Source organism: Coturnix japonica, chromosome 20 (genome assembly GCF_001577835.2).
Source record: "Coturnix japonica isolate 7356 chromosome 20, Coturnix japonica 2.1, whole genome shotgun sequence".
NCBI classification, from domain to species: Eukaryota; Metazoa; Chordata; class Aves; order Galliformes; family Phasianidae; genus Coturnix; species Coturnix japonica.
This window is the reverse complement of record NC_029535.1, coordinates 8,584,608-8,789,555: the sequence shown is the minus strand read 5'-3', so window position 1 is coordinate 8,789,555 and position 204,948 is coordinate 8,584,608. Positions and strand designations below refer to the sequence as shown.

The 204,948-nt window shown below is 51.1% G+C and overlaps 16 protein-coding genes across 37 annotated transcripts in view; 9 read left to right on the top strand and 7 right to left on the bottom strand.

Moving 5' to 3' along the window:
• Nucleotides 1-1,845: 1,845 nt before the first annotated feature.
• Nucleotides 1,846-5,521, top strand: MAPRE1 (microtubule associated protein RP/EB family member 1; the record flags this gene model as incomplete). Its single annotated transcript, NM_001323216.1, is given in 5 exon segments — nucleotides 1,846-1,994; nucleotides 2,746-2,950; nucleotides 3,596-3,705; nucleotides 4,554-4,706; nucleotides 5,041-5,521. Coding segments are annotated over 5 exon segments (674 nt in total), but the record flags the coding sequence as incomplete, so codon positions are not given.
• A 13,260-nt stretch (nucleotides 5,522-18,781) lies between these two features.
• LOC107323034 (BPI fold-containing family B member 4-like) lies at nucleotides 18,782-26,303 on the top strand. Its single transcript, XM_015881724.2, has 16 exons — nucleotides 18,782-18,847; nucleotides 18,924-19,039; nucleotides 19,570-19,684; nucleotides 19,780-19,884; nucleotides 20,098-20,253; nucleotides 21,238-21,301; nucleotides 21,627-21,690; nucleotides 22,036-22,127; nucleotides 22,516-22,704; nucleotides 22,914-22,967; nucleotides 23,238-23,405; nucleotides 23,487-23,554; nucleotides 24,720-24,762; nucleotides 25,167-25,230; nucleotides 25,405-25,481; nucleotides 25,833-26,303. Exons 2-16 carry the CDS (start codon nucleotides 18,928-18,930, stop codon nucleotides 25,854-25,856), a joined length of 1,395 nt encoding a protein of 464 aa, XP_015737210.1. The 5' UTR covers nucleotides 18,782-18,847; nucleotides 18,924-18,927; the 3' UTR covers nucleotides 25,857-26,303.
• A 1,029-nt stretch (nucleotides 26,304-27,332) lies between these two features.
• LOC107323044 (protein TENP-like) lies at nucleotides 27,333-32,300 on the bottom strand. 2 transcript variants are annotated; one of them, XM_015881735.2, is made up of 16 exons: nucleotides 32,044-32,300; nucleotides 31,706-31,822; nucleotides 31,471-31,570; nucleotides 31,092-31,196; nucleotides 30,868-31,002; nucleotides 30,407-30,452; nucleotides 30,209-30,269; nucleotides 29,940-30,031; nucleotides 29,632-29,808; nucleotides 29,456-29,497; nucleotides 29,202-29,366; nucleotides 28,975-29,042; nucleotides 28,497-28,542; nucleotides 28,215-28,278; nucleotides 28,045-28,121; nucleotides 27,333-27,810 (listed from the first exon to the last, which is right to left on the bottom strand). In XM_015881735.2, exons 1-16 carry the CDS (start codon nucleotides 32,216-32,218, stop codon nucleotides 27,760-27,762), a joined length of 1,521 nt encoding a protein of 506 aa, XP_015737221.2. In that variant the 5' UTR covers nucleotides 32,219-32,300; the 3' UTR covers nucleotides 27,333-27,759. The 2 variants fall into 2 exon arrangements, with proteins under 2 accessions (XP_015737221.2, XP_015737220.2); XM_015881734.2 differs by lacking the exon at nucleotides 27,333-27,810 and having other exon boundaries at nucleotides 27,926-28,121.
• A 1,500-nt stretch (nucleotides 32,301-33,800) lies between these two features.
• On the top strand, nucleotides 33,801-37,734 carry BPIFB6 (BPI fold containing family B member 6). The gene is made up of 13 exons (XM_015881736.2): nucleotides 33,801-33,927; nucleotides 34,009-34,155; nucleotides 34,552-34,615; nucleotides 34,862-34,922; nucleotides 35,083-35,174; nucleotides 35,266-35,442; nucleotides 35,539-35,592; nucleotides 35,813-35,983; nucleotides 36,136-36,203; nucleotides 36,446-36,491; nucleotides 36,812-36,875; nucleotides 37,244-37,320; nucleotides 37,433-37,734. The coding sequence occupies exons 1-13, from the start codon at nucleotides 33,833-33,835 to the stop codon at nucleotides 37,469-37,471; spliced, it is 1,155 nt and encodes a 384-aa protein (XP_015737222.1). The 5' UTR covers nucleotides 33,801-33,832; the 3' UTR covers nucleotides 37,472-37,734.
• A 155-nt stretch (nucleotides 37,735-37,889) lies between these two features.
• Nucleotides 37,890-45,447, top strand: LOC107323198 (BPI fold-containing family B member 3-like). The gene is made up of 16 exons (XM_015882048.2): nucleotides 37,890-40,118; nucleotides 40,418-40,537; nucleotides 40,826-41,339; nucleotides 41,652-41,756; nucleotides 41,858-41,998; nucleotides 42,147-42,210; nucleotides 42,490-42,550; nucleotides 42,762-42,853; nucleotides 43,399-43,581; nucleotides 43,655-43,708; nucleotides 43,799-43,969; nucleotides 44,223-44,290; nucleotides 44,571-44,613; nucleotides 44,690-44,753; nucleotides 44,855-44,931; nucleotides 45,083-45,447. The coding sequence occupies exons 1-16, from the start codon at nucleotides 40,049-40,051 to the stop codon at nucleotides 45,116-45,118; spliced, it is 1,863 nt and encodes a 620-aa protein (XP_015737534.1). The 5' UTR covers nucleotides 37,890-40,048; the 3' UTR covers nucleotides 45,119-45,447.
• A 595-nt stretch (nucleotides 45,448-46,042) lies between these two features.
• LOC107323197 (BPI fold-containing family B member 4-like) lies at nucleotides 46,043-52,457 on the top strand. 2 transcript variants are annotated; one of them, XM_015882047.2, is made up of 16 exons: nucleotides 46,043-46,291; nucleotides 46,978-47,173; nucleotides 47,660-48,161; nucleotides 48,531-48,635; nucleotides 48,717-48,860; nucleotides 49,250-49,310; nucleotides 49,415-49,475; nucleotides 49,632-49,723; nucleotides 50,046-50,258; nucleotides 50,477-50,530; nucleotides 50,957-51,127; nucleotides 51,225-51,292; nucleotides 51,393-51,435; nucleotides 51,940-52,003; nucleotides 52,114-52,190; nucleotides 52,269-52,457. In XM_015882047.2, exons 2-16 carry the CDS (start codon nucleotides 47,065-47,067, stop codon nucleotides 52,290-52,292), a joined length of 1,788 nt encoding a protein of 595 aa, XP_015737533.2. In that variant the 5' UTR covers nucleotides 46,043-46,291; nucleotides 46,978-47,064; the 3' UTR covers nucleotides 52,293-52,457. The 2 variants fall into 2 exon arrangements, with proteins under 2 accessions (XP_015737533.2, XP_032304495.1); XM_032448604.1 differs by lacking the exon at nucleotides 46,043-46,291 and adding an exon at nucleotides 46,332-46,434 and having other exon boundaries at nucleotides 46,991-47,173.
• Nucleotides 52,458-61,357: 8,900 nt separating this feature from the next.
• On the bottom strand, nucleotides 61,358-68,161 carry CDK5RAP1 (CDK5 regulatory subunit associated protein 1). 3 transcript variants are annotated; one of them, XM_015882043.2, is made up of 13 exons: nucleotides 67,855-68,159; nucleotides 67,263-67,366; nucleotides 66,771-66,805; nucleotides 66,124-66,224; nucleotides 65,727-65,937; nucleotides 64,797-64,917; nucleotides 64,281-64,511; nucleotides 63,925-64,022; nucleotides 63,763-63,818; nucleotides 63,521-63,651; nucleotides 62,729-62,878; nucleotides 61,927-62,067; nucleotides 61,358-61,774 (listed from the first exon to the last, which is right to left on the bottom strand). In XM_015882043.2, exons 1-13 carry the CDS (start codon nucleotides 68,063-68,065, stop codon nucleotides 61,694-61,696), a joined length of 1,671 nt encoding a protein of 556 aa, XP_015737529.1. In that variant the 5' UTR covers nucleotides 68,066-68,159; the 3' UTR covers nucleotides 61,358-61,693. The 3 variants fall into 3 exon arrangements, with proteins under 3 accessions (XP_015737529.1, XP_032304496.1, XP_015737530.1); XM_032448605.1 differs by lacking the exon at nucleotides 64,281-64,511 and having other exon boundaries at nucleotides 67,855-68,161; XM_015882044.1 differs by lacking the exons at nucleotides 66,771-66,805; nucleotides 67,855-68,159 and having other exon boundaries at nucleotides 67,263-67,368.
• A 233-nt stretch (nucleotides 68,162-68,394) lies between these two features.
• On the bottom strand, nucleotides 68,395-75,661 carry BPI (bactericidal permeability increasing protein). Of its 2 annotated transcripts, none has more exons than XM_015882046.2 (15): nucleotides 75,511-75,661; nucleotides 74,930-75,044; nucleotides 74,490-74,618; nucleotides 73,842-73,997; nucleotides 73,499-73,562; nucleotides 71,900-71,963; nucleotides 71,515-71,750; nucleotides 71,213-71,389; nucleotides 70,953-71,012; nucleotides 70,566-70,733; nucleotides 70,331-70,398; nucleotides 70,145-70,187; nucleotides 69,816-69,879; nucleotides 69,214-69,290; nucleotides 68,395-68,938 (listed from the first exon to the last, which is right to left on the bottom strand). In XM_015882046.2, the coding sequence occupies exons 1-15, from the start codon at nucleotides 75,623-75,625 to the stop codon at nucleotides 68,885-68,887; spliced, it is 1,590 nt and encodes a 529-aa protein (XP_015737532.1). In that variant the 5' UTR covers nucleotides 75,626-75,661; the 3' UTR covers nucleotides 68,395-68,884. The 2 variants fall into 2 exon arrangements, with proteins under 2 accessions (XP_015737532.1, XP_015737531.1); XM_015882045.2 differs by having other exon boundaries at nucleotides 71,515-71,606; nucleotides 75,511-75,659.
• Nucleotides 75,662-78,702: 3,041 nt separating this feature from the next.
• KIAA1755 (KIAA1755 ortholog) lies at nucleotides 78,703-88,973 on the top strand. The gene is given in 18 exon segments (XM_015881831.2): nucleotides 78,703-79,283; nucleotides 79,286-79,344; nucleotides 79,346-79,406; nucleotides 79,409-79,495; nucleotides 79,498-79,715; nucleotides 81,420-81,617; nucleotides 81,807-83,031; nucleotides 83,118-83,249; nucleotides 83,773-83,896; nucleotides 84,128-84,221; nucleotides 84,879-84,965; nucleotides 85,453-85,569; nucleotides 85,864-85,962; nucleotides 86,050-86,198; nucleotides 86,686-86,824; nucleotides 86,998-87,120; nucleotides 87,573-87,764; nucleotides 87,837-88,973. Coding segments are annotated over 18 exon segments (3,978 nt in total). The 5' UTR covers nucleotides 78,703-79,150; the 3' UTR covers nucleotides 88,578-88,973.
• Nucleotides 88,974-93,252: 4,279 nt separating this feature from the next.
• Nucleotides 93,253-102,710, top strand: TGM2 (transglutaminase 2). The gene is made up of 13 exons (XM_015881832.2): nucleotides 93,253-93,382; nucleotides 94,694-94,873; nucleotides 96,320-96,562; nucleotides 97,316-97,434; nucleotides 97,847-97,975; nucleotides 98,240-98,420; nucleotides 99,197-99,332; nucleotides 99,419-99,522; nucleotides 99,629-99,868; nucleotides 99,954-100,226; nucleotides 101,303-101,463; nucleotides 101,547-101,683; nucleotides 101,876-102,710. Exons 1-13 carry the CDS (start codon nucleotides 93,373-93,375, stop codon nucleotides 102,030-102,032), a joined length of 2,070 nt encoding a protein of 689 aa, XP_015737318.1. The 5' UTR covers nucleotides 93,253-93,372; the 3' UTR covers nucleotides 102,033-102,710.
• A 3,375-nt stretch (nucleotides 102,711-106,085) lies between these two features.
• Nucleotides 106,086-125,737, bottom strand: RPRD1B (regulation of nuclear pre-mRNA domain containing 1B). Of its 3 annotated transcripts, XM_015881830.2 has the most exons (8): nucleotides 125,466-125,737; nucleotides 124,313-124,442; nucleotides 123,112-123,245; nucleotides 118,790-118,905; nucleotides 116,856-116,982; nucleotides 115,832-116,007; nucleotides 110,126-110,180; nucleotides 106,086-108,552 (listed from the first exon to the last, which is right to left on the bottom strand). In XM_015881830.2, the coding sequence occupies exons 1-7, from the start codon at nucleotides 125,614-125,616 to the stop codon at nucleotides 110,130-110,132; spliced, it is 885 nt and encodes a 294-aa protein (XP_015737316.1). In that variant the 5' UTR covers nucleotides 125,617-125,737; the 3' UTR covers nucleotides 106,086-108,552; nucleotides 110,126-110,129. The 3 variants fall into 3 exon arrangements, with proteins under 3 accessions (XP_015737316.1, XP_015737314.1, XP_015737315.1); XM_015881828.2 differs by lacking the exon at nucleotides 110,126-110,180 and having other exon boundaries at nucleotides 125,466-125,735; XM_015881829.2 differs by lacking the exon at nucleotides 110,126-110,180 and having other exon boundaries at nucleotides 118,790-118,899; nucleotides 125,466-125,735.
• Nucleotides 125,738-125,815: 78 nt separating this feature from the next.
• On the top strand, nucleotides 125,816-137,295 carry TTI1 (TELO2 interacting protein 1). The gene is made up of 7 exons (XM_015881826.2): nucleotides 125,816-128,382; nucleotides 128,832-129,020; nucleotides 129,711-129,856; nucleotides 130,688-130,828; nucleotides 131,827-132,031; nucleotides 132,714-132,801; nucleotides 135,770-137,295. The coding sequence occupies exons 1-7, from the start codon at nucleotides 126,099-126,101 to the stop codon at nucleotides 135,990-135,992; spliced, it is 3,276 nt and encodes a 1,091-aa protein (XP_015737312.1). The 5' UTR covers nucleotides 125,816-126,098; the 3' UTR covers nucleotides 135,993-137,295.
• Nucleotides 137,296-137,852: 557 nt separating this feature from the next.
• VSTM2L (V-set and transmembrane domain containing 2 like) lies at nucleotides 137,853-145,414 on the bottom strand. Of its 2 annotated transcripts, none has more exons than XM_015882066.2 (4): nucleotides 145,118-145,414; nucleotides 139,604-139,773; nucleotides 139,236-139,286; nucleotides 137,853-138,599 (listed from the first exon to the last, which is right to left on the bottom strand). In XM_015882066.2, exons 1-4 carry the CDS (start codon nucleotides 145,224-145,226, stop codon nucleotides 138,327-138,329), a joined length of 603 nt encoding a protein of 200 aa, XP_015737552.1. In that variant the 5' UTR covers nucleotides 145,227-145,414; the 3' UTR covers nucleotides 137,853-138,326. The 2 variants fall into 2 exon arrangements, with proteins under 2 accessions (XP_015737552.1, XP_015737551.1); XM_015882065.2 differs by having other exon boundaries at nucleotides 139,236-139,289; nucleotides 145,118-145,413.
• A 4,505-nt stretch (nucleotides 145,415-149,919) lies between these two features.
• Nucleotides 149,920-187,610, bottom strand: CTNNBL1 (catenin beta like 1). Its single transcript, XM_015882064.2, has 16 exons — nucleotides 187,480-187,610; nucleotides 181,852-182,040; nucleotides 179,705-179,811; nucleotides 178,980-179,119; nucleotides 176,558-176,655; nucleotides 174,980-175,073; nucleotides 173,987-174,078; nucleotides 171,546-171,618; nucleotides 171,212-171,270; nucleotides 170,300-170,448; nucleotides 165,906-166,087; nucleotides 162,236-162,333; nucleotides 161,066-161,146; nucleotides 155,079-155,216; nucleotides 154,352-154,424; nucleotides 149,920-150,172 (listed from the first exon to the last, which is right to left on the bottom strand). The coding sequence occupies exons 1-16, from the start codon at nucleotides 187,507-187,509 to the stop codon at nucleotides 150,084-150,086; spliced, it is 1,692 nt and encodes a 563-aa protein (XP_015737550.1). The 5' UTR covers nucleotides 187,510-187,610; the 3' UTR covers nucleotides 149,920-150,083.
• Nucleotides 187,611-195,173: 7,563 nt separating this feature from the next.
• Nucleotides 195,174-196,821, bottom strand: LOC107323085 (WAP four-disulfide core domain protein 5-like). Its single transcript, XM_032448653.1, has 4 exons — nucleotides 196,492-196,821; nucleotides 196,194-196,334; nucleotides 195,798-196,109; nucleotides 195,174-195,280 (listed from the first exon to the last, which is right to left on the bottom strand). Exons 1-4 carry the CDS (start codon nucleotides 196,616-196,618, stop codon nucleotides 195,264-195,266), a joined length of 597 nt encoding a protein of 198 aa, XP_032304544.1. The 5' UTR covers nucleotides 196,619-196,821; the 3' UTR covers nucleotides 195,174-195,263.
• A 1,557-nt stretch (nucleotides 196,822-198,378) lies between these two features.
• The window catches only part of TPD52L2 (TPD52 like 2), a 15,318-nt gene continuing 8,748 nt past the window's right edge, over nucleotides 198,379-204,948 (top strand). For 4 of the 14 annotated variants that reach the window (XM_015881815.2, XM_015881813.2, XM_032448649.1 and 1 more), the window contains exons 1-5: nucleotides 198,379-198,508; nucleotides 198,904-199,049; nucleotides 199,989-200,137; nucleotides 200,942-201,001; nucleotides 202,502-202,561. In XM_015881815.2, coding sequence (XP_015737301.1) covers nucleotides 198,490-198,508; nucleotides 198,904-199,049; nucleotides 199,989-200,137; nucleotides 200,942-201,001; nucleotides 202,502-202,561 — 434 coding nt within the window. In that variant the 5' untranslated portion in view covers nucleotides 198,379-198,489. The remainder of the gene's footprint in view (nucleotides 198,509-198,903; nucleotides 199,050-199,988; nucleotides 200,138-200,941; nucleotides 201,002-202,501; nucleotides 202,562-204,948) is intronic. The other 10 variants (XM_015881824.2, XM_015881822.2, XM_015881819.2 and 7 more) reach the window with 4 other exon arrangements.

The window sequence follows — 204,948 nt, the reverse complement described above, 5'->3', positions numbered from 1 at the left end:
CCCCATAGAGACCCCATAGATCCCCATAGAGTCCCCATAGATCAGGTTGCCCATGGCCCCGTCCAACCTGGCCTTGAACACCTCCAAGGACGGGGCATCCACAACCTCCCTGTGCAGCCTGTTCCAGGGCCGAACCACTCTCCTAGTGAAGAACTTCCCCCTAACATCCAACCTAAATCTTCCCTCTTTTAACTTCAAACCATTTCCCTGTGTCCTGCTATTGTCAGCCCTCAGCCTGACCCCATTCACTGTGAGCTGAATATCTGCTGGTTGTGTGCAATGAAAGGGGAAGTGCTGGTGCTCCAGAAATGAAGTCACATGTCATCGTGCAGGGAGAGGAGTGTGTGGGAGGAGGCTGGGTGAAAGGAACAGAGAAATTATGGTCTGTGGGGCAACGCGGAAAGAAAAGCAAACCCAAGGCTAAGGAGGCAGCATGGGCCAGAGGTGGTGATTTGAATAACTGCAGCAGGGAGATGAAAGGGCCTGGCTGAGAGGTAGGAGCACATCTCACAGGGTGAGGTTGGAATAAGGCGTCGGGGGCTGAACAAAAGGAGGTAGAAGTTTATGTTTGGAGCTGGCAGTGCAGCGTGTGGCTGCGGAAGGAGCGTTCCCAAGGATGGAGAGAAGGAGGGAACTCAGCATACACGTCAGGCAGGTATTTCTGGTGGCTTCTGTCTAATAAGGTGATGGAGGAACTGGAGATCTGCAGCCACAACGAGGAGAAGCGATGAGCACTGCTGGGCTGAACTCAGTGTGCTCCACCTCAGTTTGGGGCCCAGAAGCTTTGTGAGGCTCAGGACAATACAATGCAATGTTTCTTGGCCTCGTGCCCTACAGGAGTTTGCTGTGCTGCTGTTTGTTTTAGGTGAAGGCTCCCATTGCTCTCTGAGTTCTTTGATGTGGGGCGGGATGTAACGCTGTGCTTGTATTGCTGATGACACGCAGTTGTGCATCATCACTGCAGAGTAATAATACAGTTTAAAACTGTCTTTATGAGGTGTGTGTGTTGTGCAAAAGCTCATCGCTGGGTTGGCTCTCTGCTTGAACCACATCCTCCCCACCTCACTATCACTGTGAGTGCTGAATGGAAGGATTTAACATGAACAGAAAGAAAGAGTGTCTTATCTCAGCACTCTGATTAAAGTGTGACTTAAATACCATAGGATGGTTGGAGTTGGAAGGGACCCATACAGGTCTCCTACTCCAACCCCTTGCACTGAGCAGGGATACCCACAGCACTATCAGTGCTCAGAGCCCCCCCAGCCTGACTGGAGTTGGGGCACCCACCTCATCTCTGTGCCACCACCCTCACTGTAAAACCTTCCTTATATCCCGTCTAAACTTCCCCTCCTTCAGCTTGAAGCCATCTCCCCTTGTCTTACCACACAGACCCTGCTGAAGAGCCACCCCCCTCCTTACTTACAGCGCCTTTAGATGCTGAAAGGAGATATAATCCAGCCTGCTTTACTCTCTCACTTCTGAGAGCACCTCGAACTTTGCGTAGGTTCTGTTTGTAGCTGGTAAATAAGACTCTATTTTAATAATATTGATAATAATACATAATTAATACTCTATTAACATTGATAAGCAATACTGATGCCGAAGAGGGATGGAACACAACATTATGTGTTGGATTTTTCCTCTTGGAATTACAGAGGTGTTACTGCTTTGGGGTACAAGAGCTCAAGTTGTAGGGCCAGACCCTTAGTTCTGCAGCTTGCTTACAGCCACGCTCTTCCAAACCAGACCAAGGGGTCCTGTTATCTCCTTTCTGCTGCTCTAAGGACTTATGCAGTGGTGGCTGACCATCCATTGTTCACCATGGAATGACGTTCTTCTCTCTCACAGGTGCTGCTTACTGCCAATTCATGGACATGCTCTTCCCAGGTTCAGTAGCTCTCAAGAAAGTGAAGTTTCAAGCAAAATTGGAACACGAATACATTCAGAACTTCAAGGTTCTACAAGCAGGTTTCAAACGAATGGGTGTGGACAAAGTAAGTTGGGTTGGGGTTTCTTCTCCTTCTTCCTGGGATCTGAATGTGTGGCGTGTACTTTCCAATCTGGTTTGGTTGTTGGCTTGTGAATCCCACTTATTTTGGTTCACACCTACATTAATGCAGAGTCTATTAGAGCAAAGGTTGGATTTACAGTTTTTAGTGCTGGTTTCTTCCATGTTAACTCCATTCAACTTACATAGTGTTGGCCAATACCTGAGAAATCATGTTTCATCTTACACGGCACAAAGCCATCCCAGTAACCTGTTGGGGTGGTGGTCTTAAGGATTTCCCATTCCTCTTTCCCAATGTGTGCTGTGAGAATGGGATCTGTGGGGAACAAAATGTGTTTAGATCAAGTGAGTGCCGTGCTTATGGAAGAGTGCTTTATGGAGGTGGTAGTTATCAATGGCTGCTTGGTGCAATGCAGAGCATTCCCCTGCTAAAGCTGCTCCTGATGAAGAGGGCATCTCGTGCTGTGTTGGCCAACAGCTCCAGCACTGAATCTCTCCTGTTCCCCGGGGCTGTATTTAGAGCAGTGTGCCCAGGGCAGGGCTGTGCTCACAGGTGCCAAATGGGGAATGAAGGGCTCTCAGCTCGTGGCTTACAGGCAATACTTCACAACTTGCTTCTTTTTCTCCAGGATGAACAAAGAATTGCGTTTGCTCCCAGATCTAAAACCCTTCTTATATAAGTCAGAGTGGTTCTTTTCCCCTTGCAATTATTTATTGTTATTTTTCTTTTTCTCCAGATCATTCCTGTGGACAAATTAGTGAAAGGAAAATTTCAGGACAACTTTGAATTTGTTCAGTGGTTCAAGAAATTTTTTGATGCAAACTATGATGGGAAGGAATACGACCCCGTGGCTGCCCGACAAGGCCAGGAGACAGTGGCACCAAACCTCGTTGCTCCAGTGATGAACAAACCCAAGAAACCTCTCGGTACTGGCAGTGCAGGTAGAAATGAGTTGAAGATGATCTCGAGCCTTTCAAAACTGAAGAAAATGAGGCTGGGTCACTGTTTTGGTATCTAAAGGGGCTGTAAGAAAGAAGGGGGCAGGCTCTGTGTGATGGGATGAGGGGAGATGGCTTCAAGCTAAAGGAGGGGAAGTTTAGATGGGATATAATGGGGAGGTTTTAAACAATAAAGGTGATGAGGCAGTGGCACATGTTGCCCAGAGATGAGGTGGGTGCCCCATCCCTGCAGGCACGCAGGGTCAGGCTTGGAGGGCTCTGAGCTGTGGAGCTGTGGGTGTCCCTGCACACTGCAGGGGGTTGGACCAGATGGCCTTTAAGGGTCAGTTCCAGCTCAAACCATTCAGTGATTTGAAATAGGTTTATGAACACACGTAGTGTTTTGCAGCTTATCTCAGGTGCTGGGCTTCAGCCTCTGAGTGTGAGTTATCTGGGAGCTACAGAAAGAAAATGGCAAGGGCTGGTGTTAAGATGTGCTGAAGGAAATGGATGTAGCGTGTGGGGTGAAGAAGGAATGCTTCATAGATGAACATGTCTTCAAATTGTGATGTGGTTGGAAGGGGGGACCCCACCTCGGGGAAGGGGAGAGGTGTTCTGAGAAGAAGTAAGAGCACATTTATCTTGCAGCCCCACAGAGGCCCATTGTTGCACAGAGGACCCCAGCAACTCCCAAAGGAGGTACTGGGATGGTCAAAAAGGCTGCAGGAGATGATGAATCAGCAGGATTGATTGAGCAGGTGCGTTGCCAAATGGCCTGGGGTACTGACCTGGGCTTTGTGTTGGATGTATAGGTATATATATTTAATAGCATGAAGTGACTGTGCTGGGGAGAGACAGATCACTTTCTTCTGTCTAGTAAGTTCATTTAAAATGGCTTAATCAGAAGCCTTCAGCGTGGTGCCCTTGCTCTCCTGATAGCAGCAAAGCCCCTTTTGCAATACAAGCCCCCAGACATTTAAATCTGCTGTGTCCCATATCACACATAGCATTGCTTTTAAGTATTTCCACAGCTGTGTTGCAGCTATTACAGCATTCCAACGGAGCTATGAGCAGCTGCTGTGTCCCCGAAATGCTGAACGCAATGGAGCTAAAGCTGCCACCAGTGTGAGGGCTGTCCTGGAGGAATGTGTTAGCAGAGGGAGCTGCAGGCATTTGGATTTTTACCCTTGTCATGCAATAAGCCTTTAGAATTTCCATGTGGTATTGCATGTGTTGGGCTGGGTGTTGGTTGTAGAAATACTCCAGCCCCGTCCTTGGAGGTGTTCAAGACCAGGTTGGACAGGGCTCTGGGCAACCTGATGTAGTAAATGTGTATGTTTGGTGGCCTTGCTAGGCGGGGGGGTTGGAACTACATGATCTTTGAGGTCCCTTCCAACCTGGGTCATTCTGTGATTCTGTGTGATTCCAGCATGAGAAATAGACCTCCTCTTCCCCTTATACTCTTCCCATGGTGTCTTGGTTACTTCTGAAGTGCTTTGCTTACAAACACACCTCAGAGCATCTTGGTGGGGGGGTGCCCTACCTTTAGGATGGACACCATTGTATTCTCTCTGGTGGGTAAATCATTATTGATTCCCATGGGCAGATCAACGTATTGAAGCTCACTGTTGAAGACCTGGAGAAGGAAAGGGACTTCTACTTTGGCAAACTGCGGAACATTGAGCTGATCTGCCAGGAGAACGAAGGGGAGAACGACCCAGTGCTGCAGAGGATTGTGGAAATTCTTTATGCCACAGATGTAAGTGATCTTCCCCCCACCCCCCTCCCCACCATCCTCCTTCTCTATGGGAAGCTGCTTTGGTTTTTCTACTTGTTTTCTACTCTCTCTTTTCCCCCTTTACATTTATGGCCAGCTACCACTGTTAGAGTCAGGCCACAAATGTGGTTGGGTTCTCCTGAGGGCTATGTAACACGTAGGTCAAAGCTGAAGCTTGTTGGTGACGCTGTGAGTGGTTGACTTAAGGGTACTTCATTGTCAGGATCCAAAGTAGGAATAGCTAAAGGAGTGTGCAGAGAGCTGGGAAGTACCTGAGTGTTGTTTTCTCATTGAGCCCTCGTTGTGTTCCCTGCAGGAAGGCTTTGTGATACCTGACGAAGGAGCGCCGCAGGAGGAGCAAGAAGAGTATTAACAGACCACATACTGTACCAGCAGAGCAGCAACATCGGAATTCTGTGCCCCAGATCATGTGCTTAACTGTAAAATACTCCACTTTATTCTTAGAGGACTCACTGGTTTCTTTTCATAAGCAAAAAAAAAAAGAAAAAAAAAAAGTTACCTCTTCTTAAAGTGCACTTTGCGGAAGTTTCACTCTTTTTGCAGTGGGTTTGAGTTAGGAACTCTCTCTCACTCTGTAGCAGAGCAGTATTCACATCTAGGTGGTATATTTAGGGAGCAAGAGGCTGAACATTTGGAACTCGTTGGTTTGCTGGTAAACACTGGTTCGTGGAAAGACTTTTTCTTTGTACCTGAGGTGCTGTGTAGTAGAGAACGTAAAAGACTCTGACTCATGGAAAGGTGGAGTTAATGTGAAATTGCAGCACGGAGATGATCATAAAATGCCTTAAAGAGTATTTAAAATATGCTTCCAAATGCCAAAATTTGAAGTAATGTGACAGGAGATTTTATGTGCTTCATCCTGGGGACATGCTCCGCTCCCCTCCCTGCTGGCCGAGGGGCTCTTAAACAAACCTCCATTCCTGCATAAAGCTGCTTACCGAGTGATTAGTTCTCAATGAAATAGGCCTTAATGTTGCCTGTCACAAGATTAGAGGGAGTATGAACAGCTGAGACACATAAATTACCTTGAGGACTGCTAAAGCATTTTTTTTTTGTTCCTATGGCATTGTGGCTCACGGCTTTGCCAAAACGTACTGTGTTTTCTGTATTCAAAAAGGAAAAGCTCCATAAACAAAAGCAAAGGGCACCAGTCTTCCTGCCTACAAGGTCCTTCTGAAGTCCTTTCCTCCTTTCTGCTTGTTCTGTTTCTTTCTGTCGATGTGCTTATGGCCTCGCACCCTCCCCTTCCCCATCCCAACGAGCTCTGATCCAACTTTGCACTTGCAGCAGGGTTGGGCTGTGCAGCTCATAGGATGAAAGTGAATTGAGCACATGAGGATGATGATTTTTTTTTTGGTCTCTTTTTCTATCTCCCTCAGCCCAGGGCGTATCTAATAGTAACTCTTGCCAGTTCAGTGGTCTTCTGGGGTCAAAACTAAGAGATGCTGGCTAACAGAGCTAATGTTACTGCAGAAAATACAGTACTGAGACTAACTTAAATATTAATATTTAAAGTACTTTCTTTAATCGTCCCTCCTCTTTTTTTTTGTTGTTTTTTCCTTTATTTTTTGCTCTCATGCCCCCTCATTACTGTTGTGTTTGGCGAGATCCTGCAAGACTTTCTGATCCCCCTCCACTACTGAGATCCATCGGTCCTGTTGTGCTGTATCCATTCGTTCCTGGTGGTAGCTTGTCCTAAAACGTGTGTAGGAGAGCATCTTATGGTAACTGTTGTGTAGTGCATGAATCTTTGTGAAACGCAGAGGAAAAACCCAAATTCAGTGAATGCCAAAAAAAAAAAAAGAAGGAAAAAAAATGCAAGTATCCAGCCATTGTTTGCAATTGCGGTGGTGCTATTTCTCTTGTGGCCTTTGAGACTTTTCGTTGCCCTAAAACTCCACATTTTACTGAGAAAACCATATTTGACTCGGATTTTTTCTCGACAGGGTTTTTCTATTTTCAGCAGTTTCTAAATAAAGTTCTGTATTTCAAGAGTGTGATGGTCTGCTGGAGTTGTCTTGTGCTTTTAGATGTGATCAGGCAGCCCTGGAGCTTCTCATGGTGGAGCATTGAGGAGCTGTGATGTTGGCTCTCACCCTCCCACCTTAGTTGTGTCCCTGTGGGTAGCAGGAATGCTGATGCTCCCTTTGGAGCGTGCTGGGGGGAGCATTGCTCTGGTTCATCCCCACCACTGAGATGTTGTCCTCCTGCAGTGCCTTGAGGGTGCTTTGTTCTAAAGGATGGGCATGGCTGGTGCTGGAGCTGGGGTTGGACTATAGGAGTGCAGATGTAGAACCCGGGGGTTTTGATGCACATAAAATCTTCTTTACCATTACTTGTTTACTTGGAGCTCAGAAGCATAGTCCTATCATCTTTAAATACTGCTTTATTGCAGCAAAGCCAGCCTGGCAGTGGTGCATGGCTGGATCAGAGGTGACTTTTGGGTGCCTGTTTCCTTGCAGCCAGGTGATGTGCTGGGATGTGCAGCTGCCTGAGGTGTCTGTGGTGAGGACAAGGTATGTGTGACACTGTGGGGCATGTGGGTCAACCCATGGGCTTTGTGAGGCTTCGAGCTCTGCTATTAAAAGCCACCAAATGTCCTTTTCTGCTGGGATGAAAGCTGCACTTAGTGAGTCTGGACGTATGGTCCTATCCAGTGTCCTTTGGAACTAAAGTGTCCATTGGAACTGTGATCTAAGTCAAACACTGCTAAGATTTCCAATTCATTACATCATTTCTGTGCCCCCAAGGTTTGGGGGCAGCCTCGTGGTCAACTTAAATGACCACAGTGTAGGTAACGTTGGTACAATCTGTTGCTGGTGTCCTTTTTGGGAAGCAAATGACAATAAACCCAACTCCAACCCATAGACCTGCCATAGCTACTCTGCTACGTGGTACAGTATATGCTGTTAATCTGTTATGCTGCTCACCTACAGAGCAGTCCAGCCTTCCTTGGTGTCTTAGTTTTGTCAGGTATTTGAAACACAAACAGAATGGAAGAACCAGAAGCTCACGTCTCCCTTCTGCCTGACTTGCAGGTGGGCTCGTGGGTGTTTTCTAACTTTTATCGTTGAATTTCTTTTCACAGTTCCTGGTTTGCAATGCCAATTCTTACTGTAATTGAAAGCCTTCAAATAAAGGCCAAAAACTTGCTGATGTTGCATCATATCGCTATTTTGTGGGGCTGCTTGAGGTATCAGATTGATCATCCTCCTTAATGTGTGTAACGAGGGATGGTAGTGTGGGCTTATAGCACTGCTGGGTTAACTCTAATGTGCAGAACTTTAAACTGAGGGTAGAGGCTGCTTGGTAAAGTAGAGGTTGGGCCAGAAGGCTTTGGGTGTTTGGACAGGTGTATCTCATAACAAGATAAAGCATATAACTGGCCTAAGGTTTGGGAGGCTTGGGTGTACTTATGTTCTCATTAAGACAACCTCTGGCTTCCAATCACAGCATTGCAGGGGTTGGGAGGGACCTTTGGAGATCATAAAGTCCAACCCCGTGCAAATGTTTTTCTTTATAATGGAGAAGGAAGGAACAAAGTTCAACTTCAACCTCAATGTTTTCTCAGGTCAGAGTTGAAGGTGGTTTCAGCTCTTCTCTCTTTGCACAGCTGGCTGGCTTGGTGAACCATGGCCTTTGTATGTGTATTCTTATATCTTATAATGCATAATATAGGAAATACAGCTTCATCCACCAGGACCTTGTTCAAGTCTGTGGGGCCAGAATACGAGCATCCCATCCATGCTCTTTGTAGGTTCTCTTTTGCTTCTTGGTTTTTCACAGAGACCAGGCATGGAACTCCTGGACATCAGTGGGACCTCGTGCCTGCCCAAAGGGGACAGAGATGCTGTGGCCTTGGATTATGGGATGCAGATGAAGTTATGGGATGTGGCTGTATCCCCTCAGTTCTCCTTAGGTTCACTCTCCAACATTTCTCCTTTCTCCACCCTTGGTGTCCAATCCCCTCTTATTCCCACCTGCTTTCTATTCACTCTCAGTACTTAAATCCACCTTCTGTATCCTAAGGGGCTCTTTCGTTTCTGGGAGGCAGCATGCTGGGTTACATGGACACCTCATCCCTATTCCCCTATAAATGAAGTATTTGCTGTGAAACATGGAGGCTCAAACCCCGGTGCCATGAAGTGAAATCTTTATTCTCTTCCAGCTGCTCCTGGGGAACTGGTGCCACCAGATAAAGCTCATTCCTGAGCTCGAGCTTCTTGCCTCCTGTTCAGCAGCTGATAAGGGAGCTGTGACGCTTGCTTGGCCATGAAATAATGCAGTGGAACTCCAGTAAGACAGGTCTCAGCTGTGTTCTGTAATGTATCTGTTGCACAATGGTACTGGGCGATGCTGCTGGCATCATAATGTTGCCTTCCCTCCAAGTAAAACCGACCCATACCAAACTTTTGGGCTATGAGAAATGTGAATTGAGGAGAACACGTGGAAGAGGCTCAGTCGTTGTTTGCAGTGTTCTGTGACTAAATGAAGCTTTTGAAAGCTCCTGTAGGGGGAGAATGAACGGGGGCAGGATCAGCTCCTGTGACACTGTGGGGCATCCCCTGGCTGGGAGGGATGGCTGGGGCAGGATGTGGGTCGGGACGGACGGGGTTGCCACCAGAGAGCGCTGTTGGGTCGCGATTCGTCCGTGTGCGGCGATGCCGCGTGTCCCGTTTCGTTGCTCTCTCTTCTCCCTCCCAGCGCCTTTTGCCACTTCCATCCCTCTCCCCCATCATACAGGCAGCCGTGGCTCGTCCATCCCTTTGCCTCCTTTTCCTCTTCTTTCGTTTCCTTTGATTTTCTATAAGGTTTCCTTCAGGACCCCTCTGTTCGTACCCCCTCTCTTTTCCTTCTCACTGACCCTTTCACACACACATCTGCCCTCCAAAACCACTGCTGAGCATCTGAGCTGTGCTGCAGGGACCAGCAGTCATCTCTGTGCACAGCTGTCCATCTCAGCTCACAGCCCATCAGCGACTGCTTTTAGAGAGAGGCATCTTCAGCTTTAATGGCTCCCCGGAGATGGATGCTATTGGCAAAGTGTGCCATAGAGGTGTTATAATGGCTGTGATTTCTGAAACAGTTGTTACAGTGCAGCAACTTCTGCACGCCCATCACCTAACAGGGAAAGCGGTGTCGGTGGGAGATGGGAGTTGATGAAGGATTTCAATACCTGCTGAGCTTTAATGGCATCCTCATTACTAATACAGCACTGTGGATGCCCTTAATGCATTGTTTCCCCTTTGGCATTGTCACTGAGCCTCCACTTCCAGTTTAGGGGCTTCTAACCCCATCATCATGCTGCTGTATCTGTATGATTGCTACCTGTCTGACTGCTATTGAACAGCGGAGCAGGAAAGAGATGCTATCACTATCACCTTCTGTTGTGAGCTAGAAGAGCTTTGGAGTTTCTTGTTGGAAAGCAGTGGTGCCTGGCTGCCCCACAGCAATGGAGTGCTGCTGGCTGTGCCCTCAGCAGAGCTGGGGATGCAGCAGGACCCTTAACACCAGCGGGTAGAACTGTGCAAGGTACATCTAGCAGCACCCTGAGAAGTGCCATGCCTGCAGGAGCTCAAGCAGGGTGAGCTCTGTGCCCTGAGCTGGTGGGGGGCAACCAGCCCATAATGGGTTTGGTGGGGGTTGGAACTGAGTCCCCTCCAAGCTCAGCTGTTCTATGAAGTGATGTGTGACAGCTCCCAGGGCTTGTGGCAGCCGATGCTGCTGTGCTCTTGGTGCTTATTATTGGAGTCAGTAGACTGCATTCAGTGCCCTGTGACGTAAGGACAGTTGGGAGCATCAATAGAGGCTTTCAGGAGACGTGACTCACCGCCTATGGGGGACCCAGGAGGGATCCATGAGAAGCTGTGCAAAAGGAACAAAACGTTTTTGTGCTGGCTCTGAGTGAGGCTGATGGGGGGAAACCCGGCGGTGAGCTCATCCATCCCGTCTGTAACAGTGCCCTGTGTGTGGAGCTCTGCTGCTGCTTTGCTTTGGCATCTGCTTCCAATGCATCTGGGAGGAGCTGACTGCAGCTCCTGGAGCTGATAGAGAACTTAAGCAGGTAGAAATTAGCCTTCTTTTTATGGTGTCTCCCTGTTCTCACCTCCTTCAGTTCTGTTTGGTTTGCTGGCCAAGAGATAAACCCATGGAGAGGCAATTGGTGTCTGCAGCCACGTGTGGGTCACACAGCTTTGTGGGCAGTTGTGCCCACTGCTGTGAGTTGCATTGAGCCTTTCTTAAATCATCTCTCTGCTGTACCAAGCAGACTTGTTTTGACACCTAATTAAGTTAATGTAGGTGGTTTAATGCAGTTGACCAGCAGCTGAAATCACGGTCCCGCATCCAATCTGATGTATCTATCGATTCCTCCGGTGCTTTGTCTGTAAACCTCCTTCTGTCTCTATGCAGCTGGAACTGAGTTTGAGAAAGGGAAACTTCTATCTGTGCCCACATAGAGTGCGTGATTTTTGCATTGAAATACCAGCAACAACTTCAGCCTTGCAGCGTGTTGAGGCTTCCAGGCCTAGGAGGAACAACCCGACGTGCAGGAGGAGCTGCTGCTGCCCGACGCTGAGCAGCACAGATGGGCTCCACTGCGTTATTCTTTGTCCTAAAACTCCCATTGTTTTAAGGGGGCGGAGGACCCACCCGCTCTCGCAGAGTCGCACCTCGCGAAGCTATCAGGAATTGCAGATACGGATTAGAGGACTTGAATGAGAGGTGTGTTCGGTCACCTAAATCCTATTGGCACCGTTTGAGCTTTGCCTGGGTAATTGATTCACATGTAAATCGGGTGCGTAAATCCTTTACAGCTGAAATACGCTCTCTTTTACCCCCATTTCTTTGCTTCTTTCTCTTGAATGGCGTAGGACTATAATCTCACAAAGGGAGTCCTTTGCCAGGAGAAGCGCGGTCCCTATGATGCTATTTTTCTTGCATTCCTCACCTGTTCACGGCTTGGCTATCACTTCTGGGCTATCACTTCTGGCCCATCACCTGCTTGTGCAACCCTCACTCGAGGCCAGGTGCGCCTTTATTGCTCCGAGTGCATGTTAGCCAAGGGCTGAGCATGGGACAAATCTCTTTCTTTTTAGCCACAGAGCGGAATGTTGTTGTGAAACGGGTGCCCCGCTGGCAGCCCGAGTTTGTTTGGTTTGAGGATCTGCAGGGAGGGACTCGAGCTGGTGGGAGGAAAAGCCTTTGTGAGCGCTTTGTTTTGTGAGCATTGAAGGCTATATTTTTTCCATGAGGCTTCACTGCTGTTCCATTAGAGACAGGGCTCCGACAGAGGAATGTCGCCTAAGCCTCCCTCCCAGTCCGCTTCCATTGAACCAACACACACCTCACTGTGCTCACTGCCACTCTTTGGTCTCCATCAGCTCTCTCCGGGTGTCAGTGGATGGCAGTGGGGGTCATTTATTCTGCATGGAGGGATTCAATATTGCACTTTTGCTCCATTCTCACTTCCATGTCAGCCCCCATTCTGTCACACTGCCCCTCTGCTGCCATCCATCACATGGCAAGAAAACGTATTGGAATGTTACAGCAGCCCTCATTAAGAATACGATTAATGGATACAGATAACAAGCTTAGGTTAACCTTGATTGTTTTTCTTTATGTTCAACCAACAACAAGAAGAGGGCAATGAAAACACAAAGCCAGTGGGATATGGGACCCATGGGAGCGGCTGCAGCTCTCCTGGTGTTGGTCAGGGGTCTGCAGTGGGGTTTTATTCCTCCTGTGCTTCGTCCCTGGAAATGGTTGTTCATCAGTGTGGGCACCACCAAAAAGCAGTGACGTGAATGAAGTGCAGTGGGGAAGCGAGGGAGATTTGCTGGAAAGAGAAGGCTCAGAAAGGCAAAGAGGCAGAATCCAAGTTTTCTTTGAGTTGAAGGTCTGGTTGCAGCTCTGTTCAGTTTGACACTTTGCAGGTAGTGGGTTTGTGTCAGCAGGCGATAGAATCTGCTCACTGTGTGCCTCTGGGAACGCTCAGGCTGCTTTGGAACCTAATTAACGCCTTGGCTTTGGAGATGCCCTTTGGCAGCATATCCCATATTTGAACCATTCGTGTGAAAACACATTTCGTCCCGCCCCAAATCCCTGCTTGAGCCGCTTATGCTGCAATCATGTTTGCTGGAGGTGTTCTGCTCATGTGATTTCTTTCCCAGTGCTTTACTTCTGCCCCTGCTTATCTGCCCGCTCCCCTCCACTGTGCTGGGGGGCAATGGGGGTGGGATGGCCCTATCCAGAGCAGAACGTTGCCCCTCACTTTCCTCTAATGGTGCATGGGGGTCTTGGAACCCCTGAGGTTCCCTTGGCTTAGGGCTGAACCAATTTGCTTCTGCATTTGTGTAACAAAAGCTGCTGTGTGCCTCCTATCATCGCTACCAGCTGTTGAGCATCAATATTTATAGGGTTTGTTATACAGCTTCTTGCATCTCCTCTGTAGATATGAGGGGGGTGGGATAAAGCCAGCCAATAAAATGGTTTGTGCCCACTGCTGCCACTGTCCAGAATGTGAATTTCTCTCCCCATCTCTGACGGGGTTGCCATGAACAGGGGGGTTTTGTGCCTGGCTTTGGCTATGTAGAAAACATCCATAAATCATATGGGGAGCAGCTGCCGCTCTCTGCCGAGCCAAAATGCATCAGATATAAAAGCACTGCTCAGTTTGGTGGGGATAAAGTTGCTGTAGCAGAACGTCGTTACAGGCTGTGGTTAATTCACTTCAGGGCTGTTTCTAACAGCCCAGCACAGTGAGGATGAGATGGGTGCTCTGATGACAGATAGGAACAGAAGGGAGGTTTTAGGAATCAAAGCTTTGAGAAAGGAACAACTGCAGTTTGTGCTGTGACACGGGGAAGGTTCCCTGCTTTGGGACTGATGGAAGCCCTGACAGTTCCTGGGGGGCTGCAGGTGGGTCTGTGACTGAATGAGGGGCTGAGTGTTGCTGAAGGTGACCATGATGGCTGCTGGGCTGCATTCAGTTCAACCTTGTGTAGTTCAGCAGCAGGGCGTGCTGCTGTGGTGCTGCTGGTCTGACACGGTGCTGGCCCTTCAGCCTAAAGGGGAAGGAAAGCAACAGGGAGAGCTGCACTGTTTCCTGGACAAGGAGCCAGCATCTGATCAGGGCTCTGCTTTTCTCCTTAGAAAATGAGGCTTCAAAATGTCCCATCTCCTCCTTGTGTAGTGAGAAGTGAGAACTGGGTGGGTCTGAAGGTGTTACTGCACTGTGTGTAGGATGGAGCTGCAATGCTGTTGTGTCCTATGGGGTCTTCCAGTGCCAAACCCCCTCATGGACCCTGAGCCTGGGCTGAGCAGTGATAGAAAATGAACTGCAATCCCTGTTCTTATCAGATGCTGAGGCTGAGCAGCGCTGCTCTGCGTTCCGTGCCGTGCTGCTGATGGCTGCGGTCACATTAACCGTGCTCCCTCCAATAGCCGCCACTTAAACAACAGCTTCTGCTGGCAAAGAAACAAATGTTTGCAGCTCGAGCAGAGCCCAGGGAGAGGAGCTCTCAAACTGCCGGAGCTGACCTTGCTGTGACGCGCGAGGGCTGCAAAGTGCCATCATTCAATGAGAGTATTTCTTCTGAGCTGCTCTGCTGTGTCTCAGGGAACCTCAGGGCTACGTTTTCCTTTCAGGAACACTGCAGCAAATGACAAGTTGGGTTTTTTGGATTCAGGCTGCTCCAAGGAAAAACCTCCGGAGTTTTCCCCTCCCACACACGGTGCTGCTGGTAGGGCTGCTCAGTTCGGTGCTGCTGGTGCCTGTGTTGCACAGCAGCTCCCTGCGGACGGCGGCTGCTTTGATGCCACTCGGTGTGAAGCACACATAAAAATCCTTCACTTGGGTTCTAAAGTCTCTCCTGCCGGGACTTTGATGAGGAGGAGATGCAGCTCAAAGTGTCCCAACCCTCTGAAGCCCGTCTGCCCACCCCTATCTCAGAGGCAGAGCAGCAAGTGGGCGCCTCAGGCAATAAAACAGCAGCAGCAGCAAAACTGTGCGCTGATTATTTATGGTCTGAGCATCTGCAGGCAGAGGAAATCGCCCTCAGAGCCCTGAGCTGCCTTGAAGGAACCCGTTCTTTGTTATGGAGGCTGTGAGTGGCTGCGCTGTACAGCCGAGCAATGCCCTGTGCTGGGATGCAGCAGGGCTGCTGCTGTAGGATCAGGCTGTGCTGCTCTGGCATTCCCATGCCCTGCTGCTGCTGTGTGAGCGAGGGAGTGAAACTGGCCTCAAACCAACGTGGTTTTATTACTTTCTTTAGCTTTACTGTAACTCTCAGCAGTGTGACATACCAGGGCTGGGTGTGTGGTTGGCTCCCGTGTGTTATATTTGTTTTCCAGGGTGATGCTCGGTGCTCTGCAATGTGTCGCACTCTGCACCAAATTGCTTTTCACAGTTAAGGGGGAATTAAATGATCTCCTTTTTTTTTTGGTCTAGATTGCATTTTTGTGCACAGGAATCAATCCGACCCCACTGTGAGTTGGTTTAGGAATGCTCTCCTGCCCATGACTGTGAAATGATTTTCTACACAGCATTCCCAGCCTGTTCCCATTTAGTGCTGGCTGTGATGGGGTAAGCATGAATGTGACTGATGGCACCAGGCTGCAGAACAGCCCCATGCTTTGGGTTTGCTCCCTGCTCTGCTGAGCAGCACCAGGGCTGGTACAACCCCACAGGGCTGGAGGGAGGCACTTGCTGCCAGCACAGGGGCTCCCTTAGCAATAGGCATTTATTTATATAAATAAACCAGTGGCAGAGCTGTGATTTACCCCCAGAGGGTCAATCTGCACACTGTGCTGAGGATGTGGCCAGAGATGCTGTGTCCTGCCTTCATTAAAAGCTGAGTGAGATGTAAGGCTGAAATCTTTACTTATAGAAGATGTATGTGTGTAATATAAGGCTGCTGCTAATTCTTCCTTGGGATTGATAGAGAACATCGAGGACAAATTCACTCAATATTGTGTTTCCTTCTGTAAGTGAAGCTTCCCCAAACCTGAGGCGAGGCAGAAACATGACTTGGTGTCTGTGCTGCTCTCTTTCAGTCCAATGGAAATAGCTGTCTTTATTTAAGATGTCTCTGTTGTGCAGATGCTTCCAGAGACAATGCAATGGACAGAAATCTATTTTCCAGGCTGGAAGGAAAGCAGAAAAGAAAAGAAAAAGAACCCAACAAACTGGAAGAATGAAGAGTGAGGAGGAATTGAGGTGTCCACAGAGCTCACAGTGTGGGTGATTGGAAGTGATGGGGGAAAGGCAGTGAGTGCTGCTTGTGTAACACACAGCACTGGGTCTGAGGGCAGGACAGGGGGCTGCATGTGTCCATGTGCAGCAGCTGGTGACAAGGTTTGTGCCTTTAGGTTTGGTAACATTCAGCTCATTGTACTTCACTAAGTTGGGAAAAGATGGTTTCCTGTCTATAAGATTCCTGGTGATGCTGATTTGTTGTTTATCCTTGTAGCACTTGTGCTATGTGTCCTGCCATGCACCCAGAGCTGCTGTCTCTTGTGCTCATCATCTTCTCCCTCAGTGCTATCAGCTCATCCTTCCTCAGATTGTTTCTACCTCTTGACTTCCATACGTAGGAAACTGCACGGGTGAGAGATCAGATGCAGCCGCATGGAGGGACACCTCTGACGTCTGTGCATGCCGTGTTGCAAGCCCTGTGTGTGCAGCCAGCAGAGAGAAACGTGTGCCCCAGGTCAGCATGAGCCAGGGCCACCCCAAGGCTCAGTGCTGCTATGAGTGCTCAGCACCCGCTGAGCTGCTGTGCCCTGGGAGCTGCAGAGTGGTGTGAGCATGGCTGGGGGTTTGGTGGCCCTGGGATGGAGGCTGGTGCTGACTGCAGGGCTTGGTGCCTGCAGCTCTGCTCTTATCTCTGGGAGTTTCCAGGTCCTCTTTGATCAGATCTTGCTGCTAAAAGTGAGCTGCTGAGCCCAGTTTGGGGATGATTCCTTCGTTGCCATCTGAGCAATCCCATAAACAGGATGGGGAGATAAGCCTCTGCTAGGCAGGGCTATGGGGCAGGGTGAGCAAAGCACTGAAAAACATTGCTGCATGTGTTTGGTGGTTACTGGGCTGTGTTGCTGCTGCACACCCTGTGCTGTGCTCCCCAGGAGAGGGGAGAGCTGGGTCAGCTTATAGCTGGTACAGCTGCACTTTGGCTGTTCTGGAAGCAGGCTGGGAGCTCTCAGTTTGGCAGCAGCCTGCGTTAATAAGTACTCCATATTTTCTCTTCCCCAGACGTTGCTCTTACAGCCTCGCTCCATTCATTTGCCGTGCCATTTCCATACCCGAGTGCTTTCTCCCTTTCCGCAGCGCTGCTCTCTTTGGCTGGCTCCTTTGTTTTGTTGGCATCAGAGAAATCACTTTCCATTGACATCTGAGCAGATCAGTTCCATTCATGCCCTCAGCACCCTGTGAGCAGCAGGCAGTGTTTGCTCAGGGCAGTGCTATCGGAGGGAGCAATTTGTGCCACCAGGTTTAGTTTTCTCCACTCTAGAGACAGAGCTCAGTTTATGTGTATTCTTAATAAGGAGTTTCTACTTCCCCTTCGAAGGAGTTTTATGGGCTGAGGTTACTCCTCCTTTATATTCAGCACATAACAATAAAGCAGCGTTGTGCTCCTGCAGCCCGCAAACCTCCAGCATGTATCACAGCCATAAAACCCTGATGCTCTTATTCAAACTGGGGCAGAGAAATTCACCGTATTTTCATTCAGGTTGCTCACTCCTTTATTTTAAGAGCTGTGTGCTGCTCTCCCTGAGCTCCAATGGTTCTTAATGCCGGAGAATAAAAAACACGGCAGATTTAATCACGTTGAATAACGTATATTTGTTTGCTTTAACACCGCTCTGCGAAGCGCCTCAGGGCTGCTCGGGGCATCCACGTGCTGTCTCTCCACAGCCCTTCTGCTTTGCAGAGTTTGTGTTGTGATAATCTCTTCCTGACTTCCTTGCAATGCTTCATTTTAATATATATGCCCTTGTCGCTGCAGTGTTGAGCTCAGCCTTCCTATAAGCAACACCTGAAGCACTGCTGAGAGGGGAGAATGAGGTCCAGGTGAGTGAGAGGAGCAAAGGGTGCAACTGAGCAGCAGAAACCCATGCAGAGAGGAGGAATGCCTTTGCTGGAGCATGAAGCACACTGCCTTCTTGCAGCATAAAGAACTGGGAGCTCGGCTGGTGCTGTCCCAAAGGGCACAACCTGTGATGGGGGCACACAACCCTAAGGGCAGCAGTGTGTGTTCCCCTGCCAGCTGCTCCCCAGGAGCGATGCTATCAGCTCAGCTTTGTTCTGCTGCGCTCAGCCTCGCTCTGCTGCACAGCACCGAGCAAAGCACCGATAGGATCTGCTCAGCCTTGCACAATGGAAAGTGCCACGGCACCCGGCCAGGGCTCGTCCTCAGCCCTCCTTTGGGCTCTGCTCCTGCAGCATCACTGTGTCACATCGATGCATCTCTCACTGTTGTTCTTTACAGGTGCACTAGAAATCCACCTGAAGGTCAGTCCTAACAAAGCCGATGTTTATCAGCTTTTCTCCGAGTTGCTTTCCATTTATTTATTCATTTATTTTTTGTGAAGAAAATCGTTTTCTGATGCTGCATTTGAAACTCCAGTGAGCACTGCTAATCCCACAGCTCCTCAGGGTGGGGAGATCCGGTCCTTTCCCACCCCCATCAGCCCCCCGCTGTGTCCCATGTGCTGCAATCACTCTGACAGCTGCCCCTAATGATGGTTTCCTTTGAGCATGGGGATCCCACAGGTCACCACTGTAGGCACCATTTTAAGAGGGAGAGGGGAAAAAGTGGCTCCCAGGTGAGTGCCCAAGGATGGGAAGGGAAGCGGCAGCTGGGGGAGGCAGCAGTGACGTGGTGCCATATAAATCAGCAGCCTGGCAGGTGGGTGTTGCTGGCAGAGATGCAGGGGGTGCCCACTGCTGGGATGCGATGGCTGCGAGGGAAAGGTGTGTCCAGGTGGTGGCAAATTTTATATAAGGGCAGCTGCTGGCACTGCTGCTGCTGCACCAAAAAGCAGCGAGTGGGAGCCGGGTCCTGTGCAGAGCTGGGCTGAGACGGCATCTCCCAGTGCAGGTGACAGCAGAACCGTGTCTTGCAGTGCCATCCTTGCCCTTTTGCACTGCTCATGCCGTTGCCTCCCCCGCTGCAGGACAATGAAGCCGCTGAAGCTTTTTGGGATGTTCTTCTTCTGTGGGCTGCTTTCTCCTACCCGGGGGTCCCTGTCTGGCCTGTCCTGTGCCATCAGTACCAGAGCCATACAACAAGGTAATGGGAGCGACGGTGATCCCATGGGGCCGGTATGTGGTATAATCCCTGACTGCTGGCATCGCTGTACGGTCCCTTGGGGCTGTAGGAGCCATCACTGGGTTCACAGGGAGGGAGACCTTCTGTCTGCAGGACAGGGGTGGCACTCTGCACTCAACAGCCTTGCAGAGCTTCAGGATTCTGGATCCTTTCCTCTCCTCTTTGTTTTCATTTCCCCATTAGAGCAGCTGATTTTTTGCCAACGGCCTTGGTGAAGCTTAGCAGCCATCTTCACGTGCACAGTGCGCTGTCTTGCTTCCTGTTGCTTCTGTTCCAAAAACAGAACAAATGAAAGCAAAACCAACACCCTCTGAAAGAGAGCAGCAAGCGGTGGGCTGCAGCTGTGCCATTCTCCTGCTGAACCCACTGAGGGCAGCTTTGTTATTTGGCATTACAAAACATTAGCACCCCCATTTGACTGCATGGATGCTGGAAATCACCCCCACGGGAGTTTGGGGAGAGGTGGGAGCTGACACGGAGCTGTTTTGCAGTGATGTCTGATACCATGGTTAAGAGCGGGCTCTTCCAGAAGCACCTGCAGGACCTGGTGCTGCCAAACATCATGAGTGACGGGGGTCTGCTGAACGCCCCCACCATCATCACGGGGTGAGCAGTGCTGGGCATTGCAGGCCATTCCCTGGCAGTGCTTTGCCTTTGGGGTGCTCTGTGGTTTTGTGATGGCTGTTTGCTGCTCTTTGCAGGCTGCACCTGGAGCGGTGCCGGATGCCCACGCTGTCGGTAGCGCTGCTGCATGGCATTGGGATGCAGCTGGCCATCAATGTGCGCCTGGATCTCAGTGGCAACTGGTGAGTGTGCACGGCTCTGAGATGCTGTTGGGTCTGCAAGTGTCAAACGTTACAGTGCTTTGAGTTCTGCATGTGTTCACCTATGAGAAACCTACGTGTAGCAGAGGATGGCTTGTGGCCTTCGGCACAAATTACTGCAGATGGAGGTTGTGCTGAGTGTCTCCGGTGAGTGGAATGGATTCCATCTCTCAGCCTCTCATTTGTCTCTTTCAGCTTGATCGGCCTTCTCTCTGAGGTAGTCTTTATCTCCCTGGATGTGACCATTACCACAAACATCAAATGCACCAATTTCGAGTTGGGTGCATTCCAGGTCATTGTTGATGACTGCTTCTGCATTCTTGGTGCTGTAAAGATCAAGCTGCTCTCTGGGTAAGCGCTCATGGGTTGATATTTTCCATTGCCCTGTGCTTTATCCCATGATCTGGACTGGCTGCCAGTGCTGTGCCAGCAGAGCCAGGGAAATGAGATTCCTTTCCTGCTGCCAAGGCTGGTTCATCAATGGAAAATTGGCTGTTGGAAGATGAGGGCTGACCTGCCTTGTTTGCTCACGGGCACGTTAAGATCTGAATGACGAGGTTTAGCATCAATTCCAGTGTAGACCTAACCAGAGAACTCATATCTGAGACATACTAACCTGAAGGTTGGCTCTGTTCTGCAGTCTTGGCCTTTGGCTGCTGTAGCAGAAAGATATTGGGTGTTTGATCCATCAGTCTGAGCACTGTGGGATCCCATGCAGGGGGTGGGTATGTGTGTGCCCAGATGGTTCGTGGTGGATCCTCAGATGTATGTGCAGGGAGAACTCTCCCATAAGTAGAGTGCTGCATGGTGAGTCCCCGCCACCTGCAGATTGCAGCACTGCAGTGTGTTTGAGCTCAGTAGTCCAGAAATGTATTGATTCTCAAGCTGAACGTCTCTGCACTGCCTGCAGGCAGCATGGAACCCAGAGTGATCTATTTAGCAGCAGTGAGGGAATGTTTCGCAGCAGATTTCTCCTCTTGTTATTCCGCATCTGTATGTTCTGTTTCCTATAACTAACATGGAATTCACAGCAACATCACCTCCCCTTAACTATAACACTGATTTAAATACCAGAGGGAGATGGCCAAGCTCAGGATACACTGTGAGAAACCCGTTCCTTGCCCATGCTGGTGTCTGCACACCCCAAGTGCTGCAGCCATGAGCCTAATCCTACCCCTATAAGGCACACAGCCCCTCTGCTCATGGTGCTGGGTGGGACATCTGGGGCTGGAGCTGTGTGGACAGTGAGAGTCTTCTGCTCAGCTGCAGTGCCCGGGAGTTCTTGGTTTTGGTCTCATATATTCTGTTTTGTTTTTTTTTCCCCCTCCTTTCCAGCTTACTGTCCCTGTCAGTGCATGACATTGTGCTCAACCACCTGACAGCAACTCTGCCTGGTTTGGTAAGCCTGAAATCTGCCCTCCTCCTGTAGCCAAAATGCAGAAATATTGGGGATTGCACATTGCATGGCTGCAGTGAGCTGTGGCATGCCCTTGCTTTGCTCCCACACTGGCAGGGTGCAGTATGGGCAGCCTGGCTGCTGCCTGTGCATTTTGCCTGCAGTGTCCCTAAGCAGCCCATGTGGGCTCCAGGGGACCTCCACCACCCCCAGCACATCCCAGTGCCCACTGGCTGCCCAGTGGCTTCATGCTGCAGCTCGGAGCCATTGGGGCTGGTGGGGCTGTGCAGGGCACCCATGAGCTGTTCGGTGCTGTCTTCTATTGCAGCTGTGTCCAGTGTTGGATATTGTTCTCAAGATAGTGAACATCCAGCTCGTGGGCACTCTGGATGGTACGTCCCAGTGGAAGATGCTTGCTGTGTTTGGGTGGTGGGATGCATGTGGTCTTGTACTGCTACCCCAGTGCTTTGGGGTTCTAAGAGCTCTTGGGGGCAGAGATTGCCTCTGAATGACAACATCTCAGGGCCTCAGATTTCAGCTCCTATCTTTGAGCTACATCTTCAGCTCAGATCCCACAGAGTTTAATTTGGGGAAGTTTTGCCAGTGCTGAGTGGCAGCAATTTGACAGAGCTCCCCAGAGATGTGGGTGCTTGGCCTGTGCTGCTCCCTCCGGCTGGAAACTGGGGCTGGGAGGAGCTGTGTGTTCCCTGACCATCACCAATGGTTTCCCCATGCAGTGGTGGTCCCGATTGGCTCGAAGGGAACGGTTCACTTCCACCCGGCTGGCCCACCATTCACCTCCGGTTCATCCCTGATGATGGATTTAGATGTAAGTGAACGCCCCAGGCTTCATTCAGCACAACCAAACAGAAGGGTTGTGCTGATGAACTGTTCTGGGAACTCCAGCCAGACATGCCAGCCCCCATTTGACCCCATCACCAGGTGTCTGGGTGCTCTCTTTTGCTCTATTGCCAAACTTGCTGCATTCTCCCCACGTTGTTTGCAGGCTGGCAAATAGGTGGCATTAGTGTGGGTTCGTTGCAGTTGGAGCAATGCTCCATAGGGTGAGATGGAGAAGAGGGTTGGGATTTGGACAAAGCATGCTCATTATCAGGGGCTTCGGTTGCACACAGGGCTCCATCAGCTCCTTCCACACCCTAAATCTGGAAGGAACAGCTCTGTGTGCAGCACAGGACCACGTTGCTGTTTGCTCACAGGGCACAGTGCAGCAGATGGGAGGCAGCATCATCCCCCACGACTCGTACGCCTCCGCTTTGCCCCCGCTGGTGGATGGTCTGCTGGTGGACAGTCTGATGGCCATTTGTATGCGCCAGGGCCTCCTCAGCTCCATGCTGGCCTTGCTGCTCCAGATCTCACCACACATCTTTCCCTGCACGCCTGAAGCTGTAAGTGCCATAGTGCTGCATTGCACATCAGCAGCCCTTCCTGCTGCTGGGGGCTCACACCTGAATGAGTGAGCAGCACTGCTCTGCACTGGGACAGCTTGGGACTGGCCCAGGAACATGACCCAAATTGGAGCACAATATGGGGAGTGGGTGGGTGGTGCTGGGATCTTCAGAGTGCCCACCTGGGCTGTGTGCTTCTCTCCCTGCAGTTCTCTGAGGCCAACCAGCTGAGAGATTCCATCACAGCCCTTTATCCCACTGGGGTGAGTGACTTTGGGTAAGGTTTGAGTAAGTCTTGCTGGGTTCGAGGCCATCTACAGAATGCACCTGGACAAGCACCTGGGCCATCTCTGGTTCTCTGCAGCCTTGTGGTTCTACTTCTCTCTGTTGTCTGGTTTTGTTCCCTGCACTTGTGTAAATCTGGGGCTTGTCCAAGGTCTGCATGACCTCGGGGGAGCCCCACAGAGCTATGGGGCTGTGTGGGTCCATGGGCTGAGTGTGGGCAGCCACCTTCATGTCCCCCATCACCACAGTGCACCAGCTGCCCTGCAGCCAGTCCTCTGAGCATCCGTGTGGAGGCTGTGGGGAAACCTCTCATCCAGTTGGAACCCAACAAAGCCACCATTGAGCTGACAGTCATGATCCAGGTGTTCATTAACAGCCCAGACGGGCCCATCATCAACCTGCTGGTCCTGAGGGCGGTAAGTGGAACACAAAGTGTCCTGGCTACCAGCAGGGATGGGGTTGTGGCATGGGCTGACTCTCTCACTGTCTACTTGCAGGACCTCGTTCTGAATGTCCGCCTGTCGATCTCCAGGGGCAGCCTGGTGCTGGCCCTCTCCTTGGGCAGGTAGCCTGTCCCCTCTGTGCTGCCCAGCTTGGGGCTCTGCTGGAGCTCAGGGTGCAGGGTTGGGGTGTGGGGACACAGCATGGTGGGAGGGACAGTGCCAGGATGCCCTGAGCAAGCTGGAAGCAATGGGTGTAATGTGGGAGTTTAGCCCCATTCCAGGCTGCTGGAAGCCTCCCTAAGGCAATGTTGGCTCCAGAGCTGCTGTATCTGGGCATTTTCCAGTATTTCTGGACTCTGGGTTTCCCAAATCTGAGAATTCCGCACCTGAATGGTGGCACAAAGTGGAGGAGTATTGCTCAGCACCGCGGTGGGAGAGTTTTAGGAACGTGGAAGGAAATCTGCATCCATTTTATAACCAGGGGAGATGAGGCAGCCTAAAAAACTGTACCAGAGTCAGCTTGGCTTTGATCCTGAGCAGCACTTCCAAGTGCCTGATATTGGACATGAGTGATAAAGGAGCAAAGGAAAATGCTATCGTTAGTGCCAGTCAAGGGATGATTAAAGATTGGGAAGCATTTCTTACAGCGTGAGGTCTGAGGAATTCAAGCCATTTACCTTGTCAAAGAGTTAGATTTAGAAGCAACACTGGCACAGCCTATATGCAGCGATACAGACAATGGAAATGCATCAAAGGGCTTTTAATTCAATAGACAAAGATATAACAAGATTCAGTGGAAGCAGAAAAGTGGAAACTCAAAGTGGAAATAAAGCAGAGGTTTTAGCTATGGAGATAGCTGTGTGATTGCAATGACAGATCGGGAGCTTTGGCAGATTCTCCAGAGCTCATGATCCTTATGTTTGGGCTGGGTGCTTTTTCTAGAAGCTCTGATCTCAGCTAAACAGAAGCTGATTCCTTTTCTAAGGTGAACAGCTACCTGAGAACGGGAGAGTAGGGGGTAGCCAAGAGCTTGTGTATGCACTGTGTCATTCGAGACAATGCAAATTAAGATCTTAATGTTGATTTATTGTTTCCCTCTTGCTCTTCTGCTCTCTTGCAAGTGTGGCAGCGTCTGCTTTTTATGTCAGGACAATGCGGTCCCTTTAGGGACGATGCTCACAGGAGTCCTTTGCCCATGGGCTGAGTAAAGCAGCATTGGGGGTGCGGGGGCTGAGCTCCTGCTGCTGACCCACTGTCTGATGCTCCATTGGCTTTTCCTCTCTGCAGACTTGCCCTCCTCTTGGAGTCATCTGACGTTGGCATCAGAGATGTAAGTTCCCCATCAGGAGGTCCCTTCCCATGGGGTCACTGCTGACCCACTGCTGGCTCCATGTGCTGGGGGGGTGCAGTGCCAGGGGTCTGAGCTGTCAGCTGCTGCTCTGCACACTGTGGCAATACTATTGCTACCTTTCATTATTTTAATTATTATTGTTGTTGTTATGCCTTTTCTAATAATGCAAATGCAAAGCCTGAAGTCTCTGTTTATCCAGCCTTGCTTGGATTAAACTCACTGAGCTCCAGCTGAAATGTTACCCCCTAGAACTCTTCCCAAAGGAAGCACCAAGTATAAGATGAGAAAGAAGAGTAGATTTGATTAAAGAAAAGGCCACGTGCTGAGCTGATCTCACTGCTGCCTCATGCACGGCTCACGGTGCTGTTCTTTCTCTGCCTCAGATCTCCAACCTGAAGCCACAATTCTTTAAGCTGCTGGTGGAGACCTACATGCCACTTCTCAATGGTAAGGGGCCTGGGGCAGCCAGGAGCACAACTTTGGTTGTGGAGAGGGGTGGTGTGTATATGGCTGGGGGGTTGCTGTGTCCAAGCTGAGGTTGCAGCTATATGCCCAGCAGCCAGCTCTCAGCACTGGAGGCTGTGTGTCCCTGCACTGAGTTAGGCTCTGTCTATCTTGCAGCTGCTGTAACTCCAGGGTTACCCGTGCCAAACCTGTTCAAAATCCCTATGACGAGGATGCACTTCCAGATCTTGAAGGTGAGTGTTGGACACGGCTCTGCCCTCCGGTAGGCATTGGTGTGAGTTGGGTTGCTGGGCTTGTTTCTGGCATGTGGGTCCTGCTGTGGACAGAAGGTACCACTGGGTTGGAATGTCCTGCAGCCCACCAGAGTGGTGCCACACAAAGAGCCCCAAGTCACACCAAACTCTAAGCTCTGCAGAGAAAGAACCTGGGTCAGTCTGGTGCCAACAGGGTGAATAGGTGCCAGCAGGGTGTCCCTGTGGCCTAGAAGGTTAATGGTAGCCAACAGGGGGGCTAAGAGCCAGCAGTGTGTGTGCACTAATGGCCAAGAAGAGGATGGGCAGTGATGTGGCCGTGTTACCCTGCAGGGAATGCTGGTGATCCTCCTGTGAGCTGTGCGAGGTGCAGACAGCTCTGGAAAGAAAGAGAGTGAAGATCCAGCCAGGATGGAGCGCTGGGACCAACATTATCATCTTTCCTTTTCTAAACGTACTGAGAGGTTCTTGGTAATATTTAAGGCGCTTTAAATTCAACTGGCTTCCACGGTACTGAGAGGTTTGCATGAGCCGACACCAGTTAGGCAGCTCTGTGTAGAGATATTTATTTAGAGAAATGAGGTCACGGTTGTAGAAGTGGCAGCAAAGTTGTTAAATTCCTCGAGAATTTGGTCTTTGGGTAAGTTGTTGTCAGTGTGATGATAAAGTGAACTTTGTGCACGTGGCTCTCCATGTGGATGTCACCATCTGTGCTGAGAAAAGGCCGAAGCGCTGAGCAGGAGCTCGGGATGCGTTTGTCATTCATTCCTTCAGTAATAAACATTCGTTCTTTTTTAGTGCTCAGAAGGAGGTTTGTGATGCTCTTGGGGACGCCCCTCTGTGCCTCCTGCTGGAGGATCTGGTCCCTCTGTGTCAGTGCCATGTTAGGGTTCAGTTTGCAACCTTCCATCCCAGATAAGAGCAACACTCTTGGATTGCCAGTGGCTCCTGCTGTTGGGGAACCCTTTGCTAAGACACATGTAGAAGTCAAAATGACTTTCCAAGCTGGCAGATGTTAAGTCCTGTGTCACTCATTGTGCCCTGGGGCTGGATGAGCACACATGGTCCAACCCAGCGCTGTGTGCCTGGCAGTGCCAGCCTGGTGCCAAGAGGGGCTCAGGGCACGGTGACTCTGGCCCCTTGCTGCCAAGCTAATGAATGTCTTTCCTACTGCAACCTATTCCTCTTGGGAAGCTAGGTTAAGATATATTAGTCAAAGAATAATGGTTGCAGCTCTACCAGCAAACTTTTATTAGGAACAGTTCCTGCTATTGCCAACCTCAGGCATTAAAATCATTAGTCAGGTCCCCAGGACGGGCATAGAAACCTTCAGGTTTTTTCCCTCCCTGCAATAAATCACTCTGGCTTGTTTTGTTTTCTTCCCTATCCCCGAGTCTCTGAAATATGAGGTTTTCAAGTGCTTTTCAGCTGCTCCAAAGGCTGGAAAAGATGTGGACAAGGAAAGCAGATGGATGTGTAATTAACACAGCTCCGTGGGCTGGGTGCTGAGCGCACAATGTGGGTGCTCCACCTGGGCAGCACATGGGGATCCTTATCCCCACACCAATCACACAATCACAAGGTTGGAAAGGACCTACAAGATCATCTAGTCCAAAAATGACCCTTGTGGCACTGTGGTACAGGGTCTGACCGGGGCTCCTGTCTACCCTAAAGCTACAGCTTTGCCAGAAGCATGTTTTTGGAAGCACGACCAGCTTCCAGGCTAATATTAGAAGCCATTGTACAGATGATCCATGCTATTTTTTCTTCTTTCTGGCCTGGCTTACAGGCATTTTGGTTCCCATAGTAACACTAGAAGTGGAGGAATAGCCACGAAGCGTCTGTGGTGGGTAGGGGTGATGCTGTGCTGCACGGGGCTGCCTCGCATCCACAGGAATTAATGGAATTTTGATGCTCCCGGGGTGAAATCTAAGGGCTGAGTATTGGTGCTGGTGCTCCCTGAGATGGAATTCATCCATCTTTTGGTACGCTGAGGGGGAAAATAGTCGATACCGTATGGGAGAATGCAATATTAATGTTTAATTAAAGCGTGGAACATTGTTACAATCCATCCTCCTTATGTGCCAAAAATGCAAAGATAGGGGTTGGAGGAGGAGGACTCTTAATGCAAGGCCACTGTTATCCTAAATGTAGGGAAGTGTTGTTTTACTTAAGAAATAAGATTCTTTGTGTTTCATGTGGTGAAAATCCACGAAGCGGAGAGGTTTTCCACTGCTTTCACCCATACATTGCAGCAGGTTCAGGCCATGGTGCTGTGCAGCTTCAGGTTGCATGGGACCAGGACGTAATCCTATAGACAGAGGGAAGCAGGTGGAGGCAGAGCGTACCCTGCTCCTCACTGAACATGCTTTTGGCTTGTGCTAAGGTGGTTAGTGAGGGATGCCCATGCAAAGCAATGGAGCGTGGTTCTGGGAGGAAAGGGCTCAGAACTGGGAGGGAAGTGTCTGTCCTCTTTGAATCAAGTATAGCAGGAGCACCTTAAATGCCTTGTTGCAGGGAGCACTTTGCAAGTGCTGCTCCTTACCTTGTGGATCACAACGCTGACGTTGGTGTAGGTGAAGCGGGACAGGTGGGGCAGGTGAACGCCTTCCCTCAGCACATCTGGGAGGAGAAATAGGGAAAGCAGATGGGGAAGTTCCCAGCAGAGCAGTGCCCTGTGCCCAGCACTGCATGCAGGACTTGCCCGCTGCTCACCATCCATCCACGCCGGCACCTGCTGGCAGACGGGGGCCAGGAACAGCTCCTCCAGCAGTGCAGCCTGCAGGGTGAGACAGGGCAGAGTTGGCTCCATAGGGAGAGGGAAGAGGTTGGGGCTGGCAGCAATGGGGTCCTGGTGTGCTGCCATGAGAACTGTGAGCACAAACTGGCCAGCTGTGGTGTCTGTGGTGTGAGGTGGCTGAGGATGGCTGGGCTCAGCGCAGTGCTGAGAGGGGTCTGACCATGCTTCATTCCCTGGGGGGTTCTTGGGGCACCTACCGGCACCAGGCCCACATTGGAGGCAGCCAGGCTGAGCTCAGCATCCCTGCAAAACAAAAGGCATCACCAATGTTGCTCAGCAGCCCTTTGGTCAGGTAGTTTTCCTGAGGCACCTGTGCTCGATGACAGGCAGAGGCTCATACACTGGGCAGTGCCTGGCCACCAACACTCTGCAGCCAGGCACCCCCCAGCTGGCAGTGGCACTGCCTTTGCCCTGCACACAGCACACAGAGCTGGGGGTGCCCAGCCCCAGGGCTGCAATGGGGGTTTGCTGTGTGTTATGTGATGCTCAGGGTGATGCACAGCAGCTGGGCACTGCTTCTATTTTCCTCTCACCACTTCCTTTGGGCTAGAGCTACATCTGCAAGGCCAAGCTATCAGAGCTAAGGAATTCCCTGGGTTGCTCTGCCCTTCCCATCCCATGCTATGGCTGTGCCGTGTCCCCTGCAAGACTGCAGAGCGCAGCCAGGCTTGTTACTCTATCACTGCTGTGGAGATCATCATCCGTGTGTCGGAGACGCTGAGCTGCAGTCCTGTGGTCACATCCTGCGAGGAGAACAGGGGCAGAGTGAGCAAAACTCCAGCTCAGAATGCTGTGATGCAATGAAGCTGTCTGCATCCTGCTCCTGCAGTGCACTGCTCACATCCTGCTCATGCAGGAGACCAATGTCACTGGGTGCCATGCCCATTGCAATGCTCACTCACCGCGTTCACACTCAGGAAGCTCTGGAAATCAGGTGAGCCTGCCCCAATGTGAACAGTGAGGAAGAGCTTCAGAGCTGCTCTGCCTTCCTCCAGCACCACTCGAGGAGAGCTTCGGAGCGCGGCGCTCAGCATGATGGGCAGGTCCTCATGGTACAGGGAGCCCACCTGCAGGGATGTGATTGCAGCCTGGCTGCCCTGCGGTGTGCAGAGGGCAGTGGGGCATCACCCCATGGCTGCAGGACACAGCCGCGCACCTGAGTGATCTTCTGTGCCAGCGTGGCAGTGGTCAGCATGCTCTGGAAGCAAAGTGCAGCCCATCAGCTGAGGTAAGAACACAGGGGGTAACGTGGTGCAGCTCTGGAGGTGCTCTGGGTCATGGCCCCAAGCAATTGATGTCATGTCCTTCCCTCCTCCCTCGCCTGCTACTCACGGGGATGGTCATATTGAAGGCTCCAGCTCTCTCCAGGGTGAAGTAGAGGCTGGTGTAGAAGTGCTTGGACATAGCCAGGATGAGATGGGAAGTGCTGGTGCTCCCCAGCTCAGGCATGTTAAAGGGCACGGGGCTGACTGGCACAGGGACAGCTGCCCCCGCCACCTGGAATATCGTCTGCAGGGACATAGGGAGGGGAAAAAGGGCTGGGGGTTCCCAGGGCATGTTGCAGGCACTCAGCAGCTGCTTGCCCAGGGCAGAGGTGCAGAGTGCAGCACAGAGGTGGGTGCTACAAAGCCCTGCCTTACCTGCAGGGACAGGGCGATGCCCTGCTTGGAGAACACAGGGGCAGCCAGTGGCAGGTACTGGAGCTGACAGCTGGGGGTGACGGGAAAAGGAGCTGCAGAGTGAGCAGAGGAACAGTTAGAAGGGAGCAGAGGTGGAAGGCTGTGCCTGCGGCCATCCTGTGTTTCTCAGAGGAATGGAACTCAGAGGGGGAGAGCAGAATTCACTTCTCATGATGTTCTGCCCTCCCCATTCCCAGGTTTCCTGTGCCTGGAGCTGCAGCGCTGCTCACCTGTCAGCGACATCAGCTGCTCGTTTGGAAGAAGGAGCAACTTGGAGACATCCAAGCAAAGCTACAGGATAAAGAACAAACCCTGAGAGGTGGGAGATGAATGCAGGGGCTGCCAGCACTGTCCCTGGGTGAGTCTGCTGCAGGTCCTTCCAGAGCTTTGTCTCCTGCTGTCTCCTATCTGTGCAGGTGTTCTCTTACCTTATCAACATTCACCTCTTTGTCCAGGAGGGATCTGAAGGACTTGCTGGATGAAAACAGCAGGAAGGAGGAGGTTAGACAGCACCAGCCGGACCAAGGGACCCAAAAGGCATTGAGAGATGTCCTTATCATTACTTTAAATCATCTGTTAAACTGTGACTACATGTGGAACCCCAAAGTACTGAAGACCTGCCACTAGTCTTGCACTAAAAATGTCCCTGCTCAGAGCTCAGTGCTCATCTGCTCCCTACTGAGAGAATGAAACTCTATTAAGAGAGAGGTGAGGACAATAGTGCAAACAGAACAAAGCTTCTGCCTTCAGGCTAAAGCATTTGTGTTAACCTCTGTAACCTTTTAGGTCAGGGATCAGCTCTTGGTCCTTCCACCTTCCTGCACAGCAATGCTTATATTGCTCAGTGTCTTTTCCCCTATTCACCCAACCGTGCGCCCAGGGAGCTGACCTTTCTGCCTCCCTGGTGCTCGGTGCCTGCACAGTGGGTCTGCAGGCGGAGGTCAGCAGCTGCAGGTTGCCATCAGGGCCCATGTCCACGTGGAGGTCAGCCTGGATGGAGACCCTCACCGGCATGGGCACGGCACTGTGGGGGGAGGCAAAGCTGGGGCTGCCCCATGGTGCTGGGCCACGCTGCTGCCCCACTGCCCCACACTGTGGGTGGATGTGACTCACTGCAGGGGTGCGATGCGCAGCTCCGCCTTGATGCCCATCCGCAGCCCGGCCTCTGGGATGAGCGAAAGCTTCAGGTCAACCACTTTGACAGAGGAAATTCGGCTCCTGCTCAAGGAAATGTGGGTGTAAGGAGCCCCGTGCTGCTCCTGCCTCAGGGTCTGTAGGATTGGTGCATTGCACCTGAGGTTGGCAACAGGGCCGATCAGATCCCAAGGGAGGAACCAGGAGCTTGCTTCTGTATAGATGTTTTAAATTGTACTGTCAATTCCCAGGAGGATTTTTGCTTTATTTTTTAATTTTAATTTTAATTTTACAACCTCCCCCCCACCCCCCCCAATGAAGCAGCAAAGCCCCGGGTGAGGCAGAGCCAGGCACTCACCTGCTGGGGTCCATGGAGCCAAGGAACAGGTCTGAGGCTCTCTGGGCCATCAGGTCCCGTCTGAGGGCCACCTCTGCATGTGGCTTTGAGATCTCAGCAACTGTGAAATAGGGCAGACACCTTATGAGATGCTCCCGAGCCAGTGGTCCCATGCACAGGGATGCAGTGTCCTGTCCCACTGACTGGTAGGAAGGTTCCCTCCCATCCCATTGCAGGCTGAGAGCTGAATACTTACGGTAGCTCAGTCCCAGTGGGGTGAGGATGCCCCCACAGTCGGGGGCCCTGGTGGGCTCTACAGGGACCAGGAGGGCCAGGAGGGCACCCACGGTGCAGAGCAGGGGCACGGCGCTGCCTGCAGGAGGGGGAATTGAAAAGCATTTTGGAATTGCTTGTATACCACAGACTGTGGTGCTCTAAGAGTATAAAGAGAACAGCTCTGTGAGTTCAGGCATCCCAGCACCACGTGTGTCTGTGTCAGCCTTTGCAGGAGGGGACCTCTGCCCAGCACTGATGCTCAGAGACCACCCAGATACATGCCCACATTGCTCTCACTGTGTGTGAATGCATCTTTACCTTGTCTATTTGCTTCTCCCATCCTCCTGGCTCCGTTCTGTGTCTTGCTGTGGCTGCAACAGGGACTTGTGCTGGCTTTATATATCTGCCCAACTGGGGTGGGAGGAGGGGGAGACACTGGTGGAGAGGGCTGGATGGGGTGCGCTGGGCAGCGGGGCTTTGTTTTCTGTGCCATTTTTATTGTTTCCCACAGACCTGGTTACACTGGCCATCGACCCAGCAGGGTGACATTTGGAGCTGCAGGTGTTCGGGCAACTTGCCTCCATTGTGGGGCCACTGAGAGCACAAAGAAAGGTCCCAGCTCCCAACTTGGAGACACAGCCACTGCCAGAGGGGCTGCTCAGCCTTAATGCAGCATCAGTAACCCCAGCAACACTGGAGATGTATTTGTGGTGTCACCATAATCTAGAGGGGTATAAGTACATAGGGCTGAGCTGATGGGACAGGAGGGTGCTGTGGTGCTTTACATGTGGGTGTTCTGCTCCTCAAGAGCTGCTCTGGACCTGGCAGTCCCTGTGGAGGCTTAATGAGATGTCAGCACAAAGGTTTCTCTGGTGTGATGGGCTCCTCAATGGGAGTCATCTATAAATCCTGCGCTCCTGTTAGATGAGATGTAAATCTCCCTGCCTGCACTTAGAGCCACTGAGTATATCACGGCGGGAGGTAACGACAGATTAAGCCCCGTGACATGTTTTATATGGAGATGAAGAGAAGAAATAAATTCCATGGTGCTGCAGGATCCCAGCAGGGCAGGCTCTGGGTGCCACAGGAACAGCCACATCCTGCCTGTGGTTTTCCTACTGCCCCCAGGTCCTCCCCTGGCACTTGCAGGAGCCACATGCAATTCACCATCTCCCTTCTCAGCCAAGCAGATCAGTTTTTCTCTTTCAGATGCCACATGGGAAGCTCTGTGGGCCCTTCCTGAGTGTTGAGCAATAGAGTCAGGAGCTCCACCCAACACTGCAGCTCCGGTGCTTACCCCGACCTTCAGGTTACTGGTGAAATTATTTGTGTTGGAAGATGGTAGAATCACTGAGGGATTAGTTTTCCATCGCAGTAATTACCCAGCTCCTTAATCTGTTGCTTTCTCCTTTTTCTAAGCCAGGGCTCTGTATATAAAGGCTGGTGGGAGCTGCCTCCAGCTGATTGCTTCTTTGTGCCATCCATGACCATGCTGTGGTGTATTTTGCTGCTGGGGGGCTGCCTGTCAGCATCACAAAGTGCTGGGGGCCCAGAGGCCATCCTTAGGATGGATGCTGGAACCATCAGCCGTGGTAAGCTGAGGCAGGGATGTGTTACCAGCCCTGTTCTATGGAGGTGATGAGTTCCCTCTGCTCCAGCACTGTGTCCCCCCACCCTGGGGCAGCAGTGCTGAGCCCCTTGTGTGAATATTCCAGCGGTCTCCACCGTGCTGAATGAGAGTGATGTTCTCCAGAAGCTGGTAGAGGGAGTGACAAAAAACAAGGCAACCACGAAACCCATCAAAGGCATCTCTGGGTGAGTGATGCTCAGCAGCCTTTCACCGGGAGCTTGAATCTGGAAAGCACAAAATAAAAGCAGAAGGTTTGGAAGTGTCAGCCCGGAGGCAGAAACAAATCACTCCCTGCTAACAAGCGTGATATTAAAGGCGGTGATTTTCTGCATGGCTGTGTCTGCAAAGGGGAAACCATAACTTAAAGGCAACAAAGCTTGTTGGCTTTTGCTTCCAGCTTTGGGGGGTGGGAGGATTGCTGTCCAGCAGTGGCCCTTTCCCTGTGTTTTTCCTCTCTTTTTCCCCAGGCTGAAGGTGATGGAGCTCCGTGCCACAGAGGTAGCACTGTGGCTCACACCCACTGAGGGGGTCTCCATGGCTGTGCCGGTCCAGATGACCCTTACAGGGAAAAGGTGGGGGAATGGCACATGCAGGGGCTGCTGGCTGCTGGGGGGGGTGGCTATCCTGTGCTGATGATGCTCTGTCCTGTGCAGCTTTGCAGGAGGAAAAATGGAGATCCCGATGGCTGCCAACCTGAGCACCAGCAGTCGGATGGAGCAGGACATGCAGGGCTACCCACGGCTCAGTGCCAGGCGCTGCCACGTGGCACTGCTCCACAGCTGGGCCAACCTGCCCCACCGGTGAGGGGGGTCAGTGCCCAGGAATGGGGTTCTATAGAGCTCAGGCTCTTTTCACTACAAATATTCATTTATTGAAGGCCTTGCTTTTTTTTTCAGTATGAAACCCCAGTTGTTTTATGGTTAAATCCAGGCTGGCCCTATCTGTGTCATTCCATGCAGCACACATTTTTGGCTAAAGTCCTTGTGGAAATGCTTTGCTGCTTTCAGGCCTCAAGCCTTTAACTTGTTTAAAGCTAATGGTGTTCCTGAGAAAAGCTTTCTATGTAGGGAAATACCTCCCACTGCACACCATGCCAGCTGGGTGTCCTTAGCACCTGACTTCCTGATGCATCACTCTGCAGTCAGCACACACTCCTTTGTGGCTCTGCTGGTTGATGGTGTGTTCTCTTTGCCCAGCACGCTGCCCCTGATCATGAGCAAGTTCCTGGATAGCACCCTCCGGAGAGCACTGCATGGCCTGGTGAGTGCTGCCTGCTGCTGCACAGCATCTCCTTGGTGTGCTCTTACCCCTGTTCCTGCTCTGCTGCTGCTCACTGCTCTGTAGAAGTGAGTGGATCAGCTGGTGTGTGTGTGTGTGTAGATGCTGGATTTGGGCATAAATCAGACAAGGTGAATCTGTTGGGGTAATTAGGAGCAGAGGGTGCCAATGCCTTGGGGTAAGAGCTGCTGTGCATGATGCTCTCACAGCTCTCTTTTCACCCTCCAGCTGTGTCCAGCCATGGACATGTTGCTCGACCTCATGAATGCAAAGTTTGCCTCCATGATGTGTAAGCTGTCCATGCATCCACCCACCTGTTCACCTCTCCATCCACAACCCTCCTCCCATTAAGCCCTTGTGTCCATCCCACCCCCACACCTGTGTTGGACTTGGGTCACTCCTGACTGGGGCCACATGTGGCTCTGCTAAACTCCCCTGCCTTCCTGCAGATGCAATCCCTCTTGGGAACGCTGGGATGCTCCAATACGCCCTGCTGAACACCCCTATGGTGAGAGAAGATTTCATCCAGCTGGAGCTGAAGGTCAGATGAACCCGGTCCACTATGCACAGGCCAAATACAGACCCTGGAAGAGGATCTGTGCTGACATGGCTTTGTCTGTGGGTCCTTTCAGGCCACTCTCCACAACAAGGAGGGAGAGGAGGTTGCCCTGCCCTCAGATCTGCCACCTCTCACTTCTCTGCCACCAAAGAGGGAAGCAGCCACTCAGCTCATCTTGGCTGCGAGCTTCCTGAGTGCTGAGCTCTCCATCATGCAGACATTCTTCGGCCTGAACATCACCAATGGCATGGTGGGGTAACACCACAGGGCTGCTGCCTTCTGCAGCCCTTCCCCACATTGATCATCCCAGCTTACATGCCTTACATCCCTGTGATGTCCTCCATAGGTTCTGGGGCTTCTCCCGCTGGTGACCACAACATTGAGAGACCTCATTCCTGAGGTGGGTGGACTTTGTGCAGTCCTGCTGCTCCCTGGCCATCTCAGGCCATTGATGATGCAAGTCAGTTTGGTGCTTTTTGTGTTTCATTAGCAAAAGTGGTATGAATAACGCTGATGAGCAGCGTCACCATGGACTTTGGTGAATGGTCCTGATGCTCAGCAGCCTCCAGGGTGGAGAGCTGGGAAGAAATGGGAATGTCTTGATGCTTGGTTTTCCCCAGGTCTCCAGCATGCTGCCTCCATCACAGCCAGTGGTGATTGAAATGCAAGAGACGCAACCACCGCTGGTGTCAATAACCCCGGAGAAAAGCACCGTGAACCTCTTCAGCACTGCTGAGTTCTGGGCTTCCAGTCCTGGCTCTGCTCCTGGATCCCTCTTTGTCCTGGATGTGGTGAGCTGAAGCCTTTGGCAGTGTTGGTGGGATGTGGTCACTACTGCAGAGGGGCAGCAGGAGGTGTGGCTGAGGGGCTGGAGCTGATGCTGGGGACCTGCTTGTACACACACATATCACACAGGGGACCCGCTCCCCTTTTCTCCCTGCAGCACTCTGAGCTGGGTGTGCGGTTTGCTGTCGCAGAAGAGAGGCTGCAGTTCTCCCTGACACTGCACAGGTAACAGCTCAGCTCTGTCTGCCCAGTGCCATCAAGAGACAATGCTGCAGTGGGGCAATGCTGCAGAGGGGCAATGGTGCTGGAAAGCAATGTGTCTTGCACCTAAACAGGTGCACTTCCATCTCTCCACATTGGTTTTTAGTGGTTGATACTAGCAGCTATGGGGGTCTAGGAGGGGTATGAGCTGAAGCTGAAGGAGAGCTGCAGGGCAGGGCAGTGACCCCATGCTCCTGTCCCCACAGCCTGTCCCATGTGGCCATGGTGAACTCCTCCATCGGTGCATTCAGTGTGAGTCCTGCAGGGTGTGGGTACGGCTCTGCTTTGTGGTCTGGGTTTGAGCACAATGTCTGCATGGGGCCGGGTGGTGAGGAGGAGGCACTGGGTACCCACAGTGCTGCAGGTGTGGGGAAGAAGAGCCTTTCTGGCAGCTTGCAATGAAATTTAGAAAATCTCAAATGTTCCCATTCATCTCAGGGTAGCAGGGGGGGGCTGTGCAATTTTCCTGTGATTTGAGGCCTCACCAGGGGAATTAATGGAAGGGAGCCTGACAGGTGAGGCTGCTGGCATTGGGAAAGATGGGCTACGTCCATCACCACGCTGTGTTCCAGGTGCTGCCGCTGAGGGGAGTCCTGGCAGACATTATTCATGTGGCTTACGTGCCATCCATCAACAGTAAGCATGCTACAGCTTCATCGGAGGGCTCGTGTTGTGCACAGGGAAAATGGTCCTCATTTCTTTGCCCATAGCCTGTAGTTATCTGCTTTTGGAAGTGGTATTGGCTGGTTGGCCTTGCCCGGGGTGGGGGCAGAGAGTGATGGGCACTGGAAAGCTGCTGGTGAAGCAGTTATCCCATGGTAAAACATGATTAAAGCAGCCTGCCATAGAGCATCCCCTCATCTGCTGAATGTCCTATGGAAAGTATGCCAAGGGACAGGATCTCATTTGTGCTGCTGTACCCAACCCAGCATGTCAGCACTGCCTGCTGTCCCCCGGGTCTGGTGCCCACGTTCTGCCCCTGACAACCCCCCCACCACTTGCAGGAGAACTGCGAGGAGGGGTCCCACTGCCCCCACTGCTGGGCACCCCATACCAGCGTGTGGAGCTCAGGCAGATACAGGTAGGCATGGCGTGGGGATCTGGGCACCCCAGGTGGCTGAGCCCTCATTCTCCACACTGACTATATTGGAGAGATGGAGCTCTGCCTGTTGCTTTTCCTCTTGAACCCACAGGATGGGCTGGTGCTGGAAGTGCCTGTGGTGGAGCCCTGATGCATGGGGAGGGATGGCTGCACTCCTGGGAGCTTCTTGCTCTCCCCTTGGCTTTTCAGTGTTTTGACTCTGAGCTAAAATAAAGACAGCATGTTGCCCAGTGATGGACTCTTGTACTGCTGGGTGTTCCAGAGGAGGTGCAGGTTGGAATTTAGGGGCACAGTGGGGTGAGTTGTGGTGTGTTTTAGTATTTCAGGAGCACCTCCTGCCACAGCCATAGGCTGCAGTGCAGGTATTGATGCCGAGCATATTGCTCACTTATTGCTGGATAATTACCTGTCATTAGGAGGTCAATAAATGGCTTCGATCCCCATTTCATCGAACCAACGTGAGTTGAACATTTGTTCCCAGTGTCAGGTGGCCTGTGTGGAATTCAGATTGTATTTGACGAAAAAAATCATTGCTTTTTTAGGAAATTGTCCCAGAGGGCACCATGATGCAATGCTGGCTCTGAAAGCCCCATTTTTCCCCTGTGTGGTGCTGGGTGCTTGGGGGGAATGGGCTCAGTGCTCCCCATGAGGACAGTTATGGTGCTGTTACAGTTCCTGCCCTCCTCAGTGCCATGCAAACATTCCCAAGTCCAAACCCATTTAAAAAAAGCAGATATCTTCCTTATTGTTCTTGCGTTAGCTAATCCAGGACCAAAGCCTTTGGGTTTGGATTTCTCTAAGATGAAATACAGATTTGGACGTAGCTCTCTCCAAGGAGAAACCAGAGCTGTGCATCTCAGGTGGCACCCATTTAGCTTGCCATAAAGCATGTCATACAGTGCCAGGCAGTGCTATCATGTAACCCATTGCAGCCTGGGACAGCCACCAGGTGCAGCTCAGAGCCATTGGGCCCCTTCTTGAACTGGGGACAACACAATTCTCTCTGAGCTGGGGCAAAAGGGGTTGGAGATGGGGGTCCTCACCCCAGTGGTGAGGGCAACCCAAGTGCTGCCACAAACTCCACCTGTCACCCTAAAGCTGTTGCAGTCCCAGTAGCCCATTTCCCCGTGGTCATAGTATTGCCCACCTCCAGGTGATGCCTGCTCTGCTCACGTCAAGATCTCTATGGCTGGTTGGGGTTGCTGCTGCCCACCCTCACCTCTCACCTCCCCACTGATCCAAGAGATATTCATCCTTTTCCTTCTCCCTTTGTTCTGCTTTACTCTGTGTGTCTGCCTTCCCATGCTGATTTGGCTCCGGGTTCTGCGGGCTTTAAGAATCACTTTGGTGAGAGCTGGACCTTGAGATGTCATTCTCTTTATGGGAACCTGCATTGGTTTATCTAAAATATTTGGTCATCAGAGACCTCTGCGTTCAGCGGTGCGAAGCCCCGTTGCAGTCAGGTCTGAAAGGTCACTGCACAGGAGCTATTCCCCAACACCCAGCACCTCGTGTTGACCATCATTGGGTCTTTCTTTACGGTCGGTCAGCCTTCCCAGCATGATTGATTGCCCAAAGAGTGAAGCGTTTCAGGAGGGATGACAATGTGATACCATCTTGTTAACACTCTCTTCCATCATATCAAATGCCACGATCTGGCAGTGACAGCCTGGCTTTGTGCTCCGGGGGTGTCTGACCGATCGTGTTGCGGCACAGTGACAGCTCCATAAGTACTTTGGCACCTTTGTCATCCCCTCCTTGGCCCCTAGCTAAGGTATTTCTTAAAGCTGGAATTAACGTGTGACAGAAGCTGGCTAATCTCCTGGAAATACTTATTTCCAAGTTTGCAGAAAGTATTAACTCTGAGCAAGCATTTTTCTGGGCTATTACTCCTCCACGCTGGGGATCAGCCCGTCTAACCCTGTCCTTAATCATCACCGCAGCAGAGTGAATAGTTCACAGCTGTCCCCTGGGCTGGATGGTGTGACCTTTCCCAGGAGCAGGGTGCAAGGTGCAGGCCTGCAGTGGGGCTGTGTGGGTCTGCAGCCCCCAGGGGACTGTTCTGTACTGCCCCAAAGCTGCTGCTGTGGTGCAGCTCGAGGAGCAGCTCCAAAATGCTGGAGCCAGTAGTGAGGGGACAACTACCAAATATGTTCTGAGCAATTCAAGTCACTGTTGGTAAGTGCTGGGTATGGCCACAGGCTGTAGGCACATCGGGTCTTGCCTTTCAGGCATGATGAATATCCAGTTCTGATACCAGCCCCATGGACTGCCATGGCATTGGGATGGGTGCTGTATGGCTTTTCCTTCAACATCCCTAACATAAGTGCACGGTTACCTGGTGTTTTGACACAGCTTTCAGTCAAGGGCTAAATTTCATATGGAAAAAAAAAGAGTATTTTACCTGGGCATGACTTTACAGCCACATCCACATCTTGATACTGCCCCAAATTAAACTGTTCTATCCAGCAGCAGTGTGTGCACATCCCATGAGCACTGGCACCCAGCATTGGACTGAAGTTTGCTGCTGCACCTATTGCTCGTTGCTCAATAATTTACCCAACTCCTAATGTCTGCAAGGAAATATTTGCAGTGGAAGTCATCAGAAACTATGTCTTGTTTGTTTTGCTCCCCTCTAATTCTTCTGGATGCCCTCAGTGACATCGTTTGCCTCATTCCTTCTGAAAAGTTCTGTATATAAGGATGCATGCTGGGGGTCATCTGCAGAAGGCAGGGGCAGTGGCTGGAGACATCCTTGCTCTGCAGAGATCAGTCAGGTAAGAGCAAAATCGTTCCTCAAACAGCATGCTCATAGCTTCTGCTTCTGCAAACCTCAGTGCTTCCCAAAGGGGAGGCCTTGATGTTAGCTTACGACTGTGGACTTTTTAACCAAAACTGTTATTCTTGCCTGCAGCAGGAGGTGAAGCGATGCCAGGAGCTTTCTCTGTGCTTTTGTGTTCCCTGAAAGTCATTCCTCCTTTTCTATTCTTCTTCCTCCTCCTGTTTCCTGCAGCCATCAGCTGGTGCTCACTGTCAAGCACTACCTTAATATCAACTTCTTCCTCCACTTAACCAGGACTGAAGATGGGTGTGCTCTGGGTGGTTTTCCTCACTTGTGGCCTGCTCACCTCTTCTGAAGGACTTCTTGGCAGCGCCCCAGTGTCTGCCAGGTTGGATAAAGGTGTGCTAGAAAATGGTAAGTGTTTGTAAGGATTTATCTTCATTTTGGGGCCACTTCTGCTCTTTCTGTCTCTTGACCACATTCAGAAAATCAGAATCTGATTCAGATCTGTTCAGGCTGCAGTGACAATGCATTTGTTAAAGCACTTTGAACATGGCACTTAAGATGCTGTGCAGAGGCTGGAGCATCACCCCTGTTGTATAAAAGGGAGAAAAAGGGTCAGAGATGATCAGCCAGGCTGACACAGAATATTTGTGTGCTGGGTGTGCAAGGCTCACAGTGACTTCTTATCTATTTCTTCAGCCATTACAGGGTCACTAGCCAACGGAAACCTTCTCCAGGGGCTGCTGGGTGGTCTGCTTGGCCCCGATGGACTTCTTGGTGGTCTACTTGGTGGCAATGGACTTCTTGGTGGTCTGCTTGGTGGCGACGGACTTGTTGGTGGTATCCTAGGTGGTGATGGTCTTGTGGGTGGTCTCCTTGGAGGTGGTGGACCTGTTGGTGGTGTCCTCGGCAATGATGGTGGTCTTGTGGGTGGTCTTGTTGGCGGCGATGGACCTGTTGGTGGTCTCCTTGGTGGTGGTCTCCTTGGAGGAGATGGAGCTGCTGGACCTGTTGGTGGTCTCCTTGGTGGTGGTCTCCTTGGAGGAGATGGTGCTGCTGGACCTGTTGGTGGTCTCCTTGGTGGTGATGGCCTTGGGGGTGGTCTCCTTGGTGGTCTCCTTGGAGGAACTGGTAACCAGGGTCAAGGCTCACTTCTTGGAGGAGGTCTTCTTGGCAAGGATGGTCTGCTTGGCACCGTTCAAGGACTCACAGGGTAAGTGATAGTGGTAGATGTGCCTCTGAGCAGATCTCCATTATTGGCCATGTCTGTGGTCTGGACATAGCACCTACCTCCTCCTCTTTGGGCAAGTTCATAAATGAAGGTTGAGAAGTTGGGGGTTTCTGCCATGAGGCTGCATGTGCTTATCATGAGCTGGCCCTGACTGAAAAGGAGCCCCACTGGCCCAGGCTGTAGGGGACCCCAAGATCCCAGCTGTGTGACCACAGCACTGGGGGCCGAGAGGACCCCTGGGAAGTAAGAAGTAGCAAATATGTTATTTACTGCCTTTCCTTGTTCCAACTCCAGGTTGAGAATTGTGAACATCACTCTCCCCAAAATAACTCTGCGCTTCCTGCCAGGAATTGGTCTCGAGCTGAATATCTACACCCAGCTGCTGATAGATGGCAATGGGTAAGGAGCATTCACTGGGGGCATAGAACAGGGTAGAGGTTGCATCATCTTGTTGGAAAGCAGATGGCAACTTCTGAGATGTGTCCCCTTGGGCTGTGCAGCGCCGTGGGCAGTCTGCTCCAGCTCCAGGTAGAAGCAAACATCACTGCAAGAGTGCGGCTGGCCCAGGACAAGTCAGGGGCTCTCAGGCTGGTGGTTGAAGACTGCAAGACCCTTCTTGGAGACATCACTATCCGTGTTGGGTAGGTCTGTAGGGGAGTTTTGATTGATATTTTGGCACTGATGTATAACCCTGGATGGCCTCATATTTCTCTTGTTCAAAGTACACTTATTTTCTAGCTTATTTTCTCACCTTTCTCTTGTTTTGTTTCCTGTTTTCCTGTTACCCAGACCCAAAGTGCCACTTGTAGAAAAAACCTTAAAGAGTGTCCTTGGGAACGTGCTGCCCAGGCTGGTAAGTCTGGGTGAGGAATGTCATTGCTGTGGGTGGCAGGGCTGTTTGCACAGCTGCAGGCTCACCCAGGACACCCAGCCCCACTGCCACCACGGCCCCTGGAACGTGAGCAATGTGCTCATGTGATGGCCCCTGTACACCTGTGGCAATGCTGAGCCCTGCCCCAGACGCATGCAACCCCAGTGTGAGCAGGAGGGGGTGATGAGCCCCCAGCCCCGATGACACCATGCAGCTATGCTGCTGTGTGCTGGGGGCCCTGACACCCTTCTGCTTCCCCAGCTGTGCCCCGTCGTTGACACCGTGTTGGGCGTCGTGAACTCATTGCTGGGCTCTGTTACCTGTAAGTGCTGGCAGCCCCCTCCCATCCATGTGCCCCACTGAGGTCTGCCCTGCACTTTGCAGTTTTTGCTGCAGAATGGTGCTCACAGCCACTTGTCTGGCTGGGCTGGCTGCAAGCAGGGGCTGCCTACAGTACTGGGTCTTTGGGGACCACAGTGCTTGTGAGCAGCTCTTCCTTGTGGGTTAGAAGACCTCCTCCATGTGTCTTGCAGCCGTGCTCCCTCTGGGAGCTCTGGGAAACCTCCAGTACACTCTGTCCTCCCTTCCCATCATTGGTGACAAGTCCATCCAGCTGGATCTGAACGTAAGTGCTGCCTTTGAGTCGTTGGATTTGGGTAATTGACCTCTATGGGATGGTTGCTTGTGAAGGAGTGCTGGTACACAGCTCTATGGCAGGGTGTTCACAGAGCAGCACAGCACAGCCAGCTCCGTGCTCCTGCCACCGCTGGGTCTATGTCAGTTCCATATTTGCTGATCCTTGAGGGCACCATGAATCAGACCAGCTGGACGCTGGCTAATTAAGCATAATTGCAGCGCTCACGGTGTCGTTCATTAGAAAAGCCCCATGTTAGCATTTTGTACAGGAGCAATGGGTCGCCATTTATAAAAAGGTCCCATTTGTAAGTGGTTTGTAAAAGTTGGGAATGTAATTAATAGGGATTATAATTGCACAAGAAGGATTGTCAGTGTGTCTTCCTGATCAACGGGTGTCACAGAGTTTTACACAGAGAGCTGCAGCAAATGCAACCACTGCCTGTGCCAGAGCAGTCGAAAGCAGCGGTGCATTGATTATTGGGGTGTTGATTAATGACATGGGTGTCAGCCTCCTGCCCTGCTCTGTCCCTGCAGCTCCTCCTCAGGGATGCACAGGGCAACGTGGTGGAGCAAACAGGAGGTCTGTCGATGCCCATCACTCTGCCACCAGCTGCAGGTCCTGGTGCACAGCTGGGGCTGTCTCAAGGTGTGCTGGGTGCTGTGCTGGCATTGGCACAGCGGCAGGGAGCCTTCAGCATGGACATCTCCAGCTCAGCGGTAGGTCAGGGCAGGGATCAGGGGTGCTCCCACCGCCCCCCACCCAGACTGACCCCCATCACCTCTCCTACAGGTTCCCAGCAGCATCCCATTGACCACCTCAGCCCTGCTCTCAGCCTTCCCCCAGGTCAGCCCCCTTTGTAGTATCGGTGATATCTGTGTTTCTGAAGCCCCAACCCTAGACATGCCATGGCTCTGACGGCATCTCTCCCTCCAGCTCAGCACTGTATTGCCTGGGTCGCTGCCCCTGGCACTGCGTGTGCGCCTGGCTGACACACCAGTGGTAGCCCTGAGGGATGGGAAGGCCACTGCCACTCTGCGAGCAGCCATCGATGTCCTCGCACACCGCCCCGGCTTCCCCCCACAGACCCTCTTCACCCTGGACTCGGTGAGTGCCCAGAGCCACTGCCTCCCCTGCACACCATGAGTGCACTGCCCAGCCCTGCTGCTATGCTGTAACTGAGCAGGTGAAACTGGTGAATAACTCCATATCCTGGGGGGATATCTGTGATGCCATCTGTCCAAAAGATGTTATTTCTAAGCACAGACAGGTGTTTTTTTCATGGCCTGAGTCACTTCCAAATATCCTGGGTTTTCTCTGAGGGGAAATAACTTCTTTTTTTCTGTTGTCACAATGGCAGGATATCGTGCTGGACATCACCCCATCTGTCTCTGGCGGCCGTCTGCACACTGCTCTGGCTGTAGAGAGGTAGAGACCTGCTGGGGATACAGGGGTTGGGTCTGACCATGGGTAATGGGGCTGTGATGTGGGTGTGAAGGGCTCAGAGCTGCCCCAGTGCCAGCCTCAGATGAAGAGCTTGTCTGAAGTCAGGAGAGACTTTGGAGTTGTTTCCATTCTACCTTTGTGTGGATAGGATAGGAAAAAATTCTAGGATAGGAAAACTCCTGGTCCAAAAAGGGTGTGAGCACAGCTCAGAACGCTCAGTGGCAGCCACTCTGGTGGCACTCCTTGTTTTTCTCTTTTGCAGGGTCAATCTCAGACTGGCATCCTCACAGCTCGGCTCCATCGATGTAAGTACACAGTGCAGAGCTCAGCTCTCCCCATCACCTCCACTCTGGCTCTGACTTGTCCCTCCTCCCACTGCAGGTCTCCCGGCTTGAAGGATGGGTGAAGAACATCCTTGCAGCTGCATACGTGCCTGCCATTAACAGTATGGCGGGGGTGAACCCCCCCCTTTCCAGCCCATAGCCCCTTCCCCAGCTGGCACTTCTGGGGTTTCATCTCTAATGAGCTTCTCTCTTTCTCTTACAGATGCTGTGGGGATGGGGATCCCACTGCCCAACGTCTTCAACACCAGTTTTGAGAACGGCCAGGTGGATGTGGCTGATGTAAGACTCACATCTGTGCTGGCCCCATCCTGAGGAGCTGCTGTTCCTCCTGCAGGGCCCCACTGTGCAAAGCTGGGCTGGTGGGGTGTAGGGAAGAGTTGGGGAAACCCAAGGGTGAGAACTGACTCATTTTTGTCCTTCTTCCTGGCAGAACACTTTTGTGATCAACCAGAGCAGAGAGCTCTAAAACCAGCTCATACCAGAGGAACCTCCATTTCACTCCTGAGATGAGACATACGATTCCCTGAGAGCTCCGGCCATCCCCAATTGCTTCGTCTTTATTTTCTCCTGAGCACCATCTCAGGTTATCACTGTGGTCCCAGAGACAAGGCTGCTTCTGCTCTGTCCATCCTGCTGCAGCCCAAGCTGTGGTCTGGAGATGCTGCTCAGCTGCTTAATGTCATGGGGGACTTTCTGTGGCCAATTCTAACACCCAAAGTCTGGAACCGCAGCTGTTGTTTAGCCATCAGTGTTGCTCTCAAATAGCTCTTTCAATAAAATCCTTCACTGCGTCAATATTTCTCTCTGAATATTCATTGGATGTGAGTCTCCAGCTGCCAGGGCCTGTTAAGTCTCTGCAGTGCCCCTGCACCATACGGCCATAGAAAAGCAAAGTCATTTGAAGAGAGGGCTGTACCCATGACAAAGAATTTAGTAAGCTGGCACCTTGGGGAACACGTTCCTGAAGCTCAGGGCTGTGGGTGGATGCAGAACAGTCTGCCTGGAGCACAGGGAGCAAGGCTGAACCTGGATGGGAGCTCGGAGAATAGGAGCAGAGAAGGTGGGCTGGGAAGGAGCACCACTGCTCACCTTTGGAGCCAGGCACGAGCTGAGCTCTGCGTTCCCACTGCTTTGTTTCTGGATGTATTTTGTCCCTGTTAATGGAAGATGCACTGGATAGCTTTGGCCTGGGTCTGAGCAATGTATTTTCTCTTGGGGAGGAATTAACCTTCAGGACTGGGGCAGCTGTGTGGGCTGGGAGAATGCTTCTCAGGTGGAGCATTAAATATCTCCTAGGGTTGGTCTGGCTCCTACCCATGTGCTTGTTGGAAAGCTGGGTAGGGCCTGAAAAATCAACTGCAGGTGTGAATGGTTTGTGTGTGCCCACGCAGCCATGGCAAAGGATGGTTTTCCAGCATCTCCTATGGGCCTGGTGGCAGCTCTGTGCTCCTGGGGTTCAGGGATTTTCCCCATCCCTCTGAGCTCTTGGCAAAGGGCGCTGCTGATAAGGGGGGATCCAGTGGCCTATTGCACAATACTCTGCCCCAGTGCACAGATCCTCATTTATACTGGAACACAGGAAAACCGCAAGTGCTCCTGGATGGGCTCAACCTGCCAGTCCACCTTTATACAACTCCAGGTATCCTTCCTCTTTCCTTGCACCAGTTTTGCTATATAAGAACCTTCCTGTTCCTCACAGGGAGGAGGTGATGGGTGGGTGAGCTGCAAGGTCCCCCCGAGGCCAGGAGTGGAGCAGGAGGACCAGAGACAGGATAGGGCCAGGTAATGGTGGTGCAGAGCTTTACCACCAGCCTTATGCTGAGCTCTGATGAGTGAAAAAACCAACCCAAACACGGGGAAGCTACCAGTCATGGCACAAATGTAGGTAAGTGCTTCTGATTCAGCTGAAAACTCAGAAAAGCAGATGTGAGGTAGAGCTGAAAGGCTGCATTGCAGTGCAAACTGTGGTGCACCCACACAGGGTGGGGGTCAGCAGGGGAAGCGTGGAGCAGCCTCTGGGTTATGAGTAATGATTTTGCACTGCAAGATTAAAATCATGTCACGGTGACCGGAGATGGAAAGGAGCACTTTGCTCAGCTGTGTGTGAATGGCAGCAAGCACACAGGTGTTGTGGCTGTGCAGCAATCCTGCCTGCAGACTATGGGTGCCTTCACCCTTTTTTGAGTGTATCCAGATCTGTTTGCTGAATGGGGCTCAAGCATGTGAAGGCTTTTGGTTCAGATTCTAAATCTAAAGCTCAGATTTGCTATTCACTAAAAAATGCGCTCCTTCCTCAGGACCCCTCCTGGGTTCCTCTTCTCCCAGTTTCCCTCCCCAGGTTGCTGTTAGTGTCTTGGTGCCAGCAGTGTGAGCTGTCCCCTGTGTCCCCATCCTGCCACACCAGAGGACACCATGCTGACGGCTCTGAACATCGCTGTGCTCTATGTCCTGCTGTCCCCAGCCCTGAGCCAGCTGCCGACAGATGCTGTCCTCCGCCTCAACAAAGGTGTTCTGAGTGATGGTGAGTGCGATAGCAGGGACCTGGGTCTGAGGTGGTGTGCAGCCCAGCAAGGTTGGAGGGGGAGGGTAAAGGAGCCTGAGGGTTGCATGTATATCCCCTCCTCAAATTGAATCCTGAGTCTTTCCTTTGGAAATGTCAAGTAGCCAGGCTTCCAGAAGGGCTCCCATTTGGCAGGGACAAAGCAGTGATGCTGCTTCTCTAGTGGCTGCACCTCCTGTGGGCTGCTCCTCTGCAGAGGTGTGAGCCCTTTGCCTAAGGGTTTGCCACCATGCTATGCTCTGTCACTGTGCCAGACCCCTTGCTGTCCCACCTCCATGTTCCCCTGGGCACAGTGCTCCTGCCCCAGCATCTACATGGTGCCCAAGCCCTTTGGGTACAAATATCACAGTACAGGCAGAGATTGGTGCAGGCAGTGATCAGAATGAAGAGCACAAACCCCCATGACCCACACCCTGACTCTGTGCTCATCCCACTGTGGCTCTCCAGCTCTTGCAGGTTCCCTGCAACAAGGTGCAGTCCTACAAGGAGCCCTCGGAGAGTTGCCCATCAGCAGGATGCATGGAAGCAGAGCACTGCAGGACAGCCACGGAGGGGGCCTCCTGGGTGGTGGGGGGCTGCTTGGTGGCCTGCTGGGTGGTGGGGGGCTGCTGGTTGGGCTGACAGGTGGTGGGGGGCTGGTTGGGGGACTGACGGGTGGCCTGCTAGGTGGAGGTGAGGGTGCTGATCTCCTTGGTGGAGGGAGTGATGCAGGTGATGGTCTCCGTGGCAATGGAGATGCCTCCTGGATGGATCCCTATAGCAGTCCCCCTCCCAGAAGCTGGTCTGTCCCCAGGGGGTCCCTTCCTATGGATGTGCCGGGTGCAGCAGAGGGGCAGGGGGCTCTGCTGGGTGATGGAGGCCCCTCCGGCACAGCTGGTATCCTTGGAGGAGGCTTGCTGGGTGTCCTTGGGGATGGAGGCCTGCTCAGCACGGTGCAGGGGCTCACAGGGTAAGTGCAGCTTGTGGCATATCTCTGAGTGCTGTTGGGTGCAGCAGCTCAGGTGTGATCGGGTGGTGATGGTTTGGTGTTGGTGGTGCCTGTGAGGCCCCCCGGGTTGGCACTGAGGCTGCATAAGGACCTCTCAGAGATGTAGGAGGTTTGGAGCCTGAAGCTGCTTCCCATAGAGGGAGCTCGGAGCCGTGTATCAGCGCTGCTTCCAACCCACTGCTGGGCAGCTGGCAGGTTTCCTGCTTTAACTCTTGAAGCCTAGCACTGAGCAGAAGCACAAGGACAAGCAGTCATAAGGCAACCAGAGCACAGGTTGTGATAAAACAGGAAAACAGCTGAGAAAGCAGGGTGCCCTTGCTATCCATGCAGGCTGAGGATCGTGGAGCTGACACTGCCCAGGGTGTCCCTGCATCTCCTGCCCGGCATCGGCCTCCATCTCAACCTCTACACACGGGTGGCACTCAATGGCAGAAGGTGGGTCTGGCTGTGCCTCACTGCCCTGCAAGCCTGGCTGCCAGGGGATGGAGAGCTGAGCTGCTCTGCTCCCCCTTACAGCCTCCTGGGTCTGCTGGACATCGCTGTGGAAGTGAATGTCACCTCACGGGTCCGGCTGACTATGGATGGCACCAGCTACCCCAAACTGGTGGTGGAAAAATGCAACACGCTCCTGGGAGGCATTAAAGTCAGACTGCTGAGAGGGTGCGTGACGTTCTGAGGGATGTTTCTGTCCCTTGTGCTGTGTTTGAGGTCATTTCACCCAGGGTTGTGTGGGATCCTCTGAGGTGTAAGCACTTGGCATGTGAAGCACAAAAAGCTCACGAGGCTGAGGCTGCTGCTGCTCATTTAAGGAGCCTCTATACCAGTAGATAAAAGGAAGCACTAAATTCCCCACTGGCTATTTGGGGATGCCAATTAGACTTATCTCATGCAAAATCCAAGCATACACAGTGCACTGTGCTGCTGCAATTGCCTTGCTCCAGGAGGTCTGTCTGCTCTACACTCATTTCACAGGGAATTGTTTAAAACTCATTTACCTTGCAGCAGGCTTTTGGTTCTTTTTGTCATGGAGGTCCTTTGTTTTTCCACAGCCTGCTCCCAATTGTGGATAATTTACTGGCTGGTGTCCTGAATAGACTTCTTCCTAATCTGGTAAGATGGAAGGAAAGACCTTTATGGTGCAGCTCAGTTGGTGCACCTGATGCAGGGCTGTAGGGCTGTGCCCAGCTCTAAGCAGCTTCTCATCGCCCTCACAGCTCTGCCCAGTAGTTGATGTTGCCCTGGGACTTGTCAATGATCAACTGGGGCTGGTCAACTGTAAGTAGTGGAACCCCCCACCCTGCCTTTCCCTTCCTGTGATGCTGCAGCCTCTCTGCCAGCAGCATGGAGCTCTTGGGTCCAGGCAGAGCCTGCTTGGGGTGAGCTCTGTGCTGCAGAGCTGCAGCAGCCACTAAACCACAACCCCTCCACCAGCACTGGTGCCACTGGGGTTGCTGGGCAGCATCCAGTACACCGTGTCCAGCCTGCCGCTGGTGACCAGCCAGTTCCTTGAAGTAGACCTGAATGTAAGTCCTGCACCTTCTCCTTCTGCTCTATGATATCACAGGGGGTTTGGGTATATCTGCTGGGCTGTGCTTGTGGTCACACACATCAGACCTGAGGGGGCTGTGAGAGGCTCACAGAGGTCCTGGCTCTGTGCCCTGCTCCTGCACTGCTATCGTCACAGGGTTCACGTTTCATGAGCTTCTGGAGAAGGAAATGCAATGGGATCTGAGCTGGCCATGCATGCAGAGATTTCACATTGATGGAACATGAAGTTAACCGTAAAGGCAAACATTGCAAACTGCTGCAACCTTTTGCCTCGTGCTTCTTTCCCTGTAACTGCAGACTGTGGTCGGACGAGTAGCAGGAGGTCTGGTCGATTACCCACTGGGAAGACCAGAAAGAGTCTCCACACCTCCAAGAGTCCCCATGCCACCTCTGCCGCCGATGCCAGACACCAGCTCCTCCCAGCTGGGCCTATCTGTGAACGTCCTCAGCTCAGTGCTGGCTGCCTTGCAGAAGGAAGGAGCCCTGGACCTGGACATCTCCAATGACATGGTGAGTGCTGGAACTGCCTGCTGCTGACATCCAGAAAGCTCAGGGTTTCAGCAAACTGCTCTTGATTTGCAGCACTGTAGCACCTCATCACCATTTATCAGGATCTCTGGTCTCTGAGAGTGATGGATCATGTGGTCTTTGTGTATCACAAAGTAGGAGATCTCTGCTGAAAACCAGCACACACCCCATGCAACATCTCCCCCTTTTGTCTGTGACAGTTTCCTGAGCTTCCACCACTGACAACGTGGACTCTTGGAGCCCTGGTTCCTGTGGTGAGTCCTGGTTCTACCACGCACTGCAAATATCCCAGTATGAGGAGCATCCGGAGACAGGGCAGCCCCTGCTTCACCATCTCATGTGTCTGATGGAAGAGCTTTGGCTCTGTTCTGAAATCAGAAAGCACAGCAGGGTTTGTCACCTTGTCCCCTGTACCGCCTCCATCACCAAAGCCCTTTGCAGCAGCCCCATGGCCAGGACCAGACGTTCCCCACAGGGTTTGGGGCACCCCAGTGGCTGAGCTCCCACCTGGGTTGAGTTCAGTAGTGAACATCCTTGAGCTGGAGCAGCATAGGAGCAAATCCATCCCTGAGAGCAGCAGACGCTGCCCAGCAGGCAGCTGGTCCCATCCTTACCCTATTGCTCCCGGTGTGCTCGCTCTGCCTGGTCATCACAGGCTTTTCTGCCTCTGGATGCTGCAGGTTCTTAAGGCGTACCCTGAGCCGTGTGACTTGCTGCTGAAAATCACAGTTCCCAAAGCACCCGTGGTGACCTTCAAGAGAGATAGAGCTGCCATCCAGCTCAAGGCTACAGCAGAGGTGGTGGCCACACACTCAGCCGACGTGCAGAAGTTTCTCTGCCTTCTGGATATTGTATGTACAGAGGGGCAGCTGTGCCAACGTGTGTTGGAGCACAGCAGTGGGCAGCTGCCTCCTGCATGGCCAACCCATGCCTGTCCCCTGGCTGCAGGATGCGTCTTTGCTGGCTCAGTTTGCTGTTGAGGCCAACAAACTGAAGATCAGTGCCGGCCTTGAGAAGTAGGATGCTGCTTTCTGCCTCTGCTCCTGCTGGTGTGGGGTGGGATGTGATGGTAGGATGGGCCCCCACCCCTCACTTTGCCTCTGCTTTCTTCTGCAGAACTGAGCTCTCCTTGGTGTCTTCATCCATTGGTGATTTTGATGTAAGAACACGAGCAGCCTCAGCAACGCGTGACATCTACCGCAGAGAGCAAAGTGCTGCTAGAGATTGGCTGGGAGAATTAAGGGCCGATTAATTCAGTGTCGTTTGTGTTGCATTTTTAATAGGACCTCTCTTTCACCTCTGCAGATGCGTTTGCTCCATGAGCAAATGATGATCCATGAGTAATCTTTGGGGGGAAAAAAGGACCACAGATCTGTGTGGTGAAAGATAGCAATGGGACATGGGAACCATCCCACTCGCTGGCACCAGTTGGTGTTGGGGCACATACAAAGTAGGGATCCCCAAAGCATTTGGCACCACTGTGGGTTTGGTACCTGAGCTGAAGAGCCTCAGCGTGGTGCAGGGGCTGCATTGCTTTGTGTACATCTCCTGTTTCTAAGCAGTTTGCATGAATTGGGAATAGAGCTGGATCAGTGGTGGGTGAGGAGAGTCCCCACACCCCGAGGACAGGGTGAGGCACAAGGGATTCCTCTCCTTGTTGCAGGTCTCGCTGCTGGAGACGTTGATCAACAAGGTCTTCAATGCTGCCTTCCTGCCTGCCCTGAATGGTGAGAAAGCTTTGGTGCCTCAACTACCTCCAGGGAGCTGAGGAACACACTGCTGGTCAGGGGGGACAGGAGGAGGGCAGGGCTATGCTAACCATGCTGCTGTCCCACAGCTGTGCTGGGCCATGGGGTGCCTCTCCCACATCTGCTGAACATCGACTTCACCAACGCTGACATCTACGTCATTGAGGTGAGCACAGCCCTGTGGCACCCCTCATCCCCAGGTATGGGAACACCCCACATCACACCGAGCCCTCTGCCCCACCAGGACCTCCTTGTGCTGTCGGCGTGAGCCACACGTTGCCCAGCTGCCCCCGGGATGGGAGCCCAGCCTGATGCTGCCCACCTGCACTTCCCTCTGCACCAATGCGAGCAAACCAGCTCCTCCATGAAAACATCACATCCTCCCTGCATAGCTTTGAATATAGAAGGAAACATGGGTGGTCACTGCCTCTGATTGTTGTGTTCTGGACTCTTCCTTTTGTGGGTGCTAATCAGGCTGTGGTGGGCTCTGTGATCTAATGCGGGCACGTTACACATGGGGTTATGTGACCCCATCCTACATGGTCCATGTAAAGTCTCCTCATTCACCCACAGCACTGCCCCACTTCTGGGGAAGCCACTGAGCACTGCAGGGAGCACATTAGGACTGCTGTCACACTGCTGCCTTCCAGCCTGTGCTCTGCCAGCCCTGCTCCTCCCCTAGAGCCCCCTGGAGCCGACGTGGGCTTTTCCTGCCATCTTTCCCATTCTTTTTCCCTTCCCATCTCCATTTATTCCCATTTATTTAGTTCCCCCTCAAACTGCCCAGGTCTCCCTTTGGGGCGCAGCCACCTCCTCCTTCTCACCCGTGTGTATGGTGTGGTTCTCCCAAAGCAGTGCACAAACCCACACACCCTTTGGTTGGCAACGACCTCTTTTGATCAGCCTCACTCGGTGCCATGCACAGCGGTGCTTGCCGGGGGCAGCCCTCCTCCTGCTGTGTGCAGACACGGGCACTCAGCGCTGGCAGCACCTCTGGGTGTATGAGCCCTAACGGCGTTCGTTCCCTTTGATTTCTGCAGCAGCATTTAATCATTGATGAAAATGAATTTTTAAAGCCAGCAGAGCTCTTCCTTGTCAAACCCCACGTTTATTTTCGTGCTGTTAAGTTTATTACACTGACGGAGCGGGAAGAAACGAGCCGGGCTCTTTAATTGTTCTTGTTGCCCGGGATGTAGAACAATTCTCAGCATCTCAGATCTAATCTCAGCTGTCTGCTAAACCGTACCAACGTTCTGCACGTGGGAGACGCTCCTCTCCGCCACCAGTGCCACCAGCCAGGTGGGCATGGCTGACACCTGCACGGCTATTTCCCTGCTGTCACACATATTCTCTCTAAAAGCTTCTTTTTAAAGGCCTGAAACCATTCTGGCATCCTCTTCCCATGCTGCACACGTCCTGCAGGGACCCTCTGACAAATCCCACTGATTTTATTTGACACCGCTCTCAATCGAAGCTGCTCCAGCCTCTATCTTTCTCCCCTGCTCAATAATCGCAGCTGCAGGAGCGGTGCATCATTACGTGCTGATCAAAGGGAAATGCAGAAGGCAGACGGGTGAATTAAAGTCTGATTTAATTGTGCCAAGAACTGTCATAGAGGAATTGCTAAAACGTATCTGGAGCAGGTTAAAGAAGTTGTTCTGAGTGACCTAAATAACATTATTTCTCAGTGCTGATGCACTGCAATATGCAGATCCGGTGCTGTCTTTCATCAAGGAGACGCTGCTGGGACAAAGGTGGATGTTGGAGGAATGGAGACCACAGCACTGCTTCAATGACACCTTTCTTCCTCCTTAGCAACCACAATGTGGCAGCCCCAGGGAGGTCCCACTGGGTGACCACAGGGACACGGGAAGCTCCGACACGGCAGAATGGGCCCTAAAAGGATGAATAGAGCAAAGTGGGAAAAACAAACAGTCTGGATACGGGGAAGTGGAGCTGATCTTGGCTGTGCTTTGAGCTTTAATACCGCAAGGTGCTCTCCGCGAGGTGCAGAAGGACGCAGCTTTGACATGTACCATTTTTTATCTGGCTGTGCCCCTTTAACTGCTCTCATTTCAGGGCCGTTCCGGAGCAGGTTGAAGCGATCCATCTCCTCACTCCAAGGTCCTCCGCCTCTCCTCCTGCTTGCTACACAGCACCGTTCCTCTCCCTGCAGCCTCCCTGTGTGCCACGTGGATGCTGGGCATGGGGATGATCCCTGCTGTGAGGTGTCCCCGCTTCGGGAACCATCTGACAGTGGTGGGATGGGGGCATGGCGGTCCCTGGTGTTGGGATGGTATGGAGCGATGGGCACACAGGGCCTTGTCCTGGTGATGCGGTCTCTTGGCAGGTGCTGGGATGGAGATGCGGACACTTTGGTGTCTCACCCTTCTTGGAGGCCTCCTGTCCCCCTGCTGGGGGTTTTTCAACTTGGGGGGCATCTTGGGCTCCAGCTCTGCACAGCCCTCGGATGGTGAGCTTAGGATTCTGTCCCTGCGGTGCTGGCATGCGTTGATGCTGCATCCCCATGTTTCAGCTTCTGGGTGGGACCTTGGGGATGGCTGCTCATAGGGGGTACCATGCATGGGGCTCTGCCCACCCCCAGTGAGTGCCCTGGGAGCTCCCATTTTGGAGGACAAAGCACAGAGCACAGATCCTTCTTTACCCTGTTGAGCCTCCCATATCCATGGCCAGGGGATCTCCTGCAGAGCTGATGGTGATACCATCATGGTGAAAGTCTGCTTGGTAATTGGGATTGTTTGCTGCAGGAGGTCTGCTGGGCACTGGCCTCATCGGGGAAGGTGGGCTGCTGGGCACGGGGTTCCTGGGCAGGAAGAGCCCAAGCACAGATGGCAGTGAAGGCACTGGAGGTGAACCCCAGAGCACGGGGCTCCTTGGCACAGGGCTGCTGGGTGAAGTGAATCTGCAGCATGCATATACCTGGGGGAGGAGGGCGCCTGGCAGCCAGGTTGGCACAGTGACACAGTCTGACTATTGCAGGAGGACAGTCTGGTGGCAGCGGTCTGCTCGGCACGGGGCTCCTTGGTGGGGAAGGGCTCCTTGGCAGTGGTGTCCTTGGAGAGAAGGGTCTGCTCGGCACGGGGCTGCTCGGACAAGGGGGCAATGGAAGTCTGCTTGGGCTGGATGGACTCCTGGGGCAAGAAGGTCTGCTGGGACAAGGAGGGCTCGGAGTACTGCTGGGACAAGGTGGGGACAGTACTGCTGACCCTCAGCCATCACAGCGCTTTGCCTGGTGAGTGGGACCAGGTGTGAGTTTGGTCCATACGCTGACTTCGCTGACAGGTTGTTTGAGCCACAATGCTCCTTCCCCACCAGCACATTTCAACTGGGAATACCCACACAGGGAACTGGTCCAGGAGCTGCTGGATTGATGCCTGTCTCCCAGCTCAAGAGCTTTGCTTCCCAACAGGCTGAAGGTACTGAACCTGGAGAGAGCCCGTGTGTCATGGAAGGTGTTGCCTGGAGGCGAGCTGGTCCTGAACCTGTATTCGAGGCTGAAGCTCAGCCTGCCAGGGTGAGTGGGGCACAGCGGGGGGACAGGAGCTGCAGAAGTAGCTGTGCACCGAACAAACAGAGCCCTGGAGCTGCTGTGATTTCAGATTTGCAGCTTCTCTGGGCTTTGATCTCCTCCATTGCCTTCAGAGCCGCAGCGGCTCTCTCTTCATTTCTCAGGGTATTTCTCTTTCTGAGCGGATCTTCTCTAGAAACGAACATCACGTCCCACATTGCGCTGACACAAGACAGCCCCGGTGACCTCAGGCTGGTGGTGAAGGATTGCAGGAACCTGTTTGGTGGCTTTAAGGTCACCCTGCAGAAGGGGTGAGTGCCACATTGGCTGGTGCTGTGCTGTGTTATGGTGCTGTGCAGTTTCTCAGTCAGAATTTCCAGGGTGTTCTGCAAGGGAAAACATACAGGGCTCTCCTTCCTTCATACGGGCCTCAGCCAGAACTGCCCATGCTCCCCAGGGAAGGGTGGCTCCATGGGCAGTGTGAATGGGAGCTGGTGGTCCAGCCATCAGGAAAGCATGGGATTCTGCTCACAGAAAAGCCACTTTTTTGAGGAATCTGTATAAGGAGATGGGATGCTGCCACGTGCACATGGAAGCAGTTGAAATAACGGGCAGGATGAGGTGTGGGTCAGCTCTGTGCCGTGGCTCAGCCCTTTGCCATAGGTGAGCCCTGGAACGTTTGCAAAGGGCAGGGATTTAGATGTTCAGAGTCAGATGATGCTGAGCAGACACAGAGCCCTGAGTGCTGGTAGCTCCTGCCGAAGCCTGGGGGAGCTGTGAGCTCACAGCATCCTTTGCCATCGGGGAGAAGCTCACAGCACCATCCCCAGCAGTGCATTTCAGCCCTGTCTGCCTTCAGAGAACAAGCAGTGACAGCTCCATCCCCTCCTTTTTCCCCCTCCAGGCTCCTCACCAACATGGTGAGCAGTTTGCTGAACTCCTCGCTCCGCTCTTCCCTCCCTATGGTGGTGAGTGCATGAAATCCCATCGCCGTCAGAAGGCGCAGCTTAAATGAAATCACCGCTCTTTCCTTGTCGCCGCGTGGTGGTGGATTTACATATCCATACCCTCATATGTATGTGGGTGCACAGCCGCACGCCCACACCCTGTAACTGAATTCTGCAGACTTCCTTGATCTTCCTCACGGTCAGGATTTATTTGTTAGAAGTAATTCAAATTCCATCATGCGGCGTTACGGGATAATTTGTAAGCGGTTGCTTGGCGCGATGCCTCCTCGCACCGGGGAGGTGCAGTAAACAGAAGTGACAGCCTCACTTAGGGAAAAGGTGCTGGCTGGAAAATCTGTTATTCTGCTAAATAGGATCTGGGCTGTTCGGAGAAGAGGGCTGAGCAATTTATAGTGCTCTTTTTTTTCTCCATGGAGGAAATGATGCTCCAGGAGCGGATTGTTCCATCTTCATTTGAAGTCTTTGAAGATGATGGTGCTGAGATGTTACTACAGCTGCAATACCTCACTGAGGTTGTTCCTCTTGTTGTACCGTTGCAGTTTTGCCCAATAGTGAATGCTTGGTTCAGCATCATCAACATTCAGCTGCAGTTCCTCAACCGTAAGTTGCCGATGTGCCTATAGGAACTCAGAGAGCAGCAGATGTGTGTCTGTTTTCACTGTTACCCCAAAACATTCCCCTGTGGGCTGCACCACCCAGCAGCCATCCCCAGCCCAATGGCTTTCAGTGACCCTGCATTGTTTGAGACCTCGGGAAGACGAGAGCGTTTTCCTCTTGGCATTAGGACACCCCCAGTCAGGGATGCATCCCCCGGCATGGGGCAGTGGGGGCTCAGGGCAGGACATGGCCCTGTTGCCAGCCCCGGGCTCTGCCTCTCCTCCCATCCCTTTGCTTTCTGCAGGCATGGTCCCTTTTGGGCTCCTTGAGAAGATCCACTCTGCTCTCTCCAGCTTGCCACTGACCTCAGAGCACTCCATGGATCTGGACCTGCAGGTACAGCCCCATGGGTGCTGTGTGCTGTGGGTTCAGCTCCATCCTACCCCTCTCCTTTCCACACCTTCCTGCACTCACGGCTCTCCTTGTCTGTTGTAGAATTCCCCGTTCCCAGCTGTGTTCATCGACTGGCTGCTGCGCAGTGAGTGCAGAAGGGGCCATGGGGACAGGGGAGACATGGAGATGGGGGCCATTGGGATGGGGGGGGGCAGAGGGACAAGGAACAGGGGGACAGGAGGATGTAGGCAGCAGGAGGTGATGAGTTCTGCTCACTGCTGCTCTGCATAGCCCTGGGAAAGGTGCTTCACCTCTTATAAAAGGATCTCATAATATTTACCTAGTGGGAGTGAATAATGGTTCTCGGGATGCTGTGAGGATTAATTAATATTTGCAGAGGTGATTGGAAGAGCTTTCAGCTTCATATGCAGGTGAAGTTAATATAGAGAGGAAGGAAGGCAGAGTTGGAAGCCATCCCAGCTTCCCCAGGGCTCAATTCCTCAGGGCAACAAATCAGCTCAGCCCACAGAGCCAGGCAATGGGCAGAGCACAGCAGGGCTGGAGGGCTCATGGCACTGGGGGGGCTCATGGCACTGGGGGGGCTCATGGCATTGGGGGGGCTCTGACCATGTTTCTCTCTCCCAGCTGCAGGCATTGACCACCAGCAGTAGGTGAATGGCTCCCCTGCCCTGTGTGCTCCAACGTGCTGTGGATGAGGCTGACCCCTCTGCTGCTCCTTGCAATAAAAAGGACTTTTCCTCATCTGCATTCAGCACGTGGTTTGGGTTCTTTCCAAAGGAGCTTTGCATTTGTGAGGGTTTTGCTACTCGTCTCTCCTCCCAGCTCCTTGTGTACCATGATTGCAAGGAGCAAATGCAGAAATGTGGTCAGTGAGAGGAATAGACTTTCCCATCTTTTGTATGTATGCAGATTTATTCCGCCTCTGCCCCAGAGGTTCCTTTATTCCCTTCTCCCACCAGCAAACCAACACTGCTTGAACACAAACTAATGCTGCTGGAGGGTGCAGGACACACAGACCCCCACACACACTGGGGGTGGTGGGGTGCAGCAGGAGGGGCTGCCATGAAAGGCATCGGGTGCAGCTCTACCCCCTCAACCCATCACAGCCACCCTGTGACACTGAAGCACTGACCCGATCCCACTCAAACTGGTGCTCCAGGTCACCAAAGCCCCAACTGCTGCTGGCCCAATCACTCCAATGTGAATCATTTCCGACCATAGAAAACAGGATTTTTTCTGCTAAATTAGGTACCTCCAGGATTAAGGTGTGGGGTTGGGGGTCCCTCGATGACTCTGGGAAGGGGCTGAGATGAAACTCACTGCTGTGAGCAATGCCTTGGGGTGCTGCACTCAGATCCTAAGGAAACAACCTGCAGAAGATGGAGAACCTCCTTTAGGCTCACACGACCCAAATCAGCTCAACAGAAAGTGAATGCTGTGTTTGTTTCCTCGCCCCAGCCATTCCCCTCGGCGTCTTCGTGGATGCAGAAAGGGGAGGAGGACCGTTCTGTCTGGCTTTTCATTTTCACAGCAGTGCTCTGAATATTAATCAGCCTAAAAAACAGTGCTGTAGGCACTGCTGCAAATGACAGATCTTGCAGTTGATGGCACTTTGCTGTGTAATTTCTGCATGCAAGTCAACAGCAGGGGCTGGGCAGCTAATTCTCCCTGTGACCTGACTTTGCAGATAGCAGACATAACACTGAGCAGGAGCAGCCCTGAAGCACCCTGATAGCTTCATTAGCAATGCCACTGTGCGGCAGTTGGTTCTCATATCAGGGTTTTGTGACAAGGAACCAGGTGCCCTTCTCATCCCCATTAACATGAGAACTGTGAGCAGGGGAGCCCTGAGCTGTGACCACACTGAGTGGGAGCTCCAAGTCCTAATCCCTTTGCTGAACAAGACCTCAATTCACAGGTACCCCTACCTCTTATTCTGGACCCACTCCATGCAGGCTCATAGCCACCTCCATTGGAGTGCACTGGTCCATGAGCACTGAGCTGCCCTGAGCACATCCAACAACCAAACAGCATGGCCAGAAGGGAAAAAGTGTGGGGAGCTACAGAGCCAGATATCGAATAATGACACCACGACCAGAGCTTATTAATAGGAAAGTCTAAAGATAAAACTAATTTAAAGCTGATGAGGCAGGACAGCTCCTCTTCAGGAGGACGAGGAGTCAATAGTGAGCTGTCAGCACAGGAGATAAATTGCTCACCAAGGAGAAGCTGTGGGACTCCAGGCCCCAGGTTTGTTTTTGGGGTTGCTGTGATGTGGGTCAGAACACAAATCCTTTTGCTGGCTGTGACCTCCCTGCAGTGCTGTGAAGTTTGCTGTGTGTTCACGCTCACGTCCACCTCTCCCACCTGCAACACTCTGCAAGCAGAAAGCGTGTGGTTTCATGCTGTGAAATGCATGTGCTGGGAGCTGCCTCAGGGCACGGTTGAAGCTTGAATACAAATATCAGCCCAGCTCTGTGGGCTGTGCTTGGAAACTTACCTTCCAAGTGGCTCACCAGAACCAAGATGTGCAGCTGTCACTGGGGCTCCTCCAGCCCCACAGATGTACAGAAGCTTTGTTCCCATTCCCTGAGTTCCAGGACAGGCTGAGCTGCAGGAAGCCCTGAGAAGGCAGCCTAGGCCAGCAGGACACAGAAAGAGATAGGAGCTCAATGTTCCCAATAGCCAAACTCAAGGAGCATCATCTCACGTGCAATACAGAAACCATGTGCCTTCCAGCCCCAGAGGGAAGGGGTGGGGGGGACATTCCTGCTTTCAGGCAGTGTGGGATGACTTAACTCTGCCTCCAAGGTCACTGTAAGTGCTTCCTAATGGATGCTTTGCTGCCTTAAAACCTCAGCCTTCATTCCCGAGGCCTATAAAAACTAAGGAGGCGAGGTAAATGGTAAGCACTATGGCTCCCTGGGGACTCTGTGCAGTGAGCGTTATCACCTCCTCATCAAAATGTAAAACCCAGCTCTCCTTCTCATTAGTCTCTCACTCTTAAAATAATGATTGTAAAACGACCACAGCTGGCCTCAAATCTGGCTGGCAGGAAGGGAGAGAGCACACTCAGGCTTGTGTTTCTCACCTGGGAATAGGTGCTAACAAGGAACACAGGGACAGGTGAGAAGGAGCTGTGAAAGGCAGCAGTCAGCCCTTCTCAGGGCTTTGGCCAAGGCTTCAAGATGCAGGAGAGAGCGTGAGTTGAAAGGGATGCCACAGACACAATTATATCCCAGATAAAGTCTTCTCCTGCTCAGCTCTCCAGCCAAATGGCTTCATACCTTGCTTAAGAATTCCATAAGTTCATGTAGGGACTCCTCCTGCTCCTTCAAAATCTCTCTGCACGGAGCTTTTTACAACGATTCCTTTTAGTAACATGATAATCAATACTGAAAGGTGTGTTTTTTTCCTCAAACCTCGGAGGAGAGTTTGCTTACAAGTGCAGGTTGCAGGCATTTGTTTTAATCTAGCAGACCAGGCTGGAATACGACACAATGCAACCACAGCTAACTGCAGGCTCTGATAAAAACAAACAACCCTAAGATGTACTTACAAAGTGATCAGCCTTTTAAATTGGCACCACTTCTTTCCTCTTGCAAAGCTGAAGGAAAGGCTTACCACAGAAAATGAGTACAAAGCTGTAGTTAAAGATTTAACAGCCTAGAGAGAGTAACCCTCAGCTGGGAGACAGTTCTTCCCATGTATTCATTCCCTTAGGCCTGGAGACAAGGAAATCCCTTCCAACGCAGATCCAAGCAATCCCAGAGCAAAGGCAAACCTGTATTCCCTCAGCCCCGCATACAACACATTAAGCATCACTCATGTTCATTAAAAAACATTTTATATTCCATGTTCTAGTGCTACATTCCATCATATAAGCACAGCACAGGGTCTTGCCTGACAGCAAGTGAAAGCACCAAATCACACCGTACTGGGGTTTGGCACACGAATGCATAGATTCCATCTCTTTTACCTATAAACTTGCACACATCTAGAGGGGGAATATTGTTGCCAAATCAGAGAGAGACCCAATTATATTTGAAATAAATAAATAAATAAATAGATCCTGTTTCTGCTCCATTTTCACTTAACCAAATATCCTTGTTTCTTCCTGGAGAAAATAAGCTTCTTCTGCCCACTGGAAGCAGGGATACCTCAGTGACAGGCTGCAGAGCGGGAGAGGGTGGTACGACAAAGTGGAACTCCCTTCAAGGTCTGAGAGCTGGCAGAAGTTACCTGAAAGAAACAGCATAACATCCCTCAGGAACAAAAAGGCTGAGGAGGATCCATTCTAATTTTAGGCTCTCCTGGCAACAGCTGCTGTAGGAAACAGCACTGTGCAGAAAAACAAAGAGAGCCTAAGGAAACAAGAATTACAGGCAGGTCACCTTCACCAAAACATAGTCTCCAGGCTGGGCTCTGACCAAAGCTTTGCAGCCCTCAGCATCCTCTATGTCAGCATCAGGGAAGATCACCTTGATGTTGCCATCGTTCCTCCCACATAATTCAGAGGCAGAGCGCTTGCTGGGCTGGAAGGAGAACAGGAAACATTCCTTGGCTTTATTGCATCAGAAACTGAGCACCAATGTCAGCACAAAAATCCTAATTCCACACGATTAAGCATGCCAAAGAACAAAGCCCTATGGACAGAGTTGCTGTTGAGAGACACACCCTGAAGGCAACATTTGAAAGCTCACCCTCATCCCACGTTTGGACAGAGACATGTCTCTAACCCACCCCATTTCTTTCCAGAACCACCAGTCCTTCAGAACGTAGCCTCACCTTCATAAATGTAGGAAAGAACCAACCTGTGGTTTGTGCTTTGCCACCAAGCTATAATAAATCATCTCAGCCTCATCCAGTTACCTCTTCACAGACTGCTGTATAACACCCCAACTATGCAGAGTTTCCTAATATTCAGACTGAGGTTTTTAAGAAGCAAAGTCACTAAAGCCCAAAACCAGAGGGACTGCAACTTTACATGGCACCACTTCATGCTCAGCTGTGGAAAAATCACGCTGGATGTGTGATCTTGGAGTATCATGGAATGTATTAGGTTGGAGGGGACCTCAAAGTATCAGGACTTTGTGGTGAAAAGCAAGAAGTGAAGGCAGAGGTGACGACTGCAGTGTACAGCCCAAGAGCCTCCTGGACAGTGTGAGGGCAGACAACTCTTAAAGGCACACTCACCCCCTCCACCAGCACCAGCTGGGACTGGCCCACCATTGCCTCATTTGCCCTTGCAGCCTCTTCTCGAAAGACAGTGATGAGCTCCTCCAGTCGCCTCCGTTTTACATCCGCAGGCACATCATCCTGCAGCCGGTGATACGCCCGAGTTTTCTGTAAACAACAGAACTTCTGACATGGGAGTATTTGAGGCTGTGTGAGGCAGCAGTACTGCAGCTCCTGTGTGAGATGTTTGTGTTGCCTGGCTGTTCACAAGGACAGGCAACAGATTCTAGCACATCTACTCCAATCGTGCTGAAAGATGAGCCATAATCCTTTTTCCCTTACACTTCTCAACCTGTCCTCTTCCCCCACCAACAGCTCACACTTTGGGGAGCATTCTAACAAAAATTTGTCAACTGTCAAGTTTTCTCCTTGAACCACCTTCTGAAAATACATCACTTCTCTCTAGACTTGACTGACAAAAAGTCTCTATAGCTGGGCTCAAGTCCAGCTACATCAGCACAACTTTTCACCAGCAAAGAAAGATGGACTTGCAACCAGGTCAATGCCAACATGGCTGCTTTGTTGCAGTCCCTCTAAGACACCTGCAAAACCAGGTTGCCCTATCAGTAATCAACCCTGATGCTTGCACAGGAGAACTGCATGCAAGCAAAAGAAGTCTGCCGGGATACCACGTTTTTAGGTATTATTTTCAACAGATTTTGCTACTGTCTTACTGTGAGAAATAACACCTAAGGAGTTAACAGGAGATGCCCAGAGAAAAGACTCCTTTCCATTAGATCTTGCACTCACCTGTCTCATGCTATAAGCGAAGAGGAAGCCCACATTGTAGCGGACCTCCCGCAGCAAGGACACAGTCTGCTGGTGATCTTCTTCCGTCTCCCCACAGAAACCAGCAATGAAATCACTGCTTAAACTCACTCCTGTCATAGAGATGCAGATTTACACTTGAGGAAGATAGGAACATTTCATTCAAGAAGGGACAGTAAGATACAGCTGTACTGAGCTCAGGTCAAGCTAAAGGGAGTCCCTACCTGGAATGGTGTTGCGCACATGCTGTACAAGATCTAAGTATGCTTCTCTTGTGTATCTGAGATGGACAGCACAAGGATTTGTTGATCAGAAAACTGACATTGGTGAAGAGAAACCAGTAAATCAGGCAGCAGGGTATAGAGCTCCCCATGGCCATCGCTCACCCCCGTCGCATGGCTTCCAGGACTCGAGTGCTTCCACTCTGGGCTGGGAGGTGAAGTTGTTTGCAAATGTTGTGTCGCTCCTGGATAAGCTGCAGGACCTGTAAGGTGTATTCAGGCACATTCAGGACACAGTATCACAGATAGCTCAGCTCTACCAGAATGCTAAAGGAAAGAGTCTTCCCCAGATAAAAAGACAGCAGATGGGAAAACTGCCAGCTTTAGCTTCACACATTCCCCTTCCTAATCTCCTATCCTGTGATTCTTTGTTACCTCTGGGAAGGAAGCACAACCCACATCTAACATTTCACAGCTGTCTGCCTGTAAGATAGAGGTCCAGGTGTTTATTTCATACTTTCCTCATCAGGAAAATCCTTGGGGTGTGGAGAAGTGAAACGAATCCTCATTTCTGGATCAATTCTAGAGACCTGGTCTAGAAGATGTGCAAAACGCAAACCTCCTGGTTTAGTTTTGTAGACAGTGCTAAAGCCACGACTGAGGGCTGGGGCAGCAGCTGACTGGAACTGCACCTCAGACATGTCTCGAAAGCTGTTGACATTCTGACCCAAAAGGGTCACTTCTTTCACCCCCTACAAAGATAAACAGGGAAGAAAAAATTATGATCCAAACAGGATGGCTAAGCTGCAATGGCAGCCATGGCTCCACTCTTAATTCAAGAAGTCTTCAAGGGGAACCTTCTCTTCCCCGTCTGTCTCAGAGTATTACAAGGGGAATAGAATAGCAACTGCTGGAACCTCACAGCAACCTCATCACCAGAGATGAAGGCTGTGTCACTGGTCTCAGCTATCGCTGAACATGCATTCACTGAGAACCTGCAAACCATTTGGGACAGGTGAAAGCAGGCTCTGCCCTACCTGATCTGAGAGCACCTTCACCTCCTGCAGGATGGACGTGATGGGGCGGCTCCTCTCACGGCCACGGGTGAAGGGCACAATGCAATAGCTACACATGTTGTCACAGCCCCGCATGATGGATCTGCCGGGAGGTGAAGCACAGGTCACACCATGATCACTCTGGAAGAATCATCCACGTTCAGTCCTGCCCTGCTTTGACCTGTTCCAGCACTGCTACCTTCAGCCAACTCACTTGTTTGCAGCACACACAGCACCGACTCTGAACGTGGCACTGCAGCTTTCTCTTATACATCATTCCAATTAGAGCTGGCTTCTGCTTGCCCCTAGCTAACACCTCATACTTTTCCATGCACATTTCTAAACAACTAACCCAGAAAGCAACTGATCAGACACAGACTTCCACTGCATTCCAGCAGTGAGGTACTTCTGCACTCTGCACCTGCAAAGGGTAAAAACTATTCCTCTGTGCACTAAGGTCACACCTAGCAGAATCTGACTTCATTATTTGGGAATCTTATTATCGAACCTGAACAAACGGAAATAAAACCAACAAAAATTACAATGCATGGAGGATTAGAAGACAGGACACAGCAGAAGCAAGGAGATAACAGAAGGCACAGACTTGAAAGGCAGAGGCATCAGTGGGACAGAAATCACTTGCTGCAGCACCGTGCTTAGACAAGTGGCATTCTCAGAGGACAGTGAGAAGCCTGCAGCCAACCAGAGCACGGGTCAGCCTCTCCAGCACTCAGTCAGACAGCAAAAAGACAGCAAACACATCCTGGTAGGCTGGTGCCTCTGGGCTGAGGGAGTGAGTGCAGCCAGGCATTGACTCTCTCGGGTAGCTGCTGTCACTGACGTGACTGCTCAGCACAACAACATTTCCAAACCAGAATGACAGAAATACACACAGCAAAAAAAGGTACTTACACAAATGCTGTTTTGCCACCTGCGCTAGTCTGGACAGGCAGGATATCTGCATAAGTCTCATCTAGTGATAACAAGACATTAGCAGCTTGTTGCCCAGATTCAGCAACAGCCAGCAGCCGGGGAAGGTCCCGATACGCATCAGGTCCTGCCACAATATCGACCAGCTTCTCCCTATGCAGAATCTCCTCCTTCAGCCTCTCAGCCATGCATCCTGCCACCAAAGGAGAAGGATTCTCATGAGAAGGTGTCCACCCTCAGTGAGCACTCTGCAGCCCTTCCCTAGCTGCTCTCTCCCAGCAGAAAAGGCTTGGCTCTATCATAAGGAAGAGGAAATGCAACATGTTGTGATGTGGCACAACAGCTTATGCTCCCTCCTGCTGCACATCCCACCTCATACCTAGAATCCCAATGCGGAGAGGCAAGGATGCCTGGTGCCGCCGGGCCTTCAGAGCCTTGAGGTGCTGCAAGCGGTTCCAGATGGCCTGCTCAGCCTTGTCCCTGGGAAGCCAGAAAATCAGGGATTATTCCCATTGCTGCACTTTAACCCAGAGCTGCTTGAGCTGCATCTATAGTGTAAAAACACCCCGTGGACTGACAACTCAGATCATACAGAGAAAAAGTATGACTTAACCAACAAATAGGAGCTACGCTGCAGGTGATAATGCACAGAGAAAAACAAAGCTCCCTATATATTTATATCCCAAATCAACCCTAAATGAATACAGGACAGACCCTATACTCCTGTACTACAGTCACTCCAATAGGAGACCTGAATAAAAAGTCATACAAGCACAAATGTGTACGGATCTTTAACTGCTCATTAAGTACATACATAGCACACACCAAAGAGTTTCTCTCACTATACTGTAATCTATTACAATATATAGCATGAATTGTGTAACATCAGCTAGAACTGCTCTGAACAAAATGTGCTGTTTAGTATCCGTGCGCTGTTTTAATCACGTAACTCACTTCTTGCCTTGCTTTGCAAATTGTAGCTCCTTAAAAGCTGCCAAAAAATAGCAGTGACAAAAGTTTCCTTACCTAACAGAACAGGTCACAAGTAGAATCACATCCGCCTGGATTGAAGATCACATAAAAGGAAGGAGAATTTGTAAAAGCCAAATGATAAGTACTAATGCCCTGCACATATAACCTGAAGAGGCAGACTATAAAAATCACTTAACTCAAAGAAAAAGATCTGCCTAAATGCTCAGAGGATTTCAAAGAACAAAGTCACAAGAAAACTCAGCAAAGCCTTCATCTGAAAGGCAGAAGTAAACCCGAGATGAGTCAGGAGCACCCTGCTGTGCCCAATCCACTCTCCGACTGAGAGAACCCAGCAGTTTAAAGGAGTAAAAACAACCCGCAGCTTTTTAGCACGCTTGTTAAGTAGCTTCCTCTCCTGCACAGAATTTAAGGCTGCAAAAATCCCACTGCCCCGCGTGACCCCAACTCACAATAAAACCTGGGACCTTACAGCGGTGTGAAGCCCTCTCAGGCCTTCATTACAGGCAGCTGCCACAGGTGCCTCACCTCCTCTGCTTCCTTTGTCCTGATGTAGCCGCTCTTCTGCAGGATAGCCCAAGCAATCTCCGTGTCATTGACATTCATCTGGCAGCCGTAGGTCTCCAGGTACACTGCAACAAAGCCAGACAGGAGTGATACAATACTGCTGTGAATCTCTCTCATCTACAAGCTGTTTCTATGACTTTTTCCATAGGAAGGAAGCACCGGTTCCACAACAGAAGAGATTCAGGAAAGCTGCATAAAACACTTCCTGACAGGGAAAAAGAGCAAGCTAGAAATACATACAGGCTCTCAGTGGCACTGGGAAACCTGAGTGCCTCAAATTGCATCACTGCAATGCTACAGGCCTGGACTGCAGATTGCAAAGCACCCCCATCTCCTGAGTATTTAGAATCATAGGGCACAACCCTGCCACCAGCCAGGGCTGCAGGGAGAGACCCCAGGGAGGCACAGCAGGAAGGAGGAGCCCACCAGAACCACTCCAAACCAACACAGCCCTGCTTTGCTCCGCCTGCGGGCACCAGGAGCTCCAGCAGCACTCATGGCTGTGCTGAGCTCGGCTGGGCCATATACTGGGGCTGTATAGCGGCACACCGACCTTTCCCGAGGCCGGAGGTAGAGCCCTGCCCCGGCTCCGGCTCCGACTCCCCGGCGGCGCCCCTTAGGAAGTGCCTCAGGTCCGGCCCCGCGGGCAGCTCGGCCCTGCGACCCTGAGGCCTCTCGCTCTGCCCACAGTGCGCTGCCCCGGGACGGGTAGAGACCCAGCGGAGGGACCCGGCTGCCCGGAGCGCACGGCCCCAGCCCCGCATGGCCGAGCCCGACGTGTAGGCCTCAGTAGGCCTCAGTAGGCCTCAGTAGGCCGCAGTAGGCCGCGGGAGTGAGGGACGCTTCCGGGAGTGCGCCGCCCAAACGTTCCCCCCCGCCAATACATAGCCCCGCCTTCGCGTTCCGCGCCAATGCCGTTCCGCCGGGCGGAGCCGCGTCCCTGCGGGCAGCCACGAGACGGGGAAAAAACGAAATAAAAAGGAAAAGATGATTTTTTTTTTTCCTGTGGTGATAAAAATATCCCCCCAAAGGCGCTCTGGGCCGCCTCCCTTCCCTCGGAGGCAGCGAATAACAAACACCTCGCTCACACTGCTTGCTGGTTTCAGCACGGTGTGTTTATGTGGGCGCACCTGGCAGGGGGTCTATGGGGCGCTGGGACCCTCGTGTGTGAGCCCAGCACTGCTCAGTAACGGCAAAGCAATGGGAGAGAGCAAAGGGGGCTGCGAGTCCTGCTCCAGGCCTCATAACCACTGTGGTTGTCCAGGACTGGGGTGGGAAAGTGCCTTGGGGGGGTACAGACCCCCCCCCCCAAGCTGTGATGGACCCCTCAGCCCAGCCTGGTTCATGGGGTTTGGCCTTGATCCCCGCCCGCGCGTCTGCGGTTTGTGCCGGGCCGGCTGTGAGTCAGGCTTGGCAGGGCAGCTTGTTTTCTGTCTCAGTGTTGGGGATGGCGGGGGGAGCAGCTGAGGATGGAGCTTTGAGGCTGGGAACCAAAGTGAGGGACGAGAAGAGGGTCCCCCGGGAGGGACAGCTTGGGGCAGGCTGAGGAGCCGTCCTCATGGTGAGAGCCCCTTTCGTGGTCTTTATCTGCGTTCCCGGGGCGTGTAGTGCACATCTGCTCCGAGCAGCAGGAAATTCTGGGGGAAAAAAGAGAGGGGAGGGGGGTTGGGAGGCATCGTCGCAGCTGTTTTCAGCCCCGCTCCTCATCAACAGCTCGCTTTGTGCTGCTGCCATCTTCCATGGCTAATTTTAGCTTAGGAAGGGCTCTGAAGATGTTTCACAGGCACACCCCGCCAGCAGCATCCAGCATCCAGACAGTGGAACTCCTCAGGGACCTCCCCAGGACCCTCCAGGTGCCAGATTCCTTCTGCTCCCAGGATGGGTTTTGTCCGGGCCTCCCCCCACTACTCACCTGATGAAACTGCACAAGGATATTGGAGAGCTGTATTCGATCCGGCAGCGGCAGTGGGAAACCTTCAGCTAACCTCTCTGGAAGAGACAACACCCGTGGTTATGTTGGGACCAAGGTGGGGAGCATGGGGCTGTGCAAAATAAGGGCTTCCCCCAGCCCTTCCCTCTCTCCCTGATTCCATGTGTAGGCAGAGAGGTTCCTCCAGGCTACACGGAGGTCTGGGGCTGCATGTTATGCTGTGCTGCCTCCCCAGACCCATAGCAGCCACCAGCCCTTCTCTGGGCTGGTTTGCTCAGCAGTAATGAAAAGCAGTCAGTGGGGGAGAGGGTCTGGAAAGTATTAAGATATGTGTCAAACTCATTTTTTCCACTGTGTTCACTTCTGAACGCATGTCACGGCATGGAAAGAGGCTTCTGCACTCAGCTACCCACAGCCCGCCTCTGTCAGCCTCAGACACACTGGGTACTATGCTGTATCCTCCTATCCCTGTAGGTTCTACCCACTGACCAGGCCTGGCAACAGGGATTTAATTTACAAGCTCAGGCAGGGTGACCTGGCTGGTGACTGTTCCCATAGCCCTATACCTCCCAGCAGGTTATTACCATTAACACGTGGAAGCAGGATACTGGAGGCATATATATTCATTATGGACTGCAGCATTCGTACCTGGAGTTGCAAAGAGAGAGGAAAGGAAAAGAGCTTTAGCAAGTGACCAGACCCTGGAGGACAATTAGGAGGAGGATAACAAAGGAGATGCTGGGATGGGCGCCTCCATTGACCCACAGCTTTGTGCCATGCTGATGGGGTAGGGAATGAATGAGGCAGTGGTGATTCTGCTCCTGCTCCCAGGCTGAGACAGAAGAACACCCCCAGGTCTCATGTTGGTGTGAGGGGAGGCTCTCAGCTCTATGCTATGTTAGGAACAGCTTACCTGGAAAGTGCCGACATCTGAATGCTTCAGAGAGAGCTTCATCCTGTGCAGATAGAAGTGATGCTGTGCAGGCTGTCCAGGGGAACAGAGTCTCGTTCCCTCCAGGCCCAACTCATTGCCTCTATCACAGATCCCATCCCAGCACACCTCCAACTCAACCCTGGATCTGTCCTGCTCCCAGCTCACCTGCCCACAGTCAGGTTCCCAACGATGTGGCCAGATTTCACATCAATGGTGGCAGACACGTTGCCTGTCTGGGGAGGGAAGCAGAGCTCAGTGCCACCAACTTCACCCCAAAGCAGGCTCAGACCAGCCAAAATGCAGAGACCCGTGTGTACCCAGTGTGAAAACTGGCATTTGAGATTTTGAAGGGCTCCCCATCCAGGAGTGGCATCCTTGCACAGCCCAGGTCCCAACTCACCAAGCTGAGGAGGAATAGAGGGGTCAGGCTGGTGTTGGTATGAATGGCATAAGCCTGGATGTCCACAACAGGCTGGAGTGAGATCCCTTCTGGTGTGATGCTCAGGAATGGAGCAGAGGGAGCAGACAGCCTGAGCTTCATCAGCATGTTGGGGTACATCTTGTCCAGCTGTGAGAGAGCAGGGGCAGGGAAGGAACCATGGCACATCACGGGAGCACAGAGCCTCCTGCAGCTCCTTCCCATGCCACCAGCCTGTGGGGATGCTTCACCCAGAGGGGATGGGCAGCCCCTGCTCTGAGGTTGCTCCTGCCCATGGGGAACCCAGGGCTGTGCTCTTGAGGGGCACCTTATGCAAAGCCTGTGCTGGGGGGCAGCGCTGGGACTCACCTGTGGAATGAAGGCTGCGAAGGTGGAGGTGTTCAAATGGAATTCGACGCCCTTTGGGATCTGTGGGAGGAGGATGGTCACTGCTGGGCAATGCAGCACAGGGTTAGGGCAGGGTCAGCCCTTTACATGTGCATCTTGTGTGTGTACCAAGCACATCTCAGCCCCTGCACTGTGCCTGCATGCAGCTCCGCAGGGAAGCACAGAGGAGATGCAGAGGAGCCCTTGAAGCCAGCCAGCCCCATCCCACCTGCCCTCCTCACCATGGAGTCTGTGATCTCAAAGACCAGCGCTCCGGCTGCGTGGTAGGCAAAACCCGCAGTGTTGAAGAAGTAGCTGGAGGCCCCAAAGTAAACCATGCGGTCGTGGTAAGGAGGGAGGGCCAGTGCTGGAGGGGGGAAGGGAACAGCACCACGGTGTGCCAGGGAGAAGAATTCACCCTGCAAAGAGGAAACAGGTGAGGCAGAAGCTGGGGGGCATTTGTGAGAGACAACTGAGCCCAGAATCCCACCTGCCTCCTGCAATGGCATCAGCCACCTCCAGTCTGCCCAGGGCAAGCTCTCACCTTCAGGTCTACATCCAGGGTCTGCGCGGTGGCCATTGGTGGTGCCACCAAGGAGTAATCGATCCCAGCCTTGGCATCTATCTTGGCTGTGACTGCAAGACATGGGGCAGAGGGATGAGTGAAAGGCAGGCGGCACAGCAGAGCTGGGAGCAGCTTGCCTCTGCTGACATCCGCGCAGTGCCGTGCCCTGGCTTTCCGGAGCAGCAGAGAGTCAGGGGATTCGCACACGTTTGCTTCTGTTTAGAAATAAAAGGGACATTTCCCTCCTCACTTCCAGCCATGCAAATTAATTCCTGGCCTGGAGACGTTGCATGGGTCCCCTCACAGAGGCCAGGAAATGCTGGGAGGGAGTGATCCCTGAGCCACGTGTGGAGCTGTGCAGTACCTGGCAGGGTCTGGAGGTAACGCTGCAGATCACCACTAACAGAAGTGACCACGCTGTTGCAGACCTGGGGAGATAAAGGCAGCAGAGCTCAGCAGTGTCGCTGTGCTGGAGTGGGAGCCTCAGGCACACACACTGCTTGGCTGCCCCGTGCTGCACGTTCATAGCAAAACTGGCTGAAATAAAAGAGCATACAGTGATGTTTTCTTCTATTCCAGGTGATACAGAAAAGGTTTATACCTATAGCCACCTGCCTATAGTCCCTGCAGGAGAGCACTGTGCTGAGCAACGACATTGGGCAGAAGAAACTGCAAGAGTTCATCTGCCCCCGTGTGGGGCAGCCCAGTGCTGTCAGGGGAGGAGAGCAAAGCCCTCTGCAGCTGCCATCTGCAGGCAAAGCCTCAGCACTGTGGGGTACACATAAATGTAGGCTGATCTCTGGGCCAGGAATTGGCTGCTGGGACTGGTCCTGTAGATGGCCAGGATAACAGGGCACAGGCTTTTCCAGTGTCATAATGTCACGGGAACCCCCTGTGCAGGGTCAGGCCAGCATCTGTCCAAGTGGGTACCCAGCTGGCAGCAGGGTGAATAGAATAGAAAATGGAGGATGGCATGGCATGGAATGGCATGGGATGGCATGGGATGGCATGGGATGGCATGGGATGGCATGGGATGGCATAGGAGCACTGCTCAGCTCTGCAGAAAGGGCTGCTAGGGCTGGGCCAGACAGGGACAGGGCTGTGCAGCTCCATGCAGTGCTCCCAGCCTTCCCCTTCACAGAGACAGCCCCCAAGGACCACATGTCTGGCAAAGGGACTCAGCCGTGCTGCAATGACAGCTTCCTGAGCTGCTCCTTCCAGAGGCATTGCAGCATCAGAGCCCTCCTGCGCAGCCCCACGGTGCCCGCTGCCAGCCCATCTGTTGCCACAGCCCTGGGTGCCCCCAGAGAGCCCAGCATGGCACCAGCCAGAGACAAGTGGCAGGGCCAGAGCCTGACCTGCAGCAGGGTGGGATTTGTCAGCTCTGTAGCTGCCTCCTTCCCAAGCAAGGTTCACGGCCAGGGAGGCTGCGGCTTGTGCCAGCGAGCCTTGTAGCAATTATTGCTAACAGCTTGTTTCCATGTTTTGTTGCAGGTCTCCTGCATGCAGGCTTTTGTATGGGAATGGAGGTACCGGGGCTTCCCTGGTGCCCCCCGTTTAAACAAGATGGCAAATGGCTGAAATGCAGGGATGAGAATTTCTACCCCATTGCTCCCAAACACACGAATGAGTGCGGGCCAATGAAGGGGCAGCTCTGAGCAGGTTTCCTCTGCTACACCGAGTTTGGCTGAGGCATAAGATCTAATTAACTGACCACATGGAAAGAAAAGTCTTTGTTAATTAGCAGCCGATTATACCGGGCTTTGGCAAATGCTGCAGGTTTAGAATCCAGCCTGAGCCACACGATGCTGCAGGGACCATGGTTGGCACGTGTCCGCTCCACAAAACCTGCTTCCACCAACCCTGCAGCTCTGGTTAAAGCTCTGAATGTGACCTGAGCCCTTGTAACATCTGCTACAAGCGCGGGCTAAAGATGAGCAGGAAGCCTGGAGCTTGCACATACCTTGCTCTCCAAGATTTTCTTGAACCTGGACTCGACGGCGCTATAGAAGAGGTTGTACAGCCACCTGCAGAGAGGAGAGGGGTCAGAGGGGCAGGAAAGGGAGACCCTGGGGCTGTGGGATGCATGGGAATATCATTCCCACAGCAATCTGGAGTTAAACATCGCCTTGGGGTTTATGTTTGCTACCAAAGCTGCTTGTAAAGAACATGTAAACATGTCTGGTGACTGCCTTGAAGCTTCACCCTTAAGTGTGCAGCCATGACAGGGCGAAACTCAGAGCAGATTTGAGCCCTCTCCCTGGGCTAACGTGGGGACTCTGCTCCTTCGCAGTGATGCTACATACCCAAACTTGCCCGAGAAGTGGACGTGGACACTGGAGATGCGGGTGCTGCAGGCAGAAGTGCTCACAGTGGGCTTCCCCGATGCATCGCTGCCCAGCTTCAGGTCAATCTTGATGTAGACATTCTTCACCTCCAGGTCGAAGGATCCGTGGTCCCGGCTGCAGGGGAGCAATGACAGCAAGGGAGAGCCTGCCTCCAGCTCTGCCTCATAGTGAGCATCCAGAGAGCACTGGGGAGGCTTTTAAATCCAGGGAAACCAACTTGCATGGGAATATAAGCCAGGCAAGGCAGCCTTTAAACTGAAAGAACTGAAAGCAAGCAAGGGAACAGCAGAGAAGGAGGAGATCTCAGCACAGCTCCCCACCATCCATCTAGCTTGTAATTCTCGCCCCATAGCAGCTTTCTCAGCAGCTGCACTGCCCAGCTGCATGCCCCAGTGTGGGGAGAGGAACCTGCAGGACTCCCCAGGGCCAGGGCTCACAGGCATTGGGATTAATGCAGTTATAGCACAGCTGTGGGAGTCAGCAGGTCTGGAGATAACAAAGCTAGAGCTGCCCAAAACACAAAGGCAAAGGAGAAGGGAGAAACCTGCCCAGATCCAGAGAGGGAAAGGAAGAATGAAGGGCCTGAGCCAGAGGAAGGGCACCCACATGAAGTGAAATTTCACCCGCCAGTTCCCATCCACCTCGGCGAAGGCGTTGGAGATGGCAACCTGCAGCCCCACGTTGGGGACCAGGGAGATCCGAGAGTATGGCAGGTGGAAACCACGGAGGTTCAGGCTGGAAGGAAATGTAAAACAATAAGAGAAATAAAGGCACTTGAGTGGGCTGTATGGCTGGGAGGGAGCAATGCTGGCACTGTGCTGGCTGCATCCACACTCCTTCCCTGCCCATGAGCAAAGCAGAGCCTTTGGGATCACAGCCCTTCTTTGTGCCCTTGCATTTGCCAGAGGTCACTTCTTGGGCTTCAATTGCCCTCACCCATGGTGCAAATCAGAGCATCCCTGCCTGCACCATGCACCAGGGTGGCATGGGAGAACCTCTGTCCCCTGCATCCCCCTCCAGCCCCGTGTGGCCATGTGAGGGCTCACCTGGAGATCTCATAGTGCACCTTCCCCAGGTGACGGACTGGAAAGTCACCTGAGATGTCTGGCAGCTTCAGCTGGGCCAGCTCCTTCTGCAGGACGGTAATCCCATGCTGGTGAGCTGTGGGGGACAGTATCACAACCATGTGCTATAAGGGAGGTCACATCACTTTCTGTGCAGCTGGTGGGCCTGCAGGGTCAGCGAGCTGTGCATGCAGAGCATTTCAATCCCTAACAGCTCTCTCCTGGAGCTGAGGCCCTGCATGCCTCAATAAACACAGCACGGGGCCCATCCATCTCTGTCACCGTGCTCCTGGCACCTCCCCACCTCCTCCCATGCAGTTTGCTCCCAGGGCTCAGGGCTGCCTGGATTTGTGCTCCTGAGCTGGACCCCCAGCCCCACCAGCCCCACCAGCCCCACACCTCCTCCAGCTGGTGCCCCCCGCAGCAGCTGTGTGCAGCCCCCTGGACTGCAGAGGGGACAGCAGTGTGGGCAGACGGGTGCACTGGGGCAATGTCAGCACCCAGCTCTGCACCGCAGCCACCAGCACCTGCAAGAGAGGAGGGAGATCAGGAACCAAACCCACCATAGTCCAGGCCCGCCTGGGTGATCCTGACCACAAAGCCGGGGTTGGTGGCTGCAGTGAGCACCAGGCACGCAGCCAGCACCACTCCAAACACTGCCAGGCTCCGTGCTGCCATCCCAGCTGCTGCCCGGCGCTCCCTGCCTGCGCTGCCTTTATACCCGCACCAAAGGGGAACCAAGGGTGAGGCAGGATGCAGAGCCACGGCCGCAGCCCGAGGGGCCTCCCCGCAGCCCTGTGCTTCCTGCTCACCCGCCACCCACTCCCATGCAGCCAAGGAATGGCTGCAAGGAGCAGGCAACCCCCCCACAGCACCCACTGGGTTTGTGGGACACCGTTATGGCTCTCTGCTGCACCCTGAGAACAGAAAAGCTGAGCTGCCCCACTCCTGGGGGCTGCCTGCTGAGCCCCACAGCCCTTGCTGCTCCCCCACCAGCACCAGTGAGAGTGATGGAAGAAGCTTTAGGCAGCTTTCATTTCCCTTTCTGGAAGCAGCAGGACATGGCACAGGAAGTCCACAGGGGCTGATGCGGGCAGATCTTGTGCTGGATCCAGGGAAGTGCTCTGGTTGCCAGAGGCAACATCCCTGCATTGAGCACTTGTGAAATGCAGCTCTTTCTCAAGCACCGTAGCCTGGTACAGCCGTACCACGGAGCAGCCACAAAGCCTAGGACAGCTTTGCTGGAGCCCCTGGCACATGGAAATCAGCTCTCAGCTCCTGCTGTCCTTCCTCCCCATAGAAGCATTTGCAGGCTGCCTGGACCAGTGCATGGCCAGGGCAGACACTGCAGCCATCAGGTCCCCAGGCAGCCATGCCCAGTGTGTGCCCAGCCAGCTCTGCCCAGGATTACAGGCAGGAGAAGAATCTTGTACCCTGGGCCACACATGTCTGGGTCTGCTGCTCTCTGGGTCTGCTACAACCCATGCCATGCACCTCCAGGTCTGCTGCTGAGGCTGCACCATGAGCCCCAGAGCAGTGGCAGCTGTTGGACCTGAGCAGGCACACAGGGACAATGTGGCTTTGGTGCTGAATGGGCCACTAGAGTGGAATGAACAGCCTGGGAAGAGCCATGTACCACAGAATACCCACACATTGCTTGCACCCATCCCCAGTCCAGCCCTGAGCCCATTGTGCCCCAAAAGCAGAAGAGAAGTTCAAAAGCCAAAGCCCCATTTCAACTTATTGCTGGCTGCTGCTCCCCAAAGCCCAAAGTTCGTGCAGCAGAACAGTTTCAAAACACCATTTCAATCACACATCAAGGAACAAGAACCTCTTCCACGAGGAGAAACGAAATTTCACGGGGAGCAGCATATTGAGGAAGCATAAACACAACATTTTCCTTCTGGGTTTGAGCAAGTTTTACAGTTGAACTTTAAAACCCCTTTTTTTTTTTTCACAGCACAAAGCCTGACCAAACAATCCCATGTTTGCCAAGGAACAGCTTCCTCCAGCCCCGTGTGCTCCCCATCACGTGCGGGCAGTTCCGGGTCCCTCTCGAGGCTCTTTCCACATCTCCTACATGATGCAATGGCCAAAGATATCCTGCAAATGTGGGGCACTGTGGGTCGGGCTGTGGGTCCACTCCATGGGTGCCACAACCACAGTGGGAATTCCCTGAGGCCGAGCAGCACGTGCTGGTCGCAGGGCATCACCGCTGCCAGTGATCTGGCTTTGGCTTGTGGCCTCAGAGCCGAGCTGTGGTCTGGCAAACGCTGCCATAGGGAAACACAAGGGAAAAACCCAGGGGCACTTGGTGAGAAAAGTGAGAGCAGCGCAGCTGGTTCAAAGGGAACTTGGAACAAGTCCACAGCCAGGAAGAAAACTCTATCTGCTTCCAGGCAGCAAGCCCACTGCCACCAGCAGAGAGGGTCACTGTGAGTGTCTCTAAAGCTGCAGGGATCTCACTCACATCTCTGCAAAATGCCATTGGCATTGGGGTGCTGGGAGTTGCATCATCGGGGTGCCAAGAGCTGCACGATGGGCATGCTAAGAGCTCATACTAGGACCCTCACCCTCTGCTTCCTGCCCTGGAACCCCTCAGTTTGGCATCACTTGAGCACACAGCCAGGGCAGTGCAGGGCCCTGCACCACTGTTTTCCCAGCTGCAGGCTCAGCATGACCCGGTCCCAGCTGTTCCTGGGAGCAGGAGAGGCTCTGGGCCAGCACGGGGTCACCAGCTGACGCCAGCCCTGACGGCTGCATCAGAAACACACAGTTGGAAATGCTTGGGAACCCCAGAGCCATAAAAGCAGGAGACCCACTGGGTGCAGCGGGGCTTCTGGTGGGATCCTGGCCCCAGAAACCCACACCTACTCTGGGATCCCCATCCCCACCCTCCCCGTGTCCTAAAGTCATGGTGACATCACAGGTTGCTGCAGAGCAGTCCTGTAGTTAGAGGGTCCCCTACCCACTGAGGACTAACCCCTCCATGGGGCACGTTGCCTTGTGACAGCATGTCTGAGGGCCTCGGGTGGGGGACAAAAGGGGGCACAGAGAGCAGAGGGGGGTGATTTTACAGCAAAGTAAAAATAAAAATGCAAGAATGGTGACCTCAGACAGAGCCCGGGGGACTGAATGGTGGCTCTGTGTGGGCAGGGTGAGGGGCTGTACACAGCCTGTCACACAGGGCATGGAGAAAGGGAGAGAGGAGGGTGAGCTCATGGGGTCAGGGGCCATGGGGCAATGGGGGGCCTGAGCTCTGCCCTGTACAGGACAGCTCAGAAACCCACTGTGCCCCCAGGTCTGGCTGTCTCAGGGCAGCTGGGGGGCACAAGGTTGGGGGGATCGATTGTAAGGCTGGATCCTATCCTGCTGAGCACAGCACTCTGATTGATGGGATCGCAGGTCCCACCAGGCCTCCTGTCACAGCATCACACCTTCCCCTCCTGCTCTCCTGTCCCTGTGCTGCAGGGGCACCCGGCCATCCCCCCCCTCCTGCCTGCGGCCGCTGCAGCTTTCCAAAGGTTCTGGAGCCAAAGTGAGTTCTTGGGCTCACTTCAGAGGTAACCAGGCAATTAGAGACAGCCAGAGCATGAGCTCATACTCCCTCCTACCCTTCCACGCAGCGAAACTATAAAAAGGCTGAAGCAGAGTCTGTGAACCGGCACAATTAAAGGAGCAATTGGCAGATGCTGGGGGGAAGGGAGGAGCTGCCCGGTGGCCACAGTGCAGGGGGGATCCTGGGGCTGCACTCAGCTGAGTGCAATGATGATGGGGCTGCAGCCAGGCTGGGGGTCTGGAGCTGTGCAGGGGCTGCAGAGCTGATGTCCCACATGTGCTGTCCCACATTTGTCTCTGAGCCATGTTGGGGTGTCTGCAGCCCATGCTCAGCATGGAGCAGTGATGCCAAAGAGCAGCTCTCTGCCTTAGGATGCATCAAACCTGTGGCTTTGGCTCCTGCACTGAGTGCTTTTGTCCAACGTCGGGTCTCTCAGTCACACGTAGTGCCCTCAAATTGGTACTTTCCAAAGCTGAATCATCCCGGAGAGCCGTGAAAGACACTTTTCTTCTGCTCTACTTTTGAGCCAATCCAGGAAAGGAAGCTCCCGAGTTTTGAATACAAAACAGTGAGAATTGTTTTGTATCAACACAGCCCGTGTTTATTTAGAAAGGGAAAATCCACCGCAGCTCGTCCGTGCCCGCATGTACGATCACACGCTCACAGCCGTGCATTTCTCCCCTCTCTGTTCCTCGCAGTCCGGGACGGGACGTGCTTTGGCCCCGGAGCCGCTCCGTGTGCGTGGGCTCCGCAGGGCGGCGATACAGAGCGGAGCGGGGTCGGGCGGTGCGGGACGGGGCGGCGGGGCCGCATCCTGTGCGGTCTCCCCTCACTCCTCGGGCCCGGCACATCGCCAGCTCCTCCCGGGGTTGCGGGTCGGCCCCACGCGGCCCCACAGCCGGAGCCGCCAGCCCCCTCCTTCCCCTCCCCCGCGCTCGCACTTTTTCTTCTCTTTCTTTCTTTTTCTTTCTTTTTTTTTTGCCTTTTTCCATCACAGCCGCTGTCGGGGGGAGGGAGCAGCCCGTCCTCCGGCTCCGAGCGGGCCATGGGGCGGGGGGGGGCGACAGTCCCGCAGCATCCGCGGGCACCGGGACCGCACCGCGGAGCCGCAGCCGCCGAGGAGACCCCGCGGGCTGGAGGCAGAGCCGGACCCCGAGGAAGAACGAGGGAAGGTCCCCCCGGTCGCGCTGCCGCTGCCCGTTAACCATGGTAATGCCTCTGCTTTGCTCTCCTTTCTCCCGCACCTGCGCAGCGCGGAGCCGTCGGGGGGCGGCGGTGTGCGGGGCTCGGGTTGCCCCGCCGTTCTGCCGGGACCGCGGGCGGTGAAGCGGGGCCCGCTGCCCCTATAGGGGACGAACTGAGGCTGAGCGATGCGCTGCTCTTCTCTGCTCCTCGGTGTTCCCCTGTCCCCCCTCCCCGTGAGACGGAGCGGAGCTGTTACGGACTGTGGATCCGGGCGTTCAGACCCCGCTCCTTCCCTATGGGAGGCTGTGAGGTCACCCCGTGGCTTTGGGCACGAGTGAACCAACCTTCCTGCACCAAAACACCGCTGCCCAGCCCGTCTCGTCAGGATAAACCAGCGCTAAAAGTTATGGGTGTTCGGGGAGAAATATCAATCTCTATTTAACAGCACTTTGGCTTGTAAAAATGGAAATAGCTTTGCAAATGTAAATCTTCTTGTGCTCCCTAATGCTTTTTTGGCTCGATCCCTTGCAGCTGGAGGAAGGAAGGGGGCTCACTGGGTCTCGTTTGTTTTCTCCCTGCTCCTCACTCTCACCTCAGCCCTCTGTGTGAGCACAGAGCTCTGTGCCAACCTCACCCCAAAGCATCTCCCATGATGAAGTGCTCTGTGACACTTAACAAAACATTTCTGGACACTATAGGCCAAAACGCCCTTTGGCACAGCCTGGGGTGCATCCGGTATCTCCATCTATTGGCCAGTAGTTCTCCCCAGGATGCTGTTCCCGCTGCTTTAGGGAGGTCTGATCACTTTTAGCCCATTCCCAGGAAAGCAGCTGGCTTTATTCCATTGATCCACACCCAAACGAGCCCCTTTGGTTGGGTTTTGTTGGGGTGAGGAGGAAGGTTCTTCTCTTTCCTCTTACTGTGGGGCCATCCCTGCTGTCACACACCCTGCGTTGTCCCTCCATGGGGTGAGTCCAGGCTTCTTCCCAGCACCTTCCCCATCCCAGACTGGGGAGCAGCGTGAGGTCAGGACACATTTCCTGCTGCCCCAGAAACGATGTTGGTTCACACAGCATCAATCTGCCCCCGTGTCTGCAATCCCTGCCCTGGGGCTCAGCTCCAGCATCAACTGCATCTGGAGACAGGGCTATGAGAAGGGCACTGCCTGCTTGTGGCCAAGCTGAGTTTGCGTGCTTCTTGTGGCCTCTCCACATCTCTTCCTTGCTTGCTGTTGCAGCTCTGTGCTCTGCAGCCATGTGCACATTCACCCTTGCTCTCCCTGCATTGCAGCTGAGAACACTCAGATCACTCCCTCCCATGCACTGCTGTGTCCACGAGCTCTGTGCAATTCATGTCTTTGCAAAACTGGGGAAGCAAAGTCAGCAGGGTGACCCGATGCATGGCCCTAACCCTGTGCCTTTGCCCATTTGGAAAGCTGTGCTTTGCTGGGGATGGGGCTGTGAGTGGGCAGCACTCTTCTCAGAAAACCCTCCAGTGATTAATTCAGAGTATCCAGCGAAGTGTTTGAACCCAAACACCCCATCCATCCATCTCCAGCTGCTTGGCCTTCCTCCTCTCCTCCGGCCGCTGCATTCCTGGGAGCTGCTGAGCACACATCTCTGCTTGGACTCCACTTAACCCCTCAGCTGCTGCTGTGGGGCTCTGAGGTTGGGTGACAGCACCCCATTTTGGGGCTGCTCTCCCAGCAGCGCTGCTTTCCTCCCGCAGGACTCGCAGTCCCTGGATGCAGCCGTACAGGGTGCCCTCCGTGCCCTCTATCCACCCTTTGAAGCCACAGCCCCAACAGTGCTGGGCCAGGTGTTCCGCCTGCTGGAGAGCAGCTACAAGGGCGATGGGCTCTGCTGCCTGCTGGATTTCCTCATCCCTGCCAAGCGCCTCTTCGAGCACATGCGGCGTGCGGCCTGTGTAAGCTGTGCTTTGCTACCCTGTGCCCCATTGTGTCCTAAAGCGTGATGCCCTGCACAGGGATGTCCCAACCCTGTTACAGCGGGGGGAGCACCCAACCCCCTGGGAATGGCCACATTGTGGTTTCATGAGTGGGATCTCTTTGCCAGGAGCTGCAGAGGCTCTTGCTGACACCCTCCTCCCTTGCAGGCTCCCTACTCCAACTGCATCTTCCTACATGAGGGCTGGCCCTTGTGTCTGCATGAGAAGGTGGTGGTGCACTTGGCACCTCTCAACCCATTGCTGCTGCGTGCCGGGGACTTCTACCTGCAGGCAGAGCCCTGCCAGGAGCACGCAGCACGCATCGTCCTCAAGCACCTCTCACCAGACCTGGACAGTGTGCAGGAGACACCCATCCCCGAGGCTGCCTACGCTCTGCTCTTCACCAACGAGTGGCTGGAGGAGATTAATTGCAACCATGCTGGGTCCCCCCTGCACACCTGCCTGGTGGCCACTGAGAATGGCGTCACCCCTCTGCCGTGGAGTAAGATTGCCACGCCAGAGTTTGTGGACAAGCCCAAGGCTGGACCCAGCAGCACACCCATGGGTGCACCAGGCGGCTCCAGTCCGGAGCCAGCAGCACTGACTGAGCCAGTGGCATCGATCACACCCACAGCCCACGGCACGGCAGAGAGCTCGGTGCCCTCCAACAACACTGCTGGCATCATCCCAGGCTGCAGGGACAACTGGAAGCCAAACCAGGGGAGGTACCCGGGGCTGATCAAGGTGGAGCAGGCAGGGCTGAGACAGAACCCGACCACATTGGCAGTGCCCAGCCTGCAGGAGATCATCAGCCAGAACCTGGAGGGGGAATATGTTCACCTGCTGCAGCTCTCCCAGCAGGACCTGGGTCTCCTGGCCACATCCCGCTCTGCAGCAGCACAGCCCTGGGTGGGCTCCTGGCCCTGCAGGGAAGTGCTGAGCCCCCAGGAGGGTCCCTGTACCCCATGCCAGAGGAGGAGGCTGAGTGTGGAGCCTGGGGCACACGGTCTGAGCTGCCGGCACCGCGACTCCTACCTGGCCGCCCTGCAGAACCCAGTGAGCTTTGGCCCAGCACTGATGGCGTCCATCCTGGAGGAGCCCGACAGCTCTGCACCCCCAGCTGAGCCCCCTGTGCTGGGTGGGAGCAGGGCCGGCACCCGCTGCCCCCGCAGGGCTCGTGCTGTGGGGTCAGGAGGGCAGGCAGCGGGGCAGCGTAGCCCCCATCTCCCCACAGCCCCCACTCGCTCAGAGGCAGTGGGCTTTAGCCACAAGTTCTCCTTTCTGAAGGGCCCTCGGCTCGGGGACAGCACGGGCAACCAACATGAGGGCGGCTGGAGGAAGGTGTCTGCCATTTACTCACCCAGGATGGGCAGAGCCAAGCCGGCTGGGAAAGGTGATGACCACAGTGGGGCTGTGGGGGGCCGCGTTTCTCTGCTCCATCACACTTTGCCAACCCCTCTCCTCTGTCCCCATGGGCAGGTGCAGATGTGGCAGCTGCAGCCCATGCAGAGGAACGGCCCCTGCAGAGCAACATCAGACAGAACAGCCCCTCCGTGCCCTGGCAGGAGCTGCACACTGGGCTGCTGCACTCAGGCATCATCTGCCTGCCAGGTACGGGGGGCAGCCGCCTTCTGCTGGGGAGCGGTTTGGGGGGGAGGTCTGAGGGCTTTGCCCCTAAGAAAGCCCCCCCAGCTCAGAAACTTCCCTTCAGCTGGGCAGAAAAAGGCAGGCAGGGAGCTCCGGGCAGCTGACAGCTCCCAGCTGCACTCAGCCCTCCCACACCATTCCTCACAAATGAAGCTTTTCAGCTTTAACTGCCAAAAGGAGAACATTTGGATACTTCCTTTTCCCAAGAACTGAATAATTGTGGCAAAAACATCCTTGTTTTCTGGGGGGGGGGAAACATCCCCCTATGAACCATCTGAACTGTGGCGTTTCCAGGGTTAGTGATCATGCGAGGGGCTCTCAGGGACTGGCACAGCCCTCACTGCCCCTCTGAGGGGATCAGGCACAGCTGGATGCAGGCAGGTCTCGTGCCTGATCCCCTGATGTGAAATGCCAACATGGGCTTTGCAGAGACCCCAATGCTGGCTGGCAGGGCTGGAGGGGTCACTGTCCTGCTTCATCTCCGCAGGTGGCACCGACAAGCTGGGCAGGGCTGTCCTGCAGGTGACCACCAGCAGCAGCGCCTGGGGGACAACGTGGTGCTCGGCTGCTGAGCTGGTGAGGCTACTGCTCTGCCTCTGCTCCCTCCCAAGGTAAGGGCTGGGAGGACCTGAGAGTCCCCCCCAATGACCTGCTACCCTGTGCACTGTGTACACTGTGCTGAGCTGGGCTTTCCCATGGGGATGAGGCCATGGCCCCAGTACTGCTGTTTCTCCTGGGGTCAGGCACTGCTCTGCCTCCCAGTGGGTCAAATCCCAGGGAGCATCTTCTTCTGACCTGTGCCATTTGCCTCCTTGTCACTGTGCTGTGTTCCCATGTGCCAGGAAGGATGCAAAGGACAGCGGGCTGACAGCTGTGGTGGATGCCAGGAAGCAGCCTCCCTCTCCCACCCTGTTCTCTGCTCTCCGCTCCATCCAGGTACACCGGGGTCGTTCTGCAGGTGCCAGCTGTGTGTGCCTGCAGCCCCTGCCCCATGGTGGGTGCGATGCCAGCCCTCTCAAGAGCCACATTCCATCCCCCAGCTCAGAGCAGCCCTACTGGCAGCCCAGCCTTGAGATGCCCGAGGCTGCACTTTTATCTCACAGTTATTCCCCTTGAGCTCCGTGGTGTGGATTTAGTGGGACAGATATGAGCATCCCGCAGCATCATCACCACGCTTTGATTTAGAAAACTCACATCTCTTATTGCCTCCTCATCCCCAGATTCCCCACAGGACTGACAACAACTGCCCCTTTGTTCCCAAAGTTGCTGCTCAGTCTCTAATTCTGGGCACGTCCACAGTGGCACCGACAGCCCCTGACCAGGCACAAAGACCCCATTTCCCCTGCGCAAAGCCCCCCATGCAGAGAATTGTCACTGCTATGAGGGAAGGGACTTGTTCACGAGCCCCTTTACATGGGTTTCTTCAGCCAGGAGATGTATTCTGTGGGTGGGGACAGCGATGTGGGGACTGGTCCCATTTCCCAGCGAACTCGGGGCCCTTTTCCCTTGGTTACCCATGGCTGTGGCTGACTTGGGTCCGATGGCTGTGGCAGCATGGCAGGGCATGCAGGAGTGACTGTCCTTCCTTCACAGAGCATCTCACCAGGCTGCATCCACACTGTGCTGCTGCTGGCTGAGAAGGAGCCATCTGCTCCCCGTGAGAAGCTGCGTGGGCTGCAGGTGAGAGCTGCCCACCCCATCCCCTCCACGTGTCCCCCTGTTGGATCCCATGGCAGTAGCACCCCACATCCCATGGGGTGACAACAGCCTCCCACTTTGGAGGCTCACTGCTGCCATGGCTCTGCTGGGCTGTACCAAGGGTTGCCTGGTGCTTCCCCATCACAGCCATCAGCCAGACACAGGTGTCAGGGTGATAAATCTAAACCTGAAAGGGTTTATTGTTCATCTAGTGCCGCTTTAGTGTAATTAATATCATGTGAAATATTAATGAGCCCAATTACCTCGTTTGGATGCCGTGGCAGATTATTGCAGTCCCGGTGATGTCCCATGTATTCAAACGTGGCAGAGCAGCAGGGGGACACAGCCAGAGCTGCACTGCGCACTCAGGGCCTTATAGGGATGAGGGCCACGGTCCCCAGCTCCAGGCTGCCCCTGGAGGACAGGACCTTAGTGGTCCCACAGCCCTCAGGAGCCCCATTCCTTGCAGGTGGAGACACTGACATCATTGAAGGCTCTGGGCCGCTTCATTGACAGCTCCCAGGTGACGGCGGAGCTGGAGGGCACCTTCCCCTACTGCCACGGCGAGTGGGTGCAATTCTTCCAGGTGTCCACAACTGCACCGTCAGCCACCTCCTCCCTTCCCACTGTTCCCCTCGGTCCCCAAAGCACAGAGCACAGAGCAGCTTTCCAATCCCACCCCTGTCCCCCCCATAGAACAGCTTGCTGCTGGCCTGGCTCCTGCCATCACTTCCCCATCCCTTCTTCACTGGCTTTCACACGGTGTCCCCAAAGCGTTCCCCACTGTCGGCTGCTCTGGCAGAGATCTTCCTCCTGATCCCCACTGCAGCCCCTGCTCCTGTCGCACTCCCTGCCTGCTTATCCCTGTTCTTCCCCACAGAGGTTGCAGCCCTTCACCTCCAGCCTCGGGCGGGCACTGGAGCTTCTGCAGAGCTGCATCCAGGAGCTTCAGAGCACTGACGGTGCAGCAGGGCTGCAGGTACCAGAGCTGTGCCCATCTCCATCCCTCATGGCACAGCCTGAGCTGCCTGTCCTGCAGCCCCCGCTGAGCGCAGTGTCTCCGCAGGATGCGGCCACAGGAATCCAGAGGCACCAGGAGCTGATGCACAAGGTGCTGAGCGACCCGCAGCTGGTGTGTCTGCAGCGGGAGGGGGGGGCCGTGCTGGCCCGGCTGCGCAGGGATGCTGCCCGGCTCCGCAATTCACCCCATGTCAGGTACGGGGCAGAGGGGCCGGGACCGCTTCCCTTCTGCCATGCCCACACCGTGTACAGGAATCCCGCTGGGGAAGCTCAGGGTTCCGCACTCCCGGTCCCTGCAGTCATCCCATGGGTCTGTCTCAGGCAGAGCCACTAGATGGGGCCAAGCCCCGGAGATGCTGCACATGTCCAGCAGTGCCGATCCCATCCAGCGGCGCTGCTCGTACTCCCGATACAGACACCCAGCCCTGCGCTGCCCACTCCTAACCATAAACCTAACCCTAACCATAACCATAACCATAACCATAACCCTAACACTAACCCTAACACTAACCCTGACCCTAACCCTAACCCTAACCACAACCCTAACCCTAACCCTAACCCTGACCCTAACCCTAAACCTGACCCTAACCCTAACTATAACCCTAACCATAACCATAACCATAACCCTGACCGTAACCCTAAGCATAACCCGACCTCAGCCCAACCCCTTTACCCCACTCAGGGCCGGCATGGATGCAGCCGAGGAGCGTTACTCGCGGCTGGAGGAGGAGCTGCACCTCCTGGTATCTCTGTCCAACAGCCGCCTGGAGCGGCTCGGTGCCCTGCAGAAGGTGCGGGAGCTGGAGGCCGAGCTGGGCCAGGTGGGTGCTGGAGCCGTGTTTCCTCAGCTTACAGTGATGGAGGAAATGCAGATAATGACAGGATTGCCCGAGCCTGGGCTTTAATTACAGGTGCTGTGCATCACCCAGCGGTGCAGGGAGGGGATGGTCAGTGCTGGGGTCCATCCCGCTGACCCCCCCCTTGCTCCCCACAGCTCAGACAGTGGCTGGATGGGGAGGGAGCAGCACGACTACGTGAGATGGGAGCTGAGGAGTGCAGCCCTGACAGCTGGGAGAGCTTCACACAGCGCTGGAGTCAATTCCTGCTGCAGGCAGAGGTACGTACGGCCACCTCCGGTGTCACCTCCCAGCACAGTGCCCAGCAATGGGCACAAACATCCACGTGCAGAATTAGAGCAGGGTTCTGATGCCCTTATAGAGTTTGCTGTACTCAGCCCAGGCTGGCAATGAGAGCTCTGTGCAAAATGAGTTTCTTCTAGTCAAGGTCCGGCTGTTGCTCCCAGCTCTGCTGCCCTGAGGCTGCTCCACGCTGCAGTCAGGGCCTTTAATTCCTTGCTCTGCACAGGGAAGAAGCAATACAGCCCCACTCAGGGCAGTGCAGTCCATGCAGAGCAGAGATGTGCACAATGCTTTGCTGCCCCTCACCTGCCCAGAGCTGCCTCCCTGCATGCACCGAGCACACAGCTCTGGCTGCAGTGTGAAATGCTCTGAGCTGAGAGCTGCACCCTGAGCCGTCAGCACTGGATCTCACTGCTGTGCCCCCCTGCAGGCCCAGCACCGGCACGGCCTGGCGCTGTGTCAGCAGGCAGACAAGCTGAAGGATTCCGTGTCCCCCGAGGCTGAACCCCTGCAGGCAGCCGTGACCTTATTCCGGATGAAGCTGATGAGCTTCCAGCAGCGCATGGAGCGGCGGCAGGCAGAGCTGGAGCTGCTGCACGAGCTGCATCAGTTCTCCAGCAAGGTGGGTGCACGCTGCCCCGGAGCACAGTGCAGGCAGGCAGCGGGACGTGCAGCACCGAGCCTTGTTTTGCAGATCACATGTTTGAACGCGGGCTGCAGGCAGTGCTCGGTGCAGGCGAAGCACGGAGGGGGCTCTGCGGGGCGGCCCGAAGCTCTGCAGAGCCTGGAGAGCTCCTTCCAGAGGCTGTCGGTGGAGTTTTCCACGGAGAAATTGCAAGAGATGCGGGTGCAGCTGCGCAGGATGCAGAGCAGCAACGGGACGGGAGCCTGGACGGCAGCGTGGCACAGATACCAGGAGACACGGCGCAGCCTGGAGGCGATGCTGGCCGAGATGTGGGAGGGGTCTGCAGCCTCCGATCCTGGCCACGGGGCCGTGCAGGCTCCGGGACAGCCGTCAGCCAGCAGCTCTTGTGGCCGTGCCGTGAGCACGGAGCATTGCGATGCCGCCCGCTCAGCTCCGAGCTCCCCACGGCCTCGCTGCAGCTCCCTCCCTACACGAACCCCAGCACGCAGCAAGAGGAACCCAGCCCAGTTCTGCAGCCCGACCCACCGCGCGTCCCCCTCCCCACCGTGTGCCCCCCTTTGCAATGAGCCCCCAGCTCATCCCCGAGGTGATGCCGCTCAGTACTTCCAGGTCTCCAGCCACAGCAGCTTCTCCTCTGAGGACTCAGACACACAAAACTCAGCCGAGGAAACCCCAGTCCCAGCTGTGCCCCACGATATGGGGCCGCCTGGCAGCCCCAACAAGCCCTCCCCCATTGTGTACCTGGAGAACCATCGTGCCACGGGGCTGGGCAGGGCAGACACCAAGTGAAGGTGACCATTATGCCTGGGGATGCTCGGGGATGTGCCCTGCTCAAGGGTGAGATGTGGGCACTGCTGCCCAGTGCTCAGAGCCCATCGGTTTTTCAGTCTTTCAGCATTTAACGCTCCATAAAGTAGCCGTAACCCCCCACTTATGGGCCCTCACCGGGTTAATTGCTAATCTGCCAGGCGTGGCAATGCTCCTGCAAAGTGCATTTATCAGCACGGGGTATGGACATGCCCCTGTCCCAGCAATGAGCCAGGGGATGTAGAGCCCCATCCATACCCCTGTATCATGGTGCCATATCGGTGACAGTGACAATGGGCACTTTGTTCAGACGCACTCATTAACGTACCACTAATTATATTAATGCCAATAAAGCTCCTGGACGTGGAGCACAGTGGGGAACTGTGTCCTGCTGGGTTCTGGGGGTGCTGCTGGGAGCCCCATTGCTGACCCTCCCAGCAGCTCATGGTTGGTCTTACAGCCAAAAAGCCCTGGGGCAGCTCATGGGAGCCCTCTCCCTGTTGGTAGGTTTAGGAGAAACAGCTGTCTGCAGTTCTCCCTCTGTCCCACCCTCTCCATTCAGGTCTATGGATGTGATCCCTCCCACCACCATCCAATCCCTGCTCCATCCCATAGCACTGCATGGAACCACACGGTCCAGGAGAGCAGGCGGGGCCGGGACAGGCTGACCATGAGCTCACAGAGGGAACTCTTGCAAAATACAATATCTCACATAGACATTGGTCCAGAAAAACACAGCCCTACTCCCAGCCGTCATACGGGCACGGCTCGTGGTCCCACACAGCGCAGCTCCCCAGCATAAAGGGCACAGGGTGCCCATCCCAGGGTTTGTAAGCATCAGTCATACCCCATCCAGCCTTGTTTGTGCCAAGTTCACCCAACAGGGCTGGTCCCCATGAGTAGATGATGGCAGCACAGTGATGGGTCCCATGGTATCTCTTCCATCTGCTGACCCCACTCCTTTCCCAGGTAGCAGTTCTGTCGGTGCCATCCCGATAGCTGAGGTCTGTCTCATTCCTTTTGGATTGAAAGGAATTCCTCCATAGCGGTGGGTGCGGGTGGGTCTGTGTGACTCATTAGGGAAAGCCCAGCTCTGTTTTCCAACTGTCCCCACATCCTGAGTTACACTGAGGTCCATCCATGCTGGAGCTGCTCTTCACCTCTTACACAGCATCCCCACAGTCCCTGCGCTGCTGGGGGACAAAACCACTCATCGATACCTTTGTCATTTTTAGGATGGATTGTTCCCATTAATTCTGGCTCAGCCCCGTGTGTAAGGATGGCTGCAGCCACACAGGTACAGCAGGGCAGGATCCCCTTGGTGCCATTCAGGAGATGAAATCCCCCCCAGCAGCCACAGGTCAAACCCCATTTTGGCTGCAGGGTGCTCTGCTGGCACACAGCACTTGCTGAGAGGTTCCCCTGTGTCTCTGGGGGCTGTGGGTCCCAGCTGTGCTTTGGTGCTGCCCCACTGCCCAGCCCCAGCCTGGCCCACATGTGGTTTATCCACGTTGGTTTCTAAGGCAGAACGGAGCAGCGTTTCCCATGGAGAAAGAGAATCATCTCTCAAAGCCTCTTACAATCTCTTCCCAAGAAAACAAACAATGGCTTTCCTGTTGTTTCTGTTTTTCCAAAAGAAAGAAAAAAAAATATATTAATAATAACAACAATAATATGGTATTTTGCAAACCCTGAGCTTAACTGATAACAGACCGGGGAGCTTCCAGCTCCTCAGCAGAGGGAACAGCATTAGTGGTGGTGCTCGGAGCTCCCTGCCCAGCCCCAGCTCTGTGTGCACAGTGGGGTTCATCCTCCCCAAAAGTGTTTTTCTAACACTGCACAAATTGTTCTTAGCTCCTCTGATCCTTCAGTGTCTGATTTGTGGCTCCGGCTCCGACCAATTAAGCCGTAACCTTTCCAGAAAGGCAAGTGCAGGAGTTAATCAATGTCTCTTTCCCACCCAGGAAATGGCAAAGCCATTCATCAGGGGTTGTGGGGGGTCCCCAGGAGCTGCTCTCCCCAGCGGGGCTGCAGCCCACATGCACTGCTGCATCGAATGGTTCCTTTTAAACCAAATGGATGGATGAATGGTGGGTGCAGAAAGAAGAACACAGAGCTGGGCAATGGGGACAGGCAGGAGCTGAGCCCCACTCCCCACTACATCTCCCAGAGATGCCTGTCAGAAACCACAGAGGTGTGGGATTACTGCAGAAACACGAAGGGTTGGTGTGGAGAGCAGGGATGGGGGGTTATTCCAGAGGGCAGCTTGGAAATGACACCCAGCAGCTGGAAATGGGCCGCTATGGGATGAAGCCACTCAGCTCACAGAGAGCACTGAGCCCCACTCTACACTGTGGGCATCCAATGGCACGGGGACATCTCAGGGCTGTCAGAGCCCAGCACTGGGCCTGGCACGGAGCTCAGAGCAGGGAAGGTTGGCTTCTCCTCATCTTAAATGGAAAAACACCAGTTGGGCTGGAGAACAAAGGCCATGAAATCACGCATTCCTCCCAGAGCCTCCCTCCATCCATAGGGCCCAGCACTTTGCCCCCAGGGCTTCCAGAGAAAGGGCTGATCATCCGCCCAGCTCCCCCCCTTGGGGCTCTGCATGGCAGCCCTCTGGAACAGATTTGCACAGCTCAGCTTTCTCCTCTCCACTGCAGTCCTACACCAGAGCAGGGTGACAGTGGGATGATGCAGGGATGACACCGGGGTGACATCAGGGTGACATCAGGGTGCCACCAAAACACACCACACCCCTCGGACCTGCCCCTCCTGGACCCCCAGCACAGTTCCCAGAGCTCCGTGGTGTCAGGGGGAGCTCAGGACACCCCCACCCACTTCAACCACATGGAGAACATCCCAGGGTGGAGGAGCCCAGCACAGGCAGAGCACTCAGAGGCAGCTGATGGCGTAGCTCAGGGCTCAGGGAAGACACTGTCCCTTTCAGTGTTTGTTTGCTCACCTAACTCAGGATGTGCAGTGAGTGGGGCCGGGTGTAGCTCGCTGCACACCCAGCATAGCAAACAGCCAGGACACGGGCACAGCCCCTTTGAAGCTGCTCCAGCATCGGGTGGGAGCGGGGCAGGCACAGCCCTGCATGGAACACCTTGAGCACATGGGCTATTTTGGGCATCCAGCAGAGCAAACACCCTCTTAATGCATCCTTGTCTTACTAAGGAGAGTAAAAATAACACCATCAGCACGGCTACCTCCCGCCTGCAGCATTTCCACTGCGGGGCAGACAGAACCCCCCTGTGTGCAGGGGTTAACAGAGAGGGCACCGACTGCATATGGAGGGGGTTCATCCTGCAGAGATGCTGGGTCAGAGCTGGCTCCCATTGCCCCACAATGAGCTGAGGGACAGCCATAGCCCAGGTACCACCACTGCTCTGTGCATGGCCAGAATGCCATACAGGAACCATCTTTGTGCCACCAGCTCTGTGCCATCAGCCCCAGCATTGCACCCATTGGGCACACAGAGTCTCACTGAGCAGCTGATCCTGAGTTGGAGCAGAGATGAGAGAGAAAGAATCTGTTTTGGATCATTCCAAGAAGACGGTGCCATCAGCGGCTGTTTGTCACGCACCAACCGGAGCAAATCAAACACATCCGAATGCTGCACCCCGGGCTGCAAGGTTTATGCAGGGTTCACATGTGGTGAGAAGGAAGCGAGGGCTTGTGCAGGCAGAGCTGAGCCTGTACCCTCGGGGTGAACCTGGGTGCATTGGCACCGCATTGACACGACACTGCTGGTGGCAGAGGCTCTGGCACACTGGAAGTGGGGCTGGGAGTGGGGTCAGCTCAGGACAGGCAAAACCCTGCTGCCAACAAAGGCCCCAATGCCTCCATCCCTGTAGTGGGAAGAGTGCCTGGCAGCCCCCACAGCCCCTGTTGCCCCATGTGCATGAGAAGATCCAGCCCTGTGCTGCCCATGGGGCTGGCACTAAGAGGACCACTATGAGGGATTGAGTTCCTTCCCATTGCTTCCACAGCCCCAGAGATGATGGAGTGAAGAGGGATGGCTTCAATTCAAGCCATCTACCCGAGGTACCCCTTGGAGAGGGGCTGCGCTCACACAGATCCCCTCCCACTTCTATCACTGCTGCAGAACCAGCTGTGTCCAGTGTCTCATTTCCAATGGGGTCGGGGTCTCTGCAGTGCTGGTGGGGTTGGGGTCCACAGTTCTGTTGGGGTTGAGGTATTGGTGGTGGGGCCGTGGCAGCCTTGGGGCACAGGGGGAGCAGCGCTGCTGGCAGGGAGCGAGCCGGGCGCTGTGGGGCTGCGGGTGCCCCCTCGGAACCCTCCAGCTGATGTTCCCTCTGGCATCACTCGGGGCCGTGTTTACGAGAAGGGGGCGGCTGCGGCGGCTCCGAGGCGGCCGGGAATGGCCGGGTATGGAGATAAGAGACGGGGGAGGAAAACTTTATAAGGAGAAAACATTCCTCGGCTCCTGGCACCGCGGTGGGGGCCGCGCAGCCCCTCTCCCCTCCCGCCTCACCCCTATTCCCGGAAAGCTCCGGGGCTGCGAGAAGGTGCAGCTCCGGGGGAGGGGCGGCAGGTGAGGGTCCGAAGGGGCCGACCCCCCTCCAAGTGCCGTGGGTTGGGATTATTATTTTTTCTCTCGGTTGGTTAAAATAGGTGGGACCAAACCCACTCGGTTTCCTGGAAACTTTGTTTTCATTCCCCCCCGGCCCCGGCCCCGGGGGAGGGCGCTGCGCCCGCGCTATAAAGGCAGCGGGAGGCGGCGGCACCGGGACCGGGATCGGACGGGACCATGGCTGAAGGTAAGAGCCCTTCAACACCGCTGGGCTTCGACCCCGGCCCGGTTCCATCCCCGCGAGCCGCGATCGGGAGCGTGAAGGGCGGCAGCGGATCCGTTCCCGGCCGCGTTATGCGGGACGGAGCGTCGCTGTGCCGCATGCGGGGCTCCGCGGGGCGCTGCGGGACCGAGTGCCCGCAACTCAGCCCAGACGGAAGAGGCTCCTCCTGCAGAGCTGCTGTGCCGGGCGGGACTGCTCCGAAGGGCTTTGGGGGGATGCACGGACAGCCCGCACCTGTCCCGCAGCACCGGGGCACACAGCCGTCCCACCGCCTGCAGAGAGCCGGCAGGGCTCCGCTCTGTGCTTAAACCTGCGGGGATGAGCCGGGATGGCCTGGAAAAGGAGCAGCTGCAGCCCTGCACGCTTGTTTGAGGCGTCCCAAATGCAGCTTCTCCTTCGGCACAGGGTCAGCAGGTCCTTCCTGCGCTCTGTCCCCACTGCAGGGCCCCATATGGGCCTTCAGCTCTGCACCCGCACGCTGTGCTGCAGCAAACCGTGGGGTCCTGTTCTGCTCTGGAAATGCAGCACTTTGGGTCAGCAGTTCCCATCCAGCGCTGCCCAGGGACGGCTCTGAGCTCACCGCTGCAGAAAGGCACAGCACAGCCCCAGCCACCCTATGGCCCAGCTGCTGCTGAGCTTGCTGTGTGCTCTCCAGCGTTAAATGCTCTCATTTGCTCTGGCAGCTCCACTCTGTCTGCCTGCACGGCGTTCAGGGGTCAGTGGCCCTGAATGATGCTGAGCAATGTCGTATTGCCACGGCGCAGCGCTGGGGTTTCAGCTCTGCTCCCAGCACACAGCCCCATGTCCAGCCTGGGAACCAATTGCTGTCTCTGTCAGTGCATTTCTGCTCCATCCATCCCGTTTCTCAGCAGTCACAATGCAGGGAAGTTGCCCACAGTTGAGGCACAGAAATAGCTCTGGCATTCCCAGCGCTCAGCCAAGTTCCTCATCAGAAGGCTTTGGAGGGGGACGCTGACAGCAAACTCTGGCACAGAGCCTCCCAGAAAGCAAGAATGAGCACTGGGCTTTGCTGTGGTGCTGGATGCTGCAAGATACAGAGCACGGCTCTGCAGTGGGGATGCTTGAGACTCAGGGCTGTGATGGGCACAGGGCTGCTTGGTGCAGAGGGGACTGCTGAGGCCCCACAAAGACCCAGGGTAGGATTAAAGAGAAATCCCAAATGCAGGGCAATGCACAGGGTGCATCCACACCTCAGGGCTGGGATGGCCCTGGGAGATGCTGCTGGGGCAGAGCCTCACATAATACCTCTTGCAGAGCTGGTGCTGGAGACGTGCGACCTGCAGTGCGAGCGCAATGGCCGCGAGCATCGGACGGCAGAGATGGGCAGCCAGCAGCTGGTGGTGCGGCGTGGGCAGCCCTTCACCATCACCATGACCTTCGCAGGACGGGGCTATGAGGAAGGGGTGGACAAACTCGCCTTTGACGTGGAGACGGGTGAGTGCCACAGCTCCCATCGCAGCATTGAGCTCAGGGTGCCCCCAGCATCCATGCATTCCTAGGGTACAACCGAAGTGGGTCACTGCATAGGGGTGAGGCTGAGTGCAGCTACAGGCAAACAAAAAGGAAACTCTGTCTGGGGCAAGAGCTATTTTAGGGATGCTGTATCCTGCTGAGTCAATCAGCCCAGAACTCAGAGTGAAACTGCACCACGCAGGGCAAGGCTTCCTAGGAAGATGAGCCATTCCTTGTGGTGACACTGCATTCACTCCCTGCACACCATGCACTCGCTGTGAACTGCATGTTACGGGAGCCCTGGGTGCAGCAGATCGGAGGCTGCAGGCTGGCTTCCAGCCACTGAGCTTGCACAAAATGGGCCAAGGAGCTCTGGCTCCAGCCAAGGCACAGCCCTGCTGGCACAGCCTGGACCAGCACCCTCACCAGGGGCTGTACCATATGGAGCTGCCATATATTATCCCTTGGGGACAACAAAACTGCCCCATGACATGTACCACCTCGTGTGCCACCTCCTGCAGCACAGAGGGGATCAGCTCAGTGCAAAAATAGCACCCATATTTTTAGAGCTGATGGCTTTGCAGAGCCCTGCCCAGGCCCCCGGGATGCTGTGGCAGGACAGCAGGTTCTACAGCCGGAGCAGGCGGAGGCGCAGCCCAGAGCTGCCAGAAGGACAGGGATAGCTCAGCCCAGCCTCCCTGAAAGGGCAGAGAGGAGAAACTGTGTCACTCTCATGAGTTCATGAGTATTCTCGGTGTCTCGCTGATGTGCCGCCCTCACTGCGGGTGTGGGCTGGTGGGGGACCGGCTGCTGCGGAACACGATGGCCACCAGCCAACCCCATCAGCACCGGCAACTGGGGCTGGGCTGGGGCTGGTTCCGTGCTCCCAGTGGGGGTGGCTCGGGCTCAGCTCACAGCCCTATAGCTCAGGGGGAAGGCACAGATCGCGCTGTTCTCGGCTTGAGCGCTGTGGCTGCTGAGCTCATGGCTCACCCTGGGCTGTGTGCGCTCAGCGGAGCTCCTGCTGTGAGCAGCTCTGTGCTCAGGGCTCCAGGCTCTGCGCCAAGGGCTGTGCACTCACACCGTGACCCAGCTGCTTGCTGGGGGGGAGCCCAGCAAAGCCTCACCCTGGGATGTGCGTAAACCCCTCAGAAACAAAACCTGATGGGGAGGGCTCCCTGCCCCTGTCCCAAAGGCTCTAAGCCCAGGTGGAATTTTGTCATGGTTTTATGACAAAATTATGACGGATTTATGACAAAATGGCTTTACCACTGACAGATTTGCATGGTTTTTCTGCCTGGCCCCACTCCTGAGTCCCAGTGGGTGACGTCTGTCCCCTCCAGCAGGCACGGGGACATCCCTGCACTGCACAGCCCTGCACAGCCCCCTGGCACTGGGGAAAGCTGATGTACGTCCCCTTGCTTGCAGGGCCCTGCCCCATCGAGACATCGGGCACCAGGTCACACTTCACCTTGACCGACTGCCCCGAGGAGGGGACCTGGAGTGCAGTGTTGCAGCAGCAGGACGGGGCTGTGCTCTGTGTCTCGCTCTGCTCCCCCAGCAATGCCCGCGTGGGCCACTACCGCCTGACACTGGAGGCTTCCACCGAGTACCAGGGCTCCAGCTTCCACCTCGGGGAATTCGTTCTGCTCTTCAATGCCTGGCACCCAGGTGAGGCTCTCACCTTCCCAACACCAGGGAGGTCCCAGGGTTCTTGCCCCTCTCTACATAGCAGGCCACAACCCCCCTCCTCTGCTCAGGACACAACTCCTTGTATCAGCACCCAGTACCTGATGTCCCTAACAGCAGCTCATGGTGGGGGAAAGGCCCAGAACTGGGAACTCCCAGACACGCAGCAAGATAGCAGGCAGCACGGAGCCCTGCTGGAGGAGGTTAATTACAGCTGGCAATTGTCATTTGCTCACATCCTTCCCCTGCCCCAGGAGCAGCCCTGCGCTGCCCTGTGCTGACCTTGGCTGAGGGACCAATTTCCTGAATCCCAGTGCTTTGTGCTGGCTCTGGAGATAAGGGCGGCGAGGAAGCTTTGCTCACCCAGGGCTGTGCTGAGTGCTGATGCTGTGGACGTACGGGTTTTGTTCCTGAAAGCCTTTCCAGTAAGGGGTGTTGTTTCCAGCAGTGACCCCTGCGCAGGTCCTGACGTCCGCCAGATCTCCCAGTTCCCACCATTCACTTCTCAGCCGTGGAGGTTCCCACTCCTGGGGGAAAATCTACTGTGTGAAACAAAGGGGAGGAAAGTGAAAGAGAAGTCAGGAAAGAACAGAAAAGGGAAGCAGAGGCCCCACTCATGTTTTCCCATCAGCTCGGGTCAAACCGAGAGGAAATTCTTGAGCAGCCTTTTGGACAGGAACAGCCCCACTCCCTGGTGCCCCATCCCAGTGTCCCCATCCCTTGCTCTCCCCACAGAGGACTCAGTGTACCTGCGGGAAGAGGATGAACGCCGAGAGTACGTGCTGTCCCAGCAGGGCTTCATCTACATGGGCTCCCACGACTACATCACCTCCACACCTTGGAACTTTGGGCAGGTGAGCGCAGCACAGCCCTGGGACCCCCAGCACCACACAGCAAACAAATGAAAACCTCATTGCTGAGCTGCCTCCTAAACCTGGGAGCATATGGGGAGCTCAGGGCTGCACGCTTCTAATCGGTGCCACTGGAGAGCTGGTGCTCGATAGCAGCTCCCCAGGGCTGCACCGGTTGTGCTGATAACACAGCACTGCGAGCTGTGCCTACATGGGGGCCCTGGGGCTGGAGGGGTGCAGCCATGTTCTGCAGCTCACAACAGAGCTGTGTGCAGCCTGAAAGCCGTGCATGGCAGCAGGATGAAACTTCTTATCACAGCAGCATAAATGGGATAAAGTGGTGCTGCCATTGCACCATCCCCACCTGCAGACTGCACACCTCACCTGTGTTTTTTCCCCCTCTCTCTTGTACCAGTTTGAAGATGAGATCTTGTCCATCTGCCTCAATATGCTGGACATCAACCCCAAATTCCTGCGGGACCAGAACTTGGACTGCTCCCGTCGCAATGACCCTGTTTATATAGGCAGGGTGGTGAGCGCCATGGTGAGTGCCGCAGGGCTCTGCAAACCAACCCTCTGCAGCACCTGCAATGCGTGAGCATAAAACGTGCTCCTGCATCGCAGCCATGTGCATCCTGGTGCAGTTCTTGCACCACGTAGCTCTAACATCCCTCTGTGCTGCCTAATGAAGGTGGTAACAAGATTAAGCTGGAGGAAGGCACTCCATCCAGCCTGCTCCTGGGCAGCATGCCCTGTCCTCTTTATACCCAGGGGCCGCAAGGTGCCATCTCCTTGTGTCACCCCACAGGTCAACTGCAATGATGAGGACCATGGGGTGCTGCTGGGCCGCTGGGACAATCACTATGAGGATGGGATGAGCCCAATGGCGTGGATCGGCAGCGTGGACATCCTCAAGAGGTGGAAGAATTTGGGCTGCCAACCTGTCAAGTACGGCCAGTGCTGGGTCTTCGCTGCTGTGGCGTGCACTGGTGAGCACAGCCCCCTATGATCCCTGCCCCCCCCCCAGCCACCTGCCACCCCACGTGCACTGCAGGGAAGGCCGCAGTCAGTTCACCTCGGTCGCTGAGCAATTAAGCTCTCTGTTATTCCAATTTGTCAGGAAACTTGAGGGAAAAAATGATAAAGAACCGCTCTGGCTTTGCAATTAACTCTGTGCTGTGCCAAGGACAGCCCCGGCCGGGAGGGAGGGGCTGAATTTGTGGCTGAGGAGAAGGAAAGCGGTGTTGAGGTCAAGTTTGTAAAGTGAAGCAATGAATCCACTGAGAACAAAATAATTTCAGTGCCACCATCATAGTCAGTTTAGGGCAAAAGAGATGGAAAACCTAAGGCCGTCCTCTGCTAATTGCAGACATGCAGGCACGCTGCAGCGCTGCCTTTCTCTCTGTGCTGCCAGTGTGTGCACGGTTACATATTTCATGTCTGTGAGACTCTGTAGAGAGGAGAGAAATAGCAGAGAGCTAAAGCAGATTTTCTGCAAATCAGAGGAGCTGACAGCCCTCCTCTGGAACATCACAGCTGCTGCTCCCTGGAGTGCCTGCATGCAGTGAGAGGCAGCGCTTAGATCTAACGGAGGCTGTTGCACGCTGCCTCCACGCTCCCCAGAGCACTCCCAGTCTCTCTCATGTCCATTCCCCACTGTGCTACCAAACCCAGTGGTGTCCCAGCACACTGCCACCCCTTATGGCACTATGGGACTGGTGGGTTACCCCCAGTGCCCACCCCAACACCACCCTGCTCCCCGCAGTCATGCGCTGCCTGGGCATCCCCAGCCGTGTGGTCACCAACTACAACTCTGCCCATGACACCAATGGAAACCTGGTGATCGACCGCTACCTGAGCGAGGCGGGCATCGAGGACCGGCGCTCCAGGGACATGATCTGGTGAGTGCTGTGAGCGCTGAGATCGTGGCATTCCCAGCACGGCTGGATGGGGGCAGGAGCTGCTCAGTGTTATGCTTCCCTTGCAGGAACTTCCACTGCTGGGTGGAGTGTTGGATGACTCGGCCTGACCTGGCACCTGGATACGATGGGTGGCAAGCGCTGGATCCCACGCCGCAGGAGAAGAGTGAAGGTGCGGCACGGCTGCGTCTCCCCACGCCTTGCCCTCAGATGGGGCATCCCCATGGCTCCCACCATGGCCGGGTCCTGGGCAATAGCAGCTGCCCTGCTCCCTGCAGGGGTTTACTGCTGCGGGCCGGCCCCTGTCAAGGCCATCAAGGAGGGAGACCTGCAGGTGCAGTACGACATCCCCTTCGTCTTTGCGGAGGTCAATGCCGATGTGGTGTACTGGATCGTTCAGAGTGACGGCAAGCAGAGGAAGAGCACACACTCTTCAGTGGTGGGGAAGAAAATCAGCACCAAGAGCGTCGGCAGGGACAGCCGTGAGGACATCACACACACCTACAAGTATCCAGAGGGTACGGCAGCCGTGGAGGGAGCACAGGGTTGGCACTGAGGAGGGGGAACGTCACTCAGCTGACTGGAGCTCTTCCTGCACCGTAGGGTCTGAGGAGGAGCGGGAGGTGTTCAGCAAGGCAGAGCATGAGAAGAGCTCGCTGGGTGAGCAGGATGAAGGGCTGCACATGCGGATCAGGGTGTCAGAGGGTGCCAACAAAGGCTCTGACTTCGATGTCTTCGCTGTCATCAGCAACGACACGGACATAGAACGCAAATGCAGGCTGAGGCTGTGTGCCCGCACCGCCAGCTACAACGGTGAGGTGGGCCCGCAGTGCGGCTCCAAGGACCTGCTGAACCTCACCCTGCAGCCCCACGAAGGTAAGGAGATGGGGGGTGGGGGTACTGGGCATGGGGGCCATGCTGCAGCACCAGCAGCTGTCCCAGTGCCAAGTCCCAGCATGTGCTGGCAGCTTCCCAAAGAGGAAATTCTTCCTGCAGCCACCAACCGCACGCACCGTGCACACAATGGCTCGAGCAGCAATAATATCCGTGCAAATCTTGGCCTGGGCCAGGGCCAGGATGCTGCGGGATGGGCAGAAACCGCTGCAAGGCACACACCCAGCACCCAGCCATGTGAAGTGCTTCTTGTGCTCACTCACACTGCACAAGCACCCGTGGGTCACTGGTTCAGCACGCTCCAGGCTGGCAGAATGCAGCACTTCTGTTCAATCCTATGGCACAAACGCAGCGTGAGAACCCAGCTTTAACCCACAACAACATCTCACAGAACCCCTGAGCTGCCCCTGCTCACTCAGGCAGGAGGCTGGTGATGCACTCAGAGCAGGGCGGAAGTTCCTGCTCTCACACACCCTCCATGCAGAGGCAGAGGAATAGATCCCAAAGGGCTGCGTGGGATTTTCCCATCAGCTCCGGCCCCCATAGCCCTGAACTGGTGGGAAAGGCATTGCTGAGCTCAGGCTGTGCTGACATGGTCAGCATCCCCTCTGCAGAGGACACAACCTCTTTCATCCTCACGTTATTTGAGTCAGAGCTGTCCTGGCCTGAGCCCAATGCACTGCTGAACCCTGGTTTGCTGTTATTACAAATTAGCATTGCCGCCTGGTAATTAAACACCACACTGATTTATATCACTTTCCTACAGAACCTTCAGGGTTTGGAAATGCCACACAGCTGATACACTGGAACAAGCTAACTTCAAATGCCAGCCAAGCTTTGCTCCCCTACAGGGACCCATAACAAATGCTATCAGCAGCTGCACGCTGGGATGCAGCAACCAAACAATTTTTGCACCTTATGCAGCCCAGGGAAGGGGATGCTGCCTTTGCCCCTCAGGCACCTCCATGCTTGCAGACCCTCCTGCAGCTCCTCCAACCCAACTCTGTGTGCTGGCTCAGGAGCAGCACTGACCTTGCTCTGCTTTGCTTTGCCTGCAGGACAGAGTGTGCCCTTGCGCATCCTCTATGAGCAGTACGGGCCCAACTTGACCCAGGACAACATGATCAAGGTGGTGGCTCTGCTGACTGAGTATGAGAGTGGTGACAGCGTGGTGGCCATCAGGGATGTCTACATCAAGAACCCAGATATCAAGATCAGGGTGAGTGTGGCCTCAGATGCTCCAATCCACGGGAGCTCGGTCCTGGTGTGGTCCTGCAGTCCAACCACCCTCTTTGCTCACAGATTTTAGGGGAGCCGATGCAGGAGCGGAAGCTGGTGGCAGAGATCACACTGGTGAACCCACTGTCAGAGCCGCTGCACAACTGCATGTTCGTGGTGGAAGGCGCCGGCCTCACTGAGGGGCAGAGGATCGAGGAGCTGTAAGAGCCACAGCTGGGTGGTGGGGAAAGAGCTGGGGGGGTCCTGGGGCTCACAACAGCTCCACTGCGACAGGGTGGGAGTGGGGCTGAGCTAGTCCCAGGGCTCAGCAGTGCCATAGAGGTCCTGGGGGTGTCACGGCACAGGGGAATGAGGACCTGGGGACACACACTTGACCTCTCCATCCCCTCCAGGGAGAACCCTGTGGAGCCACAGGCAGAGGCCAAGTTCCGGATGGAGTTTGTGCCACACCAGGCTGGGCTGCGCAAGCTGATGGTGGACTTTGAGAGCGACAAGCTGACGGGAGTGAAGGGCTACCGCAATGTCATCATCGCACCCCTGCCCAAGTGAGGGCCCCCTGAGCCCCCAACCTGCTCCAGCCCTGGGCAATGCTGCAGAAACAACTACAAACCTTAGTCCAACCCACAACAAGGGCACAGGACCCTGCACCTTCGAGTGCCCACTGCCACGACAGCTCCTCTCCATCACTGCCACTCCCAGGGGCTGGGGGACAGTGACAACCGTGGTAGCGCTCACGCAGCCAGGGCTGAGCTGTGCCTTCTCCTCCTCTCCCTCCCCATGGAGGAGGACACAGCTCCAGCTCGGGGTCCTCCTGCAGAACCCAGCAGAAGCCTCACTCATTTCCGCAGCTCTAAACACGCCCCTGGGACACAGAGCACATTTCATAATGCAAACAATAGAAAGACAATCTTCTCCCGCACCGATCGCGCAGCAGCAGCACTCACGCCTGCCAGTTAAAATGCTCTGAATGCAATTTGGTAGAGAAAAAGATTGTATACTGTGAGCACAAAGCTGTTTATATGCTATATACACATATAGCATAAATCTATTTATAGCTCTATAAATACATACTGCCTAGATCCCTGCTGCATAGGTAAAGCAGGTTATTTGCTTTAATAACTGTTCTTGTCACCGCAGAGATGGTGTGATGAGGAATGGGACGTTGCCTTGACGGGAATTAACTATGCAAGCACTGAATAAAACCTCTATTTTTCACTTTTAAAGCCATGCCTGGCTCGTGAGCATCCTTTCCACCAGAGGGGCCCAGCAGGGCCTCACCTCCCCTCCCTCCCCCCTCTCCTCCTGGCTTCCCACCTTCAATGCAGCACTGGATCCATAGAGCAGAGATGAAGAGTGCCTACCCTACAGCATGGGAACCACAGCTCTGGGGGGCAATGGGATGGGGTTTGTGCCTTCACCCTGCAACCAGAGGAGCCTGAGCCAGCCCTGAGCACCAGCACCACAGAACCTCAAGGATGGCCATTTCAAAGCACGGCCCTGAAGGTGCTTCAGAGGGTTAACAGGCACGAGCCCTGTGCTGCTCTCCCTTGGCAGGAGCATTGCTCAGAGCCAGAGATGATGCACAGCCATACTTTAAAGAGCATTTGTTACACGCAGCTCTGCTGAGCCAGGCTTCAAGCTGCTCAATGCCTGGTTTAAAAATAACCAGCAGCTCCTCTGGTTCGAAGCTGGGTCCTGATAAAATAAACATTAGCACAGCTCTTTCTGAAGGTCACTCCCATCCATCCGAAGCACAGTGGAGCAGGGCTGCTTTGACAAGGAACAAAGCTCACATGGCAGACACCAGATACTGCAGTTATGGTCTGGCTCTGGGGTTGGGCTCTTCCCAGAGCTGGTTTCTCCTGAATTATCCCCAGACACTTTGCAGCCCCCTGCACAATGCCAAACAAATCCATGCTGTGGGCTTTGCCCTGTGTGTTTCCAGCTGCCCCAGAGCCCTGCATACACACACACGCAGCCCAGCAGTCCCTGAGCACAGCACTGCACCATGGGCACGGCCACAGGCATTGCTGCTCTGTAAGCAGTGAGTTATAGATAGTTAAACAAGGGCAGCACCAGTTGCTCAGGAGAATTCTTGATGCAGCATTAGCCCAAGTGCCAAAGCAAAGTGAGACCATTCACACGTGGAGGAGTGGTTATTAATACACCACAGCTCGCTGAGATGCTGACTGGCCAAAACTCAGCTGTAAGCTCATTTTAGTCCTGAGGACCTCTGGCTTGGCTTTATTGATAGACCAAGGCAAGGAAAAACCTCCCATAAATCAGAGTGCTGCTGTTAGTTCTGATGAACTGTCAGGTCTCAACAAAGGCCTTTCTGATGAGCAAGGGTGGATTTTCACATTCACCCAAGGTGCAGGCAAGAGAAAAACAAACCAGAACACAAGGAACAATGCAAAACAGGGGTCCTAGACTAGCACGGCCTTCACCCTCAGTTCCCTGCACAGCATACAAAGCATCTTGCAACCCATTTGTGACTGCTGTCACTTGCTGTGCAGTCATAGCAGACATCCCATCGCCTCCCTGGAACAGCAGCAATGCACACAGCAGAAGCTTCACTGTTCTGCAGCAAGAACAGAGGGTATCAGTGATGGGACCCTCACGGCATTGAGTGAGGCCAGCCCTGCACTGCCCTCTCCTGCAGGAGGCCCAGAGCCTGTCCCCCATCAGGACCCACTGACCCATAGAGCCCAGCCTGCAGGTGTGCAAAGCTCACACTGCTGCACTCCCCAACTTTAGGGCCACTCAGACTGAGCCTCCCCAGCCCAGCCCTCCCACCACCCATCTGACCGCTGTCTGAGTTGTGAAACCACCACTGGTATTTCCTGGAACACAGAGCTTGGAATTTGAGTCTCTTTATTTGCCATATTTTAAGAGGAACATTTTTATCCTTCTTCCCTGAAAAGAAATGACTACATTTCACTTGGCTACTCAGACAAGAGTTTTTCTAAGGCAATACAAAGGTAACGCGTTCAGTGCTAAAGCAAATTCCTTTACCTTCACACTGCAGTAAAACTGAACCTCCAAGCCTTCCAGCTTCCCTGTTCTTCTGAGCACAGCCTACTCTCCTTACTTGCTTATCCAAAAACCTCCAGAGCATGACTAGCCCCAGGAAATCTGGTGAATTCCAAACTTGCAAACGATATCAAAGTTCAGACGCAGCTGACACCTCTGGCACTTCCCCTAAAGGCAAGCAAAATTACAGGAAAACACTTGTCCCAACCTCACCCCTCTCAACAGCCCATCACAGCATCTATGTGATGATTCAAGTATTTATAGATATATAAATATATATATTGTTGTATACATACACAAATATCATTTAAAAATAGACATATATTATTGGTTGGCTTTGTTTTGCACAGCCCTGAATGTGAAGTCACCTCTGACTTGACTTCTTCTGAAGCTACGGCTCTGGAAAGGCTCTGACCTATAAAATAAGTTGCCCAAGGTATAAAACCTGTTGACACGTAACAAACTTGAGAAGTATTTAGGGCATTTGCTTAGCTTTAAGTTTCCTAAGAACAGCCTGTCCTCATTTTCCCACTGCCGACATCAGTTTGTTACACAAATACCTGGTGAGCAGGAAGACTGAAGGGAATACCCCAATGCACTGAAGTAGTTAACTGCATAGGAAGCTGCAAAATAGGCAGATAGGTTTGGACGAATTTGTTTCAGCTCTGCAAAAAAGAGAAAAATAAAATAAAAATAGAAAAGTCTCAAAGGCAAGAAAGGACACGCAGTACTCAGCCACATTCCAGGTCACTGAAACCTCCCCAGCTCCAACAGACACCATACAAAGGCTGCTTTCCACTGGAAGGAATCGTTTCAGACTCCCTTCTTCTCACAGAAAGCTGCAGATCAAACTTCCTGCAAGTCGATTACAAAAGCAGACTAAATATAGCCTCCTTAATGAAAGATTCGTAAATTGCTAAAAGTTATAAGCAGCTTTGCTGACACTCTCCAAGGCACATGAAACAATTATCAAGTTTGCCCAAAGAGACTATTGAATAGCAGTTAATTGGAGTGAAGAACCCATAAGCTCCCCCCCAAAACCTCTAAGAGAATTAATACACAATAAGATGTGAAGATCCTCCTCCTCTACAGAGGAAAGGCTTTGATTAGACAGCATCAAAACCCTGCAGGAACAGCAGCAGCTCTCAATGCTTCATACAGGAAAGTCAGTTTCCAAGCTCCTGTTTGGGTTTGGTTTCTGTTTGTTTGTATCCAAACCTAATTATTAATTCATCCTCCATATAACCTGAATTAATTTATAAGCTTGGAAGCCGGAAGTCTTCAGTGCCTTGTGCTTCTCTTATCAGAGGTTAGTTCTGAGGAATGCTGCAATAAAAGTAGAATGCAATGACCTAAGAACGCTGCGCATCCATTCAGTGTAAGTACTGCCACAACATGCAGATCACAGCTCGACTTTGTCCAAGTAATGGTCACATCTTCAAACTCTGCCATAAGGACCGATCAGCAGTTCCTGTCCTTTAAATGCAGAGGGTAAAAACACCCAAACAAAACCCACAGTGAGTCCAAGCAGCACCTGCACTGCAAATGAAGCAAGTAAAACCAGCGCTATTCAACGACACCCTCTTTATTCAAAAATATAGATCTATGAGACATTTCAGAATATACTGCTGTCACAAATGGCAGCCAATATGCCTACATTAATTCCTAAAACCATTAATATACAGATTTTAGCATTAAAAAAAAAGAGAGAGAGACAAACCTTGGGAAAATCTGTTTGACCTTCAGAGAACGTTACTCAGTTCACCAGATGTCCTTTGCCCATTAAAAGGAAAGTAAAACCTACGAGACTTCATTTAAATTAAGCAAAAGAAAACACACTCACACTTAGGGGAAAAAAAAACCAACCAACAAGTCCAAACATTTCTAGAATAAGAAAAGACAGACAGCCCGCTTCCTCACATGACGTCTGCCCAGAACAACAGCGTGAGATGGCAACACGTTTTGTCTTACAGTGGATATGGGTTCAATCCACAGTCAAAGCAATCACTGCTTAAAGCAACCTCAAGGTAACTCCGGGAGCTGTGGCAGGACAGAAATTCATCTTCTTGTTTGGGATTTTGGAGCTTTGGTGGCTTTGTTTGGTTTCCCTTGATTATTATCTTTGTTTTCCTATTTTATTCCCTTTTTAATGTTTGGCAAAAGCAGACTGTGTTGGGTGCCTGATGTAAGCAACATTTGGTCCACAAATGGTTGCAAGATCAAACCAATTCATGGAAAATATAATTCACTGCCATCGTAAAGTTTCCTGCCAATGAAAAAGAAAGGCATTGCCTGGCTGGGCAACAGGGGTGGAAGAAGTTTCCTTTTCACAGGAAAAAAAATAAACAAAAGTGAAACATCGGTAAGAAAAGCACAGGAGCTTTTCAACAACCAAACCACCAAACACATGGTGTTATTTAACTGAATGTCAATTGGCTACTTAATACTCCATAAAATAAATTAATGCAGACCAAGATTTGCATTTCTATAGGTATCTTCTCACGTCTTTGAGAACTGCAGCTTAAGACCAGAGCGAGGCACAAACACAGCACACCAACGTAACTCATTTCAGCCTCTCTGTGATAGAGCCTGTGCTGTCAGACCAAGTGTTTCCAGAAACTTCAGGTGTTCCACAGCAGGAGATATTAGATTTAAACAGATTATTTTCCCAGACAGGAATGGTTTTCAGTGATGAGAGTCCAGCTTGATAGACCTACCACACAAACTGAAATCTAATGACATCCATGGCAGCTAGAACATTAGCAAATTAAAGAGTACTCTAATTTTTCCCCCCCAATAATAAAATCAACTCACAATCTGTGATACAAAATTAAGTACATCCTTCTAATACATGCATAGATATAGCACATGTGCATGCTGGATGTGTATATGGGTCTACTTTCTAGATTAAGAAAAAAACGGGGGGGTTTATATCACATTTAACTTCTGTTCATCAATTAACTTGACTAAAGCTACAGGGAGAATTTATAGAATGCTTTCAGCATGACCACCTTCAGAGCAGATCTGCCACTGGGTGACGGCCAGTTACAATCCACCACACTCCAGCCTCTCAGTTAAACCAAAGCTTCTGTGATCGTTTATTTTGTATAATGAAGAGGAAAAATATAGTATAAATCTAAGGTAGCTAGAACAAAATTTACTTCCACTCTCGTTTAGGTAATATCCAGTTCTGCATGGCTCAGCAGAGCTTAAATTATGAAGCTCTCTAATTCACAAAGAAAAGCTGTTTATTTTTATTGCCTGTGGTGAGTTTCAATTTATGTTCATGCCAAATAGGAACTATTTTTTATGTGAGGCCTACAACAGCATGAGGAACTGTAGATTTAAAATATTTGTGCCATTGTTCAGTAGGTGCCTTTGTCCTTCACTGACATGATATAATACCTGCAGACACACATGCACGCACCCCTACGAAGCCCACTAGCCACTACTGCTTTCAGATACGAGCTTCAGAGACCCAGCAAAAACAGGCAAGACAATCTGAAATAATACAATAGTTTTACAGAGGAAAATGTTATACGGTCAGCCTTTCTTTGAACACTTTCCATATATGTACACGATTCTCATGACTTTCGTGGGGTAACAAGTGCTAAGAGCAAACAAACTAAAGAGTAAGGAAAAATTATGAGAGAAAATTGCTTATACGGACTATCCCCACTCCCTTAAGAGCTCACAAAAACTCGCTCTTTATCCTGCCCTCGTTGTGAGCCAGTGTACACAGAGAGAAGGTGAGCATGAGCAGCCAAGAGGTTGAAAGCAGGGTCTGAAAGTTCTTTCCTACTGTACATCTGGGAAGACTGGATTTCCAGTCAACAGTCTTCTTACTTTTGCTGGTAATAATGGAAACTAGGGGACACCATTTGTTCTAGTCTGTTGAAAACAGGTCACCAGCAGACGGCAGAGGTGCCAGACCTCCTGTGACGTTGGGCAGCAGTGACAGATCCGGAAGGCTCTGGATGTGAGATTTCAGCTCCTTGCGGACCTGGGTTACCCGAGCAAGCTTCTGTTTATATTCCTGCAGGAAAGAGACGAGAGACCAAGCATCAAACACAGGTTAACTTACAGTGCTTTTAGTTAAGCCAGGATTGTTTGTTTAAGTGAGGATTCTAGGAAAAAGTGGCAAGGTTTTGGTTGTTCTCTGTGCAGCTACTGCACGACTGTAGAGCTGCCATCTGCACCCAGACTCACAGCCTGCCCCAGCAAGAAGTCCACAAGCTTCAGCATCTCAGAGCCACTGATCCTGCCATGATACCTCAACAAAAGTTACATGAACGACCCCACAGACACTGAGACCTGGTGGAATATTTGACAGAACTGTCATTATATAGTTGCTCTATTCCTATATTCTTCTCCAGACAACTGGCTTTTGTGCAGATCCAAAGGAGGAAACTGACACAGCGTTATTCAGACACATCCCACTGACAAAGGCAGCAGTCTGAGGAACACCCCAGGTATTACTAATCTGCTGAAATGTGCTTCCTCCCACCCCAGCTTGATAAGCTTGGAGTGTTTGGTTGTGAAACAGAGGCTTCTTGTCATGAGATAGACGATACACATTAGCAACCCCAGCAGCTGTTACATTAGACTGGCATGTGAGCTCAGAACACAAGTGATCACTAAATATAAATCAGACAAAGGTTTGGCCGCACTGGATTGAAATCAAGCAAAAGGTAGTTGCCAACATTTTTAGATTTAATTACAGCAAAGGGAGAAGAGCAGTAAGTTGAATTTCCCCAAAGCAGCAGCTTGCAAGTAGTTTTCCCACAAATGAGTTTTGGATTGAGTGTTAAAATCCCATTTTATGGGCAGTTCCCTTCAATGTTTTTATAAACAATCCAGACACGGGACTAATGCAGACTAAGCAAGTTTGCAGATGGTACTAAATTAGAAGTAGCTGATTCCCGTGGGAGTGGAAAGGCCTCGCAGAGAGATCTTGCCAGATAAGAGATGGGCAACCAGCAGCTGTGCCTGAGGTGCTGCTCTCAGACACCAGTGGTGGGACTCCAACCCACACAGGTCCCTTCCAACCTGGGATACTATGAGATTCGATGCAATATTTACCATTCTCAGATGTCGCTACAGTCCAGACCAAACCAGGTGATAGTGATCAGTATTTCATAATGAGAAGACAGAAGAAGACCTTGGACTCTGGCATGAAAGACCCTTATCTCGGTATGTTTAAGAGCACGCCAACATACACTCAAGTTATTTAACACAGACTTCTCAATTAGGAGTTTATATTTATATTATTTTCAAAGTTCTGTGACAGTTACGTAAATATTTAGAGTCACAAAAACCAGCTGTTTAAATAAAAAACAGCATTATGTAATTTCTTCTGGAACGCACTAATCTTTACCTAATGATGTGTGTCAGCAGGGGAAGCATCTCCAAAATGAAACTGGAAGAATTACGTGCAATAGGCTTCCATAAAGCCCGCCGTATCATTAACATATATTTCTTAATTACTTGGCAAAGAGAACAATTTACCAGAGAACAGAAGTTTGTCTTTGAAGATCAAATGGAACCAGTGCATATTAAATCAAAATATGTTTCTGAAGGGTTTACAACTTTAATCCAATCTTTCTAACCTTCTCAATGATGGAAATTCTCTTCACCTTCTCCAAATATCAAAGCCAGCAGTTCCTGCAGGGTTACAAGCAATGAGTTTACATTCTCTCTTTTGTTACTTTGAATTAGAATAGTGAGAGCAGTAGAATTGATTACAGCAACTCAGAACACACCTATTATAAATATATTCTGCAAGTTTCCAGCCAGCCACAAACCAGAGCGTCCTTTAACACCTTTCAAACTTACATTCTTTCACAAGGCTCAGTGAGTATCAATTCTGCTAACATGCGTGGGTTAATACTCTGAAATAATCTCTATCTACCAGATACATGAAGTGTGCTGTTCACAAGTCCAGAGGGGAACAGCAACAATGACAACAAAGCCACTCAAGAAAAGGTGTGCTCATTCATTTAGGGCTTCTAGGTTTTGGTTTGTTTTTGTTTCATGGAAGACAGATCAGGATTAAAATAGGAATGCACCCAACATCCCCAAGTCCTGCCACTCCAAGAAATATTTCAGCAGGGAAACAAGGCAAGAAAACTGAATTATGAAGACAAATAAATACCAGAAAGAGACAATGGGTTTCTAAGAATGAACACAGAAGAAAAGCAGATAAAGATGAAAGTCATCGAAGCACTGAATTCCTACATCTAACACTTTTCTGCAAGAGAACACAGAAGCCAGTGCTGGGAAAAGAGAATGAAAACTGTATTCTGTTCAAGACTGGGAGTTCACAATTCAGGTGAGATGGGGTGATGGCAGAATGCCACCTCCTGCACATATGGAAGAGACAGCAAGAATTCTTGTCTTCCAAATGCTTACAGAAAGAATGTAGAGGAGGCTGGATTTAGAGTGGGTTTTTTTGTCAGGGAAGGGGGGGCGGAAGGTTAGCAAGAGAGCAAACAAATCATCCACGTTTAGTGAATGGTGATGAAATAACAAATTCCAAGAATAACCCAAGGAAAGAACTTCAGTGCTGCCTGAATTGCCCAGATCCATGAATAAGAACACTGTAAAAGCAGATAAACCCAATATCTACCTCCACTGGAAGATTAGTGTCAGTTGTACCCTGAAAGAAGCAGGGCAGGAGGAATAGGACAGTCCTGCTGGAGTCTTAAGTAAGGCCTAAATCCTACTTGTTAAAAAAAATAAAGACAAAAAACATACAGGAAAAAAAGCCAAGAATACAAAAAGACCCACAGGGAAGAAGTAGGACCAGCCTCAAATACATTAAACACTGGCTCAGAAAGGACACAGTTCAGGAATGGAAACAATGTTCTAAGGGTGTAATCCAGGAATTAAGATTTCCTAGAAGAGGTGGACTCTCACTAGGCAGATTAGATACACAGCGTTGACCACATTAGAGAACTGCCGCGTGTGTGCTTAATGCTTCCCATCTGCTCTGGTATCAAGGCGTGCCAACTGCCCACAGTGCAGTGAAGGCCTGCAGAGGTTGAGCACCGTTGCAGGGGCAATAGGAGCTGCAGCAAGCACAGCACAGGAGGGAGTGCTTCTAAGAGGGCTCAGCTGCAGCCACCATTGTCCTAGAGTTCTGAAGGCCTGCTGCTACATGGAAGAGATGCTACCAGCGAGATACAGCCCTGGATCCTCTTACCTTCACAGGAAGCACGAGGCATATTTATTTGGATTTACCACTTGCCATACTCAGGAGCACACCTCAGCTCTGCTCAGGAACACGTGTAAGCAGGGGCACAGAACCTCCTTCCAGGCTCAGTGGTTTTGCTCTCTCCCCATAGACCAAGTGGTGGTCATGTTCTGCATTACAGAACTGGAAGCAGCTTTTATAGAGAAACGTGTTTTTCATTTAGCTACCTTACATGACAAGCTTCAAAACTGCATATTGCGGATTCTTGCATAAGGTCCATCTACTCCATAAAAATCCACAAGAAATGAAGTGCACTTACAAGAAATCACAGCTTGCTGAGATCTTAGTTTGGACTCCATGCATCTAGCTAATTGCCTTGCTGCAGAGTAGGTTTTCATTAAGATTAACAGTATCTGGATGCTATTTGCCTTTTTTAGGCAAAATAATGAGATCTTTGCTGTAAGCAGGACTTTGAGACAGAAAAAAACCTGGCACTGAGCCACATGAATGCCTTTGCTAATCAGTATTCCTCCTCAGTACGCAGAATTCTACATCCACACCGGCCGAGTGAACTGGATGTTTAGTCCCTGAAATAAACATGAAATCAGGATTAAACACCACTGAATAAACCTGATGGAAGCGTTTCATTCAGAATAAGCCTTGCTGGAACATTACCAGACTGGCTGGTATTGATGTGATGGGAAATTCCTTCCAAGGAGCACCACACAGCTCAGTGCACCACGGTGAGTTACACAGGACAGAATTCACTTGAGCTTAAGATTTCCTCTAGGTCAAGCAGCGACATGCAAAATACCGAGTTAAGCATTATGAGAATTTAGAAAGTGAACAAGAGCCCTCAGTCCCTGTTTCAAAATGCTGTAGGTAAATCAGATACATGAAAGCAAAAGACCAGAGATGTCAGGGGGAAAAAATGCACCAAAGGCTCAATAGACCTGAAAACTGCACAGTGAGTGAGGCCTGGCAGTAAGTGCAGTATCAGGCCTGTAATTCCCGGCTGAGGGAAAGTACTGTTCCAAGTACAGTGTTCAGATATTGAATTCAGTGTTCAGATATTGAATTGACAGAACCTACCATAGCATTCAGTAAATTAATCTAAAGGAATATTTACGCTTAAAATTACATGCCTTGTAATAGGCTGTTTGACATCAGCTTTGGTCCAGCTGCTTTTGCTCTGCAGCGTGCTGCCAGAATTAAAGGAATCCTTCCTTGCTGTCCTTGTAACTGTTTTTAGGCTAGAATCAAATCACCACAATCTTTCTTTTCAATAAAGCAGCCCTAATTGTTAGGCTTTCAATTTTTCTCCTGCACCCTGGAAATTGCTCTTACAAGCAGCCTGTCTGTGTGCTACAATCTCCAGGTTCTGTGTTGCCTTTCTCCCTTCCAATTACCAGCATTTCTCAGCACTGTGTTTTTTCAATCCTTACTCATGCCAGACCTCACCTGTGCTGAAGGGTAATTCATTGCCCAAGGCCACCTTTCTCAGCACACTGCCCCTTGGTAACAGTTTTTCTGTAACTGATGACAAGAGCTCTCTCTGCATTCCCAGGGTTTTGGCATCACACAGGATTTTGTGCATCAGCCCATCAGGCATAAATACACCCAGTTAGTAAATTAGGAGAATTTGTTGTGCTTCACAAGGGATAGTATTAATAGGGTCGTGAAATGTAGCTCTTCAGATAGCAAAAAGCTGCTATTCAGTACAGAACGATTATCTGTTTTCATTACTATCACAGTGAAAGACATTACATTGTAAGTAAAACATGAGAAATACCCACGGTGACTCCTGAACCATATATTTATGTACCTTAAAGTAATACCCAGTCACACTAACACCAAACCCCCCCCATTCCACTGATATACTTACTGGATTAGAATCATGATGTGAATGGTCTGCCCTCTGAGAACCCCTTCTCATCTGAGAGCCAACAAACTTACTTTACAAGATTCCAAACTCACAGCCAACAGCACCAAGGATTCTAGGAAAGTTATCTCAAGAGCATAAATCATTCAATCAGAAACTTATTGTTTTCCATTGTTTCCTCATTTCAGCCTTTGCTTAAGAAACCGTTTTGTTTTCTTTATGGTGCTTCCTCTAACTGCCGCAAGAATTTCAGATACTGCCACTAAAACGCTCATTAGCACTACAAAGAAAAACCCAGGCCCTTATCAAGTGGTACTGTGAGAACATCAAACAAACCCGATAAGCAGATAGGGCCTCATCTGTAATCAACAACTTCCACTATTGATTAACCCTCCACAACTCGGCAACAATGGGGTGCTTTAATCAGCCAATATGCCCAGCTAAGAACTGCGGCGAGCACAAATTGTGCCTTCATGTTAAACAAATATCAGCGAGCAGCATCTCCTACAACTAATTTTAGACTTCCACAGTACCAAGACCACCTTATTTTGGCAGAAGGACAAAGACTGCTCTAATCGCTGATTAAAATCATTCTCGAGTTTTCAATGTATTAAAAACATGTTTACTTTTAAGAGCGTACAAACAACCCATCCTGCAACCCCACAGGATTACTCCTATCAAAGTAGCTCACTCACTGAGCTGCTTAACCTTCAATTTCCAATTTCATTTACTTTGTGTGTCTGCCAGAGTTAGCTTTCAAATAACTGTCCTCATCAGCATCAAACCACAACAAAAACCCACAACTGTACGATTGTTTCAGTCGGTGCATTAGAGACCTTCATGCTATCTTGAGCAGACTCAAGTGTACGAACTGTTCCTCCATTTTTTGAGAGCATTGCTGTGCAACAGGTTGCCATTTGCCTTAAAAAAACCTAAGCAGCAATATATCATATTCAATTTTACGTTTTCTTAATATATGTATGCTCTACTTGAAAAGATGCGTCCTTTCAGCAAGGAAAAACCTGACCCAAGATTTCCACTAGCATTGAGCCAGTCCGCGCCAGAAACAATTTGTTGTTATGGCATCTTTCATATTTGTGTTTGAAAGTACTTTTTAATGTCTCGGTCATAAGACAGATGTTACGTTTGAAGAAATTTAAGCTAAACAAGCTAACAGAATCAGCTAGTTGCACTTGCCTGGCTGATTTAGAAACACACTGTTTTGCCAGAGCGAAACTTTTCACAATCACAAGACATTCAGAAACTCCAATATAAACACACGTGGCAAAGAATACACTCGAAATGAAGTTTACCTCAGAACAATGTTGAATGCTGTCAGAAAATTAGGTTTGTCATGACGGTAAACAGAACTTGCAATTGCTACAGCACAGTCTCCTTCCAGAAGACTTTGTCCTCTACAGCAACTCATGTCCCACCCAGCAGCAGCTGTTCATAATAATCAGCAGCCGACAGTGTAGAGGAAGCCCTTAATGTGCCGCCAAGGGGCAGTTTAACAGATGGCAGAGTGACATACAACCAAAATCATTAATTAAACTTCCATACCAGTCCCAGGGTGCACTGCTAAAAACTTCTCTGAGGAAGAGCACTTCAGATAAATGGCTGTCTGCCGCAGCCCGTGCACTCAACATGGGCTTGTGGCTAATGCTCAGGTCCAGCCAGTGCACTCCCATTTTCAGTTTCATGCACTCCTCACTCAAGAGAGGTAAGGCAGGAAAAGCTTTTGATATCAGCCCAATTTGTAGTCTGCTATTGAAGCTGTTGGTAAAAACAGCTGTTAAACAATGTATGCCAGAAGATTTTGCTTAAATTGCATCTCTATTGGGTAGAGGTGAGAAGGCAGATGAAACACTCAGTAATAAGAAAAAAATAAATTAAAAAAACAAGCCACCAACCAACCAAAAATACAGCTGGCTATGCCAGAGGAAGCTTGACTTTTTGGGAATGGAGATTGCACGTACTAAAATGAGTATATGTGAAATGCAGCTATATTTCTTTAAAAACCATCAAGTGATGGGCCTTCCAAATCCAACATGTGATTAAACCACCAAACTCAACTTGTTTCCTCCAGAGTTTTTATGCCATTCTCCTCCCTGTTTTACTCTAAATGGAAACACCACCTACAACCATCATCTTTTAGATAAACACATACATCTGGAGTCAAGTGGGAGCATTTGGTGAGACAAACAGCACGCTAGCACCGGATCCATCAGTACTCACTTCTAGCTTCTTCTCTTTCTCTGTCAATACGTCCTTCTGGTTCTGCGTGTACTCAATCAGCATTCGTGCCAGCTGGCGCCGGTCCTCCAGCTCAGCTGCCAGCCTCCCGTTGTACTCGGCCAGCAACAGGCACGCTTCATCCACGGTCTTCGAAAGGCGCTCGGCCGCCTCTTTGTCTGCAAGCAGGAGGGTTTGGTTTTAACTCTAGATTGCTGATTTCTGATAGAAGGGTGACAACTCACCATGTGTGTGTGCAGTAATGTGTCATTCATAAATATACCTCTGGCTCAGTGTGAGAACAAATCTGACTGCAGAGCACACAATGGAAGCAGGCAGGGCTAGAGACACAAGAATGGTGTTTTTCAGCAGCTGATTGGATCGGCTGCATTTTGCTCTTGCAGAGATACTAACAATATGGGAGGGAGTCCTATAACCAGGTTAATTCACCTACTACTTCAGGCTGTGCTGCTAGGATATAGTTGAACAAATTAGATGGTGTGCTCTTAATACTTTCCTATGAAAAAGTCCTAATTACCAACACGAGCAATCACGTGAATTGCACAGCACTACTCACAGCTGGACACAGCAAGAGTATCTTTCAAATAAATGATAAAGTGACCGTTCATAGTAAGTTATAAATGAAGCTGCTTCCAGGAACAAAAACCAAATGGATTTCAAATTACTTCTCAAAAACAACTGTAAAACTTGGTTCAAATAAAGGGTGAAAGACTTATGAGAGTAGCGAGTTTCCTTTTCCATAGCAATCATTGTGTACACATTTACTCAGGACAATTCTGACAAAACTCAAAGGTATGTACTGTTCAAGGTGCTCAAAAATCAATCATTCATTTGAGAACTCTAGCCCTGGTTCATTTACATTCTGTCAGAATGCCAAGAATGACAAAACAAGGACACAAAAGCAGAAATTCACCCCCAGGCGCTGTGATTATTCCAAACGAACATTATACATACATATCTGAAGTTTTTCCTTGGACCAAGGTTCTTTTATCTCCTAGTTTCATACCTGTAATTTTCTCCAGTAATGAAACATCCTGAACTTCCTGAGGCAGAGAGGCAATTTTTTGCCGCACCGTTGCATCTCCTGATGCTGCATTCTCCAGGTCCTGCAGAGCTTTGATCAAATCCTCTGTCTGCAAGACAAGTTAACTCACATTAAATGAAAATAACTTCTCTGCTAATTCCTATGGATGTGTCCTCTCCCATCTGACATCACTAACTTAAAAGAATCCACTTCCAGAATGCTTTTTGCAAGTCATCTTCCAACAGTTGCTTCCTAACACAGGAACTACCCATTAAATTCACAGTACTCCAGCACTGAGGTAGTTGATGCACAATAAAAGTAGGATCACCATCTTCAAGACTCCACAGTGGAAAACTTATCATTCCAGTTAAGATAAGTGATGGTTTAAGTCAAAGCCTAAAAGTTACCACATGCCAGTCTGAGGAACCCGCCCTCTGCATAGCATTGGATTTGGGCTGTTTCTCAACATGTTTCTGATGCCCTCTCTTAAACTGACTGCAGCACATACACACACTGCTGTTGAATTCCACAGGTGCATTCTGACATGCAAACAGACAGAGCCCCTTGTATCAGTGTAAACAAAAGGGCTTTGTATTTCCACAGTTAAACTTTTTGAAATTTCCTAAACTTCTGGTAGGTAACCAATAGATTCAGCTGTTAAAGGAACGTTCACACTGTCCTGATTTTGCTGACACCGCTATCCTTAGTTAGGAAAACCAGCTCTTTGGAAGTGCAAGGCACTCACACCGCACTCCACTGTATCTCCTCAGCTTCACCTCTCAACTGTTTTAACACACTGAGAAAAATACATCAGCTTAAATGAATACACTCAAAAGATATCCTAGCTTAAAAATAATGTGGATGAGAACAGCCTAGATAATAGTTCCGCTGACTCAATGTATCTACCCTATATAGCTCCAGAGAGCAGAGGGAGGAAGGGAGACTTCATAAGGAGAAAGAAAACATATTTCATTTCTTTAATACAAGCTTTTGTAACCACAGTCCTTGCCCTGGAAATGCCATTGATACTTAAACAGTATTTCAATAGTTTGAAAACTGATCAAAACACTGAAAACTTTCAAATAAGTTCTTATGAAAGTCTCACCATTTTATCTGGAGGAGGAAAAAAAAAATTAAGCTTATTGCTTAATAGTTATAACTTCTTTGGAAACTCCTAATGATTTCCAACAGTAACAAAGACCATTCATCGTCAAGAGAAACCTAAAGTTGCAAGGCCTCTGGAGCTAAAAGCAGCCAAAAAATAAAAAAAAAAAACACCCAACAAACCTCATTTATTTCTTTGACAACCGATTTATTTTTATTTTTTCCAAGTTTACACTCTACCAGATGCACAGCGTCATTTTTTGTATCCTTTTCAAATGAACATATGTTTAACCATTGTGTATTTCGTAGCCTTAAATGGTCAGAACGATCCTCTAATTCATTCCTATTGTTTCCACAACCCTAACACAACAGCCTCAAAAAAAACCACCTGGTTTTCCTAACCAACTCCCACAGAAACCTATCAAAGTTTGAGCTTTTTCATAAACAACTGGAGATATGTGTTACCAATTAAAAAGACCCCAAAAACCTGGCTCTACTAGCATTAAAGCCTTAAGTTTAAGAGATTACCTACTGATTTGAGAAAGATTTAAACTACAGTTTGTTATTCTAGCAGTCCTTTGTGATTCTTTATTGGTATCAATATTCAGATCTTAGCTTGGACTACCTGAAATCGTTTAGAATTGGCACAGTGTTTCAACATGGAAAAAAAAGAATCTGTTCCATTTCACGCTGACATCTCAACCCCCAACTGAACTTCCCCATCCAAAGCATTTTACTTGTTGGGAGCTCCACCTTGTGGTGGGACCACACGGCCTCCTAAACTTCTCCCACTCCCACCCCCTCCCACCTACCAGCAGTGGCCCAGCGCTGGGGTCCTGGGGTGAGTAGCTCCCGGGGTAATCGTCATCTTCCTCCTCTTGTATTTGCTGAAAAGTCCGCTTCAAAGACGATTTCTTCTCTTCTGCAACTAAAGACACATGAGCAACTCATTTGGATACCAGATCTGCCTACACTCACAATCTCTACTTTAAAACAGCCTACACCCTGTGCTCTAAGGTTTAGGCCTCTCTGAAGAGGATGACCACAAACGGGATCCAACACTTGCACTGCAATCCAAATAATCAAATACAAAATAGCAAGAACAGGTTGATTTTGCCCACACAGTTCTCTGCACATACACAAACTACAAGGTTACTGTCTTCTTACTGCAGTATACACAGTGCGCATCTTTGAGCCTCCTATGTTGGAGGGAGGAAAGGCAACTAAATACCCCAAATTACCTATAAACATCAGGCCTTCAACCCTGCTAGGATTCCCCATTTAATACTATGTATGCTAGTAACGATTTTCTACCAGTAGAAACGAAGCATGGATCCTAAGATACACGTGGACAGAGGAATTCCAAGTTCTTTTTTGCACCAAGCATTCACTTGCTGTAGTCCCACAATCAATTGAGTAACTGCTGGTTATTCAACCTTTCACTCTTCCATCACAACAGACTCCAGGATAGCTCTGTCAAACTCAAGCTCTGAGGCATGATGTGATGGCAGCAGCAGCTACGGGCAGAGCGTGAACCAATCTCCCAGCAGGAAACCTATAACACTTCAGAAATAATTTCATAAGGCAAGACAGTGGGGTGAATGAACCTTAGCATAGTATATCTTGCCTTGAAAGAGAAGACAGTTTATTAAATGAGTCAGAAGTCTTAACACAGCCTTTGATCCAATTACAGAACCTCCAGAAGACAGACCATTCCTCAGACTTGCCACCACAATTTATAACTCAGGCTCATTTGTAAAGAAAAGCAGAGGACAGAGACCAGGGAACATCCTTGGAATCAAGCCTTGCCAATGGTGCCCTCAGTATTTACTACTTGTATGTACTTAGCATAAAGTAATTAACCAACAGAAGATAAACACAAGATAATCAATATAAGAATGAATGACCACAGCACACACAGAAGCAAAAACACTAAGCAAAAACACTAAGCAAAAACACTAAGCAAAAACACTAATGAAAAACAATAAGCAAAAGCACTAAGCAAAAACATGAATGAGAATGGGGATTCAAATTGCTGAAAAACAGCTCCTGCTGTGCAGCCAACTGTTCTACCACAAGACACAGTTTTATGTTTGGTAATGACTAACACAGAGGATTTGGCATTCCACTGAATTTTGTCTGAACAAGTTGGACTAAAAAGACTCTACAGAAGCGAGGTGCACAGACACCTGCAGCCCTAAGCAACAGCAGCCAGCTGTTGGCATGCCCCAAAAGCAGCCACTCCATGATGGGGGCATGGCAGCCAAGGGACACTGCGGCCAGGTGCCTAAGGAGCAAAGCAGGCTGCTTTGCAGTAGTGTTTTGGGCATGAGTTGCATAACAAGTGTGGACTGTAGCACTTATTTTTCCTCCAACACTGGTAAACATGGGCAGTAAAAGACCTCCCTGAAGAATATGGAATTACCATCTCCATCACACCAGAAAAAAAAGTACACTTATTTGCAAATTAAGAGCATATAGTGGAAAGAGACCCCTGAAACAGAACAGGATGCCAGGCATAAACTACAACATACCCTGCCTGGGTAGCCTTCAAAAATCTAGAAGTCAGGAGTAATTTATCCACTGCAGTCTACATATATGAAAAAGTCAAATCCAACAAAAGGATAGAAAGCACTAAGAGCATCTAACACCGATCTGAATATAACAGTGGTGTATTGCACACAGCTGCTGAAACAACAACCAGGGCATCCCTGTGGAAGATGGAAAAGATCCTTCCAGGAGAATCAGAGCCTGCTGTTGATGCCAACATTAAGACAGGAGCCATTACTCAAGAGGATTTCAGTTTTCCTGCTTCCTTTGGGGTCTTTTTCACAGCTCAGAAATTGAACTACTCCCTAAAAGCCTTAGAAAGAGCAAAGCACTTTCTCCTCCAAAATAACTGACAATTGCTGTCATAACAGCTCTGCAGTGAATCTCCAGATTGCTGTTGATCTCGTTGCTGCTGTAGTGCCAGGAAAATCCAGTGAGAATTATAAAGGTATTCCTCCACCAACCAGCTTTTCAGCCTTCAAATCATCTCATGTGGCTAGAGAAAACTTACAGTGTCAAATGCTTCAGTGACAAAGGAAGACTTCCTACAAGCTGGCAAAGCAGGAGATCTTCCCATCTAGGCCACCCAGCTCTTTGTTCTCACTGCCTGCAGACTAGTTTGAGAGTTAAATACGCTTCTTTGATTTCCCTCCAGGATCATATGCACAGCAAAGAGAAAGTGACTGTGGATCCTATGTTGAACATAGGATAGGAATGTATTGAACAGGAAAGCTAGGAGTTTAAAACTTTGTTCTTAATCCTTTAACAATTCTTATTGTTAAAAATAACCATTTAATTGATTTTAAGTCTCAACCCAATATAAAATGAACAAACGCCTATCTTAGGCTGAACAAAAGCATACTCCTTGTCACAGGACCAGATGTTCTTATGCTGTTAAATGTTTTGAAGAGCCTTAAGTTTGCATCAACCTGAAGACGCTGACACTACCCATCTCTGAGCTACACCTAGCCCAGATGCTCACAAAAACAAGCAGATAGAAGGGCTGCAAAGGAATAACACCTCTCATGGTCATGACACATATTACATCTGTAAAACTTAAGTCATCGCCCAGCCTGATTACATTCACCACATCAAAGCCTTCTGCAATACAGATAACTGCTATACACATCCCATATGAAATGAGACCTCACCACGATTAGGGTGCATTTGAAAAGCATGACAGTGAAAACAAGGAATGAAAGCTCAGGACTCTGAGGGTTTTTTCAACTCAGGAAAGAAAACTGATTTTTAAAAAACCAAATGAGGAAATCCACCACAATGAACTGACAAAGCAGCAATTCTCGCACTTCTGAAAAGGTCTGGTTGATACAATCTAACACCCAATGAGTAACAGTTCATTGCCGGTTCACCTGGAAGTCACAGCTGTGTTTCTTGGCTGCACTGTATCACTTTGTTTAGCTAAAAAATGAAACATTTACCCAGGTGACTTAAGAAATCAACAGCTTCAAGATAATCATTTTGAAAAGAATTCAGGAATGTTAAGTTCAATCCTTTCCTGACAAACAGTTGCCTTAGGCCTTGGGCCCAGTTTGGAAGGAACACAAAATGAACTATTCCACTTCCAGACCATAAGTGTATCAGCCCTCCCAGAACTTATTTCCCCACCTCCCAGCCCCAGAATGGAGACCTGCGTGGGAGGTCCTGATGGAAGAGACAAGCCCTTCAGCCAAATCAGCTACTGTGGAAAAAGCAGATGCTACACACGAAGGCTTTTGTTGTAAGCTGCTAAAGCACCCATTCAATAACTTTGCCTGCAATGCATTAAAACCCTTCAACCCGCAGCTTCATGTCTTCACATACTTTACTCATGTTCATTCCATACAATTACCAAGCTCAGAAGAAGAGCAAGATGTATATTCCTTGCTTTTACCATGTAAGAATGGCCTAAGAGTATGTTATTAATAATGAAGCTCTCTCTCAAAGCATCGTACCTCTACAGGAACCAAGCAAAACTTGGTCAAAGCAGCAATCTGACTCTGGCTCACATAAAGATGCTGACACCACCTTCAGCTGCTGAGTGAACAAATTCCCTTGACCAGAACAGTCGTCATTTTTTAATGACCTTCACTTTCCACAGGTCAGGCATCATCCTACTGCCACCCACTCCTCACTACAGTAAATGCAGACAACACAGAACAGGCAGCATCTGTCAAAGCAGTATAAAAATACAGCAAATACAGGAAGTTTACACTAAGTTTCTCATCTTTCTAACGATAAGAAATCACAGAAAATTATTACTTTCTCCTCAGATGACTCCAACTGGTGTAAGAAAAAAAGACACAAGCTTCTGGTAATATATGCCAGCTTTCATTAATTAAAAAGCCCTTGCCAAATCATAATAAAATATAGATATGCAAAAGGAACCACAATAGCCGAGCTAACTACCCACAGACATTTAGAGCAGGACAACGTAAAATCACACTTCTCCCAATAGAACCCTGAGGAATCTCCATGACCAACTCTGAAAACAACCCAACTACAGCAACCCAAAGCTTCACTCCTCACTGTCACTCCATATTTAATAACTAAAGTAAAATACTCTATAAAAACCACATCCATTTACCTTTAGTTTGGGGACTGTTGGAGTCTTCCATAGAAAGTTTCAGTTGTTGTATGAACTCACTGCCATACACACTTCTTTCTTGCCAGATGTTAAGCAATCGTTCCAAGGGCTTTTTGCAGCCCTCATCTGCTTCTCTGCTCAAAGATCAGAAAATAATTATCATTCAGCTGAAAAACATACAGAGTATTTGAAGAGAGCATCTAACTTCCACTGCATCCATGGCAATACTCATACATCTGGTGAGATTCTCTCTCACTGTCTAATAGAAACACTTTAAAACACATTTGTGATCAATTTTTCCCTTTTGCTGGATCCAAAGATTGCCTGAATCCCAAATCCTCACCCCAATGTATGGGCAAGAACAGCTTTCAAGGAAAGAACCCGATATCTCTCTGAACTTCCAAGAACAGAAATAAAACACCTTCAAGTTGACACGCTTACAATTCACAGTGTTAAGTTTAAACAGTTGTCTCAGTCAATAACATCTCAATTAAAAAACAGGTTGTTTGGCTCATTAGGCATTTAAACATACTCATTTGGCACACTGAAAGTTAGACAGCCATCCAGAACAATATAGCACTAAGCACACAGAACGTTAAAGTTGTTTAGCTGAGATAATAAGACTTATTACACTATTTAGAGAGAATATTAACTAAGTGATAGTCTGTCCTTGCTAGGACTGCTGCTGCCTCAGGTCTCCCCCTTTATGTATGAAACCCTTCCTTTATCTAGCAAGGAAGCCAATGATCAGATAACTATTAAAACAACCTATAAAACAAAAGAAACTACACCCAAGCCAGAAGAATGATGAGGATGATGCAACCTAAGATACCAGGTCTGTTTTAGAGACTTCCAGTAATGAAGAAAAGCCATTCATTAAGAAGCTTCAGCAAAACAGATGCAGCTGTTCAGTTTTACTACACACAGAACAGACCTTCAAGATCTTCTGGTAACAATTAAAATAAAGCATACAGGAGCTGCACAGAAAGCACAGATGTCTGTATGTGAATCAGTGCCTCACAATTCAATACAAATTCCCCCACAGAGAAATATCACCATGGAACAGTTCCTAAGTACAAAGCAGACTGAACCCAACCTCTACTACAGACAAGGTATGGATGTTCTTAATGCTTCAAAAAAGTCAACTAATTAGATTTAGTATTACAAGGACAGTTAAGAAATACAAAATGCAGCAACATACCTGGCAACATGAGAAAATGCATCCACAAGAACAGATTCGAATTCCCTGGTAAATTCAGGACCTTTCCTCTTACTGTTCTGGATGACATCATTTGCTAAGTATAGGAAAGTAAGTTTCCTACTTGATTTTGCTGGAAGGAAAAATATATATATATTAAAAAAATAAATTATATTTATTTCTTATTTTTTGACCCCAAATCCTCAGCATTATTTTCACAGCAACTCACAGCTTTTTAGCTTAAAAACAAATCTAACAAGATTTCAATTTTACCATGGCAAATCAAAGGCTTTGAAGTCAAGCAGTCCTTCATCTGTTTAATTCTGTGCTTTATTTTGCTTTCCACTAGCTAACTTAGAAAACAAACGGGAGCTTCAGCGTTGGTTTTTTTGCCCAACACCTCATCTCTGAGGAAAACCCTATATTTAATTCTTGGGAAGTTTAAAAAGAGCTGCTCTAACCCATGTGTAATATCATCAGATTTTTTTGTTCATTAGCTTCAGGACAAAAAACAAAACAGCACAAAAAAACCCAATAATTTGATACGCAACATAATTCAGAACTGAATGAAACTGCAGAAACTCTGATGTTTTTCTACACGATGCTGTTTTAAAGTAACTTATCCCATAACTTTTCCTACTGTGACACCACCAGGCCCCATTTCACCATGGGCAGAAGCCACGAGGGATGCTGTTCTCTTGAGCACAGCAGCAGAGAGAGAAAACAGAGCTCTTGTTCTCACAGCCCCACTAAGGCCTCTGGAAGCTCATCCCAGATGGAAGGGGCACAAACCCACGCACTCCAAGGGTGGGTGCTGGCAGCTGTACACGATGTCAGAGGTGGCAGCAACTGCTTTCAGAGCAGCTCCAGTGTCCCCATAAACTCATTGCAAAATGACCCAGGTTGGAAGGGACCTCAAGGATCATGTAGTTCCAACCCCCCTGCCTGGCAGGGCCACCAAACATACACCTTTACTACATCAGGTTGCCCAGGAGACCCCATAGACCCCCATAGAGTCCCCATAGATCAGGTTGCCCAGGCCCTGTCCAACCTGGCCTTGAACACCTCCAAGGACGGGGCATCCACAACCTCCCTGTGCAGCCTGTTCCAGGCCCTGACCACTCTCCTAGTGAAGAACTTCCCCCTGACATCCAACCTTTACGGAGCTCCCGGTGCCAAACGGAGACGATGGGCCCTGCGTGCTTGCGGTGGTGAATGAGCCACAGAGACAACGTCTGCACGCTCTGCTGGGAGTTACTCAGTTCCGACAGCTTCTTTTCCAGCGCCGACTCCGAGAACGATGACATGGCGCCGGGCCGGCCCCGCGCCGGGCCTGCTCCGCCCGGGGGAGGGCGCGACGCGGCGGCACCGACGGCAACACGGTGCCACAAGATGGCCGCCCGACCTCTCACCCCACAGCCAGGGGTCAAAGGGCAGCGCCTACGGGGCGCCAGAAGGGACAAGCGGCGCAGCGAGCGCCGAGCGGGCGGCATACGGCGCATGCGCGGGTCACAAATAGAGCCCACCAAGGCGCCGCGGAGCGCGCTGCCTTTTTTGAAGGGGGAAGCGCATGCGCAGTGCGGGCAAACGAGACTTTTCTGACAGCTCTGTGCTCTGCGGTCTCTGTCAGGCTGCGGCCCGTCACGTCCCACACGCGAAGGCCTCGCTCCGGCACCAGGTAGGCCGCAAGTAGGCCTCAGGTAGGCCGCAGGTAGGCCGCAGGTAGGCCGCGCCCGGCCCCGAGGCCCCGTGGCCCCGTTCCGAGGCTGGATCCTCATTCCGTCCCACCATGGCCGTGTTCGACACCCCTCGTGAGGCCTTCGGTGCGCTGCGACCCGCCTGCGTGCAGCTGACCAAGGCGCAGACGGTGGAGAACGTAGCCCGGCTGGAGGCCCGGCTGGCGGCCGTGGGCGCTGGGGCCCTTCAGGAGCTGCAGGACTACGTGCTGTTCCCGCTGCGCTTCGCACTGAAGGTGCCCGGGCCTAGAAAGGAGCGCGTGGTGCAGCGCGTGCTGCAGTGCCTGTCTGCTGTGCTGCTCAACACCAGCGTCAGGAGCCCGCGGCTGCTGCAGGAGCTGCTGTCCGAGCTGTGCTCCTGCCTGCCCGCCCCGCACGGAGCTGCTGCACCAGCCGAGGAGCTGCAGCTGGCTGTGATGCAGGCGATGCTGGCCTTGATGCACTCAGCTCAGAGGGATGCGCTCAGTGCTCTGTATCAACCTTCCTGCCTCCCGCTCCTCGGTTTCGCTGTGTCTTTGCTCCTGGGCTTGGCGGAGAGAGAGAGAGCCAAGCAAGTGAAGCTGGTTGCTTTGGAGTGTTTGCAGGTCCTCATGCTACAGGGCGAGTGTCAGGAGCAGCGGTGTCTATGCGAGGAGGAGGAGCAGCGATGTGGGGATTTGTTTGCTTCTTTCCTGCCCGGTGTTTCTATTGCGCTGTCTCGGATTATTGCTGGAGACGTCAAACAAGGGCATGGAATCACCGTGTCTGCCATCAGACTCTTTTATCACATCGTTGGTTTTGTAATGGCTGATGAGCAGCTGGCCAGAGTTCCAAAGCAGAAGGAAAAGCCATCAGTAGAACAAAGCAGAATAGCAGAACTGATAGTCCATAGAGGGCCTGAGTGGAGCAAAAGCACCTCAGAAAAACTCTGCCTCCTCCTCCATAAAATAGTCGAACTTTCCTCTGTTCACTCTCACTGGAGGGTGAGGCTGGAGCTGGTGGAACTTGTCCATCACCTGCTGAGCAGCTGCAGGCTGTCACTGGTGGACTCGTGCACTCATCTTCTAAAGGCTTTGGTGGGGCTGGTTAATGATGAGAACAGCGAAGTGCAAAGCAGGTGTAACGAAGTGCTGCAGGGCATTGCAGAGCAGCAGCTGGTAGCACAGAACAGAGCCCTCGCCGATGTTCTCTCAGAGAACCTCCATTCCCTTGCCACAGCCCTTCCTCGCCTGATGAGCTCTCAGGACGACACAGGCAAGTTTTCCACTTTGAGCTTATTACTCGGCTACTTGAAGCTGCTGGGCCCCAAGATCAACATCGTCCTCAACTCCGTATCCCACCTCCAGCGTCTGTCCAAAGCACTGATGCAGGTTCTGGAGCTGGATGTGACGGATGTGAAGATAGTGGAGGACAGGCGCTGGGGCTGTGTGGGTGGCTACGACCCCTCCGTGCAGCATGGTGTGCACAAGGGCAGGTGGCAGAGAAAATACTTCCGCTTCTTCACGGAGGAAAGAATTTTCCAGCTCCTTCAGCAAGTTTGTCGTGTTCTCGGCTACTATGGGAACCTCTATTTGCTCGTGGATCATTTCATGGGGCTGTACAGTGAGTCTGTTGTGTATCGAAAGCAGGCTGCCATGGTCCTCAATGAGCTGATTGCAGGAGCTGCTGGCATAGGGGTGGATGTCCTTCAGGAAAGGGAAGCTTCACTGAGCATGGATGATCTCAAAGGGTCCATAACATCCATTCTTGAGGAGTACACAGACCGGGCAAACTGGTATTTGGTCACTAGCATTGATACAGAGGAGATGAGCCATGAGCAGCTCTCTGTGCCGCGCTCAGGACTTGCTGCCCTCCCCGGAGCTGCATGCAGCAAAGTTCTGCCATCCTCAGGCCCGAATGTAACGACTCACACCATGAACAGCAACGTGTGGCAGCTCTGCATCCAGCTGGAAGGGGTTGGCTGCTTTGCAACCGTCCTGGGGAGAGAGTTCCGCTTGCTTCTGCTGTCAGCTCTCTACCCAGTGTTGGAAAAGGCCGGTGACAAGACTCTGCTCATCAGTGAGACAGCACAGGGGACGTTGGTGGACATATGTGAGGCCTGCGGTTATGACTCTGTGCAGAGTTTGATTAATCAGAATTCTGACTATCTGGTGAATGGGATTTCCCTGAACTTGCGTCAGCTGGCACAACAGCCACATGCTGCCCAGGTCCTGGGCACGATGCTGAGACATTCAGATGCCAGTTTGCTGCCACTGATAGAAGATGTTATCCAAGATGTCCTGTCTGCACTAGATCAGTCTTATAATAACCAGGCTTCCACCTTCCTCGGTGTCCTCCACTCCTTAATGGCAGCTCTAGGTATCTAAGTGATGTTTACTTTGCACTGTTCAGTGTTGCTGTGACAAAGGGTCCCTGGCTTTGACATTTAGACTTGCCATGGGGAGGGGTTTCAAGTAGCTGAGGTACTGCAACATTTGCTTATGGGCAGTAATAACCAGTTTCTTTGCTTAAAGGCAATAATAATAACCACTTTGTCTGCCTGGCCTGCAGAGTTATGGGGATGTGGGTCAAAAAGGGTAGTTTTACTCCTCCCATAAGTGTTCGGTAGAAGCATTTGGGATGTATTGCTGTGTCCATCGGGGTTTTAACAGTCACGTGAGGTCCCCGTGATGTGACAGCTTCTGCCTAGTTATGTGCTTCAATCCCATGCTTAAAAGTCATATTCATCTCAAGGAAACTGTGATAGCTTGTTGCCTTGCAGGAAAAAATTACCAATGCTTAATGATGTATCAGTTCCTCTCTTGCAGTCCAGTGGTTTGGGCCGTCCTGCAGCAAGGAGCACCAGCAGAGGCAGGCTGCAGAGGGGCAGAGCTGGACTTCATCCCACATGCAGCAGGAGATAACAAGTCAGGAAGTGGAGCGATTCTTCCTCGACTACATCAAGCAGAAGCAGATTGCAGAGGGCAACCTTTCTGACTCGGGTGACGAGGAGGCAGGTCAGTACCAGAGCTGAGTATCTTCAGCTTAGAGAAAGACAGTGATTTCTGAGGCTTCCTTTCGTCAATTGAGTGTCTCTGGATGGTACTATAAGACTGATGTGCTCATGACAATCTCAGGTTTGCTCTGAGCTGTCTGTAGCTCACATGAGGTGCTGCTTGGTGTTCTTGTTTTGTTGGGTCCAGGACCCAAACTTGCCTCATTTCAGAATCCCATTTCAGCTTCCTCACCCTCCCTCAGGAGCCCTGTACCATTTTGTCCTGTCTCATAATGCTGCAGCTTCTTTCCAACCTGGCCTTGGAAGGCCCTACAGACATTCACGTAGGGAACTTTGTAGTCTTTACTGGGCTATGCTGCAGTCTTGACCTTTAAATACTCCATCTTTAAATATCCAAGCTTTTCATTTTTAATAAAAATCAATGGGAAATAAAGAGGTCTGTGGTGAAGAGAGACTGTAAACGTCAGACCAATTGCATTGTGCAATAAAGAAGGCAAAACTTCCCCAGTCCCACAATCTGAATCCGCCATTTAACTCGCAGAGCTCAAGCATATACTTGGCTATATCTAAACATGCTCAGAAATGCTAAAGGTCTCATTTAGGAATTTGCAGAGTAGTGCTGGGTGGGTGTTCTGATCTCCCAGAATTTCTAAATCATTTTCATGGTTTCAGTAATAGTTTTGTCCTCCAGATGAGGTTCCCCTCCTTGCTAAGCCCAAGCCGAGCGACTCTGATGCAGGAGAAACTCCACTGCCAAGCCATGCTCAGCTGGCCAAAGATGTGATGGAGAGGTGCATCCATTTGCTGTCTGACAGGAACCTCCGTGTGCGGCTGAAGGTAAGTGAACAGAGGTTTAAGGGACAGCTGGTGCCCATGGAGGGGCTGAAAGCCTCCTCGATGTGTACATAATACATGCGGGGCTTCCTGCTGTCTCAAGATTAGTGTTACCATATGCTTATTCAGGACAGGCCCTCCAAGTGTCAGCAAGAAAAGGGTTCTGAAATCAGTCTGTTAGGAATGGCAGCCAGGCTGTATGTGATATTAAGGGTGGCTTTGTGACAAGCACATTTCCTTGGTGCCCCATCACACCTCAGCATTTAGTGGAAGAAGGAGAAGCATCTTTCTCCCATCCTCCCCTTTCTGCCTGTAGACTTCACAGACTAACAAACATTTCAGAAGTTGCTGGGGTTGTGATAAGCAAGCCTAGAAGCCTGGCTTTTTTTTTCCCCCTTTCTTTAAATTATAAAATCCTTTGAAGGTGTCCTCCTTTTAAACTGCAAAGCAAGACAGAAAAATGCAGCAGTGAGGCATAACCCAGATTCTTACTACAGCGGCCTCAGCCCTATGAGGTGATCCTGCTGCTGTGCAACAGGAACAGTGGGGTCCTAGTGCACAGCTCAGCCTGCGGGATCCAGCTAGAAATCCTGTCCTTATTTCTGCCTGGCCAGGTAGCCCTGCATGAGTTACATCACTGGGCTGCTTGTTGATTTCAGAGCAGGCCAATGTTCTGCGCAGTATTCAGTTATCCCAGCTCACGCTGAGGTGAAACTATACCCCTTTGTGTTAGAATCTTTCTTTATCCTCGCTCCCTGCTGTGATACCGGGCATCCACCTGAACTCCTGGTGCTGCAATGTTCTGATAGTCAGTTTCCCATCTCTTGTGCACAGGTCCTGGACGTGCTGGAGCTCTGTGTAACTGTGCTGCATCCTCACGGAAACCATCTGCTTCCCATGGCTCATCGTGTCTGGCCAGCTCTTGTCACTCGGCTGATTAGCGATGACCCTCTGGCAGTGCTGAGAGCCTTCAAGGTACAGCAGTGAATCTTTGCCAACAGCCTTCAAGCTGGCACTGAGAAGGCAAGCAGCTCAGAAGCTGTTGTGGCCAGTGAGAGGAACTCGGAATTATTTATATTATATTTATATTATATATAATTGTGGTTCAGAAAATAGGATCACCTCCCTGCACTGGGTAGGTTTGTAGCCCTCTTAACCACAGCATGTCCACAGATAAAATCTTTGATACTATACAGTACAACTTACCCTTGCTGGAAGCACAGCCTCAGCAGCCCCCTTTGGAAGTCTTAGGCTGAAGAGAGGGGAATGTTTTGCAATTGAAACACTGGCAGGGGAGGGGAGAGGTTAAGTGCAGACTTAGCCTCATAATAACAAATCAAAAGATTTCGTGGCCATGCCAGCTGACAGCGTTCTCTTCCTGAATCACTGGTTACACAAAAAACGCATTGCCTGAGGTTGACAGCTCCGGAGTTTCCCTGGGCTTCCTCTGCTGTGCAGAATGAGACTCATTTTCAAATCCTTCAGTGTGAATAAAAGGAAAGTTTTGATTCCCCAAATTCAAGAAGCCACGCGCTAGAATTTCAGAGTAGCCGTACATCCTGTGTGCCGGCTCTGAAACAAGGGCAAGATCACTGTGCAGGACTAACTCTTGCAAAGCAGCTTCCATCAGAGGCTCTTCCAACCTGGGTCATTCTGTGATTCTGAGGCTCCTCCAGCAGTTCTGAATAGGCCCTCACAAACCACCCTTACCTTTGCCTTGCTGAGGAGAGAAGAGCAATCCCAGAAAGTGAGCAGTGTGAAACTGAGCAGCAGGTGCAGCTCAACCAGCCTCTCTGTCAAACGTTTATCTTCTGCTTTGCACGGGAGGTGGTGGCTGGTTCCACTGTAAAATAATCAATAGAGAATGTGTTATCCACAGAGCTGCTGGTGCTGCTGAGTGCAGTAATTTTGAGCAGCCCACTCACAGACCTGTAGGTGCATTTAACCTCCAGTAACTGAAGTTTCTCCACCAGGTGCTGTGTACCCTGGCACAAAAGTGTGGGGACTTTTTGAGGCAGAGGTTCTCCAAGGATGTCCTGCCTAAGCTGACCAGCTCCCTCCTCAGCCAAGCTGCAGCAAGTGCTAGAGCTGGGCCTGTGTACAACCACACACTTGCCTTCAAGTTACAGCTCGCTGTGTTGCAGGGACTGGGTTCTCTGTGTGAGAAGCTGGACATGGGTGAGTACCAGGGGAGGTGTGGAATGTATGAGATCTCTGTCTGATGTAACTCCTTTTGTCATGGCTAACCAGGCCTGCACTTGGTTCCCACTCTTCTAGTGCCCCACAGGCTGATCTCTAGATCTTCTCCAGATCCATCCCACCCAGGTCCTCCTGGACCTTAATCTGTTCTATTTCTAAAGAGAGAGTTTCCCTGTGCCACACAGAATCTGACTACTTGTTCTATTTGTGTATTAGAATGGGTATGAAGTGGAATGTTTGAGCTGCTGCAGTCAGACCTGTTAGGCCATGCTTTGTTCTTAGCTGAAAACCAGCACCCAGATGAGACTTCTGGCTAAGCTGACTGGTTCCGTTTTGAGGTATCTCTCTGGGTGACCCTTTACATGCAACACATTATTCTTCTATGGAATGAAACTCTCTGAAATTCTTCTAGGTTAAATTTCTGGAGCTGACTTTGATGAAGGAGACGGCTTGCTGGCTGCTTGCTATTTTCCTCTCTCAATACTCTTGATTGCTTTCCTAGCTCCACAGCAAGATTTTCAAGAGGAGAGGTCAGAAGAGCTCTGGGTCAGACAGTTCAAAGGCTCAGAAGCCCATTGCTGCCAATTTAGAGCAGATTCTATTAGGTGGCAGCAGCTGAGTAGGTTACCTCCTACCCTTCTTTTCTGTTCCATTTCTGCAGGTGAGAGTGACCTGAATAAAGTGGCAGATGCCTGCCTGGTGTACCTCAGTGCCAAGCAACCCATGCAGTTGCAAGAAGCTGCCCAGAGGTAATGTCTCTTAAATGCAGATCTATCTGGTGTACAAGTAATTTAGGGAGGGGGAGAAACACGGTAACCCCTTTCCTCTTACTCCTTTCTCATTCCTTTCCCCAGCATGTCTGTGTCTTGTAGAAAACTGTCTCATAGAATTTCTCAGTTATTATTCAAGATGAATTATCCATGTGGGTCAGACCTATTAGAAGAACAGCTCTGCTGTAGGGCCCTGCAAAATGACTTACCTCCTCCACCTGCCAGCCCGCAGTTAGGCAGAAAAAAAGGCCTGTTCCCCCACCCCAGGCTCAGCCAGGTAGACCTGTGTTGCTGAGGTCGCTGTCAGTCTTGGCACCAGTCTCGCTCTGCAAAGGCTGGGAGAGGTTAAAAGAGCACAAACAGTTTAGGTGAACATGCATTAGCCCTATGAAGCGTTGACAGACACACTTTGCTAGTTGCTGTTCAAAACCCTGCTCAACATGTTCCTGCTGTCAGGATAAGAAATCACTCCTGCCATACGTTGTCACCTGGAAACAAGGGCAGACATTTCAGCAGACAAAAATGTGTCCGGTTATGGAACGTGGAAAACGAATAAGAACGCCACATGTCTCTGTTCCTGCTGAAGGATGGGGAAGAGCCACCCTCTTTGTGTGGCCCACCTTCCCTCCCCTAATGGGAGAGGCAGCCAGCTGCGAGCAGGTTCAGCAGGCACAGCAGATTTCAGAGGGCAGGCTTTTAAAAAGGGAAAAAGCTGTCAGCTCCCTTTCACCTGAGTGCAGACCTCCCAGGGGTGTGCGAGAGCTTTTGTGTGGCTGGGCAGCAGCTGAGACAGACAGAGCTCTCAGAAGCTGAAGCCATACCTTTGTTTGTATTCCGGAGTTGGTAAGAGTCAGTTTATTTTTACCTTAGTGGCTTTTATGGCGTCTCAGCAGGCTTCAGCAGCATTTGTTCTGCAAAGGGGCTCTTTGCTGTAGGCTTGCATATCCTCGATACAGTATAATGTTCATCTGTGTAAGCAACACCAGCATGGAAAGCAGAACACCAGGATTTATCTGTTTGGAAACTTAAGCTTTTAAATCATTAACAAAGCAGGCTGAAAAGCTGTGTAATTTCTCACACACACACTGGGGATGGGGGGGAGGGGGGGGAGTACTGAATTAGCCATATGATGTGCATTTAGGCAAGGGCAAATGATCAGCCTGCTACATGAAATATTCTGCAATTTAAATGCTTCTAAAAACAGATAGAACAGAACTAATCTTAGCTGCAGCCCGAGTGCCAACACACATCACATAACTCAGCTTTATCACTACCAAAATCATACAGGGTAAAAGGATGCCTGGAACCCACGTGCCGTGCTGATTTATGCTAACTGGTTTTTGCTCACCTTTGTGGTTTCTTACGCCACTCATGAGTTGTGACCTGCCAAGGAGGAAGGTCAGCTCATCCAAAGCCAGCTGCAATAACTCCCCTCATTGTCTAAGCCTGATTTTAAAGTGAAGGTTCTATAGTGATACAAAGGGCTGAGCAGCAATTTTGGGCCAACGTGCTGCCATCACCAAAACAAATAAGTAGATTTTTGTCTTCCAGGAATGTTATGGTGCTCCAGGGAGGCTGTTTAATCCCATTTATGGGACCCTGTAGTTTTATTGGATGAAGCAGTGGGAGTAAGTGAATTTGGTAAATGCAGCTTTGTGCAGAACTCAACAGGCAAAAACAGATGCTGGGAGAAAAAGAACTCCAGAATGTCTGAGGCAGGGAAAGCAGAGCTTTCCTATGGCTGCTGGTGCTATTCCAGGGGATAAATATCACCCACATCTTGCTTGAAGAAACTAAAACACCAAGGCTTGGGAAAAGCAGAGTACGTAGAAATAGCTTTGCTTTGATTGAAGGTGAGCCAACACGCCTGCAGGGAAGGTGACCAAACACTGTGCAGCTGAGAGGCTGCGTTGTGAGGGGTCAGGAATGGGATTGGGGGGGGGGGGAATGGTGTAAATTAAAACATGAATTTGAGCATCTGCTGAACTCACTGAATGGCATCACCCCAAGTTCCTCAGCTTGAGGAAAAACAAAACATCAAACCCTGAAGGGGGGGGGGGGGGTAAGAAAGAAAGGAGATGAAGAAATAGCGGCCCATGTCAGCGCTTTACAAATAGAGCTGCGTTTCTTCTCAGTTTCAAGTGACTGTTTTGAAATCTACACTTCTATTTAATAAATGTTTACAGGCTGCAAAGTTCCCCATCTGACCTTTCCATCATCGTTCTGGGTAGGAATGGGGTTGTTTTTTTTTCCCCTCCAAGAGCACAGAAATAATTTCCCCTCTCTTCCTGAAGCCTTCAGTGAGCTGCCTCCAGTTAATACCCAGCACAGCTGTGAAAGCTGGTTCTTCTGCCAGCCCGTTTGCTCCATGGCTTTGCTCAGAGCTTGGGAGAAGCCCAGGCACCAGAATCACCTCCCTGCCCAGTGCCACAAGAACCAGTTGGCTAAACACAACTGGAACAAATCTGAGCTATTTTGGGATCTTTGTAGATCCCGTGTTTGATTACACAGCATTAAAGACATCCCTTGGTTTGTCTGTGTAGCTTATTGGGTTCTTACTGACAGCTGTCATTTGCAAGCTGGGCTGGAGCCCACTAAGACAACCACCTGCACGAGGCAACACTCAATGAAATCATATTGAACTTAAAAAAAAACAACCAACAACAACAGAAAACAAACCTGGATTAACCCCAGGTTTCTTTGCCATGGAAACAGGTTGCTTAGATACTACCCAAAGAGTTAGTTGGGAATTGTAAGAGTCAAGTTGTTCTCTGAGCTGCACAGCACTCCGGGTTATGGGAGATGATCCCATGCTGTGGGCCGTGGTGGGCATGAGAGGCAGCAGATCCCTTGGGGAGGTGTTATGTGCTTATAATGACCCCATTGGATGTAAATCAAAACCCTTTCTCCTTACTCTTCTCTCCTTTCTCCCCACTGCTTTCTGAAGCGTTTTCCACCACTTACTGCGTGTGGACCCTGACAGCACCTGGCTGTTCCTCTCCGAGCTGTGCTGCCCAAACCCATACGAACCACCCCACAGCAGCCTGCAGCCCGTGAAGCTGCGTGGGATGGGGAAGCAGCGCAATGAGTTCACCGACAACATCCTGCTCCTGCTGGAGGAGCTGCAGCAACAGGAGAGAACAGGGGCACCAAGGGCACCACCTCCATGAGGACCTTCACAGCAGCTGGCAGAGGAGAGGAGAACCACCACCACACAGCGCTCACCTGGGAGGATCCCATCAGCAGCACCCGGAGTCAGGTGAAACCACAGCCTTGTTTGGGGACTGAGGCTCCTTTTCTATTAGTGGTGTTTGAAGGTGACTTCCCAGCACTCACCTGTTGGGTTACATCCCTGCAGCACCCCCGGCCCTCCCAGCTGTGCTGTCCCCACCTGGAAACTAATGCTTCACCCTTATGGAGGCACAGCACTTTAAGCACATTGGAAATCCTCTTCTGATATTCACTGAAGCCAAGAACAAGAGTTACATGCATTTACACCGAGTGCCTCACCAGTATTACTAAGGACAACAGCATCCTGCCATCTCCTCAGCAATAGGGAGGCTTTTCCCTTACAGTTATTTAAGTCAGGCCAAATGAATTGTGCTGCCTGATTCTCGCCGTTGAGCCGCGGCAGATCCTTTAGATAAACAGCCAACCTTGATTTACAACTTGCAAGTGATTTAAGAGTCCCCCTTATTCCCAGATTGCCTGCCATTTCTTGCGGGCTATTTCTCAAACCTCTCCAATTCTTAACGCCCACCCCCAAGGAGAAGCATCATGCTGCTGGTTGTGCACATGATGATGATGTTTGGTGCAAGGCTGCAGGTCCTGCTGCACGTAGCTGGGGCTGCCCCAAGCCCTATAGGCACTGCTCCATCCATCCCCAGGCTCATCAGCCTCACCCCACGTGGCCTTTGGCTGCTCGCGGGCAGAGACTGGTGAAGGTTTGATGCTGGTGATGTGGGAGGGCAGATCTCGACTCATTTCAGAAGTGAGCTCAGAAATAGAAAATGCAGTGAAATAAATGGGTTGTTAATGGGACCAGCTTTGTGTGTTACTGCTGGCGGTCCTGGGTGAGCATCCACAGCCATGGGGATCATGGGGGCTGCTGAGAGGGTTCCTCTCACCTTGGTTTTGCTCCTAGTTGTTTGTCCATGAGGAACACAGCTCTGTGGCTTTTCACCAAGGGCACGAGGCTGCAGCTCAGCTTTTACCCCTCATGCTTCTTTCTAAGCACATCCATTGCTTAACATCAGGTTGCATTTGGTCCGGGATCCTCTCAGAGCCCATCACCCGATGAGGGAAGGCAGCTGGAGCGAGCAGCTTCTCTATGAGCAGAGCTATCAGAGTGAGCCCGCACACGGGTGTAGCCCCCAGCCCCGCTGCAGCCCCGTCTCTCCATCTCCTGCTCCCAATGTTTCCCATCAACTCAGCGAAATGAATCTCTTCCAATAAAACCTGTTATTTTTAACAGCCTGCCTCTAGCTTTTGCAAATTGCCACGCCAAACAGCCATTTGTTTGCTCGCCGTTTGAGGTGATTTGCAGCCCGCTCCTCTCCTCAGCGCAGCCCCGGCTCTTCCCCCCCTTCCTCCTCCTGCAGACGTTTATTACCCTCCGGCTGATCCTCCCTCCCACCCCGAGTTGCGGGGAGCAGCGGAGCGCAACGCATGGAGATGAGCGGAGCTCCATCGCTGGCACTGCACCCATTTCTGCCCTGACAAAGTCCCGCTGTATCGATGGGCTCCGGTTCTCCTCGCTCGAGGTGATGACGGTGTCTCCTGTCCATGGTGAAGCCCCCAACTCCATCCGCGCTGCCCCCAGTGCTGTGGGGGCAATGGAGCTCCATGGCTTAATAAACAGCCACAGAACTGAGCTCTGCCAACAAGGAGCTCCTCCAAACCACGGGGCAGAGCCCACCCAAATACCTGCTGCTCACTGTGCACAACCCCCCACAGCCCCCAGTGAGACCCATCAGTGCTCTGCCCCCTTTTATCCCCCCTGCCCCTCCAAGGACAGAGACGCCTACAGGATTCGTTAAGGAGCTTTATTAGCTGCAGGTGGTGCAGGCTGGGAGGGGGGAGAGGTGAGGGCAATAGGGCCCCAGGCCCTCTCCCCTCTGTAGCCCCCTCCCCAGCAATGGTGCCCCATGGTGGGGTCCCGGGGTGTGGGCAGTGGGGTGGCAGTGAGACCCCCCTCACACCATCCTTCCTGCACGGGCTCAGGCCTCGGCACGCTGGGGCAGCTGTGGGGCAAGCAGGGGGGAGGCAGTATATACAGTCCCTAAAATGGCTGCTGTGATGATAGACGGGCTGCAAAGTGGGGCGAAAGGGAACGAAGCAACTAAACGGGACCTCCTACAGGGGGGTGCGGGCGGGGGTCCGCTCTGCAAAGCACAAAGGGGAGCAGGACGAGGGGGTTCCCAAGGGGTGCAAAGCTGGGAGGTGCAAACCAGGGCAAGGGGGGGGACCCAGCGTGGAGGTCAGTCTGTGGGGCAGCCGCAGTCCTACAGCGCGCAGGAGGCATCGGCCGCGCGCTTCCTGAGCTCCCTGCCGGCCTTGTGCTGGTGGTGATGCGGATGAGGACCAGGCGGCTGCGTGTCCTGGGGGTGCCCGGCCCCATGTGCCGCCTCCACGCGCAGATACGCCTTCACCTTGTGCTGCCGCGCCGAGCCCTCGCTGGCGTCGATAACGCGACACTCGTAGGTTCCTTCATCCGCCGGCTTCACCCGCGACAGCCGCAGTTTGTGCGAGATGTTGCTGCCCACCACCTTCACCACCTGCGGCCCAATGCACCGTCAGGACCCCCCATAACCCCTTTAGGACCCCCAGCTCTCGGTGCAGCTATTTGCCAGGTCAGACGGATGCGCGGCCGCGTCGCTAATTAGCTTTTCTACCAAATTGATTGGCTGGAGGTATTTATCACCCGATGAAATTTAAGACTTATTCAGCAGCCCGCACCGCTGCCGTGGGGTTGGGTCAATAAATCAGATTGATGACCCGCCCCGAGGCCCCGGCTCCGCTCCCTATAATCACACGGGACGGCACAGGCCGTTTTTCTGCTCGTGGCTGTGTGTGTCAGCTGGGGGCTCCGTGCTGGTTGGAAATGGGGCTGAAATGGGGTTGAAATGGGGCTGGAGCTGCTGCCAAAGAGACACAACCCCCCCCTGGAATGGGAGCAGAGGGGGGCGTAGGGCACAGCATCATGGCACAGGGCCCCCATTGGGATCCAGGTGTTACTTCCAGGAGTGCTGTGCTCCATGGGGAGGAAAGTGCCAAATGGGGCTCAGCCCTCAGGAAGGAACTCAGCCCATCCATCAAAGGGGATGTTCCATGCAATAGGTGCCGGGGTCGGGGGTTGTGGGGCAGCGGTGCCCCCAGGCACAGACCCCCTAAGAGCCACAGTCGGAACTCACACTGATTTTTGTCGCGTCCTTCCCGGCCTCCTCCTGCTGTGATGCTTTGAGCTGCTGGGAGAGAGGGATGGGAGGAGAAGGGTGGCCGTTAGTTGGGCTGGAGCAGGGGGGAACCCATCAGCCGATTCCCACCCCACGAGGAGCCGTGATGGGAGCAGGGTTGGAAATGACCCCCATGGCCTCAGAGCCCGCACAGCTCTGCCCAACGTGCAGTAATGAGGGCTCATTAAGATAACGAACACCGCCCTCCCTTTATTGGGCCCTTATCTCTGCGCAAACAGAAAGGGAAACGGAGACAGCAGCGAGCCAAAGCCAATAGACATGGAAATAGGGGAAGAAGGGAAGGCCACGTCCCCCCGCAGCGTTACCTGGCCTGAAGCCCACGTCTGTTTGTCCGTCCAGTCCTTGTGGGTGCGGACGTACCACCACTGGATCTCAAGGGAGTACGACGGGGAGCCGCTGCCGCGGAAGGAGCAGGCCATCTCCACGTCCTCACCCGCCTGCGCCGTCACATCGTGCGGGATCTCGGTGAACAGCGCTGTATGGGCAGAGCGGGGCTGCGGGCACCGGGGATGTGCCATAACCCCAACCAACATAGAGACACCCCGACCCCCCTCCCCGGCTGCCCTGCTCCATCCCCATCCCTCTGCCTCCACCACCGGGACCCCCCGAGCCCCCTGCCCCCCTGCAGGACCCAAAGGGGTGCAGGATGAATGCAGTGCAATGGAATCTCTGCCGAAATCAGAGCATAAATGAAAAGCAAATCCTTGTTTAATGCGGCCCCCAAATAATCTCCCACATGCCATATGGTTTGCTTTCCTCTCTCAAAACAAATATTGTTCCGAGATGTAATTAGAATTCTTTTCATCTCCTCTGGAGAGATCATTGTTCCTCTGTACATCGGTCTCAACGTGGGGGTCATTGGGAGATGGCACAGCCACATTGTGGTGTGGGTATGGGGCACATAGGGCTGGCACAGCACTGTGCCCCCTTACCCCCCCCATAGGCACTGCTTTGAGCTGTGGCACTGCTGGCAGCCCCAGCTCAGCCCCACAGCCAGTCCTAGGATGGATCTGTCCCCAGAGGGGGCTGCAGTGGCCATTCAGCCCCATTGTGCCCACACAGAGCCCCCTGAGCCATGCACAGCCCCAGGGCTCCTTACCGAGCCCGATCCCATCAGAACACAACTTATTATCAGCATGACAGCAAAGTTAATGCCTCTAATATCGCTCCGTCCCCCCGGACGCGTGGCAATCCCGTAGACTTATCGCTCGCCTTTAATCCATCTTAGCAGGGAATGGAGGAACGCAGGCACTGCGGGGCTGACGGTGCCCCACTGCTCCCACCACGGGTGGGCTCAGCGCTGCAGCTGCGGCCCCTCCATCCCTGCCTGGCAGTGGCAGAGGTTCATCCCTCCACACTTTGGCTTCCAGCAGCCGGGTGGGAGCAGGAAGGGGCTCTGCTGTAATGGCACAATGTGAGGTGTGTCCCCATCCCAACTCCATCCCTGTTCCCTTCCCAAGCCAGCGAGCAGCTCGCACCAAGTGGGGCTCCTGCATTGGAGCTCTGGCACTACAGGGCAGCGCAATGGGGCAGCCCCCCTTGGTCCCCAGCCCATCCCTGTCCCTGACATTGCACCACGTCCTCACAGACAGAGGGAAGGGGGGGGGGCTGCAGGGCCCCGCGGCTCCGCTGCTTTATGGCCTCTACCTGTCATAAACTGAGCAAATCAGGATCGATAAATCTTCCAGGAAACAAAAATCAGGGGAAATAAAATGAACTCAATGGGGAAACACAGATAAACGGAATTGAAAACGCCTGCTGGGACGGCTCCGTGCGCTCATAAACTGCAGACAGAGTGGCTGCTGCCCCCCCCCCCCATAGGGCAGATCAGCCCCCACAGCCCCCACAGCCCCCTGCCCTATGGCCACACCAACACCTGGAAGCATCGCAGAGCCCCTCTCAGCTCCTGCAGCCCCAAACCCAGCGCTCACAGCAGCTCACACCCCAGTGCTCAGGGCCAGGTGGGGGCAGTGGGGCTGCAGACCCCAAACCTTCATTGCTGGCAGTGCTGTGTCTGACATCGCAGCGCAGCCGGGTGCTATTTGTGTAAACACGCACCGAAGGGTGATTAAATATGTATTGGACATTTGCAAAAGCATATTAATTACTGTCTTGGTGCACCAGCTCGCTCCGTGAATTATTTACCCCTCTGAACCAGCACAGCCCCATGGAACCACCAGCACTGGGGGTAAACCCAGCCCTGCTCCAGCCCTGCAGGGTGTGGGGCTCAGGGATGGAGATGTGGGGCTGATGGCTGCAGCTCTGTTCTGCAGCCCCCGAGATGAGCTGGGACCACAGGCAGAACCCACAGCACAACCAGGCCACAACCTGAGCCCCTACATGGGGGTCTGTGCACTATCGCCCCCCATCTCTGCCCCATTGCAAAGCACAGAGGGCAGAGAGAGGGAGAAAAGGGGGTTGTGGAGGGGGGAGAAGTGACCCTGAGGGTGCAGCAGAGTGTGGGGGGGGGGTGCAGGGCATGCACGGCTGCTATGAGAGCTGCTGCCCCCCTCAGCCCCCTCCCAATCGCTGCTATTGTGTTTCGGGCAGCGATCAAGTGCGACTGATTCTTTCTCTTCATAAAGCTCCGAGTCATAATTCACGGTTTATTATGGTTGGGTGAGTCAAGACACTCACGGCGCTAATTGCCAGCGGGGCCACGTGCTCTGCTCATCCTGCACACGGCTGCACCCCCACACACAGCCCCATAGAGCATGGAGGGCGGTGAGGTGCACACAGCTGTGTCCCACTGCAGCTCAAACCTGGTCCATGGCAGCACCAACCCCGGCCTCAATGGGACCCACAGCTGCAGGGGATGCAGCACAGCGGTGTCCCTGAGCAGGTGCTGCCCCACACTGCAGGGTGAAAGCCCCACACTGCTGCCATCCACCACATCTCCAACCAATGGCCCTACAGACAGCAATGAGACCCTATAGACAGCAGTGTGACCCTACAGACAGCGATGTGACCCTACAGACAGCAATGCAGCCCTACAGACAGCAATGCGACCCTACACACAGCAATGCGACCCTATAGACAGCAATGAGACCCTACGGACAGCAATGAGACCCTACAGACAGCAATGCGACCCTACAGACAGCAATGAGACCCTACGGACAGCAATGCAGCCCTACAGACAGCGATGCGACCCTACAGACAGCAATGAGACCCTACAGACAGCAATGCAGCCCTACAGACAGCAATGCAGCCCTACAGACAGCAATGAGACCCTACAGACAGCAATGCAGCCCTACAGACAGCGATGTGACCCTACAGAGAGCAATGTGACCCTACAGACAGCAGTGTGACCCTACAGACAGCAATGCGACCCTACAGACAGCAATGAAGCCCTACAGACAGCAATGCGACCCTACAGAGAGCAGTGAGACCCTACAGACAGCGATGTGACCCTACAGAGAGCAATGTGACCCTATAGACAGCTATGGGACCCTATAGACACTATGGGACCCTATAGACACTATGGGACCCTATAGACACTATGGGACCCTATAGACAGCTATGGGACCCTATAGACAGCAGTGTGACCCCTGGGCCACCGAAACAGATCACAGTGAGGGACTGACACAATGCAATGACCACTGAACCCACCCAGGGACCCCAAACCCCCCCAGCCTCAGGCACAGCCATGACCTGAGTCCTTTCCCCACTGCACACAGTGGTGTCTGGCCCAGCCCTGCAGCTCTGGGGTTTCACTGCTATAGGGACGCTGCTGGCACCGCTGTCCTGCAGAGCTCATGGCACCATCAGGCCGAGCCAACCCAGAACCTGGGGGGGTTTCTGCCATTGCAGCCCCATTCACACCCAGCACCGGGGCTCCCTGATCCCACAGCAGCCGTGTGGGGCTGGAGCTCCAGCCACGGCACTTTGTTCCCAAAGGGAATGAGGAGGAGCAGTTATTGGATAGTAAAAGTGGCAAAAAGGAAATGAAAGCGGGGCTGGCCCTATGGCTCCTGGAGGGACCCCAGCACATCATGCACTGCTGGATGCATCCATCTCTCCATTATGGGGATCCACCCGGGGGTCCCTCACCCCAAACATTGGGGAGCTGCCAATGGGGGGGTGAGGAGGAAGGATGCGGGGAGGCAATAGGGGATCCCTAAGTCCCGCATTGATCCCAAAGCTGCTGACACAGCTCGGCCCCGGCAGCAGCGAAGCCCCCGGCCCTAAGAGGGTCCCATGCTCAGCCCTACAACCAGGCGCTGCTGGCTCTGCTTATAATCATCTGTCGGCGTCCGAACGTTGTAATTCCCAGCTCCCGGCCGTCCCTGCCAGCCTCGTTCAAGGCAAAGAAACGCGCAGACATTTGATGAGGAGAAGTGTCAGAAGTAATTGCGCTGAATGACGGCACGAACAGCAGCAGGAAAAACACATCGGAGGGAGAATTCCCAGCAGGAAACGTGAAAAAATCCGGCACGATGCAAAGTGTTTATGAAAGTAATTGATAGAATCATCAGCGGCGTGTGAGACAAAGGAACGGGGCAGCACCCCGGGGAGCCGGGCCAGCGCTCCCGCAGCCCTCAGCCATTCAGCCAGCGGTTATTGATGGGAGCAGCTACAGCCTGAGAACGATGCGGGGATGGAGACGGGGCTCTGGGGCTCGCAATGAGCGGCTCGGGGCTGGAATCAGCACCGGACACACGCTGCCCGCTCTGGAGCCTTCGCTCAGCCCCATCCCCGCACCGTGTGAGCCCGGTGGTGTCGCTCTCCTGGGGACACGGTGGGTTCGGCGTTGCCCGGTGGATCCCGGAGGCCTCAAGGAGGGATCGCAGCCCCCGATCGTAGGGACCGAACCGGCTCCGTTGTGCCGGGCGGCGATTGATTGCACGGATCGCATGGAATTGGTATTCACCTACTGAACACGGATGGCTTATTATCCATGACCCACTTACTCGCTGCTTTTCAGTATCGTTAATAAAGGTTTCTGTTGTGATTAAGGGAGTCGCTGCGGAACCGCTCGCAGCCCAAAGCCGTAACGGGGCTCCGAGTTGCGCTCCCCTCCTCCACGTCCCCCCCCCTCGGTCCCTTCTCCTTCGCAGACACCGTCTCATGTTATTTTTTCACCCATCGCTGAAGGTCTCAGTGATGCTGTGCGGGACCCTCACGCCGCTCACCCACCCACCCACCGGCCTCAGCCCTTCGCCTTCACCCCGTGGAGCGAGGACAGATCCCCCCCCCTCCAGGCGCCGGTTCCGACCCCAGCCCGGCCCCTCCAGCGGCTCCCGGGGCGGGGACGGATCCCCGACGGCCCCGCACATCCGCGGTCGGTTCGGTTCTGAGCCCCCCGCGGTGCGGGGCAGCGCCGGCATCAGCGATGCCGCGATCCCATGGAGACCCCGGCACCGTCCTACGGGCGCTCCTCCGGCGGATCCTTGGGGCCGGATAACGGGAAGGAACGGGAGGAACCTCGAGGGGAGACGGCGCTCCCTGTGCGAGGGGCGTGAGGCGGCGGCGCTGGGGATGCAGACGGGGCTGCACCGCGCCCGGCGGCGGAGGCCGAGGGAACGGAACGGCGGAGCGCAGCCCCGATGCTCAGCCCGATGCTCAGCCCGATGCTCAGCCCGATGCTCAGCCCGATGCTCAGCCCTCGTTCCGACGGAGCGCTCCGTGCTGCCGAACCCCGGCCCCGCCGCGACCCCCGGGACCCCTCCTCCGCCGCCGCCACCGCTGCCGTTCGGTCTCGCTCCGCCGCTCCCCGTGGGGCCGCACCGCCGGCACCGAGCCCCGGTCGCGCCCCTTTCTCCGCCGCCCCCTTCCCCGCACGACCGGCCCCATCCCCGGTGCCCGGTGCCCGCGCTCACCGCTGCCCTCCGCCGGGGCGTCCCACGGGGGGGGTCGGGAGGCGGCGCCGAGCTGCAGGTAGAGCCCCAGGTAATGGAAAATCCCCACGGCCAGGCGCAGGGCGCCCATCGTGCCGCCTCCGTCCCGGGGTGGGGAGCGGCGGCGCCGCCGGGCCGAGCCGAGTCCCCGGGGCTGAGCCGCGGTCCCGGCGCCGCCGCGTTGCGGAGCTGTTCCGTCGCTTTAGCGGAGGGTTCCGCTGTTCGAGGCGGTGCCGCGGCTCAGCCCGGAGCCTCCCCCGCCCGGCGGATGGATCCCGACCCGCTCACACACCCCCAAAGTTTTTTCCCACGGTTCATTCTTAAACTGAGCGGGGCGGAGCTGAGCGGAACCGCGGCACCGGGACGGTTATGGACGGAGCCACCGGCCGCTCTACCGACCCCCCCCCCCCTTATCCATCCCAACGTGGACCCCGCGGCGACACCCTGCGGACCCCCCCCCCTTCCTGCTCCCCTCCGCCCGCTGCTGAGCCCGCAGCCCGGGGCTGCTCCGGGTCGGGCCGGCACCAGCTGCACGGTTCGTGTTCTTTGTGCTCAAACCAAGAGCCCGAAAGCGGCGGCCCGGCAATCTCGGCCCCGAACCGCTCGGGGTGGGGGGGGGGGTGAGCCCAAGATGCTGGATGCGAGGAGGTTCTTTCCATTGGGCTTGAAAACGCAATGGAAACACGAACACACACTCTTCGCTTTCTCGTAGGAACCCTCGGGAAGCACCGGGGCTCATTTTCCCATCCCAGCCCTACACGGAGCCCCGGAGCTGCTCAAACCATCACCACAAAGCAGAGGATGGGGAAAAAAAAGTTCAGTGCTCTGCGGTGCTTATCGCACGTCAAAATACAGCCCAGAGAAGAGCAGAGCAGATAGCATTGATCTCTGCTCGACTTCATTACTCCCTCTAGAGTTACACGTGGGGGGAAGGAGGGAGAAGAGCGTGCTGATGGATGGGCCGGGGCTGCGTGGATGAACCCACGGGGGGGGCTCAGTGTATTGTGCTGGGGGCTCATATACATCAAGGGACCCACCTCAATCCCTGCCAGGACACAGCGCTGTGCCCACAGCTCCATACAGCAGCGATCCACCCCATGGATGCAGCTGTCCTGGCACCCCCAGCACAGCCAAGGCTGAGCCCCCCCGTCATCACACACATTTAAATCGAGGAATCAAGAAGAGCATCGATTTCTCCCGGAGCTGGGAACGTCTCCGTATGCGGAGGCAAATGAAGCCCCGATTCCAGCTGATTCCTGATGAGGAGCTGACAACGAGGCGGCTTGTGTGCGGCGGGAGGCAGAGCCGTGCGCCCCCGTATCTCGTGCACACGTGCAAGGTTTCATTTTCCTCCTCAGTTTTAATTCATCACTGATCAGGGCTGGAGCAGCTGCTATCGCCGCTATCTGTGCTGTGCAGCCCCATTGCGCCCCACACGTTAGGGCTGGCCGCTCACACCGCAGCCCGGAGCAAAGCCGGCAGCTGCCTGGTAGGGAGACGGGGGGGGGGGGTAGAGCTGCACAAAGAGCCCTTATCTACCCACGCTGATCCAACGACGCAGCCGGCACCATGGCAGGGCTCCTGCTTCAGAGGAGCACGCCCAGGGCCTCGCTCTGGAGGATGAAGCGTTTCTTATCTCCGTTCCTTCCAGCCTTTCCACTCGCCGTTTCGTTTTGCTCAGCGTGGCATCACCACCCAGCCCGGCTCCGGGTGCCATCCACCAGCACTGCAGCACCAGGAACAGACCGGAGCAGGGAAGGAGAGGACAAGGAGATCTGCCCCCCAAGTGGGTGCAGGGGGTGGGCACAGCCCCACTGAGGGCTGTGGGGAGGAGATGGGGCTGTTCACCCCCCTGCTGGGCAGAGCAAACGCCTTCAGCATCGATAGCGAGCGCAGAGCTGCTGCTGGCTTGGAGACTTGACAATCCTCGTATAAAAGGATTCCTTTCCGCCGCTGAAGTTTGACATCCCTGCATTATTAGATTATTTGCAAAGGTCTGTGTGCGCTGCAGGAAAACAATGCCACCGACATCCCAAATTACAACCTTCTCCTCCACAAATCAGCCGGGAGGCAATAAGCTGCAGTGACAGCGGCGTGCTGGAGGAGTGCGGGTGTTAAAGGGGGAAAGGAGGGGGGGGCACAGGACACAGCCCTCAGCCCTGTATCCTATAGCTCCCAACCCAGGAGGAGCCCCAGCTCCGTGCCCAGGGAGCCCCATAGCAGCCAGCATTACCCAGGTATCAAATGAGGAAGAAAATTACTTGGAAAGAACGATCACTTTCATGCTCATTTCCAACCCATGAACTCCTCTCCTCCTCTGCAGAGCCTCCAGTGCAGAGCAGGGCTGGCTCAGGTGTCAATCATTGCTGCATTGCTCCCCACTTCCAAACCACTGCTGGAAGGACCGAAGCATTAAAGGTGGAGGGTGAAACAAAACACCCTTTTCCCCCCTTTCCTTATTACTTACTTCACCGATCTGAGATACAAAGAGCTAAAAATAAATGAAATATCATCTTAAGTGACTTTTACTCGCTCTGCTGAAGGTTCACTGCCCACTTCTGACAGCGTCTCTTCAATTCAGAATCTCCTGGTTCTCTCTACTGGGATGTCAGGAGAGATTCCTCAGCCAGGCTTTGCATTCACCTCACCCACCATAGAGCCCAGGGTGAGGAGCAGGGTTGAGGGCAGACACTGCAGCCCTATGGGGAGCAATGGGCCTTGGGCTGGGGCTTGGTGCCACTGCTGGGTACCCACGGTGCAGTGAGGAGCAGGGGGTGAAGGTCCCTCATCTCCTTCCTTCCTTCCTGAGCACGGACGGGGCGGTAGGAAACTTGCAGAGTGCCTCATCAATCATGTTCTTTCTAATTAACTTCTAATTTACCTCTTTAGTCAAATCTGTTTACGATCAGAGACAAAAAAACGCGGCCCAGTGAGAGGTGTGGTGCAGATGGGGGCTCTCTGCCCTCATGCTCTGCTGCCTCCATCCCCTGCCCAGCTCCCAGCCCCAGTCCTGCATGGCCAAGGCTGCAGTCCATGAGTGGGGTATTTGCCTTCCATGGGCCTTGCACATGGTTGGGGTTCCAAGCAGAGCAAGAAGTCAGGACACTGCTCTGTAGAAGCCCAACAGAGCACACTGACCTCCCCTGTGAACCACCCAGAGACCAAGAGGCTCAGGTGGGGCAGATTGAGGAGCTAACAAATGGCAGGAAGGGGGAAAATAGCAATGATAGAAATGCTGCCTTACAAAGCAGGAGAACCACGGCAGCCTCGCTTCCTCCAGCAATGCCGGAGAGCTGGCAGCCCAGCCATTAGAGCAGGGAATTATTTCCAGTCCAGCCTCCATATTAAGTAATGCAGCTAATGCATCTGGAATGGAAAACAATAAGGGGGAGGGAAATGGATTTTCTGCAAGCAGAACCCCAGCAGAGCAGTGAGGGGGGAGGCAGCCACGCTGCTGCACAGCCCTGTGAGCCGGGCTGACATGGGCAGACACAGAGGGATGGTCCTTCACAACGTGCTTAGATCCAAACCAAAAGCAAACCCCAAAACCTCGTCTCACGCTCAGGCACCTCCTGGTACTATTTTCAAGTGCTCCCCACTTTTTCTTTGCCCCAGGTACGTCCCCTACTTTTCCACATAGCTTCACATTCACTATGTCCCCCCCCTGTTCTGCCTCCTCACCTCCCTTCCCTTCTCCTCTGCCTTTCAGGTGTGATGGTTCAATGACTTGAGGGCCATCCAACAGGGAACACAGCAGCTCAGCCACATACAACCCGTATGGGAGGGAGGAATTCCAGTGCAAAGTCAGAAACTAAAGACAGCTAAAAGGTAGGAGGAAAAAAAAAAAACCTTTTTAAGGAAGGGGTGAGGGGTGAAAATGGTTGTAAAAAATAAGGGAAGGGAAAGAAATGAGGAATTCAAACAAGTTCTGCACCAAAAACGTGTTTTGCAGCTCCCCGTGGCTGCTGAAGCCACTATTTCCATGCTGATCCCCTGAATAACAGCATTTGATGCCACCCGGGCCAGCAGTGCCTGCTACAGTCGTGATTGAAGGCAGCCTTTAAGCTTCCCTGACAATGCATTTTTCTTGGAGATAAAAAATGAATGCTGCCAGCATGCAAATCTCTCTAAATTAGGCAGGGCCCAGCTTGCTGGAGCAGCGATGTTTTGTGATGACAGTCATTAACTTTAGCAGAAGGGAAAGGGGAAAAAAGGATGCAGGAAAATCATCTCAGCCACTTCTCATCCCAGCTGGGAGCTGCTGCTCGGGGAAGAGGTGGGAGCCAGCGGGTCAACGTCTGGGATTACACTGCAAGGGCAGAAGGGCAACGATACAAAAACGAGCTGTGGGCTGCTTACTGCAATGGCAGTCTGATCACTTGGTCCTCCTGCAGCTCCCCCTGCGCGGTGCTGGTAGGGCTTTGCAGTTTCTGCTCGGGAACCCGATGCTGCTGTAAGAAATCAGACTTCCAGATTCAGAATGCTGACTTCCTATAGAACACATACAGCTGAAGCACAGGGGCTGCTGCTCCTGATCTGTGCTCTGGCAGCCCACTGAGGAGCAGCCAAACTGCACACAGAGCCAACCCCTCAGCCTCCCCATTATACACCAGTGCCCTGGATGGGTACCACGCTCCTTACCCTTAACAAGTACATGGTCATGGTCCTTCATGCTCTGATCACAGCAGTCTGGCTCGAACAAAGTCCTAAGCTACCCTACAGCAAAGCAAGCAGCTGTAATCCACCTCACAGCAGACTCCTTACATAATGAGCAAGGAAATAAATAAATAAAAAAGCAAACTAATCTTTAATATCTCCAACATCTCATTTAGAATAGTTTCATAGAAACATCACTTTTATCGTGCAATCAAGGCTGGAAGAGAAGAGCAGCAGGAGGAGAAACAGACGTTGCATCGCGTTGGAAACCACACAGCTCAGCCCTGAGGCCTCAGAAGTTCTCCAGCAGGTCCATGATCCGCTTCTGCTCACTCTCACGGAACTCCTGGTTCTTCCCATCCCCGATGTTCTCTGCATACTCTGCAGGAGAGAAAGCAGCAGAAACACAGGCTGTGAGTGATAACTTCCCTAACTTTAGGCTTAACGTGTCCATTTTCCAAGCAACCTGAAGGAAAAGTTTTGTACAACTGGTCCAAAGGAGATCAATTCCCCAACCTATGAGCATTTTTAAACCTATGGAAGGAAACACACCAGTTAAGATTCAACTACAAAGCAAACTCTTTGCCTTCAGCCAGACCCTGCTCCAGGCTTTGCCAGTCCACAGGGACAAACAACACAACAGGAATTCCTCTCCCCACGTCCACCTAAAGCTCGTAGCTCTCACCCCCCTCACCAGCTTGGCTCCTTTCTGTCACCAGAACCTACGCATTCAAAGATGGCTTAAAAAGAAGAAAATGAAAAGCAGGTTTGGAGCTGTAAAAAATAAAAAGGAGGGATCTGCCCAAATCTCAGTGAATCAGGTGCAGCCTGACTGCTTAGATGGTGTTTTCCAGCCTCCGCCTTCTCTCATTCCTTCCCTTCTTCCTAAACAAACAGAACAGCTTGTATTCAGCATCTGAATGGTAAGTTGCTGTAGAAAGTTGGCTTTAATATTTATACATTCAGCACTGCTACATGCCTCTGAGCTCTATCAAAGCCTTTGTTATAGGAGCACTGAAAGGAGTGAGGACAGGGAGAAGTTAGCTGATGTGGGAGACTTCCCTCATGTGTGCTCTCTCTCTCTCTCTCTTTCTCTCTCTCTCTCCACATACAAAAAGCAGAATTCTTTGCCAACGCCTCAGGAAGAAGTTCTTTTAATATTTATCAACTGCTACAGTACCTGTAACAAGAGCAGGCAGTAGCACTACAGCTTGCTGCAGGTGAATCCTGCTTCCTCTGAGTCCTGGAGAAGGGGATGAACGCAGGGAACTCTCCCTGCAGGTGAAGGAGCAGCTCTCCATCCCACTAACGAAGGTAGCAGCACACTCCTGGCTGTGCTCCCTGCAGCCACCTGCTGAGCTGCCTGCAGGGCAACCCAGGGGCAAGGAGCTGCTGCACAGTGCATGTGGGAGCTGAACTCCAGCGTGGCACAGGGTTAGAGCCTATGAGATGGATGTGAGTGCTCAGCTCAGGCTCTCCTGTCCCCTTCGGGCAGTATCAGAGTGCTTTGTGTCACACAATACCCCCAGGAGGAACAGGCACTGTCCACAAACGAGGAGAGGCCGTTCTGTGCTTTGTCACAGTAAGTGCCTCTGAAACAGATGCAGCAGCCACAACTGCTTTTGTTTATTGCAGCCCAAGGGCAACGCTTTCCTGGCTGTTTCTGGCTGCTTCTGCTGCTCGTGGTGGCTGAGCACTGGGTTGCAGCAGGGATGGTGAGGCTGCCTGGTGTCCTGGCTGCTCCTGGTGGTGGGGTGGCTGCCACCAGACATGGGGGTATAGAACAGCACTGGCAGCGGGGCTGCTGTGTGCCCCCAGAATAAGTGCCCTGCTGCTGCCCCAGTGAGGCAGATGAAAGCAGGACTCAGATTCCCTTTGCCTCCTCCAGAAGCTCTGCATTTTTCCTCCCAAGCGTTCTGGTTTCACAGGACCACAAGCCCAGCGACTCCCAGGGCAGGCTGTTATTGGGGTACCAACAGTGGTTAATACTGACTTGAAAAGAGCAGATAAAGCTCTCAGAACTGGGCTTAAAAACCACCACCACTCACATTTTCTGTATTTACTTGCTTATTTAAAATTTCACCACTTCAGTGAGACAGCAAAAATCAGACATCAGCTCCCTTTGCCTACAGTTAAACAGAGCTTACACATTGCTGTAGCTACACAGAGGGAAAGGACCTGAGATCGGTTTCTGCTTCATTAGACAAAATACAATGGTTACAGAACAGTAAAAATCAATAAGGAAATATTGAAGCTTGTAATGGATATTGGAAGCCATAAAGGCTGCACATACAGAGGGACCACAGGCCAAATTTAGCATCGTCCTTACAACATCCCTGCCACCCCTTGTTGGTTACACATGCTAACAGGTTGGCTCAGCACTCCATAAACCCCAGAGGCTTTGCAGAGGCTGCTCCCTGCCCCTCCTTCCAGCCACAGCATGCACTGCTCAGCCACATCTGCAGAGGATGAGCTACCTGTCCCACTGCAGGAATGCTGATCTTCAAGGCAAAGAAACTGCAGGGCAAGTGGTCAGCCTGCAGGAGTGCAGCTAATGAGCCTCCAGCACTCCCTGCCCGCTCCTCCCCCTGGAAGTCCTACAGTAAGGAAACAGTCCTGCTTCCTCGCCTGCATCATAAGTAATTCTGAGCAACCCCAGGGGATCCATCAGCTGTCAGGTTGCCAGAGAAACATGGAGAATATGTAGGCCATAAAATCAAACTAAAAAACCAAGCACCTAATTAGTATGCAAAAAACAGAAAATAAAACCTGAACGGGAGCAAAACACTGAACAAAAAGTACAAATAAACCGGCCCTCATCTGTCCTGAGAGCAAGCTGCAAAGCAGCTCAGGAATGCTTCAGCCAAGGGGAAGGATCCCAGCATCTCACTCGTTTAGAACAGAGTCTGCTCCGTTTCAGTTCCAGAAGCTGCTCAGTGTCCCAGCAGGATGCGCTCAGAGCCCCCAGCCAAGCTGTGTCCAATGGATCGGCTCTACTGGAGAGGCAGGGCTTTGTCTGTGGTGTAAGTTCAGTTCCAGCCCAATCTTTGCTGACAAGGTACCTGTCAACAGGGGTACAACTACTACCGAAATCTAAATGTCACCTGCAAAGATGGCACATGAGCTCTGTGCAACCCCTGCCTGGCAGGAGCCTTTGGGCACTCCAGCCCTGTGCTTCCCATGGACCCACCAAGAAGTTCATTTCTGAAGTTACCAACAACTGTGACGGCACAAATCTCAAGCGCTGCCAAGTGTGACAGCTGGGGAAGAACTGAAGAGAAAGCCCCAAATACTGCACCCATCACTCCTATTATTAACACGCCATTTAAGGTCTCTTTAGGAAGCGAACACATCCCTGCTGACACTGCTGTACAATCTGTACTTTCTCTAAGCAGCTCGGCAGGCATGATAAAACCATTACTAAAGTTTCACAATGCAAGTCACTGTCTGTGAAAGAAGGAATTGGATGAAGTGTTTGTGCAGCTGCATGTGAACCAACAGGCACAGTGGGGAACACGAGGTGGGCTGGCACATAAGGTGCAGGTAAGGCTCTCAAGTACCCATGGCCTAAGTCATGTATGGAAGTAGAAATGCACCATGTTCTAAGGTGCAAACGGGCGTTTGGAGGCAGGAATCATCAAATATTGCTTGAACTTTCTGGGGAGGGATAAGGGCCAAAGAGTTTACCTGCAGCTCCAGGTAATCTCATGCTGTCAAAAAATCACTCTTTTTTTATACCTGCTATGGTTGCTATTCCCAAAGAAAGCAGAGACACTGAAACAACACAGCCCCAAGCCCAGAGCCCCAAGGATGCTGACAACTTTCCCTTCTCTTCATGAGAGAAATCCTCCTCTCTAAGACCTGCACAGCCTCCTTGAGAGGTGCTCCCAGGGGTGATGGATCAGTGCTGGCAGCTCAGGCTGGGCTGCACTGAGAGCCCCAAGCCCCGTCCCTTCCCCTTCAGTCTAACTGCTGCTTCTGTTGAAGGACAGCAGGCGACAGGTGAGAGACACAGCTCAAATAAGCGCTACTCTAATTCAACATAAGCATTCAAAGTAACAAGCAGTACTTTAGAATCAGGACTGCAAATCACAACAGCTACATTTTAATGCTACAGAGGATACTTTAATGCTGTAATCCATATTAATCTGACACTAAGAACAAGACAAATACACCACGGATACCAATACTGTGCAGATGGTAAAGAGCAGGGCCATGTTAATAAAAGATGCGACTCCACTATTCTTTCCTCTAGCATGCACACACACTTCCCTTAAATATTTACTCTAGTATTCTAGTGTGGGCCAGTCAGTCTGCAGCTGACAGCAGCATGAAGTGCTGTAGCGTGACGTGACAGCAGACAACAGCAAGCATCCTAACTCCAAGGCAATGCTTGCTTCTTATCAGGGATTCCAGCCCTGGTCAGACCTCACAAGGTAACTGCTGCTCAGAGATGCTGCTGAAGTCAGGGAGAATGACGTGTGAAGGTTCATCCTACAAAGTGATGACCAAACTGTCCCTGGTACAGAATGAAACACGCACAGGAATATCTCAACTCACCCTTCAGGATGTGTCGAACAATTTTAATGGAGCTGCCTCTCATGTTCAGAATCTGATGGACCCTCTGACGAATCTGATCAGGGAAGAGAAGGAAGGAATCTTCAGCAGAACATAAAGCCATGCACAACCCCACTTTTTCTGCTCTTTCTGAGTGGAAACCACAAGAACCACAAAACCCAGTTCTGCCCTGCTAGCCCACAGTCCCAGAGCACTTAAAGCATTAAGGAAGGTACATGGCACACATACAAGCAACCACAAAATACAGTCACAAACCCCAACACACACACGCCAGAAAATGATGCAGTATTTCACAGAGGTGAGGAAAAGCCCCATCTGCAATCTGTGTCTGAGAAGGCTTCCAAGAGAGACCCCCTTTCAGCACTCCCAGCAGTGATATAAACAGGGCCTTCCAATTTCTAGCTGTGACCTTGCTCTCGGCAGTCTGCATGAACTCAGTGATGACCATCAGCTCCTGTACCTACCACTGCCCTCCTAACTGCTGTAACTTCATGAAGCTGCATGGACACAAGGCAACAAGCAGGATTCCTCCCCAAAAGAAGGAATTAAGACAAGACTAAGAGGCAATATTTGCAAGGATAGCCTTGCTTGTATCATACAATATTTTTTGTTAACATATCATGCAACCATCGCAATATTTGCAAGGATTAGTCTTGTTTGTATCACAGATGGAAGCACGGTGATGCACTAGCTCTGTATATAGCTTTACCTGGGGGACATTGGCATTACAGATTTCTGCCATGATGTAGGAAATGAGCTGTAGAACAAAGAGACCAGCATCCAGGCGGCGGAGATAGAATTCGTCTTCCATGTCATCATCTATTATCTCTCCTCGGCGCACCATGTCCTGGAAAGCAGTGCAGAAAAAAGGGGTCAAGGCTGTCTCAGAGACCTTCCCATTACACGTGGTGAAATGCTGGCGATAGCTGCAGTTTCTTAGGAAGTGCTCTGTTCTCCCCACACATTAACACCCATACATTTCTTAGCAAAGAAGTACTTCTTTTGATAATATATTTAAATCCACAGAACATTTCACTCAGTGTTGAGCACGGCTTTGCCCCTGCTGGTGTGAAGGGTGTCCATCCACAAACTAACACCTTAATTTCAGCACAGAAGTTACGTTTCTAAACCAAGCGATCAGAGGCTGTGAATAGGAAACAAACCAGTTCTTTGTCGAGGTGGAACAAAACCTGTGCTCTTTTGCTGGCCATCTGAGGGAGCTGTTCAGCAGTGCAGAACACGACTCCAGCAGCTTAAAGCCCTGCCGGCCTCTGAACTTCATCACTCACTGCTGAATAAGAAACCAGGTCTTGACTCCTGCACAAGTGCAGTTTCAGTACTCGCAGCCATTCTCTTCCAAAGCCATTGGCTGGGCAGAGCAATGGGGCTGAGGCTCCATCTGCAACCAGCAGAAGAGCTCTGCTTCCATGGCACGGTTCTTCCTTTCTCTGCATACAGGGTGCTTTGCTAAGAGGCTCACACAGAGCCCAAAGGCAGAATGCAGGAGGCTGCTCCATTCTCCTGGCTCAGAACGTTTGCTGCCTCACAACAGCAGCAAAACAACCCAGCAACGAGCCCTGAGCAGCCCCCTGCAGAGAGGGGCCCATCCACGTCACAGGGTGAGCCCACCCTGACTTTTCTCAGCAACCAACAGTGCAATCACTGATGGCACACGTGACCTTTTGCATTTCGGGGCTTTGTTTTTTGTTTTTGCCTTTAGATAAAGGAAGCAGCTTGTCACACCCTGCGAGCTCGCTGCAGCCCGCGTGATTTATTATGCAGCAGGCTGGCAGGTGGGCACGCACAAGCAGAGCAATATTTTCTCATTAGAGCCATCACCGGTGAGAGCACTGTACCTGGAACGCTCACAGAGCGCTTCCTTCACGCACACATGCTCCAGGCAAACACACTCACAAGGTCACCAGCACCAAAGCTGATTGCAGCCACCAGATCTTCTTGTTTCGTCAAACCAAACCCCTTGGTGTAATCACAGAGAGAGTCTTTCAGGCACAAGAAGAAGATTAACCCTACATACTGGACAGCACAGTGAGCACTCACCATACACTGATCTGATTCAGTGACTTCGAGCTGTTTACTGCTGCCTCCCAAAATTGAAAACAGAAAGCACAGGTGATGAAATGCTTTCCTCCCATTCCTCCTAAGGAACCCAGTTTGTCAATGAGAGAATGACTTAAGTTTACGAAACAGTGTCTAGTTAGCAGTGTTGTAAAGCCAACTGCATGGGCTGCACCTCAGGATGCCTCAACTCCAGCATCTGCACAACTGCCATTTACTCCAGACTCTCAGAATCACAGGCTTGGGCATAACTGGGTAAAGCCTGCAGGCAGCTCCTGCCAGAAAAGAAGAAATCCAATATTGTGCAAGCAGCAACTTTTCTCACCCTACATCAATGCCAAACTGAACGAATCTGGTCAAATCTGGGCTCTAAAGCTGAAGAATGTTGAGTCTGGCAAGCCAGAGGTAGGCAGCTATTCAATAAAATATCCTAAAACCTCGTTCAAGGATAAGGACAAGGCTCTCACTCCCCAAACTACTGCTTATGCTCTCAGTGCACACAGGCTTATAATGGCTGCTCTTCTCAACAGCACTAAATTCCCGAACAGAAAAACATCAACAGGCAACAAGGATTCTGAATCGCCAGAGCAGGAAACAAAGGCCATTTCTGCTCTGTATTCTGATCCCAACACGGTGATCACAGGAGCAGAATCCAGGCAACTGTCGACTTGATTACGCAGGGAAGGCGGCAGCTTTAAGAGCCCCTCTTGACAGAGAAGCAAAATTATTTGGTACCAGTGAATTAAGCAGATACGAATTAGAAGACAGGTACAATTTTAGGTGCTTTTTTCCCCATCCTTTTTACTATTAAAAACAATAAAAACCCACCAACAGCCTTTAAATGCTAATCTGCCTCCGTACAGTACCAAATAGCCACCTTTCCACTTTGTCTCTCTTTCAAAGCTGTCAAGTCGCTAACCTCCAAATGAGCACTCAGATGCCATTTCTAATCTGCCAGCAATATGTGCTGAGATGCCCCTTGCTGATGGGAGAAGACAGCAATGAGATGGGCTTCTGTGAAGCTAAAATGAGCTTCTCTCGCACTAATGAGGCAGGACTGACAGGCCTCAGGGTGTCAGGTAAAGACTCAAAAACTGAAGATACAATGGATCAGCCGCTGCAACACCAGGGATCACATCTGCTCCACGCAGCCACCACAACAGGGCCCAAAGCATCCTCTGCATCCTCCTCCTTCCTCACGCATCATCCACCATTCCTCAGCAAGGCTGAGAGCAGACTTTGCTCGGAGCGAAGCAATCCTTCTCATAGCAATTAGGCTAATTGTGGCACTATCTGCTCTGATCGCTTCTGAACAGATCCCACGGAAACAAACAGCCAGGTAACAGGAGATGAAGGGATGCTCTCCTGCTGGTCCACGTTCTGTTTCCTTGTCCAGATTCATGGTGCAGTTTTATAACAACTGTTATACAGAAAAAGCTGGCTTAAAAAATTCCTCCCCTCCCTCCTACTCTCAGCAATTCCCACGCCTTCACTGGCAGTCTGAAGGGCTGAGCTATAAACCAGATCACTGAAAGAAAGGAAAGGGAAGAGAACTGCAAGGGCAGGAGCTTCTTATGCCGGCTGCACTACTGAAGATAAAACTCCAGGTATGATACCTTCAATCATTCTTTGTATAATCAGGTTTCCACTTCTTGTAATGCAAGACTTACACCAGGATACTCTGTCCATCAGGCTCAAATCTCTCTTTCTCTCTCTCTCTCCTCAGGATAGAATGAATCTGTAAAATCTCATTGTGACTTCATTTTTTTTTCCTTTGGGGCAGGAAAGGATCCGTATTCCAGGATTCTGGAGTACTAATAGTGTCCTCAACTGCAAGAGGAAGGTCAAAAAGCCCCCCAAGTGACAAAGCACAGCTTCCACAGCACTGTGTTCACACATCCACTTCAATGATTCATGAGCAACAACTACAAACTCTAAAGCAGCCCATAAATCCTATCAGAGGCAGACAGCTCCCTGCGCTGATGAGCAGAACGATGGCTTCTGCCTGAGGAATCCACTGGAACCTCTTCAAATCTCAGCAGACCATTTCCCACTGACCATTTTAGAATGCTAAAAACCATAGAAATCCATAACCCCAGGAGTGTTCCAAGTGAGAAGTGAAGCTCAGCATTGTATTTCATAAACACTGTGCCCAATATTCTAACCCCACTCAGGATGTAAGGGGAAAGAAAAGAAAAAAGCAATTTATTTTCGGAAAGCAGAAATGTACTTCATAATGACTGCAAATAACCATTAATACACTCTGAAACCCTGGACTCCAACCACAATTGGAAGGCACACAAAGCAGAGCAGATCCATTTCTGACCCCTTCTGATGAAGGAGTTCACCAGCAGCTACCAGAACAGGGTGATTCTAAGTCCCTGGTGCTTTATGTTATTGTCTTACGAAGGATAAGAGTTATCAGGTAATATTTAGATAGACCTTATTCTGTACTATTCAGAGAGCAACTTATTCACCTGCTGTTTACTGCCCTGCCAGTACACATAGAACAGAATAATAATGATAATAAAAACCTAATGCTGCTTTGGCATTTCTCTGTCACCGGGGACCTGTGCGTCGGAGATCCCAGAGAACATTTGTGCTGATGCACTCCCTGCTTAAAAGACCTCACAGAGCAGCTGTAACAATAATAACAAACTTTGAAAGACACCTCGTGGCTCCGTTCCATTCTGGAATAGAAGAGGACGTTAGATCTGCTGGGAATTGCTTCGTTTGGGGAAAAGTGGAGCTGTGGGATATGTGACGATAGCACTGGATGTAATTCAAGTTTATGGACCTGTCACCGGAACACAAACACAATACAGTGCACATATTTTAAGGCATTTAATCTCACAACTACTCTGAGAAATAGGAAAACATTTTATATCCCAGCTGTGGAGTGGGGATACAAGTCAAAATAGTAGCTTGGTGACACACTGAATACCATCAGTGGTGCTTACAGATGACTGGGATTGGAACTGGACAAATTTCCAGTCTAGCCCAGCCCAGCCTCCTAATCTTTACCACCAGGCACTGAACACTGCTTTGAAAATCCAGCGTCCTTCACATGCGGAGTACAAATCTGCTTCTCAGGGGGTGACATGCAGCCCGAGTAAATCACAGTACAACACTTTGATATTTTCTGTTGAAATATATTGCAGAAGGTCAAAGCACATATGGGATGTTTCTGCCAAATCCTATTACTAGCACTAATAGGAGTGAAGAACTGAGATCTGTTTATTGCGGCCAGGCCAGCCCACAGAGCCCTACAGCAGGGCAAAAGCACACTGGTTTCTGGATACAGGAGGAAAACCCGAGTGCTTACTTACATCTTGTCTTCTCCTGTGTAACACTAAACATGACTGGATTATTATTACTACTAATCATATGGCTTCTACACAAGCTGCCTCACATCCAAACCAACTCCCCTGCTCTGTGCTGGCTGTTTGCTACAGGTGTTAACATCTGCAGCCTGCTTCAGGACCTGCTTGGGTACAGGGCACACACACACACTGGCTTCTGCCTGCTGCCTTTAAGAGCTCTGTACAGCAGCTGCCCAAAAACTGTGAGATTTCAGCCAGGAAAAAAAAAAATTAGCTGTGCTTTTTGAGTTCTAAAAGCCACACACAGACATCGGAACGCAGAGAATAAATAATTCCCTCTGTTTTGAGGTGGATGAATAGAGAGTGGAGGGACAGCAGAAGAGGGTAAAGGCCGTTTGTCTTCAGGCCACCGTCCATTTGTGAGGCTGCAGTTGTCCATATGGAGCCCAGACGCTGGCAGCAGCAGCTCCATTCATCTCTCAACCCTCTGCCTTTTGCTGCCGAGCTCCAAGTGCCCCCCCAGCATGTCTGCTGGTGCCCAGAGCAGCAGCCTTGGCAGTGTGGGAATGGCTGTCTGTGAAGCTGCTGGGGGCTGCAGCCGGGGCACGCCGAGTGCCCACACGGGGACGGCGCTGCGGTGATTATCTCCGTCAGCACTAATCAATCTCATGCCCTCCTCTGTGCTGATACAGATAATCTTGTGGGAAGCGTGCCAAGCTCGCTAACAGCTCTGCAAGCTGCTTCCTGACTCCGACAGCTCGTCCTCTTTCACAAAGTCTGTTCCAGACTCAGTTCCAAGAAAGTACTGTGCAGTACCCGAGCTCGTGTCATTCAAAACGATTCACTGCTGGTGTGCTCACAGAGCACCAGACTTTGGCTCTGGCCTCATCTAGCTAATGGAAATAGAGGTTTCCTTGCAGGCAATCAGAACCCTGCAAACCAGGGTAGGAATCCTCGCACATTACAATGTAATTGTCTCTCTGCATTTCACTTACTCTCCATCTGCCAAAACAAGCAACATTTCCAGCCAAGTAAAAGTGAGGGCACACCAAAGCACAGACTTAAGCCCTCCTAGTAAAACTGACTCCAAGAAATGGCCATCAACACTGCTGTGAGTGAGTACCCGGCCCATCTCATCTGAGGGAACTAGAAGCTGGAGGGGGGGCAGTAAGAGCTGAGGGGTAACAGGATGGGGATGAGTTTGGGAGGGCAGCTGGCAGATCAGCAGCTCTGTGCAGCGCTGTGCCAGTGCAGAAGCATTAAAGACATGTGGTAGTACAACCTATGTAATACATACGTGTTTCTCTCCATCAATCTTCTTATCAGCTGCCTGCATTGCATCCAGGTACTTAAAATACAGTTCCATCAGCCTATCAACCTGCAAGGGCAGAAGAGATAGACCTAAGCAAGAAAAAAAGAACAGTGCAATCATCTTATCCTTAATGCTATGCTGTTTTCCTCCCAGCTGCAGTCTTTGCAAAATAACAGGTAATTCTGTCACTCACAGGAAGGAATGCACTGGAAGGCTGCTACAAGTGCTGGACAGATGAGCATGCTGAGTCTGTGAGCATCTGAATGTAATTCCATATCACAATACAGTCTCATCAGCTCCAGCTAAAAGGAAGCAAACAGACACGTTCCTAACTCTCTCTTTCTCTCTCTCTCTCTCCCCCGTGTTCTGGTTCTCCAGCTTTCTTAAACAAACTTTTCTGCCTATAATGAATCTAATTGTCAGACTTCTGTTAAATACATGAGCCACTTTGGCTCTCCTGCTCTCTGTATCAGACAGCTGAAGCTCTTTCTAGTGACAGGAAATTTTCTGCCATTGGTAGAATGAGTTATGAAAAAACACCTTCAAAACATACTGATGAGAAATACAGAAGAACCGGTATTTCCCCAGTGGTGGAATTTACAAATCCCCTGAGAGCTACTGGTTTGCAAAAGCTGCTGTTACCGTTCCACAGCTATTTGATCCATCCACTGTCGTGTAAATATTTTGGAAAGAATTTCCCAGACTAAACGCCACCAAAGCAACGCATTTTAGAAGAGGAATGGAGAATACTAAGCGTGTACTATTGGAACTCCTACAAAAGAGCTTCACTAGATAAAACAGGCACCTTTCCCTGCTTCCCTGGTCCCATCAGGGGCAGCACAACATGTTACAGGGTCAGCCCCCAGCAGAGAGGCACAGCACTGGGAGCTCCTACATCCACATGCACCCGAAAACAAGAGTGCTTATGATGCAGGAGGCCACGCATTAGAGGCACTGCCAGGTCTCCAGTTTGCAGGCAGCAACATGAACAAGAGAACAATGGCACATGAATGTACAGGACTTCACGAGCAGGAGCAGGGGCTGCTTTTCAGTAACTCAGCACGTGCCTGCAGGCATCTGGCCTTACCAGGTTCCCCCCAGCACTGCTGCCCATCAGCTGCAGGCACACAGCAGCACACTCACTCACTCACTCACCTTCTCACTGTCATTCTCTGTAAATTTATTCAGCAGCCTCGTCCTCTGCTGCCCTCTCAGGTTTCGTAGGAGGGAGGCCAGGATGGAGCAGACATGTTCTAGAGAAACAAAATGAAAATTGCATGCTGAGATCAGAAGTAGGAACTTATTTTCTCTGTAACGTGCCATCAAATTTACTACTACCACTCCCACACGTAGCCTTGATGAGCTGGGTTTCCTTTCCAGCACAGCGAGAGGGGGCAGAGCAGCAGTGCAAGCAGCAAACTGCGTTCATGGGGTGCGTGGGCAGCTCCCATCCATCACAAGCAAGCCAGGAAGGCCTCCCCAGCCCTGCTGCGCTGCTTCTGCAGCCACCCTGGAGAAAGTGACTTACATAGAGCACAGATTCTGCATCAGTGCAAGCACCAAGGCTAGTGTGCAACCCAAGAGCATGATACAAAAAGCACCACCTACATATAACCTAAGCAGGACCTCAGGGATTTTTTGCTACCAACAGTTCCAGAGCTCTGCCACAGGTGGCTCAGTGCACCCAGTCTGGGGCTATGGCAGCGCCAGGGGTGACCCTGAGCTCTTGCATAGGTGCCAGCTGCACACACCACACAGATGGAGGCTGCACAGCACTGCCATGAAGCTGCAGGAGTTCCCACTCCCATGCTCTGCTGGTGTTCCAGTTCCTTACAGCATTACTGCAGAACCACGATGTACTCAAGTGCTGGAGCATCCTGCAGGTTACCTGCTTTCACATGCCCTAACTCACATTTTTAAGGAGAAGCCCTCTAGGTATCCCAAAATGTTTTGCAAAGCAAAATCTTACTTGAAAACACCGACAGTGGCATGAAATAGTGATGTCACCAATCTGCAAGTGGGGCCTGGAAAGGTCCAACCCCAAACACAGAGCCCAACAAACTGCAATCAGACCACAACGCTTCGTGTAGAACAAAATTCCAATGACTGAGAAAAGCTCATTTTTGTGATTTCTAGAAACAAAGAATGTTAACTTTAACTAATGCACACAGAACTCTGCACTCAGCATCGTGGCTCATCCAAATAACAGATTCCTGTCCTGTTTGGAAGGGCTGACGGCAAAAGTAACAAACTGGCACAATTAAGGTCTGTTTAAGCAAACTGATGCCCATCCTAGGTGCTCATTTCTGAACACCATCAAACAAAGATGCCTCCTGCCTTCTGACTGAAGGTCTTACACCAATGACGTTCACTATCAGGTTGCTGTTCTGTTGCTGCCCTTTCAGTTCTCCAAGCCCAGGGAACTTATCTATGCAGGTATTCATTCTGAGGGCTTTACCAACTTTCAACGTGTGTCACAGAAGAGTAAGAGCACACTGACTAAGGACCAGGTTCTGCTGCTGTTGTTTGTAAAGGTTGTATGCAGCTGACAGGCTCCAAGGGAGGCTTCCTTTCTGCTGGAGGGTGAACGGGCAAAAAAAACCCACAGCGATAGGAATTCTCATTTGGAAATTGGCTGAACTAATTTCTCAGGTTATCAAATTAAGTATTCCTAAGTAAAACTGACATCTCAGTCAAGAGAAAGCATTTAAATTAAGATGAATTGAACAAACATCCTTTTATAGTTCATTAGACTCTCCAAGTGAGCAAAACTAGACTGCAATAACTGTATAGAGAAAGAGCAGAGCACGCAGCCCCATCAAACAAGCTCTGATTGCTTCGCCACAGCCTCTCTAATTCAGAAGGAATTGGCGCTCTCTATTTTTAGCTCACTGAGTCTGCTCAAGAATTTCAAGTTGGAATCCAGCACTTGGACTTTCCAAACCGACTGTCAGATCCAGAGCCCCAAATCCTTCTGCCTTTATGGACAGCTGAAATACGCTGACCCTCAGCTCTGTGAGCAGTTTTGAAACACAGCATTCAATACCACGTCATCCGCACTCCAAAACCTTCAATACAGAAGCATTGCTTCAAATCCCACCCCCAAATGCACCTAAGAATTACCCAGAGCCCATGCAGACAGGGCTGCTGCATCTGGGCACCAGGGGAGGCTCTGACCTCAGGGTGCCCACATCCCAACACAGCCCTGCTGTGCTGCACACAGTGCTGATCCCTCAGAGCTGCTTTGTAGCATCTACCAATGTCTCCACTACAAAACGATCCCAGCTAATCCTCTAAGGGAATGCTTCTTCATCAGACACATTGACACATACACGAATGCTATCCCAGCAGCAGAAGATCAGTCTTATTCTTACAAAAAACACCAGACTTGGCACCACAGCATTTGAGAGTTTATTTTAATAAAACTCATTTTGAAATCCAATCTATTAACGCCCACCATTCCTTCTGAATATTAGTGAACGGATGTGTGACGTGAAGGCCATTTGCACAGATAACCCCATTTTCCCAAAGGCAGATTTGCTTTTTTCTATTACAGAAATAGGCCCCTCTAGGGAGCTATTCTGATCCCTTTAGGGCTCCCTAAGCTGCTACCTGATGCTCGCAGCAGCCAGTGCTGCATGTGGATGTCATCTGCAGATGAAGCAAAATGACAAGTTAAGTCAGTGATGCAGACTGCAGGTCCAGATCTCACTACTCAGCAGCCCATATTCCAGCTACAGATGAAGATTTCAAAGCACCCCCAGCCTCCATCACTTAAATGCAACCACAGAACCATCCCCTCAGTGCTGCCTTCCAGGAGCTGCCTTGCCAAGCCATTACCCTTGTTAATGTAATGTTAGCAACTTTCTGATGTTGGTGCTCCAAAACAAATGTACTGTTACCAGCTCACCACTGGCACATCTTTCAAGAAGAAAACAGCCGCTTGCTGAATCTGTCACTTCTCCTCACCATTTTGCCTGCCAGGAAAGAACCACCCTCTGCAGCCTCAGGCAACAAGCTCCATGTGGCAGGGCAGCAGGGGGCTTCCACCCCCACCTCTCCTCCTGGGGACATGGGGTATCTGATTCCAACTGCACTGACATAGTGCCTGGGTTCAGAGCTCCCTTTTTGTTGCTGTTTCCCAGCTCCTTCCCCATGGCTTGCTGCAGCAATTAAGGATGGATACTGGGCAAGCATGAGACCCACACACACCTCATGAGCTCTTGACAGTATTCATCTCTTACAGAACCAGGAGGAGTAATGAGCAGGCACAACATCTCAAGCATCACTGGAAGTATTTACAGCTTCTTCCAAAAAGTAGTCAAGTATTAACAAAATGGAAATGGCACTGTTACCAGAAGCAGGCTGGCTCTGACCCCAGATTCACAGGGTCTCGCTGTAATATTCCAGAGCACATTTCTGTTAAAACTGAATTTTCCAGGAGAGAGAAGGGGGTGAAAAAAAAAAGAATAGAAAAAAATCTACATCAAAAGCATGCAGTTTATTTCTGCAATGCTTGATGTTCATCGAGTCACACTTCAGCGCCCAGAGCCACGAAAACATTGCTTTTGAGGTGACATTTGTAGTTGCCTCATTACTCTTTTCAAAAGAGTTTTGCATCAAAGAGTTAAGAGCTTCAAACAACAGACCCTACAGGAGTAAAATAACTTATTAACAGCACATGAAATGGAATTGCCAGGAATTGCTGATACCAAAACAAGCAGGGCAAGCATGTCATCAGCAGCCAGCACTGCAGCAGTGAACAGGCAGGCTGCATGGGGCTGGGAGCTGCAGGAGCTGTGATGGGGCTGGCACACAGACCCACCTTCATGCTCTTTTTCAGTGGTTCCAACCTTCTTGATCTTCTTGGGTGACTTCATGAAGAGTGGAAAGATGGTCCTCAGGCCAAGAATGTCAACGAATTTGTGGCAGTTGTCTGTGCCCTCGGGTCCAATCATGGCATGATCCAGCACCTTCAGGGCACTGCTGCGGGAAATCTTCTTTTCTCTATGGAAAATAAAAAGGTGCAACTTAAACTTCTCAGGGACGTGAGGAGCTTTGGACTGCACTACTTCAAAGAGACGGCGTGAAAAGGGAAATTAATGTGACAAGGGAAGTCACGGAGAGCCAGAGAACAAGCTCTGAGCAAGATCTCCTTCAAGGAGCCAAAACATTACACTGACAAATGCTCTTTTCAGTACTGCAGTTGATGACAAGCTATTATCTTTTCATTTCTTTTCATTATTTTTATTTCTATTTCCTATTTTCTTTTTATTTCATTTTATATATACACACACATATACGTATTTACTCTTTCTCAACTACTGAGGAAAGTATTGCTTTACTACCTTATAAACATTAGCGTAGAACAGGCAGGGGAGCTTCGGTGGGTGCACCAGACAAATACTGTCACACCACAAGGATCAGGATTTAGAGTTGGCAATAATTCACTTCAATAAAGGAGTGTGTCTGATGAGCGCAGCCTGGTGGTCAGCTGGAAGGAAGAAACCCCCACCATCCCTATACAGAAAGCTGCAAATAAAGTACTTCTCAGGCCAGATAATACAAGAAATGTTTTCGGGGGAAGTAATTGCATATTGATCAGCATTTAGGAAGGTTGCACAGAGCTGATCTCTGGAATATTCATTGGGTCTAAGTTCAGGCTTTTAGAGATCAATAGTTGCTTGACTGGACTGTCTAGAGTTGATTTTATTTGAAATATTTATTCTGCTGGAGGGTAAGTCGTTTATCTTAGTCTCATCTCGGTTTATTGAGGTAACTTTTAGCTGAACACTAATTCAGAGACAAGCACACAAGTATCACCAAACAGAGAGTGACTTCAGACTAATAGAGAACTCTGAATTACAGCTTTATTTACAGCCATTGTTTCCTCCTTTAATGCCTCCATGTCTCAGGGAATTTATTACTCCAAAAAGAAGAAGTGCTAACATTATTCGGACTTCCCATATTGGCACAATCTCTCATAGACATACTAGCAAAAATTACCCATGTTTCATGGGAAAGTTCTGTATAAAAATGACTCTGTTTAATTAACCACAAGACTTCAAAAAGAGACGGTCCAAATTTCCAGAGGGTCATTAGGAACAGCAGGACAAGAAAACATTAAAGCATTTTAATAATCATGAAAAATAGACCCTGAAATAATTATTGCTGAGCTTTGAGGAACTGCACAGAGCTGTCCATTTTCACCTCATTTTTGCTATACGAGAACAAATGTTTTCGTGAGGGTCACAGCAGAGCTTCAGAGCAGGAGGTCACGTTGCCCAAGCGATGCACTTTCCTGTGAGCTTCAGATAGTAACAGAGAGAGCCATGCATTTTCCCTAGGCAACAGAGAATCTTCTTGACACATCCCCCTAGGGAATCCGGAGGCTGTATCCCCTCCAAACCCTAACACAATTTTACAGCAGAAGCAATAAAAGCCTCATGTCAGCATGCACAGAACTGACACTAAAAGCCTGCTCTTCTCTTTTGGCTTTGTAAGGCAAACTGCTTCTAGGTTACTAAGGCAAGGCTGGAGGATTGTGCACTAAAAAGTGTTTCCTGACCTCAAAAATAGCACTGAAATTAATTCTACATGACATTTACAAACTTTCCGCTGCTTCCTACCCCCCACCAAACCCTCTTATTTTTGGTAATGACACTCCATTAAACACCCTGCCTCCATGGCTGCAGAGATGCAATCAAATACCAGGAGATATCACAGCTCTCACCCCAACCCCAAGCTGCTGCTTGCTTCCTGCTGCCACAGCTCCATCCTCACCGACCCCTCAGCACCCCCTGCAGCTGCCACCTCGCATTGCAGACCCACACAGCCTGCCCAGGAGCCCACAAGGCAGCAGCACATCACGCTGATGGCCACGCATTTGATGCCTCAGCATAATGGGCAGTGGTGCTGCTTTCATTACTGTCTGGAAGAATCTTTTGAGCATGTTAAACGTTTGGTTGAAGGATGCTGTGCTTGCCCACACTTCTGTGCACGCAGCCATCAGCAGAACAACACGGTGAGATGTATTTGGTCGCAGCAGATACAGAATCCTGTGTTCTCTAAGACAGTAATGGAGATTGTAGCCTGATATCTTTATTCTCACACACCTTATCTATCTCGCATCGTTGTCAATAAACTTTCAACACTTTGTCCTTTCATCTGCACAGACTATGGTACAATGATTAACCGCCTTTAGAGGAAATACAAAAATAACAGATCTTTCCCCCCCAGCCTTCAGAAGGAGAGAAAAATATTCTGCCCTGTTGTGGGTAAGGTGGTGAATCACAGCTGAATGACATCTCTATTCTTTGTTGTTTATCACGAACGTATAAAGGTACAGGAGTGTGATACTCTCAGGCAGCTCTTCAGATAACAGCCATCAAAGTGTGTTCCCTACTTACAAAGTAGCCTGCAGGCTCCATGGCTGCGCTGCCCAAGGAAATGGGAGCACCTGCAGCACACACTGACTCCCAGTGACAGAAATTAACAGAATCAACTGTCATCTTAATATCCAGCAGACACTAAATATGTAAGGAAAAACACAAACGCACAGCAAACGCCTGCAGCATCAGTTGTTTGTCTCAATCAGCAATGGAAGTACCAGGTTAACACTTTCAACTCCAGTCTGAAAACACCATGAGGAGCAAGAAGCAGCTCACTATGTCCTGCTAGGCACTGCTCTGTCTAGATGAGTTTTACAGTGTGGGACAAGTCAAGGTCAGAAGGAAGCTGGGTTCGGGGTAAGACTCAGAGAACCATCAACTCACAGCATCTGCTCAAACAGGTAAGAACAATCTCAGCTTTTTATTTATCTTGACTAGACAGGTAAAAGGAAAGAAGGGAAAGGAAGAAGAGAGGGAAAAATTCTAACGCTAAGCACAGCCCAGACAGCAGTAAAGAATAAAAGCTTCCAGAAAATATTCACCAAACAATTCCTTTTCTTCCACTGCCACCTTAAAAATCTCATGCAAAGGAAGTTAGATTCAGAAGCCTCAGAAGACTGAGGCCTTAGAAACTCCATCCATCTGACACCATGGAGACAAGATGACTTGACAAGATGGAGTACAGGAAAGTTGATGAATGGAACCATGAAAGCAGGACTGCCCTTACAGCAGGGCCAGCTTCAGCATGGCACTGTGCTCCACCCTTCCACAATCTTAGTTCTTTCTGTGCCATCACAGATGCTGCTAGCAGTGAAATCAGGCTTTGTCTTTCTAACCCCTTCTCAACTACTAGGGGGGGGATGAAAAAAATATGTGTTCAGGGATAAATTTTCCTCTTGTCACAGTTTTCCAGCTGGGCTCCAAGTGCAAGGAGTGGTAAATAGCAGAGACCAAAAATCAGGGAGAAGCTATCAAAAATCCAAGTGTTGAGTCCCACCCACATGGCACGAGAACTCCAAGTAATTAGTTCTGCAAGGCTAGCTCAGCAGCTTAGTACTTGAGGCAGAGGGAGGCTTCCCTCTCATCCTTAGTTTTGGAGCTTTTCTTTAATTAGCCTGAAGAAAACTCAGTGTTCCTATTTGAATAATCCACACTTGGTTATTTATTCAGTTCCCTGCTGCTGCACATTACCCAGCCATGCGCTGCAGGAATACATCACTTCTCGTTGGTGTTTGCTAACCAGCCACTGCATGCAGCCCAGCACACCGAGGGAAGCAAGACAGAGCCCTGCTGTGCCCAGTGCTGAGAAGTCTCGTCTCAGAAGACACAGTTCCAGGCTAGAAAGCAGAAGTTGACACAGCAGAGAAGTCTCGAGATTCAAGGTGTGACAAAACACATCACAAGAAGAAATGAATATTTACGCCTATTTCACAAAAGCAATTTTTGTATCAACGTCCACAAGAACAGATAACATACAAGACAGCGAGACCTGAACTGGGGAACTAAAGGAAAACACATTCCTCCTAAAGACACCCAAAGGTTCTCTCTTACCCTTATGAGGGTCTTTTGAATCCTGACAGGTTAGTGGCCTAACTACAACATTCTCTCATCTGGGAGTATGCCAATGACCTGTACTGGTGGTTTCCAGCAGCTATTAAACCCAAAGTTAAAGAAGTAGAGTTTGCATGTCTGAGAAGGTACAAGTGATGTGCTGGAAGAAGTCGAGTATAGAACAAAAATTGTATAAACAGAAAAGTACAAGTATCTATTCAGAACACGTGCTGGTGGGCCAAAAACAGGCAAAAAAAATCACTAAGTGACACAATACCTAAGCATCAGATTCATCAGCTGGAGACCCTCGCCTTTTAGGAACCGATCCCGGTTGGAACTGAGCATCAGGCAGGAACAAAGAGAGTCAAACAGGTTCTCCATCATTTCCTGTTCTTCTGCTGTACTGGGGTTATGTCGTTTAAACACCTGCATGACAAAGAAAACCATTTCCACACAGTGCAGAGCTTGGTTTGACCCCACACTGTTGCAGTGTACACGAACGTTTTGCATTACAAGTTTTAAGCATTTGATACTCATAAGCCTGCAGTCATCCAAACAGCAACCAAACACCTGACTGATTCATTCTTTTGTAGCCCTGCTGCCCTTTTTGCTGTCCTGACTCTATACCAACAAAAGAGGAGCAGCCTAATGCAGGACTTGAAAGATGATGCATGGCCTTTGAAGAGAAACACAAACTCACTGAGAACATAATTCACAAAACTACGTGGATAAACTTGTTACAAGAGAACTTCTAGGCTAATGCCTACCTGCAGGATCTGCTCTGCAGCACCCTGCCCTACCAACAGGGCTACTGCCTGATTAAGAAATGTAAGCAGACTAAGAACACGTTACCTTCAGCTCAGTGCTAGAAGCAAGGCAGAACAGCACTTGGAGTGTTCAAGACAGCCAAACTGTAACCCTCCCTCCCACTCTCCCCACAATTGCAACAAAATTATTTAACTTCAGTGTAATTTAACATTAATGCCTGTGAAACAGAGATTGTCCTCACTCACCATTGACACTAGACTCATTTGGCAGTTACTTGGGAACCACTTAGTGTCACTGCTAAGATAATGTAGCTCACCCCTTCTGGTACCCACAGACCGCTGGGACAGCACTGCATCCCAGCTCTCTCCCACCTGCCCACCCCCAGCCTGCGGGTCTCCTGGCAGCAGGGAGGATTACTCACAGATAACTGCTGAAGCAGCACATCGATCCCATCCAGCTCCCCGAGCAATTCTCTGTTGTCTAGACGGGAGTGGGGGAAGGGAGAAAACAGAGAAAAATGAAGCTAACTGTCAGATTTTACTGCCATCTAACACTGATACATCAGCAAACAAAATCGATACGGCTTGACAGCGTACAAAAGCTGCAGAGAAATAGTGGGCGCATGCGCACACAAGAGCACACATGGGAATGATAGCACGAGCAAAGGGCAGCTGAAGGCAAAAGGGTGCTGCCGTGATCTGAAACCAGCCCACAGCCCACCCTAACAGCACATCAATGCCAGAGGCAGCTCTCACCATCATTATTCTGGAGCAAAATAGCCAGCACCTCACTGCAGTACAGCTTGTTGGCATCAAAAGGCATCTTAGCCTGTTGGGGGAAGAAGGAACAAAAGACTCATCAGGGACTGCTTTGTGTTCCATTGAACGAACTGGGGAATGCACTGATCAAATCACTGAATGTATAAGCAATGCTAAAGCAAAACATAACAGCAGTAATATTGCAGTAAGAACCAATAACAAAACAGCAGTGAGCCTTTCTGACTCAGGAGCAGTAGGGTGTGTGCATATGTAGAAAATCACCTCCAATCCTTCACACCATCCTACATCACTATGTCCGAATTGGCTCAAAAAAACCTCAGAACACTCTCCAGTTGTGGGCAACACAGAGGCTCCCTCCTGTGATAAGACTTCCATGGTGTTACATGTTGTATGTATGGCTTATCCCTATTCTGAACGTCTGCACCTGCCACCAAGAAAAGATATCATAGTCATGTTAAATAGACGCTGTCAATTGGATATGAAAACCAAATGTCACAGTTGGGTTTGGACATTATGTGACTGTAGAGGCTATTTCATACGTCCCCTTCATATCCAAAAACATTAAAAAAAAGGAAATGAAAAAACCAACAGTGATTATTGCTTCTCCTGGAAGAAAAGGGACTCCAAACAGGAGCCAGTGTTCTTCTATGCTGCCCAAGGTGTTTCATGGGCAGAAACAGACTAAACTTCAGTCAATCACACAATAATGTGAACTGGTTTGCTGTTACTATAAAGATTAAAACATAAAAATACCTCTTACCAATTGTCAGTATCCAGCCATTTACATTCATTGCTCCAGACAAATAAATGCACAAAGTAACGAGTCTTACACATATCATTTGTCACCCACTATTTTTCCCTTTAGCACACAACTACCTGCAGCTTGATTGAGTAACCCTGGCTGCACAAGGCTACCATGGGCAATTATCTCAGCCTGCAACAAGAAACATGAAAAGCGGGAGGATCCCAAGTGTCACAGGTATTGACTTTAAATAAAGCTTCTCATTCAAAACAGTTTTTAGTCACGCCACGGCTGATGGTGTTTATAGTAACCACGCAGCCCTTCCAAGCAGGTGCTGGCACATGTTGGGCATTGCAGCAGGCACTTGGTAGCCATCAGCTCCCATCACATCATGCATCAACTGCTGTCATACAACAAGCATTAGGAAATAACGTCCTGTTCTTTCAAGGCTGCACAAAGCACCATTAAGCCCTGCTCGTGTTTGGAGAAGCGAGCTATTACATTCTGCATCTGAGCTTTCTCAGGCAATTCTGACCATCAGAACACAATTATGCAACTTGAAATGTTGTCGGCAAACAGAAATTCACACCCTGAGCCCTGTGCCAGATCCTTATCAACCTTCAGACAGAGCCTTCATTTTAAGAATCACCCTAAGACGGCCTTCAGCAGCACAGTGCTCTACCCAGATGCTGAGATACTGGTTTAATCCTAAACACATCTGTCAGGGCGAGAGATTCAGGACCAAGCACCGCCAATAGCAAAGGCTTCTGGGCAAGGGTTTTATTAGCATGCATCTCCCCACAACGACAGCTTGTAAGCAAGAAAAAGCGCTGCCTGATCACACTTCCCTGAGCCCAGAGGGAGTTAACACATGCCAGGGCGAAGGGAACGCACACATTCAGCACCGAGTTTCTCAAGCCTTTAACATTCATGTTCTGCTGCAACAAGCAGGGGAATCCAAATTGTGATTATTTTGCTTTCCCAAGTTTCTAAGTCTTTCAGCTGCAAGAGTAATTATAAGGCAGGCAGCAGACCTGCACTCAGCACATACCTGCCTGGAATAAAATTAACTTTGCCTTTTGTATTTAAGCAGAAGGAATATAATTATCTTGCCACCTGTAGTGAGAAATAATGCATTACTCCTGCTAACAAGTATACAAGGGGCACAGAGGAGTCTACATATGACCACAAAGCTGTATTTCTGTGATACAGAGGGCACACTGGCTGTACAGACATTTAAATGTGGAGGAACTAATGCCTTGCTAGCAGGGTTAGGAGAAGGCTCAGAATCTATCTGCTGACTTCCCTTCATGAGCTCTGTAAGAGTTAAACTATCAATTCCTTTCCTAGATTTTTCTATGGAATGTTTAGGTGTCTCTTCCCAAAAGACAGAGTTCAACTGTGTAACTCACTGCCACGGGATGCTAAAAATATCAATACGTAAATGCAAAGCCAAATGCAACCTACTTTACAGTTGGAGGAGAGTTCTGAATTCACCATATTCACAGCTGTTAGAACGTGTCACAAAGATACCCTATATAAACTGAAAGAGCCAATAGCATCCCAGGCTTCTAATATTATGCCAAACACCTTCTCTAGCACATCAGCTCCTGGTCCAGTGGCTTGTCAGTTTTCATTGCATGCCTCCCAAGTGACAACGAGAAAATAAGCTCACCTTCAGCCTCTTGAGCAGCCACTGCATGAGGCCCTGCTGTGCGGCTTCTGTGCACATCTCTGGTCGGAATTCTGCCATGTTCTCAACGATTGCTAAGAAAAAAGGCACAGAAAAACATGTATTTTTTTCCCCCACTTGCATATCAGCCCAGACTTATATCAACGCGGCTTTGGCAGGTCCTTCCTGCTCTTGTCAAAACAGCATATTTGCAAAATCACCTTTTTTGCATGAGACTTAAGCTCAGGTAAATAACACTGGTCCAGTTTTTACACTGCCAACACAGTCCATTTTCAGACAACATGACACCAGCTCCTGCTGGAAGATGACTGAGAAACCTTCCCTATACTGAAGACGCAATTCTCATTGCAGAGAACTATTTTAACAAGATTCTGCTGCTGAAGATGTTCAGGAACATAAGTCCAAGCCCCTTGGCTTCCACTCTAACTCATTCTTCCAGTCCCCAGCAACAGCAAGGAATCCGAGGGATTACAGTCCTGAATGACTGGAAGGTGTGGATGATGGCATACTAACAACAGAAATGCACTGCAAAATAGTTACTGTGCTGTGCAAAGGTTGGTGAACAGAGGTGTAAGGATGTGCTTGTATGAATTACAAATGTTCCATTACCTGAAAGTTAAATATATTGCTAAGATACATACAGCTCTCAACTGGGTAAGCAGAGCTCACATACAAGTAGGTAGGAAATACGAGGTCAGCACAAGGCACAGAAATCCATCTGCGTATCAGCACGCTAACATAACAGCTTTAGGAAGAGGCATCCTACCAGCACACACGCAACAAATGTTAGCTGAAAAGATTACACTTTACTGCAATTTACAATTGTGCTTGGAAGAAATTCACCGCAGGTTCTCCACCTCAGTGTTGGCAGCTCAAGGGCAAAGCACGTGAGAAGGAAAGGAAGGGGAGGGATAACCCACCCTCCCTTTGTACAAAGCACACAAAGAAGTGAGAGGCTGCGCAACAACCACTTACCAAGTGTGTTGTGGACACCATCAGCTTCCTCTTTCACACTTTCATCCAGGCGCTCTAAATTCTGCACCAACAAGGCCACAACCTGACCCTCCACCTACAGCACCGTGGTCAGAGGCAAGATAAAAACATGAGAGTGAAGTGGAAAAAGGAAGATGACAAAGGAAGGCCTAATAGACAATACATAAATATCAATAAGCCCTGCTGAAACATCCTGCCAGACACGATTCTGATCAGGAGACATTAACAACCTTGCTCTAAAATCTCAAAGGTAGCAAAAGGATTCACCAAGTAAATCTGACACTGTTTGTCCTAATTAATTAAACAGGTTTTAGGTTTCAGATTAAACAGAAAAACATCTGGAGGGAAAACATGAACCCTGTCTGACTTATTAACTGCATCAGCCCTAATTGATTTATAATCCCACCGAATTCTTAAGGCACCACAAACCACCACGTTCTAACTGTCAGCCCTGCGAGCAGTTCCACCTTCAGCAGCTTGCAGCTGGTCTGTCTGCACTTTGTTCCATCCTCCACCTTACTGGGCATAAAAAGCTGAAGGAACAATGTTCACACATGCAGATTCAGATCTGAAAGATGAATGATCGCCAGCTGAAGCCTGACATTTAAATCCTGCTAAGATGAATGTACCAAGCTGACTTCAGTGAGTTAACGAAACCATGACAGAAGAGCAGGAGCAGAAACCCACACCTGCAGCTGGGGTTGCAGCCCCTCACCACAAGCAGTCTGCACTTACAGCTGCAATTGGACAGAGGCCAGATTGACTTTGGCTATCTTCCCATTGTGGATGTGAGCTTGGAAAAGTCAGACGAAGTAACATTTGCAATTCAAAACACTTAATTGGTTTTGTGTTCAGTGAAACCACGGAAGAAAAATACAAACTACCCTAAAACATTAGATCTACTTCTTTATTTTTTTATAAGTAATTTTAAAAGTAAGTATCTAAACATTGCTCCCAAGACACACCTGACCAGGTTCTTTCAGGGAGAACAATAAGGCATCTAAAAGCTGGCCATTACCTGTGGGCTGGTGACAAGGTATGCAGAGAAAGAACTTTACTTCATTTACTCGATCCCCACACATTCTACAGAAAAGACCTTCTCTACCAGCTCCTCTCTGCCATTTCATTCACCCACAAACCCTTCCACAAAGGCAGAATAATTAAGAACAGCCCAGAGCCAGCGGAGGAGCCCAGCTCCAGGCCAATGTCATTAACCTCTGGAGGCAGCAGTGACCGGACAACAGGGACTATAGGAAAAAACACAGTCCCCAAACAAAACGATCAGAAGAAAACCAATAATTCCCTGTCTTTCTCCTTCAACCTAACAGTTACAGAACAAGACAGAGTCACAATGTTTAACAACTGCAATTCACCAACAGCTGCCTGAAGGTAGAACAGACAAGCAAATCTCAATCCTTGCTGGGCATTGCTTCTCTCAGCTTGGCATCCCCCTGCTGAGGGATGGGAGGCAATCAGCACCAACACCAAGATGGAGGGAAGCAAGGCAGTTCAGAGGATTCGCTGTTGAGTCATTAAAATAATGTGGAGTTTACTACTTACCAGAGCGTCTATGAGGACTTCAGCTCCTTCTTCACTCTCATGGAGAGTATCTATATCAGTCAGCTCTTGGAGCAAGTCTACCACAGCTATGGAAACATGTGCCAGATGTTAAGGACAATCTACACAGCGCCAAACACCTTCAGTATTTAAAATAAACAAACAAAACCCAACAGACATTGCTTTTAGATCACTTTTAGATCTAAAAGATCTAAAGATCTTTTAGACATTTATTTTAGATCACTTTTAGATCAGTGAGCTCATGGCATGACACAGAACAGGTAACTCATTAAACAAGTGGGGCACAGGAACACCAAAGCACCAGAATCAGGGAATCTAACTACTAAGAGTGATAAAAATGCACATAACTGGGTGCTTACTGTGACACGATATTTTGCTGTTACTTGATAATGCTAAATTTTTGATATTTTTAAGTCAAAGTTGCTATAGTTGGCATAACTAGGCACCATCTTGCACTGCCAAGATTGAACACAACCCAAAAGAAAGGAGTTATAATAACCTGATTAGGGTACAATGCTCGCAATGATAACCCGATTCAGCAGACACCTAACAAGGCCACAGCGTGGAGCAGAAGCACTAACCCCCTTCTGCCTGGCCCAATTAGGACAGCACGCTCCTCTAACCATGTACCTCTCAGGAGCAGCAGAGCTTCTGCCAGCCCAATTTTCACTCATTAACACTGGACTGCATAACACACGGTTCCCCTGACTGCTACACAGCTCTCTGCTACTAAGAGATGTATTCCACCTCATTAGAGCCACTTTCCTATTCTCTCAGACGCTCCGATCAATCTTGCCCAATTCCCACTAGGGTAGAACAGGGTACACAGTTTTCCACATGTCCTATATAACAACTTCGTGATGAATCTCTTTAAAATTCATAGGCTAACAACCCAGCCTCCCAGTTCTGCTGTTTGTGCACTTGCTCAGGCATACACACAGTGACAGGAAGAGTATTTTAAAACATCTTTCATAGCAAGGTTAGAGTCACGACTTACCAGGAAAGGCAGTAAGAGAGCTGCCTGTCCCACTCCCAAGCTACCCTGCACTGCTGAAGGTGTTTAGCAGTACAATTACTGCTCTCATCATACTCTACAGCAATCCTCAGACAAGCCAAAGCTATCTGGACATGTTCATGATGTGCCAAAAGTGGCAGAGAACAAGTTTTGATAGCAAGGTAAAGCGTATCTCAATAAGCAGGTTGAGTGAAAATAACCTGCCTTGCATTTATGCTGCAAGGAGTCAACTTCTAAGCAACTCCTCTACACCAGACCACAACATTTTCTTCTTAAAAGCCCTTTTAAAGTTGCGTGTTTCAAAACACCTCAGAAAGACTGATGAGTCCTGTCTACTTCTTTATAGATAAAGAAAAGTCAAGGATTAATGACTTTCCCTAGGCCACGTACAACAAAAAGAAAATACCACAAACCTCCTGCGGTCCCAAGACAAAGTCCAGTGCCCTTCCCAATCAGGTTCATTGCTCCTTCTATTCACTAACGTATGTCAACAGAAGACCTCTTAAATCATGTCACAACACTTCAGTTTAATCTACCGTAGAGTATTTTACAAGCAATGCAGATTGAGCCCTATTTAAAAGGCTGCACAATGGTGGGCAAAGCACAGTTCTATTTATCAGCTGAAGGCCAGGCGTGAAGGCACAAGGATGTTCAGCAAACAACAGTTCTATACCAGACTACTAAAACTTTAACAGTATAGAGAGAAAATTGTGAAGCGTCCTTAGAGGAGCAAGGGAGAGCTGTACACAGGGGTCAGGTTTAGGGACACAAGAAATAACTGGTTGTAGAACTGTCACTGCTATTTACACCATCAGAGGGGCTACCCACAAATTCCAGCTTTGAGAATAACACACCAAAGCTATGGGCACACGAAGGATATTTCACATGTATAAAATAGGGTGTAGCACCATGGTGAGCTAGTCCATGGCAAAGAGCTGAAAGCATAAGCTCAGCCTTCTATAAAAAAGGGCATATTAGTCTCATTTTTACTAGGGATTGTTCCAGACAAAGGCTGCACACAGTTCAAGGTTATAATGCTGTTAAGCCCATGCTTCAGTTTTTTGCTGTGCTGTTTTGCTGCGTTGCTTCAGCTATGCCATTCATCTGTTTGTACTCCAACACAGCCACTCAAACTTAGATGAAAGGTTCATAAAACGAGAAAGGAGAACAAAAACAGTGGGGGGGAAAAAAAGAAAATCAGAATCAATATTACTTGAACAAAGAAAGCCTCGCTTGAAAAATAAAAAGGAAGGCATAAATTCAGTGTAGTGGAAAAGAAGAGAAAAAAAACACATAGCAGCAGCAGCCTATGCAAGCAGGTTATAGGAGATTACAGAGGAGTGCAGAAAGCCTCTCACGGGAGAGCTACTTTAAACCACTGGAGGATATCTGTGTTGTCGTGTCCAAGCAGCCCGAGGAGAGACTGCACAGCATTCAGTTCCACCAGCAGGTGGTACAGGTCCGGCATTGTCGCAATCACATGCATCTCCTGAATGATGTCATTTAAATCCAGTTCGGACTCCATGAACCTGAGGCAAGACAAGAAAAGCACATTGTTTGTGCTTTACAGACACAGCCCTCCTCCAAAAAGAGAGCAACAGCTTCTCATAAGATCCCACATAAGCCCAGCTACATGCAGCCTCAGCAATGATTCCCTGTGGTCATGTGGAATGAAAAGCTTACAGCTTTGGAAACAAAGCAACTTCTTTAGATACCTAAAAGGGAAATTATGAAACTTCATTTCATTTCTGTGCTCCCAAAATAAAAAGAACAGGAATCAGAATTTCAGTTTCCTAGTCTTGTAAAAACAGCAAGAATTTAATAAATCAGAACATTTCCCTTGGTTGCAAATTATATTTTTCATGTCATAGTTGAAAATGACTTTTTTTCCCCCCAACCATCTATGGGTCTCCATCAGAAGTCTCAATAATGTCATTTTTGATTAAGAAAGTTAGTTTCAAAGGCAGTTTATAAGAGCTTAATGGCAATAACTGTTGTTATGTAGGTCATGTATGTCATGTATGGTATGTTATGTAAATGAAAGAAGTCACTTTAGGGCTGAAACAAAAGCCAAGGCCACAGTGGTGGTACAGAGGGGCTGAGCACAATCTTACTTCTCTGGATTGTCAGGAAACTTGATCCGCAGCTCCTGGTTTTTGTAAGATCTCTTCTCAAAGGTGAGAATCATCTTTTTCACTGAGCTTTCATCCAAAGGTTCCTCCTAATCAAATTGGAAAGAGCAGAAAACTGAACTTAGCAAGGTTAGCTTCAAGGGGGTGCACGCAGCAGCTCAGTGAGACCACACTGTCTGAAATGAAGGATCAGCGACAAAAACAGCTATTTGCAATGGCCCTATCTGGCACCATCAGCCCTAGTGAAGCTTTCTGCTCCTGACAGAACACAGTAAATTTACACTAGCAGCTTAAGCCCATGGGCAATTTCTTTCCACAAGTTCATTGCGCCGTGTCTTTCTGCAGATCTACATTTAACTGCCCTGAGTTTATGTTCTATCGTGTTTTCCTCACTTGGATAAGCCTTCACTTCTATTTTAAAGTCTTTTTTGAAAGGAAAAAAAATTTAAAAAAAAAATCAAAAAAAATCAATATTTTACTCTACTACTTCCCTTTCATTTTGGAAAAGTCTTCTAAAGCATTTCTCAATTGTCAGTGTTACACCAGTAATGCAGCTTTAGCTCCCTACCTGTTACCTACAAATACAATCCCATTATTTTCCTTGTTTCCTGATTTTAAGGCATTTCTTTTATCGCAATCACTACTACAGAAAAGTTCTTAAAACAGAAAAGAAACCAGGCCTCTGCACCCCTTACACCATGCTCTTCATCCCACTCATGGTTAAACCAAGAACTGCTTCTGGTATTAAGGATTCCTTATGGAGTGAATTGAAGCAGCAATCTGAAACCAGATAAAGAATTTCAATTTCTTCAGCAAACTCCATTACAATAACAACAGCAGTCCAAGGGAAGATAGTTAAAGTCTTCCATTACTATTGGATTTTCTACCTTCTTAAGTCCAACCTGCTACAGCACTTCAGAGTTATGTCACCACCCCATTCTGGTGATCAATAGTGCAACACACAGACCACATTCTTCCTCCAATGGCACAATTTCAATCCACAACAGCACCATCACAGGTACTGACGCTGCTCCCCTCTATTTCATTTGACTCTGCTTCCTCTAATATGTATTACTGTAACATCTCCATTAGAATCTGCTTTTTATGCACACCACATTACAGTGCCCTACAGATTAGCTTGCCTCCATCACATTTACTGATACAAAGAGCCTTTTGATGGTGCTTGGATTAACTGTGTTCCAAGATAATAAGAAAGAGATGGGAGTTCTAAAGGAACGCTGGACTCCCAGCCCTTCCAACGGCTGGGTGGGAGAGCTGCACCTGACAAAGGCTCACACAGTGCAGGAATCCACACGACTCGAGCCGCCCAGCAGGGCTTCTGCCTGCAACCATTCATCCTGGAGCTCAAACGCTACAGAAATCCAGCATTATCTTCTTCAACTACCAACTACCAGCAGCTAACTGCCATGGCAATAGCTCAACACCAGAAACACAAGGGAGATTTTCAGAGATGAACGCTAGCAATGCCATACGCAAAGGGGAGCGATATGATACGAACCGACAAGATTCTGCAGCAGTGAGTGTATTTATTTCAAGTTAAAAAAATAAAATCAAACTGGACAGAGACATCAGGAAGGGAATATCTTTTAGATTCACACCAATCCACGTGTCACACTTATAGCAATCTCTTCCCTGGCCCTTGGCAGAAGGGCCAGTGCCGCATTGAATTTCTGTCTCCAAGGCTTGAAATCATTTGCCCTTGACAGCTGCTACCCCCCTCTGCTGACCCAAGACCTTTCTTGTGTAGAAGAATGTTTATTTGCAGCTGCTGCACAGTCAGAAACAGAAGGAGAAGGGGAGCAGCTGCATGCCTGGGAGTACTGATGAGAATAACAGTTAGAAAACCATACAGAATCCAGAAAACATCTTCCAAAAATACAATCTAAAAGGTAATTTGCATCCCCTCACCTAATACAGGCTGAAATCTTTATTCTCTCCCTTCACATTCCCCCCCTTTAAGAAGTTATCCTTATGTTGAAAGAACAACCCCACCTTAGGCTGTATGTGGCACATGACCAGCCAGCTTCATCACCTATATGGTACAAAAAGAACAGCTCAGAGAAGCAGTTTAGTTCTTGCTCCTTTCCCACAGAACATCCATGATTTACCTCCTCGTCCTCCTCTTCTCCATCCCTTTCAATTATCTGAAGAAGTTTCTTCTTCTCATCATCGGTTTCCTCCTGCACAGCAGACTCCTCTTCCCTATGACGCCCATGCTCCCGCGCACTCACTTGTTTCCGACGTGCTTTGATTTCTTCCTCCTCTTCATCACGGGGCCGCTTCGTCCCTCGGTTAGGCTACAAAGAAAGAAACAATGTGAGTGAGTGCAGCCCTCCTGCGACCCTCACAAAGCACAGCACCAACGGTACCAAACGTGCTGAGGAAATTCGGACAAGTTGTTTAAAGCTCTTCCTCACACAGCGCCAAACTCTGAAAACCAGAAAGGAAATGAATTTAGTTATAAGGGGAACATCATATGATGAGATGGATGGCTCTGCCAAGAGCTATGTCAACAGCCTGCCTTGTTTGATCTATGAATGTGATTCGTGGGAAAATATCTCCATAGGGAACAGAGCGGTACTTACAGATGAGAAGTGCCAACGTGCACTGCTCAGTGGCTGGGCAGCCTGGAGGCTCCGGAATCAGCTGGGGCAGCTGAGAGCCTCATGTCTGAGGCACAGCAGAGAGATATGCTTAAGCATATAGGAGTGAAATATAACATTTGTACCCACCTAGTATGTGAGTTTATGGTGAATTCCCCTTGATTTCCCCCATCCCTTTGTCTGAAGTTGGCGAGCACCGTGCAGAGATCAAAGCCCAATTCATGCAATGCAGGATAGGAGCACTGCTGCTCGCTGCAACTCTGCAGGGCTCTGGCAACAGATTAAGCAGTAGTTTATTTGGAACAACCTATCATTTTATCCTACAATTCCCATTTAATTGGCAAAATTAAACATAATTTGCCAAGGACAAGAAAACATCCATTAACCCTAATCCCATGTTTTAATTCAGACTAGAGGGGATGAAAGCATTTGCAACAGAAGAAAAACTCTCTCCAAAAATGATAAGGGTATTACATTTGGTCTTGCTCACACTTTTTGAAGGACAACCAAGTATTCTATGCTCTGTAGCTACAGGAAAACAGAATTTGATTCGTTATTACTTACCAGCAGCAAGTGCATTAAGAACAGAATTCAGACGCATTCACACTTTGTGAGCCACTCGAGTTGCCTGGAAGGTGGTTTCTTATTTTCTCAGGCCTAACATTCGTCCAACCTATTTCCTAAGGTGCCACACAGCAGAAATACCAGCCCCTCTAGTGTGGGGCTGTCTGACACACTGCAAATCACAGCACACTCACACAAGTGCAAGGCCAGCTTTTAACTGAGCTGGAATCAAACCAGAGAGGAATCCAAAGGCTCGCATAGAGAAAGGAGAGACCTGAGGGCTGGCAGTCACAGCCCTGCAACATTCGCCTTCCATGTTTCTCAGTTCAAGTTCCAGAAAATCATTCCTTGTTCTCATTTCTAAACATTAAAAAAGGAAAATCCAATGAGACCGGAGCAGTAATGAGGGAGCGAGGGAGCTGTGCTTTGTTAGATGCAAAGTAATGTACCACAGGCAGGGACTACATCAACAGAACAAAACCTAAATTAAAACTCCATCATGAAACCAACCCCATTTCCTCTGAGTACACAATCCACAGCAGCAGCATTTACATCCTGTTTCAATCTCAATTATTTTTATCCTTTTTTGTATTTATGCATTGTTGGGGGGGGAAAGGGGGAGAAAGGAGGGGGGAATCTTCTATAATACATAACAGAAGTCATTATGATAAATTATGGAAGTGCCCAGCATGCAATTATTAATGCTGCCAACACACTGGCAATAGACAGTAATTGAATTCCCAGGCAAGCGTTATTAAGCAGGCATTAAGGTTTTTCCTTTTGTTATTGATGTTATGCTAAACCTTACTGAGAATATTGCAATTTTTCCACCCGGTGCTATTAACACTAAGAAATCAAGGCAGAAGTGAAGCACCTGCATTCCTGCCCAATACACCAGAGATGCGCAGCCACGAGCAGCTGATTTAAGGCGAGCATTAAACTTCTGCTCATTGATTTTCAGCTTTGTTTTGCACCGTTTCTTCCTAAAGGACTGTTAGCAACCAACAGGAATTAAGCACGCGCTGTGCTCTGACCGCAGCATTTTGCTAAGCAGCCACACACACACACACAGTGTTTGTTTAAATCACTGCTGAGCTGCACGCACCCAACTTTCATCTTGCTGGAAGAAGAGGGAAAGTTAATTGTTTAATAAATACAACGTGGATGGATTGTTTTTTACTCGGTTGTGCTGAGGTGCGTTTGGCACAAAGCTGGAATTCATTGGAAAGAGCAGAAGAAAACCGTTTTTAAATGGCTTTATGAGTTGAGCTTAATTTTCTTCCCACTGAATGCAGTGTGTCTGCAGTCATTTATTCCGAAGATGTTTCCATTTCAATCCAACACCGAGATCACCACACACACACACACACAAGGTTATTAATAAGGAAGCTGATGTTTATGAAAAGCAGTGAAACAACAGCTGCTGAGTGGTACAGAAGGATCCTCCTGTGTCTGTGCTGCACTACCTGCACTCAGGGCTCCCCCCACATCACAAACATGCATCCCGTTGTGTGCTGCAGAGGGTGATGCCCCAAACCTCGGAGTGAAGATCAGCTCGGGGCTGCATTGCCCCACTCAGAGCAGTGGCTGCATGGATATAAAAGATCTCCATCTTTAAAGCTTGCCTTCAATATCAGGGAGCTTCAGAGAAACCTCGCCAAAGGAATTTCATATTACCTAGGCGTCTACCTCGTAAGTAACCTTGTTATTGTGAAGCTCTGAAAGTATTAGTTCATGAAATCGGAAATAAATCTTCATAAGTGACACTGCTGCTGTGTGGCCACGTCAGCCAACTGCAACACACGCAGAGCAGCACTGCAGAATGCAGCTGTTGGGTCAGGGCTCCGAAAGCAAACCTCACACCTCCACAGCCACCTTCTTTCTGTCTGTATCTTTGGCTTCTGAAATTTGCTTCCAGCCTTTGAATTTTGCTTCCAATCAGGCTGCTGCCAATCTCACTTGGCACCAAAGCACGGCACTTCTTTATAGCCCATTACAGACTGAGAACTGGTACCAGGACAATGTGGTACCCTTAGGAAACCCAAGTGCTCCAAATGAAAGAAGGAAGAACAGAGCTGCATCTGCATGGACAGTTTAAGTTAATAGAACAGATCCTTTCCCTTTTCACCTTCCCCCACAGTAAGGCACACAAGGCCCTGAGGCAGCGTTGTACTATGAGAGGCACACAGATGAAGTTTCACCTCCTTGTTTTATATGGCTGCCATATGGAAATGTGAAACAAACCACCAAAAATATATACAATAATATACATACAATATATACAATGACCAAAAGCTGCATGTTTATCTGGAGGGTACAAACACTGTACAAACACTACGCCATCCCTGGACCTGGGATGCTCTGCAAGGACAGAGCCCAACGTGCCACAGCCCCAGCAGCAGGGCAGGGAAGCACACTGGTTTCTTTGGCTGACTCTTCCACACTTCCCACTTTGATGGCCAAAGATACAAGCAGAAAGAGAGCACAAGGTCTGCACACAGCTGCAGGAGCCACACCAAAGAAGCTCCAGGCACGGGGTCACAAGCATGAGGCCATCACGCTCTGACCAGGAGACACAGTGAGAGCAGCCAGCAGCCTGCCCAGCTCTGCTGCTTCCACCATCAGACACATCCATTATGTCACCAATCCACAGCAAACAGCCTGTGCCAGCAGCTGGAATTACTGCGCCCCTCCAACAACATGCTGAGATCCATCCCATCACAAGCAGTGCTCCACCAGTTCCAACAGCAGGACAAACCTGCTGCACAAATTGCACCCCATTACAGCTTCCCCCTTTTGTTATCCCATTTCACAAATATTTCATTAAAAAATTAGCAATGCATAATCATCACTCAGAGCTGAAATCTGCATTTAACGAGAATGGAAATAATCTCCCTTATTCCCTCCCACACCAATTGAAAGAGATGTCTGAAAATAACCAGAGCTGGCTTTGTCCCTATAATTACCCGCTGTAATCAGAAAGCAGACACGGAGGATCTGGGCACAGTGTTTCTGGGCAGCACAGCAGCAATATTTAATCATCAGTTTAGACCATCTGCAACTGTTTTGCAGCAACACATAAAGTTTATGGATTACTGAGCTTTGTATAAGCTGCCAGGTGCCGGGTCTGTTTATTTGGCCTTTTTTTTTTGCTGCAGGAGGTTCCTTTTCCCATTCTGACAGACATCGAGTGCCCAGCTGGCAGCACAGAACCCAAAATCTTCCACACCAAACCTGGCACTGAGGGAGAACATCTTGATTAAGCAAAGGCACGGATTAAGTGTTTAGAGGAAAACAATTTGAAACAATATAAAACTGGGCTTCTTTGCTGAGGGAAGCTGAGAAACTGACTCATTTGCAGCAGGTTAAAATCAGACAGCAGCCATCACACCCAGCCCTTCCCTGACAGCCACTGCTGCTCTGCAGTGAGGATGGATGAAGCTATCCCAATACAGAATCCCATGAGACGAGAGCATGAACCTTCATGCAGGTGGAACCGGAGCAGGGCAGGAGCTGCTTTATGAGCTACCCATCAGCCTTGCCTTGGTAGCAGCAGCTCTACCACTGACCTGGCTCTGTCGCACCACACACGAGGCAGCATGCGCACAGGCACAACACAGGGCTGGCTGCTCTGAATGTTATGAGAACATACACAGGGCAGCCCTGCTGTGCTGCCTGTAGGACAGCAGCTGCAGGCAAAGCCCACCACTCCCTGCCTTCATTCCAATGTTACAGATGCAGGTACCGCACTGAAGGGACTGTGTCTATCAGAACCAGAGCTCCTGTGCTGCCTCCTGCTCCCTCTCACCTCTGTTCACCTTTCTACCTAATTCCAGAGCTCTGAATCTGGGGACACGTGAAGTCCAGCTCTTGCTCTCATGCAATACATCACCTCCTGACACAGAAACATTGGTGTCCTGAGACCTGGAGAGCACAAAACCAGAACACCTGCAGAATGAATCTCAGTTGGAATCTGATGGATAAACTCAACAGCGAGAGAAGCTGCTGCAACACCTGGCAGCCACAAAGTGCATCTCCATGTGCTGCTTCCACATCATGGCAGCAAACCGAGGGCAGGCAAAGAGCCCAACACAGAGCAATGGGAAAACCAAAGGGATCAAAAGCAAACATACACTGTGCTCCAGGGCAGGATGGTGCTATGAAGGCCTCAACATTTTCAGAGCATGAGAAAAGCAAAAAGAATCCAAACTAAAATCTGAATAAAGGCTTAAAACCAACAGAAGTCAACTAGTAACTAACAGGTTTACCTTTACATTCCATAGGTATAAACTGCATCACACAACAAATAAATAACACTGATACAAATAATGCTTCACTCTCCTTCACCTCAGCCAAAGGAACACAAGAAACAACCATAATAACCCGATATTTAAGAAGCACAGAAGAATAACTGGACATTTAATAAGGATATAAAGCACAGGGAACATGCGGACAGGCCGCACCAACACACAGCTCCATCCCAGCCCTGAGGCAGCCGGATCTGCAGCCGTATCACAGTGTCAGCACGGTCAGGGCCCCCCCGCTTCCATCCCGTTCCCCCCATCCCACCTGGTAACTCAGCAGCTCCCCGACGTCCATAGCACCGACCGGGCCCCACCGCCGCCGAACTGTCGTAAAGCACCGGGATAGCACGACACCGTGCCGTAAAGCGAGGGAGAGCAGGCGCACTGCGAGGGAGCCACTCTGCCGGAAAGTGAGAGCTGAGACGCGCTGTCGCAAAACGCCGCACCGTCGTAAAGCGCCGCCATGACACGTGTGGGATGCGAGTGGTAATTGGGGTGGGGGCAGCTCGGCTCGGCACCAACCTTATAGAGCGTATTTCTTGATTGCCTCGGAGCCCGAATCGTTGTTCACGGCCCAGCGGCGTTGTTACCTCAGCAGGAGGGCGCTGAGAGGAATTAAAGACATCCATAACGTGTGAGAGGGGGCCCAGCGCCCCGCAGGGACCGGGAAAGGGATGGAGCTGCAAAATGAAAGCCACAAATCTGAGCTGCGGGGCTGAGATACATAGAGGAGAATTATTGGCTCTATTGGCTTCCATTCACCGAGTGCTGGGGCAATGGGGGGCAATGAGGGGGTCTAAGGGGCATTGGGGGGGTCTGGAGGACACTGGGGGGCTCTGAGGGGTATTTGGGGGGCTCTGGGGGGTATTAGGGGGCACTGAGGGGTATTTGGGGGCACTGGGTGGGCTCTGAGGGGTATTGGGGGTATTTGGGGGGCTCTGAGGGGTATTTGGGGGCTCTGAGGGGCAGCAATAGAGGCCCCATGTGATGGCAGTGAGCACAGCACAGGGCTGTGCAATGCAGCTGCCATTGGAACAGCCTTTGGTTTCTGCCGGCTCCTCCTGGATGTGTTTCCAGCACAGCCTTATTGCAGCCCAGGAAACTCAATTCTCAGCGAGCTGCTGCAGGGCAGGATTGGATAACGGTGTGTTTTCATGCAGTGAGGGCAGTGCGAGCACAGGGACAAAATATTGAATTAAAAAGCAAAACCAGAAGCAAAAACAAACACAAAACAATCAAAAAACACCCACCCAGCCAACTCCAATAATCGAAAGGATGGATGTGAACAGAAGCTCTTGGCACATGAAGCAGGTCCAGCACCCAGAGCTGCAGGAGGGCTGTGCTGCACCCCTCACCTGGAGATCACGGCCCTACGGCCCCATAGCACTGCAGAGAGAATCTCTGCCTTGGTTTGATCCCTGCTTTGCTTTTCAATCCAGATGCCTCCAGATCTAATTCCCTATAAATAATTGTACTGAGTAACCCGGGTCCCCCGGTGATTAACTAAACACACGGAGCCTTGCTGAAATTGAATTAGTGGTGTGCGCTCAGCCGTTATTGCCCTCCCCGCATCATGCATATTAATGAGGGGTTATTAAGAAATGTAAATGATGCCTCAGGGGGTTGGGAGTGCAAAGATGGGGTAGGGGGGGGTCGGGGAGGCGTGGGTTGATATGCCAAACCATTAGGAAAACAGCCTGATTGAAGGCACTTTGTTAATGATGTCAGATCTTGCTCTTTCTTGGATGCTGCGACGTTTCCGGATGTTTTCCTTTTTTTTTTATTAAAATGAGAAAAAAAAAAAAGAAAACGAGTCGTAACTGGAATGTGAAATGAGCATTTGCAAAGCAGAAAATCCACTGGTGCTAAGCAGCCTTGGGGAGAGATGGGGGCTCTATGGGGTGGGGGGTGTAGGGCTCTGACCCAGCCCAGCCCCAGCATTGCCCGACCTGTGTTGGTTTGGCATCACTGGCCAGGAGAGAGCGAGCGTGCCAAAGCTCATGCATTTTAACAGGCTCTCTCAAGCACTCCCCTCACCGTGGAATAAAAGCTGACAGGTGCAGCTGAGTTAATCAGAGTGGATAATGGAGGGAGAGAAAGAAATCTCATACCAAATTGCTGAAGGAATCGTGAGCCCGGGCTTGAAGGTATCCAATTAAATAGGGATGAAGCTTTAAGGCAAAGCCTGTCCTTCCCTTAGCATGCCTTGATGCACAGGATGGACAGGGGCATGGGGTTTTGCAGGGACCCGGCCCCATATGGGGAGGGCACAGGGGGGTCTCAGCCCCTCAGTGCTGTGGGGACAGCCCCATCCCTACACTGTTACCTGTCCCAGTGCCACGGCCCTGCAGCCAGTCCTGTACCAATCCCACCCTTCCAGTGCTGGATGAAGGCTGTGCCAATAAGCAGCTCAAAAATGCATGTTTAATGCAGCCACACTGTGGCTGATACCATCCGCTGGCATCACTGCCACTTCATCATGGATAAATCAGGCGGCCCGGGATGGCAACCGCACGCAGGCATTTGTTAGTATTCAGGTCTCTCCGTGCTGATGGCTTCATAACTCCAGACTTGCCTCTTAATTGCACCCGTAAGTGTTGAAATTACTGAAGGGTAAAATGCAAATTGGCTGTAACCTTTCTGCAGCTCAGCACCGTGTGGGCAGATATTTCCTCTTTCCTAAATGCTGGTGGAGCTGGGAATCATCCCACGCCAAGGAGAGGAAGAGCCCTGCTTGGGGGCAGCTCTGCTATGGAGCTCCTTGGAGCTGGGCAGCATGTGATAGAACAGAGCAAAGCCATGGAATCATGCTGGGTATACCAGGCTGGGCTAAATGGGGTGTGCAGGAGAGAGGTGCTCCCACCACAGCCCCCACAGCACTGCTCAAAGCCCCGGCACAGCTGGAGCTACGGTGCCGTAGTGGCACCTTATTTATGGCTCTGCTTCCCCGAGTTAAACTCTACAAAGTGTGACAATCAAAATTAAGGATTTCTCCAGAAAATCAGCCTGGGGGGAAATAGCTGGTGAGGCCGGTGGAGATTTCCCAGCGGTGACTTTTAAATTAAAGGGGGAAAAAAAAAATAAATAATTCCTTTAATTTGGCAGCATGTTTGGGATGCAGCTCGCTGGGCGCATTATTATCCGGCTCAGCAAACACTCCTGGAATGAACCCACTCCAAACCACCCCCAACCCGTGTCCACATCCCCGCATCCCTCACACCCCACTGCTGCAGTGACAGGTTTCTGCCCCACGTCGGGCACTGCTTGTCCCACAGAGACCATCATGCAGCTGCTTGGCACAGGGACATGGGGACCGAGCCAGGAACGTGGTACAGCCGGCCCCGGCTCCTTCCAGATGAGGCAATGAAATTATTTTTCTACTTGAGTAGTTTTCAATTTAGATTAAGAAAAATCTGTGCTCCGTTAGCGGCGTTGCAGTAAATCACGAGTGAGAGGCACGCCGTGGCTGACAGCCCGATCGCTTATCGGCACTGAAGCTTTCTCACATTGACAGGCCCCGGGGTGTGACATTGAGCCAGGGTGGGGGCGGCAGTGACTGGGGTATGGGGGTCCCAAAGTGCCCACATAGTCTGGCATGGTGCCCTCCACAGCCCATTGCAGAGAGCTGGAGCAGCCCAAAGGGGTCGGGGTGCGAGGTGCAGCCCTGAGTCCTCAATACAGCATTCAGGGGGTCCCAGCTCTCAGACCTTGGGGATGGCTCTGCCTGCACCATCACCCCACGTGCCCTCCTGCACAGAGCTGAGCCTCACCTGCATGCAGCACCCAGTGCAGCAGTGGTTGTCCCCATTGGTAGCTGTGCTGCTGCTGGGCTGGGGGCAATCCCCATCCTCACACACGCCTCCATGCCGCTGGCACTCTGCAGGGAGCACCTGGCCCAGCACCATCAGAAGGAGCATTTGACAGCAAACAAACCATTTTTTTTCCCTCTGGCTCTTTCAGCTCGTTTATCGCCTGCACAGGGCAAGCAGAGCTGTCATTGCCTGAACCTCACTCATCCGTTTAACCTTGGGGGAAGAAACACATTTGTGGCGGATAGCATGCATCAGATGGTGGCACGGGAAGAGCCTGTAGCTGCTGCGCCTGATGGATGGGCTACACGGGCCTCGCCTGACCTGTGCTTGTATGTTATCTGCATTGCTGCAGGAGGCTTTTCATCACGCCGACAGCTCCGCCATCACCTGCCTGGCAGAGCTCCTTGCTGGGCAGCAGCCACGCAGCTGCGGTGCCATCACAGCACCAGGCAGGAGATGGTGAGCTGTGTTGTGTATGAAGGCTGTGCCATATACCCAGCAAGGATGGCATCACCACCTGCACTTCCACCTCCTCTGGATGGGCCCGTGGGGAGCAGCCAGCCCTGAGCTGAGCAGTGTCAGGAGCTGCAGTGTCCATGTGGGGCTGCCTCTGATTCTGGGCACAGCACCCATCCATCCCTAGGCACAAATATCACCCATTCCTGGGTACAGACACCCATCCTTCCCTGTGCTGAGGGGTCCCTGTGGCTGTGCCCTGCCAACACGTGTGGTGTCAGGTACAGCCCTGCACGCAGCTCAGCACCGGGGCTGCACCACCATGGAGCAGCAGCAGGCACAGCTCCCATCCCCGGAGGCACTGGAGCAAAGGCTGGGAATAAACGACTCTGTTTATGAAGCCCATAATGGAGCCAGCAAAATCAGTCACTCAGCACAGTGGCAGCGCTGCGCTAATGGGATGTTATTTATGGCACTTCCCTGATGGTACAGGAGCTCCATGCATCCCACTGTCAGGCATTGCCCCCTGTGCCTTGACACCGCATGGCACAGGAGGGGGCAGGAGTTGGGGCAGGCAGTGGGGTTGTGGTTCTGAAACTGGGCATGATACACGGGGAGCAAATGACACCCACAATGCTGAAGCATCAAGGCTGGGGGGCTGGCGGGGGGCATCGCCACCAGCAGTGCCAGCAGAAGGAGAGGGCCAGGCTGTCACACGTGTCCTTTGGGTGACATTTTGCCAATGAAGGGTCCTGTGACATTGACGGAGAGGGTATTGAGCCGGGCAGCGCCGTGCCCGGTGACGGATGAGCGCTGCCAAGAGCCGACACAGAAGCCATTTGGTGTGGGGAGATGATAGATGCTAACACTAATTTTAAACACAGGCAGCCGAATTCCTCCAGACAGGCGCGGCACTCAGGATTTAGGGCACAGCTGCTGGGTTCAGATAAGGTGTGAAATCAGCCCGGTGCGCAGGGTGTTACCCAATAACGATCTCCTCGTGATGGATGGGGGCATCTTCCCACTGCAACCTCACATTTGGAGCCTTTCATGTCTCCTGGCATCAATTCTTCTTCCTGCTGGGGAATGTGATCCAGTCCCAAACCCAGAGCAAGGGGGCTCTGATCCACGTGGGCAGCACTAGGACACGGCTCAGCCCCAAATAGTTACGGCAAAAGTGATGCTTGAAATGGCAATTGCTGTGCTTGTCTGTAGCATTTAATCTTTCTTCTGACCTTATAAAAAAATCTATTTGTGTTGCGATTTTAAACTCAGTTCTTAAATCACCTACTACAGGCTTCACACTGTATTAATTTCTCCTCAAGCAAATGAGTTTGGTATTTGCTCTTTTCCAGTAGCATCAGTGCTGGAGAGCACAGCGGATGCATGGCATTTCTGGCCCTCAGCTCAAAGCTGAGTATGACACATGCACCTCCTTCTGAGAGGTGGAAGAGTAAAGGCAGCACCAGGAGAGCCATCCCATCCCATTGCATCCCATTGCATCCCATTGCATCCCATTGCATCCCATTGCATCCCATTGCGATCCATCCCATCCCATCCCATCCCATCCCATCCCATCCCATCCCATCCCATCCCATCCCATCCCATCCCATTACATCCCCCTTAATTCCATCCCATCCCACTCCATCCCATCCCACTTGATTTTATCCCATCCCACACCCTCTTCTCCACTGCCAGGAGAAGCAGGAGCTGCACTGGAGGCAGTGGGGCAGTGCAGGGATGCACAGCTGCAGTTGGAGCTGACAAGCTGCTGGCACACTGCTGTTGATTCAGAGGTGGCTGCTGCAGAGGTGATGCGTGGTCAGCTTGCCTCATTATTGTGCAAATTGCTGGAAATGCAAATCTCTAGGTGCACCTGGGGAAAATGTATTAATAATATTACTCCTGATTAAGGTCACAGGGCACTGTCTGCTTGTTTGGTGGTGTCTGGGCTCCCTTTCCTCTTCTGAATCTAATACTGTGTTTATTTCTGTATCAATGACATTGAAGTCCTTAGGAGATATTTTATCACTGACAACTCTCTCACAACCACATGCCAAAGCTCCAGCAGCAGCGTGGGGGTCCCTGCTCCAGCACCAGGATCACCGAGTGACACAGCACCAAGGATGACAGGTGATACCTACACTTCCATGGGGCCCTGTGTAGCTCTGCCAGGTGCTCACCCAGCAGCCTTAGAATAGCCAGCAAGGAGTGTTACCAGTCAGGCTGCCAGCCTTCCACCTGGGCACAGCACAGCACAGCTAGGCACACATCAGCACGGCATGGCACAGTATGGCACAGCTTGGCATACATCAACATGGCATGGCACAGGTTGGCACACATCATCACGTCACATCACAGCTTGGCCTTTCACAGCTTGGCACACATCAGCATGGCAAGGCACAGCTTGGCATGGCACACATTAACATGGCACATGTTGGCACACATCAGCATGGCAAGGCACAGCTTGGCATGGCACACATTAACATGGTACATGTTGGCACACATCAGCATGGCATGGCACAGCTTGGTATGGCACAGCATGGAACACCTGGTCACACATCAGCATGGCTTGTCACAACATGGCACAGCTTTCCATGGCACAGATTGGCACAGCACACCCCCAGTTGGCTGCAGTTCTGAGCCCAATGCCATCTGTCAGTGGGAGCCATGATCTTGTGATCATCTGCATGGGCATGAGCAGAATGCCAAAGCACTGCTGATTTATTACTGAGGAAATGCTTAATTTGGGCAATGTACTTAAAGGAACTAATTAGAATTGCATTAATATTTATGGACCTTCTGGAGAAGCTGATAGTCACTATTTGAGGGTATTAACTGTTATCTTACACCAGGCAGTACCGTGGTGTTTGGAGGCAACTCTAATTGTGGCGAGGGCAATCAAGATCTCACCAAACAACAGCCAGCCTGGAGCTGTACATCCACACCACATTTGCAGTGCTAATGAAAGTCAGTTGCAATTAATAACCCTGCTCGGAGCCACTGAGCATCACCCTGGGAGGAGGATCACAGTGGCTGCTTGGGGCAGACATGGTTCTCCCATCCACCTGTGCAGGAGGTGGGCAGTTACTGGGGCTGCAGAGGGGCTGCTGGCTGTGGGTAACTGTGGGGCTGGGGCTGTTCCTTGAGGGGAGGGGGTGTTACACTGGGTTGTGCAGGTGGACCAGGGCAGAGCCCCTCTGCACGGTGCCCAACACAAGTGTAGCCATCGCCCTGCCCGTATGGCCGACCTCTCACTATAGCAAAGTTCACATCAATTCTCTTTCCCCTCATTTGTCTGTAAACCATGAAGAAAAATCACCTCCGTCTGCCCACATCGGGCCGCTGCCGTGATGTATGGCTGTAATAAAAACCCCATTTTGGGAGGCCACCTTCCTGTGCCTCCAGCCGGGCTGTGTAACGGTCCAGAGCTGCAGCCAGACCTTGGGCAGGAGCACATGCCCCATCCCTCTATGCCACCTGGCTGGGGCCATTACAGATAGGGCTATTGGAGCTGTATTGAACCACGCAGCGGAGGTGGCCACAGTGCTGCTGTCATTAGTCCAGCATCTGTGAGCAATGCCCAACTATCCCACTGCTGCCCCGTGGTCATGGCCCCTGCCCCATCCCTGCCCCATCCCTGCCCCAGTGTCCCTGCAGATGTGCTGGGAAAGCAAGACAGAAGCAGTGGTGCTGCTACAAGCCAGGTGTCCTGGCGGCTTTATTGTCTGGGGCAGAGCGGTCAGCTCTGCAGATCTGGACGGGCTGTGGTGTCCTGAGGTCAGCGCTTGTGCAGCCCTGGGGAGAAAAGCAGAGCAGTGAGCAGGGCTGCAACCGGGTGGGCTCTGCCAGGTGCTGCTGCCCACCACTGCCAGTCCCCAAAGCTTGCTCTCCTAAATGCGCACAGAGAAAGGGGAAGGTGCCTGCAAAGAGAGCCATGTCCTCCTCTCCCGTGCAGGCTGAGAGCGTAGGACTGGCAAGATTAATATTTTGATAATCAGGAATAATTATTATTGCTAAGAGCATCGCCTGCCTCATGCCAAAGACAAGCCCAGCTCCCAGGATGGAGCCGTGTGCTGATTGGAATCACCGAGCAGGAACGCTTCCAGTCCCCGCGTGGCACCCACATGCACAGCGGCCGAGCAACCATGGCTGCTGCCGCCTGGCCACTGCAGCACAGCTCTATGTGGGAGAGCTCCGTGCAGACCTGACAGCAGCAGCCCCAGCAGCACTGGGTATTTTCCCCAGGCACACACTGTGCTGCCCAGCACATCCTTCATCCCTGTCTGTGCTCCCACTCACGCCCAGCTCTCACCATGCTTGCAGGCCTGCTGGCACTCCTGCATAGTACGGAAGTGCTTGAAATTTTTCCAGCAGCCAACAATTTGTGTCTGACACGACCTAGAGCCGGAGCTGTAGTTGCGGCAACAGTTGTATTTCTTGCACGGGCCACGTTCCAGGTCCAGGTGGCAGCCCCAGTTATTGCGGATGGTGTCACCGATCCCTAAGAACCTGCGCAGGGGTGGGCTGCACCGCCGGTGTTTGGGGCAGTTGGTGTCACTGCTGTGGGTGCTGTTGCAGCAGCCGATGGTGTGCGGAATCTTCTCAGGGGAGGTGTCCGGTTTGGCTGCAGATGGGGAAGGAGAAGGGCTCGTGCCCATGGGGTCTGTCCCAGCCTTGGTACCAAGAGCAGAGCCCACAGTAACCTTACCTGGTACTGGTTGCACGCAGAGGAAACGGCACTTGATGAGGCAGCACCTCCTGCTGCCCCCGCAGCTGCCGTCCTCTCTGCATTTGTTCAGGCAGCTGGCCTTCAGGTCAGGGTCGGTCCGTGGGCATAAAACTTCCTTTGCTAGGAAAGAAAGGAGGTCAGAGCCCCACCAGCCCCAGGGCATTCTGGCCCTGGGGGACGCACTGGCTTTTCTTCCCATTCCCCTCGCGGTGCGATGTCCCACCACGAATCCCACGGCTCTGTGACCATGCCCTAACCGGGACACAAAGGCACTCACCGGATCGCTCGGAAGAGTTTTCTGCCTGTACCGTCTCCTCCGACTGTGCCTCCTCCGACTCTGCCAAGCCCCGGCCCAACGGGGCCGCCACCAGCAGCAGCAGCAGCAGCAGCGGACCAGACTCCATGGCACTGCCCTCGCAACACCAGCACCTCGCCGACCTTATGTACGGTCCGGTGCCCTGCCCCGGGCCTTGCGCAACGTCGGGACTCCTCCCGGCTCCGCTCAGCGCGGTTCGACACGGCTCAAATAACCACTATACACAATGCAGACAGCTCGACTCGGCACAGCTTGGCTTCACTTGGCTCGCCTCTGCATGGCACAGCTCGGCTCTGCAGGGCACGGCACGGCACGGCTCGGAACGGCTCGGCATCATTCTGTGCCGAGAGGTGAGCAGCCGCGCTCTCAGTCCCGTGCTTCGGCGGAGCAACAGCCTGCCCTGCCGGCCAACGCGCAGCGCCGCAGTCCGGGTATAGGGCGGCACGGCACGGCACGGCACGGCTGGAACGGAGAAGGGGTGGGGGACTGCACGCACCGGGCAGGAGTTCCCCACGGCCGAGGGGATTCGGGTAGGGCTGTATGTGCACCATCCCTGGAGGTGCCCAAAGCCACGGCTGCCCTGTGCCAAACTGTGCCATGACATGCTGATACGTGCAAAGGTTTGCCGTGCCAAGCAGTGCCATACCAAGCTGTGCCATGCCATGCTGATGTGTGGAAAGCTGAGCCATGCTGTGCAATGCCAAGCTGTGCCATGCCTAGCAATGCCAAGCAATGCCAAGGGGTGCCATGCCATGCTGATGTGTGCCAAGGGGTGCCATGCCAAGCTGTGCCATGCCTTGCTGATGTGTGCCAAGCTTTGCCAGGCCTAGCAATGCCAAGGTGTGCCATGACATGTTGATTTGTGCCAAGGTTTGCCATTCAATTCAGATCTGTACCATGCTGTGCCATGCCATGCTGATCTGTGCCAATCCGAGCTACCCAGGGCTTCTGTAGTCCCTGGCTGAGGGCTTCCCCAAGTGACACCACAACGCACACTATCACTGCTGGGGCGTTTCGGCTCCAAACCCACCATCAGCCCCTTCATCCCCACAGCCAATAAAAGCAGAATGTGAAGAGCTGTGTGCTGCACGGAGTGCTGGCTGTGTGCTGTCCCTGTTATCGCTTCCCTATTTCACAGCCACTCACAGCAGGCAGGCTGCTCCCTGCAGAAAGCCCCATAGTGGGGTTGAGAAGCATCCACAGAATCACAGAATGACCCGGGTTGAAAGTGACCTCAAGGATCATGTAGTTCCAACCCCCCTGCCTGGCAGGGCCACCAAACATACACCTTTACTAGATCAGGTTGCCCAGGAGACCCCATAGAACCCCATAGAGACCCCATAGACCCCATAGATCCCCATAGAGACCCCATAGACCCCATAGATCAGGTTGCCCAGGGCCCCGTCCAACCTGGCCTTGAACACCTCCAAGGACGGGGCATCCACAACCTCCCTGTGCAGCCTGTTCCAGGCCCTGACCACTCTCCTAGTGAAGAACTTCCCCCTAACATCCAACCTATCCAGAGATGTGACCCCGTGTTTAATTGGTTCAAAGGGGCTGAGGGGCACTGGAGTGACAGCGGCAGGGCCCAAGGAATGGCGTGGAGCCACAGGAGCTCGGGTTGGGGTTAGGGCCGGGCCGCACCAGGCCAAGGCCAGGCCATCCCAATGCCGTGCCGCTGCTGCCCCCTTCCCTCCAGCCTCCCGTACAGCACAGCACCGCTCCGAGCCCTCCGCCCCCATGACGTCACTTCACCCCCGCCCCCATGACGTCATGTCACCTCCTCCTCGATGACGTCACACTGTCGGAAGGCGTAGGCCGCGGCGAGGCGCTGCAGCCATATTGATGCGATACGTGACGTCATCTACCTGCGCATTCCCTCCCGGAAGAAGGAGGGCGTCGCGGGGTGATTGCGTCACAGGGGTGGAGGCGGTGGCTGAACGGGGCCGAAGCGCCGCCATGGAGAGTGCGAGTCAGGGTAGGGATGGATGGACGGGCTGCGGGGTCGGGGGACGAGAGGAGGGACGGGGGGTTCTTGGAGGACAGGGGGAGCTCCGTGAGGGGCAGGAGGTGGGACCTCGGCTGTGGGGGGCAGGAGGTGAGGGCTCAGTGTGAGGGGCAGGTTGTGAGGCCTCAGCTGTGAGGTCCCCCCTATGAGGCCCCCCCGGGCTGGTGCTGAGGTGCTGCTGTTCCCTCCCTCAGGCCTCGCTATTTTCTGTTCAACGTTGGCTTGGGAAATTCAGCTGAGGGTTTTTGTTCCTTTTTCCTGTGAGCAAAGGGTCCTTTTCTTCACTTTTCCCCTCTGGGTTTTGCATATCGTGTTTCGTTTGTTGGCTGTTTGCTATATGTGCTCTGTGCTTCTTGTTTTGACAGATATCAGCCTTAACTCTCCCAACAAAGGGCTGCTGTCCGATGCCATGATGGATGTTCCCGTGGATAACGCGGCTGCTGCGAGGACGGCAGCGCCCGAGGGACTGAGTGCTGCTGAGGAGGAGGAGCTGAGGGCTGAGATCGCCAAGGTAAAACTACTCCTGAATCACACAGAATGACCCGGGTTGGAAGGGACCTCAAGGATCATGTAGTTCCAACCCCCCTGCCTGGCAGGGCCACCAAACATACACCTTTACTAGATGATGGGAGGGAAAAAACGAGGGTTTGGTGGGTGCTGTAGGAGCAGGGTGTGCTGGCAGGTATTTCAGACCGTGTGTGTTATTGCCTGATCATCCACAGAACTGCTTCATGTGGAGCCTTAAAGAAATAAGTGGCTTAATCAAGGCTTTTAGCTCTGCTCCAAGCAGGAAAACACCACTTTAGGTGAGCTGTATGCAAACATAGCTCCTTTCTCCTTAGGAAGCTGAAACAATGAGGTACTTAATGTGCTTTCATCATCAGCCTTTTCTCTTAAATATTTATCACGTTTCATAGGCGGCTCTTTTAGCTCCATTTATGCTTTTCCAAAGCTGAGAGCCTGTAATGTCATACCTCAAATTTTAGGCGCCCTCTGGGCTTTAAAGTTCAGTTTATAATTTGTATGTGTAATGTAGCTGATGGTAGTGTTGATTGTTCTTTCTTATACTTGATAATCTCATGCTGGTTCTCTCACTTGCATGTTTTGGCAAGGGAGGACTTTGCTGTTCTGAGTGGCTGTTCAGGTCTTGGTAAACTGTGATTAATTAAGTAGGAATGAATTCTCTTTGCCCTGAAACCACTCCAGAGTAAGAAAGATCTCTGAGCTCTTTGTTCTAATGACAGCAGAAGAAAACAATCATAAGATTGAATCCTTAGCTAAAAGAGCTTTTGGTAATTGATTTACTTTTTTAGATGGGTCTACTGTTGAAATTACAGTGTGGGGAATGAGTTCTTTTAGTGCTATTAAAACACTGGTCCAGGGGCTTTTTATACATTCCCAGAATCTTAGCAAACCGTGATATTGAGATCCGCATCTGTCTCTTTCTAAGGTGGAAGAAGAAATTGGTACTCTCAGACAAGTTCTGGCTGCTAAAGAGAGGCACTGTGGAGAGCTGAAGAGGAAGCTAGGTTTGACTCCCTTGGATGGGTTGAAGCAAAACCTGTCTAAGAGCTGGCATGACGTACAAGTCTCCAACGCGTAAGTGTTGCTTGTTATGTGTGTTTCACATGAAATAGTGACTGTAGCATTTATTTCCCTTTAGCACATCCCAGAGCTTTTCCAACTGGCTGGAGGGTTTTGCTCTGATAAGTATGTAGAGTAAAAGATGTTTCTAAAATGCAATGAATTGAATGGATGCCATGTGTCAGCATAAACAGCTTTCATATCAGTGGTATGAATGCATCATTGCTGGATGCTCCCTTGCTCGATGTTAAAGACCTTGATCACTAGTTAACAGTTCATTTTGTCTGTTTCTGCCCATTTCTTTGAGACACAGACTGCTGCTACCTCATTCTGAGCCCAAGCTCAAAGAGAAGTGAAAAAAATGCTGGAGTTCACTTAGTAGTGCATAGTGTTAGTTGAGAATGCTATCTGTAGCATTAGTCTGCTAGGAATGTCATATGCAGAGATATCTGTGCCTAAAGAAGGTTTGAAATGAAAACTACACAGGTACAAAGCGTATGGTTGCTGCACTGTTTGACAGTGTCAAAAGGAGAGTCGGGGTAAATCTGAGCACAGCTGCCAAATGTAAAGGGCCCTTGGGGTACCCAGAGGGATATAATTCAGTCTAAAAAGTAACATGCAACTTAAATTGAATTTGGTGTTACTGACGTTTCATCTGCAGGGTGGGTCTTTGAGCTCTTTGTTTCACTGTTCATTCTTTTCCTCGTCTTCCCTCCTGTCCCCCGCTCAATTTCTGTTACACCTTTGTAACTGAAATGTGTCGTTGTCTTCTAGAAATGAATATTATAAGTTATATTCATTAACACTTTCTGTTTCTAGTTATGTGAGAACATCTGAGAAACTTGGAGAGTGGAATGACAAAGTGACACAGTCTGACTTGTGAGTGCCTTGGGCTCCTCAGCAACACCTTCGTGCTCCTTGCTGCATCCCCCATTTGTGCTGCTCCATGTTCTCACAGGCATCAGGGGTTGACTGGGAGCTGGAGGCATAGCAAAGCTACAGTCAGGGCTGTTCTTAGCAGCATGCCTGATGTCCAGCTATAAGCACTCCTCAGTTGTAATGGGGATGAGTAAAAGTTACTGCTATCATCTTTCTTATAGTCTTGCCATTGCTGAAGAAAAATTCCAATCAGTTACCAAACCACATATGATTAAAAAATAATGCAAGAAATCAACCACAGCTTCACTTTAACTGGTCACTGGTAGACTAATCTGTTTTAATTAGGTGTCTTGTTAGTGAACTTTTGTCTTGACTGTCAGACTATTTCTTTTCTCATCAGATGTGGTAGGAATCAGTTTGAATATTACCTTTCTGTTTGCCCACAGTGGAAATATGATGCCTGAAGACATTTGTCCGTAGCTGAAAATAGGGGCTTTGCACATGCAAATATGTACAGTAGGCTTTGAAAGCTGCCATGCTGTGACTCTGTTCATTATGTGAACCTTTCTGAATGCTGTCAAACGTTAGAAAGCAATGAATTTTAGTCTTTACAATATATACAAGCAGGTGCTAAATGCTGCTGCCTGCTTTTGTGTTTAGAACATACTGTTTAGTCATGTTAGACTTCTCTTCATTAGTCACAAGTCACTTTGATTCTTACATAGCTGAAAGTAAAGGAGACCTTGAATGTTTTCTGTGCTGAGGATTCTCTCCATTCTGCATTTTGTGCTTAAGAAAGTGATTATTTAGCTAAGAGAGAATGAGTTAGAAGCTTCCCGTCAGCAGTTCTGATCTGACTAAGCATGTTATTTTCCAGGGTTGACAGGAAGTGCCTGCAATGTATGTCCTCTGAGCACTTCTGTGTGTTGTCTAAGCTGGTACCAGATGCTTTTATAGCAATTGTACTTTGTCTGTACATCCAGTGTTAATTCTCACAACCCCAAAGATACCTTGTTATGTATAAGAAGTGTGGTTTCTAAAGATAAGAGAGTGAAGTGCAGTTTAACAATTTGTCCAGGTCATACAGGTACAGGTAAAGTACAGCTTTGGGGATGACAGTCAGATTTTTTGGCATAGTGCTCAATTCACTGTTGTGTGCTTTTAACTTTTGGTGTTTGGCTGCTATGCTGTTTTATGAAGGGAGCAGAAGATTTTGAAGTCTTTCAGTTCCCAACGCCTTCTAAACTTCAGACTTTCCTTGTGCACAGTGTGTTGGGATAAGAAAGAAACCAGAGCTTGGGTGTCTTCCTGCCTCTGAAACAACAGCTCCTTTTCTTCTGTCTGTAACAGAGAAGGGGGAGAGCTGTTATCAGAGAAATGAAACCTGCATTGCTGTAAGTGTAAAGAGACACTAATGTGGAAAGTGTCAGAATGACAGCAGACAGAAGAAGCATCAGTCATGAATCTTGGCACTGTATCTAACCCCCATTGTGTTTGTAGATATCTTTCAGCCAGCAGCACTCTGGAGGACTGGAATGAAAAATTAACTCAATCAGAAGCGTGAGTGTTTTAACCTTCAGCAATAACAAATGCTTTCATGACAGTCTGCTACCACTAATGTTCTGTGCCCCTTCTCGCAGTCCTCTCCTTTCATTACATCTATTTAAGCATTTCTTTCTTCTAGCTTTCACTTTTTTAACCTGATAAAAATCTAATCTGAGAGAGGGAGTGTTTTTTTCAGGTCAGTCTTTGAATGATTTCACTGTGGTCCAAATGATGCTCTTCAAACAGCTGCCTGCTTTCGGAGAACTGGCTGAAGCCACTGGGTACCCGAACTGCATGCCAGCTTTTGTTACTTCAACTGTTGAGCTGTGCAATAGTCAGACTGATCTCTTCTCATCACCCCTCAGCATGCTCTGTGGGGAGCAAGAGCTCTTCTTTTAGCTGTGGTACCTGATGAGGACAAATGATGCTTTAGTGTCCAAGGCAGCTGTTCTGACATTTTAAGGCTCCAAATGGATGTGAACAGCTTAAACTTCGCAGCTGTTGTACTGCGTTCATTGGCTGCAAAAGTCTCTTAGCTATGTTTTTTATTAAGTATCTGGAATTAAATTCTCATCTGGGCTGAATTACAGAAGCATATTACAGATGTTGGCCTTCATCCATCTCATTGCATCTATGGCATTGTATATAGGGGAAATCCTTTGCAGTAGTGCAGTGGAGGCATCCAGGTTGTGTCGCTGCTTTTTGAACTAATTTAACCATGGTGAGGTGGGTCTTAAGTAAGCAGGATATTCCTGTTCTCTGGAGTAGGTATGAAATTCAGTCATTTGAGTCTGGCCTCTTGCTTTCAGTGTTTGTGAACTGAGGGTTTTCTTCATAAGACAGGTGAAAGTTGTTTTGTTTTTTGATGCTCCCTATGTTCCATTTTCAGTGTTCTGTGGATGTTTTCTAGATTAAGAAAGTGTAAATAGTCACTATTTTACTTGCTAAACAGAGTGACTTGTATTTACGCTCACCAACAGTGTGACTGACTGCAGTGGTGTTTAATCAGAGTTCCTCTGGGTGTGCCTGCTGGAATAGAAAACTTCTCATTATATCTGTTTCCTTGCACTCAATAAGCACCAGAAGTATATGGCGGAAGCGTGCTTCTGGAGCGTGCTCAAGGCCTGAATAGCTGTGGCATGGCAGCTTTCCTGCTTGCCTTGGCACTAGACAGCATTACAATTCATGCTAACAAGGTAGACGCCAATTAAATGGGAGAGACCAGTGGGCTTGAAATGTAGAATTCCAGCAGCGGTTTAGAAACTGAGCAGGATTTCTATTTCCTTTCCCAAAAGCTCAGTAAATGCTGGGAGCCAAGTTCAAGACAACCAAAGAAAAGGTTTTCAATTGTGTGGTTGGGTTTGTTGTGTGAATGAATCCTCTTTCCTGTTGTTTTGGAGCTTCTCTACGATAATAGCTTACAAGCATCCTGACTGACCCCGGGACCTTAACGTGCTTTTGTGCTCTGCTGAATTTCCTGGTGGCTGCTGCTCTGGCCTTAGAGCTTGACTTGCCCTCTGTGTTCAGTAGGGCAAAGACAGAAAGTCAGCCCTGTCTGTAGCTTTGGTTTTGTGGTAACTGTGGGGTGCAAGGTGTCTTAATAGGTACAAATAGTGATTGCTGGATAAGAGCAAGCGAGAAGAGGCTGGTATTAAGGAAGGATTTGAGGATTTGTGTCTGGCTCTTCCTGGTAGGATTTATATTAGGGGGATGCAATGAAGTGTTTCAGTACCACAGGATGAATACCTCAGGGCAAAGACCTTTCCTGCAGCTTCTCCTGCAGCCAGTTGCCTGTTATAGAGAGGTGTTCATCAGAGCTCATCCTTGACTGCTCCCAGATCTGGGTTATTCCAGCATGCTTTATGGTAGCACTGAGGGAAGGAAGTGAGCAACTGAGTTTATACAGGTGGTATACCTAGCTATGGAGTTGCAGGTGGGTAGTTGTGACTTCTGGGTCAGAGCTGAGTGCTGTTAAATTGCACTGAAAGCTTTTGTAACCTGGTCCCTGCTTGTTACAGACCCAATTCCACACGTCTACCTGCTGACAGTTCTGGGTTAAGGAGTTTCTCATCTCTGCTGCACTTTCCTGGCTGTGCCTTGTGAGTTGCAGTGGTGAAGTATGAACGTGTGCATAGGAGCTGTGGATGCAGGACTAGATTGGTGAACTGATGTCTGCTATCTTTATTTACTTATTTTTCCTTCCAATCATCTATTGCAGCCAGATTGGTTCCCTGGGCTCAGTATAACACTTGAGAGTTTCCAGCGTGTGCGAGATGTGATGATGTCCTCTGACTCTGTGAACTCTTCCTCTCATCACTGCTCTGCTCTCAGTGCTAATCTGCGAGAGCTGGATGCCAAGCAGTGCAGTAAGCGTGGCTGTTTTAGTGAGCACAAGGCCTTCC

Bases quoted from the DNA above. Each gene is read 5' to 3' on its own strand.
- LOC107323034 (XM_015881724.2), top strand. From the start codon at position 18,928: ATGAAGCCGCTGAAGCTTTTTGGGATGTTCTTCTTCTGTGGGCTGCTT. The intron at 22,705-22,913 runs GTAAGTGCCATA...CTCTCCCTGCAG, and splicing joins TTCCCTGCACGCCTGAAGCT to TTCTCTGAGGCCAACCAGCT. The intron at 25,482-25,832 runs GTGAGTGTTGGA...GTTACCCTGCAG, and splicing joins TGCACTTCCAGATCTTGAAG to GGAATGCTGGTGATCCTCCT.
- LOC107323044 (XM_015881734.2), bottom strand. From the start codon at position 32,218: ATGGCACAGAAAACAAAGCCCCGCTGCCCAGCGCACCCCATCCAGCCC. The intron at 31,571-31,705 runs GTAAGTATTCAG...CCTATTTCACAG, and splicing joins CCCACTGGGACTGAGCTACC to TTGCTGAGATCTCAAAGCCA. The intron at 28,279-28,496 runs GTAGGTGCCCCA...CTCACCCTGCAG, and splicing joins CCAATGTGGGCCTGGTGCCG to GCTGCACTGCTGGAGGAGCT.
- BPIFB6 (XM_015881736.2), top strand. From the start codon at position 33,833: ATGGAGCTCCGTGCCACAGAGGTAGCACTGTGGCTCACACCCACTGAG. The intron at 33,928-34,008 runs GTGGGGGAATGG...TGTCCTGTGCAG, and splicing joins ATGACCCTTACAGGGAAAAG to CTTTGCAGGAGGAAAAATGG. The intron at 35,443-35,538 runs GTGGGGTAACAC...TGTCCTCCATAG, and splicing joins TGAACATCACCAATGGCATG to GTTCTGGGGCTTCTCCCGCT.
- LOC107323198 (XM_015882048.2), top strand. From the start codon at position 40,049: ATGCTGGGGGTCATCTGCAGAAGGCAGGGGCAGTGGCTGGAGACATCC. The intron at 44,614-44,689 runs GTAAGTACACAG...CTCCCACTGCAG, and splicing joins CACAGCTCGGCTCCATCGAT to GTCTCCCGGCTTGAAGGATG. The intron at 44,932-45,082 runs GTAAGACTCACA...TCTTCCTGGCAG, and splicing joins GCCAGGTGGATGTGGCTGAT to AACACTTTTGTGATCAACCA.
- LOC107323197 (XM_015882047.2), top strand. From the start codon at position 47,065: ATGCTGACGGCTCTGAACATCGCTGTGCTCTATGTCCTGCTGTCCCCA. The intron at 49,476-49,631 runs GTAAGTAGTGGA...CCCCTCCACCAG, and splicing joins TCAACTGGGGCTGGTCAACT to CACTGGTGCCACTGGGGTTG. The intron at 49,724-50,045 runs GTAAGTCCTGCA...CTGTAACTGCAG, and splicing joins TCCTTGAAGTAGACCTGAAT to ACTGTGGTCGGACGAGTAGC.
- CDK5RAP1 (XM_015882043.2), bottom strand. From the start codon at position 68,065: ATGCGGGGCTGGGGCCGTGCGCTCCGGGCAGCCGGGTCCCTCCGCTGG. The intron at 66,806-67,262 runs GTGAGGCACCTG...TCTTCAATCCAG, and splicing joins GGACAAAGGAAGCAGAGGAG to GCGGATGTGATTCTACTTGT. The intron at 65,938-66,123 runs GTATGAGGTGGG...CTTTGGTGGCAG, and splicing joins TCTCCGCATTGGGATTCTAG to GATGCATGGCTGAGAGGCTG.
- BPI (XM_015882046.2), bottom strand. From the start codon at position 75,625: ATGGCAGCACGGAGCCTGGCAGTGTTTGGAGTGGTGCTGGCTGCGTGC. The intron at 71,964-73,498 runs GTATGTGCAAGC...TTATCTCCCCAG, and splicing joins AGAAAATCTTGGAGAGCAAG to GTCTGCAACAGCGTGGTCAC. The intron at 71,751-71,899 runs GTACTGCACAGC...ATTTCTAAACAG, and splicing joins TTACCTCCAGACCCTGCCAG to AAGCAAACGTGTGCGAATCC.
- TGM2 (XM_015881832.2), top strand. The intron at 94,874-96,319 runs GTGAGTGCCACA...CCTTGCTTGCAG, and splicing joins CGCCTTTGACGTGGAGACGG to GGCCCTGCCCCATCGAGACA. The intron at 101,464-101,546 runs GTGAGTGTGGCC...CTTTGCTCACAG, and splicing joins ACCCAGATATCAAGATCAGG to ATTTTAGGGGAGCCGATGCA.
- RPRD1B (XM_015881828.2), bottom strand. From the start codon at position 125,616: ATGTCATCGTTCTCGGAGTCGGCGCTGGAAAAGAAGCTGTCGGAACTG. The intron at 124,443-125,465 runs GTTGGATGTCAG...TTTTCCTTCCAG, and splicing joins GCACCGGGAGCTCCGTAAAG to CAAAATCAAGTAGGAAACTT. The intron at 123,246-124,312 runs GTATGTTGCTGC...ATCTTTGAGCAG, and splicing joins GCATTTTCTCATGTTGCCAG to AGAAGCAGATGAGGGCTGCA.
- TTI1 (XM_015881826.2), top strand. From the start codon at position 126,099: ATGGCCGTGTTCGACACCCCTCGTGAGGCCTTCGGTGCGCTGCGACCC. The intron at 129,021-129,710 runs GTCAGTACCAGA...TTTGTCCTCCAG, and splicing joins CTCGGGTGACGAGGAGGCAG to ATGAGGTTCCCCTCCTTGCT. The intron at 130,829-131,826 runs GTACAGCAGTGA...TTTCTCCACCAG, and splicing joins CAGTGCTGAGAGCCTTCAAG to GTGCTGTGTACCCTGGCACA.
- VSTM2L (XM_015882065.2), bottom strand. From the start codon at position 145,226: ATGGGCGCCCTGCGCCTGGCCGTGGGGATTTTCCATTACCTGGGGCTC. The intron at 139,774-145,117 runs GTGAGCGCGGGC...CTGCCCATACAG, and splicing joins CGCCCCGGCGGAGGGCAGCG to CGCTGTTCACCGAGATCCCG. The intron at 139,290-139,603 runs GTAACGCTGCGG...CCTCTCTCCCAG, and splicing joins AGACGTGGGCTTCAGGCCAG to CAGCTCAAAGCATCACAGCA.
- CTNNBL1 (XM_015882064.2), bottom strand. From the start codon at position 187,509: ATGGACGTCGGGGAGCTGCTGAGTTACCAG. The intron at 182,041-187,479 runs GTGGGATGGGGG...CTTTCTTTGTAG, and splicing joins GGGAGCTGCTGAGTTACCAG to CCTAACCGAGGGACGAAGCG. The intron at 176,656-178,979 runs ATATCCTCCAGT...AACATCTGGCAC, and splicing joins GCTTGGACACGACAACACAG to ATGTTTCCATAGCTGTGGTA.
- LOC107323085 (XM_032448653.1), bottom strand. From the start codon at position 196,618: ATGGAGTCTGGTCCGCTGCTGCTGCTGCTGCTGCTGGTGGCGGCCCCG. The intron at 196,335-196,491 runs GTGAGTGCCTTT...TTTCTTTCCTAG, and splicing joins AAACTCTTCCGAGCGATCCG to CAAAGGAAGTTTTATGCCCA. The intron at 196,110-196,193 runs GTAAGGTTACTG...CCCCATCTGCAG, and splicing joins CTGCGTGCAACCAGTACCAG to CCAAACCGGACACCTCCCCT.